The sequence below is a fragment of the Myxocyprinus asiaticus genome, chromosome 6 (assembly GCF_019703515.2).
Source record: "Myxocyprinus asiaticus isolate MX2 ecotype Aquarium Trade chromosome 6, UBuf_Myxa_2, whole genome shotgun sequence".
NCBI lineage: Eukaryota > Metazoa > Chordata > Actinopteri > Cypriniformes > Catostomidae > Myxocyprinus > Myxocyprinus asiaticus.
The window spans coordinates 5,985,137-6,253,243 of record NC_059349.1 but is presented as its reverse complement, the minus strand read 5'-3'; the positions used below and the strand labels follow the sequence as shown (position 1 = coordinate 6,253,243).

The following is a 268,107-nucleotide window of genomic DNA, read 5'->3' as shown; positions in this document are numbered from 1 at the left end:
CTGCAACTTCCCATTTTCATTGTAGATTCACAGGCTTTGATAACCGTATAGTAAAATCGGCTATAGTGTCCTTTGGAAATATATCCTTTGAGGCGTTACTGGGTAGAGTCACATAAAAGGAGGTTTGATCCATCTTGTCAGGAGCCTCGGTGTAATGAAATCTACAATGATGGAGTCCCCTTAATATTCTGCAACTGCTTAGCCTCGATCCAGCCGTTAAATTTGTCCAGCCAACCCCGGCACTTTATAAGACAATACTTTTTACCTTTTTTTCTTGGCTAAGATTTTCTCTACCGTAAACAGTCTATCTTCCGACCCTTTTATCTTCTGTAATTCAAGCTCGTAGAAGGTCCCATTTATTTTCCCTCCATCGTAATCCTTCAGCCTGTATACAGGGGGTTTCCTAGGCAATTGTTTGTATTAAAAATGTCATCCATGTATGTCTGCTCATAACCTTTTATAAAGGGGGCCCTTAGTTTTGATACTCTAACAGCATCTCCAATCTGAAACTTGAATTTAGGTGGTTTGTATGGAAATTCCTGAGTATATAGATTCTTAAACTTTAAAGAAATTGTCTTCATTAACTTCTGAAGGTTTCATTTTAATACTTCTATTGTAAGAATTATTATAAGTGCAAACCATTTCTTTTAGCTTATCTAAATACTTATGAGTGTTGAAGGCTGTAAAATATTTCCACATTTTAGTCTTTAGAGTCCTATTATACCTTTCAACAACAGAGGCTTTTAATTCTTTACCAGTTGTAAAGTGCACTATACTATATATTTTTAACAAGTTTTGAAAAGGACTTGCTTAAAAATTCTTGACCTTTATCAGTTTGCAACTTTTTGGGTGAACAACCGCTTTCAAGGATTTTCTTGAAAGCCTGTCACACACCCCGCTGTTTTGTTTTTTAGAGGTTGAACCTATGCAAATTTAGATAAAACATCTATGCATGTTAACATAAACTTGTTACTGTTATTTTTCTTTGACAGACTAGACATACTGTACCTACTAAATCAGCCTGCCATTGATCGTCAATATTAGATAAAAATACGCAGTTTCTTTCAAAGTTTATTCTAGAAGTGTAAGTGTCTTGTTCAGATAACCATTCAGCTAAATCCTTCTCACTAACCCTACACCCCCCCTCCCTAAGAACTCTCTGTAGAGACTGTCGACCTCCAAACCCCCCTGGATTTGAAACATCATAGTAAATTTGTTTCATTTGCTCAAGAGTCATCCCTTCAGAAAAAAAGTCAACCAAATGCGGTGATTGAAAAGTACAAAAGGGTTTATTCACTCAGTTTACAAATTAATAATTATAATTGGATGCTTTAAATGACGCATAAACAGGCGACATTCCCTTTCATAGTAATGCATTAAACAAGATACAGTATCTTTTACAACTCTAGAGATATCTGTATTCAGACCATTGATGAGATGATAAAGACAGGCTTTAGACACATATGTATACAACACAAGTAAATACTCCCATTTACAGGGGTACACAGTGTAAAACATTTCAGGGAAAAACATTTAAAGGTATTTCACATTTTACAGAATCAGCAATCATTTCACCCCAATATTTAGGATCCACCAAGGCTTGCATTTCAAGTGTAGCTCTTTTTAGCTCAGTGAAATGTTTTGCATCGACAGACAAGGGGTTTTTAAAGTGGGCCCAGCAAGCCAATTTGTCAACTACAAGTTCAAACAGAAGGCCCTTCAACTCACTCTGCATTCTGTCTCTAGTCATGCGGTTCCCCATCTTCAAAGTCAAAAGCACCGTAATAAGTCAGAGGAGCCTGGGGTTCTGTAAAGTTTCTGTGATAGAAAGATCTAGTTATCTTGTTAACCACTTCTTGAGTCCAGGTCCTGTTGCAGCTGTTGGAGCTTCTCTTTTATGTACGGTTCAGGTCTCAGTTCAATTAAACAGTCCTCAACCAGCTTCTGAATCATGTACAGAGGTAGGAAAAAAATTAAGTAGATGAAGAGCCTTAGAAACCAGAATCTTTAACCAAGGTATGTGTATTAAACCTCCTGCTGAAATAACCGTAGTCCATTTCAAAGATATGACATCTCTGGCTGGGGTGGTCCACAGCGCAACTGGCACAGTTGTTCTGCAGATCCCGGTCTATGATCACTTCCAGCAGAGAGGCCAGAAGGCCCTTGGCAATCTTGAGGATTCTTGTGAAGGTCACTCCGTAAAGGCTGTCGGGTCATCGTGATCCTCCGGGGGTTCTGTAGGAAGAGTGTGAGACAACGGTATAAAGACAGGTTCATTTGGAACCTCCGGCTCCGCAGGAGGGGGGTAGGAAGACTATGGTTCGGCAGATCGTAAGAAGGTAGAAAACACACTTTTTCAGATTCACACCACTGCCATGGCACCTCTGGATCTTCGGCATCCCTGTTCTCATGAACTTAAAGTCAAACCACTCGTCACAAGAGCTGTCTGAAATATATCCAAATGCTGTGGAAGCCATGCTGCCAGTTCTTCTCTTTTAAGCAGTATGAACCTTGAATAAGAAAATCCTTTTTGTTAGAACCCTGAAACACACCCCTTCCCTTAGATAGCATCATACCCTACAACATGTCCAAACATGCCAGTGCTCTACCCACTCTCCACAATGAGGACGTGTGGGGGGGGGGGGTTACATTTTTACAAATATATATTTAGCAGTACAATACAACTTGCTTTCCCTTCTTTCTGTCTTTTCTTTGTAGTAGTCTATAAACTAAGGGAACAACAGGCACCTTTTTTAGGGGAGGACTATTTTTGACGGATGTCCGATAAAAAGGGACGGTGTCATAAACCACTCAAAAGTGTGGGGAAAAGGGGAGGGGCTTTAGAGCCATAAATCAAAGTGTGGGAAAAGGGGGAGGGGATTAAGGGTCATAAATCACTTAGAGGCATGGAAAGGGGTGAGGCTTAAGGTCATAAATCAACCAATAAGGGCAGGGCTTAGGATCATAAATCAATCAAAATGTGTGAAAGGTGCGGGGCTTAGGGTCATAAATCAAAGGGACGGGGCTTAGAAAAGTGACAGACGCTGTCGTGCCTTTACTACTGTTGTACATCACCAGGTTGTCTTCTTTGATTGAGTGTCTGTCATGTGGTGAACATCAGTTAAGATGGCATTCCAGGGACCAGTTTATGGCAGGGCCGCTCTCTAACTGTCAGTGTGGAAGACGATGTGCCACACTGTGATTGGACCCTTTGTGAATGAACCTAAACAAATGTTCAGCAACATCAGATAAGATGCTAAGACAACTGCCAGACACCTCTTAAAGGGCAGGAAGAGGGGGACCTTCTGCACCCTCCAAACTCATGCCTAACTGCCATAAACTCCTTCAGGACCTCCCGGATACACAGAAGTGAGGGCCACAGAGATCTATTCTATAGATCTATAGGTTTGGAGGCCTTAAATTTTTGTTATTAACATTTTTATTGATTCATAATTTAATCACAAAAAATATAACATCTATACAATGAATGAATCAAACACTTTAAACATTAAACCCCCACTATCTCCCCTCCCCCTACCAAACTCTCAACCCACCCTGACCCCCCCACGAACACCCCTGTGGTCAACAGAATATAGACACACACACAGAAAACTAAAACAACAACAACAACAACAACATAAAATAACATACAATAATCAAGTATAATAAAAAAAAAGCTAAACTCTAATTACTCCTTCCATTGCCCCACCTCGAGATTCCCTCATAAATGCTAAATAATTGCCCCATTTCTTATTGTATGATTCCCTAACCCCCATCCTAATGCTCGACCCCTCCTTGAAGGCAGCCACCCTCCCCATCTCTGTACACCACTCCGGGAACAAGGGTGCTCCATCTGACTTCCAACTCCTCAAAATAACCTGCCTACCAATCATCACACTGGTCAAAACCCAGTCCTTCATGTACTTATCTACCAAATCCATGACCTCCCTATCTCCCAAAATACAGAGTCTGGGGCAGAACGAGACCTGAGTGCCCAACACAACACACACAAAACTTTGCACTTTCAGCCAAAAATCTTGGATCTTAAGGCACCCCCAAAAAACATGGATGGTGTCTCCATCTTCAGTATGGCATCGCCAGCAGATGGGTGTGTCCTTAAGACCAAGCCTATACAATCTAGAGGGGGTCCAATCAAATCTATGTAAAATCTTAAATTGCATAAGGCGAACCCTTGCATCTCTAGATGCAGACTTTATGTTTTTTAGAATCCTTGCCCACACTTCCTCCTCCAATAACAAATTTAAATCTTCCTCCCATAATCTTTTGAGAGAATTTAAAGCTCCGTCCCCCAGACTCTGAATTAACAGGGAGTAATACACTGATGCCTCATGACCCTTCCCAAAAGCAGCAATCACCACTTCCAGAGTATCTGCCGCTCTAGGGGGGTGTATGCTACTCCCAAAAACAGAGCAGAGCAGGTGGCGCAGCTGTAAATACTTATAAAATTGAGATCTGGGAATCCCATAATGTTGAATCAAATTTTCAAAAGATCTCAATACTCCACCCTCATACAGGTCACCAAGTGTATTAACCCCCTCACAATCCAATCTGACCAACAAAAAGGGGACTTATTAATACATAGTTTAGGGTTTAGCCATATGCTCGAGGCTACGCTTAAATAAATATCCGAATTAAACACTCTGGACACTTTTGTCCATATCGAGTGCAAATGCAAAATAACGGGGTGCGACTTAACCTCTCCAGCCAGTTTAATCGAAAGGCTTTGCAGTGGCGAGATAGGGGCAAGAACTTCCTTTTCAATACAAAACCAGGGAGGAGCTCTCTCAGGTGGAAGCGACCAATAAACCAAATGTCTAAGACTGAATGCATAATAATAAAATAAAATCTTGGGTAGGCCTAACCCACCTTTGTCAATCGGCCTATGCAACTTACTGAAATTTAACCTGGGGCGCTTACCATTCCAAATGAAGGACTTCGCTATGCTATCAAATTGCTTGAAATAAGAGAGGGGGACATCTACAGGGAGAGATTGTAGCAAGTAGTTAAATTTTGGAATACAATTCATTTTAATATCATTAACCTTCCCAATCATCGATAAGTGTAATGAAGCCCACCTGTCCACATCATTTGAAAACCTTTTTATTTAGGGAACAAAATTAACTCTGACTAAATCAGACAAATTTGGTGGGAATAAAATTCCCAAATACTTAATTCCCTGTTTGGGCCACTGGAAGGCACCTGGCTGGAAGGCCGTTTCTGGACAGTACAAAGCCAAAGCTTCAGATTTAGACCAATTGACTTTGTATCCTGAAAATTTTGAAAAGGAGTTAATAATTCTGTGGAGGAAAGGCATAGATCTAGTGGGGTCGGAGACAAATAATAAAATATCATCTGCATAAAGCAGAAGCTTATGTGCCATACCTCCCGCCGTCACCCCTGGAAAATCATCCTCCTTTCTTATCACCGCTGCTAATGGTTCCAGGGCAAGACAGAACAATAATGGGGAAAGAGGGCAACCCTGCCTGGTGCCCCTATCCAGAGTAAAATAATCTGAAATTAGCCCATTTGTTTGTACCGCTGCTACAGGGTGTCTATAAAGTAACTTAATCCAACCAATAAATGTACTCCCGAACCCATACATTTCCAAAATCTTAAAAAGATAATCCCATTCTACCATATCAAACGCCTTTTCGGCGTCAAGAGAGATGGCAGCAACCGGAGATTGATCATTCGCTACTGACCACATGATACTGATGAGACGCCTAATGTTATCAGAAGAGCTACGGCCTCGAATAAACCCCACCTGATCTATATGTATAAGTGATGTCATAACTTTACTTAATCGATTAGCCAGAATTTTGGACAAAATTTTTACATCCAACTGGATCAGGGAAATTGGGCGGTAACTTTCACACTCGCTTGGATCTTTGTCTTTTTAAGAATCAGACTAATCCGGGCTTGTGTCATGGTTGGAGGAAGCTTTCCATTCTTTAATGATTCCATATAAACTTCTAACAAAAGTGGAGCCAGTTCTGTAGCATAAGATTTGAAAAACTCAGAGGAAAAGCCGTCAGGCCCCGGAGCCTTGCCTGTAGGTAAGGACTTAATTACCTTGTCAAGCTCCTCCAAGTTTATCTCAGAATCAAGATAATTTTTTTGCACAGTCGTCAGTTTAGGGAGTTCTAATGGTTCCACAAAGTTTCTAATATTCTCATCAGTAGATGAAGACGTGGAACTATAAAGATCAAGATAGAACTCTTTAAAGGCATTATTAATACCAACAGCCGAGGTAAATATTTCACCACAAGCAGATTTCACTGAGGGAATGATAGAAAAAGACTCTCTCTGCTTTATATATCTAGCCAAAAGTTTTCCTGCTTTGTCACCTGACTCAAGTATGACTGTCTTGCCCTGAATAACCAAAACTCCACTTTCCGTGACAAAATAATATTATATCTATATTTCAATCGGGTCAATTCTCTGAGGCCATCAGATGACATACGGCGCTTCAGCTCTGCCTCTGCACTTTTAATATTACCTTCCATCTCCACAAGTTCTTGTGCTATGGATTTTTTAATGAATGAGGCATACTGTATGATCCGACCCCTAAGAACTGCCTTAAGTGCCTCCCAAGCCATGCCCACAGAGGATACTGAGGACCAGTTGGTCTCCATATAAACTGATTTCAGACTTTAACATTTGTTGGAAATCAGGATTTTGCAAAAGGGACACATTAAGGCGCCAACTATATGATTTATTTTTCTCTATATGTGGCAACACCTTTAAACTCACCAGAGCGTGATCTGAGACAAAGATAATTCCAATTGAGCAATCAACAACAGATGAAATGAGGGATTTGGATATAAAAAAGAAAAAAAATTCCTAGAATAAATCTTATGGACTGATGAAAAAAAATGTATAGTCTCTACCAGATGGGTTCAAAAGTCTCCAAATATCTGAAAGACCAAGATTTTTACACATCCTGTGGAGCGTCAGTGTTGCTCTAGGGGGCTTACACACTTTTGCTTCACTGTGATCAAGGACTGAGTCTATCAAAAGATTAAAGTCTCCTCCCAATATTATATCATGAGGGGTGCCAGCAGCTTGCAACATCCCTTCAAGATCTATAAAAAAGCCCTAATCAAATATTAGCCAAAATCGTAAATATTAGCCCAAAATCAACCTTTGCCCTTGAATTTCAACTAACACAATAATTACTCTTCCTAATTTATCTTTAGTCTGAGACATCTGAATTGTAGATGTTTATTTACCAATTTAATGACTCCCTTGCTCTTACTTGAGCCAGCACTAAAGAAAGCATGTCCACCCCATATCTTCCCAATTTTTCAGCTTCCTGAGGAAAAAGATCATATTTCTTACATTTAAGAAAAGTAATAACCTTCCTTCTTTTTATGGGGTGCCCCAACCATTCACATTCCATGTGGAGAGAGATAGTACACTTATATTAACAACTGACATATTGTTATGATATAAAAATAAATAAACTGTGTGTCAAAAACAAAATTTATAAAAAAAAAAAAAGCTTTATAAAAGACATCCTTTGTGTGAGAATGTAGATATTTTGTGGTCATCCATAGAGTCCACTCTCAATTTGTCCGGGAACTTCAATGCAAAAGTTTCTTTAAGGAAAAGTGTTATTCACAAAACAAGCTCCAGCCGCTCGGCAGAGCCAACGCAAAAAAAACAAAATGTCGCCCAGCTTCCTCAAGAGGAAGTACAGCGAGTCAGGTCCACACACATGAGAAACATCCAATGGTTTACTCAGACATTGATTCTATGAAAGACATTGCCAGATTTGGACATATGAATACTTTGCGACCGACCTTCGTTTCTATTCTCAGTTTGGCAGGAAACAGAGCAAACGAGATCTTTTTCTGATGTAAGAGTTTCTTACATTCCTTGAACCGATCACGTTTCTCTCGTCAAGTTCGCAAAGTCCGGGAACAAGAAAATATTATGGTTCTTCCAAGAAAGCTTCCCTTTGCTCCTCGCCTGGCGCAACACAAGATCTTTATCGGATGATCTCAGAAATCTGGCTAGAATCAATCTGGACCTGTCTCCCTCAGCAGATCTGCGAGCCGGAACTCTGTGAGCTCGCTCGATTTCCAGCTTATGGCCTGTTATGTCGAGCAGACTCGGGAAAAGCTCATCTAGGAATTTCACCATATCTCTGCCCTCCTCATGCTCAGGAATTCCAACAATTCGAACGTTATTCCTGCGGTTTCTATTCTCAAGATCTTCAAGCTTTTCAAGGAGATGTTCCAAATCAACTTTGGTTGCTGGCGGATTAGCGGTTAATTCCTTCTCCGAAGATTCCAGAAAATCGATTCGGCTCTCAACATCAGTCACTCTTGTAGCTAACTCAGAGAATTTTATTTCCATCGCCGTAATCGATTATTTCCATCGCCGTATTACAGTGAGATCTTCCAAGTCAGCAAGAATCATAGTTAACATCACCGACATGTTGGACAACTGACGCTGGATTCCTTCTCCCGCCGCGCCATCCAAATCGAGTCCCCGGTCTGTAGGTCTGTCGGGGATTTCATCCTGAACACGCAAGTGTCTTTTACGCAAGAGCCCGAGGATTTTGACTTCTTTGCCATGTTTTGCAACAAAGAGCAAATGTGTAACTGGGTTTATCAAATTTTACCAGATTATAACATGAGAATAATCGAAAATTCAGCAAAGTGCGCAGAGCTCGTTGCTCACACGTCTGCTTCTTGCATGGTGTCACGTGACCCCCTGGAGGCCTTAAATTAATATAAACTGCAAAACATCCACTCCATCTTCATGCAAAGCACAGTTTATGTTAATGTTATTTACTGTTAACACAACAGTTCACGGGACAGACCTATTAACAGATAAACTAATGCATGGACGATGACTTAACCGTTTCTTATCGTGTTTGGTCTCTATCTGTTCCATACGATGCATTTAATAATAATCTGAAAGAGGTCTGGTAAAAAATAATGCATGGGTAAAACGTTAAAGACACTGTTTTAACACTGTACTTTATGCTATGCAAATGAGTTCCACACGAGGGTGGGCAACACCGTGGCTATTTCAGACACCAGTGGCCAATCACACTCCAGGATCGGAAAGGCACCACATTTCAGTCTCCTCCTCATCAGAAAGGGATAAAAATGTCCCCCGGGTAGACACACCCTTGTCCTGCGTTTCCAACTTGACGGGGAAGGAGACATTAGCAGACACACCACGTCCTGAGTTTCTGACCTGACGAGGAAAGAGGCTACAAGATAGTTGAGGTTAAGCTTTTGAGAGCAAAACCTTTTATATTGCTTTATTGCTGCACTCTAGCTGAAAAAGGGCCCCAGCATTGAGGGATCTTATCTGACCCTTACGGCCCCTCCAGCAGCACAGCCCAGTCCACAACAGACCTCTGCATCGGCAGACATTGCCTGTCCCACACGGCTCCTCAGTGACGCAGCCAGCCTGCAAAGGACCCTATGAAGATTCAACTGACCCAGTCCACTCTTTAAGGACCCTTTTGGCGCAACCGAAGTTCAGCATCCTCCAGCCCAACGTGGCAACAACTACTGGATTGCAACTCTGCGCCCTTCCCACTGCACTCTACCCACCTCGCCAGTGGAAGACGTCTCTACTGCCGGACTGATGACCCGATTGTGTGGAACATAAATATAAACTACCAAACCTCTTTCTAGAGACCTTGGCATTAGTTTATACCCGCAGCATATGTTTTTCTAACATGCTTAGATAACAGTTACCTGGGGTCAGCTTGCTACAAATAATAGGCATATTATTTGTTAAATGATAAATAAGCATTATTTATCACCATTTCACCAGAGCCATTAGGTGGTTTCCCATAAGGAGCATTCCCAAACAATTCTCTCCCATTGCTACATTCAGTTCAACAGCATTGCATTTATCCACTCCGTGTTCAAATAATTTATTTGTTCTGTTGTTTTTGGTTATTAGTTTATTATCTTTAGCAGTGCATATTCATTATTAGCATTATTAATCGTTGTGGTATTTACTCTTGCATATCTATTATTAATACATTTCATTAATTTTATTACAACTGTGTCTTAATTGTGTTGATGATCAAAGACTCTACTAGGTGTCCAGACTCTCACAAATCCTTCAGATAAATCAACAGGCCAACTCCCTCTAGTTTACATTAATTCTAAATTATTGAACCGCTCTTTTGGGAGTGTTCTTAAATTGTTAAGATAGTATTCTACACTGGTGCCCCGTATTGCAAAGGGAGAGGGGTCATCTGATACACTCATAACCACACCTTAAGTGACTTGTGATCAAAAATCACTACATCGGGGGCCTGGGTAGCTCATTGGTAAAGACGCTGGCTATCACGCTTGGAGTTCGCTAGTTCAAATCCCAGGGCGTGCTGAGTGACTCCAGCCAGGTCTCCTAAGCAACCAAATTGGCCCGGTTGCTAGGGAGGGTAGAGTCACATGGGGTAACCTCCTTGTGGTCGCTATAATGTGGTTCGTTCTCGGTGGGGTGCGTGGTGAGTTGAGCGTGGTTGCTGCGGTGGATGGTGTGAAGCCTCCACATGCGCTATGTATCCGTAGCAACACACTCAACAAGCCATGTGATAAGATGCACGGGTTGACGGTCTCAGACGCGGAGGCAACTGGGATTCATCCTCCACCACCCGGACTGAGGCGAATCACTACGCGATCACGAGGACTTAAAAGCAAACTGGGAATTGGGCATTCCAAATTGGGAGAAAAAGGGAAGAAAAAAGAGAGAGAGTGAGAGAGATGCTGCCGATGAATAATGCAGTGCCACACAACTAGTAGTACAACTGTTGAAACTTAAGCATGACGTGAATGCAGCTTATTCAAATACACAGTGCAGTACTACTGCCAGCAGTATGCAAAACATGCAAACCTTGTTCAGAATGCGTGACTGTAAAATAAGAGCGTTATTAAATGTCAGAAGAAAGCGTTTTATGGTAAGTTTCTCTTAATCTACCATTATTACACTGCACTGTTCTGCATGTTACCTTAACTTCCTGCAAGGTGTGGTTTAGTTATTCTTACATAAAATGTCCGTACATGACCAGTGGTATAGTAGTTTTACAGCAGTGCTTTTTGGCATTTGTTTTTTTCCCCTTCAACTTTTGTTTTATTATTACACATTGTTTTCATAGTGTGTGTGTGTCTCAGTAACGGAAATCATGTGGAAAGGGTTCCCTGTTTCACTCCTCTGAGTGTCTCAGGTCAAAAGTTGAATACCACTCTTCAGTTCTAGAATGTTTGTTGTTTCATTTACATAATTAATGCAGAATCTTTATGTATGTCTTTCCAAATAGGGTGATGGTTGATCTCATTGGATAATGTAGTTAATGTACTGTTTTCCTGTTCTTGCAAAGATAAATAATGCTGTGCTGAAAAATAAAGTATGAGAAATCTCTGATGCATACTTAAATGTCTGTGTCAATCGCCGGGTCGAGACAGCGACTGCAGACCTGACTTGATACTTAGGGACCAATCCTGAAAAATTCCTTACAGTTAGACAAGTGGACAAAGCCAAAAAAAGTAAGACCGTCACTGAGCTTTTCGTTCACCCGTGTTCTGACCAGGCTTTCCAGCACACACTGCTGAACTGTGACAGTAGGTGAGTTCACTTCACACATGTATTTTTATTTGAGTCAAAAGTGGGGCTCAACAAGTCGGTGCGATTTGTGATTTTTAATCTGGCGAATGCGAATCAATTGTGAGAGGATGTATAAAAGCGTTTTGTCCCAACAGTCATGCAAACAACAAGAAGAAAAGAAAAAAAAAAACAGTGAGTTATACACAGAATGACTAAAAAGCAAGTCAAATGTTTTAATTATTTCTATTATAACACATAGCATTATTGTTACTTAGTCAGTGTATGCAATCTATTACTTTACCCTACTGTGATTGCCCATTCTCATTTTATTTAACCTTTATTTAGCCAGGTAATTCATTGAGAACCAGTTCTTGTTTACAATGGAGACCTGGCCAAGAGGCAGGCATAATAGAGCAAAAGAAAGAAAGAAAACAGAGTTGAGAAAACACAACCACAAAAACAAAAACAACAACAACAACAACAAAAAAAGAAAACACACCAGCAAACACATGTATCGGTAAATACAGCGTTCAGTTTTAGCTTAAACACATTGATTGAAATAAAACTAGTCTCATCTAGCAAGACTACATAAAAGTCATAATAGAGAGCAGGGCCGGAGTTTAGAAGCACAAATTGAATTTATTCAACTTAATTCACTGATAACCGGTGTTCACAGGCAGCACAGTGGCATACTCACGATCAGCTCTCCTTCGTGTTCTTCCGCGCGGTGCAGTTTGCAGGTAAATCTTCTTTCGTTTACACGCCACCAGAGATACTCAGGGCTTTGTCCTGGTCAGCAGGCTCTCATGTGTTATCTGAGTCTGAATACACTGCGGACACCAGCAGTTTTATTAAACGGCGTGGTATTAAAACTAGCGTTTTGGTTACTAATAAAAGTACAAGATATATACTTTTCTTATTTTAACTTGTGAAATCAGCATTTCACACTCGTGTTGTATAAACAAAGCGCGCCCCAAACTCCATAAGGTGTCATCGAACTGGATCTAAAGTTGTTTTAAAAATAAGATAAACAGGCTACTTACACGGTTTAAGGCTGTTCAAATTAAAGACGTTTTTTATATCAACCCCACAAAAAAAGTAGACTAATAACAAAACAACCGTATATCTGCTCTGAATGAATACTATTGGCTACAAGAGGAGCCGTTACCCGGTCTGAATGAATACTATTGGCTACAAGAGGAGCCTTTACCTCTGAATGAATACTATTGGCTACAAGAGGAGCCGTTACCCGGTCTGAATGAATACTATTGGCTACAAGAGGAGCCTTTACCTCTGAATGAATACTATTGGCTACAAGAGGAGCCACTACCCGGTCTGAATGAATACTATTGGCTACAAGAGGAGCCACTACCCGGTCTGAATGAATACTATTGGCTACAAGAGGAGCCACTACCCGGTCTGAATGAATACTATTGGCTACAAGAGGAGCCCGAAGTAAGGCTTATCAAACATTGCCCCGAATATCGACTGGCAGGCAGGTCTGCCTATTAGGCAGATAAAAAAAAACAACACATCTCCGCGAAACCCGCCTCCTCAGTTACATCACAAAGGAAACACGCCATCTAAGGGCAAATGCCATCTGTTTCCACTCCCTCTCATTCAAACTGAAAACTGTGTGCCAAGGTTTTGCAGCAGAAGAGAGTTGGAATGAGAAAGGTAGGATGTTTTATTCTGCTTCTCAAAATACAGCGATTTTAGTACAACACATGCACACAAAAGCATTAAATTATGTTGAGCTACGCCTTAAATCTTAATATATTATAGTTGTATTATATAACTTTTTTTTGTGCGTGGTTATCATTTCAAATATTGTTGATGCTTAATCTCTAACTTTGTCTCGTGTTGTTGTTCAAATGTATATTTTAATTATTCACTTTATGTGCGGCATAGTGTTTATGCTGTACTGTGTGTGCAAGCTGTTCACAGTGATTCACAACATTCAGTTAGACGTATATAACTGATTTGCTGTTAACAATGATAATACAGAATATAATAAACTTATCAGGCATGTCAGCTGAAATTATACTGATGTCATATGTCTTAAGCAAATATGGGTAACAGAATAACAAGTTTGGTTACTCTAAGCTAAATTATTAGTTTACCAGCTGGTAACACTATTGTAGTTAAAACACAGGCCTGGAAGGCAGGTTTACATTGGGTGTTTATATTGGGCACGTGCCTGGCAGGCTGGTTAATAATGGGCACAGATGTCTGGTGGCATTTGATGGGCACTATATTAAAGTTTGCTTAAGGCTATTCTCTATGTTTTAGTCTTAGGAGGTGAATTGATGATGTACATTGGAAGGTTCCTTGTGGGTCATGTGGGTCAAAATCCAGCAGTTTGTTAATGAATGACACACATCGCTGAGAAATAAAACGTTTTTTTTTTTTTTTTTTTTTTTAGTGAGATCAAGGAACATTTCTGGATCTCATCACTTGAAGACTGCCAAGGAGTCTGACGCACATGTACAGAGAATTATACATAATATCTTAAGGATAATGGAACTGGCACATTTGTTGCTATCAGAAAAGAGGGGAAGATCACTTTCAGTGGTGATGTGAAAGGTCCAATAAACCAAAAGGTAAATCCTCAGGAACACTTTCAATAACTCATGCCAATAGATGTGGAGCTGTAAGGGGGCGAGCAGCCCTGTACAGGATTTGTTTATTTTATTTTAGAGCGGGGTCCCCCTCCGCCTGTGCTATTTTGTGTTTGTTTGATTAATTATTGTGTTTAGGACGGCAAAGTGCAGCGTATTTTGTTATTACTATTATTTATGTATTTGTGACGGCGTAGCTGTCTTAGTATAAAAAAACTTGTGCAGAAGGTGGACATTTCCCGATTAATTAGGTGATGTAATTTGTTGCTAATCGAGAGATGGTCACCTGTTATAAAAGCCTGCAGCTCTCGGCACTCGGGGGTTGGAGAGTACAGGAGAACACGGGAGAGCGAGAGAAAGAAAAACAATTGCTATATTTAAAAATATACTTGTTTCTGTTTGTTTGGCCAACACACCTTTTTGTTTTGTTGTTGGTGTAAAACTTTTGTTTTGTATTATTATTTATTAAACGCTGAGTGCCGTAGCATTCAGCTTCACCCACCCATCCATTGTTTTGAGTCAGTTACTTCCTGGTCCATGACGTCACCACACCTCACCACTGCAAACCATCCTGCCACAGGAGCATACTTTCTTTTACATTTGTGAGCTGCATTTCGACACATGGGTGTATTGTGCGTTTAATGCAAGAGCACTCTGGCCATGATCTAGAAGACCCTAAGGAGAATGCAGTGAATTGTATTGATGAAGAACTAATGGGTTACATTAATATGTACGTATCCCAGGGGCTATCAAATGCAGAGATCATGCTCAAAAGCAAAGATTGGTCACAGAGTTCACAAAAAAGTGATGAGACTGAAGATTCTAGTGACACCAGAAAACATTAAAGTAATAAAAAAGAGCTTTAATGCACGCACACGAATGGATGGAAATGACTGCATAAGTGTTGACAAACTGATTAAGTCCAATTTGCAGGACAATGTTGTGTATTATCAGCCTCTCTCACAATGAAAAGCAACCCTTGATAATAGTATTTAGTTCACAGTGGCAAATTGAACAGTTGAAAAAGTATGGTCCAACAATTATTTTTCTTGATGCAACATACAAAGGTGTAAGTTTTTGCATTTTATGCTGTGCTAGTGAAGAGCAATCACGGTTGAGGAGTACTTTTAGCACTTTTTGTTATGAGTGAGGAATCCAGTGACATCTTGTCTGAAAAAGTTCAGGAAGCTGTTGGAGAGTTTCAGCCAAGGAATGTTTTAAAATTCATAGTTGATGTTTATGTATGAAATGCAAAGGATAAAGAGATTAAGATGAATAGCTTACATGGCAATGGTATTTCATGATTGCCTAATTTACAGCTTATAGTGTAGAATGTTTGGGGTGGTAATGTCGTTTGATATAAAAATTATGATGAACATAAAATGTGATATTTGAAACAACATAATGTCAATATAGGGTTTAATTTAAAACAGAGTTTAATTCGGTTTATATAGTTCTCTTATGTAGAATTTTGTTTAAAAATAATTAAAAAAAGAATTAGCAGCCCATCCAGTAAAACCACACATATGGCCAGCAATCAAGCACTCCCCCCATCTCGCGCTACCCGATTTCTAAAAGTGGGCAGCCTTGTAGCGGTACAGTCAGCTTTGTATGCACCTCTCTTCATTTACCAAGTGATAGATTAAGCACTACTTTTTATATTTCTCTTCGCAGATGTGTCATGGTAGATCGGGACATGATAGAAATCAATGCAGTGCACACAGTGTTTCCTCGTGCAAATGTGTTGCTGCCCTGCTGCTACCTTCCTCCGTGCATGCTACACTCACCCCTGCCAGCCTCAAGTCCACCCTGGACTTGCTCGCCAGGCTACAGTCCAACAAGTGCGTGCCGGAGTACCTGCATACCACTTCAGACACCATTGTAGTGATCTAGGTTAATGCAGGCAGATGCATTACACAGGGCGAGGCAATCCATACACAGACGGAAGGCGGGCGTGAACCCAGGACCTCTAACACTCCAGCATAGTGCCAATACTGCTTATATCTTTGTATGTGATTATGTCACCTACCAGCCCTACTGCTGCTGCCTTCCCCCGTGCACGCTACATGTATATAGCAAGTGCTAAAAGTACAGTAATCCAAATTTGGGTAACCTTGAAATTCAAAAGGTAATTTAACGTTATGATGAAGAGAAACACACTAAATGTTAAGCACAACAACACAGTGACTATAAGAAAAGGCAAGATACTTGGAGTTGGAAAGGAGTCATTTATTAATTCTGGACTGTAGTTCCAATGTAAAACATCTCCTCTTGACTTTCTGTGGATGGATGGAGTAATGGCAACATTTACACTGAACATTAAAAGTACAACCAGGAATCCTTATTTTTAATTTTTTTTACAGATTACTGAATAAACATAGTAACTCGACTTAGATTCATCTGATGTGAGTACTTGATGGCTAGTTGTTATAGGCAATGTTAAACAATTGTACTGTTGGAATGTATTTTCTATTATTTTGGCAAGGTTACAATATTTACACTAAGATTATTTTATAAATATGTTACAATTAAACAGTTGTAGAATATTTAGGTTGCTATATGATAGGTGTTATTTTCTTCTGAATGCACTACAGCAAAAAATATTATTTAGTGGTGTGCGCAATATTATGCTACTGTTGCTTTAATTGGAAGACATACGTGCTGTGACGTTGCTGCTTATTCGGATTCCTCCGGTCGGAGGAAACCTATGTTATTGGTGGTTTTATTATTATTATTATTATTATTATTATTCTCCTTGCGCCCCAATATCTCAAAAAGTCACCAGTAAAAAAAAAAAATTCTAATTTGGCACATTGATACTACAGGCCACCGAGAACCCCCACACCAAGAATGGCCCACATTCGCCCTTAGGGGGCGCTACAGGCCACGCCCAATTTTCAAAGTGATGGCATTTCCACCCCATTTGTCCAATTCTTCTGAAACTTGGTGTTCATTCCTCATGGGGAACAAAAAAGCCTCAAGGACCCATAAGGTCCGCGGGGGCCAAGATGGCGTTCATCCGTGCGGACACGTTTTGAGTGGTGTCGTCAGGCAATTAAGAGATTAACATGAAACTATGTTTGAAAACCCTGATAAACTTTGATTATTAGTTAAGTTTTTCTTCTTCTATTGTGTGGCTTGTCAGGCCTATATGGGTCAAAAAAGAAACAAGAGATAAGGTTCAGGTTAAAGATACAGACATGGCGACTGACGAGAGCAAAAGTGTCAACGAAGTTTCCATGGACGTAGAAGTACAGGTGCTGGTCATATAATTAGAATATCATCAAAAAGTTGATTTATTTCACTAATTCCATTCAAAAAAGTGAAACTTGTATATTATATTCATTCATTACACACAGACTGATATATTTCAAATGTTTATTTCTTTTAATTTTGATGATTATAACTGACGACTAAGGAAAATACCAAATTCAGTATCTCAGAAAATTAGAATATTACTTAAGACCAATACAAAGAAAGGATTTTTAGAAATCTTGGCCAACTGAAAAGTATGAACATGAAAAGTATGAGCATGTACAGCACTCAGTACTTAGTTGGGGCTCCTTTTGCCTGAATTACTGCAGCAATGCGGCGTGGCATGGAGTCGATCAGTCTGTGGCACTGCTCAGGTGTTATGAGAGCCCAGGTTGCTCTGATAGTGGCCTTCAGCTCTTCTGCATTGTTGGGTCTGGCATATCGCATCTTCCTCTTCACAATACCCCATAGATTTTCTATGGGGTTAAGGTCAGGCGAGTTTGCTGGCCAATTAAGAACAGGGATACCATGGTCCTTAAACCAGATACTGGTTGCTTTGGCACTGTGTGCAGGTGCCAAGTCCTGTTGGAAAATGAAATCTGCATCTCCATAAAGTTGGTCAGCAGCAGGAAGCATGAAGTGCTCTAAAACTTCCTGGTATACGGCTGCGTTGACCTTGGACCTCAGAAAACACAGTGGACCAACACCAGCAGATGACATGGCACCCCAAACCATCACTGACTGTGGAAACTTTACACTGGACCTCAAGCAACGTGGATTGTGTGCCTCTCCTCTCTTCCTCCAGACTCTGGGACCCTGATTTCCAAAGGAAATGCAAAATTTACTTTCATCAGAGAACATAACTTTGGACCACTCAGCAGCAGTCCAGTCCTTTTTGTCTTTAGCCCAGGCGAGACGCTTCAGACGCTGTCTGTTCAAGAGTGGCTTGACACAAGGAATGCGACAGCTGAAACCCATGTCTTGCATACGTCTGTGCATAGTGGTTCTCCCCCACATTTTTGAATGGGTTTTGTTTCACAATCCTCTCCAGGGTGCGGTTATCCCTATTGCTTGTACACTTTTTTTCTACCACATCTTTTCCTTCCCTTCGCCTCTCTATTAATGTGCTTGGACACAGAGCTCTGTGAACAGCCAGCCTCTTTTGCAATGACCTTTTGTGTCTTGCCCTCCTTGTGCAACGTGTCAATGGTCGTCTTTTGGACAACTGTCAAGTCAACAGTCTTCCCCATGATTGTGTAGCCTACAGAACTAGACTGAGAGACCATTTAAAGGCCTTTGCAGGTGTTTTGAGTTAATTAGCTGATTAGAGTGTGGCACCAGGTGTCTTCAATATTGAACCTTTTCACAATATTCTAATTTTCTGAGATACTGAATTTGGGATTTTCTTTAGTTGTCAGTTATAATCATCAAAATTAAAAGAAATAAACATTTGAAATATATCAGTCTGTGTGTAATGAATGAATATAATATACAAGTTTCACTTTTTGAATGGAATTAGTGAAATAAATCAACTTTTTGATGATATTCTAATTATATGACCAGCACCTGTACTTGCTACATCTCTTCCGTGTACTCCGAGTAAAAGTCCACCGGGAAAAAAAGGGAAATTAAAGATGAACATTGATGAGAAAATCGATTCACTCATTAATGCTTTTGCTGAACTCGCATCGAAATGTGATGGTACGTTTCAGAGAGTTGAGTCCATGGAGAAGGTCTTGGAAAATACGGCTTCTTCTATCACCACTCTTTCTACCACCGTGAGCGAGCTGTTACGAGAGAGCACGTCCCACAAAGAGAAGATTTTAAATCTGGAAAATAATGTTGCTGCGTTGCAGCAAGAAAATAAGCAGCTGAAGGAGGTGTATATGGGGATGCAGAACTACAAAAGAAGATGGGATCTCAGGATTTACGGGGTAAAGGAAAGTGGTCCAGACAAGGAGAGTAACACACGGGATATTGTTATCAAGATCCTCTCTAAAGTGTCTCCAAAGATCGCGCACAAACTTCCAGATGTCGTGGATTCGGTTCATAGATTGGGACAAAAAAAGAGGTGATGGTCGCCCCAGAGTGATAATTATACAGTTCGCCATGCATCTCTATCGAGACACAGTGTGGAGAGATGCCAAAGACAACTACTATCTGAAAGAAAACGGGCTACACATCAAAGAAGATCTGTCTTCGGAGGAACGAGCCGCAAGAAAAAAGGCATGGCTACTGGTGAAACGTGCGAGAGAAGAGGGCAAGAAGGCCGGCTTTCGAGGAGGATTTGCCTTCATTGAAGGGGTGCGCATCAGTGTTCCTGACATTACCTGAGCGGATGGCTGTCAGCGGTTATGGATACATATCGGGGTCAAAGCAAGTGTTTTCATTTACGTAATGTTTCATGCTTTCTCAAGTTTCACTTTCTTCAAAGGTATTTGTTTTATACTGGTTATTTAGTTTTTTTTCGTAACGGCTGATTATAAGTTTGGTAAGTTCAAATTAATTTCTTTAAATGTTCGAGGCATTCGCGACGCTGTTAAAAGAAAAGCTATATTTCTTTTTGGAAGACATACAGAAGCTCAAGTACTTTTTTTTTCAAGAGACTCATTCTAGTGACTCTGACTCAAATTTTTGGAAAACCCAATGGGGAGATTATGTTATTTTCAGTCACGGATCCAATCACTCAGCAGGTGTTGCAATTTTATTTAACAAATTCAAAGGCAATGTTTTGGAAACTATTCGTTCAGATAATGGAAGATGGATTATACTGACTGTTGAACTGGACAATTCCACTTTAATAATTTGCAATGTCTATGGGTTTAATGTTAGAGCACACAATTTAGAAATGTTTAAGAAGATTTGTGATACAATAACAGATTTAAAAAAGTAGTACAAGGATGGATATGTAATTATTGGAGGTGATTTCAACGATGCTCCAGATGATTCTGTTGACCGCTTTCCGCCTAAACATAGCTCACGAATTTCAGATTTATTTTATTTTATAACTGACAAGTTACAAGTTTCTGATGTATGGAGATATCTGAACCCCGATTGTCGTGACTATACTTGGAATAATAGTTCTTTTTCTTTAAAATCAAGAATAGATTACTGGCTGATTCCTCATGATTTAATTCACTATGTTTCAGAAACAAAAATTACTTGTGCCCCTCTATCAGATCACAAATTGATATCGATCTCTTTTGATGGGTGTAAGGGTAGTACGATTCGTGGATACTGGAAATTTAACAACGGTCTCCTTTCTGACAGTTATTTTGTGGAACAAGTTAAATTGTTAGCAAATATTTTTGAAAATAATCATTTAAATTATACTCAAAAGTGGGAGCTATTTAAATTTAAAGTCAGGGTAATTGCTATGAGAAGAGGTAAAGAATTAAAGACAAATAAACTTAGAAAGATTAGAGAGATAACCGATCAACTTAATACTTTAATTAAACAAAATACTCTGTCAGAGGATGAAAAGTCTAAATTATATCTTCTCAATTTAGAAATAGATAAACTCTATATAGAACTAGCTAAAGGTGCTTATGTGAGATCAAGAGCCAAATGGTTTGAGGAAGGGGAAAGGAATACTAGTTATTTTTTTTTTCTCTGGAAAAAATAAATTATATAAGAAACTCTATTTCATCTTTGAAAATAAATGACAGAATCTCTAATAATCCTTCAGTTATAGCAGCTTTTGTGTATTCTTTTTATGAAAAACTTTATACTTCCCATTCTGACAATGTAAAAATGTACTTATTTTTTTCAAACAGTTAAACATTTTGTTCCAATAGTTTCTAATGATTATAGAGAATATTGTGAGGATGATATTTCCAAAGCTGAGTTTTCTAAAGCTCTTTTTTTCTATGAAGAAAGGAAAATCCCCTGGATCAGATGGGTTAACCATTGAATTTTATTGTGCTTTTTGGGATCTGATAGAAAACCCTTTATTTAGCATGTTTAAAGAATGTTTAGAACAGAAAGAAATGAGTTCAACAATGAAACAAGGTGTTATCAGTTTAATTTTAAAACCAGACAAAGACCCCTTAATCATTGACAATTGGAGACCAATAACGTTATTAAACGTTGATTTTAAAAGTTTAGCCTTAGTTTATGCCACTAGATTAAAAAGTGGTTTGAGTAATGTAATTGGTGAGTCTCAAACTGGTTTTATGGCGAAACGTCATATTAGTTCAAATATTAGGCTTATATTGGACCTATTAGATTATAACCACTTTGTTAATTCAGATGCACTCATTTTGTTTCTCGACTTTTATAAGGCGTTTGACACAATTAATCACCAATTTCTATTACAGGGTTTACATACATTTGGTTTTGGAAATAATTTCATTCAGACTGTTAAAATGTTTTACAGAGGCATTAATAGTTCCGTTATATTACAGAATAATACTTCTAGAAGATTCTTCATCAACAGAGGAGTGAGGCAAGGTTGCCCAATTTCCCCATTTTTGTTTTTGATTGTTGTGGAACTATTAGCAATTAGTGTAGTAAAAAATCCAAACTTACATGGTATAACATTATTTAATAGAGAAATAAAAATATCACAATTGGCTGATGATACAACTTTATTTCTAAAAGATAAGAATCAAATTAAGAATGCAATCAAATTAGTTCAAACTTTTTCTGATGCCTCAGGTCTCCAATTAAATATTACAAAATGTGAAATTATTCCAGTGCATGATTCTTCTGAACAATCAATGTTTAACATTCTAGTAAAAGAATGTATTAAATATTTAGGAATTTATATATCAAAAAACTTGTTAGTTAGACAGCAGCTTAATTTTAATAACAAGATTAAGAAAACAAAAATGATTTTCGATAATTGGTTAAGAAGAGATTTATCTATTTTAGGCAGAATTTTATTAACAAAGGCAGTAGGTTTATCCAGATTCATTTTTCCTGGTCTCTTTATTTGTTCAGGATTCTACTTGTAAAGAAATTAATAGATTATTGGTTAATTTTTGTTGGAAAAATAAACACCACCATCTTAAAAAAAAATGTATTTGCTGGGAAGAAATCTGAAGGAGGTTTTGAAATGCTGGACTATGTAGATATGAATAATACTTTCAAGATTAATTGGATCAAAAAGTGTGTGATTGATCCTGATTCAATATGGTTCTTTATTCCACATAATATTTTTAAGAAGGTGGGTGGTCTTGATTTTCTTTTAACTTGTAATTTTTTGCCATCTAAATTACCCATAAAATTGTCTCAATTCCATGAGCAAGCACTCTTGGCCTGGAAATTGTGCTTTATGCATATTTTCTCCTCACGAATTGATTACAGTTAAAGGCAAGAGTTTATTTTTTGAGAAATGGTTGGATCACGGGTTAATGTACTTGAGTGATTTATTTGATTCATCTTTAAGAATTTACTCTTATGATTCTTTTTTGTCAAAGTTCAACTTTCCTATAAAATTTAAAGAATTTTCTGTAGTAATCAAAGCTGTTCCCTCTGGGTTGATTAATTTAATGTGCAGCCACCTGACTTATTATAAAGTTGAAAATAAAGATTGTAATTTCCTTATAAATGGTAAAAATGTATTTGATAATAAATGTACTAACAAAGATATAAGACAAGTCTTTAATGAAAAAAAGAGAGTTATTCCAAGAGGAAAATTTTATTGGAATTCCATCCTAAAGGATGTTAATTGGAGAAAAGCATGGCTGCTTCCTTACAAATTTTGTATTTCAAACAAGGTAAGAAATTCACCTGAAGATTTTACACAAAATATATCCAACTAATATCTTGCTCTCTAACTTTATGGATATTGGAAAAGAATGTTCTTTTTGTAACAGTGAGGAGTCTTTATGTCATCTGTTTGTTGAGTGCCAGAGTGTACAATCATTTTGGAAAGATTGTTTTTCTGCTTTTTCAGTTAAAATTAATCTAATGATAACACTGAATGTGAAAGAAATTATTTGTTACTTTGAGAATGATGATAAAAATATTCACAATTTTGTAAATTGTCATTCTACATGGCAAATTTTTCATTCATAAATGTAGATTGTCAAAATCTCCAATGAACTCACTTTTTTAATGAAGTCCCTTAAAGTTGTGAAATGTAAAAGCTACGTCTATTGTAAGATATTATGAATCTGTATTTGGCGTCTTGTGAATGTCTTCTTTTTTTGTTTGTTTTTTTATTTATTTTATTTTTGTTCTTTAACCATCTTTGGAGCTTCTGTTTTTGATGCCTGTTTCTGTAATAATGTTGTTTACATGTTCTTTAATAAAAAAAAAAAAATAAAAAAAAACCCATAAGGTCCGCCATGATGGATTTTCCTGTACAGTGAAAATTTGGGAAAACCTACAAAAATCTTCTTCTTTTGAACTGTAGATCCAATTGACTTGAAATTTGGTACCCATGTGTAGCACTGATGTCTTTCAATTTGTTACTTAGCAAAAATGAATACAATACAAAATGGCTGAAAGGGGCATATATACACTATATTGCCAAAAGTATTCGCTCATCTGCCTTTAGACGCATATGAACTTAAGTGACATCCCATTCTTAATCCATAGGGTTTAATATGACATCGGCCCACCCTTTGCAGCTATAACAGCTTCAACTCTTCTGGGAAGGCTTTCCACAAGGTTTAGGAGTGTGTTTATGGGAATTTTTGACCATTCTTCCAGAAGCGCATTTGTGAGGTCAGACACTGATGTTGGACGAGAAGGCCTGGCTCACAGTCTTCGCTCAAATTCATCCCAAAGGTGCTCTATCGGGTTGAGGTCAGGACTCTGTGCAGGCCAGTCAAGTTCTTCCACACCAAACTCGCTCATCCATGTCTTTATGGACCTTGCTTTGTGCACTGGTGCGCAGTCATGTTGGAACAGGAAGGGGCCATCCCCAAACTGTTCCCACAAAGTTGGGAGCATGGAATTGTCCAAAATCTCTTGGTATGCTGAAGCATTCAGAGTTCCTTTCACTGGAACTAAGGGGCTCTAGAGTCCAGTGGCGGCATGCTTTACACCACTGCATCCGACGCTTTGCATTGCACTTGGTGATGTATGGCTTGGATGCAGCTGCTCGGCCATGGAAACCCATTCCATGAAGCTCTCTACGCACTGTTCTTGAGCTAATCTGAAGGCCACATGAACTTTGGAGGTCTGTAGAGATTGACTCTGCAGAAAGTTGGCGACCTCTGCGCACTATGCGCCTCAGCATCCGCTGACCCCGCTCTGTCATTTTACGTGGCCTACCACTTCGTGGCTGAGTTGCTGTCATTCCCAATCGCTTCCACTTTGTTATAATACCACTGACAGTTGACTGTGGAATATTTAGTAGCGAGGAAATTTCACGACTGGACTTGTTGCACAGGTGGCATCCTATCACAGCACCACGCTGGAATTCACTGAGCTCCTGAGAGCGGCCCATTCTTTCACAAATGTTTGTAGAAGCAGTCTGCATGCCTAGGTGCTTCATTTTATACACCTGTGGTCATGGAAGTGATTGGAACACCTGAATTCAATTATTTGGATGGGTGAGTGAATACTTTTGGCAATATAGTGTATGTAAATGTCCACATTGCCTCAATATATATGTGTCAATGAATCAAATGTCATTTTGACTGATGGTTTTTCAAACCTAACATGATGACATCACTCTGAAGTACCGTGCAAAATTTCCCCTTGATATGTCAAAAGATGACTGAATAGCAGCTGTATGCACTTGGGTCAAATCTGACAATGTTAGCCACTGGTTTTTTTTTTATATACTGAAACTGAAAACAGAATTACACAGCAAAGTGAATAGCCATCTTGGCTAAGATGTTGTACTGGTAAGTGAAGGGTCATAGGTTCAAATCTAGCCACAGCCATAATTTTTCATTTAGGGTTCAGACAGAAAGACATGTTATTTAGGATTCCTCCATCGGGAGGGTTTAATCCTTTCGCACGTAAATTCTAAATGATTTAACCGATGCCTCCAGTGTGAATTCTTCTCTTCGTTTTTTTTTTTTTTTTTTTTTTGGCAGGTTGCAAGGTGCATACCGCCACCTACTGTTCAAGAGTGTGTATCACCATGTCACTTAGCTCATATTCTACTATTCAATCTTGTGCTTTTTAAAAAGGTAAAAAGTGCCCTCCTGATCTCTCTTATTCCTTCTTCCTCCCCTTCTGTTCCCAATACCCCTTTTAGATCCCACGCCCGTCCTGTTTCTCTTACTTTGTCAAGTAAGATCCTTCTATCAGATTCATATATGGTACAATGCATAATGACATGTTCTACATTTTCTTTATCTCCACAGTTAGCACACTTATTACTATTTATTTTCCCTAGAACAGCCAACGTACTATTTAATCCTGTGTGATCTAATCTGAGTCTTATTATTATTATTATTTCCTCTCTTCTGTTCTTTTCTTTATAGATCTTTATTTTAACTGATTTTTAAATTTTATAATATCTCCTTCCTTTCAGATCTTCAACCCACTTATTCTGCCAAATCTCCATTCCTGTATTCTTAATCAGGGCTTTCCCTTCTCCTTTTCCTAATGTAATTGAAATTGAGATTTCCTTTTGTAAAGCTTTTTTTGCAAGCAAGTCAGAACCCTCATTTCCTTTTAGTCCCTCATGAGCTGACATCCAACAAAACTGCACATCAATACCATCTCTATGGATCCTAAACAAATTTTGAAAAAGTTCAATGATAAGATCTTTATCACTTTTCCTCAATTGAATCAGTGCATATTACCACCCTATCCAGTTTAACCTCTTCAGCCCATTGTAACCCTATTATGACTGCCACTAATTCTGCTCTATATACTGATAAATAATCGGAAAGTCTTTTAGCTATAGTTATTTTAAACTCAGGGATGTATACACCAATTCCCACACTCCCTTGCTTATTCTTTGACACATCTGTGTAAATTTTAAGGTAGTTGAAATACTTATTTCTTACATATAAACTTGCTTTGTTACCCACTTCATTTGTTTGCCATTCTCTTTTCTTCTCTAATATATTAATATATGATATACTTCTGTTGCTGGATAAAGCCATGGTGGAATATTACTAATTGGGATAGTCCTAGTGAACTCTATAGCCTCCAAGCCATATTCACTAGCTCTTTCTTTTGATGTCCATCCAAATCCACTTCTCTTAAATTTGTCATATTCCCAGCAGTTCTGAATTGTTATTTTTGTAGGGTTTTCCTCTCCACTTCCTTTTAACCTAATCCAGTATGTAAGTGATAATTTTTCTCTTCTGAACTCCAATCGTATTTCACCTGCTTCTATTAGGACAGTATTAATGGGGGTTGATTTTATGGCTCCTATACTTAGCCGTAGAGCTCTATACTATAATCTGTCTACATTTAGTAGTATTGTCTTAGCTGCTGCTCCATAGACTATACATCCATAATCAATTGTCGATCTCATAATAGCTCTGTATATATCAATTAGTGACTGCTTATCAGCCCCCCAATCATATCCAGCCACTACTCTTAGTAAATTTATTACTTTCTTGCATTTTGATTCCATATGTTTAATATGCACTTTCCATGTGTATTTATCATCTAGCCATAGTCCTAAGTACTTAAACTCAGACACCCTCTCCATTGGCTTCCCATATAGTGTCAGCTTCTCAACATCAATCTTTTGCATATTTGTAAATATCATATAGAATGACTTACTCATTGACAGCTTAAACCCCCATTTAAATGACCATTTTTCCACTTTCTTTATTGCTTCTCTTAATTTTCCTATTACATATTTCACATTTCTTCCCCTTATCCATATAGCCCCATCATCTGCATATAATGCAGATTTGATACAGCCTTCAATATCTGAGAAAATGTAATTTATCATGATATTAAACAGTGTAGGACTGATTACACTACCCTGTGGGATACCATTATCAATTTCAATGTCCTTAGAAACTTCCTCCCCAACCTTGAATTTAATTATCCTGTCTGACAAAAAGTCTAGTATCCAATTATATAATCTCCCTCCCATACCCATATTACTTAATTTAATGAGCAGCCTTTCCCTCCACATTGAATCGTATGCCTTTTCAATGTCAAAATAGACTATTGCCATTAACTCTTTCATTTTCATAGCCTTTTCCACTTCATTACTTACTCGAACAAGAGCGTCAGTTGTGGATCTTCCTTTTCTAAATCCAAACTGATACTTGCATAATAATCCTTTCTGTTCCAGAACATATGTTAATCTTCTTACTATTATTTTTTCCAACCATTTACATAGGTGTGAGGTCAAAGCTATGGGCCTGTAATTTCCCGGATTAGCAGGATCTTTCCCTGGTTTGTTGAATGGTAATATTATCGCCACTTTCCACACATTCGGTATAACCCCTTCCCTCCATATTTTATTAAAGAGTCTCTGTATAATCTTCGAAGTTTCCACAGGCATCTGTCTAAACATGGCATAACTTAATTTATCTTGTCTTGGGGCTGAATACCCGGTGTCTTGCAAAGCTATTTTAAGTTCCGACATTGAAATATCCACATCAAGAGCTGACATATCATTTTCTCTCTTTTCCCTCACATTTTCATTTACTCTGATTGCCTGTTCTTTTTCTTGTCTATGTATATCATCTAGATGTTCACCACTGTGTATTGCAGCAAATGAGATTCCCAGAACATCCGCCTTCTCTTTGTCTGTTACTGCCATCTTCTCTCCATCTACTAATGCAGGGATTTTTGTTACCTTCCTTTTACCACTCATTTGTTTAAACATGTTCCAGATATCTTTTAGTTCGGTTTCACTACCAATGGTGGAACAGAATTCCCTCCATGTCCTCTTTTTGGTATTTTTAATTGTCCTTCGGGCAATAGCTCTTTTCCTTTGGTAATCAATTATGTTCTCAAATGTTACGTTTTTCCTTAATACTCTAAATGCTTTATTTAGTTCTTTAATGGTTGTAATGCACTCCTCATTCCACCACGGTACAGCTTTCTTTCTCCCTTTTGTTAATTTCCTTGGTATACATAATGTCGCAGAATTAAATATATATTCTGCCTTGAGCATTCCTCTATGGTACCTTCTAATGTAACCATGTGTGCTGATTCCCTACAACATATTTTGAATTTTTCCCAATCAGCCTTATCAAAACACCATCTAGTGATTTGAGTTCCCTACTTGCATTGATACATTTGTATTTATTATAGTGAGAACTGGGAAATGATCACTTCCTATGGTCGAGTCTTTCTTGGCATACCATTCACACTTGTTAACTAACTAATCTGATTCCAGAGTAATGTCCAAATATGAAACTGACCCCCTATTCACATCTACTCTTGTTCCTTTTCCATCATTAATACAGACTAATGTTCTTTCATCCATTAACTCTTCAACTATTCTTCCTTTACTATCTGTGTAATTTCTACCCCATAAACTACTATGGATGTTAAAATCACCACACCAAATTTCCTTTTTATAAACCTTTCCTCCTATTTCATTTAACATTTCAATATTTAACTTTTTACATGGATTGTATAAATTAATTCCTTTCCCTGCACAACAGATTTCAATTACAGTACATTCCCATTCTTCAGGAGATGTAATCACTCTGAAAGCTACCCCATCTTTGATAAAGGTAGCACACCCTCCACTACTGTTGTCATTCCTGTAAGTATTTCCCTTCTCCTTGACTTGCTTTAGAGCTTCTGCATATGAGGTTTTACTCATTATCTTTACTCTTTGAACTTCTTTGGCTTCTTTTTGCACAATACACCCTCCATAAGCTGCACTGTGATCTCCCCCACAATTACAGCATTTCACTTTGGCATCCTTTTCACATTTTCCATACTCATGCTGACCACTACATCTCACACTTCTTAGTTTACCTTTACATTGCTGAGCTATGTGTCCCATTCTTTGACATTTATAACATCTAAGAGGATTCTGGATAAATTCCCGTACTCTAAAGTTCATATATCCCATTTGCACTGATTTTGGCAAACTTTTCTCAAACTGAATTACTACAGATAAGGTTTCCTTAATTTAACCATCCTTTTTACTCTTCAGTCTTGTGGCCTCTATTACCTTACCTCCTTGCATCTCTTTTTTGACATCTTCCATATGGGACTCCTGAAATTACTCCTCTTAACTTTGACATAATTCCAGGTATGTGAGCTTTCATTCTTTCACCATTAAGTGTTGGACGCATATATTAATACACGTTTGTTGTTCAGTAATCTAGCAGATTTTACTTTTCCAATCTCTTTCTCTATTGCTCTTGTTAGTCTTATTGGATGATAATGCCCACCATCTTGATTGAACTCAACAACAACAACGTTCCACTCAATAGTTTGTGTTAGATGAAAACTGCTCTGACTATCATGTAGACTAGATCTTTTCATTGTATTACTTACATTTATGCATTTGGCAGACACTTTTATCTCAGTGCCCTTATTACAGGGAGCAACCTGGAGTTAAGTGCCTTGCTCAAGGACACAATGGTGATGTCTGTGGGGATTGAACCAACAACCTTTTGGTTACCAGTTCAGTGCACTACACCACCATCATTCTAGCACTCCGAACCTCTCCTTTCAATGCCCTTTTCTGCTTCACAGATTTAGAATAATATTTTTATGATCTGTATTTATCGTACATTGAGGTAGTTTACGTAATGGCTCGTACTGTTCACTTCTTGTGTAATGTTGTGGGCATATTGCACATATCTAATGTTTATCGTTTTCACTTTGATCAAATGCTGTTGTGTGAGGTATAGCCTATATTCTAATGCTAATATTAGGAATGGGTTGCAATTGAAAGTAGCATAATATGTAATTCATCAGCTTCAGTAACATAAAATAAACATCCTGTGGTTAAAAAGATTGTTCAAGCAGCTGTGTTAGGCATATAAACGGCATTGCTTAGCCAATCCCTCTCTGTAGCAGTGGCAGCTAAACTCGGGAAAGCAGATTTGAATTATAAATTTGCCAGTTGATGACGTCAGACACGAATGTTCTAATCAAACCAGTTTGATGATACTCCCCAGGGACCACTCTGGAATGATCAAACCAGTGTTATGGTACGTGCGAAAGGGTTAACCCCAACCCTCTACTAATCAATTTTTAAATGATTTGCCATTTTGAGGAGGAATCTGCATTGCTGCTTGCAGCTATATCTTACTCCTGTATTTTAATTGAGGAAACAAACTGGAAAAGCTTGTGCCTAAGGAAATAGGGTATTGAACAAAGAAATCTCGTCTTGGACTTTGTTTGAACACTTTGTGAACTCAGCTATATGTTACGTTACTTACCGTAACCCTGGTTGCTCTTTCAGGGAACCAGGGTTATGGTAAGTAACCTAACGTTCCTTTTCAATTCAAGATGACCACCAAAAGTGGTTTAATTTTGGGAAAGTATACCAGAGCTGTTGCAAGGGAGGATGAACGGTCAGCATATGAGGGACATTTCAACACAACCTCAGTTAGGGTTGTGGCTGTCCAACCTCGAGGATCCTAGTGCCTAATGAAGGCAAGGAAGGGTCTACCATGTTAAGGTGGTAGAATCTCCTAAAAGTATGCGGGGAAGACCAGCTAGTTGTATTACAAATATCTCTCAGTGAGGCACCTTAAGACTGCCCATGAGGTAGCCACACCTCTAATAGAGAGCGCCGCCACCTGCCCAGGTGGGGGGTAACCGGCGATTTAATATGCAGCTTAGACTCTCCGCAATCCAATGCGACAGTCGCTTCTAGAGAGGGCTCGGTCAAGGGTCCTATCACTATATACAAAGAAGAGCTGGTCGGATAATGCATTGCTTTCACTGTGACAACATAACCCATCAATGCCCTACCAGGCAGAGGGTATTTAAACTTCATCCGACACCTCCACGAAGGTAGGGGGATGGAAAGCCTCCAGTTCTACTGTCTGATTCAGATGAAAGCTGTAATCCCCTTCAGGAAAAAAACAGGGTTAGTGCGTAATGATTTACAGTTGGAGTTTGCCTGGAGTGCTATAAAGTCCAGTCACTGAGCATATATAAAAAAAGCTGCCCTATCAGGGCCCTGCTGTGAGGCAGAAGTCCCTCCCATCTCCTGCTGAAGAGGGGCATCCTCACAGTTTGGCAACAGGAGATCGCTATTCTTCAACAGAAGAACGTGGTGCACTTGGTGAACCCAAGCGATGCACTCAGCGGCTTCTACTCAAGGTACTTCCTAGTACCCAAGAGGGATGGCGGTGTCAGACCTATTCTAGACCTCAGGGTCCTCAACATGTTCCTCAAACAGCGGAAATTCACAAAAGCACAGCGTATCCTCCAGTCTGTCCAGGTGGGCGAATGGTTCACATCGATCGACCTGTAAGACACCTTCCATGTCCCGATCCATCCTGCGTACAGAAAGTATCTGCGCTTCACCTTTCAAGGCAACACGTGAATTCTGCATGCCACCGTTTGACCTCGCTAGTGCCCCGCACATTTTCAAAGTGCATGGATGTAGCACTGGCTCCTCTCAAGCTGTGGGGGATTCAGATTCTAAACTATCTGGACGATTGGATAATCTGTGCGTGCTCCAGGACACGCACCGAGGCGCACATAAAACAGGTCATAGATCATGTGGCGAAGTTAGGGCTCTCCATAAATCAACAGAAGAGCAACTTTTTTCCGTCTCAGTTCACAGTGTTCTTGGGAATCAAACTGAACTCTGTGAGCATGCTTGCCTCACTGCTGGAAGACAGGATTTGGTCGCTGGAAGGTACACTCTCCCAATTCAAAGAGGGTGCCATCGTACAGGTCATGGTATTTCAACGGTTGTTAGGATTGATGGCATCCGCCTCGAGAATCCTTTCTTTGGGGCTGCTGGGAATGCGCTTTCTACAAGCCTGGGTAAATGTGCATGGAGTGCACCTGGTTTGGGACCAACACCGGATGGTGCATGTGTCCAGACATTGCAGGAGAACAATGGAGTGGTGTTTTCATCCTGGCAATTTGCGCCTCGGGTCCCCCCTTGGCTCCCCCCACAGAAGGGATGTTGTCACCACAGACACCTCCAGCCTGGGCTGGGGAGCGATCTGGAACGGGAGAGGAATAAGGGGCCAGTGGGAAGGGCATTGGCTGCAAGCAGTGAATCTGGCGCTATTTCATTTGTCCAGACGGACAATACTACAGTGGTAGCCTACATAAATCACCAAGGCGGCCTGCACTCGCCGGGCCTTCAACACGCAGCACACAGACTCCTGTCTTAGGCGCACAGGAACTTGCGTTCCATCAGAGCAGTTCACTTCCCCGGTGTGGACAACAAGGCAGCAGTCCTCCTGTCCATAGGAGCTCTAGACAGCTCGGAATGTAGCCCACATCCTCAAGTGGTAAAACAGATTTGGGAGAGGTTTCAGACTTCGCAAGTCGACCCTTTTCACCACAGCCAAGTCCACCCATTGCCCGCTGTGGTTCTCCATGGAGAGAGATGGGGACCCCTTGGGAGTAGACACGCTGGCTCTCCCCTGGCCAAAGGGACTCTTGTATGCATTTCCCCCGCTACTGTTGTTTCCACTGACACTAGAGAGAATCAGAGTGGAGAGAGCACAGGTTTTGCTGGTTGCATCCAGATGGCCGAGGCACCCCTGGTTCGCTCTCCTCTCCGACATGTTGGGTCAACCGTAGCAGCTCCCGCTACTCAAGGACCTCCTGAGCTAAGCGGAGGGGTTATTATGGCACCCGAATCCAGCCCAGCTCCAGCTTTGGGTCTGGCTGTTGAATGGAACCATCTATTCAGACGAGGCTTGCCAGATGCCATAGTAGAGACACTACAGTCTGCGAGGGTGCCGAGCACTAGAGCCCAGTATTCGTATAAATGGAAAGTTTTCATTTTCAAAGTTCTGCATTGCTGAGGGTCACGATCCAGTGACTTGCCCTATTGAGACAATACTAACCTTCTTGCAGTTCTTGTTTGATACGGGGAAATCTGCGTCTACACTGAAGGTATACCTGGTGGTAATTTCAGTGTGCCATGACAAAATTGACTCTGTGTCCCCTGGGGCACGTTTCTTGGCAGTGCAGTTTCTTAAGGGAGCTCAGAGGCTTCGTCCTCCTATGAAGAGTATGGTCTGCAAGTGGGACCTGGATGGTACTATGGGGCCTTATGGGGCCCCCTTTTGAGCCTATGGTGTCAGTGCTTTGTTTCATTGAAGGTGGCATTCTTGTTAGCCATTACGTCTGCCAGACGAGTAAGTGAGCTTCATGCACTGTCTATTGATGACACTTGTATGGCTTTCATGGGAAACGACTCACAGCTTTCATTAAGAACAAATCCAACCTTTCTACAAAAGGTGGTCTCATCATTCCATATTAACCAGCCAGTGGTTTTGGATACTTTCAGACCTAACCCACATGAATCAGATGAGGATCGTAGACAGCACACGCTTTGCCCGGTCCAGGCTTTGAGCTGCTACCTGGATAGGACAGAGTCCTGGAAACAGTTCAACCAGCTGTTTGTCTGCTATGGATCCCAATCTAGAGGTCAGGCCCTATCAAAGCAATGTCTAGCGCACTGGGTTGCGGATGCCATAAGCATTGCATATGAACAGATGGACTCCTCCATGCCAGGGGGCATTACGGCCCTCTCTACCAGGGGCCAAGTGACTTCATGGGCTCTACTTCATGGGGCCTTTCTGAATGAGCTCTGCAATGCTGCTACATGGACAGGTAGTCAGACATTTGCACATTTTGCAAACCGAGCAACACCCTCTCTGGGTTCTAGGGTGTTGCAGGCGGCATGCCGTTAGGTGTCATGGGGGCTCTGAGGCTATTGCCGTGGGGCTGTACTGTCGGTAATCTGGAGACACGACAGCTTTGGTACAGCTTCCCATTCGCTAATGGTTGTCATTCAATTGAAAGGGAATGTTAGGTTATTACCACAACCCTGGTTCCCTGAAATAAAGAATGACAACCATCACCCTTTGAGGTCGTGTACCCAGCTGACCTCCTATTCGAAAGAAGATGCTGATATGCTACTGTGAGGATGGCCCTCTTTAGCCGGAGGTGGGAGGGACTTCCGCCTCACAGCAGGGCCCTGATGGGCAGATTTTTTTTTTTTATATATGCTCAGTGATTGGATGAGGATGCCCTTCTACAGGTCAGACTATTTCAAAGGTTGTTAGGACTGATGGTAATGGTTGTCATTCTTTATTTCAGGGAACCAGGGTTATGGTAATAACCTAACGTTTTATCTTCACACCCCACACATTTCACTTCCTGGAAACGTTGTTGGTTCTGGGAATTTGTAGTCAGTATCTGAGTTGGAATCTGAATCACTGTCATCTTCAGAATCTGTTTCTGAAACCTTAGGAATAGCATTGGGAATGTTTTACACGAAGCCAACATCTTATTTTATGCAATTTAAATGTAGGTATATATCTTCAGCTTCACAAGTTGAGTAGCCAGGCAGTTTAGTACAGAGGTAAAACATGAAAAAATGAACACATTCAGTTCAAACTGTTTCAGTTTGTTGTGTCGAAATAGAAACAGGAGTGTCAGTATGAAAGTGAAAGTGTGCTTTGCCAATGTGTGAATAACTTTTGGTTATCTTTTAAAGCTACAGTCACAGACTACATTCCCTTGATCAAATGAGCATCTGTGATGCTTTAAATAGTTATTATCATAGATTTCCAATAAAAAATGTTTTTACCTCAACAATCTAATTAAGAGTGAAAAAAGCAAGATTATTTTATTCAGCATGCTGTTTGACCTTTTACGCATGAACTTATGCAATGTAATTTTCTCATATGACTGTATTGTAATATTATTAGTAGTAATTTCTTAGCAAGTATAATTATTATTTACATAAAATTATTAATTTATTACTGGAGCAGTAAATTACCTTCCTCAAAGGTACAACAGCAGTGTCCCCCACCTGGGTTGACTGAACCTCAACCCACTGGTCAGGAGTCCAGAGCCCTAACCACATCTCCACACTGCTGCTCTGTATATTAACGATATTTTATTGACTGTAAATACTTTATCCATGTGTAAATAGGGAGGTATAAAACCTTCAGTTAAAGCTTTTTTTTTTTTTTTTTTTAATGATTTATCAATGTACATATTCGGCTACTTTAAAAAAAAAAGTAATTTATACTTAAAACGGTTATAATAATGAATGGATGGGTGGACAAATGTATACTACATTTTATCAGCAAATTACGTAATGTAATATGTTTGCTTAATTAAAAGTCTCAATGATCTCTGTATTATTTCCCCACAATGTATTTTTTTTAATTATTATTATTGGCACAATGATGTTTCCATCCTTTTCTCTGAGTTTTTTTTTTAGTTTTTTGTTTTTTTGGTCCCTTGTTTTGTAATTTTCTATTTTTTTAAATAAAAAGCATTACAAACAAGTACACATTTAATACATTAATCAATTCTTTACTCAGCAGTATATTTATTGGTCAAACATATATTTAAGGAAAAAATAAAAATAGTTTAAAAACAATTAACTAGCTAGAAGCTACAGTTTCAACAGACACCCTCTAGATTTCTTGTGGCACGGGATTACATTTCCAATTTAAAGACTGTAGCGGTCGGTAACTCTGTGGATGGGAGTGGGTGGTCTGACAATAGCCCAGTCCTGACATCCTTTGACAACAGCATATCCACGCTTTACTCATTCTTATCGACCACCTGCCTGCTCTGAGGACTGTATTATGCACGTGTTGTGCGCACGGACGAGTGCAAATTTAATGTATGAAGCAGAAAGCACACGTTCGTGCGCGCAGCACGATCGGTCAGGTCAGGAAGAAAATCATTCTAAGCCGATAACGGGTGAATTTTAAGCGGGCGGGTGCGGAATAGAACCTAGCGGGAGCAGGATGAAAAAACAGTCCCGCGCAGACCTCTACATGCAAGCCTGCAGGACTGTGGCACTCCATGAAGATGAGGAGTTTATACCATTGTACAATTTAAAATGTATAACATAATCACGTTTTTATTTTACTATAGTAGTGATTCAATGGAAAAATAATTGTAGTCAGGTGTACAACAATATAATATACTGTATCACTATTGAATAGTGTTATGGTCTGTTATAGCCTGTATGAAAATTGACTGTGTAATAAATGTAATGTTTTGTAACACTTGCTAAGTCCAAAATTTCAAGAAAACAACAACACATCTGAGTTAAATATAGTTGATTTCATTCATTGGAAGAGATAAAAAGCCAATGTGTTGGCCTTGAGACACTTTTCTGTGAAGCGTGCTATATCAAATAAATACTGACTGATTGATATTGCTGATAATTTCTATTTTGATGTCACATTCTGTGATGTCATGCTGTCTCTCTGCAGTGAAGCCCAGGGCAGGGCTGCAGTGATGCCACTTCCTGTGATGTCACTCCCGCTGTCTCCTTGCAGTGAATTCAAGGGCAGGGCTCCTGTGATGTCACTCCCGCTGTCTCTTTGTAGTGAACTCAAGGGCTGCTGTGATGTCACTTCCTGTGATGTCATGCCCGCTGTCTCTTTTCAGTGTACCCCAGGGCAGGGCTGCTGTGATGTCACTTCCTGTAATGTCACGCCCGCTGTCTCTTTGCAGTGAACTCCAAGGCAGTGCTGTGGTGCTGCCCCTCTCTCCAGCACAGGTCTGTGAAGATGGCTGCCATTTTTATTGTGTTCACTGCAGTGCTGCTGATGTGTCTCCCAGGTAAAAACCTGCAAAGGACAGGAAGCCCGATAGCAACATGGCTGATGTTCATCAAGTACATATTTTTACACACAACAAAGGAACATATGAACTGCTATATCTTTTATAAGATTGGTGGTTTTCTCCAACTCAGAAAAAGCTACATGATCACACCAGAAAGCTGCAAAAATAGAGAGAATTAAGTCATAAAACTGAAGGCTTAGTTTTTATGAATTAATGTTCTCATAAAAATAAGAGTCCAGTCTTTACAGGTTAATGGTGGCTACCCCAAGTAGCACTACTACTCCTTGACTAGCCCATGTTATTTAACATGAGGTAGTCCAAGATTAGTGCTAACCAGGGCCTGTGAAACCACTGATATGGCTGCTAGTTACATTATTTCTAGAGTCTCCAAAATATTGTGTTAGTACTACAGTACTAGTCCAATTTTTCTTTGTAAGAGTAAGGGTATATACAGTTGAGCTCAAAAGTTTGCATACCCTGGCAGAAATTGTGAAATTTTGGCATTCATTTTGAAAATATGACTGATCATGCAAAAAAAAAAAAAAAAAAAAAAAAAATGCATTTTGGGATATATATGCATAGGTCTTTTATTTAAGGATAGTGATCATATGAAGCCATTTATTATCACATAGTTGTTTGGCTCCTTTTTAAATCATAATGGTAACAGAAATCACCCAAATGGCCCTGATCAAAAGTTTACATACCCTTAAATGTTTGGCCGCGTTACAAACACACAAGGTGACACACACAGGTTTAAATGGCAATTAAAGGGTAATTTCCCACACCGGTGGCTTTTTAAATTGTAATTAGTGTCTGTGTATAAATAGTCAATGAGTTTGTTAGCTCTCACATGGATGCATTGAGCAGGCTAGATACTGAGCCATGGGGAGCAGAAAAGAACTGTCAAAAGACCTGTGTAACAAGGTAATGGAACTTTATTTTCAAAAGATTAAATTTAACTGGACATGCAAAATAAACAGGCACTCTAACAATCTCTAGAGTAACAACCGCAGACAGCGCTGTGCACTTCTGTGCAGCTAGCATCAACAGTGCTGTAGAACAACTCTTTCCTCTACAAAAAACTCTGGATAGTTTCCTGATTTCACAAGATAAGTTTGTTTCACCACCTGCTTGACACCACTCTGCAGAGTCCGCAAAGCTGCACAGCAAACATAGCATGAGTTTCAGTTGTTATTATTATTATTATTAATCTCTTTGCAGATGCCCTTACGTAGGGATAGAGTCAATCCCAAAAGTATCGATTCTGTATCTTAAAAAATTATAATCGATTCTATTTTTGGAATCGTATGCAGTTGACTCCAGCACCAGGATCCATTCCAATTTATATTTCAGTAATTCGAGACAAAACACAAATCACACAATATATTTATTTGAACTATTTATTAAAGAAATGCGGGGTATGTGATAGCTGTGGAAGCAATAGCAGTATGACTTATGAAAGTACATTACTTTGGCACCAAACATAACTTGGTTTGAGGACTCACACCTGGCCATGGATGAGGCAGAGAACCCAAAAGACAAGCTGGTCTGAATGCCGTAAGTAGGAGTAATTTTACCTCATTAAATGGACTAACCCTAACAGGGGTTGCTGATCCTAAAAGCATATCTGTGAACAAATATTTTTTAGATCTACGATATTTGTCCTGTTTATAATTTGGACTGTGGTTAAATTATCTGAGTGAATAAGGATAGATTTTGGGCCCAAGAGATCCCCAAAGAAATACGGCTACGGCCACCGGATACATCTCATACAATGACGAGGGAATAGCGCTGAATTCTAAGGAGGGAAACCAAATTAATGTCTGTACCTGCTAGAATCTGGTGGTGCAGGGAAAGGGAGACTGGCTTGGGATTGAAGATTCTCTCCATGGAGAACCATAGTGGGCAATGAGTGGACTTAGCTGTGGGGAAGAGGTTGACTTGGACATTCTGTAACCTTTCCCAAATTTGTTTCACCACTTGAGGATACGGTCTCCATTATGAGCTGTCTAGAGCGCTTCTGGACAGGAGGTCTGCTGCCTTGTTGTCCATACCGGGGATGTGAACCGCTCTGATGGAATGCAAGTTTCTGTGCATCCAAGACAGGAGTCTGTGTGCTGCGTGGTGAAGGCCCAGTGAGCGGAGGCGGCCTTGGTGGTTTATATAGGCTACCACGGTAGTATTGTCTGTCCGGACCAGCACGTGTTTGTGCTGGTCAAAATGAGATAATGGCAGGTTCACTGCTTGCAGCTCTTTGGTATTTATATGTGCTTGCTGACAATGTCCCTTCCACTGACCTCTTATTCCCCTCCCATTCCAGACTTCTCCCCAACCCAGGCTGGAGGCGTCTGTGGCGATAACTTCCTTTCTGTGAAGGGAGCTGAGGGGGGATCTGAGGGGAGATTGCTGGGACGGACCTACCACTCCAGTGTCTTCCAGCATTGTCTGGACACTCGCACCAACTGGTACTGATCTCGAACCAGGTGCATTTTGAGTGTATTCACCCAGGCTTGTAGAGGGCACATTCTCAGCAGCCCTAAGGGAAGGATTCAAGAGGTGGCTGCCATCAATCCTAACAACCTTTGAAAATAGTCTGACCTGTAGAAAGGCATCCTCTCTGAAAAGGGAGAGTGTGTCTTCCAACGACCGAATTCTGAGAGTGAGGCAAGCATGCTCACAGAGTGATTCCCAGGATCACGGTATGAAGTTGCTCTTCTGTTGATTTACAGAGAGCCTTAACCTCACCACATGATCTATGACCTGTTTTGTATGCGCCTTGGCACATGCTCTGGATCGCACACAGATTAGCCAATTGTCCAGATAGTTCAGGATCTGAATACCCCGTACCCTGAGTGGAGCCAGTGCTGCATCCATGCACTTTGAAAATGTGCGGGGCGCCAGCAAATGGCCAAACGGCAGCACGCAGAATTCGTACGCATCGCCTTGAAAGGCGAAGCACAGATACTTTCTGTGTGCGGGACTGATCGGGACATGGAAGTAGGCTTTTTGCAGGTCAATCGATGTGAACCAGTCACCAGCTTGGATGGACTGGAGGATACGCTGTGCTGTCAACATGTTGAATTTCCATTGTTTGAGGAACATGTTGAGGACCCTGGGGTCCAGAATAGGTCTGAAACCACCATACCTCTTGGGCACCAGGAAGTACCTAGAGTAGAAGCCGCTGAGGGCATCGCTGAGGGTTTACCAAGCATACCAAGTTCTTCTGTTGAAGAGTCATCATACCGTACTGTTGCATGTTCAGGATTTTGCTATAGCCATAGTGTTGGCCAGTCTGACTGCTAATGCCTCTGATGCATATGCCTTTTTTGCATGGCATCAGTAGTCCTGCACTGATTGGATGAACAGGTTAGGGTCCTTGTCCCCTCTGGTGAAGGTGGGACCTTGTGCCAGCACTGTGACCGTGTCCCCAATCATAGGAAATTTACCCAAGCCAGCTTCTTGGGCCCCTGCAGTGTGTAGCAGGGACTCTGCTGTTCTGGAGCCTGAAGGAGCGGAAGCCGGGTTGCTCCAGGATGAGCACCCTAGCTCCAAAAAATCCTGGCATAAGAGAAGGACTTGTTGTGGAATTTCTTTCTCCTCCTGTCCTGTCGGCCAGGGAACGTCTGTGGTAGCAGCTGCATGCTGCAGAAGAGCCCGGAACTCCTCCCTTTGCGATACATGCGGTAGGGGTGGTAAGTCAGGGTCAGACACGTCCGACCCAGATGCCGTAAATGACAGCACATACAAAGCTTGGGCGCCTCTGTGGTGACTTCATGGGAGGACATCAATGTCTACACGGGGAAGGTGAGCGGTACCTTAGCAGTGACCATCTGTCTGTCCTACCCTCCCCTTGAATGGCGTCGCCTCAGGGGCGACCAGTTCGCCCCCTGTGAGAGGTGCCTATGCCTCTGCACCAGTGGTGGAGAGGGAGGGGGACCCAGGGTTCCGTGGGTGCTCTCTGGAACCAGTAGTGGGAGGGGTCTTCATGGGCCTTTTGTGAAGGGCCTTGGACCACTGATCTCAATCTCCCCTGGTCATTCTCTCCTGGTCATAGGAGAGAGACTCCCGCATGGAGAGCAATTGAGGTCAGGCCCTAGGAATTTGGCACAGGAGGAATGCTTGTCCTGTCTGGGGAGTTTCGCCGGACACTGGTCACATTGGTGAAAACCAGCTGATGACCCTGTGGAGCGCACTGACATGGCGTGGGCATCAGTGTTGAGCTTCTATCACACAGGTGGGATCGGTGCTGAGTGTATCGGTGCCGTGGGTCGACGGTAAGTACAGCTGCGCTAGGAAAGCCAGAGGCTTAGAAGGAGCACAAGGGCCCGAGCTGTAAGTTAGCTGAAGCCAAGTAAATTAGCATAGGGGATGGCGCCGCAAGACCGCAGGGTCACCCTACAGTACCACAATAGCTCAACACAGTATTTACTAACAAGCTTGTTAGAGAATAATGGCTGCTTGCCAATCTCAAAAGAGGTGTTGAAACCAGCTCTACTCAGTAAAAACTGATGCAAGACTAAGGCAAGAGCAATCTCAAAAACACTCAAAAGTGTATTTTACTGTGTCACAAAGTAATTGTAGGTTTAAATTCAGCCAAATTCCAGAACAAAGATGCACAAAGACATCTGTGGTCTGACTCAGTGGAAATGAGAGAGAAAATGGTGATATGCTACTGTGAGGATGTCCCTCTTCAGCAGGAGGCGGGAGGGACTTCCCACTCACAGCAGGGCCCTGACAGGGCAGCTTTTTTATATATGGTCTGTGATTGACAGACAGAGGCCTCTTCCCATTCGGTAATGGTTGTCATTCCATTGAAAGGGAACAGAAGGATCACTCGCAAGGGATTTAGCTCAAACGGTAGATCACTCGCTTAGCATGTGAGAAGTAGCGGGATTGAAACAGTTTTAATGTATGTACGTATTTATTACCAATGCATTATGGAGAGAAATACAAAGTGTGCCAATGTTTTGTAAACAGAGACGCCCTCCCTACAGGCATATTTCAAAATACAGTCTGCTAATTTGTGATATTCCCCAGACTGAAAAACTCCAGCGTGCCCTCCATTGCATGTCTTCAGAGAAGCAAAAAGGGAGCTCTTTTTTTTTTAGCAATGGAAGTTATTTGAGAATAAATATACATGCCTTGAAGTTTGCTTGAATTTATAATGTGTTTGTAATGAAATTTTAGTTTTAGTGGTTCACTTCTGCCAATCATTGTACCGTACCAATCATCATACCGTACTGTTGCATGTTCAGGATTTTGCTCCCCGGCTTCCCATATGGTCTAGTGGTTAGGATTCCTGGTTTTCACCCAGGCGACGCGGTTTCCACTCCTGGTATGGGAACGTATATTGTTTATTGTTTTAGTTGCAAAAGTATTGTCACGTGTAATGTGTTTTCTTTAGGATAATAAAGCCACATTTACTTGAAATATGAGTATGTTAAATAATGTACAGACTTCATTATAAATACATGTAATTCGACTTTTGTATTATTATTATTTGTATTGAGGCAGGGAGTTTGCAGTTGTTTCTAAGTGACAAGGAATCTGGAATAACATTCTTAGGGTCCATGTCATATGACTCTGAAGTCATTGTATTGTTTCTTCCTCTTAATTGTAATACTTGTACTGTGATTCCTGAAATGTATTTTGTTTACGACTGTAAGTCGCCCTGAAGATGTCTTCAAAATGCTTTATTTTATATGTGCACAAAAGAATCAGCAGAACATTAATCCCACTGATCAGCTGGCTGACATAAAGTTACAAGCAAGTGCATTTTATTTTATACATTTACGTCACATCGAATGTTCTATAGGGTTTCATCACAGATCACAAGACAGGTTGTTATTCATTACTGACAGTTCACCTGCAGTTTAGTTTTAACCAACTGAACACAAGACCCTTTCCCCTAGTCATGCTAGATCAGCGGATCTCAAACTATGGGGCGCAGGAATGTGTCAATGGAGGCATGAGCTCTGTCCTTTTTTTTTTTTTTTGGAGGACAGTTTGTATTATTTAAATAAAATAAATTATTACATATTTAAACATTTATTAAACTTAAAAATAACAATTAAAAATAACACAAAAAGATTTTGTTTAACATGCTAATGTTCCTTAGCAACTGTGAAATTATTTTTCCACCGAGAAGTAAACTGTTATGAGCTGCGCGCTTAGAGAGAAACAGCTTAAGTGAGAAATGGACAGTTTTGTGACAAAGGGAGAAAAACGTACAACACAAGCCGAAGTGAAGACAGCCGTGGAAGTTCCAGCAAAATGCAGAAGCCAAAAATATGACAAAGCTTATTTAAAAAAGGGCTTTACGTGGAGCGGGTCCAGCGATGCACCGAGGCCTCAATGTGTTGTATGCGGCGAACTACTTGCAAATGATAGTATGCGGCCCTGCTAGCTACGGCGGCATCTTGAAACAAGGCACCCTACCTTTAGTATCTAAACCTGTAGAGTTTCAGAGGAAGCTCAATGGGTGTACAGGACAAAACAATTTGTTAAAGTCTACAGCACTGTTAACATGAAGGCTATGGAGGCTTATTATTGTGTGGCTTTACACATTACCAAAGCTGGGAAGCTGCACAACATAGGTGAGAAACTTCTACTTCCAGCTGCAAAGGATATGTTCTCGGTGATGATAGGAGAGAAAGCAGCATCACAGCTAGACGTGATCACACTTTCAAACGACACAGTTTCACGCCGTATTGAGGATATGGCCACTGATGAAAAAGAGCAGCTCTAGAATGTGTTTGTCAGAGCCCATATTTTTCAATTCAGATAGATGAGTTTACTGATATATCCAATGCTGCATAGCTACTGGAGTATATTCGTTTTGCTACAGCAATAGAATTAAAAGAGGAATTTCTGTTTTGCCATCCTCTTCCAACACGAGCAACCGGTGAAGAGCTTTTTAAACTATTGAATGGTTTTGTTCAAGACACTGGCCTTGATTGGGGATGTTGTTTTTGAATTTGCAGTGATGGCACAGTCTATGACAGGACGGCATAGGGGCCTTGTGACAAGGGTACAAGAAGTGGCCCCCACAGCAACCTGGAATCATTGTATGATCCACAGACAGGCATTGGCTGCTAAGAAGATGCCAGAGGATCTTAGCAATGTTCCTTCTGTTGCAGTGAAAATTGTAAACTTTATAAAGTCACAGCTGGTTAACTCAAGGATTTTTGCCTTTTTCTGCGAAGAGATGGGGGCAAACTTCACACAGTTGTTGTTACATGCAGAAGTCCATTTGCTGTCCAATGGTAAGGTGCTGACAAGTCTATGTGAAATGTGCGAGGAAGTACGTATTTTTCTAGCAGACAGTAACTCTCCACTTTTACAGCAAGTCAGTGACACTCGTTTGATATCCTTTTTGTCATATCTGTCTGATCTATTTGAGCGACTGAATTCTCTGAATTTGTCACTTCAGGGATGAGGTGCAAATGTTTTCATTGCTAATGATCAGATAGAGGCATTCATTAACAAACTTAAACTGTGGTCTTCACGTATGCTGCAGGGATCTGTTTGTATATTTTCAACACTGGAGGATGTTGTGGAACAGTGCGCTGATCTGTCAGTTGACAGTATCAAGGACATAATTGTTGAGCACTTAGGGGGCCTGCAGGAGCAGTTTCGTGAAAACTTTCCTGAAGTGGGAAAAGACAAATGTAACCAGTGGATCAGGAACCCATTCACATTTAAGCCGAAACCCACAGATGTGCTGTCTTCAAAAGAAGAGGAAAGACTTATCGACCTGTCAAGCGACAAGGAGCTGCAGCAGAGATTTTCACAAATGCCAATCGCAGACTTTTGGTTATCAGTGGGATCTGAGTTTCTTGAGTTAACAGAGCGGGCCCTGAAATCCCTCATTCTGTTTTCATCCACATACCTATGCGAGTCCAGATTCTCAGCATTAACTGCAATCAAAACAAAGCATCGCTCCCGGATTTCTGTTGAAGATGACTTGCGTCTCTTCCTTTCTACACTGCAACCCCGAATTCTACTGCTTTATACAGCGAGGAAACAAACACACCCCTCCCACTGATAAGGTAGGAATGATGGATATTCTACAGAATTAGTCTATCATTGTGTGTGTGGTGCCATATTTCTTAAAATGTTTGTGAAGTTTTATTTCAGCTGCTTCCGTTTTTATTGTTTTTGAACTTAAGATTAATACTTCTGAATCTCATACTAATCTACATTGATCATATCCCCTCCACCTTTTATTCATTATGTTTAACATACACAAGGATTTCCAGTTTGTTGTATTGTTTTAGTAAACAGGGGAGGTGTAGTCATTTTTTATAACTCAGGGAGGCTCACTATGACAAAGTTTGAGAACCCCTGTGCTAGATCGACAAAAAGCATATGCTTGCAGTTGGAACATGGTGTAAGTTCCTCTTTCTTAGGAACTGAATTTGCGTTTCCTTTTCTTAAAACATTGCTTATAGTTTTGGAAAGCATATTTAATAATTTACTGTATTAATAATTTACTGATAGCTCAAAACATAGCATTATAAAGTAAGCTCAAAATATAGCATATCACAGAACACACAACTGAACACACATCCTGAATCTCACTCTCACAGGAATCATTTTTAAATTCAAATTGTAGATGTTTCTTAGAGGCAATGGAGCAATGTCTGAGTCTGCTCACATTTTATGCAGTATTGCAACAAAATTACATATTTGTCTTTGTCAGATATGAATTACTATTGTAAAATGTGTAGATCATTTATAGATATAAGCAGACATAGTACATATTGAAATAAATAATCGTAATTTTTTGGGTTGGCTTCAATCCTTACCTTTTTTACAGTTCTCGTTAAATCATTTATTGAGCAAAAGTTGGTAAGTACATGATAAAAATGAAATGGGGCTTGATGCAATACACAACCCTAGTCTGTGCTGAAGTAAATAATACGGTTTTCTACTGGAGCAACCACAGTATGTTAAGATGGCCAAGTGGTCTAATGTACCAGACTCAGAGACTCTGCTTTTCCAAAGAATTGGGTGTTCTGGTCTCCGAATGGAGGCATGGGTTCAAATCTGACTTCTGACAGTTCAACTTTACTTATTTTAGTAGGAATAAATGTGTTTATTTTACTATAAAAGATTGTTTCAATGAAATCAAAAATTGTGCAGTCGATTTGTTCCTACCAAGTGCCCTTTAAATTACCAGGAGCCAGTAAATGCAGAACAATCAGAAAGGTGGTTTTGTCACCTTGTGTGCACAGTCTACCAGCTCGGCCAGCATGAAGCAGTGCTTCATCTTTAATGGACTGGCAGACATTAAAAAGTAAGAAATGCTCTACAGAGGATTAGAATATATTCCTACAGAATAAGGTGAGAAAAGGATTTGAAATACGTGTTTGAAGCAGACATTCTCTAAAGCAAACAAGCAGCAGTAATTCACATAAAGAGATCTATCAATTGATCCCCAAATCTTGTCACACACTCAAGTTTACCATTTCATTTGCATTTTAAAACAGACCAAAATATCTTTCTTAAAACAGATTGCATTATTGTTTATGTAAACAGACTACTTGTTGAATTCACTGAAAAATATTTTGAATCCAAACATGTGTTACAGTATTTAACTTAAGATGGTTTTAATATTGCCGACAACATATAACTTTGAAAAACCTGTACATCGGCCACTGGATCATGGTCTCAGGCTGGGATGTGGACCATTGAGAACCGTAAACGATCTATTTACTGGAAGTAGCTCAAATGTGAAGTGCCCTCATTTAACATGCTATAGCAGGATCGACTCCAACTGCTGTTTACATTTCCTAAAGCATTATGAGGACGAATACAAAGTTTGACACTTTCCTTGTAACTGGGAGTAAAGACAAGTTCTTTTCACATGTAATGCCTTTATTTAAGCTCAGCAGAGTGCAAATCACATGACTAGATTTTTATATTAGCCACATGCTAATTAAAGTGTACCTAAATTGTTTTAAGAGTACCAATGATCAATTTGAAATTTAATTGTTGATTTAAACAAACAACTGAACACTTGTAGGCCTACTTTGATGGTTTCTTGTTTTTCTGCGTTTCTACCAGTAATGAGATATGCACTCAGAATGTGTACCCTTCTTCCAGTTTCTTGTGTGATAGAAAAGTAAGTTAAGGCATTTCCATTGCCTGCCTCGTCAAGCAAACTCGAGCCACAGCACACAGCACAGCTGCATGGGGACACAGAAGTGGAATTTTATAAGCGACTCAATTAACGACCTGACACTACTTTTTGAAGAAATTCAAAACATACCTTTAGTCAAAACATTTGCTATTTAGTTCATTCATACGTTTTTTGAATTGCAAATGGCAGACTACACTGCTGATAAAATAACTCAGTAGGACACTTGAACACTAGTATCAACTTACGATATAACCGATGAGAACAGAAGGATCCCTTGCAGGGGATTTAGCTCAAATGGTAGAGCGCTCCCTTAGCATGTGAGACGTAGCGGGGTCAGTGCCTGCTTTCTCAAAACAGTCTTAATATATGGATGTATTTATTACCAATGCATTGTGGAGAGAAATACAAAGTGTGCCAAGGTTTTGTAAACAGAGACGCCCTCCCTACACATGTATTTCAAAATACAGTCTGCTAATTTGTAATATTCCCCAGACTAAAAAAAACTCTAGCGCGCCCTCCATTGCATGTCTTCAGGGAAGCAAAAAGGCAGGTCTTTTATTTTAAGCAATGGAAGTTGTTATTTGAGAATAATATACATGGCTTGAAGGTTGCTTGCATTTCTAACATGTTTGTAATGAAATGTTTTATTTCACTTTTACCAATCATTGTACTGTATACTACCTACTGTTGCATGTTCAGGACATAGCTTTATTGATTGCCATGTGGTCTAGCTGTTAGGATTCTTGGTTTTCACCCAGGCATCCTGGGTTTGACTTCCAAGATACAAACATCTATTGTTTATTGTCTTAATACAAGTCATTCGATTTTTGTATTATTATTATTTGTTTTGAGGCAGGGAGTTTGCAGTTGTTTCTAAGCAACAAGAAATCTGGAATAACATTCTTAGGGTCTGTGTCATATGACTTTGTGTCATCAAAGGTGTTCCTGGCGATGTGCAGTGAATTATATTTTGAATCTTTGGGTACTGTCATTGACGCTTGCGGAATATTCCTCCAAAAACACGACAAGTTCATAGCTCAGTAGGTTAGAGTGAAAAAATCTACCACCAGACAACCTGGCTAGCTCAGTCGGTAGTGCATGAGATTCTTAATCTCAGGCTAGTGGATTCAAGCCCCATGTTGGGCTTCCTTTTTAAAATCAAATTGTAGATGTTTCTTAGAGGCAACGGAGCAATGCATAAGTCTGTTCACATTTTATGCAGTATTGCAACAAAATTACTTATTTGTCTGATAGGAATTGCTATTGTAAAATGTGTGGATTGTTTATAGAAATGATACGTATTACATATTAAAATAAATAATCTTACTTTTTTGGGTTATCTTCAATCCTTTCCTTTATTTACAGTTGTCATTACATCATTCATTGAGCAAAATTTGGTTAGTGCATGATAAAAATTAACCGGGGCTTGATGCAGTACACAGCCCTAGTCTATGCTGAAATAAATAATATGGTTTTCTACTGGGGTAAACACAGCTTGTCAGGATGGCCCATTATTCTAAGGTGCCAGACTCAAGGACTCTGTCTTTCCAAATAATTGGGTGTTCTGGTCTAAATGGAGATGAGGGTTCAAATCTGATTTCTGACAGTTTGACTTTACTTATTTTCAGGACCGTTTCTAGCCTTCTGGGGGATTTGATTTGCCCCCCTTCACTGTAGCCCACTCCACTTGGCACAACATCAAATGGAATTTATAATTAAAGTTCGGGAGGAGGGGCATACACCAATCTCCACATCTCCAAATTCAATCATTCAATTTCCATGTCAGCAATTAATACCCACAAACAATTTAAATATCCTCTCCACTTACCCCACGTATGCGTTTTGATTCATTGTAACCCACCACCTTCCCCATCTCCACCTTTTAGAATTAGATTACTCTTCTATAGGGGGTTCTGCCTCGTCCACGGCCAGGCATGAGTCCTCGAACCAGGTTAGGTTTGTTGTCAAAGTAATGTACATTTGTAAGTCGTGTACTGCTATTACTTGCACAGCTATCGCATACCCCGCATTTCTTCAATAAATAGTTCAACTAAATATATTGTGTAACTGGCGATTTGTCCCGAACTACTGTACGTAGTCTTTAGCCTACTGTCTTGTAAACATTTGTATGAGCACACATCTGTACGAGCAAACATACAATGTACAAATAAACATTTAGATTTTTACTGAGGCAAAAAAATAAATAAAAGTTGAACAAACCTCTTGCAGATTCTGTTCATGTTACAAAGGTAAACGTTATCATCTTATAAAGCCTGGTGACTGTTCGTGCAAACTGCAAAGCAATATTAAGTCCCTTGGATGATGTTAATGTTAAAATTTGATGACCCAAAATTATTTCAAAACCACATCAACCTAAAACGACCATATTCACACAGTCAGAAATATGTGATTTTAAAAGGACAAGAATATAACATCAATATCAATAAGTAGATGGGTTCATAACTGTTACTGACTTGCATTTGATTCACTGCTGCTTAAGTTGCTTTACACTGCTGGGACTGGTAAGTGCTGCTGACTGGTAAGACTGGTGCTGACACTGACTCATGCATTGATCGAGTTTAGCACACAGTTTCTAACTCAATTCTAATCTTTTGTCAAAATAACTCGATGATAGGAAGCAGTACAGCATTTCAGATGGGGGAAACCGGTTGCAGAGGTCCTGGTCCTGCCTAGCGGGTCATTATAGATGCAAATACACAGCCACTATGATTATAAAATGCTATGCTATGGCAGGCACGGTGATACTTGGACGAGCTGACTGTCCAGTTAAAGTGACGAGAAAATAAAAATAAATAAAACCATACAGCCAGCAATCCCGGTTTAGCTACACATTTAATGTCATCATAAAAACAGGTACTTGGATTTTTGCTGTGCTGGTGTCAAAACATTCCACATGAAAAAAAAAAAGATTTATCAAAACGTTTTGCAGCTAAACATCACACTGCGCAGGGGAAAAACAACAATATAAATGATAAATTCACTTAACATTGATTCTTACCAAGAGTTGGCTTCTTCATAAAGAAATGTGTAATTGGATGTTTTTTTTCTCCGTTTCATGTTAGTGCTGCACTGTAAACCAGAGCACAAAATAACTTGGGAAACGGACTAATGAGAAACGTCTTTGTGGTGTGAATTTGACAAACACCAGTGTCTGTACAGCTCAAAATCACAGCAATGTGAATACATTTATTTTTATATATATATATATATATATATATATATATACACAGTGGTATGAAAAAGTGTTTGCCCCCTTCCTGATTTCTTATTTTTTTGCATGTTTGTCACACTTAAATGTTTCAGATCATCAAACAAGTTTAAATATTAGTCAAAGATAACACAAGTAAACACAAAATGCAGTTTTTAAATGAAGGTTGTTATTATTAAGGGAAAACAAAATCCAAACCTACATGGCCCTGTGTGAAAAAGTGTTTGCCCCACCTGTTAAAACATAACTTAACTGTGGTTTATCACACCTGAGTTCAATTTCTCTAGCCACACCCAGGCCTGATTACTGCCACACCTGTTCTCAATCAAGAAATCACTTAAATAGGACCTGCCTGACAAAGTGAAGTAGACCAAAAGATCTTCAAAAGCTAGACATCATGCCGAGATCCAAAGAAATTCAGGAACAAATGAGAAAGAAAGTAATTGAGATCTATCAGTCTGGAAAAGGTTATAAAGCCATTTCTAAAGCTTTGGAACTCCAGAGAACCACAGTGAGAGCCATTATCCACAAATGGCGAAAACATGGAACAGTGGTGAACCTTCCCAGGAGTGGCCAGCCGACCAAAATTACCCCAAGAGCGCAGCGACGACTCATCCAACAGGTCACAAAAGACCCCACAACAACATCCAAAGAACTGCAGGCCTCACTTGCCTCAGTTAAGGTCAGTGTTCATGACTCCACCATAAGAAAGAGACTGGGCAAAAATGGCCTGCATGGCAGAGTTCCAAGACGAAAACCACTGCTGAGCAAAAAGAACATTAAGGCTCATCTCATTTTTGCCAGAAAACATCTTGATGATCCCCAAGACTTTTGGGAAAATACTCTGTGGACTGACGAGACAAAAGTTGAACTTTTTGGAATGTGTGTGTCCCATTACATCTGGCGTAAAAGTAACACCGCATTTCAGAAAAAGAACATCATACCAACAGTAAAATATGGTGGTGGTTGTGTGATGGTCTGGGGCTGTTTTGCTGCTTCAGGACCTGGAAGACTTGCTGTGATAAATGGAACCATGAATTCTGCTGTCTACCAAAAAATCCTGAAGGAGAATGTCCGGCCATCTGTTCGTGACCTCAGGCTGAAGCGAACTTGGGTTCTGCAGCAGGACAATGATCCAAAACACACCAGCAAGTCCACCTCTGAATGGCTGAAGAAAAACAAAATGAAGACTTTGGAGTGGACTAGTCAAAGTCCTGACCTGAATCCTATTGAGATGCTGTGGCATGACCTTAAAAAGGCAGTTCATGCTCAAACCCTCCAATGTGGCTGAATTACAACAATTCTGCAAAGATGAGTGGGCCAAAATTCCTCCACAGCGCTGTAAAAGACTCATTGCAAGTTATCGCAAATGCTTGATTGCAGTTGTTGCTGCTAAGGGTGGCCCAACCAGTTATTAGGTTTAGGGGGCAGTCACTTTTTCACACAGGGCCGTGTAGGTTTGGATTTTGTTTTCCCTTAATAATAACAACCTTCATTTAAAAACTGCATTTTGTGTTTACTTGTGTTATCTTTGACTAATATTTAAACTTGTTTGATGATCTGAAACATTTAAGTGTGACAAACATGCAAAAAAATAAGAAATCAGGAAGGGGGCAAACACTTTTTCACACCACTGTATATATGCTTTGTTTTTTTATATGTTATGTGTTATATGTTATATTTTTGATATATGGTATATGTTTTTTGATATTTGGTATATATGTTTTTTTTTATATACACTACCGAACAAAAGTTTTGAAACACTTGACTGAAATGTTTCTCATGATCTTAAATATCTTTTGATCTGAAGGCGTATGCTTAAATGTTTAAAATTTAGTTTTGTAGACAAAAATATAATTGTGCCACCATATTAATTTATTTCATTATAAAACTAAAATGTAATAAAGAAAAAGTTTTTGAAATTGATGACTTGGACCAAATACTAAAGAAAAGCAGCCAATAAGTGCCCAACTTAGATGGGAACTCCTTCAATACTGTTTAAAAAGCATCCCAGGGTGATACCTCAAGACGTTGGTTGAGAAAATGTCAAGAAAACATGTCTGCAAATTCTAGGCAAAGGGTGACTACTTTGAAGATGCTAAAATATAACATAGTTTTTATTTTATTTTTTTTGTCACAATATAATTCCCATAGTTCTATTTATGTTATTCCATAGTTTTGATGACTTTACTATTATTCTAAAATGTGAAAAAAAAAATAATAATAATAATTATAATAAAGAATGAGTAAGTGTTTCAGAACTTTTGACCGGTGGTGTATGTTTTTTTATGTATGGTATATGTTTTTATATATGTTATGTTTTTTGATATGTTATATGTTTTTTGATATATACTACGTATATTCATTTTGCTACATGACATATTTAGTTTGCCATTTTTTAATTGAATGGCCCACCATAAGCGCAGGAGTCGCAGCACTGAGACAAGATCTTAAAAAAGAAAAGAAAAGAAAAAAAAAAAACAATTGGAAAATCAAGATTGGAAGAAAATGGGGGTAAAAAAAATGGAAAAGTGTCTGCCAGCTTTTATTCAAAAATGGCCAAACTATCTTATAGACCTTACAAATCACATTCACACAGTATATTGGTCAAATCAAGAGAAATGCAGGAAACACAGCAATGCAGTTAATCAAAAGGTCTATGTGTGAAATTAAAAGCAGTGTGGCTGACAACAGCAGACTTACAACTTTAGAGTTTACTGCATTCACAGTGACATGGATTCTTTCTCACAGGACTGTTCTTGTGGTTAGGATATATTGGTTATACCTCATTGGCTTGATTTACAGTCATGTATCGTTAAGTAACGTGGATTTGGTATTTTGTTGCATTTTCATTTTCCTGGGAACACCTGCTTTCCCCCGAATGCTATGCAAATCAAGGAAAGTGGGAGAGGGCATCATATTTAAGTCTGTCACGGTAAGGCCATGATTCTTGTGCCTTTTAGTGTGAAAGTCCCCAAAATATTGCTTACATAAGAATAGAACTGTGAATTAAATAAATTGGAATGAAATATCTGATTTGCTGATGGATTCTTTTTAATACAATACAGCTCCAGACCTGTACGCATGGATAATATGCATATTAAACAGCTCCAGACCTGTACTCATGGATAATATGCATAATAAACAGTTCCAGACCTGTACACATGGTTAATATGAATATTAAACAGCTCCAGACCTGTACTCATGGTTAATATGAATATTAAACAGCTCCAGACCTGTACGCATGGATAGTATGCATATTAAACAGCTCCAGACCTGTATGCATTGATAAAATGAATATTAAACAGCTCCAGACCTGTACGCATGGATAGTATGCATATTAAACAGCTCCAGACCTGTATGCATTGATAAAATGAATATTAAACAGCTCCAGACCTGTACGCATTGATAATATGAATATTAAACAGCTCCAGACCTGTACTCATGGTTAATATGAATATTAAACGGCTCCAGACCTGTACGCATGGATAATATGAATATTAAACAGCTCCAGACCTGTACTCATGGTTAATATGAATATTAAACAGCTCCAGACCTGTACACATGGATAATGAGGGCATTTTTTATTTGGCTGAAGTGAAATGTCTTGAGTAAATTCAAACCACACATGGAAACTCAGCCATTGTAATAGAATTGCAGTACTCTGTCATTCCAAGAGTACTGGAGTATGTTTCTTCTAGTTTTCTATTCTACAGCAGTGATGCTGTGTGACCTGTTCAATTGTAATATCTTGATTTAATAGCCATACCTGTTTACCTATTTCTCTGTAAAGACATTTAAACTGATCTTTTTAACTGGAAATAAAAACAGTTTCAACACAACTTGGAAACATGCAGCCCATAATGTCTTTCTGGAACCACAGATCATTTTTGCTTCAAATATGAATGCGACTTAACAAGCATTGGCAGGTGGCTGTCTGCCACAATAAGTACTTTTATTTGTGTTACAACAGTCATGTTCCTTGATATTCTGTTTCGAGTTCAAGTTAGTCATTCATTGTAAAGAAGCCTTTGTTAGACAATCATTTAAATCACCTCATTGATTGCAATGGAGAGATGATTGTTTGCACCAGCAGCAATATAATTGAGAGGTCTTTATACAGTGCCCATTAAATGAAATGGATTGCCTCTATCACATACAATTATAATACGCCTGTTAGCACGTTCTGTAAAGTATTCATTTTGATTTAATCTATTGCGCCTACAATTAATAACAGAAAATTCTGTATCGCTTGTGACTTGTCCCATCCTATTTCTACACAATGCTTTTACAGTGCGATATGAAGCAATAATAAATGTGTTAACAGGTTTATGTGTCAAGTTGTAATCTTTCATTAACACAGTACAGTCTTTGTTTTGGTCTGCTCTTCTAAGTATGTGATCATCTTCAAAGTAAGCAGCACAGAGCTGGCTGCAGCATCCCACCACAACCACCAGGAGGAGTATCTTCATCATCATCATCTTTAGCAACACCTGTAACATAGTGAGACACACTGCACATTACTGTGACACATACACACATTACTGTACAGTGACACACACACACTCACAACTGTACAATGACACACACACACACACACACAACTGTTCAATGACACACACAACTGTACAGTGACACACACACATTACTGTAGTGACACACACACAATACAGTATTTACCAACTGGATAAGATCAGCAGACTCTTGTTGAACACAGCCTTTGGTCTCAAGGTATCTTCAGTTCAGGAGCAGATGGTGATCGCAGGTCGAGCTCCATCTTTATACAAAACGTTCAGTCCCAACAACCAATAGGAAGGGTGTCGGGGATGGAACTTCTTAGAAATCATTGATCTGTGGTTATGCACCATTAATTTGTTCATCTCATTTTACACTTAGCTGAAGTCTGCTTCACCTCTTATTCTGGCAATTTATTTGCTTTAACATGCTTTTCAATTTTGACATAATATGATGTTCACTCCACAATAAACACTCATAGCCAAACTCCTTACTTCAGTCATTAACTTTAATTTCAATATTTATACGATTACCAGTAAATTCTGTTTTGTATTTATTTTATTGGAATCATTATCTTTAAGAGACAAAGGTGACAAGTTTGACATTGATCAAAGAAACTGTGTTGGATTGGCAAATCTGAAAGTTTACTACAATGAATTTATCATAGTGGTTAACCATGGTCTAGTATAGTAAAGCAGTTAAAACAGTGGAAACCGTGATACAAGTAAAGTAAAACCACAGTAAAATAAAACCATGGTAAAATTGCTCTCTTTAATAAATGATAAATTCACCATGGTACATTTTCAATAGGGGGTACAGCAGAGTCCAGCTTAAAAAATCCCTATTGAAATTGTAACTAGCTTTTTAACTGTATTTAAAAGCTACATTATGATAGCTGTGGGCGATGTAGTGGTTAGCGCTGCTGTGCTACAGCACCAGGGTTCTAGGTTCAAATTCAGCCTCAGGAGTCTGTCTGTGTGCATGTTGTTCCCATGTTCCCATGGGTTTTCTCCCACAGTCCAAAAACATGCTGTTCAAGTTGATTGGGCAGTCTAAACTGCCCTGTGTGTGTGTGAGATGACCTGTGATGGACTGGTGTCCTGTCCAGGGTGTAGTCCCGTCTTGCATTGCCCTGTGTCTACCGGGTTAGGCTCCAGCTCACTGCAACCCTTTAAGCAGTTAATGATAATGGATGGATTAATAATAGCTGTGATGGTGATGGAGTATCAAATACCCCCACAATTATTATTATTTATTTCTTAGCAGATGCCCTTATCCAGGGCGACTTACAGTCGAAAGCAAAATACATTTCAAGAGTCACAATACAATTAATAATACAATTAAGAGCAAGATAATACAATGACTTAGGTTCAAGCAAGTACAAGTATGACAAAATACAATTCAGTAATGGAGCAGATAAGTGTCAGTGACAGTTACATCAGGATATCAAATACAAAATATTACAGATTAAATAACATTTGACAGATTACAGTACTCTAAAGTACAGGATTAAATGCAGTAAAATAGGGGGCAGATAAGTGCAAGTAAAGTGCATTTAAGGAAGGGTGATAAAGTGTCCAGAGGGAAAAGAGTTCTACAGGTGCTGTCTGAATTTGAGTCTCTTCTGGGCACTCACTGTAGTGAAAAACAGAGACCCACACTGAGCAGAGGTTTTTGTTTTTTTCATGACAATGAAAAAAAGAACAATATACTTTCAAGTACCTTTCCATTTGTCCCTCAGGGACTGCCGTAGCAGTTCAGTTACACATGTGAAAATAAAAACGAAGGCACGTATACAGTCAGTACAGTATATTAATATTTTATATGATAATGTCTGCGGCTTGAAAATATGAAAGCGGGTATGCTGAAATACAATAAAAGACTGCTCAGCAAAATGCCCAAACTGAGTGTATTTTTTGTCTGACAGTACTGAATTGTTTTCTAAATTGAAGTTGTTGTATAAAATGATATCATTAGTTATCATTATCGCTATCATTATGGTATTTATTCAGTTTCTGTTCTGGTCCAGACAGCATATAAGTTATTTTACAGTATAGGCAGTAAACAAAAATATTTTTTATTATTATAACCTTTATTTAGCCAAGTTAGTCAATTGAAAACCAATTCTCATTTACAATGACGAACTGGCCGAGAGAAAGCATCATTACAGCAAATATAAAACAATCACAGTAAAAACAACAAGAACAACACACACACACACACACACACAATATGGCAGCAAGCACAGATATCAGTAAACACAGCTTTCAATCTGTGCTTAAACATGTTGACAGAAAAAAAACTGTTTAGTTTCAGTCTTCACTGTAACTCGTTCCAGTCATTAGCTTCTGAAAACTGAAATGGGTTACGAGCAGACTGCATGACAGCATTTTGAACCCTTGGGTACTTATTCAATTCAGTACAGGACCTTAACACCTCTTCTTTCATTGTGTACTTGGATGAGAAGTAAGGAATTGATCTAAACAAAAGAAACTTAGTTACTATCTGATTAGCCACTCCTTTTGTTCCTTTTACCAAAGTCAGTAGTTTTCCATTTGCATTCTCAAAAGGAAATGCAGAATATGCCCACAATGAGCCCCACAACTTGACTGACTTGGTAAGATGAAAGTTAAATGTCATCTGTGACACGCCATACAACATTTGAAACCTGAATGTGAACTCAAGCAACAAGATCTCAGCTCAAGTGATTTCATCTGGTGCTATTTCATCTTTCAGTAGCAGACAAATGGCTGATACAAGAAGGTCAAGGTGTTGCAAGTACGTTTTGGGCAGAAATCCTTCAAGACATGGTAGGCTGTAGAACAGGAGCCAGGATTGCCACTCTGAGGCTTTCCAGTGCAGCCTATCTGACAAACCCTAGGTGATGAGGAAGATTGCTCATCTACAAAAAGTTCCATTAATCCAACTGTAGGCTATGTGATGTGTTTCTCTAAATCAATACCAATAACCCCTTGGACAGGGACCTATGATATTAGTATACTACAGTATGCTTACATAGTTTTATTTATGCATTTGGCAGATGCTTTTATCCAAAGTGACTTACAGTGCAATTATTACAGGAACAATCCCCCTGGAGCAACCTGAATTTAAGTGCCTTGCTCAAGGACACAATGGTGGTGGCTGTGGGGATTGAACCAACAACCTTATGCTTACCAGTTTTGTACTTTAACCCACTATACCACCACCACTTCTATTGTATAAACACTGTATAAACTTTATTGCTAGACACTGTTACCTATCTCCTATCTCTCAATTAAATTTGCATTTATTCGTTTAGCAGATGCTTTTATTCAAAGTGACTTACAAATGAGGAACATTGCAAGCAATTTTTTCATAAGAGCCAACAGTATTTGTATTACACAATGCCAAGTTTAAAGTGTAAGCAAGATTAGTACACAAGTTAGAGCAGAATTGAACTGCAGAAAAGAAGAGAAAGTTCGGGAGGAGGGGCATGCACCAATCTCCACGTCTCCAAATTGAATCATTCAATTTCCACGTCAGTCAGCAATTAATACCTGCAAACAATTTAAATACCCCCTTCACTTACCCCACATATGCATTTTGATTAATTGTAATCAGTCATGGATAGCATCCTGGATTACTGCCCTGCTGAAAAAAACAGTAGAAACCATCACAGAATTTCTAATGGTTTTAATGGTTATAATGGGAATTGTATTGGTTTTAATGGAAATGTAATGGTCCCTGTGGGTCTCTACTGGTAATTAGTTGCCTTCTATTGGTGGCATGTTATGTCTAGTGGATACCATTAAGAACCAATAGAACACCTTTAGGCAACTTGTAGATCACATTTTGGTATCTATTTGACACCAACAGGGAACATTAGGACATCATTAATCATCCAGATTCCATTAAGTTTCTAATGGTTACCCAATGGATCATTTGGTTTGATGATAATGATTTACTGATGAACACAAACATAGTATATCCAATTTTAGATGTAGATTTTTTACAACTTGTCTTTCCAGCCAACCCTGCTGTTGAACACAACATCACCGTGCAGCTGGGTGCAACTACAGGAACCCCTTCCAAATCGGTCATAAATCTAGGGGTAACCATCGACAACAGACTAAATTTCACAGACCACATCTCAAAGACCGCAAGATCATGTAGATTTACCTCTACAATATCAGGAAGATAAGACCCTTCCTCTCTGAACATGCCACACAACTGCTTGTCCAGTCACTTGTCATAACTAGACTGGACTACTGTAACGCTCTCACTGCAGGCCTCCCTCTCCAGAATGATCCATAATGCAGCAGCACGTCTGATTTTTAATGAACCAAAGAGAGCGTATATTACACCACTCCTTGTCTCTCTCCACTGGCTGCCGGTTGATGCACGTATCAAATTCAAGGCTCTGATGCTGGCATACAGAACAATCACTGGGTCTGCTCCAGCATACCTAAAATCATTTATGCAGAGCTACACGCCCACTAGAAGCCTGTGGTCGGCTAAGGAACGTCGCCTTGTTGTACCAACACAAAGAGGCACCAAAACACTTTCCCGGACTTTCAACTTCATCATGCCACATTTGTTGAACGACCTTCCCAACTCCATCCGTGAAGCTGACTCACTCTCAGTCTTCAAAAAACGACTAAAAACAAATTTTTCCATGAGCACTTAACCAGTCATTAAAAAAAAAAAAAAAAAAAAAAAATCCTGTTGCAATTTATTCTGTTTTGAATACTATTATGATGCTAGTGAAACTTTGTAATACAGCACTTTTCATACCACTGTCTCTTTAAGATGATTCACTTATGTTTTCCTCTTTTGTAAGTCGATTTGGATAAAAGCATCTGCCAAACTTTACCTTAGTTACCACGAATTACTACAAATTACTGGTCAATATTAGCATTCAAAGGTACTTGACATAGAACATAATTTGTCCACGTGGATTGCATCCACATTTAAGACTAAACTGGCAAAACATCTTTAAATACATCTTCTGCAGCCAACACACACACACACACACACACTATTATAAACCAGACCACCTTTGATCATACGTTTGTGCACTACAACTTCATCAGGTACGCACATGTGAGAGATACCCAAGGCAGCCTGTTCTTCCTGTGTAACAATATGCACACTTCTATTGTCGAGGAGTGTAGTATTGTCACATTTGACAGCATTTTGAGCCCTTGGGTACTTGTTCAATTCAGTACAGAACCTTAACACCTCTTCTTTCACTGTGTACTTGGATGAGAAGTCAGGAATTGATCTAAACAAAAGAAACTTAGTTACTATCTGATTAGCCACTCCTTTTGTTCCTTTTACCAAAGTCAGGAGTTTTCCATTTGCATTCTCAAAAGGAAACGCAGAATGTGCCCACAATGAGCCCCACAACTTGACTGACTTGGCAAGATGAAAGTTAAATGTCATCTGTGACTCACCATACAACATTTGAAACCTGAATGTGAACACAAGCAACAAGATCTCAGCTCTGTTGATTTCATCTGGTGCTATTTCATCATTCAGTAGCAGACAAATGGCTGATACAAGAAGGCCAAGGTGTTGCAAGTACGTTTTGGGCAGAAGTTCTTCAAGACATGGTAGGCTGTAGAACAGGAGCCAGGATTGCCACTCTGAGGCTTTCCAGGGCAGCCTATATGACAACCCTCTAGGCAGTCGAGTAATCAGGTGTGGAGGTTGGGTAACTACGATTCTGGCATCCATCTCTCTCAGTCTGGCAGGACTGCCAACATAATATGGCTGGGTTGATGAAGAAGTATCAACATGGAGTCTGGTTATCCATCTCAAAACCCCCAGTAAAGCTGCATGCATATAATCGGAGACAAAACCCCAGACAACATCAAAGTATGTCAAGTTGATATGTGGAGAAGGACCTTTTACACCATTAATACTTGTCCCACCTTCTAGAGCCAACTCCATAACCCTAACCATTTCCTCATTTGTTCTGTCACTGTATTCTTCTGCTGAAACTGGATACTTCACCACCCTATCATTCAGCTTCTCAGGATGCAGACAGAATCCACATCCATAATATCCATTAAACTGGGTAGTGTCTTGCATCAGCGGTCTCACTTTGGAATCAACACTACAGCAGATGCCAACTATCTTACTGTTGATTACGGACCCTTCTTTTTGCCATGTGACACCAGTGTCGGCTAGGGTCTTGGCCTGATCCACAAATGATTTTAAAAAGATTTCCATCACAGGCTCTTTTGGCCCAAACCAAAGGCCAGCAAGCAATACACACTTAAACCTAAGTTTAGGGGGGAGCTCATTGATCATTATGTGGATGGGCCAAATAGAGAACTTTGAGGAATGAAAGACAGGGCTTCAATCAGAGTTACATTTGTATGATAAGTTTGGAGAATCTGGCAGGATCTGATTTGGGCTATACAACTGTCTGTACTTCTCCCCATCATAGATGTCTGACAACATCTCATTATGGCTCTTCTTCCTATCAAACCTATAGCTCAAATGTGCCCTCAGTTCTATGCTTTCAAACAGAGTCTGAATTTGTGTGGCAAGAGGAACATTGATAAAGAAATTATCACTATTCATAGAACCAGAATCAAACATGTTGCACATTCATTAATTTGCCTGTTACTGATTGTCTGAACTGTTCCAATGTTTGAGGCACAGGTTTCACAGTAGAACTGGAATTTTACTTTTTCACAACTGTTTTTAAATACATTTTAAAGCACAACCTCTTTCCCAAACAATTTATCAACTGCAGTAGATCATCTAATTGACAACCAGTTATTTAATGCTTTACTGCATGACTCAAAATCATAAGAGTATGATGTATCTGGACTAAATTACACCAACTCTCTGTTCCCACATCTAGCTGTCAGTGGATCACCAGCTTTCTGACAGACAGACAGCAGCTTGTGAGACAGGTGAAATTCACTTCCATCACCTGTACAATCAGCACTGGTGCCCCCCAGGGATGTGTGCTCGCCCCACTAGTCTTCTCCCTCTACACCAATGACTGCATCACCAAGGACCTCTCTGTCAAGCTCCTGAAGTTTGCAGACGACACCACTGTCATCGGCCTCATTCGAGATGACAATGAGTCTGCATACAAAAGGCAGTATGTTGCAGTCAAACAACCTTGAGCTGAACACGCTCAAAACGGTGGAGATGATTGTGGACTTTAGGAGGAACACCCCAGCACTGTCCCCCTCACCATTCTAAACAGCACTGTGGCAGTAGTGGAGTCTTTCAGGTTCCTGGGCACTACCATCTCACATGACCTGAAGTGGGAGACCAACATTGACTCCATTGTGAAAAAGGCCCAGCAGAGGTTGTACTTCCTTCGCCAGTTGAGGAAGTTCAACCTGCCACAGGTGCTGCTGATACAGTTCTACTCAGCAATCATTGAGTCTGTAATCTGCACTTCAATATCTGTCTGGTTTGGTTCAGCTATGAAATCAGATATCAGAAGACTACAAAAGGACAGTTCGGACTGCTGAGAGGATTACTGGTTGCCCCCTGCCCTCTCTTCAAGAACTATCTACTTCCAGAGTGAGGAAAAAGGCTGGAAAAATCACTCTGGACCCCACTCATCCTGCCCACTACCTTTTTGAACTGTTGCCTTCTGGTTGACACTTCAGAGCTCTGAGAACCAGAACTGTCAGGCACAGGAACAGTTTTTTCCCTCAGGTTATCCATCTCATGAACAGTTAAAACTGCCCCATTGAGCAATAATTAATGTGCAATACACAGCTTAGTGTTTTTATACTTATCCAACACATCCAACCTTCTGCCATTACATTCCCTTGCACTGTATATAACTGATTTGTATATATATATATATATATATATATATATATATATATATATATATATATATATGCACACACACACACACACACACACATATACACAGTCATGGGAAAAAGAAAGTACACCCTCCTTGAATTCTATGGTTTTATGTATCAGGACAAAATAAAAATCATCTGGTCCTTAACAGGTCTTAAAATTAGGTAAATACAACCTCAGATGAACAATAACACATGACATATTACACCATGTCATGATTTATTTAACAAAAATAAAGCCAAAATGGAGAAGTCATGTGTGAAAAACTAAGTACACCTTATGATTCAATAGCTTGTAGAACAACCTTTAGCAGCAATAACTTCAAGTAATCATTTTCTGTGTGACTTTCAGTCTCTCACATCATTTTGGAGGAATTCTGGCTCACTCTTCTTTACAACGTTGCTTCAGTTCATTGAGGTTTGCGGGCATTTGTTTATGAAACAGCTCTATTAAGGTTCCGCCACAGCATTTCAGTCGGGTTGAGGTCTGAACTTTGACTGGGACATTGCAACACCTTGATTCTTTTCTTTTTCAGCCATTCTGTTGTAGATTTGCTGGTTTGCTTGGGATCATTATCCTGTTGCATGACCCAATTTCGGCCAAGCTGTAGCTGTCAGACAGATGGCCTCACATTTGACTCTAGAATACTTTGGTATACAGAGGAGTTCATGGTCAACTCAATGACTGCAAGGTGCCCAGATCCTGTGGCTGCAAAACAAGCCCAAATCATGACACCTCCACCACTGTGCTTGACAGTTGGTATGAGGTGTTTGTGCTGATATGCTTTGTTTGGTTTTCGCCAAACGTGGCCAAACATCTCCACTTTGGTCTCGTCTGTCCAAAGGACATTGTTCCAGAAGTCTTGTGGTTTGTTCAGATGCAGCTTTGCAAACCTAAGCCGTGCTGCCATGTTCTTTTTAGAGAGAAGAGGCTTTTTCCTGGCAACCTTTCCTAACAAACCATACTTGTTCAGTCTTTTTCTAATTGTATTGTCATGAACTTTAACATTTAACATGCTAACTGAGGCCTGTAGAGTCTGAGATATAACTTTTGGGTTTTTTGCAATTTCTCTGAGCATTGCACGGTCTGACCTTGGGGTGAATTTGCTGGGATGTCCACTCCTGGGAAGATTGGCAACTGTCTTGAATGTTTTCCACTTGTGAATAATCTTTCTCACTGTAGAATGATGGATTTTAAATTGTTTGGAAATGGCCTTATAACCCTTCCCAGATTGATGGGCAGCAACAATTGCTTCTCTAAGATCATTACTGATGTCTTTACTCCTTGGCGTTGTGTTACACACCTGAATGCTCCAAACCAGTAAATTGCTAAAACTTCAGCTTTATAGAGGTGGTCACACTTGCTGATGATCAATTAATCAAGGGCATTTGATTAGCTACTACTTAGCCTCTTAATTCCTACGAAAGCAGTAAGGGTGTCCTTAGTATTTCACACATGGATTCTCTATTTTGGCTTTATTTTTCTTAAATAAATCATGACATGGTGTAATATGTCATGTGCTGTTGTTCATCTGAGGTTGTATTTACCTAATTTTAAGACCTGTTAAGGACCAGATTTTTATAATGTCCTGATACATAAAACTATAGAATTCAAGGAGGGTGTTCTTTCTTTTTCCCATGACTGTATATATATATATATATATATATATATATATATATATATATATATATATATATATATATATATATATATTGTCTATTGTGTATTCTATATATACTTTATTTTCTTTTTTAATATTTTTATTTTTATTTTTTATTCAATTTTTAATTATTTTTTAAAAGTCTTGTTGCTGTTTTGTGTACTGGAAGCTCCTGTCACCAAGACAGATTCCTTGTATGTGTAAGCACTGTTGCAATAAAGATCATTCTGATTCTGATTCTGATAAGCATTGCCTCAGATTTTGTGGTAGTTCCTGTGGCAGTCAAAACAGTGTCCATATCAGGCTGTAGGTCAATCATTGGCATGGGATCAGGAGGGTTCTGTCTTATACTGCCTGTCCTACGGTCTACCTCACACTCTGACTCTGTTCCACTATATGCCTGTAAAAATAGCAACATCTTTGTTAAAATATGGCTTTGGGCAGGTCTGCTTTTTCACAAATGTGCATAGTATGTTCACAGCTATTTCTTTAAAAACATTTTGAATTAAAACACATACTATGTCACCACTTAAAAACTGGCAGAACCTCCATGATGACCAATTAATCAATCAATCAAATATTTTGATCAATCCATAATTTAAAAAATAAAAGTACTGCATACATGAAAAACGTTTATCAGAACAAGTAGCTAAATACTCAATACATGCATTTCTAAAGGCCTACTTGTGCCTGGTGCAAAGTCTACCACATTGCCTAGACTATACTCATCTGACATCAATTCAGCTGACTTAAATACAAAGTTGACTGATGTTGTGTTGGTTGCTTCACTGCCTGGAATATTCTGAGATCAGTAATTTACGTGACAATCAAGACTGAAAAACAGATACTGTGAAAGGAGCAGTGTTTGGTAGATTTCTTCTGAAATGTAATCTGATATTGATTACTGATTACTTTCATACTTACACATTATGCAAATGTTTGTGTTGCTATTTGATGTTAAATATATTTTTATTCATTTTTGTTTCTATATTAGCATGTTTGCCTACGTCTGTTATATAGATGACAATGTTCGTCAGATAGCGCCCTTGGACTACATCAAAGACTTCTATCCAAAGGATGTCTTGGATTTTGAAAAAAAGAAAAAGTATGAGATTCTGTGGATGAAATCTCCAGAAGACCAGGGGCACTTCTACAGGGCACAAATACTCAAATTGGCTGGTAGGTTTGTGGAGCTACACTATACCCCCTAAATGTATCTGGCCATTTTATCCTGAAATAAGTATATCCTGCCACACATCATAGATGTAGCCCCTGCTACAAAATTTCTGATAACAACCCCATAACAGTTATACTGCTGACTGACACAGAACTATGAACTTGTTTTTTTGTTTGTTTTTTTATTTATTTATTTTTTTTTTTTTTACAGTGACCATTACTTGTATTTAGATTTAAATTTCTTTCTTCTGTTGAACAGAGAGTGAAGATGAATTAAAGCATGGGCGAGTCTCGATACCTCCGCTCCAAAGTGACGAGGAAGATTGCTCATCTACAAAAAGTTCCATTAATCCAACTGTAGGCTATGTGATGTATTTCTCTAAATCAATACCAATAACTCCCTGGACAAGAACCTATGATATTAGTATACTACAGTATGCTTACATAGTTTTATTTATGCATTTGGCAGATGCTTTTATCCAAAGTGACTTACAGTGCAATTATTACAGGAACAATCCCCTTGGAGCAACCTGGAGTTAAATGCCTTGCTCAAGGACATAATGGTGGTGGCTGTGGGGATTGAACCAGCAACCTTCTGACTACCAGTTTTGTACTTTAACCCACTATGCCACCACCACTCCTATTGTATAAACATTGTATTAACTTTATTGCTAGACATTGTCACCTATCTCCTATCTCCTATCTCTCATTTACATTTGCATTTATTCATTTAGCAGACGCTTTTATTCAAAGTGACTTACAAATGAGGAACACTGCAAGCAATTTGTCGTAAGAGCCAACAGTATTTGTATTACACAATGCAAAGTTTAAAGTGTAAGCAAGATTAGTACACAAGCTAGAACAGAATTTCAGAAAAGAAGAGAAAGAAGACAAGATTTTAAATAGTAAGTGCCTCTGTTTATGGTTGTGGATTGGTCAGATGCTTGTGGAAGAGCTATGTCTTCAAGTTTTTCTTGAAAGTAGTGATGGTCTCAACAGATCAGGTGGAGGATGGCAGTTTGTTCCACCAAAGAGGAACAGAGAAAGCTTTTGGAAAGCAACTTGTTGCCTCGTTGTGAGGGAACAACCAGGTGCTGCTCATTCACTGACTGTAAATTGTGCGACGGAACATACACTAGTACAAGTGTATTGAGGTAAGAAGGTGCTGTTCCAGTGGCCGTACTGAATGCCAGAATTAAAGCCTTGAATTTGATGCGGGCGGCTACAGGTAGTCAGTGGACCAAGAGATGTATGATGTGTGCCCTCTTTGATTGACTGAAGAGCAGACGCGCTGCCGCGTTCTCTCACCTATGACCTATCTCTGTCAGTTTTGAAGGAATAATAATAATAAAAAAGAAAAAGAAAAAAAATTCTGTCATTATTTTGTTGTTATTATGTTGTCTTGACGAGTTGCTGGAAATTCAGCAGCAATGTGGCATTTTCAGCAGCGTCATATGTAATATTTAGCCAGAGACTATTTTGGTATAGCACTGTGGGAAACATGTTGCTCTAATCCTGTATGGCTTTCTGTCTTCCTCAGAACACAAAAGCTATTTAAAAAAATGTCATGTTCGTTCTTGTCCATACAATAGCAGTGGACAGTGACCGTCTCTATTCAAGCTTCAAAAATATAAAAAAAGTATTCCAAACTACCCTGGCCTTGAGTGCTCTAAAGACATAGGATAGGGTTTGGTGTGAACAAAGCGCGTGAATAGGAGGTAGAGAATATTGTCACTAAATAATGACTTAAATTTGTATATATACCCTATAGTACTTGGATTATAAGACATGAGTCACTTAAAAAAAAATATTATATTTTTGTGTCCTTTTGAAGCTTGAAAACAGACATGTTTTTTCAAAGAAAAAAAACATCATGCAGGTTTAGATCAAAATGAGTAAATTATGATACAATTTTTATTTTTGGGTGAACTATCCCTTCAAAAGTGAACCTTAGAGATAGGTGACAAAATCTGGCAATACATTTGATCAAGTTTTAATGTTTGAACTGTTTTTTTACATAACCACATGCTCTTTGTGGAAATCAGTGTTTGTTCAGCACCAAAATGTGAGGATTAGTCATTGAGAGAACTATTTTTCTGTTTTTTTTAAATTGTGACAAGACAAAAAAAAAAAAAAAAAAGGCAGCAAACAGTCCTAACCATGCAAAAAAGGAAGAATTTAATGGACATCCTGAAAGAGAAAAAAAAAAGGTTGTCCAGAGCAGTTTTGACTCGAGAGATGAATATATCCCCATGGCTCTGCACAAGGAGCTGCAAGACAAATATTATAATGTCAAAAAAAAAAAAAAAAGATGCGAGAGGAGGAGATGGCTAATGAGGAAAAGGGAAAAGCAATAAAATGTTTAAAAGAAGAGAAAAAGAAGATGAAGACTGAACTGCAGCAACTAAGGTGGTTAAACCTCCATCTCCAAGAGGAGCATGCATGTGTTTAAAGATATTAGAAAGAATAAGAAACTTTCATGTGTAATGTATAGCCTGTGATTTTCCCTTTTTTGACAACAAAATAATAAAAGTATTGCTTAATCTGATATTACTGTAACACAAATGGAGCCACAACCCACTTCTGCAGACCACACTCCACTCCCACTGCAGCCAGTTCATGGTCCAGAAGAACATAAGCTTGAAGAGCAGACTGCTATGAAAGTTCAGGGGGGTGACAAGGTACAGTGCATCCGGAAAGTATTCACAGCACTTCACTTTTTCCACATTTTGTTATGTTACAGCCCTATTCCAAAATGGATTAAATTCATTATTTTCCTCAAAATTCTACAAACAATACCCCATAATGACAACGTGAAAGAAGTTTGTTTGAAATCTTTGCAAATTTATTAAAAATAAAAAACGAAAAAAATCACATGTGCATAAGTATTCACAGCCTTTGCTCAATACTTTGTTGAAGCACCTTTGTTGGAAGGTGAACCCCCCCCCCCCCCCTCCAAAAAAAAACAAAAAAAACATCACACACCTGATGACTGAGGATCACACACCACCTAACTGTCAAGTCAATACAAACTCATACAAAAACATAATCTCCCATTAAGGCATTTATTCTCCTGCCCCAACTGAAATCACTTTTTTTCCATTGCAGAGCTCCACTCTGAGTGCTTGTTCACCATATGCTACTTGATTTCCTCTGTGGTCAGCTTTAAAATATCAAACACGTTTGATTTACTCTGGGTAAAGTCCCAGTGCTCCCTTTGCCCAGTCCATCCCTGACTCATTCCATTGCCACATTGTACAAAAACCACTTTGTATTTACAAATATGTGGTACTCATTGGTCATGAATCCCTACTTGAATTTCACTTTTTGTTTGTGTGTGTTCGGGGTGCCAAACAGAGTGTCTATCTCAGAGGCTGAAGGAAAGAGGTCACACCTCAGAGGACATAAGCAATCACCTCTTAGGTGTTCGGAGATACCTGGCAGAGAAGATCAGTGACATAAACCAGACAAAAACTGTCAATGGTAAGTAGATAGACATTCAGGCTTTTATCTCTTATCCATTGCGACATATAATACATGCAAAAAAAAAAAAAAAAAAAAATTACAAAAAAAAAGCAGCTTCCATATACATGTTGGAGGAAGTTGTAAAGGCAAAATAAGTTATAAATTATTCAAGAACATTTATATTACACTCAGAAAGGGTGATGGAAACTATCAGAGTGCTATTTTGATTATTTTACTATAAATTTATCAACACACTTTTTGATTGGTTGTGATATTGGAGCATCTGTAAAAAATAATCTTACATTTTGTGATGTTTTAATAAATGTACATTGTAATCATATTTCATTTATCTTTTTTTATTTACTGTACAACTTCCTATATACAGTTGAATGCAAAAAGTATTGTGATGTATGTGATCAAAGTCTGAGACGTCAACCTGCACATCTTCTCACGTGGCTTGTTGAGCACTGTAGGGCTTTACTGGTTGTTTAGATCAGTATTACTATCAGAAATAATTAATAATTATTTCTGTAGTTATTAATCAATATTTAAATTAATTAATTGGATCTAACTCATTAAAACCTCATATGGAACCCCAGTAAATGTAGTGTGCTACGTTTAGGAGCAAGTTTGGTTATTAGCAATAATTAATAATTATCAAAGATAATTATTAATTATAAAAATCAATAGAACATTGATGAGAATCAATGTTAGCTTTTTTTAATCCTTTAAAATCAACACTTATCAAAGATAATCGTTAATTGTTAACATCGATGAAACATTAAATTTAACACTAGCTTATTGATCATTCAAATTCAATCAAAGATAATTATCAATTATCAAAAATCAATAGAATATTAATTAGGATTAACATTGATGGGGCACCACCCTTAAATCAGGGACTAATAACCGAATATTAAAACAGTCTCAATATTAGATTGTTTTCTTAGGAAAATCGGCATCCAAAGAATATCGATTTTCGGGAAAAAAAAACAATGAATGAAGGTTTGAATCCGAGCACTGACATCCCGTCAGCATGACACAGGCGTATGCAAAACAAACCAAAACACTTCTCTTTGTAATATAAACAAAAGTTTATTTATACAGTAATATCAATTAATAATTAATACAATGCAGTCAATAAACTTCCGACTTACAACTACAAACTAAACAGTGATATGATTAGATATGGAAATAAAAATAATCCTATAACACATAAGGTGTGTGTGACAGTGTGTGTGTGACAGTGTGTGTGTGTGTCAATGTGGTTAGTGAGAGAGAGAGAGAGAGAGAATATTAAGTGACAGCCCGAAAGCTGATTTCGCGATAGCTGGAGATAAAGCAGCTGTGTTCATCACTCAGAGACGCGGTTTTACAAGCGGGGCTCATAAAAGTCCCTTGTTATTTGACTCTTTAATGGATGAACTCAGTTGCTGTCTCACCCGCGATGGCGAAAATGCACAACAGTCCAATTTGGTTGGACCACAATACAGCAAAACAAATTCGTGATAATTAATACCCTGAGTATTAATAATGAGCGGACATGGCGGCCCATAAACTGTACAAGCAAAAACCTTGAAACACAAGAATAACACACTATAATATTCTATCTCTGCCCAGACGTAAACCTCTTACTTGAATCGCATGAAGACACAGGTAGAATGTGTTTTCCTCCGTCCTTTAACTTTGACCCGGTTCCTTGAGGCTCGTGTGATGACGGGAGGCCGTTTCCTCGCGCTGTCGGCGGGCGGTACGGCTGTTGATTGTCGGCGGGCGGTACGGCTGTTGATTGTCGGCGGGCGGTATGGCTGTTGATTCTCGGCGGGCTGGCGGAGAACTCAGAAATGTCGACTTGATTGAAGATGGAAGAGAAATCTTTTAATCTCTTCACTTCTGTAGGCAAACGGATGAAGATGCGAATTGCTCGGCGGTCTCCTTCGGATCCGTTAGAGTGTTCGGTTGAACACAGAGTAATCTCAACTCGTCCAGCGAGATGGAGATTGTGTGGCTACAGTTTCAAGTCGGACATTACTTCCTTAAGCCACAAGGTTGCACCTGAGAGCAGCAAAAAGCTACGTCCGTATTCGGTGAACGAAGTCGCTGGAAGCAACTCTGGAAGCATTTCAGAATTATTTGAAGTCCTGATGATGTCATGTTTGAGGGACGTTCTGTGGTGTGCCTCATCCAATAGGAGTTGAGCGCTCGATCCTTTAGTGAGCAAGGCTTCATGGATCTGTAGTCTGTTTTGGACTCCATTTGTTTGATTTTGGCACAATTTTTATCAGTAAAATTTACGACTTAGAAGGTGGGGGCTTGAGTTATGTTTTTATGACTGTTAGGCCTGCCTTTGTCTTCTATCTGAACACATGAGGCCCAACAGCACGTTACTGTGGAGACATAGCATGTGTGGAGGCTTCATGCTATTCTCTGCGGCATCCACGCACAACTCACCACACGCCCCACTGAGAGTGAACCACATTATAGCGACCACGAGGAGGTTACCCCATGTGACTCTACCCTCCCTACCAACTGGGCCAATTTGGTTGCTTAGGAGATCTGGCTGGAGTCACTCAGCACGCCCTGGATTCGATCTTGCAAACTCCAGGGGTGGTAGTCAGTGTTTTTACTCGCTGAGCTACCCAGGCTCCCAATTGGTTGCTACACTTTTTGCTCGCCATACCTGGAATATATTATTTATATAGTTTTTTTTATATGTTTTGCTTTAGTGTGCCAGTAGGAAATATCAGTTTACATTTCCAAGCATTCCTCTTGCCATTAATTATAATAATCCAGAGAGATTTTAGTATGAACAAGGAGTCCAACATCAGATGGTATGGTCCACACAGAGATCTGATCTATTTGCATTTAAACATATTTTGCCTCACCCGCATTAAAAACCCACTCTGTGGGGACAGTAGTGGAATTTAAAACCTACTTCTAAGGTTAAATAACAGATGTCATGAGTAATGTCCCCCTTTTTGTCTAGGGGTATGGAAGGACGCATACATTAACTTAAGTCTACGGGATCTTTAATATGTGTATAGACTACCCTAGAATTTCATGCACTTTCTCAACTAATCCTAAACTTACTTTTCTTTACTGAATAGTAAAAAGACTTCCTTATTTTCTCTCTTTCTCTGACTCATGGTGTCTTCACTGGTGATTGAATCTCAGTACAAAAGAAGAGATCTTGTATTTGGTGTAAATATCACTTGATGTTGCTCTAAATCGCTATTATTATAGGACTTAAACTTAAATTTCTCATGCATCAAACAGTCCACATGTTTTTGTTTTTTTTACAACACTACCGGCCAATGACGATTCTGACAGAAAACTCGCTGGCAGCCTACTTGCTATAGTAATGAATGCAACTTTCCTGCACATTTGATTGACTGATAAAACTTGCATTCTTATTTCAGTGTTGTTAATTTTGTGGTTATTTCAGCAGACAGTTTGCTTCATAAATTCAGTTCAACAGCATTAAGTTAAAGAGAATAAACCTTATCATTCAGCTGAATGAATCAGAGATCAAGCCTTATTTAGTGTAATTCGGTAGGTAATTCACACCCTGGTTCGGCTGTGTCTGACCGCAACTCGCAGTTTGAGACTCGCTAGTGGAATGCATGCCAGTGTAAACATAAAAATATATTACGACCCGCTTCAGTATAGTTTCAGAAATTAATTTAGTCTTAATTTCATAATTCTACCCACTAAAATAATAAGATAAGATAAATAAATTAAGAAAATTTATAATTAAGTTTTTTTTTTTTTTCACCACTTAGACAATATGACTTTGGCTCTGGCCCCCCAAACTCTACTTATGAGTCTCATACATTCACTCAGAGACACACAGAACATACAGACTACATATTTAAATAGCGGTCTTTTTTGCGGTTTAATAATAATGGACACTAGAGCATATCGCAATTTGAATTTGATTAACTGTACGGCCCCGCTTTATTATTCCAAAATTGGCCAAATTCTGTGACATTCCGTGTTATACAATAAATTCCATTTTTATGACTGGATTCCACAATTCTGTCCACGTTTTCCGCATCGTCGAAATCATAGGGCCATACTATAGGACAAATTTCATGGCTGTCAATATCCAAAATCTGCTCAAAACCGAATCCAGAGATGTTGGATGAATTTAGACATAATGACATTTTGACAACAACTAATTTCTTGATTGCAACTTTTTGAAGACCCCCATATATATAGAATGAATAGTCTCATATACTGGTACTGTAATGTGGTTCAAGAGGTACATTGTCCTGATGACCAAGTCAATGAGTTCTCTTTCTTTTTGCAGGACTAATCAGTGAGTCACAGTGAATTGGCTAAGCCAGGAAACTCCAGAGGAACAGAATTACTAATAGTTCTTCTATTTCTTTAATACACTGTTAAATAATAAAAATTTTAATATGTTAAAAAAAGTTTAGTGTCAGATGTTTTATTCCCCTCTGGGTTAAGGAGCAAGAGAAGGTATTCATCCTTTTTACAATTTGATACCAGGTGCATGTTCTCTAGGTTATTTTGCAAAACACAACCTGAGCTGTTAGCTATTGAAAAGGTGGTGTACGTATGTTTTTACAATAGAGCGTACTAGAAACTACAGTATAACCTAATATCATAACCAGTATAGTAATGATAACCATTTATATCAAAATATAAATTCTTAAGGATGTTTCTTTCAGTAATAAGGACAAAACCAATGTATAATTGTAATAATATTATGTAATGTAATAATTAAAACCAATACAAATGGCCAGCAGGTTTTAACGGCTACCTGTGCATCTGACTGTGATGGAAACCATTAAAAATGTGCAAATCAAAACCAATACAAATCTGTAATGGAAACCATTTAAAACGTACAAATCAATACCAATACAAATCTCTAATGGTAACCAATACAAACCTCTAAATTCGCGCCACACCTGCAGATCATTTAAATCAACAGCGCGTAAAGAACAACTGTTTAACTTCTATTTATCTTCACTTCATGTTTCTTCTCGTCGCAGCCTGTATGATGAAACCAGTGATCGTTGCTTTTCAGCCCCCTCTACATCAGTCTCTCAAAGTCCCGCCTCCACTCCCCCAAGACCCAGTGGGCAGAGCCATCGCAGCAGTCGTCTATCAAAGGCTCACCCAGCAGTTCCTGGGCAAGTGAGTAATTAGGCTTTTCTACAGCCAGGAGCAGCTGCTTCTATGATCCCCCCACCGGGTTTGCAGTATTTTCTGTGGGCATTCTACAGGTCCCTGCATTGCCTTCGACTGTAACCTCCCAGTTTTTTCAGATGTCCAGCAAACCCTGGCAGTCACTACAGGGGTCCAGCAAGCATCCTCAGTACAAAACCTTCGTACAAAACAGGTGTCCAGCAGGACCCTGCAACCACTCTAGCCACTGTGGGCGTCCAGCAGGCCTCTACAGCAGCTCCCTTTCTGTTCAATGCAAGTGTTTAGCAAGCCCCTGCCTTCTCCTCTTCTGTCTTTCCAGCTGTGGGCATCCAGCTGTGGGCATCCAGCAGGCCCCCACAGCAGCTCCTTCTCTGTTCAACGCACGTGTTCAGCAAGCCCCTGCTTTCTCTTCTGTCTTTCCAACTTCAGACATTTCTTCCTTGCCCACAGCTATGGGCATCCAGCAGGCCCCCTAACTGCACCATCCCCTTACCCTACCCCAGCAGTTGGAGCTCCCAGTTTATCCCCGGCTATCCAGTTTCTCAATAACCACCCTTTGCTTCCTTCCTCAGCAACTTCTGGTTTTTCTCTAAAAAAATGCTGTGGCCATGCCTCCTCCTGAAAACTTTCTGATCTTCAATCCCAAGCCGGTCTCCCTTTCCCTGCACCACCAGATTCTAGCAGGTACAGACATTAATTTGGTTTTTCCCGCCTTAGAATTCAGCGCTATTCCCTCGTCCGAACAGTCCTCATCATTGTATGAGATGTATCCGGTGGCCATAGCTGTATTTCTTTGGGGATCTCTTGGGCCCAAAAATCTATCCTTATTCACTCAGATAATTTAACCACAGTCCAAATTATAAACAGGACAAATATCGTAGATCTAAAAAATATTTTTTTCACAGATATGCTCTTAGTATCAGCAACCCATCAGGTTTAGTCCCTTTTAATGAGGTAAAATTACTCCATACTTGCGGCATTGAGACCAGCTTGTCTTTTGGGGTCTCTGCCTCATCCATGGCCAGACGTGAGTCCTCAAACCAAGTTATGTTTGATGCCAAATTAATGTACTTTCGTAAGTCATGTACTGCTATTACTTCCACAGCTATCGCATACCCCGCATTTCTTCAATAAATAGTTCAAATAAATATATTGTGTGATTTGTGTTTTGTCCCGAATTACTGAAATATAAATTAGAATGGATCCTGGTGCTGGAGTCCAAAAATAGAATCGATTATAATTTTTTTAAGATTCAGAATCAATTCATTTGGGATTGACTCTCCATCCCTACGTAAGGGCATCTGCAAAGAGATTAATAATAATAATAATAACTGAAACTCATGCTATGTCTGCTGTGCAGCTTTGCGGACTCTGCAGAGTGGTTTCAAGCAGGTGGTGAAACAAACTTACACTTGTGAACTTGGGAAACTGACCAGGCAGAGTTTTTTGTAGAGGAAAGAGCTGTTCTACAGCACTGTGAATGCTGGCTGCACAGAAGTGCACAGCACTGTCTGTGGGTGTTACTCTAGAGATTGTTAGAGTGCCTGTTTATTTTGCATATTCAATTTAACTGGACCTTTCTTTGATCTTCACTTCAGGGGATTCAGCTGTATTCTGAAAATATCCAATCAGTTCCAGAGCTCCTGGATTTGTTTGCTGGAACCAGTACATATAAGGATAGCTGCTGTCACTGTGATGGCTTTGGAGTACAGCAGAGTGTTCAGGTCTCTTAAACAGTGAACTAGGGGCCTGGTCAGTCTTCATAATACTGGCCGAGAAATCTGTAGACAACAACAAAATTGCAATAAATACTACTAATAATAATACATTTTATTTATAAGCGCTTTTCAAGAATATCTGTACAGAGATGCACACAAACATGATAAATATAAACCTTTACTCTTACAAAGAAATATTGGAGTAGTACTGTAGTACTAACACAATATTTTGGAGACTCTAGAAATAATGTAACTAATAGCCATACCAGTGGTTTCACAGACCCTGATTAGCACTAATCTTGGACTACCTCATGTTAAATTACACGGGCTAATCAAGGAGGAACAGAAATTAGCAGCAATACCAATCAGTCAGTATTTATTTGATGGAGAGCTCTGCACAAAAAATAGTCTCCAGGCCAAAACATTAGCTTTTTATCTCTTCCAATGAATTATCCAATGAATCCAATGAATTTATACATCATGATAGCGCCACGGATGGCCGCCTCGGTGTGGAGCGCTTCTATTGTTTTGTTATTTTTGTTTGTTTGTCCTGTGTTTAGTAATCTTTTTTCAATCAGTTTTACCAGAGACGAACTGCTGAACATTCGACAGCATACACCAGTCAATCTTTTCCTGGATTTTGAATATTCGGACGTTTTGTTTGACATTCTAGTCAGAGGGGCGGCTTTGTTGTTTAAACACACTAGGAGACGCAGGCGAGGGAGACCAGCAGGCACTCTGGTCAGGCTCCGTCTGTGCAGCTTTCGAACAATGCTGCCGAGCATTCATTTAGCAAATCTCCACTCTCTCCCTAACAAAACTGATGAACTACATCTCCTCACCCGCACAAACAAGGACTTTTCAAACTCTGCTGCCTTGTGCTTCACAGAAACCTGGCTGAGTGAAGCCATTCCGGACAGTGCATTACATCTGCCGGGCTTTCAGCTGTTCAGAGCAGATCGCATCGCAGAGTTAACGGGGAAAACGAGAGGCGGTGGAACATGCTTTTACATCAATGAAAGTTGGTGTACAGATGTAACAACATTAAAGAGGATGTGCTGTCCTAATTTGGAAGTGCTCTTTATTAACTGTAAGCCTTTCTACTCGCCATGGGAGTTTTCCTCGTTTATTCTGGTGAGTGTGTATATCGTGCCAAACGTGTGTTTGAACACAGTGCTGCAACAGCTGGCTGATCAAATCACAGACACAGAACAACAATACCTGGACTCAGTTATTATTATTCTTGGGGATTTTAAAAAAGCAAACCTCACACGTGAACTGCCCAAATACAAACAGCACATTACATGCCCAACCAGAGACAGAAATATACTGGATCACTGCTACACAACAATAAACGATGCATATCGCTCAGTCCCAAAGCTGCTCTAGGAACAATCTGATTACTGTCTGGTTCATCATCTTCCAACCTACAGACAGAAATTAAAATCTGCTAAGCCTGTATTAAGGACTGTAAAGAGATGGACCAATGAAGCAGAGCTGGAACTACAAGCCTGCTTTGACTGCACTGATTGGAGTGTTTTTGAGGCTGCAGACACCACTCTGGATGAGAGCAGCTTTATATGTGTATAGAATACCCTAAAATTTCATGCACTTTCTCAACTAATCCTAAACTTACTTTTCTTTACTGAATAGTAAAAACACTTCCTTATTTTCTCTCTTTCTCTGACTCATGGTGTCTTCACTGGTGATTGAATCTCAGTACAAAAGAAGAGCTCTTGTATTTGGTGTAAATATCACTTGATGTTGCTCTAAATCGCTATTATTATAGGACTTAAACTTCAATTTCTCATGCATCAAACAGTCCACATGTTTTTTTGTTTTTTTTACAACACTACTGGCCAATGATGATTCTGACAGAAAACTCGCTGGCAGCCTACTTGCTATAGTAATGAACGCAACTTTCCTGCACATTTGATTGACAGATAAAACTTGCATTCTTATTTCAGTGTTGTTAATTTTGTGGTTATTTCAAATCACAGACACAGAACAACAATACCCGGACTCAGTTATTATTATTCTTGGGGATTTTAAAAAAGCAAACCTCACACATGAACTGCCCAAATACAAACAGCACATTACATGCCCAACCAGAGACAGAAATATACTGGATCACTGCTACACAACAATAAACAATGCATATCGCTCTGTTCCTAGAGCAGCTTTGGGACTATCTGATCACTGTCCGGTTCATCATCTTCCAACCTACAGACAGAAATTAAAATCTGCTAAGCCTGTATTAAGGACTGTAAAGAGATGGACCAACGAAGCAGAGCTGGAACTACAAGCCTGCTTTGACTGCACTGATTGGAGTGTTTTTGAGGCTGCAGACACCAATCTGGACGAGCTCACAGATACTGTTACATCATATATCAGTTTTTGTGAGGATATGTGCATTCCTACTAGGACTTATTTAACATTTAACAATGACAAACCATGGTTTACAGTGGAACTCAGGCAGCTTTGTCAGGCCAAAGAGGATGCTTACAGAGTTGGGGATAAAGTCTTGTACAATCAGGCCAGGAACACACTGAATAAGGGAATCAGAGTGGCTAAAAGAAGATATTCTGAGAAGCTGAAAAACAAGTTTTCAGCTAACGACCCTGCATCAGTGTGGAGTGGCATGAAACAACTTACGAATTACAGGACTCCTGCCCCCAACCCTGTGGTGGACCAACAACAGGCTGACGACCTGAATGTGTTCTACTGTAGATTTGAAAGGCCCAATCTCACACCCCACACCCACTCTGACCTTCACTTCACATAAACACCAACACCTCCTGCAACCCCCCTCCTCCCCCCTCCTGCTACTCAACCTGCACTTAAGATCTGTGAAGATGATGTGAGCCATGTCTTTCAACAACAAAGGATAAGGAAAGCACAGGGCCCAGATGGCATTTCACCTGCATGTCTTAGATCATGTGCTAACCAGCTGGGCCCCATCTTCACACAGATCTTCAATAGATCACTGGAGCAGTGTGAAGTCCCATGCTGCTTCAAACATTCCACTATCATCCCCATCCCAAAGAAACCAAAAATCACAGGACTTAATGACTACAGACCTGTAGTCCTGACGTCTGTGGTCATGAAATCATTTGAGAGACTGGTGTTGGCCCACCTGAATAACATCACTGGACCCTTTCTAGATCCCCTTCAATTTGCTTATCGAGCAAACAGGTCTGTGGATGATGCAGTCAACATGGGATTGCATCATATCCTGCAACATCTGGACAGACCAGGGACATATGCAAGGATCCTTTTTGTGGACTTCAGTTTGGCTTTCAACACTATCATCCCTATACTCCAGAATAAATTACTATCTATACTCCAGAATAAATTACACCAACTCTCTGTTCCCTTATCAATCTGTCAGTGGATTACCAGCTTTCTGACAGACAGGCAGCAGCTTGTGAGAAAGGGGAAACTCACTTCCAGCACCTGTACAAGCAGTATTGGTGCCCCTCAGGGATGTGGCTCTCCCCACTACTCTTCTCCCTCTACACCAATGACTGCATCGCCAAGGACCCCTCTGTCAAGCTCCTGAAGTTTGCAGATGACACCACTGCCATCGGCCTCATCCGAGATGACGATGAGTCTGCATACAGAAGGGAGGTTAAATAGCTGGCTGTCTGGTGCAGTCAAAACAAACTTGAGCTGAACACACTCAAAACAGTGGAGATGACTGTGGACTTTAGGAGGAACACCCAAACACTGACCCCCCTCACCACTCTAAACAGCACTGTGGCAGCAGTGGAGTCATTCAGGTTCATGGGCACTACCATCTCACAGGACCTGAAGTGGGAGACCCACATTGACTCCATTGTGAAAAAGGCCCAGCAGAGGAAATTCAACCTGCCACAGGCGCTGCTGATACAGTTCTACTCAGCAGTCATTGAGTCTGTCCTCTGCACTTCAATAACTGTCTGGTTTGGTTCAGCTACGAAATCAGACATCAGAAGACTACAAAGGACAGTTTGGACTACTGAGAGGATTATTGGTTGCCCCCTGCCCCCTGGAAAAAGGCTGGAAAAATCACTCTGGACCCCACTCACCCCACCCACTACCTTTTTGAACTGTTGCCTTCTGGCCGACGCTTCAGAGCTCTGAGCACCATAACCGTCAGGCACAGGAACAGTTTTTTCCCTCAGGCTATCTCATGAACAGTTAAATTGCCCCATTGAGGTATAGCTATGTGCAATACACAGTTTAGTCTTTCTTATATTCATCCAACACATCCAACCTCTTTTGCCATTTCATTCCCCTGGAAAAAAAAAAAAAAAAAAAACATTTGCACTGTACATAACAGATTTGTATTTACACTGTACATAACAGATTGTATTAGATTTGCACTACCCATGTGTATGTGTGTATGTATGTGTATGTCTGTACGTATGTGTATAATTATCTTTTATTTTTTATTATTATCTATGTCTTGCTGCTGTTTTTGTATTGTTTTTGTATGGTTGTACACTGGAAGCTCCTGTCACCAAGACAAATTCCTTGTATGTGTAAGCATACTTGGCAATAAAGCTCATTCTGATTCTGATTCTGATTCTGATTCTGATTAAATCAACAATTTTGAACCGAAATGTGTTTTTGTTGTTTTCTTGAAATTTTGGACTTGGCAAGTATAACAAAACATTACATTTATTACAGTCAGTATTCATACAGGCTATAACAGACCATAACACTATTCAATAGTGATACAGTATATTATATTGTTTACCCCTGACTACAGTTGCAGTGAATCACTACTATAGTAAAATAAAAACTTTATTATGTTATACATTATAAACTGTACAGTGGTATAAACTCCCCATCTTCATGGAGAGCCACAATCCTGTAGGCTTGCATGTACAGTTGTGCTCAAAAGTTTGCATATCCTGGCAGAAATTGTGAAATTATGGCATTGATTTTGAAAATATGACTGATCATGCAAAAATACTGTCTTCTATTTAAGGATAGTGATCATATGAAGCAATTTATTATCACACAGTTGTTTGGCTCCTTTTAAAATTATAATGATAACAGAAATTACCCAAATGGCCCTGGTCAAAAGTGTACATACCCTTGAATGTTTGGCCTTGTTACAGACACACAATGTGACGCAGACAGGTTTAAATGGCAATTAAAGTTTAATTTCTCACACCTGTGGCTATTTAAATTGCAATTAGTGTCTGTGTATAAATAGTCAATGAGTTTGTTAGCTCTCTTGTGGATGCACTGAGCAGGCTAGATACTGAGCCATGGGGAGCAGAAAAGAACTGTCAAAAGACCTGCATAACAAGGTAATGGAACTTTATAAAGATGGAAAAGGATATAAAAAGATATCCAAAGCCTTGAAAATGCCAGTCAATACTGTTCAATCACTTATTAAGAAGTGGAAAATTCTGGGATCTCTTGATACCAAGCCAAGGTCAGGTAGACCAAGAAAGATTTCAGCCACAACTGCCAGAAGAATTGTTCGCGATACAAAGAAAAACCCACAGGTAACCTCAGGAGAAATACAGGCTGCTCTGGAAAAAGACGGTGTGGTTGTTTTAAGGAGCACAATCAACAATACTTGAAAAAAAATGAGCTGCATGGTCGAGTTGCCAGAAAGAAACCTTTACTGTGCCAATGCCACAAAAAAGCCTGGTTACAATATGTCCGACAACACCTTGACACGCCTCACAGCTTCTGGCACACTGTAATTTGGAGTGACGAGACCATAATAGAGCTTCATTGCCACAACCATAGGCACTATGTTGGGAGAGGGGTCAACAAGGCCTATAGTGAAAGGAATACCATCCCCACTGTGAAGCATGGTGGTGGCTCAGTGATATTTTGGGGATGTGTGAGCTCTAAAGGCATGGGGAATCTTGTGAACATTGATGGCAAGATGAATGCAGCATGTTATCAGAAAATACTGGCAGATAATTTGCATTCTTCTGCACGAAAGCTGCGCATGGGACGCTCTTGGAATTTCCAGCATGACAATGACCCTAAGCACAAGGCCGAGGTGAAGGTTCTGGAGTGGCCATCACAGTCTTCTGACCTTAATATCATCGAGCCACTCTGGGGAGATCTCAAACGTGCTGTTCATGCAAGACGACCAAAGACTTTTCATGACCTGGAGGCATTTTGCCAAGACGAATGGGCAGCTACACAACCTGCAAGAATTTGGGGCCTCATAGACAACCATTACAAAAGGCTGCACGCTGTCATTGATGCTAAAGGGGGCAATACACAGTATTTAGAACTAAGGGTATGCAGACTTTTGAACAGGGGTCATTTAATTTTTTTCTTTGTTGCCATGTTTTGTTTTATGATTGTGCCATTCTATTATAACCTACAGTTGAATATGAATCCCATAAGAAATAAAAGAAATGTGTTTTGCCTGCTCACTCATGTTTCTTTAAAAATGGTACATATATTACCAATTCTCCAAGGGTATGCAAACTTTTGAGCACAACTGTATCTCTAGGAGTTTTACTTGGCAACACTGCCATCTAGAGGGTGTCTATTGAAACTGTAGCTTCAAGTTGGTTAATTGTTTTTAAAGGATTTTTTCATTTTTTCCTTAATGTTTGACCAATAAATATACTGCTGGGTAAAGAATTGATTAATGTATTAATAATGTATTTAATGTTTACTTGTTTGTAATGCTTTTTATTTAACAAAATAGAAAATTATATAACAAGGGACACAAAAAACAAAACAAACAAAAAACAAAAAAAACAATACAATATACAGTCAATAAAATATCGCTAATATACAGGGCAGCAGTGTGGAGTTGTGGTTTGAGCTCTGGACTCCTGACCAGTGGGTTGGGGTTCAATCCACCCAACACTACTGTTGTACCCTTAAGCAAGGTACTTTACTGCTCTAGTAATAAATGAATAATTGTATGTAAATAATAATAATATTTGCTAAGAAATTACTACTAATAATATTACAATACCATCATATGAGAAAATTACATTGCATAAGGGCATGCGTAAAAGGTCAAACAGCATGTTGAATAAAATAATCTTGCTTTTTTCACTCTTAATTAGATTGTTGAAGTAAAAAATTTTTTTCAATTGGAAATCTTTGATAATAACTGTATTTAAAGCAACACAGACTTATTTGATCAAGGGAACATAGTCTGTGACTGTTGCTTTAACCGAAAGTTCCCTTTCAGTTGAATGACAAACATTACCGAATAGGAAGAGCACTCTCTGATCGTCAATCACTGAACATATATATATATTTATTTTTTATTTTTTTATTTTTTTTGGACTCAAGATGACGCCGAGTATGGCTGCTGCGTTGCGAGCTCCGACACAACATGGCAGTGCTTTGTTTGTTTTGTTCACAATTCTTATGTTTTTTGTCTTGGATGTTGTCTGCCTTATTGTCTATGACAGACAAACACTTTTGGACATTGGTTCAGCAATTTCACACCGTAACCCGGACTTCAAATTCCTCAATGCCAACCTGCTGTTTACAAACACGCAAGCGGAGCCCTTTGTCTGTGCTGCACCGCCGCGGAAACGCAGGAGGAAAAGGGGAAACAGAGCCGGCGTTCTCATCAGAGTAAGACGCCGCGCAAATTGACCCCCGCTACCCAGTATTCTACTGGCAAATGTTCAGTCTCTGGATAACAAGCTCTGCGAGCTGAAAGCGCGGATCTCTTTCCAACGAGAGACGAGGGACTGCTGCATTATCTGCCTTACGGAAACTTGGATGCCTGTGGAGATTCCAGACTCAGCCACTGAACCCACGGGGTTCTCCGTGTACCGAGCGGACAGAGCGAAAGACCTCTCAGGTAAAAGCAGAGGTGTTGGTGTAAGTTTTATGATCAACAAATCCTGGTGTGATCAGAGGAACGTACATTCTATCAAGTCTTTCTGCTCTCCTGATCTGGAATTTCTCATGCTTCTGTGTCGACCATTCTGGCTACCGAGGGAATTCATAGCGGTCATTATCACAGCTGTGTACATTCCCCCACAAGCCGACACAGACCGGGCACTCAAGGAACAGTATGGGAGTATAAGTGAGCAGGAAACCGCGCACCCTGAGGCTGCGTTCATTGTGACCGGGGACTTTAATAAAGCTAGTTTCAAATCAGTCGCACCAAAATACCACCAGCACATTAGTTTCAACACACGAGGGGACCGGGTTTTGGACCATTGCTACTCTCCCTTCCGGGATGGCTACAAATCCCTTCCCCACCCACCATTTGGCAAATCGGACCACTCTTCCATTCTGCTTCTGCCCGCTTACAGGCAGAAACTGAAACAGGAAGCACCCACCCTCAGAACGATCCAGTGCTGGTCGGACCAATCAGACTCTATGCTACAAGACTGTTTTGGTCACACAGACTGGGAGATGTTCCGGTCCGCCTCTGATGATGACATCGAGCTTTACGCTGATAGCGTAATGTGTTTCATCAAAAAGTGCATGGAGGACGTAGTTCTGACCAGAACAATATGGATCTATCCGAACCAGAAGCCATGGATAAATAGCGATGTTCGCGCGGCACTTAATGTGCGGACCTCCGCTTTCAATTCCGGGAACGTGGAGGAGCATAAACAAGCCAGTTATGCCCTCCGAACAGCAAACGCCAGTACAGGAGCAAGATTGAAGGACAGTTTAACACCACCAACTCTAGAAGCATGTGGCAGGGAATTAACATCATCACAGGCTTTAAAGGGAATAAAAACTCCGCCATGAACACCGCTGCCTCTCTCCCAGATGAGCTAAATACTTTTTATGCTTGTTTTGAGGGAAATAACATCGCCCTCGCAGAGAGAGCTCTCGCAGCCGAAGCTACAGAGGTTAGTTCACTCTCCGTCTCTGTAGCGGATGTAACCCGATCCTTCTGACGGGTGAATATCAGCAAAGCCGCGGGCCCAGACGGCATTCCGGGCCGTGTCATCAGAGCGTGCGCGAACCAGCTGGCTGGTGTTTTTACAGACATATTTCAACATTTCCCTCTCTTTGTCTGTAGTCCCCACATGCTTTAAAACATCCACCACTGTGCCTGTTCCAAAGCAATCAAAAATAACTTGCTTAAATGACTGGCGTCCTGTTGCTCTGACCCCCATCATCAGCATATGCTTTGAGAGACTAATCAGAGATTACATCTGCTCTGTGCTGCCTCTCTCTCTAGACCCATTGCAGTTTGCTTACCGCAACAACCGCTCCACTGATGATGCCATTGCATCTACAATACACACTGCTCACTCCCACCTGGAAAAAAGAACACTTATGTGAGAATGCTGTTTGTAGACTACAGCTCAGCATTCAACACCATAGTGCCCTCCAAGCTAGATGAGAAACTCCGGGCTCTGGGCTTAAACAGCTCACTGTGCAGCTGGATCCTGGACTTCCTGTCAAGCAGACGCCAGGTGGTTAGAATAGGCAGCAACATCTCCTCATCACTGACCCTCAACACTGGAGCCCCACAGGGCTGTGTTCTCAGCCCACTCCTGTATTCCCTGTACACACATGACTGTGTGGCAACACATAGCTCCAATGCCATCATTAAGTTTTCTGATGACACGACGATGGTAGGTCTGATCACTGACAATGATGAAACAGCCTACAGAGAGGAGGTACACACTCTGACACACTGGTGTCAGGAGCACAACCTCTCCCTCAACATCAGTAAGACAAAGGAGCATGTGGTGGACTTCAGAAGAAAAGACAGAGAACACAGTCCCATCACCATCAATTGAGCACCAGTGGAGAGAGTCAGCAGCTTCAAGTTCCTGGGTGTCCACATCACTGAGGAACTCACATGGTCCATCCACACTGAAGTCGTTGTGAAGAAGGCTCATCAGCGTCTCTTCTTCCTGAGACGGCTGAGGAAGTTTGGAATGAACCGCCACATCCTCACACGGTTCTACACCTGCACCGTAGTGAGCATCCTGACTGGCTGCATCTCCGCCTGGTACGGCAATAGCACAGCCCACAACCGCAAAGCACTGCAAAGGTTGGTGCGAACTGCCAGACACATCATCGGAGGTGAGCTTCCCTCCCTCCAGGAAATATATACAAGGCGGTGTGTGAAAAAAGCTCAGAGGATCATCAGAGACTCCAGCCACCCGAGCCATGGGCTGTTCTCACTGGTACCATCAGGCAGGCGATATCGCAGCATCAGGACCCGCACCAGCCGACTCCATGATAGCTTCTTCCCCCAAGCAATCAGACTTTTGAACTCTTGATCTCCCACGATCAAAATTCATCAGCACTGCACTTTATTACTCTTTCTCTTATATCTCACACCGGACTGTCATAAATTATATTATTATTATATATATTCCCTCTTAACAACTTACTATCAACTGACAGCCTGAATGTCAATACAGTACAATACAGCCTACTGTACATTCTATATATACTACTATATATACTTTTTTATTTTTATTGAATAACGTGTATCTATATTGTGCGTATTGTATACTGTACAGTGTATGTTATTATTTGTATATTGTTGTGTGTAATTATGTGTATATTAGACTTTAAATTGTGTTGTGTTAATTTGATGTTATTGTAAATTGGTACTGTCTCATCACTGTCACGACTGCTATATTGATCGGAACTGCACCCAAGAATTTCACACACCATTGCACTTGTGTATATGGCTGTGTGACAGTAAATGTGATTTGATTTGATTTGATTTGAAAAGCTGCCCAATCAGGGCCCTGCTGTGAGGCGGAAGTCCCTCCCACCTCTGGCTGAAGAGGGGCATCCTCACAGTAGCATATCGCCATTTTCTCTCTCACTCACTGAGACAAATTGCAATTTGCTTGCTTTCGAATTTGGCTGATTTGTCGGTTCACCTGTCAAATTGTTTTTTTAAATAAATAAATACATCACAGTTAACTCGTGCTACTAGCGCTATCGACTATGCTAAAATCTCCCTTCCGTTTTACTGATTAGAGCCAGTTTTCAACCCCTCTTTGAGATAGCAAGCAGCCACTACACTTCAAGTGTGTTTACCGTTGTGAGCTGAGGGACCCCGTGGCCTCGCAGTGCTGTCCTCCACGCTGTGTCTATGGTCACGGTTATTTCCAGCTTGGGCCTACTGCCCCTTCCAGCCTTGGGCTTTTTAGCACAGCTGCGCTCACCCCTGACCATCGGCTTGGAAGCAAATTAGGATGCCAATCCTTGGCTTCTATTTCACGGTATGCCTACTACTCGGCACAGAGAAACTCGGCACCATTGTGATACACTTGGCACGAGACACTCGGCACTGTAAGGATACCCTCGGCACCAAGACACTCGGCACTTTGAGAATACACTCGGCACCGATACACCTGCTCAATGCCGTCCACGTCACCATGTTGGTGCACTCGGCTGCATCTGCTGCCACGTTTCACCAGTGCGTCCAGTGCGGGGTGAAAATCCCCAGCCAGGATGAACACGCGGCCTGTGCTAGGTGCTTGGGACCTGATCATGCGGCCAGAGCACTAACGAGTGACCTGGACTGCTCTCCCTGCAGCAAGTTCACAAGGCAGGCTAAGCGCAGGAGAGCAGCTCTTCTGTTGGAGTCTACCTCCTCAGATGGGAAGTTGAGAGCAGTGGTGCAAGGTCCTATGCGGAGGTCACCGGTTACCAGCCCGGTGTGGGATTGTCCATGGACCCCCGGGTCACCATCCCACTCTCCACCACCGGTGCAGAGGCGCAGGCGCATTTCTCCAGAGTCAGGTTGGTTCCCCCCCTCGACGGCTTCCCTCAAGGGGGTGATCTCCGGGAGGCAGGCGATCGCCACATAGTTACCGCTCACGTGTCTGACCCAGACATGTCGGTCAGGCAGGCAACAGTAGGGGGCACCCTACCATCCCTGCTGCACATCTCACAAAGGGAGGAGTTCTGGGCTCTCATGAGGTGAGCAGCGGCGACCAAGGACTTTCCCTGGCCAGCAGATCAGGAGGGAAAAGGTAACAGGTTCTTGAAACTGGAGAGGGCACCGAAAACAAGCCAAGGGCAATTTAGAGTGACCAATCAACCTGAACAGCATGTCTTAGGTCTGTGTGAGGAAACCGGAGTACCCAGAGAAAACCCACAATGTGAACACACTGGGGAGAACATGCAAACTCCACACAGACAGATCCCCTGCTGTAATAGGGACATTTTAAGGGGTTTTAGTTTTATAGTGACAGTAATGCATGCAGTGCACTAGTAATACCTCTATTTAACATTTTATTCATCCAGATTTTCATTTGAGAAGGAAGGAAGACACCAGTGTGAGATCACAAATTTGATTTTTAATGTGGTGTTGGCTCCAGATGAAGTTGAGTATCACAGGGAGCAATGGGAGAAGTGTCACCTTGACAGCAGCTCCCTGCTTCCTGCTGGTCCACTGTTTGATATAAAATGCCTGAATGGAGTTTTGAACTTTCCTTCCCACACTCAGAATACTCTCCTGGTCAGTGGCAACTTTAATTTACTAAAACTAATCCAATTGTTCGAAGTGTTATATTTTTTAATTTGGGAAGCACTGTGGTGTGGTGGTCAGCACTGCTGTCTCACAGCTCCTGGGTCCTGGGAAGTCAGGGTTTTTTTTTTTTTTTTTTTTGACATCATTACCACTTTTTTTTTTACATCATTAAATCTCTACAGTGCTCATTTTCCAAGATGGCTTTCCAAATGTACCGTTCAGAAGAACTTTGAGAACTGCATTTCCCATCATCCTCCTACTCATGTATCTATGATGGGGATGATGGGAAGTGTAGTTCTGAAGTTCTTGTGGAAACTGAGCACTGTGTCACCTGTAATTTAAAACAGGCGAAAAAAAACACACCAACCTGAGTTCCCCTTTAAGCTTGCGTCTTGCATTGAGTGTTTCTCCCATAGTGTTGTACTGAATTATTTTAAAATACTTCTATTGTTCCCCCATAGATTTGTATTGAGAACTCTCCCCAAAGACTTGTATTGAGAGCTCTCCCCATAGACTTGTATTGAGAGTTCTCCCCATAGACTTGTATTGAGAGCTCTTCCCATAGACTTGTATTGAGAGCTCTCCCCATAGACTTGTATTGAGAGCTCTCCCCATAGACTTGTATTGTGAGCTCTTCCCATTCTCTTGAATTGAATGCTCTTCCTATATACTTGTATTGTTTCCCCTATAGACTTGTATTGAGAGCTCCCCCATAAGCACTCCCTATCTATAACAGGGTGAGCGCTTGCTTAAACATGGGTACAGCTGTAGTTGCTTCATTAGAACTTAATGGGGAACTGAAGTTATTTTTTTGTGTCTGTGTGTGTAACATGTATACATATGTCTCCTCTTATTAAATTGCAGTCTATTGTGCTCGGTTTCTGCAATGTCTTCACGTGTATCTCTCAGAAGAACTTCAGAACCCCATACAGGAACAGGGTGTTGATGGGAAATGTAGTTCTGAAGTTCTTTTGAAAGGTACATTTGAAGTCATCAGAGCAGTGTATAGACTGAAAATGAATAGTGTAAAAAAAGTGGTCAGGATGTTAAAAAACAAAACAAAAAACAACACACACACCTTACTTAAACAGTTGTAGCAACATGTGGGAACATGTAACACACACACACACACACACACACACAAATCAACAACATCTAGAGTTCCCCTTTAATAAAATAGAAAGTAAAAACATATTTTGATTTCATGAAGAAATGTGCAGCTTTCAGCCAGATTCACTTCATGTTTTACAGTCTTTGTGCCTGATTTCACTTTGGTATTCTTTCTTTCTTTTTCAAAACTTGCCTACAGTCCTTCCATGACCAAACCTGGAAGTACAGGTCTGTTATTCTTTCTTTTACTGCTACAGCTATACATCACAACAATGTGCAGTCAAACCCGCTTAATGTCCCTCCCTGTTAATGTCACAGGACACTGCTTATTGCTAATCCTTATCAAATATGGCAGCACAATAGTGCGGTGGTTAGCACTGCTGCTTCACAGCTTCCTGGGTTTGATTCTGGCCTCAGGGATCTGTCTGTGTGAAACAAATTATGTGTGAAATAAATTATGACACATTTATTTTTGTAAAAAAAAGAAAAGAAAAAGTATATAAATTATGGACATTGAAATGTTTTTGGCTTCTTTTTAATCACTTGATCATTCATCTTTGACCACGAGACATGCTGGAGTGACTGTGACTGCAGAAGCACATGCACTTAATCACCTCATTAGTGAGACAGTTGATTGGACACAGCATATGGAGTGATTTCAGTTGTTGAATTGCAAGCTTGAATAAAAGCAATACAGACAATTACAGAAAAACACCAGCCAGGTCTGTCAAGGGAGTAGCACCTTCATGCAATCAACATGTTGGAGGCTGGACTAGGGCAGCGTACTGTGGCTCACCATCTTGGGTGCCAAGCAATTTCAAAGCTGGTGAGACTGTAGAACCAGAAACACTCTGTCAATGACAGGCAGGCCACCAACTGGGAGAGCAAGAGTCACAACACCTGGCCAAAATTGACAGATCATTTTGCAGCATCTTCATGATGCACACGTTACTTGCCTGTGACTTTCACAGTACCCCCCCCCCCATAACTTTACATAAAATGTCACTGTACCTGCTCTGAAACAGAGTTTGTCATTGTTCAATCACACATTGTGAATTGTATCCAAACATAAGTGATTGGTTTCTTTAGATGCTCAGTATATAAAAACAAGTCTTAACAAATTTAGTGGGTTGCTAAGAATTCAGAACATTTCTGAAACCACTTCACAAATGGGTTTGTCTATCTGTGTGGAGTTTGCATGATCTCCCCAATGTGTTCACATTGTGGGTTTTCTCCAGGTATTTCTGGTTTCCTCCCACAGTCCAAAGACATGGTGTTCAAGTCGACTGGTCACTCTAAATTGCTCTCTGTGTGAGTGTGTGAGAGTTTGTGTGTGTGTGTGTGTGTGTGTGGTGCCCTGTGATGGACTGGCATCCCATCCAGGGTTTAGTCTCGCCTTGCTCCCTGTGGCTGCCAGGTTAGGTTCCAGCTTACTGCAACCCTCTAAAGGATTAAGCGGATATGATAACGGATGGATGGATGTTTTTTTTTTTGTTTTTTGTTTAATCAAACCATGTGAATTACATTTCATTTAGAACTCTGTAAAAAAAAATATTTTTTTCAGAATTAGAGTTGATGTTGGCACACAAGAAAAATGACAATATTGAAGATATCAAACCCATCAAAGTGAAACTCACATCAAAATATAGGTCAAAGAAATGTCTCTCTTTGGTCTGTTGAGAAGAAAGAAGAAATCTAAAATCAGAGCGTTGGTTCTTCTGTTTCTCAGCAAACTTGTGACAAGAAAAGCATTAGATGTACACTTGCTCCCCTCAAACATTGTTCTGGATAAAGTAGGTTTAGAGATAGAGATAGCCTCCTGAGACCCAGCAAAAAAATAATAATATTGGCATGTTACAAATAAGGTGGCATAGTGGTTAGTGCTGCTGCCTCACAGCACCAGGGTCCTAGGTTTAAATCTGGCCTAGTGGGTCTGTCTGTGTGGAGTTTGCATGTTCTCCCCAGGACCATGGCAACGTTGCGGTCATGGCTTGCTTTCGTAAGATCTCCAATGAGATCGTCTCCGCTGGGTATCCCCCCACGGACCTCCGGATGAGTTCGCCGGCTCATCTCAAGGCGAGTCTGGCTTCTTGTTCAGAGCCCGCGAAGATGATGAGCTCTCGAGCGCAGCATCGGAGAGCAGGCATGTCCAGTCGGATGCAGAAGCCTCAACTGGGCTTCCCCCTTCGGGAATGATTGCCCAGTCACAGGCCGATGCCGAAATGACGGACATGCTTTCCCAGGCGGCCGCGAGCGTCGGGTTAGAGTGGAACCCTCTGCTCTCCCCTGAACCCTCACGGCTTGATGATTGGTTCCTGGGCTCGCGGTGCCGTTCAAAGCAGCCATGCCCCGCTCCAGTGCCATTCTTCCCAGAAGTGCACGAGGAGCTGATGAAATCGTGGGAGGCACCTTTTACTGCCCGGCCCCGATTCCGCAGTTCCCCCACTCTCACTACCCTCAATGGCGGGGCGGCCAGGGGCTATATGGCGATTCCCCCGGTGGATAAGGCACTCGCGGTGCACCCATGCCCGCAGAGCGCCACCACCTGGCGCAGATGCCCTAAGCTCCCATCCAAGCCCTGCAGGCTCACGTCGTCCCTGACTGCTAGGCGACCGAGCGATGAAGGTCACAGCGCAGTCTCTCGGGCAGATGATGGCCACACTAGTGGTCCAGGAGTGCCACCTTTGGCTCAACCTGGTCGAGATGGGTGAGGCCGACAAGACACAGTTCCTTGCTGCCCCCATTTCCCAGGCTGGCCTATTCGGCAACACCGTCGAGGACTTTGCCCAGCAGTTCTCGGCGGTGAAGCAGCAGACGGAGGCAATCCGGCACATCCTGCCCCAGTGTGGCTCAAGATCCCGCACCCCGTCTGCTCATCACCAAGGGCGTCCCCCTGTGGTGACTGCACCGGCTCCGCCGCAGCCCGCCCCTTCGGCCCGGCATGGAGCCCACCGCAGGAAGCAGACGCCACCCGTCTCACAGCCGGCGCCTAAGAACCCACGGAGGCCCCTGAGACGGGCGACCCAGAGACAAGGGAACCCGCTGAAAACGCTGCTACCTTGCGTGCGGAGATCGCTACCCTCCTTCGGAAGGGCGCGATAGAGCCTGTCCCTCCAGCCGAGATGAAGAAGGGGTTTTACAGCCCCTACTTCATCGTACCGAAAAAAGACGGTGGGCCTCCAGGTCTAGTCAGGGGGTGTCCCTCCCAAGGGGAGGGCACCGCAGAGACCACACCTCGCCCAAAGGGAGGGGGAGATATTTAAGTGGAAAAATACATCACATGGTCTTTCCAACCATGTGGAGAGTCTTCAAGGTAGATCCTACCCAACGGGGGAGGAGTTACTACAAACATAGAGACTGGGGCAGAGGGGCTCTGCCCAAGGAAGACGCAGTTTGCCAACAGGAAAACAAATTTGCGGAAGATATGTATCGCGTTTGCCTTACAGGGAACCACCACATGCAGAGCACCTACCCCAGAACAGGACTCTTAGTTAGCATGTGTACTGGGCCGGAAGCGAGTCTCTCTGAAAACTCGACTGCTACAGGGCTCGGAGGAAGTCAACCAGGGAACATAGTTTGTGAACACTACTGGGAATTAATGGCGCACGTCTTCAGCTCAAAAGAGGTGGAATGCGCTATGTGCAAGCGATACACCTGGCCGGCTATTCCGGGCTTATCCGCTTATATTGCGTGCCATTACCTTGGACGAAACTGGTTCCACCCAGAGGTTGTAGAACCTAGCAAAGGTGTTGGGTGCTGTTAGAGAGGCACACCTGGCCAGGGCCCAGGAGGCCGCTACACCCCGATATGCCATAGCTATGGTGTCAATGAGCCAGTGGGCAATCCTCTCCTTTCCGCTGTGCACCAAAGCAAACAAAGAGCTGCTCAGAGATCCTAAAGCTCTGCGTGCGATCCAAATAGATGTGTAAAGCGCGCACCGGACACAGGAACGACAGGGCTGGGTCTGCCTCCTCCTGGGGCAGCACTTGCAGGTTCACCACCTGGTCCCTAAAAGGGGTCGTGGGAACCTTGGGCACATAGCCCGGTCAGGGTCTCAGGATCACGTGAGAGTAGCCCGGACCGAACTCCAGGCACATTTTGCTGACAGAGAACGCTTGCAGGTCTCCTACCCTCTTGATGGAAGAGAGCAAATTCACCAGGGGGTCTGTCGCGAGGAGCGTGAGGTCCGAGAACCACGTCTGGGTGGGCCAGTAGGGTGCTACTAGGATGACCTGCTCCTCGTCCTCCCTGACCTTGCACAGGGTCTGTGCAAGTAGGCTCACTGGGGGAAAACGCATATTTGTGCAGGCCAGGGGGCCAGTTGTGTGCCAGCGCTTCTATGCCGAAGGGGGCCTCGGTCAGGGCGTACCAGAGCGGGCAGTGGGAGGACTCTTGGGAGGTGAAAAGGTCAACCTGTGCCTGTCCGAATCGACTCCAAATCAGCTGGAACACCTGAGGGTGGAGACTCCACTCTCCCCTGAGGGTAACCTGCCATGACAGCGCATCTGCTGTAGTGTTGAGGTTGCCCGGGATGTGAGTGGCTCGCAGCAGCTTGAAGTGCTACTGACTCCAGAGGAGGAGACGGCGGGCGAGTTGTGACATACAATGAGAGCACTGACTGCCTTGTCAGTTGACATATGCTACCGTTGCTGTGTTGTCTGTCCGAAATAACACATGCTTGCCCTGGATCAATGGCTGAAACCTCCGCAGGGCGAGCAGAATGGACAACAACTCGAGGCAGTTGATGTGCCAATGCAGTCGCGGGCCCGTCCACAGGCCGGCGGCTGCGTGCCCGTTGCAAACAGCGCCCCAGCCCGTTTTGGAGGCATCTGTCATGACCATGACATGCCTGGAGACCAATTCTAGGGGAACACCTGCCCGTAGAAACGAGAGGTCAGTCCAATGGCTGAAAAGATGGTGACAGACCTGCGTGATGACCACGCGATGTGTCCCGTGGTGCCATGCCCATTTCGGGACTTGAGCCTGAAGCCAGTGCTGAAGTGGTCTCATATGCATCATCCCGAGTGGGGTGGCTACCGCTGAGGTTGCCATATGCCCCAGGAGCCTCTAAAAAAGTTTCAGTGGAACTGCTGTTTTCTGTTTGAACACCTTCTAACAGGTCAGCACCGACTGGGCATGCTCGTTTGTGAGACGCGCTGTCAAAGAGACTGAGTCCAACTCCAAACTGAGGAAAGAGATGCTCTGAACCTGGAGGAGCTTGCTCTTTTCCTAGTTGACCCGAAGCCCTAGTCGGCTGAGGTGTGAGAGCACCAAGTCCCTGTGTGCGCATAACATGTCCCGAGAGTGAGCTAGGATTAGCTAGTCATCGAGATAGTTGAGAATGCGAATGCCCACTTCCCTTAGTGGGGCAAGGGCTGCCTTTGCGACCTTCGTGAAGACACGAGGAGACAGGGACAGGCCGAAAGGGAGGGCCTTGTACTGATACGCCTGACCTTCGAATGCAAACCACAGGAAGGGTCCGTGTCGAGGAAGGATCGAGATGTGGATGTTCGCGTCCTTCAGGTCTACCGCCACGAACCAATCTTGATGCCGGACGCTCTCCAGAATGTGTTTTTGTGTCAGCATCTTGAACGGGAGTCTGTGTAGGGCCCGGAAGGCGGGAAGACCACTGCTGGTGCGCCAATCCTGCAAGGAAAAACCCGTGGATGGTAGTTGTGATGACGGCCGTGCACACTGGGTATGTGACCCAGGGATGAAGGAAACCGCTCTTTTGCTGAACTGTTGGGTACTGCAGCCACTTGGGCATGCGGCGAAATCAAACAAAAAGGCAACAAAAGATTCTGCACCCAGCCCTCCACCGGGGGATGGAGTGGTCTTCTTACCAGCTCCAGGTGAGTGGGTTTCTTCGTCCCTGGGTCGCCCGTCTCAGGGGCGCTTTGATGACCTCCGTGGGTTCTTAGCGGCCGACTGTGAGATTGGTGGCGTCTGCTTCCTGCGGTGGGCTCCACGCCGGGGCCACGCCGAAGGGGCGGGCTGCGACGGAGCCAGTGCAGTCACCACAGGGGGACGCCCTTGGCAACGAGCAGATGGGGTGCGGGATCTTGAGCCGCGCCGGGGCGGGATATGCCGGATAGCCTCCGTTGGCTGCTTCACCGCCAAGAACTGCTGGGCAAAGTCCTCGATGGTGTCGTAGAATGGGCCAGCCTGGGAAATGGGGGCAGCAAGGAACCATGTCTTGTCGGCCTCACCCATCTCGACCAGGTTGAGCCAAAGGTGGCGCTCCTGGACCACTAATGTGGCCATCGTCTGGCCAAGGGACTGCGCCGTGACCTTCGTTGCTCAAAGAGCGAGGTCGGTCGCCGAGCGCAGTTCCTGCATCAAATCTGGGGCGGAACTACCCTCGTGCAGTTCTTTTAACGCCTTGGCCTGGTGAGGTGGCTTGTCCAGTAGCGCTGTAGGCTTTAGCCGTCAGAGATGACGTGAACCTACAGGGCTTGGACAGGAGCTTAGGGCATCCACACCAGGTGGCGGCACTCTGTGGGCATAGGTGCACCGCGACCGCCTTATCCACTGGGGGAATCGCCGTAAAGGGTAGTGAGGGCGGTGGAACTGAGGAATCGGGACCGGGCAATAAAAGGTGCCCCCTACGATTTCGTCAGCTTCTTGTGCACTTCCGGGAAGAAAGGCACTGGAGCGGGGCATGGCTTCTTTGAGCGGCGCCGTGAGCCCAGGAACCAATCATCGAGCCATGAGGGTTCAGGGGAGAGTGGAGGGTTCCATTCTAACCCGATGCTCGCGGCTGCCCGGGAAAGCATGTCCGTCATTTCTGCATCAGCCTGTGACTGGGCAATCGTCCCCGAGGGGGGGAGCCCAGCTGAGGCTTCTGCGTCCGACTGGACAAGCCCGCTCTCTGATGCTGCGCTCGAGAGCTCATCATCTTTGCGGGCTCCGAACAAGAGGCCAGACTCACCATGAGACGAGCCGGCGGACTCATCCGGAAGCCCGACTGGGGCAGACGAGCGTGCTGGGGAATGGGAGGTCCACGGGGGGATACCCAGTGGAGGCGATCCCATTGGGGTCCCCAAATCGCCCCCAGTGCTAGCCGCGTTGGCCTCAAACCCGTAGGTAGAAGGGCCGAGGCGGGGAGCCACTGGGTGACCGCAACGTTGCCATGGTCATGTTCTTGCAGTGAGAACATGAACCATCCACGAACGCTACCTCCGTGTGGGTCACGCCCAGACATGAAAGACAGCAATCATGACCATCCAAAGTTGAGAGATAACGACCGCAACCAGGAATAACACACAAAGGAAAGGCATCTTTAAAAAGACTTTCCGTGTGTGCCGCACTTTTAGAGAAATAAACTCTTTCACAAAATATACTCTCTTTTTTCTGCCGAAGCGCCCAGGGGCGTTCTCTGCATTGCACCAGTGCAGAGGAGAGAGAAGCCGCTGAAATGCGCCGTCAGATCCAGCAGAGGTGAATGAACAGTATTAATTCAGCTCAATGTGCATGACCGTTCGCTCCGAAGAGAAAATCTGAATGAGTGGTTGCATACCAGCTCCTTTTATACCCGTATGTCCGGGGGAGTGGCATGCAAATATCACTCGCCAATTTTCATTGGCCTTTTATCAAAGACCAGAGGTGTCTCGGGCTCCAAAGAGTGACATCGACACAACATCGAGTGAGTGACAGATAGGGAACTTCCTGTTCAGTACAAAACCAGAGAGGGGCTCTCTCAGGTGAAAGCGACCAATGAGCCAAATGTCTGAGACCAAATGTATAATAATAAAACACAATCTTGGGTAGGCCTAGCCCACCTTTGTCAATTGGCCTATTTTACTTATTGAAATGTAATCTGGGACGCTTACCATTCCAAATGAAGGACTTCGCTATGCTATCAAATTGCTTGAAATAAGAGAGAGGGACATCTACAGGGAGAGATTGAAACAGGCAGTTAAATTTTGGAATACAGTTCATTTTAATAACATTAACCTTCCCAATCATAGATACTTGTAATGAAGCCCACCTGCACACATCGCTCAATAACCTTTTTATTAAGGGGTCAAAATTAACTCTAACTAAATCACACAAATTTGCTGGAAATAAAATGCCCAAATAATTAATGCCCTGTTTGGGCCACTGGAAGGTGCTCAGCTGAAAGCCGTTACTGGGCAGTAGGTTGTCAGAGCCAAAGCTTCGGATTTACACCAACTGACTCCTGTATCCTGAGAACTTAGAAAAGGAATTAATAATTCTGTGGAGGCAAGGCATAGATCTAACGGGGTTGGAGACAAATAATAAAATATCACCAGCGTAAAGTAAAAGCTTATGCGCCATTCCTCCTGCCACCGCCCCTGGAAAATCACCTTCCTTTCTTATCACGGCTGCTAATGGTTCCAGGGCAAGACAGAACAATAATGGGTAAAGAGGGCAACCCTGCTGGGTGCCCCTATCCAGAGTAAAATAATCTGAAATTAATCAATTTGTTTGTACCACTGCTACCAGTTGTCTATAAAAGTAACTTAATCCATCCAATAAAAGTATTCCTGAACCCATATATTTCCAATATCTTAAAAAGATAATCCCATTCTACCATTTGAAATGCTTTTTCGGCATCAAATGAGATGGCAGCAACCGGAGTCTGATCATTCACCACTGATCACATGAAATTGATGAGACGCCTAATGTTATCAGAAGAGCTGTGGCCCTGAATAAACCACACCTGATTTATATGTATAAGAGAATTTTTGACAATATTTGAACGTCTAGCTGGATCAGGGAAATTGGACGGCAACTCTTATACTCGCTTGGATCTTTGTCCTTATTAAGAATCAGACTGATCCGGGCTTGTGTTATGGTTGGCGGAAGCTTTCCATTCTTTAATGATTCTGTATAAACTTCTAACAAAAGTAGAGCCAGTTCTGTAGCATAAGATCTAAAAAATTCAGCGGCAAAGCCATCTGGCCCCGGAGACTTGCCTGTAGGCAAGGCCTTAATTACCTCGCTAAGCTCCTCCAAGGTTATCTCAGAATCAAGATAATTTTTATGCTCATGTCAGTTTAGGGAGTTCTAATTGATCCAAAAAGTTTGTAATATCTTCATCAGTAGATGAAGATGTGGAACTATAAAGATCAAGATAGAATTCTTTAAAAGCATTATTAATATCAATTAGCGAGGTAAACATTTCACCACCAGCATATTTCACTGAGGGAATGGTAGAAAAAGACACTCTCTGCTGTATATATCAAGCCAAAAGCTTCCCTGCTTTGTCCCTCAACTCAAAGTATGACTGTCTTGCCCTGAATAGCCAAATTCCACCTTCTGTGACAAAATAGTATTATATCTGTATTTCAATTGGGGAGGGAATGGTAGAAAAAGATTCTCTCTGATTTATATATCTAGCCAAAAGCTTCCCTGCTTTGTCCCCCAACTCAAAGTATGACTGACTTGCCCTGAATAGCCAAAACTCCACCTTCCGTGACAAAATAGTATTAAATCTGTATTTCAATCGGGTCAATGCTCTGAGGCCATCAGACGACATTCGGTGCTTCAGCTCTGCCTCAGCACTTTTAATATTCCCTTCCAACTCCACGAGTTCTCATGCTTTGGATTTTTCCAATTGAGCAATCAACAACAGATTAAATGAGATATTAAAGTCTCCTCCCAATATTATATCATGAGGGGTGCCAGCGGCTTGCAACATCCCTTCAAGATCTATAAAAAAGCCCCACTCATCAGCGTTAGGTGCATAAATATTAGCCAAAGTTAAACTTTGCTCCTGAATTTCTGCTAAAACAATTATGACTCTTCCTTATTTATCTTTACTCTGTTTGAGACATTTGAATTGTATACATTTACTTATCAATGTAATGACTCCCCTGCTCTTACTTGAGCCAGCACTGAAGAAAATGTTTTCCACTTCCTGTGGGGAAAGATGCATTTCCTGAAGAAACACTATATCATATTTCTTATGTTTAAGAAGAGAAATAGCCTTCCTTCTTTTTATGGGAGGCCCCAACCCATTCACTTTCCACATGGAGAGAAACAATCCACTCATAATAACATTTGACATTTTGACATATTAGAAAAGATAGATTGTGTGTCAAAAACAAAATTATTAAGACCACATTCCAACGTTAGTGCTATAATCAAACCCCGAACTTCCCCAGAACCAAACAAACAGAAAAAAGTAAAATGTGTACATTAACCCCACGCACAACAATGCCAACTGGCGTCCATCCCTCTAAACTCAAACATTCCATGTACGCCTACGAGAACCCCTGCAACAACTTTGTCATTGAATTGCTCAAGTCCGGTGTTTCTGTACAAATATTTTGAGACAGAATTACATAACAGTAGAAAATCTATTAAACAAACTCCAGCCAATAGGCAGGATAAACACAAAGAACTTGTAGATTCATCCACATAACTGTCCCGAAGGTGTGTTCCTCCACAAAACAAACTCCAGCCGCTAGGTGGAACCAGCACAAAAAGAAACAAAAAAGGCACCCAGTTTCGGATGGTCAAGTGAATGTTCAGTGAGACAGACCCAATCAGCTGCAACGTGAGAATCACACAATGACTTACTCACTCCATTGACTTTATGAAGGACAATGCCTGTTGGGGACATGTAAACACTTTGCAGCTATCCTTAGCATCTATTCTCAATTTGGCCGGGAACATCAGGGCAAAAGCGACCTTCCGTTAATGTAAGAGTTTCTTGCATTCCTTGAATCGATCACGTTTCTCTCTTGTAAAATTCATGAAGTCTGGTAACGAGAAAATGTTGTGGTTCTTCCAAGAAAGCCTTCCTTTAATCCTCATTTCGTGTAACACAAGATCTTATCAGATGATCTCAGAAATTTGGCCAGAATTGATCGGAGCTGGTCTCCCTCAGCTGATCACCGAGCCGGAACTCTGTGAGCTCACTCGATTTCCAGCTTATGGCTTGTTATGTCAAGCAGACTCGGAAAGAGCTCGTCCAGCAATTCCACCATATTCTGACCCTCTGCTCGCTCGGGAATTCCAACAATTCGTACATTGTTCCGCTGACTACGATTTTCCATATCCTCCAACTTTTCCCAGACATGCTCCAAGTCTACTTTGGTCGCTAGCAGATTAGCAGCTAATTCCCTCTCCGATGACTCCAGATAATCAATCTGTTTCTCAACATCTGCCACTCTTGTAACAGTGAATTTTGTCTCCATGTCATTAAAAGTATCAAAACAAAAAAAGTGTGCAGAGCTCGCTGTTCACACGTCCGAACCTCGCATGGCATCACCTATGTCAAAATGGTGCGTATTGGACCTGATTACTTTCATTGTATATGCCTCACTGCACAAAAATGTTTTTCATTAGAAAAAGAGGGATGAGTTGAAAGTATTTCTGTGGTAATCCACATTGTTTCAATGTTATCTAAAGGAATTCCCTGTAGCAAAATGTTAAAATATCAATTTCCTAAATTTTATATACTTTTTTGTATAGATTACAGCTCTGCACATTCTGGGCTTTTCACTCATGTGGAGTTTTTAAACAGTATTGAAGGATTTCCCATGTATACTGGACACTTTTTGGCTCCTTTTTGTTCACCTTTATCTGCCCCAGCTTTGACATCAGATCTGATGTTTGACATCAGATCGTGAATTACTGAAAGAATTGCAATCAAAACATGCAGTACTCATGTTTTTATTGGTCAGTATATGAGCTGTCTTGTGCTGTGCCCAAAAATCAGAAAGTCAAACCTTCCTCTTTCCTTTTCTTACCATTAATTGGTTAATTATTGAATCGGGGAAAATTAATAATTAATTGTGAGCAAAAGTAATAATTATTCAACCATAACAAATGTGTTTCTCATACCGTCTCATATTTCACAATCTGAAGGGGTGTAAAGTTGTTTTGTACCATCAAATAATGAATAATGTCCTAGATAGATCCTGACCAATGAAAAACAGTTTACTTAGACAACAACGTTTATCTAGAAGCCATTGACGTCAAAGTGGAATTTGCTTATTTCTGCTTGAGCTGAATGTGCACTAACATAGAGGTAGGTAGTGGCTGTTTTCTAAGAATTATTTTGTTTTTTCAGAAAAAATGCAAGGTTTGCTAGATGCTTTCTAAATTATAGAACTAGTGTTCTTTCATTGTTATTTTTATTTGTAGGTGCCTGGTCCATGTTGAAAAATATTCAGTCCTTCAGTCAGGATAATATTGGTAAGTATGAATTTGTATATTTAATGAAATAAATAGATAAATTAAATCTTTATATTTATGTATCTACACACATTGGGTGATCTCATAAAGAATATTTACATTTATATGCAGTGCTTTAGTCATGTAAATGCCAGGGGGATCTTTGATTGGAACAGTTGTGATGTAGCAGTATTAAAACATTTCTAAAAAATCTTACATTTTAAGATTGAGTAAATAAATAAATGGTACCCATGAATTTGAATGAACTGATCTGGAAACTTTCATTTAATAGGAGCAAACAAACTGGGATAAACATACACCCTTAGCCCTGCCTTTGAAACTTTACAGTCAAATCCTACTTCATTCCCAGACTGATCTCACTTGCTGGGTACCATCTAACTATTTTTATGCAAATGTTAAATTTGTGGTGAAGAAAAACTGAATGGAAATGCTTGATATTTGCATAAACCAAGTTTCGATTTAAAATGTATGTGCTTGGCAGAAGTAGATTTTCTAGAGTTTCGCACAAGTCAAAATGCGCATTCAGGTGATGGAAACAGTTTATTCACATAATGATGCCTTTTTACTAAAAATTGCACTATTCACTGAGATTGTCAATTCTTTCCTTCCATAACTGGGATGTTCTGTAAAGCTTGTCTAAGCACGCAACATTAACCAGGGCTTTGCGAAGGGTTCATTTTCCCAAGCTCACCAAACACAAATAGAAACCACAATCAATAAAACTAAATTGTAAATACTCTTCTATTTTCACAGAAGACATGAGCAGATACTGTGCTGCTGTTTTACTCTTCCTCATTCAACTTGGTGATTGCTGTCCTGAACTATGTCAGTGCTTCACAGCTGCAAAGGTAATTTGTTCAGATGACACAATGCGAGTTTTACCTGTCAATATCTCTGCACAAGTGAAAGAATTGATTGTAGTGGCATCTGGCCTGACATACATGGACAGAAGTTCTTTTCGAGAAGACCTCAGACTTACCAAGCTCGTCATTCTCAACAACTTGTTGAAAACGATTTCATACAATACCTTTGAAAACTTGGTTGAGCTACAGGAGCTCGAAATCAGCGGAAACAGTCATTTGTTGACTTTTAAAATGCAAACCTTCAACAAGTTGACTAACCTTTCAAGGCTTTCCCTCAACAACAATAAGATTTCTCTGGATAATGACATTTTTGACCCTTTGCAGAAGCTGGAAACATTACAGTTGAGGGGGAATAATTTATCATCTCTGCCCAATCTTCTTTTTCATAATCTTCACAATCTTCTGGAACTCGACTTATCCCTCAACCATGTGAGCTCTCTGTCAGCTGACATATTTCAAAACAACTCTCGTTTGCGAGTGCTCTCCCTGCAAGGCAATATGATCTCACAGCTTCCAGAAGGAATCTTCTCCCACCTTGATGCCTTGGAAGACCTGAATCTCCGAAACAATCACATAATAAATCTGAATCCTGGAGTGTTCCCATCCAATCTCCAGAAACTCATCCTTAAAAATAACATGCTGGTCCAACTATCCCCAATGATTTTTGACAAACTGCAACAGCTTACTTATCTGGACTTGTCTCAGAATCAGCTCTCAGAACTTCCTTCAGATCTCTTCCAGAACCTTTCATCACTGAAGAACCTTGATCTATCGGAGAACCAGATTACTGCATTACCTGGCACTGTTTTCAAAGGACTCGTTAAAATAAAGGCCATCCATTTACAGAAAAATAATCTGAGCTCACTCAAAGTAAACTTGTTTATGGATCAGCAAGATATGGACCAGTTGTACTTATCCAAGAACAGTCTGCAAAATATACCGAATGGCTTTTTTGATTACCTTAATTTCCACTGCATAGTTCAACTCCATGGAAATCCCTGGCGGTGTGACTGTGAAATACAATATTTACATCACTGGCTGAGGTATAACCATGAAAATGTGGAGGATCTGAGTAGAGTTTACTGCAAAGCCCCTGAGTTCATTAGGGGGCAAAACCTACTTTCCATTGATCAGGAACAGCTTGTTTGTGTGAAAAATTCCAGCTCTATTACCCCTGGTGTTACAAAGATACTCCCCAACAGCAATAATGACAGCACAATTCAGTGCTCGCTCCAAGAACTAAAAGGTGCAATATCCATTCAGTGCAAAGTCACTAAATGCACCAGTGTGAAGTTTCAGGCCCTTTTTGAACATTCAGATGGAAATTATTCAAAATATATAGAGAGCATAGTGTGGTCAGCGCCCCTTGGATGCTTCAACGGGACTGCTTAGGCAAAAACATTCACCCTTGAGTGTTTTCAATTCACAGCATATAAGGAACTTTTTGCTGTAAAGTGTAAACAATTGACAATAAACTATCTTCACAATATGGCACAGCCTTGAGTGTCTTCTTGCTTTGATAAAACAGTTACCACATAATAAAAGTATTAAGGACACAAACTTTCATTGAAATGTTATTTTATTAGTAAAATGATTAAAGGCTATCCTTCAGCTAAAAATATAGTCACTGACAGTAAACAGTACCTACATTGCTATGCAACAAGTATAACTGTCTATGGGTGCTGCGCAGTGATACAAATAGCTCTTTAAAGAGGTCACGACTCAGCGTGCCCTTTTATTGCTTCTTCAGCTTTCATTGCTCAACTGGTAGAGCATGGCACTTGGAATGCCAAGATCATGGATACAATTCCCAGAGAGCACACAAACTGATAAAATGAATACCTTTAATGCTTAATTCGCTTTGGATAAAAGTGTCTACCAAATGCATAAATGTGAATGTAAATTGCACCAAAACTGCATCATGCTTCAGTTTTGGAAAAATAATAAACACTCTCTCCTTTCTTGTCAGAGAACGTCTCTCTTCCTTTACGTTGTATATTTAATAGACATGCAGATCTCGCATTAATCATGGCTTTTGAAACATCACCTTTGAAAATAAATCAAGTAGATTTCTGGAGATAAATATGAATTGAAGTTTACATGGAAACATAAAAATACTGCATCATCAAGCTCTCAGTAAAGTAAGAAGCAGATTTTTTTATTGTATTTTCAAAACAACTCACAGCAACAAGTGAATGATCTATTTACTTAAATGCTGTCATTAGAAAATTATCTTACATTTGCATATTATTCTGCTGTACATCCTGTGGTTATGAAATAGTTTATGAGCCAACACTACTAAATTCTGGTATTATTCTCCTTCTAGTTATTTATATAGCATCTATTGACAACGAAACGTTTTCACACTTGATGGAAATGCAACCGCTTCCGCTTTACTTCCGTGTTGCAAATTAAGGTCGATAAAAGCAATAAGGCACTTGAGGCTGTGCCATATGGCTAAAATGGTTGCAATGCCCACTCAAACCTTATTGCTTAAGAATACGACTGTAATTAGTGATGTTTTGTTTGTGAATTAATCTGTCTTCCTGAACAAATCTTTTAAGTAAACGAATTGTTCTTGTTCACCTCCGTATACTGACTCATATTTATCCTTCACTGATGTCTCTCTCTCTCTCTCTCTCTCTCTCTCTCTCTCTCTCTCTCTCTCTTGAAGCCAGTGAGCTCTAGTTTGAAGCCTGTAACTGCTTTGGTAAAATTTCATGCTTGTAAAGACTGACATGAGCATTAGCACATATTATTCGAGTGCGGTCTGTGAAGGAGCATATCATTGGTTTCACCCGCTTAACGAATACACACCTTCACTGAACCAGTTGAGTCGTTATTTGAATTTGAAGGAGATAAGATATTTAGTTAATAAATGAACTGGTATTCACGTTCAAGACCAACATTAATGAATCACTCAGTCTTCTGAATGTCTTAACATGAGGAGGCATGTAGCTTAATCATTCAACAAGAAAAGAGGCTGGATGAAGTATGAATAAAAGTGATGATGGACTGATGACCACACTTTCCAATGATATAAACATTATTGAAACTCATTATTTTTAGGCTTGTATTGTTGTCTTTTTTTGTACAGCTTGATAAAAAGTCATGCTTTGCAGTTCACAATATGATAGATATGCTTTGTAATTTGTGGGGAAAGTCTTAATATACTTAAACACTCTGCAGTGCTGAAGTATCTTTTGACACACACATTTTAATACAGGATAATTAGACTTGTTCTGGTTGTGAATAACTGTGCATTTGGTTTAATGCAATTTCTCATTTAAAACGTAAAAGATGGTAATCTGTCACCATCTATTAGCGCAAAAGTATAATTTGCAGAAATGGTCAATGAACGAATCAATTAATGTATCCAAATTAATCTTTTTGGTGAACTGATTCAAAAGACTCAAATCAATGGGATGAATCAAAATCCCCACTACTGATTGTGATGTGCCAAATGACTGTTTCTGATTAATTTTAATAAGAACATTGTTAACCAGGCACACACAGATATCAACACTTGGCATGCTAAACTCAACAATGACAGTCCGCAAAGATATTTGGTAACACTTTACATTAATGTTCTCTTTATTAAAGGTTTATAAAAGGGTTTGTTAAAGACTAATAAGTCATTTCAGATGCATTAATCTTTGATATGCTGTTATAGCATGAATAAAAATACTTGGACACTTCATCCAAGCATTTTCTTGCCAAATAGTGAGCCATTTTACCTCACATGTTTACCTTAAATAAATTAACACTTTTTTCACATTTGTTAACTATGAAGATCCCATTTTATATAATTCACATTTGCTGCTACTGAAGTTAAGGGAAGGGGAGGTTTAGGGATAGGGTTTAGGGTTTAGATTAGGGTTAGGATTTACAGAGTAACTGCAGATGTAATTAAATGCAGGTACTTTATATGTAAGTACAATGCAACAACATGTATTTACATAATAAGTATATTGTATTCAATGCCAAAGTGAATAGTAGTTAAAGACACCTATCAAAAAGTGGGTCCAACCTATGTACATAAAGTTCAGTATGGTTTAATGGTCATCAGGCTTTATGTCTACTTATATCTACTGTGTAGACATAAAGCCTGATGATATAGGCTTCTATCTACTGTGAATGAGCATGAAGACCTGAAAAGTGTTTAACAAAAGAGTAACTAGGTGTAATGATGAGTTGAGATCCATATGCAGCTTTTCATAAAAATAAACGTAGTAATACAGACAGGCAGGGGTCAATCACCAGGCAGGCAGACAATCACAGGTTATTTCCAGGTAAACAAGGCAGTAATAGTAGGCAGGCAACAACGGGTCAAAACAGGGTGGAACAGGGGGGCCTGGGTAGCTCAGTGGTAAAAGATGCTGGCTACCCCCCTGGAGTTTGTTAGTTCGAATCCCAGGGCATGCTGAGTGACTCCAGCCAGGTCTCCTAAGCAACCAAATTGGCCCGGTTGCTAGGGAGGGTAGAGTCACATGGGGTAACCTCCTCGTGTTCGCTATAATGTGGTTCGTTCTCGTGGGGCACGTGGTGAGTTGAGCGCGGATGCCGCGGTGGATGGCATGAAGCCTCCACACGCGCTATGTCTCCGTGGCAACGCACTCAACAAGCCACGTGATAAGATGCGCAGGTTGATGGTCTCAGACGCGGAGGCAACTGGGATTCATCCTCCGCCACCCGGATTGAGGCGAATCACTACGCGACCACGAGGACTTAAAAAATAAATAAAAAAAAGTGCACTGGAAAAAGGGGAAAAAATCCCCCCAAACAAAACAGGGTGAACAGTCCAGCATCATACACAGGTAATGCAATAAACACAGAGAACGCTCAGAAATGTCAGCCAGGGCAAAACAAGACTTTGCAATGAGTGTCTTAAATAGCGGAATGGATTGGAAACAGGTGAACAGGTAATCATTGACAGGTACGGGGATTATGGGAAATGGAGTCCAGAGAGTTAAAGTCAATCCCCAGGTGATGGAGCCCTCTGGTGGTGAGCGGGAGGAACAATAAAGGCGGGATTCATGACACTAGGACTAGACAAAACCATTCATTTGACATCAACATAACAAGGAAAGTGACAACACGAGTCAAGATGTTACAGTAATGAATATAAACACAAAGTAGACTGTAGCAAAATGACTTAATCCGTCCTTTTAATCTCACTATAATAATAATTTTTTCCTGCAGTGTGACATAAATTATGAATTAGGGCATTTTATGTTTCTGAGTAATATGACTATTTGGCAAGTATTGCATGATTCGTGGTGTTATATCAGCATATCAGTGATTGATAATGCATTTGTAATTATTACAAATATTAGTCATTAATGAACCCCATTGAATGATCAAATGAACCAGAAAGTAAATAAAAATAAATAAATAAAAACTTTTTCATGTCAAAGTACATGCTTGGAATATAAGCGTCAGCATAGTATTGTGGACATCACATTAATGCGTTAATGTGTGAGATTACTGTAATTTACACACAGCTAATCATTGTAATTCTACAACACAACACTACTACAATACATTACAATAATATCCTGGTCCTGCGCACAGTGAAGTCAAATCAAGTCATTTTTATTTGTATAACGCTTTTCACAACACACATCATTTCAAAGTAGCTTTGCAGTAAATTATGCTGTAACAGAAAAACAAGATAATATCTGTAATGTCTTAGAGTCATCATTGTGCGGTTTGATAAAAAAAAAAAAAAAAAAAAACATTCGATTATGCCTTAAAAGAATATACTCATGCTAATATTTATGAATATAGTATGAACTGTTTGATTATTGACTAAGTATGACTCTACTGATATAGAGTTGATTTTCTAGAGCTGATACATGTTCATGACTAACCCATTTGAAAAATAAAAACAATAAATGTGCAAGTAACCCAGTAAAATGATAAAAGTGTCTGCTACAGTGAAGAAATGTTGTGTTCCCTGCAGCAGGAATCAATGAGAGATTTGATAAGAGAGGTGGATGAACTTGACCTGTGGGGGTCAAAGTACAGTCATTAGACTGTAAACATAAACATGTTTCAACAAGCCAAATGATACATTCAGTAACAAATAAATGTATCAGTGAAGAAACAGGGATTTACTCTGTGCGAGTACTCTCCATGTGGCAAAATCTTGCCCTAACCCTAACCTGTCCGGATGTTGATTTTTAAAAGACAATAATTTTGGTGAACCATTAATTTTTAATTACATTAAAACCTGTCTTAGGTATTTTATTGACATGGCAACTAAAAGCCACATCCAGCAATATAACAAGTTCACCTGTAGATGGCGTTCCTGTCAAACACGCTCCTTAGTGATTCAAATTAAGCCAAATTCTTTGGCAGGGAAATATATACATGTAACACTCATACAAAATATAATTAACTTTAAGAGAAAATCCCAAATTTAATTTTCTTTCAAGTGTAGCATCAAGAAATGTGTTTTTGTCCTGGCTACAATAAGTAGGCCTACAAGAATTACATGTAAGATTACGACAAAAACAAACAAGGCATTTATAGAATTATCCAGTATAGCTAATAATGAATAGCTATTTTCTCTTTACTCTGTACTATCACTTTGTATATCAGTGATATGTTGATGTGTTAGACTCATGAGAGCTGGTCTCAATTGTCAGTATCAGGGAGGGGAACAATAGCAGGCACAGGCCGCAGTAAATCATTAACTACGACATGTTTTCAACTATCACACAGCACATACAAAGCCATGTTATGTAATGCAACATTCCTGTTTTTTCAGAAGACCAATGAACTAATGCCTTAAAGTTGTCTGGCCAGAGATCATGTGACTAAAAGCGCTCTGTACTACACTGGGATTGAGTTATAGATACAACAGAATGTTTGTGTTGTGTTTGTCCAAACAATATATATATTAATTCCTAAAAATACACACAAATTATTCAGTTACTGACATGCAGTAGTATAGATTATAGAGCAATAAAATGTATGTGTATAGCATACAGTGAAGTAAATAAGTATAATCACTTTGTAACTGTACTTAAGTAGCTTTTTTACTAAATTTGTAAACCGAATGTGTATGCACACACAGCCAAATGAGGTATACTTTGAAAGGATGAGTGTTCGACTGTATGCAGACGCTAAGCATTCACATCAAATCCGAAGTACACTTTGGGCTTTAGAGGGAAAAAGGGAACCTCCAAATTGCACTCGTCACTGATTACAAACACAATTTCATCCTGATTATGCACGACAAGAACCTGGGTCTACTAAGCTGCTGATGCAATGCACAAATGGTTTCACCACAGAGGAAGGTATGCATATTTGAATTGATGCAAAAATGTCAGTAACTCAGCAGAATGAGGCCAATGTCAGGGTACCAGAACATTTGGTAGCAACATGCCGGCTTGCTTTTAAAAGGAACTGAAGTGGTCTCCAGTTGCAACCAAGCTATCAACAATCTTCATGTTCAGTTCTGTGAGCTATAACTTATTTTCTGAATAAAATGCCCTGTCATTGATTGTATCCAATATTTCCTGTCTGAGACTCAATTATGTGGTTTAAAGTGTCATTCTGGATGGGTCGATTTTTATAAGATGAATGGGTTTGAATTTTCTGTATCGTGAGTGCTGTTGAACTTGTACAAGCCAGGAACCACGTTTGATCTGCTGTAATGTGAGGCTTGCAAGCTCATGAGGCAGCACAGTGATTGGATGGAAGCGTTCCTTCTCATGAATAATGTGGAGAAATGCTCAGACTCGAATGACAGGTTAGCCTACTCTACTACCACTTTACCCAGGTTAGCCTACTCTACTACCACTTTACCCTTAACAATTAACTAAATGAGTGCTATAATTGTTTTCAATGACGTGGAACCTGTACATATCTGTTAGTATCTCAAAAAATGTGTGACCCTTCAAGTTATTTTAAAACCATGCACTATTTCATTTGACTAAAGTAGTATATTGATGTTGTATATTTACTTTCACTTATGAGTACTTTTTCCACCCCTGATAGCATAGATCAGATAATTTGGTCTCTGAAATGTGTGAAAGGCTTTTGAATCTTGGCACATTTGAGCACAGTTTTGAAACATTGTTGAGACCTCTTGAGAACTCTAAAGGAGACATTTAAGATTGCTGTGGTCTTCATCTCAGGAGAAAAATCAGAGGTTAATGAGATTAAATGAAGAGCGAATGGAGACTCATTTGCTCCTCAATTATTCTCATTTTTTTCCAGGAGAAATAAATTATATTTTACAGAGATTTCATTTGTGATTTTTCTTTCATATGGGGAGGAATCTATGCAATTGAGAAGAAATGTGAGCTACACAGTATTTTAAAGTGTTGTTTTGGTTATTTTCCTTGTCTGCAAACTCAGTCAACTCATCAGACTCTGTCATGTTGCTCCATGATTACTGGTGTGAAGGCATCTGTGCTGCTGGTATTGTTTCGGCCCCATCCCCCAATCTCTCGTGTGTGTGTGTGTGTGTGTGTGTGTGTGTGTGTGTGTGTGTGTGTGTGTGTGTGTGTGTGTGTGTGTGTGTGTGTGTGTTCTGCAAGCCAACACACATTCGGGGAGGGAGACTGTGAACGCAAGAGAAGTTTAGGGGGAAGAGGAGAACAAGGGGAGGATCCACGCCAGAACTGGCGGCTGTTTCTTTTTCACTTACACTGAGATTTGAGTTTAGAGGAGACGGAAATGACAAATGAGACATTAATGAGCTAGGAACTTCCAGCAGAAAGTTTGAATCTTAAACAGAGTCCATTTCTTTGCAGAAGTCTGCAGTGAAATTCCAACAAAACTATGACAACCTAAACTGAGTTTACCTCAACTCTCCAGTCACGGTCTCAAGACAAACTAACTCTTCAAAAAGCAAAGGTAAGCACATTCTTAAATTTTTGGACATTTTCTACCTCATTCTCTTTCTATTTAAAAAGTTAAACTGTGCCTATGTTACCTGAAGGGGTTATTTCTTTATGATCAGACCCTTATAACATACATTCATTGGTGTAATTTAATGCAGTAAGGTTGGATTCATTTAATCATGCTAAATTATCATTTTGACTTAAATAAAACCATGAAGCACTTTGTTACGTAACCTTACTAAAAAATGTTTACATGGTTTCTTCTCCAAGAATCTATCATCAAAAAGTGTTTGAGTTATTTTGGATTTTGATTATTCAGATGTGTGTGTTTGGTTGTGTGTTTGTTGTGAAGTTACAGAAGGGCTTACCAAGAAACAGTGTGTGACTGCACTAATACACACCGAACTAGGCTGCATGAGAATGAGACATTTGAGGTTGTTCATTAAACACTGTTTGGCTGTCTCACCCTCACTGAGATGAAAAGAAGAGTTTGCAGATTGAGTTGCCCAGTCTTCATAGAGTTTTAGTAGGAATTTAAGCAAACTTCTTCACCTTTATTGTATGTTATTGCTCAATGGTTGCTCTTTTAAAACTGAGGATACTTCAAATGTTGGTACTTACAGGGATAGTTCACCCAAAAATAATAATTCTCTCTCCATTTACTCACCCTCATGCCCTCTCAAACTCAGATGACTTTCTTTCATCTGCAGAACACAAAAGAAGATATTTAGAAAAATGGATGATTTGTGTTTGTCCATACAATCTAAGTCAATGGAGTCCAAAACTTTCAAGCTCCAAAAAAGGACATAAAGGCAGAATAATGGTAATTATTTTGGTAATCCTTGAGTGGTTATCCTTAAGTGGTTTAATCCATGTCTTCTGAAGTGATACAATTGCTTTGGGTGAGAAACAGACCAAAATTTAAATCCATATTACCACTCGAATCACTTGGATTATTTTGTCCTTTTTGGAGCTTGAAAGTGTTGGACCCCACTGACTTGCATTGTATGGATAAACAGACATCCAGTGTTGGGTGTAATCTAATTATAAAGTAATTAATTAAGTGATTTTTTAAAATCATGTAATCAGTAAAGTTAGTAATCTGATTACAGTTTTAGAGTAGTAATTATTGAATTACTTTTTTGTGTAACTAACCCAACACTGCAGACATTGTAAATCATTCAAAACATAGTTGTTTGTGTTCCGCAGAAAAAAAAAGTCATAAGAGTTTGAGACGGCATAAGGGTGAGTAAATGATGAAATAATTATTATTTTTGGGTGAACTATCTCTTAAACTGTCTGATTTAATTATCAAACAAGTCTCAGATGTTTCTCCTAAAACTCCTTTGGAGAGATAAAAAAATAAAAAATAAAAAATAAATAAATAATAGACAAAAATGAGTCAATTGTTGACATAGAGTCTAAGGAGAATTTGATGAGAAATATTCCAGTTCATGACTTTTTATTGCAGACTTTGGTTTCCTGGCAATTCTTTAACATAGTTCCATACCTAGTTTTCTTTTGAAACTCCAAAGGAGACACATGTGAGATTACTGGTGTCTTTATCTCAGGAGAAACATCTAAAAAGCATTACACTCAAGGGCTCCATTTGCTTTCCATCTAATATAATTGCTGTCTAGGAAAAACAATTGAGATTTTAAAGAGATCTCATTTGTGATTTGTCTTCCCTATGGGTGTGTAAGGAGCAAAGAGAATAGTTCAGAAAAGAGAGAGTGTGCTGTGAAGTATTTGTGTCCTAAGGGTTGGGCATTTAATGACAAGTGGTGTGTAATTCTTTACGCCAGGAATGTTTAACTGTGTCTCCACCCTCCCTACAGACATATTCTCTGCTATATATTTTCTTCCTCCTTCAAATGACTTCTTTGACTCAGTCTTTCACCATAAGTAGTTGAAAACTCTAGTCAGCTTCCTTTAATCTTCCTTGGGATAACTTGCATTCCCACTCATATCATCAATTGATTATTCATTAAAGATCCTCTGTTTGACTGAAGAGCAAAGCTAAATGTCTTGTTTTGCACATTCTACTTGATTAAAACTGCAGGTGAAGAGGCCATGGCATAGAAGTCCGGAAAGATAGAAAAGAAACTGCTTTTTGGGAGTCTTTGTGTTATAGTTATAAATCACAGTCAGTCACCCTACATAAATGAGTAACATATGTAAGTCATTAAAGCACAAGGGGGTGTAGAGGGTAAGAGAAAGAAAGAGAGGGAAAGTTACAGACAAAAGATAGACAAATAAAGACTGAAAGTGTACAGCAGTGATTTTAATGCAGAGCCAGAAGTAAGGGGAGAAAAAAAGCTCTTGACCTTGTGAAACAGAAGCAGTAATTTAAAGCTGTTTAGAACCGCTGCAAAGCCCAACAGGAACCTACAGCCAGTCAGGGAGGTGGTGATGTTTCCGCTCACTTTTTGGGATGCAAACAGTCCCTTTTTTTTTTTTTTCTGAGTGGCACCCAATCAAAGCTAGCGTAACTGGATATTCCAGATGAAGTTAAACAATTGATATGCCCACAGTCCGTTCACTGATCATTCGCATATAGATATTTTCCACGACCATGTCATGTGATTTGTTTCTTGTTTTTTCTGCATTATAGTCTATAAGTCTATAAAATACAATAACTGCAATAACTAATAAATGCAGAATGCAAATATGATAAATTACACATTATCTACTGCATATACTGTATATTACTTTAAATATTTGTTGAGTGGTAAAAACAGCATCTTTTACTGATAGAATGAGGAATCACTGAGAACACTAATGTCATATTAGTTGATGTTTTACATGTAGCCTGTTGAAAGGACAGTGTGCTTCTCATATTGAAATGCTCCTCTAAATGCTTCCTTCAGTTGGGTGGCCGGTATCCGAATGTTCGTAAACAGCATTCCGTTGCTTGACTGTTTTGACCTTCTTTCTAACTCAGAGCGAAGATGTTCATTGCCGTGAGTGTATCGGAGCCTTTCCTTTTGGTGGGGCAAAAATTCTGAACACAGTCTATAGCTACAAATTGTTTTAGAATGTTTTCTGTACAAACATGTATGGGGACTGCTGTGCCTGTTTTTAAATTCTTTCTTTTTTAACAGTAGTCTATTATTGGTGTTATAATCTATATATAACGGCACGTAAAAAAAAACAAACAAGAGGAATGGATGATGGTTGGTGTCTTCCTGTCAAAGTATGCAGTTTGTGGCCAGAATAAGCAACATTGTGAGATTACCTTGATGTTATCAATCACAATCAATACTGCAAGACACTTTGTCCTGAGATGTTATCTCCTGAGAAAGCTTTTCTTCACCTCCAGAGATCAGTTCACATTCCACCAGAAGAACTTGTCTCCTAACCTCAGCCTACTTCCTGCTGTGTTTATGGCAAGTCTGTCACACAGGGTTGAAGACAAACTGCTCTGAAGATCATTAATCCAGAGCTTTGGAGTGGAATACGCCCCATGGAGGACGCTCTTACATCCGCCAGAAAGTTCAGACTGGTCACGCATGTGTCATTTTTGAGCTGAATTTTTTTAGTTTTCTTCAGTTGGAAAGGCCTAACTTATAATTATTGTGGTGTGTGCTTCCATTTCCTGTTGACTCTTGTTGTTTTTAGGATTTGGCACCAGTATGATAATCATTTGAGGGCCAGATGTCTTGGAATATATTGCATTGGTCCATTCCTCCTCAAGAGGATTCTGTCAGGCCGTCCTTGTAAGAACAAATTTATTTCAATTTAAAAACAAAGAAATAAAATTACTTGGGTTCATGTACATGGGATGAAGGTTTTGGGTTCGATTCCCAAGGAAAGCACATGCTGATAAATAAAACATATAAGTACCTTTAAAGCACTGTACATTTTTGGTGAAATTATCAAAATACTTGGAGGAGCCTCCAACATTCTTATTGGCAGTGGCTTCAGAGCAACAATCACATGGTGATGGCCAAATACAACATATACTTATCATGGACAAGGTAGGCCTATTCATTTAGGAAATAGAGGTAGTGTGGATAGTTGGTAGTTTCTGGGTAATTTTGTAAACATGTTAAAAACCTTTAAACTCAGAGGCCTGGGTAGCACAGTGAGTATTGATGCTGATTACCACCCCTGGAGTCGCGAGTTCGAATCCAGGGCGTGCTGAGTGATTTCAGCCAGGTCTCCTAAGCAACCAAATTGGCCCGGTTTCTAGGGAGGGTAGAGTCACATGGGGTAACCTCCTCGTGGTCGCTTTAATGTGTGGTTCTCGCTCTCGGTGGGACGCGTGGTGAGTTGTGCGTGGATGCCACGGGGAATAGCGTGAAGCCTCCACACGCACTACATCTCCGCGGTAACGCACTCAACAAGCTAAGATAAGATGCATGGATTGACGGTCTCAGACATGGAGGCAACTGAGATTCATCCTCCGCCACCCGGATTGAGGTGAGTCACTAAGTCACCACGAGGACTTATAGCGCATTAGGCATTCGAAATTGGGGAGAAAAGGGGAGAGAAAAAACCTTTAAACTCTACATTTCATGTGAATTCTGTGGATGCCATTTTATAACTTCACAGCTTATAACTCGATTTATGTATTTTGAAAACTGAAAGGCAACAGGGAAAATGCAGTAACAAGTCAAAAACAGGACAAACATTTTGTTATTATAGCTATAGTGGTATTTTGTAAGGTAGGTGAAATCTAGCTCACCTGTAATCTCTAATGCTCCGCGTACTTACGAGGGCAGTCGAAGAGCTTCACCTTGAGTGGTCTCCCCCAGAGGAACCTGAACAGTCTCGCCTCGATGAATGGTTCCAGCAGTCCAGACGTGTCAAACGGCAGCATCCCGCCAATCTGCCCCATTCTTCCCCGAAGTTCATAACGAACTATCCAAGTCCTGCCGCGCAACCTTATACGGCGTGCTCGCGCAGTGACGCCATCCTCTTTAATGTGGATCACAGGGAAGAAAACGGTTATTAAAGCAGCACACCTCTGCCCAGTGAGTAACAGGGTGTGGAAATCATGGCGTATACATCCTTCCAAACCGTGTTGACAAACGTCCGCAACTGGCGGGAAAAGTTTACTCAGCAGCAGAACAAGCTGGATCAGCACTCCACACAATGGCGGTGCGCCAGGAATTTCAAGCCAAGCTCCTCAGGCAAATGGACGAGCACGGTTTCGATCCAGAGATATTCAAAGAGCTCTGCAACACTACAGATTTAGCACTGCACACCACGAAAGTCCATGGTCAACCTGGCAGTTCTGGATCGATGTATATGGCTGACCCTCACAGAAATGAGTGATAAGGAAAAAGCCACTCTTTTGGATGCTCCAGTGTCTCCAGCTGGCCTCTTTGGAGGCTCTGTGAATAAGTTTGATGAGCGTTACATCGTGATTCAGCAGCAGTCACAGGCTATGAGACACTTTATGCCCAAACGGAGTATACCACAGCTGGTTCGCCCTCGCTCTGTTTCGAGCCAGCACCTGACTAAAAGCCCCATACCTGCTGCCTCACCGGCACCAGTGTATCAGCACGCGCAGCAAAAACACTCCTGACGGGCACAACCCTTTGAAGCGGAATGCAGAGCCCGCGGTTCCCTCTGGGTCTGCTCCAAAAAAGACTCGATTGGAAACATAAAACACTGTTCCCTATCTCCCCACTATTGTTTGTCAGGAAAGGAATATTGTTGTTCACAGTATTGTTCAAAATGTTGTTTCTGTGTCTTGCACTTAAGTAAATGCAATAAAAAAATGCAATAAGTGCAAAAAAGAATACAGCATTCATTGCAAATGCACGAGTTGCTCACACATTCTCAATAAAGAGCCCCTTTTTCCCTTTTTAGTGAGTGTCGCATCATAACATACAGTGAGCAAACGAAAGAGGTTTTTCAGAATGGGTGCAAAAACGATCGAACATGGTTATACGATCCAATTTTGCACACCGGCCATCCCGTTTCAACAGCGTTCTGTCTTCCACGGTTTTGTCCGAAGACGTGCCAGTGTCACGAGCCAAAATACATAGTCTCATCGTGTAAAACGCGATAGAGATTGTGCCAAATTATCAAGCACAAAAAGTGTTTTACAGCCGTTATTTTCTTCGTTATTGGCTTCGGCCAATCCTGGATCTGAGACATTTAAATCACGCACTTATAAAGCACCAATTCAAAATGATTACTCAGAAACTGATCTTATCGCATGTATGCCCACACGATTGGTTTGCGTCGATAGATCTGAAGGATCCGTACTTTCATATCCAAATTGTACGACATCACGGAATGTTTTTGAAATTCGCTTTTGAGGAAACAGCGTATCAATTCAAAGTCCTGCCCTTCGGACTGTCTCTGGCTACTTGCACATTCACAAAGCGCATCGATGCGGTTCTCGCCCCTCTGAGACTGAGCGGCACACGCATCTTTAACTGCGTTGATTATTGGCTGTTACTGGCGCAATCAGAGGCTTTGTTATGCCAGCACAGAGACTTACTGCTTCAGCCATTCTACAGTGTCCGTCTCAATTCAAACTGGGGAGAACACTTCCACTGAAACTGTTTCAGAAAGCATTGGGATTTGTGGCGGCGGCATCCGCATCACTATATCACGCCGCTGTATAACTGCTTTAGCACCACAGACAGCTCCTGCATTTTACCAGTGAGGTGTAACGCTGGGGCAAGTTGTCACACAGTGCCTAAAGCTATCGGCTGTATTTCTAGCCTTAAAGGCTTTTCAGTCAGAAATATCAAACTGTCATGTCCTGGTTTGCTCAGACAACATGACAGTTGAGGCATATATAAACCGCCAAGGTGGAATTCAGGAGACTTCGCCCTCAAACTGTTTTGAGGATTTGGGAAATATTTGGCAAAGCAGAAATCGATCTATTTGCCTCAGTGGAGAATACTCACTGTCCCCTCTGGTACTCGAAGTCCCAAGTCGTCAGGCAGAAAGTGGTGACCACGGATGTTTCCAACACAGGTTGGGGGGTGGTGTGCGATGGATGCCCGACTTTTGGCACCTGGACAGGTGCGAGGAGGGAATGGCACATCAACCGCTTAGAGCTATCAGCTGTAATTCTAGCCTTAAAGGCTTTCAGTCAGAAATAGCAAGCTGTCATGTCCTCAGTGCTCAGACAGCATGACAGTTGGGGCATATATAAACAGCCAAGGCGGAATTCATTCACCACCACTGTTGAGACTGACGCATCGCCTCCTCCTATGGAGCGAGCATCATCTCTCCCTGAGAGTGTCATATGTCCCAGGCCACCTGAATTACAGCACGGGCCTTTTGTCATGTTAAGGGGTGATACCGGGCGAATGGAGACTTCATCCTCAAACTGTACTGAAGATTTTGGAAATATTCGGCAAAGTAGAAATCTATCTATTTGCCTCAGTGGAGAATGCCCACTGTCCCCTCTGTTATTCAAAGTCCCAAGCCCCGCTGGGAACAGATGCAATGGTACACAAATGGCCGGTGAAATGCAAATATAAGTTTCCCCCGGTATGCCTTATTCACTCTGTCATATGCAAAGTCAGAGAGGCCAAGGAAACGGTTCTATTAGTTGCACTGAAATGGCCCAACCAGCCATGGCTTCCAGAAACGATGGAGATGCTGTACAGTTTACTCACCATGGGAAATACCACTGAGGAGGGATCTCCCCTCAGGCACGAGGCACAATCTGGCATCCCCAGCCCCAGCTGTGGAACCTGCATGTGTGGCCCCTGACGAGTTCAGTCATGAACACCATTTTACAAGCCAGAGCACCGTCCATGAGGTGCCTCTACGCACTAAAATGGAAAGTGTTCACTGATTGGTGCCTCTTACATGGCAAGGACCCAGTAAATTGGCCCATACATGAAATTCTAATATTTCTTCAAGAGTGATTAGACACAGGACTCACCCCATCAATGCTCAAAGTGTATGTGGCAACTATATCTGCATATCACGCACATGAAGGCAGCGCCTCTATAGGCAAGCATGATTTAATCATAAAGTTCCTTAAAGGAGCAAGACGATTATACCCACCTCGGCCGGCTACAGTCCCAACTTGGGATTTAACTTTAGTCCTAAAAGCTCTCGCAGGGCCCCCATTTGGACTCTGTTGTACTGCGCATGCTCTCCGTTAAGACCACACTACTGCTGGCTCTGGCCTCAGTAAAACGGGTTTGTGACCTGCATTCACTATCAATTGACAATTCATGTCTGGAGTTTGGCCCCGGTCTTTCAAGAGCCACTGTCAAACCCAGGAAAGGCTATGAACCCAAGGTCCTAACCACGCCCGTCAAAGCGCAGGTGGTTCACCTTCAGGCCTTCTTCCCTACTCCATTTAATTAGGATGAGGAACAATCATTGCATTGTTATGCCCTGTACGGGCACTGCATGCATATGTTGAGCATACTTGCTAGTTCAGACTGTCTGATCAGCTCTTTATATGCTATGGAGGATGCACAAAAGGAATGTCCATCTCCAAGCAAAGGCTCTCTCACTGGATTGTCGATGCAATTACCCTGGCTTATGAGTCACAGGGTAAGACTTGCCCAATTGGTGTTAAAGCACACTCAACTAGAGGCATGGCTTCCTCATGGGCATGGATGAATGGTGTGTCCTTACAAGACATAGGTTTTGCAGCAGGATGGTCCTCTCTAAACAAATTCACAAGGTTTTACAACCTAGACGTAACATCTCTTTTTTCACAAGTCCTCTCTGTTTAGAGCACTTGCTATTCATTAGCCAAATATATATATACTTATGCCCTTCCCTTTAAGTACGGCTTCCCCATCATTTGCACAACCACCTGCAGTCAGGCCATTATAATTTACCATAAAGTTGCAAGCACTTTCATTGTAAATTAACTCCCTCCCCGACTGGGTTCATAAGGAGTTAATTCATACTATATGACTATAGTTCATTTCATATATTCGTTGTGAGTGCTCTCCTCCTGGCCATTACGAGGATCACTCCCTGCGGCATGCTCATGTCGGTCACCGTCCCACAAGACTGCGCCGCCACGTTTCCTCTCTGGGAAGTTATGTCGTGTAGTGCGGCGTGATGGGATTCTGTTCCCCATATACATAACTATGCAATGTCAAGTGTACTGAGTCGTAAGGGAACGTCTCGGTTACGTACGTAACCTTGGTTCCCTGAGACGAAGGGAACGAGACATTGCGAACACTAGCTGCACTACAAGACTCAAGAGTTCTTGAGGCATGAGCGAAGCGCTCCTTGTTCTCAGTCAGAAATTCTGAGGAAATTGTATAGTATAGTAGCTGTCTAAATGGGGATTTACTGTATCACTAGCCCTTTACACATCCAATCAGGTAAATTACAGGAAAATCATTGCGTTGCCTTTGCATGTGGTTGCCTACATTTACAAGTAATGACTTTATATCTTTTTTTCCATTTTGTTAGTACCATTCACACATCAGCGCCAAATGCTGATAAACTCTGTGACGTCATTTGCCAGAAATAATATCTACACGGCTGTGTCGGAAATGTAGGCTTCTTGTTTGAAAACATGACGAGGTATTAATTTGTATCTGAGTTCTGAATGTATGCGGTCGGTAATGTTGGTGATGTTTTCTATTTTTATTATTACATTTACACCTGTAAAAATGGGAAGTTCCCCTATAATCTGTCTTGTCTCCTTCCATGTTAGTGACCCCCCACTCCCCCTCAACAAAAGCGAAAGTGGTCTGTCCATCAGCCAGCACACGGTCCAAACTGAGTACACCTCATGATGTAATTTTCTTAGTCCGTTAATGTATCTACAGAAATGAATCCAAAATCGGACAGAAAAAGGAATGGAGAAACAGTGCGAGGTAGTCGACAATTTATTCATTTATTTAAGAAGAAAAGTAAACCATTCCTGTCAACATAGCTACTTGGGTGAATATTTGTTTGATATTCATGTAAACATCGTTCAAAATTAACACTTGGCACGCACCAAATGCGAGAATTTTTTTGTGTACTTTTGACAAGAAAATAAAAAGGGAAATATTCACCAGGTGGTAGGTATCATTATTAGCAACTGCATCATTACACACTTGGCTATTTATTAAACAATGAACAACAATCAGATGCTTGCTTAATAAAGTGATGTGCACAATTCAAATCAAACTGTCAACATCTGCCTCTACTCATGCATCTACTGTATAAACATATTTTACTTCAGTGCAAAATTTACCATTAGATGTTTATCTATGATGCCTAAATGTTATTTTTTAGCACTCCATGAGATACATGTGAAATTTTCCTTACATTAAGCCACCAAAAGAAAGTGTGAGGAACAAAATCACCTGTTTTTGCACTCGGATCTCATTGTTATTTAAAAGGATACCGATTTAGCATGTGTTCAGAGTATCAATGTAAATAATTTTGCATTTAAACAATAAACATGTAACACATATAAATCCAAAATAATAAATGCAATTTCCAGACATTTATTGATGGAGTATACAGAATTTGACAGTTCTTCAAAAGCTACAATGCAACCAATATGATAAAAAACTGACCCTATATAATTTGTAAAATTAAAATTTCAAAATTGTACCTAGAAGGGTTACTTACAAGGTTAGAAGGCCCCCTCATATTTAACAGCATACGCTGCGATAGAATTTCTTTTAAGAAATTTAAGTTTAATGGAAATTGCTTTGTTTTGTTTTTTATCATGCATTGCATCATTCTAATAATATTTGCATTTGAAAATTAAAAGTTACGAATTAGCACTGTTAAATATCCATCTAAAATGTTTATTCTGGATATTATCCCCACTACCAATCCAAATTAGTCAGGGGGCCCTAAAATAGTTCTGTGCCCGGGGTCCAATATTTGGTGCTACGCCCTTGCTCAAGTCTTTACATTCAAGTCTCAAGTCAAGTCCCAAGTCAAGACAGGCAAGTCAAAGTCAAGTCCCAAGTCAAGTCTTAAACAAGTTATTAGTTTTCTTTGCCCAAATTAGTGTCAGTGTATTAATTACTATAGTAATTACACCCTCCACATTATTAGCACATTTTAACACAATGTGTGGACTTTTCAGACGGTCCCTTAACACACCCTCCACAGTATCTGCAAGTTTTAGCATGATGTGTGGACAATCCCTTACCCACCGTAGGCAAAATTTCCTTTTTAATTTTAAATTAACGATCTGGAGCAATTTTGGCGTGACACCATCTGACCAGCTTAAAAATGGGACAAGTCGTGTATTTTACGGGATGGGTGGAAACCCTACAGGATGACACATCCACACCCCTAACTGTGGTCCACAGTGCATTTTTTAGCTGGTTTCAGCAATGAGGCATGCAAAATAATTCATGCCAAATCGTAGTTGCAGTACATTGAGCTCTGTGGAACTAAGTAGCTAGCTAGCTAACCCAGCTAACATGATCTCATCTAACCTCTGTCTGTGGGTTTTCATATGCCTCACAAAATTGGACGTTGTGAGTATGTCTGTAATTTTTGAGCCACTGGTTTTACATGTTGCAATCCTTTTGTTGTCTTCGATGTTGTATTCTTTATATCCAAATGAAATTACCTTTGGTATCATCCTTGAATGTGCAGTCTTTGGTCCTACTCTCGTGGAAGTTGATTGGTTGGTTTTCTGATTGGTTGAATGTGGAGCTTGAAAATGCAGATTTGAAAATCAAATTAGTTGTTTATTGGGAAAATGAATCGTTGATTTGCTTCACATTTTTAAATGTACAACTCTGATATTTGGTTTTAAACAGTATAAAGTCTTTATACTCCGTGTCCAAGTCAATTTGCAAGTCATTGTTGTCAAAGTCTAAGTCAAGTCGCAAGTCTTCTTCGATTATGTCGAGTTGCAAGTAATCAAATTTGTGACTCGAGTCCAAGTCAAATCCAAGTAATTCGACTTGAGTCCACAACCCTGCAAATAAGACTGATGAACTACAGAGAACACAATTCTGTCACTAGCATTCTAAAAGGCTAAAAAGCACAGTAAAGTGTACTTATATCGCTACAAAGAGGTCTGCGCGTTCCCAAAGGTGGCAGGTAATTTTATCGTACATAACGGAATCGCTTACTATTCTTCATCCATTCAGATGAATAGAAGCGCTCTAGTTTCACTATCTGGCCAGTTTGTTGACATTTTTCTTACTTCCGATTCACCGGTGTTACCGCGGGGAGTAAATTCGTCATCTCTGTCAGAACTTTCTTACGTCAGCGTATCCTGACATTGTACGAAATGAAACCGGTAATCTTATGGCTCTGTTCACACATACCATCAATGTATGGGATACCATCAAAAATATGGAAATGTATAGGTAATGATACAACTTCTCATCAAAGGAGATTACCAGAGCAAAATTTACCAGTATTTTCAAAAGGGTCATGTTCACACATGACCTCTAACCTGAAAATCACAGTAAATTTTCTGGAAAAGGCTGTATGTGTGAAAGGTTCTTGTGGTCTTTTTAAATTAGGCTTAATTACATTAAAAACATCAAATCAGTTTTTTTAGACATGCTAGAACCTTTGCATTGTTTGAAGTACCATGTAAATACAATGGTAAATAAATATGATAATCAATCAGCCTAGTACCAAGGAAAAAATTAATAGTACCATTGTTTTACCATCTGTAAATTATTCACAGTATTTTGGGCACTTATAGGGCACTATAGATTTACCCAAACTCTATCCCTAAAATATAGCATTTTTTTCAGCTTTAGGTCATTTCTGGCAATATTTTCCAGCAGTTATGTCCCCACAAGAAGGCTATATACAGTATGTAGATCAGAAATGGACACTAATAACCTGGGTCTTCTTTAAGCACACATTTAGTCATATGGGTGTTTCTGGCTTTGGGCACTTTTAGCACTGTGGATTTCTAGAAACTAATATCACATTTAAAAAATAAATTCACACTCTTAATATTGTTTTTTAAATTATTATCATTTTTCAACTAGCGATGTTCAACAGAATATGTTCATGCATCACAGTAGATTTATGTAGTTTTTGTTTTGAAAATTCCCACCAGTGTCATTTCCAGCACATCTCAAATTCTGTATTGTGTTTTATAGAATTCTGTGCTGGAAATGACACTGATGGAAATTACATTTTTTTAAAAATTGTAATTAAATTGCTGGCTCATTTGTCTTGCTGAAGTTAATTTCATAGCTAACATTTTATGTAACCTAAATGCACAGAATATTCACACTTTTTGCATTATTTAACAAAATTACAGCTTTATGGGAAATGACGGCCAATAAATACACTCTGCTCACAGGAGATATTTACCTTGATTTTTATTTACTTATTTATTTTCATTTATTTTTTCAAACATGACTTTAAAAAAAAAGAAAAAATCGTAAAGCTTACTGAAGTGATAGAAATAATTTTCACAAAATAAATAATGAAATGGTTTATATTTGTACTTTTTTTTTTTTTTGATTATTTGATAACATGTAATAATTAATATTTTTTATAGTAGACTTTCATAGTTTAAATATTAAAAGTCTGGCTCTGGGACAAGGCCAAAACAGTAAAAATCTATACATAAAAAGGCATTTGAAAAGTGCCACAATTAAATAAAATTGGTTAAAAGTTTCCAATTTAGTTTTATGTGACCTTCATAAAAAAATAATAATAATAATAATAAATAAATAAATAAATAATAATTATATTTTAATTTGAATAAAAATCAACCCCTAGGACGCGAAAATGTCCCCAAAACCCCCATACATGAATATGTTCAGCGGAAAGTTGGATAGGTATTAATTTAGCAGAATTAGCAAGAGTGTGTTTTTCTCAGATGTCTGTCCTCATATTTGCCAGTAATTCTGTTTAGTAAAAAAGTGATGGCTATGAAGTTGGACATTTAGTCTTATTGGGTCATTCCTGATTCCTACCGGAAAGTTGCCTGTTTTATGCATATTGGCATAACTGCATATAATTGGTTTATAAATTATAATACATATGTAAATGACTTAATAATCATTAATGTACCCCTTTGTAAACCCTTAACAAAGAAGAGTAATGTAAAGTGTAACCTATGCATTCAAGTCTCCACTCATGTTTCCCCCGTTTATAATTTGAACATAGTCCTTTAGCATCAATTACAGTCTTGAGTCTTCTGGAGTATGTCTTTAAATTTAGGTTGTATAATTTTTGCTCAAGTTTTTCCTCAATAATTTGTCTGTATTTGGCTCCATCTATGTTGGATCCTTGATGACATAAAGCTTTCCATTTCCTCCTACTCAAAAGAAACCTAAGAACATGATGTTGTCAACACCATGCATGACTGCAGGGATGGAGTTACTTGGGTGTTGGGCTTTATTTGGTTTACTCTAAACATAATGTTTCGCTTTCAGGCTACAAAACCAGTGCTGAGGAGATTGTTGATGCCTGGACAGTTTCTCTTATTTCAGTCAGTGTTGTATCTGTGACTTCTCTGACTATAGTAGCTGTTCTTGTCTGGTTGTTTAATTTGATAGAATGGCCTGAATCTTTTTGTGTTTGGGTTGTGACATGTTTTCTCTTGCTGAAGGCTACAGATGAAACCTGATCCTGAAAGTGCTTTGAGACGCTTGTTTCTACAGGCCCTGATCTCCCTGACACGTGGTCTTTTCTTCTCTGTGCTGCTTTTTGGCCGTGCCTCCAGGAACTAACTCTCTTCCTGAGACACACCTTCATCAAAGGCATGTGCACCACACGGCAGGCCTGCACAGGCACGTTTCCCCTCATGATGATTTCTGCTGAGGATTCACTGCAGTTAGATGGAGGAATCACTGGCTTTAATGTGTTCAATGGATAAACTGTCTGGAAGATGAAGTAACTAATTAGTATTCTTTGATCATTACACTTTCTTTTTCCTCCAAATATACCACTTTTTTTCTCTCAATAACACAATACATTCAACACATAAATTAATTAAACTGTTTTTTTGTCATATACACCGATCAGCCACATTATTAAAACCACCTGCCTAATATTATGTAGGTCCCCCACGTGCCGCCAAAACAGCGCCAACCCGCATCTCAAAATAGCATTCTGAGATTATATTCTTCTCACCACAATTGTACAGAGCGGTTATCTGAGTTATCGTAGATTTTGTCAGTCTGGCACCAACAATCATGTCACGGTCCAAATCACTGAGATCACATTTTTCCCCATTCTGAAGGTTGATGTGAACTTTAACTGAAGCTCCTGACCCGTATCTGCATGATTGTATGCACTGCACTACTGCCACACAATTGGCTGATTAGATAATCACATGGATGATAGTTGGTGCCAGATGGGCTGGTTTGAGTATTTCTGTAACTTCTGATCTCCTGGGACTTTCACACACAACAGTCTCTAAAATTTACTCAGAATGGTGCCAAAAACAAAAAACATCCAGTGAGCGGCAGTTCTGCAGATGGAAAAGCCTTGCTGATGAGAGAGGTCAACAGAGAATGGCCAGACTGGTTTGACAAAGTCTATGGTAACTCAGATAACCGCTCTGTACAATTGTGGAGAGAAGAATATCATCTCAGAATGCTATTCTGAGATGCGGGTTGGCACTGCTTTGGCGGCATGAGGGTGACCTACACAATATTAGACCGGTGGTTTTAATGTTGTGGCTGTTCAGTATATATTGGTAACAATTTACCAAAATTGTTTCATTTGTTAAGGTGTTATAAAGGGGTTCATAAATGTCTAATAAATCATTTACAAATGCATTATAAATCACCGATTTGCAATTAAAACATTAAAAAAAACAACAACAAAAAAATGGGTGATTTCATGCAATACCTGCCAAATAGTGAGCCATTTTACCTCACATGTTATAAATGATTAATAACACTTATTCAACATTAGTATGAAAATTTACAGTACCGTAATGTAAAGTATAAACTGGTAAAGCAGAAAGCAGTATATTTTGGATTAAAATAAGTATGAATAGGTTTATTTATTAAGCATTTATAACATGCAAGTTAAAATCCTCACTACTTGGCAAGTATTGGAGGAAAGTTGCCTGTTTTATGCATATTGGCATAACTGCATATAATTGGTTTATAAATTATAATACATATGTAAATGACTTAATAGTCATTAATGTACCCCTTTGTAAACCCTTAACAAAGAAGAGTAATGTAAAGTGTAACCTATGCATTCAAGTCTCCACTCATGTTTCCCCCGTTTATAATTTGAACATAGTCCTTTAGCATCAATTACAGTCTTGAGTCTTCTGGAGTATGTCTTTAAATTTAGGTTGTATAATTTTTGCTCAAGTTTTTCCTCAATAATTTGTCTGTATTTGGCTCCATCTATGTTGGATCCTTGATGACATAAAGCTTTCCATTTCCTCCTACTCAAAAGAAACCCAAGAACATGATGTTGTCAACACCATGCATGACTGCAGGGATGGAGTTACTTGGGTGTTGGGCTTTATTTGGTTTACTCTAAACATAATGTTTCGCTTTCAGGCTACAAAACCAGTGCTGAGGAAATTGTTGATGCCTGGACAGTTTCTCTTATTTCAGTCAGTGTTGTATCTGTGACTTCTCTGACTATAGTAGCTGTTCTTGTCTGATTGTTCAGTTTGATAGAATGGCCTAAATCTTTTAATGTTTGGGTTGTGACATGTTTTTTCCAGTTTGTTATAATGGACTTAAAGGTGCCCAGAAACACTCAGAAATCACGTATTTTACTCTTGCAGAGTTGTTCATCTGTTCTTAAAACATAACATACAAATAGGTGGGTTTGTTTTAGAAGGAATTTATGAGTTTAAAACTAATATAAGCATATTTGAGTCTGTTTGAGTCACTTTTCCTTCATTTCTATGTTTCTTTTACAGTACTTCTTATTAGAACAAATATATATATATATATATATATAATATATATATATATATATATATATATATATATATATATTAGTCAGACATTACAAAGGTGAGGAGGTCATTTCTTGCCAAGCTGATTTTGATGACCCTCTTGACCCACTAAATGACTCACTCTCAACAGTCCACACACACACACACACACACACACAGATAAATAAGCTCTATTTAGGCAGCCTCTTCACCTCTTCATTCAATGGTTGATTCATCTGTTGGTTGTAATTAATTAATATCTCATTAGGCTGTTCACCTTTGCTCTCATCTGCCCTCATCTTGTCCCTCTGTTCAATGATCTATTGCCCCCTCCTCTTGAGAACCCCTAACTGCCCACAGACTTGCTTTCATTTCAGAAGAACCATGTGAGTAGTAGTAGTAGTTTTTTTCTGCTGAACTAAACTTGACAGGGAGTAAAACTATTTTCACACAACAGAGCAATAATAATTAGACTGTCGATTTAATGCGAAAATTCAGTGCGATTAATTATATAAAAAATAACGCATTAAAACATTAACACAATTAATCATGTCCCTAGACCGTAATAAGGAATATTCCTTCCATATCCACCTTTTTCCTACACATTGGTCAACTACCTGTTGTTTTTAATTGTGCTTTATAAATAAATTGCCTTGCCTTGCCTACGTCCTGTGATGCTTAGTGCAAAATGGAGGCATTACTTCATTATCAAGTAAACACTGTTGTTGTTGCAGTGTACTTCCATTCATTCTTGTGATCCAATCACAAAATGTTTTGCACCCCATTTAAAACTATATTTAGCGCTGACCATTTGCACTCAGATCATCATTTAAAAATAAGGGTCTAAAAAGGGTTCAAAGCTAGCGAATGCTATAGAACGACTTCCGGCAGAAGTCGCACCCACATCCGTTTCCCCAGAAAGACCCAGAGGAAAAGGTGGATAAGCAATTCAAGCATGGAGTACCACCTTTGTTCTCCAGGGGGCAGTAAGCGAAAGTCGCTGTACAGGCAACACACAGCTCAAACAGCGGAGAACAAACCACACTTACCAAGAGGAGACAACACGAGATGAGAACACATTCTTGCGTACAAACCAGAGCATGTGAGCGGAGTGGAGCGGTGTGACACTCCGCTCAATAACCCGCTCCATTCTTGTGCGCTCCGTTCAACCGCTCACAGCCCAAGCGGACACTCCGCTCAAGTACCACTCACGCTCATCGGTAACAAAAGTTTGCTTAAATCCCGCTCCAACATGGCTACACTGGCCTGAGCATCTGCTCCTTTGCCCACATGGGCTGAGGTGCCCCTCTGGGTGAAGTATAGGCCGACATTTATTAAATTATCAAATGATTAGTAATGTTCACATCTGAAATTATGTGACTGTATTGTTGTGTTTTAGTATATAAAATCTCACTGTTTATTTTGGACTGGTTTACAATAGCTGCTAGATAATCGGGTCTACCAGACCTCCGTTATCATTTGTAATAATTTCTCTGTTAGCACATATGTCATTGAACATCTTCAAATAATGCCTTAAAACAAAAATTCAGTTCTAAATTACCTTTATTTACTTTAAACAAGTCATTAAACATGCCTCTACAAGTGATAAAAAAATATATGTAGTGGCGCGGCAACTCGCATACGTGCAAATTCATGCTTTTCAATTTAAATTGGACCTGAGTGACACAACCGACCCAGAAAAACACAATCTTTTCAACTTTAAAGTTTGTTGAAGTTGTTTATGGCAATAATTAAATCATGGACTGGTACCAGGAAATACAGGTAGAAGTGAAATTCATAATTGTTCTTCAGTTGTCGCCACGGAATGATTATACTGTAGATTTGATACATTAATAGGTTACTGATTTAATGAATCAGACTATAGGTCTGTAAATTAAAATGAGCAATTTCTCATCCTAATTTTGTGTTCAGTTGATTTTAAGTTATCCAGAAATGAGCAGTGAATGTTTTTCTCTTTTTCAGTATTGTTGCTTGATTAATATTCCCTACAATTTGATATGTATGAATTGTATGCAATCTAAAGGACTGTGGTTAATTATATAATAATTAGCATATTAGTAGATACCATGTTCCCACTTTATTTTTCCTTGATATTTTTAAAGCATTATAAAGTGAATCTGGACTTTATATGCATTAAAAGATCATGTGTTGTGCATGCGCTCTTTATATGTACAGCAAGGTTTAACTGTGGATTTAACAAATAAAAAAATATTTGTCCTGCATAAAGTGAGATTCTGAACAATATGTATATATACAGGTGCATCTCAATAAATTAGAATGTCGTGGAAAAGTTCATTTATTTCAGTAATTCAACTCAAATTGTGAAACTCGTGTATTAAATAAATTCAATGCACACAGACTGAAGTAGTTTAAGTCTTTGGTTCTTTTAATTGTGATGATTTTGGCTCACATTTAACAAAAACCCACCAATTCACTATCTCAAAAAATTAGAATACATCATAAGACCAATAAAAAAAACATTTTTAGTGAATTGTTGACCTTCTGGAAAGTATGTTCATTTACTGTATATGTACTCAATACTTGGTAGGGGCTCCTTTTGCTTTAATTACTGCCTCAATTCGGCGTGGCATGGAGGTGATCAGTTTGTGGCACTGCTGAGGTGGTATGGAAGCCCAGGTTTCTTTGACAGTGGCCTTCAGCTCATCTGCATTTTTTTGGTCTCTTGTTTCTCATTTTCCTCTTGACAATACCCCATAGATTCTCTATGGGGTTCAGGTCTGGTGAGTTTGCTGGCCAGTCAAGCACACCAACACCATGGTCATTTAACCAACTTTTGGTGCTTTTGGCAGTGTGGGCAGGTGCCAAATCCTGCTGGAAAATGAAATCAGCCTCTTTAAAAAGCTGGTCAGCAGAAGGAAGCATGAAGTGCTCCAAAATTTCTTGGTAAACGGGTGCAGTGATGTTGGTTTTCAAAAAACACAATGGACCAACACCAGCAGATGACATTGCACCCCAAATTATCACAGACTGTGGAAACTTAACACTGGACTTCAAGCAACTTGGGCTATGAGCTTCTCCACCCTTCCTCCAGACTCTAGGACCTTGGTTTCCAAATGAAATACAAAACTTGCTCTCATCTGAAAAGAGGACTTTGGACCACTGGGCAACAGTCCAGTTCTTCTTCTCCTTAGCCCAGGTAAGACGCCTCTGACGTTGTCTGTGGTTCAGGAGTGGCTTAACAAGAGGAATAAGACAACTGTAGCCAAATTCCTTGACACGTCTGAGTGTGGTGGCTCTTGATGCCTTGACCCCAGCCTCAGTCCATTCCTTGTGAAGTTCACCCAAATTCTTGAATCGATTTTGCTTGACAATCCTCATAAGGCTGCGGTTCTCTCGGTTGGTTGTGCATCTTTTTCTTCCACACTTTTTCCTTCCACTCAACTTTCTGTTAACATGCTTGGATACAGCACTCTGTGAACGGCCAGCTTCTTTGGCAATAAATGTTTATGGCTTACCCTCCTTGTGAAGGGTGTCGATGATTGTCTTCTGGACAACTGTCAGATCAGCAGTCTTCCCCATGATTGTGTAGCCTAGTGAACCAAACTGAGAGACCAGTTTGAAGGCTCAGGAAACCTTTCCAGGTGTTTTGAGTTGATTAGCTGATTGGCATGTCACCATATTCTAATTTGTTGAGATAGTGAATTGGTGGGTTTTTGTTAAATGTGAGCCAAAATCATCACAATTAAAAGAACCAAAGACTTAAACTACTTCAGTCTGTGTACATTGAATTTATTTAATACACGAGTTTCACAATTTGAGTTGAATTACTGAAATAAATGAACTTTTCCACGACATTCTAATTTATTGAGATGCACCTGTATATATATATATATATATATATATATATATATTAGATGAAATCATGTTTAATGATCCTAAAACAAATAAACATTATTTAATTCGCAAATTACACTGCCTTCGTTTCAGAAAAGTTTTTTTCTCTGTGCATGAATGGAGCAAGCGATGTCAGAAGATGTTTTCCGTAACCACTAATCTAGAGTCATTTTTTTACATTTCACTTCTCGTTAAGGTGTGGATTTGGCTTTGGGAAACTGACTAGCAGTTATGTGCCACTTTATCCCAGAGCAGAAATCGAAAGCAACAGGCAGCCGATTAAGTGAGATAATTCCGCTATGAAATTCTCTATGCAAGAGCGGAAATCTTTACCAATCAAATGCTGAAATGTACAATGAAGGCATGAAAGCAGAATGCTTCGCCTGCAAATTAGGACACACTGATCTGCAAGATCATACATGTTTATTAATTTTGATGCAGGGATTTTGTGTGTGTGTTCACCAGGATTCAAGGAAATATACTTTGCCAATATACAATATTATCAAGCTGACATATTCAATTGAGGGTGCTCTAACATTCGCAACACAGCAGAACCAAGCCTGCATCTAGCTGGCAGCTTCACTGACATGATTGTAAAAACAACAAGCTACCTTACTATCTACTTATCTATTAATTTATTATCGAATGGTAGTGTAGCCTACTAGCTCACCTTTTGATGTACTACCATGTTCGCGCATAGCACATCCTCGTGCTTTCTTGAAATATGATGCATTCCAAAAGGAATATTTGCTAATTCTCACGGTCTCTGCACACTCCCTTTCGATTTCCTTGTTCTTAACTTTGATTAATTCTTTGCATTTATGTAGGCTATAAGGTTTGCAACTTCACTAAAACAATGTTTGGTCTCCCTAAGGCCTATTGCTTATTTCTCAGGTTCCCAAACTAGCATATCACAAACCGCAGTCTGGGTTGAGCAAGCGGTCTGAGCGAGTGGAGTTGAATCTTCAAAAAGGTGCTCTCCGCTCAGGTGGAATTATCACCGCTCCACTGACATGCTCTGGTACAAACACAGCTTGATGGAACGCAAATCCGAAGGCAGGGATCTCAAGAAATGTTTTTCTAAGTTTCAAACTTCGTATACTGTAAATTGACACAGCAACCTAAAAACGGTGTGTTTACGGGGCCTGGGTAGCTCAGCGAGTATTGACGCTGACTACCACCCCTGGAGTCGTGTGTTCGAATCCATGGTGTGCTGAGTGATTCCAGCCAGGTCTCCTAAGCAACCAAATTGGTCCGGTTGCTAGGGATGGTTAAGTCACATGGGGTAAGCTCCTTGTGGTCGCGATTAGTGGTTCTCGCTCTCAATGGGGCACATGGTAAGTTGTGCGTGGATCGCGGTGAGTAGCATAATCTCCACATGCTGTGAGTCTCCACGGTGTCATGCCCATCGAGCCACGTGAACGAAACACTTCAAGGACTGACAAATGGATTGACTGTCTCAGAAGCGGAGACTTGTCCTCCGCCACCTGGATTGAGGTGATTAACCACACCACCACAAGGACCTAATAAGTAGTGGAAATTGGGCATTCCAAATCGGGAGAAAAGGGGATAAAAAACATAAAAAATAAATAAAATAACAACGGTATGTTTATTACGCAACCGAGAAGCAAGTGTGCATTGATGTGTCTTTAGACAAGCCCTTATAATACATCTCGGACTGATTGACGAATTCACTTGAAAAATTGATTACTCTGAACTGTAGGCCAATGATAGGCTCATGTTCAATAATATGGAAATAAACAATTTATTGCATTCTAAAGCCACCTTTGAATTGCTTTTTTTAATGCTTAACTTGTGTGCCTAATTAATGTAATACATTTGAATTATCTGAATTATTATTTTTTTTAAATATATTTATTTTTATTTAGAATTATTTTAATATAACTATTTATAATTATTTAATCATTATATATTGAATTGTCATTTGAGGGGCTTTCTCAGAAAATATTTACATATGCAATTAATTGCAATTAATTCGATTTATTCATCTGCATACAATGTAATTTATTCGATTAAACATTTTCATTGATTGATAGCCCTAATAATAATATAATTTGTTATAATAATAATATAATTGTAACGTTGGGTGTCTAGGAGTGGAAGAGTAAGACAGGAGATGCAGGAGTGGAATCTTTAGATCCTCTAATTAAACACGCTGCAGTGGAAACAAATGCATTAAAACACTAAGCACAACGTAACACTTCATTAACTCAACGAAACACTTCAAGGACTGACAAATGAGTTAAACTAAACTATAGGGAATTTATACACAAAGCACTAAATGAAGGAATGGAATACAGGTGAGGAAAATAAGGAACAGTGGAAGTGATTAGGGCAGAGAATTCTGGGAAATGAAGTCCAGGGGAAAACTTCAAAATAAGAGTCCTTGAAGAGAATGAGGGAGACAGACTGTGACAATAATAAATTAATATTTCTAATCAGCTTTATGATTTATTGCAAAACATGTGACTGTTAATCTGCAAGTTGCTGATCTACTGTGGCCCTTTACTCAAAATTATAAACAGAATCAAATGCAAGAGGCTATAAAGTTATTTGGAAGTAAAACAAATTGACAGAAAAATTAAATGTGTGTTGGATATATTTTAAAAACTTTGACAGAAAATTATAGAATTGTATTATAGAACATTCCTTATATTATCAAACTAGTTCACTATAAAATTAGAATGACTATTTCATGTCATAATTGAAATCAGAAGCAATTCAGACCTGATTTCATTAGTTGGGAATATATGAATTGAAGACACATACAAACATAAACTCACTGAGCACTTTATTAGGGACACCTGTACACCTACTTATTCATGCAATTATCTAATCTGCTAATGGTGTGGCAGCAGTGAAATGCATAAAATAATGCAGATACCGGTCAGAAAGTTCAGTTAATTTTCACATCAACCATCAGAATGGGTACAAATTTTGATCTCAGTGATTTTGACCGTGGCATGATGGTGCAAGTCGGGCTGGTTTGAGTATTTCTGTAACTGCTGATTTCCTGGGATTTTCACAAACAACAGTCTCTAGAGTTTACTCTGAATTGTGTCAAAAACAAAAAACATCCAGTGAGTGGCAGTTCTGTGGACGGAAACACTTTGTTGATGAGAGAGGTCAACGGAGAATGGCCAGACTGGTTCGAGCTGACAGAAAGGCTACAGCAAATCAGATAACCACTCTGTACAATTGATGTGAGCAGAAAAGCATCTCAGAATGCACAACACATCGAACCTTGAGGTGGATGGGCTACAACAGCAGAAGACCATGTCAGGCACTTTTTTAGGACCATAGTGTTCCTAATAAAGTGCTCCGTGAGTGTATTTCTACAGCACCCCTTTTTCTCTACTACCACTCCATTATCGAAATTCTTTATGAGTCAAAAACTTTATTGATATATCCTTTAACCCTCAGAGACCCAGTATAGCAGAATTGCAATGTTTTTACAATGCAATCAAATAATACCTCAATTAAATTACATCAGTTCTGGTGGGGAAAAAATGCAAATTAACTGTTTCAGCTTGCTTAAGTCAAAACAAAAAAAGTTCCAGCTTGCTGACACAAAGTTTAACAATTCTGGAACAAATTAAGCCATTTTTCAAGTAAGTATTTGACATCAAATATGTTTTTTCTTAATTCCTAACATGTTTAGTGACTTAAATCTGAGACCACTTTTTTAAGTGTAGCAAAAACGCAACGCTGTGCATTAGTGGTCAAATGTCATTGTTACTTGTGTAACTTCCATTCCCTGATGGAGGGAATGAGAAGTTGTGTCGATGTAGTGACACTAGGGGTCACTCTTGGGAGCCCGAGACAGCTCTGGTCTTTGATAAAAGGCCAATGAAAATTGGCGAGTGGTATTTGCATGCCACTCCCCCGGACATACGGGTATAAAAGGAGCTGGTATGCAACCACTCATTCAGGTTTTATGCTGAGGAGCCAATATGAGGTCCGACCATTTCAGCGGGTAGTTCAGTGTTGTGGCAGGAGGGACACAATGTCTCATTCCCCCCATCAGGGAACGGGGGTTACACATGTAACCATGACGTTCCCTATCTGTCACTCACTCGACGTTGTGTCGATGTAGTGACACTAGGGGTCCCTATACGAAATGCCACAATTGGCTGAACTGTGTTACGTGAACTGGTGGTGTGTGGTGGGCAGACTACTGTGTGCCTCATAGCCAGCACACCAGGTCGACACGTAACCTCCCCCAACATAGTTATGAGTGTCAAACGGCCCTTTGGGGACAAGTCGACTACCCAAGAGATAGAGACAGGCTTAACCCAGTTGTGGCCTCTTTTCCCCTTCTCTTTTTTCCACTCCCCAAAAAAGAAGGGGGATTATACAACTGAGCCACCAGGTCTAGTTGGGGGTGTCCCTCCCAAGGGGAATACACCGTGGAGACCACACCTCGCCCAAAGAGAGGGGGGATATTTAAGTGGAAGAATACATCACATGGTCTTTCCAACCATGTGGAGAGTCTTCAAGGTAGATCCTACCCAACGGGGGAGGAGTTACTACGAACATGGAGACTGGGGTAGAGGGGCTCTGCCCAAGGAAGACGCAGTTTGCCAACAGGGAAACGAATTAGCGGAAGATATACATCACATGGGGTTAGCCTTACAGGGAACCGCCACATGTGGAGCACCTACCCCAGAACAGGACTCTTAGTTAGCACGTGTACTGGGCCGGCAGTGAGTCTCTCCGAAAACTCGACTGCCACAGGGCTCGGAGGAAGTCAACCAGGGAACAAAGCTTGTGAAAACTACTGGGAGTTAATGGCGCACGTCTTCAGCTCAAAAGGAGGTGGAAGGCACTATGTGCAAGCGATACACCCGGCCGGCTATCCCGGGCTTATCTGCTTGTATTGCGTGCCACTACCTGGGACGAATCCGGTTTCACCCGGAGGTTGTAGAATCTTGCAAAGGTGTTGGGTGTTGCCCAGCCTGCTGCTCTGCAAATGTCTATTAGAGAGGCACCCCTAGCCAGGGCCCAGGAAGCCACTACACCCCTGGTAGAATGGGCTCGTAGCCCTACCGAGGGCGGCATGTCCTGGGCGTGATATGCCATAGTTATGGCGTCAATGAGCCAGTGGGCGATCCTCTGCTTGGAGACAGCGCTTCCTTTCCACTGTGCACCAAAGCAGACAAAGAGCTGCTCAGAGATCCTAAAGCTCTGCGTGCTATCCAAATAGATGCGTAAAGCGTGCACCGGACACAGCAACGACAGGGCTGGGTCTGCCTCCTCCTGGGGCAGCGCTTGCAGGTTCACCACCTGGTCCCTAAAAGGCGTGGTGAAAACCTTGGGCACATAGCCCGGTCGGGGTCTCAGGATCACATGAGAGTAACCCGAACCGAACTCCAGGCACGTTTCGCTGACAGAGAACACTTGCAGGTCTCCTACCCTCTTGATGGAAGTGAGCTCATTCAGGAGGGCAGTCTTCAAGGAGAGTGCCTTAAGCTCGGCTGACTGCAAAGGCTCAAAGGGGACTCTCTGTAGACCCTGAAGAACTACAGAGAGGTCCCATGAGGGAACGAGGCGCAGTCTGGAGGGATTCAGCCTCCTGGCGCCTCTTAGGAACCTGATGATCAGGTCGTGCTTCCCTAAGGACTTACCGTCGACTGCGTCATGGTGTGCTGCTATGGCGGCAATGTACACCTTCAAGGTAGAAGGGGACAGCCTCCCTTCCAACCTCTCCTGCAGGAAGGAAAGCCCTGAACCGACTGCGCATCTCTGGGGGTCTTCCCATCGGGAAGAACACCACTTAGTGAACAGACGCCACTTAAAGGCATACAGGTGCCACGTAGAGGGGGCCCTAGTCTGAGCGATCGTGTCTACCACCACAGGTCCCGTCCAGGGGCCAGACATGGAGATTCAAGAGGTCTGGTTGCGGGTGCCAGAGGGTACCCCGTCCCTGAGAAAGAAGGTCCTTCCTCAGGGGAATTCACCTGGGAAGGGCTGTCGCGAGGAGTGTGAGGTCTGAGAACCACGTCTGGGTGGGCCAGTAGGGTGCTACCAGGACGACCTACTCCTCATCCTCCCTGACCTTGCACAGGGTCTGTGCAAGTAGGCTCACTGGGGGAAACGCATATTTGCGAAGGCCAGGGGCCAGCTGTGTGCCAGCGCGTCTATGCTGAGGGGAGCCTCGGTGAGGGTGTACCAGAGCAGGCAGTGGGAGGATTCTTGGGAGGCAAACAGGTCCACCTGTGCCCATCCGAATCGACTCCAAATCAGCTGGACCACCTGAGGGTGGAGTCTCCACTCTCCCCTGAGGGTAACCTGCTGTGACAGCGTGTCCACTGTAGTGTTGAGGTTGCCCGGGATGTGAGTGGCTTGCAGCGACTTGAAGTGCTGCTGACTCCAGAGGAGGAGACGGTGGGCGAATTGTGACATACAACGGGAGGGCAGACCGCCTTGGCGGTTGACATATGCTACCATTGCCGTGTTGTCTGTCCGAACTAACACGTGCTTGCCCTGGATCAACGGCCGAAACCTCCGCAGGGCGAGCAGAATTGCCAACAACTCGAGGCAGTTGATGTGCCAATGCAGTCGCAGGCCCATCCACAGGCCGGCAGCTGCATGCCCATTGCAAACAGTGCCCCAGCCCGTTTTGGAGGCATCTGTCGTGACCACGACGCCCCTGGAGACCAGTTCTAGAGGAACACCTGCCCGTAGAAACGAGAGGTCAGTCCAAGGGCTGAAAAGACGGTGACAGACCGGCGTGATGACCACGCGATGTGTCCCGTGGTGCCATGCCCATCTTGGTTCTCGAGTCTAGAGCCAGTGCTGAAGTGGTCTCATATGCATCGAGGGTAGTGAGAGCGGGGGAACTGCGGAATCGGGGCTGGGCAGTAAAAGGTGCCTCCCATGATTTCGTCAGCTCCTCGTGCACTTCCGGGAAGAATGGCACTGGAGCAGGGTGTGGCTGCTTTGAGCAGCGCCGTGAGCCCAGGAACCAATCATCAAGCCATGAGGGTTCAGGGGAGAGCGGAGGTTTCCACTCTAACCCAACGCTCGCGGCCGCCCGGGAAAGCATGTCCGTCATTTCGGCATCAGCCTGTGATTGGGCAATCGTCCCCGAGGGGGGAAGCCCAGCTGAGGCTTCTGCATACGACTGGACAAGCCCACCCTCCGATGCTGCGCTCGAGAGCTCATCATCTTCGTGGGCTCTGAACAAGAAGCCAGACTCGCCATGAGACAAGCTGGCAAACTCATCCAGATGCCCGGGGCAGACGAGCGTGCTGGGGAATGGGAGGTCCGCGGGGGGATACCCGATCGCCCCCAGTGCTAGCCGCGCTGGCCTCATACCCGTAGGTAGAAGGACCGAGGCGGGGAGCGGGGACGTGTCTTTAAAAAGACGTTCCATGTGTGCCGCTCTTTTTGAGAAATATACTCTTTTAGAGGAAAAGGCTCTTTCAGAAAATATACTCTCTTTGTTTTCTGCCGAAGCACCCAGGGGTGTTCTCTGCAGTGCACCAATGCAGAGGAGGGAGAAGCCGCTGAAATGCGCCATCAGATCCAGCAGAGGTGAATGAACAGTAGAATTCAGCTCAATGAGCATGACTGTTCGGCTCCGAAGAGAAAATCTGAATGAGTGGTTGCATACCAGCTACTTTTATACCCATATGTCCGGGGGAGTGGCATGCAAATACCACTCACCAATTTTCATTGGCCTTTTATCAAAGACCAGAGGTGTCTCGGGCTCCCAAGAGTGACCCCTAGTGTCACTACATCGACACAACGTCGAGTGAGTGACAGATAGGGAACTTTTTCTATAGTTCTCACACAATGAAACCTATTCAGTAAATCATATATAAACTATTCCAAATTATTTTCAGCTATTTTCTGTGCTATTTTCTCATTATTGTCTCATTAATTATTTTTTTTATTTTTATTTTTATTGTACTACATATATCACATTGCATACAGTTGGTAAGAGAAGGGCATATTCTAAGTATGTTCAGAATCCCATTGACAAAAGGAGGAAGATGTTTTTCAGTTCAGGATGTGTTGGAGGCAATTGTTCACGGAGATACAAGTGATTTTGAAATTTAATCAGAGGACAGTGATAGTGATGAAGAAAGTACAGAAAATGATGTAAGGATCTTACTAATGAACATGAGGGAAAAAAACAGAAAGAAAGCCAGTGAGGAAAAAGAGGAAAGTGAGAATAGTTCCTCTGATGAAAGGTGCGATTCAGCATGTAGCAAGAAGAAATCTGCCAAGTGTCACTGGTACCAAAACCAGTAGAGACGATAAAGCATTGAGACAAATGCACAAAGTTTTATCTTGAAGTCAGCAGACCTTCTATTGTGAGGGTGTACAACCAGTGCATGGGTGGCATTGATTTGCTTGATTCCTTCACAGCCAAGTACAAGCTGAACATCAGGTCCAGACGTTGGTACTTGTATATCTTCTGGCACACTATCATACTTGGAGTAGTCAATGCTTGTTTGCTGTTTAGGTGTGATTGCAAAGCCTTGCAAATCCCAGAAAAAGACACCCTGAAAAGGAGGCACTTCCAGGCACAGCTGGCTACCTCCCTCATTCAGATCAATACTGCAAATAGAGGCAGACCATCCACAGCTGAAGAGAGGTCATCAGCTCCCAAAGAGAAAAAGATGAGCTGCAATGTCCCACCCCCCAGCATTTGGCAAGATAATGTGGGGCATTTGCCGGTGAAGACAGAAAAAAGAGCCAGATGTAGGTTCTGCAAGGATGGATTTACAACATCTGCCTGCATGAAGTATGATATCCGCTTGTGCTCAAATGACCAAAAAACTGTTTTCTTAATTTTCATATGTAAATGGTCACACAATAGTCATTTTTAACTGAAAAAACAGGAAAATGTAAACTCTTCAAGTTTTAAGAATATTCAGATGATCTTTTGCAAAGAATACTGTTTTAAAGATTTGAAATATTTAAAGTTAACTGTTTATGATTTTACCCTTACAAGTTGTAATAAAAAAAATAAAAACAATAAATAAAATAAAAAATCATATACATTTGTGTTGTGAACTGAAAAGTTTAACTTACTGTATTAAAAAAAGTAGTGACATTTTGCAACCCTAAATGCCCAGCATTGCAATTTTGCTACATTTTCCCAAATTTCTCCCCACTGCAAAATATGCATAAACCTTATGTATTTTTTTTATAATCACTGGCTTCCTAAAAACATGTTCAAGAGTGAAAAAAAATAATATTTTAAGAACATCAATGCTTGGGTCTCTCAGGGTTAAAAAGGCATCATGTTGTGACTAAATATCATCTTGTTGTGACAACGGCTTTCAGTCGATTAAACATTTTAATAAAATTAATTTCATTATGTGGCAATGAACTATCAGAATTAATCGCATATACAGTGGCAAGAAAAAGTATGTGAAACTTTTGGAATTACCTGCATTTATGTATAAATTTGTCTTAATTTATTTTATCATTATCTAAGTTACAATAATGAACAAACACAATCTGTTTTAATAACACACAAAGTATTGTACTGTTCTTGTACATAATGAATACATCATTCAAACATTCACAATGTTGGATGTAAAAAGGTTAATGACATCAATAAAAGCTGATTCGAATCAGGAGTGGACAAACCTGGCATCCAGTTAATGAAACATGATTAGAGGTGTGGGTTAGAGCTACTTTATAAATGGAGATGATTTAGTACTCTCACTAGAAGTAGCCATACAGCCAAGATGACTCAAAGGGTACACCGCAGAATGCACAATGAGGTAAAGAAATAACCATAGAGTGACAGCTAAAGATTTGAAGGAATCATTGGAACTGGCTAATATCTCTGTTCATGAGTCTACTATATGAAAAACATTAAACAGGCATGGTGTCCATGGCAAAACACCACGAAGGAAGCCACTGCTTTCCAACAAAAACACTGCTGCACAACTGAAGTTTGCCAAAGATCACTTTGACACTCCACAATGCTAAATGTGTTGTGGACTGATGAAACTAAGGTTGAATTGTTTGGAAAGAACAAAAAGCACTACGTATGGTGTAAAAAGGGCACAGCATACCAATGTGAATACATCATCCCATCAGTGAAGAACAATGGAGGAGCATCATAATTTGGGGCATTCCCAAGTTTATGAAGATATCCTACAGGATAATGTCAAAGTGGCTGTGCACCAGCTCAGTAGAAGTTGGGCGATGCAGCAGGACTATGACCCTAAACATTGAAGTAGATCCACTACAGAATGGCTTCAAAAAAAGAAAATTCACCTTTTGGCCCAGTCAGAGCCCAGACCTTAACCCAATAGAGATGCTGTGGAATGACCTCAAGAGAGCTGTTCACACCAGACATCCTAAGAATATGGCTGAGCTGAAGCAGTTCTGTAAGGAAGAATGGTCCAAAATTCCTTCTGAATGTTGTGCAGGTCTAATCCACATCTACTGGAAACGTTTGGTTGAGTTTATTGCTGTCAAAGGATGATTGATCAGTTATTAAATCCAAGGGTTCACTTACTTTTTCCACAGCACTGTGAATGTTTAATGTGTTCAATAAAGACATGAAAGATTATAACTTTAATTTGTGTGTTGTTAGCTTAAGCACACTAGATCAGTGTTTCTCAACCGGTGGGTCGCAGATCTATTCGGACTGGGTCATAGACAGCAGGGAAAGAACAATGCCATGGTTCTCCCATTGAAGATATTTTGGCGGCCGCCCAAGTGATAACCTATTTAGGACTGCCGAGGCAGATTTAATGATAATCTCGCAATCAGCTAAAGGCTTCTCATCTGCACTTTCGCACAAGTGTAACGGAACCAGCTCGGCTTCCCTCGATATTGCGGAGTGCAGACCTCAAAACTGATGTGACCAATTTCAATTCTAGTGAGACTTTTCTAGTTTAAAGCATCACAGAGGAAGTCAAGTCAAACCTCTCAAACAGTAGGCAGCCCTGACATGCCAAACAGCACTGAGGAAGAAAAGAGCAACACTGTGCTATGCACCAAAAAAAGAAAAGAAAATCATTACACATCACCTTTACAAAATTGTTTCACGATTTTACATGAGTAAAAGTAACTTCTGTTTTGACAAAAGTTTATAGTTTCCTTTGAAATAATCTAAATGTAGAATCTATTAGACCTCATTTTATATCAACAGTGGCAGTTGTAGTTAAAGTTTCCAGATGTGTTTCAGCTAGTACTTATTTTTTCATAAATACTATAATTTAATACTATTATTATTTAAGACTAGCTACACTGACCTAACCATGGTAATGAGGAGCCTTTCCTCCTGTGTAATATGCATGTTCTGTTTGAATTATGTTTGAAATTAAGAAACAAACGGGATAATAATGGGCTCATATAAGTAAATATGCTCTTCAATTTTTAAAAGGGGGGAGAGAAAACCTTTGGTCACTTTTGTTGTTGACATCAACAACAAAAATAATGTCACTTGATGCATGTTCTTGTACTTGAAAACCATGAACAAAACTATGCAACATAAAAGGAAATGCGACCCAGGATGCATTAAATACAGGTTACCTTTTTACTATGGTGTGTCGCCACTTGATTTCCAATGTAAAATCTGGGACCTGAAGCAAAACCAGTTGAGAACCACTGGTCTAGGTCACATTTTATGACCAATTAATGCAGAGAGCCAGCTATTTACAAAGGTTTCACAATCTTTTTCTTGCCACTGTATCAATATTTATTGAGAAAAGCCCCCAAATAAAGATAGTTTAGTGTATATAATACTTAAAATAATTATAAATTTAACACAATACTAAAAATAATTCAAATACAAAACTTCATATACATATATTGTGAAAGCAGACAAATAGAGCATTTAGACAATACAAAAAGTGGCTTTAAAAGTCAAAATATAATTCGTTTTATTTCCATATTTACCATAAACATATTACTGGCATGTTTCCGTCTGCGCTATTTAAAATTGTTGGTCTATGTACTCATGCGTCAGATGAATGCGTTGGAACATCTTACGCTTATGGTTGTGTCACATATCACTGCTTTTCAGCATCTCTGGCCATATGCGCTGCGTTTTTAGGATTCTGTATCAAGTTAAACATAGTTTAAAACATCGAAAATGAGTGTCGAAATCCCTGCATTCTGTTGTGCATTGTTTGGTTCAGCAATCTTTGAGTGCAAAGTGTGGAAGGCTGACTGCTCGTTGGTTTGATGAAGAGTGTTGCCTGTACAGCTGAGGTTGTGCTGACTGTCCCCTACTGCATCAAGGTGGTACATTAAGCTTGAACTGCTCCAATAATAGGAACATTCCTAATTATGGCATTTTCTGTACGGATCAGGGGCGTGATTAATTTCATAATAATTAATTGCACTAAATTAACATGTTAAATCAACAGCCCTAGACATGTTGTGTGCTTAATAAAGCACCATACATTTATGCAGCACTTACCAATAAATAAGTCTTCCTGGTTTAAATCCATTTTCAAAACCCTATATAATGGCCAAATGTGAGGTCTGGTCATCTGGGGTTCTCACACACTGAAGAATGTCCCTCTCTTATTGGCTGTGTGCTGTTGTGTTAAGCAGAAGAATTAGAGATGACACACAGATAAACCTCAGCAGATGAAGCCTGGCTCGAGCAACACAGGAAGTCCAGAGCTGTGAGCTCACTGCATGAATGCCACATGTCAAAGAAATTAGGTGCATGGCTAGAAATGTTATGCCAGTAAGTAAATAACAGGCAAATGTTTTTAATGTATTATCATGAACAAAACATACCATAACATAACAGTTATTGTTTTGATGGTTTTCAACCATTAAGTTGAACCATTAATGTTCACTTGTTTATGATACCTTGTACAAGTGTTGTGAAAAAGTTTTTAGATCTAAAGTTTGGCTTCTACATAAATATCCAACTAAGTCTTAGGTCAGCAATGAAGTATTAGCCATGCTGAAAGTCATTCTTGTGGATTTGTTTACATGTGTTGTCATGGACTCATTCTTCACAAACCTTTCCTGTACCTTCTGAAGTTCATGTTTTCCTTGAAAGTAAATCCATATTGTCTCTTTGTTGGCAGATGGAGGAGGGATATGAACTTGACCTCACCTATGTGACGGAGCGCATCATTGCTGTGTCCTTCCCTCAGGACTGCTTTGAAGAGACATACCTGCGCAACCTGCGAGATGTCACACGCATGCTCAAGTCCAAACATGCAGACAAATATTTGGTGAGGGGCCATCACACATAACACATGTTATGGAGAAATCTGAAGTACCTTACGAAACAAAACAAGCTTCTGCTTTGTTTGTGTAGTTTACTATGTCTAATTTTATATGAATTTGTTGAAAGGATGACCAGTTTTATTGCTTTAATAATTAAGTTCAGATTGTACAAACCAATCCATCACTCTGTCACGTTAAGTTGTGTGGTATCATACAGTACATCTAGTATTTATTGAAATTTAGGAAATCTATTTCACCATTTTCTGCAATCCCATGTGTTCATTGTCCTATACTGATCATCATTCACATTGCGAGACCGACAGCTGCTTTACAGATGTCTTATTTCAAATAATTTTAATACAATTTTGTTTGCTTAAATTATTAAAGTATGTGCATTGACTCTGGGAATCAAATGCATGAACTTGATATTGCTTGCACCATGCTCTAACAGCTGAGCAACAAGAACCCTAAATTTAATGATGCTGGCAATGACAGGCAGACAATGATGGTGATGTGTAGAACCCAAGTGCAGTGTTTATTTACATCAATGTGAAATCCAGAAACCGTGAACAGAAAACATAAACATGAACAAAATTAGATGACTTGACTACCAAACAATGTTACATAAACACAATACCTGACAATGGACAATGGCAAACATGAGGCTTAAATACATGGACAAGGGAGAAACATGACAATGATAACCAATGACAAGACAGAACTGATAACAAGGTAACAAGACAATAAACTAATGAAGGCAAGACACATGAACATGGAGGGAAACATGAAATCACATGACCTGAAACAGGGAAACAGGGAATAACATGACATGGAACACATGACTTTAAAACAGGAACTAAACTTGCAAAAAGACATTAACACAAAACATGAACAAAAACACATAAAACCATGACACTTATATAATAATAAATTAAAGGAAGGGGGCCTGGGTAGCTCAGCAAGTACTGATGCTGACTACCGCCCCTGGAGTCGCGAGTTCGAATCCAGGGCATGCAGAGTGTCTCCAGCCAGGTCTCCTAAGCAACCAAATTGGCCCAGTTGCTAGGGAGGGTAGAGTCACATGGGGTAACCTCCTCGTGGTCGCTATAATGTGTGGTTCTCACTCTCTGTGGGGCACGTGGTGAGTTGTGCGTGGATGCCGTGGAGAATAGCGTGGGCCTCCACACATGCTACGTCTCCACGGTAACGCACTCAACAAGCCACGTGATAAGATGCGCAGATTGGTGTTCTCAGACACGGAGGCAACTGAGATTCGTCCTCTGCCACCCGGATTGAGGCGAGTCACTATGCCACCATGAGGATTTAGAGTGCATTGGGAATTGGGCATTCTAAATTAGGGAGAAAAGGGGGAGAAAAATGTTTGCTTTGGCTTACCAATCTTTGCAGCAACATTCCAAAATATTACAGAAAATATATAAAATCTATGAGCCACACTGTAACTGTTTGGAGCCCCTTGTATGGGAGGAAATGTATGTTCTGAAATTGTTTCACATTCCCTCACAAAAAGTTTTGTCTTTCCTTGCAATAAGTTTTGCAAAGTGTTACTTCGCAATAGCTTTATTTATCCCTTATGAAAATTAACCATGTTTTTTTACTATTGTAATATTGTTGTAACCATGACTATAATAAAACCATGGTTTTACTACAGTAACAAGAGTTGAACTATGGAATTTGTACTGAAACAATAACCACAAAATGTACTATAGTTTTACTACAGTAATCCTATTTGGTAACACTTTATTTTATGGATCAGAAATTAGACAGTAATTCATGACCAATAATTACACTTGTAATTGACTAGTTATTGACTTGTTTGGCATTATAAAGTATTTATTAAGCCTTTATTGGCTGATTTTGCTTTTGTCATAACAATGGATTTATTAGCTAATAAAAAAAAAATAAACAAAACAAATTAAAAAAATGTCAGTAGCTAGTATGATGCAAATTACATCCTTTATAGGTTCTCAGTACTCTGTATGAATGTGCAGCTTATACGTATAAAATACATGTAGAATGCATATAGTATTTCAACAAAGCAGGGAAGGTTAAGGTTAGGTTTAGGTTTAGGGATTGGTGTAGGGTCCCTGTGGGACTCAATAAATAAACACAATAAACATGTTGCACTGATGCCCCTATACTGTATGGTCATATTTAATGAGGGGTGCAAATAGCATCTAAAACTATTTGCACTTAGTGCAAAGAAGATGCTTTTTGTTGCTTTTTACACTAAGCAACAAAAGTCTCTGCCTTTTATATTTATTTTACACTTATAAGCTGCACATTCACACAGTGTAATGAGAACCTATAAAGGATGTATTTTCCACCTTACTAGCTATTCGTATATTTTGTTTTTACCTAACAAGTTAATTGTTAGGGAAAAAGAAATGTAAAGAGGCTATTATGCAAGGGTAAGAAATCAGCAAACAAATAAATACCTTATAATTCTAAACAAGTCTGTAACTAGTCCCTTACAAGTCCAATTATTAATCATTAATTACTGTCTAATTTCTGATCCCTAAAATAAAGTGTTACCCTATGATATTTGTGATAAAGCCATTGTAATAATACAGGAAAACTAATATATGGTAATATAAAAGTTGCACTTTATTTTACAGTATGAGTATTTTCAGTATACTTACAGTGTACTTACCCAAGAAAGTACTGAGTAATATTAGGTAACTACATGTACTTAATATGGGTTAAGGTTAGGGTTAGGTTTAGTATCTAGTAATTACTAAGGTTGTTGTAATTATATAGTACCCAATGTAGAACAGTACTGTATAATAAAGTGCTACCAATATAAACCATAGCCTTATCATTCTGCCAAAACATAGTTAGTTTTACGTAGTAAAACCATGGTTAATTTGTGGTACATGCACCATGGTATTTAAAACCATAATTTGTGCCACAAAAATGGTTAAATGGTTACTAAAGTTTCACTAAATTGAGACCATGATTAATTTTTATAAGTGCATGCTTGTTTGTTTTTAAAAAACATACTTGTACCACAAATTACCATGGTGTTATTATAGTAAAACTGAAGTTTGTTTTTTTTGTTTTTTGTTTTTTTGGCAGAATGATTATGAATTTTATTGATTTATTTATTACCATATTTTTGGTTTTCCTGTACTATTACTATGGTTTTCCTATAAATATAATCACTAAACTTTGGTAACTGTGGTAAAACCATAGTAAATTTTGTGGTTACTATGGTTTTACTACAACTACCACATTTCAACTATGGTTACTATTGTGAAACCATGGGTTATTTTTGTAATGGCCATTCCCTTACATCTCCCAATAAAGGTATTGTGAGGGAAAGCAAGACTATTGGGAAGGAACGCAAAAAGTATTTTGAAGGAACGTGAAATTATTTTAGAAAAAAAAATTCCCTACCTGTCCTCTAAGGGGCTCTATATAACTGATTCTATTCTACTTTTCAAAATCATTGAAGATGACAATTTCCCAGAACATTATGGGATACTGGTCTACAGTATGTCTTTTGAATGTTCATCAGATGCTATTAAACTGTAGTGCACTGAAATGTTTCACATTTTGTCAAAGCGAGTTTTGACCGTACTCGTCTCTTTCTAGGTGATCAACCTGTCAGAGAGAAAGCAGGAGCTTAACAAGATGAATCCTAAGGTACTTAGTTCACTTAGTTCCTGTACAGCATCATGTGGATGTATGTTAGTCAGCACACACATAATAGTACTGCAACTTCCCATGTCCAGAGCATGCAGTAAATATGGATGCCACACAGTTGTATTTAAGTGTTAAAAGCATTTTGTGTGTTTGTATGTGCAGACTCTGGACACAGGATGGCCGGATTTCCATGCGCCCCCTCTGGATAAAATCTGTACCATCTGTAAAGCCATAGAGAACTGGCTCAATGCCGATCCACTGCATGTGGTGGTCATTCACTGCAGGGTGAGACACATTTTCGGCATTTATCATTGTGCATTTGGCTTCCCCTACAAACCAACGAACTGGGGATGTCTGCTATCTTTAAAAGGTTTAGCTATAGGAACTTTTAAGGAAATATTTTCATTATTGATGCTGTTTTTCAAAAGTGAAACTGTAATATACAGTACATGCTGAGAAAATGTTGATGTATTTCCTGAAATACTTCTCAGTAGTCAATAATTCATGATTTATAAATTAACAACATAACTCTCTGACTCTAAATCTCTTTTTCTCAGGGTGGAAAGGGCCGGATAGGCGTTGTTATCTCGTCCTTTGTTCATTTCACAGATGTCTCGGCCAGGTACTAACACTCTTTACACTAATTTCAAATCTCATTCTTAGAGTCATTATTACATCATTCTATTTCCAGGTAAAAGTACCTAAAACGGGCTTTAGTCCCTGCTGTGGGATAGGGCCTGTTCATTCTGTAATTTCACTGATTGGTTCCATTGTGGTCTGTGGGTTTCTTGGTTTAACAGATTAGTTTGAATCATGCATGCTCTTCCGTGAGAACTTCACACAATCCTACTCTTGCTCGTGTGATATTGCTTAAATATATACAGTATATATATATATATATATATATATATATATATATATATATATATATATATATATATATATATATTTTTTTTTTTTTTTTTTTTTTAAGTGCACTGTCCTCTTTCTTAAAAAAAATAAATAAATATACATACATATATTTATAAATATATATACTGTATATATTTAAGCAATATCACACGGGCAAGAGTGCTGTATGTCCCTACATCAGCACGGCTTTGATTCGTGCCGTAGGTAATCACAGCAGTGCTGATTTAGGGCCATACAGCACTCTTCTCGTGATATTGCTTATATACAACAGTTCAACGAACAAGTAAATAAAACAATAAGGAAAAACTAAGGACTGTCACAAAAAAATGCATTTGTGCATGGAACTACTTTCTTAAGCCACGGATCAGAATCTGCCGGTGCTAGTTCAAAAGATGCGCCCAATCCTCCGTTACTAATTAGAAAACATCACTTTAGAACTAATAAAGGTGGCTTGGGCTGTTTCTAACAAGCTATTGGAAAAACAAGGATGTTTGTATGTGTGTGTGTGTGTGTGCTTCAGAGAGAGAGTGGTTGAGCAATTATCTGGATCTGTCGCGCCTCCCAAGCAGAGATGAACAGTAAAGCTATAGCTGTTTAACTCTATTCCTAAAATTTAGTCTTAGTCAGCTTGCTGAAGATATTTGTCTTTTGTCGCAACCTGCTGACTAAAATCTTTAATGTCACAGGGAAAAATGAAAAGACACATATCTAGATTTTTAAACATCTGCGCTGCTCATACATTTTAGTTTAGAATGCCGCAAACAAAAGCAGAGTGATACAAAAGCTGCGTCCAAAACCAGGAAAATGCTGCCTCCGGAGGCTGTATATGGATGTAGGAAGGGATCAAGGCATGTCCGAATCCAGTGTTTGCATCACATTCTGTCTACTGAGATACCTTCATCTGATCAATTTTTGAAGGCAGCATAGATGAATCCTTCGCTGCCTGTAAAATCCCACAATCCTGTGCTCATGAATCCATGGCGGTTGTGGTTGAGCTGAAGAAAAAAAATGGCGGCCAAAAAGGCAGTTGATAGCCAATTTGTGTATACATTTTTATTAACTTTTTCCAACTTTTGATTCCATTTCTAGCAAAAAAGTAGTATTGTAGCTATTAAATATACACTTGGTTATCACCAAAACTCTCTTGATTTTGTTCTAAATTATTAGACCATTGTAGTTCAGTTGGACTGAATGAACATACCTGTTACCTTTAGTGGACACCTGATGCCGTTATTCAGTTGCTGGTATCCTAGCAACGATGTGACGTTACGCTGCCTCAGTAGCCTGTCCAAAACCAGTTTCTGGAGGTGTCTTCATATGCAAACGCTGTCTGCTGTGTCATTGACAGCTACCTTTGGTTTCGGATGCAGCCAATGAGTGAAGTGTCTGACTACTGCTGTTCTGAGACACCAGCACTCAAGGAACGTTTCTTGTCCAATCAGATTCAAGGACCGGAACAAACTGTTTTATATATATATATATATATATATATATATATATATATATATATATATATATATATATACACACACACTGGAAATTGGTACTTTAATTCACCAAAGTGGCATTCAACTGATCACAAAGTATAGTCAGGACATTACTGATGTAAAAAACAGCACCATCACTATTTGAAAAAGGTAATTTTTAAACAAATCTAGACAGGCCCCATTTCCAGTAGCCATCGCTCCAACACCTTATCCTTGAATAATCATGCTAAATTGCTAATTTGGTCCTAGAAAATCACTTGCTATTATATCAAACACAGTTGAAAGCTATTTGGTTCGTTAAATGAAGCTTAACATTGTCTTTGTGTTTGTTTTTGAGTTGCCACAGTTTGCAATAGACTGGCATGTCTTAAGATCAATATTAGGTCAAAAATGGCAAAAAAGAAACAGCTATCTATAGAAACTCATCAGTCAATCATTGTTTTGAGGAATGAAGGCTATACAATGCTTGAAATTGCCCAAAAACTGAAGATTTCATACAGGTGTACACTACAGTCTTCAAAGACAAAGGAAAACTGGCTCTAACAAGGACAGAAAGAGATGTGGAAGGCCAAATGTACAACTAAACAAGAGGATAAGTACATCAGAGTCTCTAGTTTGAGAAATAGATGCCTCACATGTCCTCAGCTGACAGCTTCATTGAATTCTACCCGCTCAACACCAGTTTCATGTACAACAGTAAATAGAAGACTCAGGGGTGCAGGCCTTATTGGAAGAATGGCAAAGAAAAAGCCAGAAAAACAAAAAGAATATGTTAGAGTGGGCAAAGAAACACAGACATTGGACAACAGATAATTGGAAAAGAGTGTTATGGATCTTAACCCCATTGAGCTTTTGTGGGATCAGCTAGACTGTAAGGTGTGTGAGAAGTGCCCGACAAGACAGCCACATCTATGGCAAGTGCTACAGGAAGCGTGGGGTGAAATGTCACCTGAGTATGCCAAGGGTCTGCAAGGCTGTCATTGCTGCACATGGAGAATTTTTTGATGAGAACTCTTTGAAGTGGTTTAACATTTTTTTCAAATTGTAATAGTACATTTTCATGTTATTAATGTCCTGACTATACATTGTGATCAGTTGAATGCCACTTTGGTGAATAAAAATACCAATTTCTTTCCATAAGAGCAAAATCTGTACATTTTTCCAAACTTTTGGTCACCAGTATATACATATATATATATACACTATATGTTAAGTTTCATTCATTCACCACTGTCTCTGACCTTCCTCTCTGTTTGTACTTATTTGAGCAAAATAGAAACTTTGTATTGCAGAGTTTCTTATGTTATTGCCTCCTTAGGATGTCCCTTTGGATAAAAGCGTCTGTTAAATAAATAAATGCTGTTTGTACTTTCCTGACAGTGCAGACCAGGCGTTAGACCGCTTTGCCATGAGGAAGTTCTATGATGACAAAGTTTCCGCTTTGATGAGCCCGTCTCAGAAAAGGTAATTCACTTCAAATCCACAGCAAGCCTGTCATATTGTTCTATGCAAAACATAAAATCCATGAATCAGAGAGAGAGGGGGGAATAAGAGAGAGAGAGAGAGAGAGAGTTTTTGTCCATCAGCTTTGTTTTACCATGTTATTGTGACATTTCCACTCATTTGTGATATTTGAGGCCAAAGTAAATTGCTGTTTTGTTTTTGCTGTTTGCTGTTTTGAGTTGTAATTTTGAAAATTACAGTGATTTTTTTATTTTTTTACATATTTCTTTTTCTTGGTATGAAGTACAAAAATACAGATTGTGAAAAATGTGGTGCAGTGGGAATTGCAAGTTAAGCCTGTTATTTGCCATTTGGCACCGATCTTCAACTCTGTAATGTTCAACCCCAAAACGTTTTTAATTGCACAATATGGTGTTTTATTAACAAAGTCGGGAGGAGCAAATTCATTTTATCTGACCAATCACACAGCCAGAGTAAGAGTATACAAACAGCTGCTTACCTCTAGGTAGCATTGAGAGTTTCCGGCATTCGGCCCCGAACATTGCCCACAAACAGACCCATGCAAGTGACTCAGATTGTCAGACTGCAACTCTTCTGCAAAGCATTCAACACCTCTTCCATCTAAATCATCTAATTTCTACAGAAGATGCCACAGTAGCTCATTCGTTTCACAGCATCGACTGCTACCACTTAAGTGCTACTTTTACTGTCTTTCCTCCTAATCTATTCTTTCCACCCGGAGTGGTCCATTCGCGTAAAGCTGATTTCACAAACCGGCTACTTCGGTGCCTCATAGACGTGAAACCACTCTCTACTACTGTTCATATGTTCTCTTATCTAAACCTCCCACCCGGATTGGTCCATCGCATTAGTTGTTTCCGCGAATGGGCGCTGCTCTGTTGGCCTTCTCGTCCAACATCAGTGTCTGACCTCACAAATGCGCTTCTGGAAGAATGGTCAAAAATTCCCATAAACACACTCCTAAACCTTGTGGAAAGCCTTCCCAGAAGAGTTGAAGCTGTTATAGCTGCAAAGGGTGGGCCGACGTCATATTAAATCCTATGGATTAAGAATGGGATGTCACTTAAGTTCATATGCGTCTAAAGGCAGGTGAGCGAATACTTTTGGCAATATAGTGTATATATATATATAGAATATCGTCAATAGGCTGAAAAATATAGAGATATCATTTTTTAAGACATATCGCCCAGCCCTACCAACAATATGTTAAATTATTCATTATTAACATGGGCATAGGTTGAATTGGAGAATTGACAATTTCATAAAGTAATCAACAACAGCAGAAGTGTGATTTGAAGTCTTTATAGATTAAGTGTTTGGTATCTAAATGTCCCTTGAGTTTCGATGGTTTTAGCGAGAGTGTATTGTCTGTCATTGCTTTCTGTACATGAGCAGTAATATCATCTTATATATGCAAGGTCATATCAAGGAATACTGGGCCCCCTGACTACATTGCTCTGGGCCCCTTAATTATTAAAATAATGCAGTTTCTAATTTTGTGGGGGGCCCCCTGGACCTTAGGGCCTCTAGAATTGTTACCACCTTTCACCCCAATAGCTACGGCCCTGTATACTGTATATGATTACAATGTTCCTCATTTGTAAGTCGCTTTGGATAAAAGCGTATGCTAAATGATTAAATGTAAATATAAATGTAAATATAAGTGATCACAGTTGGAACGATGCCAACTTCATTTCCAAATGCCTAAATATACAAAAAGTGTTGAATTATTACACTTTTTCTTACCCAGCTTGTGTATTGCCACAATGAATGCATGCAATCACCATTCGAGGTCTGTTTGAAGTCCAAATTATACATAATGATGAATAATAATGAATGACATTTAAGCACTGAATCCAGGAGAAACCTCAGCATTATCGTCATATTGTGATGCTTTTAGCTTACAGTGATTGGTTGGCATCTGGCGTTTTCCACTTCTCATTTGCATAAAGTTGAGCATTTCTCAAATATTTTGAGAGCTGCACACACAGGACGCACTGCAGTGCCAGGAAAAAGTATAAACAAGGCATAAGGAAAAGAAAATGCCCACATTGGTACGTGCATGTATTGTTGCAAATTGTTGAATGTGTGAAAGTGAATGAGATTTGAGAATGGGTCAGTTTTCTGTGCTCCACTTACAATATCTAAAGGTATGCGCACACTTTGAGAACCACTGACCAAACCCAACCCCATTCCTAAACCTACACTTATAAACAATATAAAACATGTAACGTGCACATTAATTTACAGTCACAATTTTTTTTTTTATTTCTTTAAACTAGCATAGCCTAGCATAGCCTATAGAATGTTTTGAGCACCTAACCCCAAACCTAACAATTTCTCAATAATATGAAAGACATAACAGGTAGATAAAAGGACAGTCACTATTATTTATCCCAAAAATGAAAAAATTGCTGTTCAGGAAGTAACATCTTATTCAAAAGATACATCCACACTGTACAATGTGGCAATCAGTCTCAAAACATGCAAGAGTCAATGGCACTTGAGATCAGCTATGTCAAAGCTGTTATTACGCTTCTTGAGGAGGCAATTTTAGATGTTTAAATGATTGTGGGTCTGGATTTGAGTGTTACGGTGGATGGGGCTTATGATCGTCATTGAATACTGACTTAAATTTGTGTCTTTTCCTTTCACAAAGCCATCACACAGGCCTTGGAATACAGTGCATGATCAATCAGCATTGATTATTTTGATAATAATTTTTTATGGTGCTTTTCTCATTTTTGGAGTCACAGCTTGGACAAACAAAATAAAGAATTAATGATAAAGCAAGTAAATCATGGCAGAATTTTATATTTATTTTAAAATGTATCATAATCAGAATGAATCAGAATGAGCTTTATTGCCAAGTATGCTTACACATACAAGGAATTTGTCTTGGTGACAGAAGCTTCCAGTGCACAAACTATACAATAACAAGACAGAGATAATAATAAAAAATAGAATAAAAATAAAGAGCAAATATAAAAAATAAGTATATATAGAAATACACAATAAGACAAAAAAATATATATACACATATGTAAAAGTACAAATACAAATCTGTTATATACAGATGCGAGGGAATGTAGGGCAGAAAAGGTAGTATATGTTGGATAAATATAAATAGACTATGCTGTATTGCACATAATTATTGCTCAATGGGGCAGTTTTAACTGTTCATGTGGTGGATGGCCTGAGGGAAAAAACTGTTCCTGTGCCTGACAGTTCTGGTGGTCAGTGCTCTGTAGCACCGGCCAGAAGGCAACAGTTCAAAAATGTAGTGGGCTGGGTTAGTGGGGTCCACAGTGATTCTTCCTGCCCTTTTCCTCACTCTGGAAGTGTACAATTCTTGAAGGGAGGGCAGGGGGCAACCAATAATCTGCTCAGCAGTCCAAACTGTCCTTTGTAGTCTTCTGATGTCCGATTTCGTAGCTGAACCAAACCAGACAGTTATTGAAGTGCAGAGGACACACTTAATAACTGCTGAGTAAAACTGTATCAGCAGCGCCTGTGGCAGGTTGAACTTCCCCAACTGGTGAAGGAAATACAACCTCTGCTGGGCCTTTTTCACAATGAAGTTAATGTGGTTCTCCTACTTCAGGTCCTGTGAGATGTTAGTGCCCAGGAACCTGAATGACTCCACTGCTGCCACAGTGCTGTTCAGAATGGTGAGCGGGGTCGATGCTGGGGAGTTCCTCCTAAAGTCCACTATCATCTCCACTGTTTTGAGTGTGTTCAGCTCCAGGTTGTTTTGACTGCACCAGTGAGCCAGCCGTTCAACCTCTCTTCTGTATGCAGACTCATTGTCATCTTGGATGAGGCCGATGACAGTAGTGTCATCTGCAATCTTCAGGAGCTTGACAGAGGGGTCCTTGGTGGTGCAGTCGTTGGTATACAGGGAGAAGAATAGTGGGGAGAGCACACATCATACAGGTGCTGGAAGTGAATTCCCCCAGTCTCACTAACTGCTTCCTGTCCATCAGAAAGCTGGTGATCCACTGACAGATAGATGTGGGAACATAGAGTTGGTGTAATTTTATCCAGAGAACAGCTGGGATGATGGTGTTGAAAGCCAAACTGAAGTCCACAAAAGGATCCTCGCATATGTCCCTGGTCTGTCCACATGTTGCAGGATATGATGCAATCCCATGTTGACTGCCTCATCCACAGACCTGTTTGCTCAATAAGCAAATTGAAGGGGATCTAGAAAGGGTCCAGTGATGTCCTTCAGGTAGGCCAACACCAGTCTCTCAAATGACTTCATGACCACAGACATCAGAGCAACAAGTCTGGAGTCACTAAGTCCTGTGATTTTGGGTTTCTTTGGGACAGGAATGATAGTAGAGAGATTTGAAGCAGCAGGGAACTTCACATTGCTCCAGTGATCTGTTGAAGATCTGTGTGAAGATAGGGGCCAGCTGGTCAGCGCAGGATTTTAGACAAGTGTGTGAAACACCGTCTGGGCCCTGTACTTTCCTTGTCTTTTGTTTCCGGAAGATCCGGCACACCTCCTCTTCACAGATCTCAAGTTTAGATTGTGTAGCAGGAGGGGGGGGTAGGAGGGTTGCAGGAGGTGTTGGTATTTGTGTGAAGTGAAGGTCAGAGCGTGTGTGGGGTGTGAGACTGGGCTTTTCAAATCTACAGTAAAACATATTCAAATCATCAGCCAGGTTTTGATTCCCTACAGTGTTGGGGTATGGTGTCTTGTAGTTAGTAATGTTTTCAGACCTCTCCATACTGATGCAGGGTCGAAAACAGATTTTTCCACAGTTTTTCAGAATAGCTTCTTTTAGCCACTCTAATCTCTTTTGTCAGTGTGTTCCTGGCCTGATTGTACAAGTTTTTATCCCCACTTCTGTAAGCATCCTCTTTGGCCTGACGAAGCTGCCTGGTATTGCTGTAAACCATGGTTTGTCGTTGTTGTATTTTAAATAAGTCCTAGTAGGAATGCACATATCCTTACAGAAACTGAGTGAGGTTGGCTTTGTCAAAATTGCCGAGAATAATAATAAGTGAGTCTGGGTGTTGTTGCTCCGTGTCTGTGATCTGATCAGCCAGATGTTGCAGCGCTGTGCTCACACACCCTTGTGGAGGAATAAAAAACACTCATCAGAATAAATTAGGAAAACTCCTGCGGCAAATAGAAAGGCTTATAGTTGATAAAGACCACTTCCAAATTAGGACAGCACAACTTCTATAACATCGTTACATCTGTACACCAACTTTCATTGATGTAAAAGCATGTTCCACCATCTCTCGTTTTCCCCATTAACTCCGCAATGTGATACGTTCTGAACAGCTGAAAGCCTGGCAGATGTAATGCGCTGTCTGGAATGGCTTCACTTAGCCAGGTTTCTGTGAAGCACAAGGCAGAAGAGTTTGTAAAGTCCTTGTTTGTACGGGAGAGGAGAAGTGGTTCATCCATTTTGTTAGGGAGAGAGCAGAGATTCGCTAGATGAATACTTTGCAACGCTGTTCGAAAGAGGCGCTGTCGGAGCTTGACCAGCGTGCCGGCTCGCTTCCCTCGCCTGCGTCTCATAGGGCACTTTAAAAACACAGCTGCACCTCAGACTGAAATGTCCAGCAAAATGTCAGATTAGTCCAAAACCAGGAAAAGATTGTCTGATATGTGCTGCCGAATGTTCAGCAGTTCATCCCTGATAAAACTGATTGGAAAAAAATTACTAAACACAGGACAAAAAATAAATAAATAATTGTAGAGCACCACACCGAGGCTGCCATCCGCGGTGCCATATTAACTTGAGGTAAAGTATTCAAATTTGCAGAAATTAGTTAGAATACGGCATTAGTGATATTTAACATACGCACTAAGGGCAAAGTTTTGGTGGTGCAGGCAAAAAAGGGTCAATTTTGATTTGATTGATTTTATTTAAATATCTGCTCATTCTTTGTTGAACCTTTAAAAATGTTCTGGTTGTTTATGCTTCAAATCTATGGCTTAATTAAATGAATGAATTCCTCTCATTATTGACTCTTTGCTACACTAATAGTTTTTGCTTCCATTTGTGTTTAGATACGTGTGGATCCTGAACAGTCTCTTGAGCGGTTTGATAAAGATGAACACCAATCCTCTCTTCCTTCACTGCATCATCATTTACGGGATCCCAAACTTTGACACTGCAGGAGGTCTGTGCTTTTCATGACTGTTCAAAAATACAGTTTTATTGTCTTGATTAATTAATTAGTTAAGATTTTGTCATAGGAGAAGAAAGTATTGAAAAGAAATATGAGATTTAAATGAGTCATGACATACCCTTTTTATATATAATTTTTTTATCTTCCCTAAGGTCCACTTATAATGTTAGTAAAGTTTTTTTTTGCACCAAACATTCATAATTTAGTCATATATAATAATTTTCCACCCTGTCTCTGGACCTCTGTCTGAAACGCTCGGGTTTAGTCTGTCTGACCCTTTAAGACTTCAATGTAATGGCCTCTGTTGTGATTGGCTAACATCATGTTGCCCTTTCAATACAGGCACATTTGAAGCATAATCAGAAGAAAATGAACAAACTCCACACAACATTAAAACTGCAATTCAGGGTTAACACGTAATGTATACCCAACACATTTCACCTGAATGTATCTGTAACGAGTAGTTACTGAGATGAGATGGGAGACACTGGATCTAAGTGCAGGCTTTTAATGAAGATGATGATAGTGAAACAAATAAACATGAACACAAGTAGCAACAAACAAGAACTGACAAAGAGGGAACAAAACTAGAGGGTATTTATACAAGCAGGAGTAAATGAGGGAATGGAGAACAGGTGAGGATGCTGGGAAACAGATGGCTGTGATGAGGGCAGTGCACCATGGGAAATGTAGTTCATGGAAAACAGTGGGAGGCTCGAAGGGCGGAGCCGTGGTGGCCCCCCCTAAAAAATCCACTAGGGCTGAAACAGGCATGAACGTTGGCTCTGGGACGGACAAGGCTGGCAACATGGGCGCTGGCTCATTGGCCATGGCAAGCTTGGACGAAGGAGCCATGGCAGGCTTGGACGAAGGAGCAATGGGAGGCTGGAAGCAAGGAGCCATGGGAGGCTTGGAGCAAGGAGCCGTGGGAGGCTTGGAGCAAGGAGCCGTGGATGCAGGTTTTGGCCTGGGGTTCCCGCCATAATCCACTTTGTAAGGGGAACAGCAAAGTTCCAGAGCCTTCTCTACATACTCACAGAGTGTCCAGTGAGGATCAGCCGGAGGCATCAGTTCTTTCAGTGCACTATTCAGACCGGTCTGGAAGAAAACCACAAGAGAGCAGTCAGGATAGTGCACTAAATTCACTAGTTTTAAAAAATCATGGACATGATTCACAGTCCCCTTGTCTGAGGAGGAGAATTTGGACAGCCGCTAGATCCATATTTGGTCAGTTCTTCTGTAATGAGTAGTTGCTGAGATGAGACAGGAGATGCTGGATCTAAGTGCAGACTTTTAATGAAGATGATGATAGTGAAACAAACAAATGTTTGTCAGTGAAAAATTCGCCACTGATAATGGTCACATGTAAATGAGCTTTGTGACATACTTGCAGCAAATTTTCCATTGTTGCTAAAGGTTTGCCAGATGTTCACCACTTCCGGCAAAGAGCTGCAAACTTCTGGCAAACATTTGTGGCGAATCAAAAGCTCATTTGCATGTGAAAATAATGAGCTGCAAATTTGAGGCAAGTTTGTTGCTAGTTTACATTTTTGTAAGGGACAAAGAACGGCATGTGTTTCTCCCAGTCAGTGACAGCAGCAGTTTTAAAAGTCGTGCTTGTACCACTCTTAAAACGCAGTGCACATCGCCAGAAACACATCAGAATGATCAAAGATGTCCATGTAGTGCATGTTTACAAAAGACCAACAATTAAAAATAGCACAGATGGGTGCAAAAACGGTCCAGGATGCCTTCAAAACTGCACAATAGCAAGACAGCGTTGCTGAATGAAACACAATGGGGGATCCTTTTTAGAGTTATAACTTGTCATTGCATCTTTTAAAAGCAGTGTGAGATGTATGATAATGGTCAAAGCCATGCACATTTATGTAGAAAAACATTTAAATCCAGATAGGCACATGAAGGTGTCCTGTGTAAGTCGACTTTGGATGAATCTCCCATGACAGGCCCATCTCTCTCTCCTCTTTACCTGTGTGACTGACTGAGCACCAGTGGGCGGGGCCAAGGGTGCAATGAAGGCAAAATAGGCATTGCATATGCAGATGTATTTGGTCCTTGTGATGCCACAAGTTCCACAAATTCCAAACAAGCCGTTTTTGCAGCTTGGTTTAAATAAATGCTCTTTTTCTATTAAGGAGGAAGTTTTCAGTTCTAAAACTTACAGTTTGTTTTATAGTACAATTACCTCGTATATGTCAAAAGTATGATCATTTTTTAAAATTTTTTTTATTTGGTTCTTCATGTCATGACCCTTTTAATGGAAGACAGACCTTGTATGGAACACATCTGATCATTTTAATTGGACTGCCTTTCTGGCTATAGTTGGGTTTTACTAGAGTAGATGTAATTTATTTGAACAAAACATTTGTTCATTTATAATAGCCAAAAGTAGAACCAAATCAAAAATAAAACTACTGAATAATACTTCAGCAAGAGGCTTTCTTGGAAATTCTTCTTTTAGCTTAATTAACTGAGCATTAACTGAACTCTGCATTTTGTTATTACATGTTTTGCAGTGTGTCAGCCGTACCTGAAGGTGTATCAGGGGATGCAGGTGGTCTACACCTCCGCTCTCTAGTGAGTTAATTTAATCACTGGATATTAATGATTACTTATTTTACTATGTCAGACAATATCTGTGGTTGATGGTTACATGGTATCTTAGCAACAAGCTGGTTTTCTTTGTTTGATTAACATTTCTGGACACATTCAACAGCCACATTGGAGCCAGTCACAGAGACAAGATCTGTATCGCTCTAGAACCAGCACAGCTGCTAAAGGGAGATATTATGGTAAGAACATTTATCTGAATAAAACAAATAGCATTGATGCCATTTAACCAATTACATTTATGTTATAAGTTTGTGAGGAACAAATCAGAGTTTTCAAAGTTAACTTAAATTACAGTGCCCATAAAAAAATGTTACCCACCTTTTTAACATTTTAAACCACATACCTGATTTTTTTAATATTTTTTTTAATACTGTTTTCTCTCAGCATCTTCTAATGAAATTAATGAGCATGTATAATCTGTGCTCTGTTTGCAGGTGAAATGTTATCATAAAAGCAGCCCGTCTGTTCGGGACATTATATTCAGAGTTCAGTTTCACACAGGTGCTGTTCAGGCATACAGCCTCATGTTTCAGAAAGAGGACATGGATCACGCAAACAAAGGTCATATACACTACAGGAAAAACCTGTATTTCTTAAAGATTTTGAAATAATAATGGAAGGTTGTTTTGGTTAAAAGTCATTTTAAAAAATAGGTGGCAAGGGGGCCTTTTACCCACACTTGAGGTGTAGTGGTATTGTGTAGATATACGGACAATAGTTATAGTGCGGAATTTGTCAACATGTGCAAATAATTTTGAGAAATCAAGATGCTTTTTTGAGAAATAAATTGCTGTAAGATAATGCTTATTTAAAATAACCTCTCTTTAAAAGGCTGCACCATTTCCTGTTAAAAATCATATTTGTTATTTCATAGCTCTCAAGTGTTTTATAAACAAATGAGTCACCATTGTGATTGGATCAGTCAATGTCAGCCCAGTTTGAACATTTTTCATAACAAATCTATTTCTTCCACAGAAAAACAATGTTTTATGGGGGGCATTTTACCCCAAATACTATCCTTTCACTTACTGGACAGTTATTGAAAAACATTTTAATTTAAATCACCTTGAACAAAACTAAAAATGACAAATAAGTATTTCAGTCTCAAATTAAATAATAATGAGGATTCTCACTGGCTATATACACTTGCAACATTTTAAAGGTGCACTCAGTAACTTTTGTCTTTGTGTCATCTTGGACTTACACTGACACCTAGCGGCTTGGATGTAGCATAATTTAAAATCAATTGTTCCCTGTCTGTCACTCACTCGACGTTGTGTCGATGTAGTGACACTAGGGGTTCGATCTTGAGAGCCCCAATCACCTTTGCTTAAAATAGAAAAGGCCAATGAGAATTGGCGAGTGGAATTTGCATGCCACTCTCCACCCCAGACATACGGGTATAAAAGGAGATGGCGTGCATTCAGATTTTTTTCTTCGGAGCCGAATGCATGCTTGTGTTCATCCTCTCACCTTTTGCTTATGCTGCTGGATTTTACGGCGCATATCAGCGGACACCCTCGCACGGTCGAGTGTTGTGTTTCCCCTGGGTGCTTCTGCGGCTGAGTCCACGGGTGCTAAAAGATTATATTCAAAAGAGTATATTTCCTTCTAAAAGAGCTCGCGCAAACGCTTGGCGTCTTTTTAAAGATGTTCTTCTGTGTTTGCACTACTAGATGTGGCCGTTATCGCTCCCCTCCGGACAGCCATGAAATCTGCCTCGAGTGCTTGGGGCCCCAGCACGCCGAGGCAGCTTTCGTCAAAGCGACATGTTCTCATTGCGAAAACATGCCCATCAGAACGTTGCGGTCACGGCTCACTTCCTCCTTTATGAAGCAAGGAGCCACCGCGACTGCTCCCCAACCTGGTCCGCCCTGGGCTGATGCTCAGCCGGCCAGGTCGGCAAGCACCGATGGGAGCATTTCCGCCGGCTCAGCCCCGCAGACCTCCCATCCCCCAGCACACTCTTTCTAACCGGAAGAGCTGTTGAGTGATATAGGCGGTCCGCCTCAGGGCGGATTTAATGTGTCATTCACGGCTCACGACGAGGATGAGCTTTCGGTCGCAGCATCGGAAGCTGGGCTTTTGCTATCAGAAGCGGACGAATCTTCTGAGCTCCTGCTCATGGGTGGTAGAGCACAGGATGAGGCGGACGCTGAGATGGCAGCCGTGCTTGCCCGGGCGGCTGCGAACATTGGGCTAAGTGGAACCCTCCACCCTGCCCTGAACATTCGTGGCTGGATAATGGGCTTCTGGCCTTTCTTCCCAGAAGTGCACGAGGAGCTAACGAAGTCATGAAAGGCACCTTTTTCTGCCGGTACATGCTTCGCGGGCTCATCCACCCTGACTACCCTCGACGGCGGAGTGGCTAAGGGATATGTCGAGCTCCCCCAGGTAAAGCGTGCTTTAGCAGTGCATTTATGAGTATTCTATTCCCGAGTGCCCCCTGGTTCAGTGGCATCCTCTCCACTACGGTGCGGGGCGAGGGTGCCTCCGTCTGTGAGGGCTTTTACAGCCCTTATTTTATCGTACCCAAGTGAGGGGGAGGGTTGCACCCAATCTTTGATCTGTGTGCCTTGAACAAAACCTTACAGGATGTTAATGGAGAAGCGCATCCGGGCGTCAGTACGACGTCAAGATTTGTTCATGGCCATTGACCTGAAGGACACGTACTTTCACGTATCGATCCTTCCTCGACACAAACCCTTTCTTCGGTTTGCCTTCAAGGGACGAGCATACCAGTACAAGGTCCTCCCCTTCGGTCTGTCCCTGTCCCCTCACGTCTTTACCAAGGTCGACCTATTGTGTGCACACAGGGACCTTGTGCTTCAACACCTCGACCGACTCGGGCTGCAGGTCAACTGGGAGAAGAGCAAGCTCTCCCCTGTGTGGAGCATCTCTTTTCTCGGTATGGAGTTGGACTCGGTCACTCTCAAGGCACGTCTTTCGACCGAACGTGCTCAGTCAGTGCTGACCTGCCTGAAGACCTTCTGGCAGAAGGTGGCGGTGCCAGTGAAATAATTTCAGAGGCTCCTGGGACACATTACATCCTCAGCAGTGGTTCTCCCCCTTGGGTTGATGCAGATGAGACCGCTTCAGCACTGGCTACAGACTCGAGTCCTGAGGTGGGCATGGTGCCATCATGCCGCAGTGCCGTCAGACTTTCAGCCCATGGTCGGACCTGGCGTTTCTATGGGAAGGTGTTCTCCTAGTGCAGATCTCAAGGCATGGTCATGACAGACGCCTCGAACTCGGGCTGGGGCGCCATGTGCAACGGGCAGGCATCAACTACTTAGAGTTGCTGGCAGTGTTGCTGGCCCTGAGGAGGCTTCGGCCATTGATTCAGGGCAAGCATGTGTTGGTCCAGACCGACAACACAGTGACCATAGCGTACATAAACTGCCAAGGTGGTGTACGCTCTCATCGCATGTTGCAACTCACCCGCCACCTCCTCCTTTGGAGTCAGCATACGTTGAAGTCTCTGCGAGCCACTCACATTCCGGGCGTCCTCAACCGTGCAGCGGACGTGCTCTCATGGCAGGTAATGCTCCACGGGGAGTGGGGACTCCACCCCCACGTAGTCCAGCTGGTTTTGGAGAGATTTGGGGAGGCGCAGGTAGACCTGTTCACCTCCCAAAAGTCCTCTCACTGCCTACTTTGGTACTCCCTGTCCGAGGCCCCCCTCAGCACAGATGCCTTGGCAAACAGCTGGCCTCGGGGGCTGCGCAAGTATGCGTCTCCTCCAGCGAGCCTTATTGCACAGACTCTGTGTAAAGTCAGGGAGGATGAGCATCAAGTCCTGTTCATTGCGCCGTACTGGTCCAACCGGTCTTTGTTCTCGGATCGGATGCTCTTGGCTGTAGCACCTCCCTGGCGAATTCCCCTGAGACAGGACCTTCTCAGGGGCAGGGCATGCTCCAGCACCCGCGGCCACACCTCTGGAATCTTAACGTCTGGCTCCTGGATGGGACATGGAAAACCTAGCAGGTTTTCTGCCATCGGTGGTAAATACGATCACTCAGGCCAGAGCCCCCTCTACGAGGCAGCTATATGCCTTGAAGTGGTGTCTCTTCACGAACTGGTGTTCTTCCCGTGGGGAAGACCCACAGAGATGCGCCGTCAGGTCTGTGCTGTCTTTCCTTCAGGAAGGGCTGGGGAGATGGCTGTCTCCCTCTACCCTGAAAGTGTACATGGCTGCCATAGCAGCTTATCAGGACACACTGGATGGGAGACCCTCATGACAGTGTGACCTGATCAACAGGTTCCTCAAAGGCGCAAGGAGGTTGAATCCTCCTAGACCGTGCCTGATTCCCTCTTGGGTTCTCTCTGTGGTCCTACCTGCCCTACAGAGAGCCCCCTTTGAGCCCCTGGAGCAGGCCGAGCTCAGCACTTTGTATCTGAAGATGGCCCTCCTGGTGGCACTCATTTTCATCAAGAGGGTTGAGGACCTGCAGGCGCTTTCTGTTATCAGCGAATGCCTGGAGTTCGGGCCGACACTCTCTCACCTGATCTTGAGACTTCGGCCCGGTTACATGCCCAACGTTCCCACCACCAGAAGGGGAAAGCTGTCTCCAAGAAAAGGCTAGCCCATTGGATTGTGGATGCCATTTCTCTCGCATACCAGTCTCGGGACTTGCCGTGCCCCTTGGGAGTCCAGGCACACTCCACTAGTGGTGTTGCATCTTCCTGGGCACTGGCAAAGCGGGGCCTCTCTAACGGACATATGCAGAGCTGCGGGTTGGGCTACACCCAATACCTTTGTGAGGTTTTACAACCCACGCATAGACCCGGTTTCGACCCGAGTGTTACGCAGTAACAGCAGGTAGACCTGGCATCCGGTTGGGTGTATCGCTTGCATTGTGCCTTTCCCCTTTTTTAAAAGGTGATAATGCGCACCTTTTTGCCCACAACAGTTCCCCGTATCTGGTGAACCCCGGCTGCCTCTTTAATTCTTAAGCACTGTTCGGTGACGAACTCGGTAGAGGAGTAACGGCACCAGGCCCAGTACTCATGGTATGCCCCTTTTCAGGTGAGCCCGTGTGCTCGGGCTCAGTGCTCCATGCATGGTGATTCCCCCTTGGTAATCCCGTATGATGAGTTTCCACTGTTCAGGTTTCCCCTTAGGTGAACCCTGTGTTTCCCCTCACCAGTGCTTTCTTTGCCTCGGCCACTGTTGCTGCGTACCCTCTCTGTAGATAGGGTCCTCCGGTGGAATCATTCCATATGTGAACTTCCCCATTGGTAAGTCCATGTGAGATATTCTCCACATGTTAACCTCCCTCTGGTAGGATGTGGTCTCCGTAGTGCTCCCCCTCCTGGAGAGGGAAGACCACTTCCCAACGTTATTCAAGAAAGTGCTCAGCATGCAAATTCCACTCGCCAATTCTCATTTGCCTTTTCTATTTTAAGAAAAGGTGATTGGGGCTCTCAAGATCGAACCCCTAGTGTCACTACATCAACATAATGTCTCGTTCCCTCCATCAGGGAACAGAGGTTACATCAGTAACCAAGATGTTTTTAGTTTTAGATGCCATTGTAGAAACGAAGTATTCACAGTCAGCCATGATTACTTTAATCAGTGAGTGAAAGTGTCAAATAACAGGACGGTTACTGAGATTAAGCAAGTAGTATTCGGCTGGTCATGTGATTCTAACATTGCAGCCCCCATGTGCGGACCCTCTCCATGTAGAATAAAACAGCTTTTATACGTTTACTGATATGACTGGAGTCTTAATATTAATGTGAGTGGTCATGATCTCCTACATATATTGCAAAATTACAATTCATGTCTTTAGGAGTTTAACTTGAAAACATTGCAGTGTATAGTGACAAACAGGTGTTTAAAAAGTGTTGCGGTAGTTTCTGTTGCTATTTAGTGTTTTAAAAGAAAAGAAAATCAAAAATACCTTTTACCATGGGGGGCCTTTAAGTCCTGTTGCATTCTAAATGATGAAATATCATCATCATCTGTTTTGCTGATTCAGTCTCAAGCAGAATTAGATACATTATAATCAGATAATTTGTCTTGAAAATGCTATAAAGTGGGGGTATGGTATTTAATTAGTTGGTAGTGAGGGGAATCAGTCTTAAATGGCATGTAGGTTCAGTCACACGCTAACTAGATGAAGTCTTTGCATGTCCAGCATACAGAATCTTTCATGTTGACACTGTGTCAAATTTCAGATGCCAGATTTCCAGATTATGGGAAAGTGGAGTTAATATTCTCTGATGGCCCAGAAAGAATTCAAGGTATGATATGTTTATTTTACAGCCTCCAATTTTTACTGACACTTTCTTTCTCATCTTTCTTTTGTCTTAATCAGTGTTTTTATTTATTTTTTTTATTTTTTATTTGGTAATTCTAAAGTTCATTTTCTCCACATATACACAGTTGATCTGAGCATAATGGACTTGTTTGCACTACACATACCATATGCAAGTAATGTAAATATATTAGACAGAATTTTAAAGATTTGATAGAGTTATAAAGTTTTTATCTCATTGCTCTGTTATGTATTTTGTCAGGATCAGAGCACTGGCAGAACGGTCCAGATGTGACTGTTGACTACATGACCACAGATTCACTCTCTAAATGGGACTCATACCAGAACTTCTGCACTGCAGAAGGTAAGAAATAAAACATATCTTTAACTGAAGCTGAACAACTTTTGACCTACTGTGATGAGGGTTACAGCAGAACTTACATCTGTTCCACAGAATTCACAGCCCCTCTAATCTCACAAACACAAAAATAGGTGTACCACAATCACCGGTCCCACACAGCTGTTTGCATAAAGCATATTAATGGAAACAAGTTCCAGCACCTTTAATAAATAAAGTTTCATCAAGGGCAAACACACAACTGTGGCATCACATTCCTGCGGCAGACTTCATGCCTTGTTTTCACATGCAAACGTCAATGTTAATAAGTCCAAACTCAAAGCTTGCAGAAATTCAACATCTATGTACCAACACTGTCATGCTGCCTGTCTTCATGCCAGTCAATGGTTCAAAGAAAATAGAAAGTTATTGTGCTGTATTTAGAAAACATTGACATATGAGTGCAAATTTAGCAGATGTTATACTGTTATAGTAATAATAATAATATTAACATAATAATATTGTTATATTTAGTGGTGTTTGCAAAGGCAACCATCACTATCACTACTGTTCATAGTTTGGGTAAATAGTTAAAAACCTAACCCTAAGTATTAAAATTGGGTGCGTAATACATCTTGCAGCATTTGTTCTATTCTTGAGATAATGTCAGGGTTTTTGGGGAAGTGAAGACACAAATGCAGTATGAATGGTGATCAGAAATATTAAAAAATTAAAAAAATAGACAGGATCTCAAACACAAGAAACAGGAACTGTCAATACAAAATGCAATACAGGAGACAAGGCAAGAATTTTCAAAATAGAGAGCATGCAAGCAAGATGAACCAGCAACTAAACAAGGGGGTATATACACTCTTAGAACTTTTTTAGGAACACCTGTACACCTACTTATACATGCGATTTTCTAATCAGCCAATCGTGTGTCAGCAGTGCAGTGCAAAAAATCATGCAGATACGAGTCAGGGGCTTCAGTTCAGGTTAGTTCACCCAGAAATGAAAATTCTCTGATGATTTACTTACCATCCCAGATGTGTATGACTTTGCTTTTCAGCAGAACCGAAGTGAAGATTTTTATAAGCACATTTCAGCTCTGTATGTTCATACAATGCATGTAAATGGGTGCCATTAGTCTGCTGGCTATTTGACCATCCAAAAGGCATATTAAGGCAGCATAAAAGTAATTCACACGACTTCAGTCGATCAATTTATGTCTTCTGAAGCAAATCGATTGGTTTGTGTAAAAAATAAATTGATAATTAAAACTTTATTAATTAAAAAAAATCACTTCCTGCTAGCAGCCGACACATCATGAAGCTGTTGCATGACATAAGCACGATGGCACGTTCATGCGAGAAGTCGGAAATGTGCGCTTTGTTTACAACAGTGAAATGAACATCACACGAGAGTTAGGTCATTTCAAACAGCGCTGGGTGGAAGCATTGATTTAAAGTTAAAAACATTTAATTATCGATTTGTTTCTTATACCAGCCTATCGGTTTGCTTCAGAAGGCAATAACTAATCTACTGAAGTTGTGTGGATTAATTTTATGCTGCCTAAATATGCCATATGGACCGTCAAACAGCCAGCAGGCTGAGCTGAAATCTGCTTATAAAAATGTTCAGTTCTGCTGAAGAAGGAAAGTCATACACATCTGGGATGGTTTAAAGGTAAGTAAATCATGAGATCATTTTCATTTTTGGGTGAACAAACTCTTTAATGTTCACATCAACCATCCTAATGGGGAAAATGTTTTGATCTCAGTGATTTTGATGGTGGCATGATTGCTGGTGCCAGATGGGCTGGTTTGAATATTTCTGTAATTGCTGATCTCCTGGGATTTTCACACACAACAGTCTCTAGAGTTTACTCAGATTGGTGCCAAAACAAAAAACATCCAGTGAGTGGCAGTTCTGCGGACAGAAAGGCTACGGTAACCCAGATAACCACTCTGTACAACTGTAGTGAGCAGAATAGCATCTTAGAATGCACAACATGTCAAACCTTGAGGAGGATGGGCTACAACAGCAGAAGACCACATCGGGCACTTTATTAGGACCATAGTGTTCCTGATAAAGTTCTCAGTGAGTGTGTAAATTTGTATATTGTAACAATTTGAGTGTAATTGTCATCCCAGCCTCTAGGGGGCCTTAGGGAGTTACACTCTGAGGGAATTTTCTTTATAAAGAAGAGAGGAAGACTAGAGTATTTGTGTGTTTGCAGGTGCAATGAGAGTTTGCTCACATTTTCTTATGTCTGCTATAACCCTATTTTGAGGAACAACTTTGTTCAAAAGACTCAGTGTATATACAATTGTGCTCAAACATTTGCATACCCTGGCAGAAATTGTGAAATTTTGGCATTGATTTTGAAAATATGACTGATCATGCAAAAAAAAAAAAAAAAACTGTCTTTTATTTAAGGATAGTGATCATATAAAGCCATTTATTACCACATAGTTGTTTGTATATACCAGATGGCTAAAGAGGCATCTCCAGGAAGTGAGCAGGGTCAGGAGGCCAGGGGGGCATCTCCAGAAAGGGAGCGGGGTCAAGGCGCTGATAAACTTCCGGAGAAGTTCTTCTTCATTCTTTGTTCAGGGGTAAAAAGAAGTTCTAAACAACAGAGCAACGGTATACTATTTGTGAACATTTGGACACCTGCCACACTGCTGTGGGAGGCATTTAGAAGTGCATTTAAATATGAGGAAGCTACATGTAAAATCTTAAAAATGTGTTATCAATGACTTTATGCCTTATTCTATTAGTAGAATTCACAGGCCAGTAAAAGATGTGGTTTTAACCTCTCAGTGGTGATTTAAAGTAATATGTATGCAGTAGAAAATGTTTAGTTTGTATTGTTTAGATTCTGAATTCTGAATTCACGCTATGCACGGCCATAATATGCGCTGATTACACTCTGTTATTGTAGTTTATGATGACACTGATACTACTGCAAAGATGGATGTATAAAATAGTGTTAATGTTCAGAATACAGATAAAAGAATGGTGATAGAGGCATATCTTACTTTGGGCAGATGTGTAAATGGCTTTCGCTGCAGATGGCACATGAGTGAATGGGCACTTGAGAGTATTTAATAGATTGAATTCCTTTTGTAGACTAATTAAATAAAAAATCGCATGGCATGGACTTGCATGCTGGTGTGTTCATGTTGAATACTGACTGAAAAACATAAACAAAGTAGTGGGTGGAGCTTCAGGTCACACCTACCAATGACATGGACCAATGGCAGCAAGAAGGTGTTTAGCAGCCGGTTTGAAGTTTTCGTAAAAGTTTGCCCCCGGTGAGCTGTTACGAACCACCAAAATGAACGCACAAATGCCTTTTTTTTTGGGCCAGATTTTGTTTTAAATTACGTCATTCCCGTTTGATTTCGTATGAAGTACAATACTGTGCAAAAGTCTTACACATAAGATGTTTCACAAAAGCATTTGTCTTAAGATGGTTATTTATATCTTCAGCTTTACTGAGTCAATAGGAAATATAAATGTTACACTCCCAACCATTACTTTTGAAAATAGAAAAGATTTGAATAGAAGAACAGGGAGTCCTGCAGCAGATGTAATGGCCCCCACAATGCCCCCCACTGAACATCGTGTCTGTCTGAGATTACATATAGAGACAGAAGCAACTGAGACAGCCTAAATAGATAGAAGAACTGTGGCAAATTCTCCAAGAAGCTTGGAACATCCTATCTGCCAACAACCAAGAAAAACTGTGTCCAGGTCTACCTAGGAGAATTGGTGCAGTTTTAAAGGCAAAGGTGGTCACACCGAATATTGATTTAGCTTTTTTATGTTTACTGGACTTATATGACATTAAGTGATGAATGAAAACTATTTATTTCATTATTTTTGAAGACATCCTCACTATGCAACATTTTTTACAAGTGCCTAAAACTTTTGCACAGTACTGTATATTGGGGCCTTCAGGCGGCCAGGGGGGCGTCTCCAGGAAGGACATTACCGAAATCTGGCAGCTCCGGAGTGAGGCAGGACCAGGGGACTCCGGACTGGGAATGGGGTCTGGTGGCTCCTGGAAAGTAGCAGGGTCCGATGGCTCCAAGGGGGCAAAGGTCAAGTCAATGGTGTTCACTGAGCAATGGATGGGTCGGCGACCACAGAGGAAGGGGCTGGACTGGCCACTGGGGAGAGGAAAGGGTCTGCGGTGGTCGTAGGGGAAAAGAGTGGGTCGTGGTAGTCGCATGAGAAATGAATGGGTCGGTGGTGGATGCAGGGGAATAGTATTGGTCGCGGTGGCAATAGGGGAAAGGGCTGGGTCAGCGGCGGCCGCAGGGGAAAGGGCTGGAACATTAGCAGCTGCAGGAGAGATTTACATTTGGCAGACGCTTTTATCCAAAGCGACTTACAGTGCCCTGATTACAGGGACAATCCCCCTGGAGCAACCTGGAGTTAAGTGCCTTGCTCAAGGACACAATGGTGGTGGCTGTGGGGATTGAACCAACAACCTTGCTTTAGTGCTTTAGTCCACTACACCACCACCACTCTACGAGATGGATGGGTAGGTGGCGGCTGTCGGGGAGTGGGTTGGCTAGAGAGAGGAGTCTCTAGGATGGGGACTTCTGAGGATGGATGGACCTCCAAGAAGGGAGCTGAACAGGGGATGGGCACATCCAGGGTAACTGCAGCGAGGGCGTATGCCTCCAGGGCAACTGCACAGAGGGTGGGCGCCTCCAGAGGGTCGACAGCAGCAAGCACGTGCACCTCCAGGGAGGTGCAGCAGCAAGGGTTGGCACCTTCTTTAAGGCTGCATCAGCGAGGGCAGTCATCTCCAGGGGGGCTGTAGCAGCAAGGGCAGTCATCTCTAGGGGGGCTGCAGCAGCAAGGGCGGTCGCCTCTATGGGGGATGCAGCAAGGGCAGGACCCTCTGCGACCACTCTGCAGCATAAAAGAAGCTAAAGTTACCCTCTGGTGTTTGGTGGGGAACAAGATCTTTTTATATCTGAACAAGTAATCACAACGGGCCAAAACCTCTTCACAGGCATGAGGATTCCCATCATAAAAGTCTGGGGCTGAAGGACCTTGAGCTTGATCTGCACAGCGAGTTGGGGCAGAGGAAGCAGAGGGGCGAGGTGGGTCCACAGTGGTACTAGTGGTCACAAAGAGGACCATCTTCGTCTGCTAAGTCTGGCTTCGCTGGTTCATAATGTCATGGTTTTGGGGAAGTGAAGACTCAAATGCAGACTGAAAGATGATCAGAAAACCTTTAATAAAATAAAAAATAAAATAAAATAAAAAAGCATGATTTCAACAGGATTATGATACCTCAAATCATACATCTTGTTGAGAAAGGTGTGCTATAACTTTTATAAATAACCAGACATTTGATATTTGCCTGGCAGACAGTAAAACGAGTGAAAAAAATCCCATTGACTTACATTGAAGGAGGGACCTGAGCCATATTTAGACACCAAAATATAACAGAAATGCCCTATCAACCACCCAGAACACCTTAGCAACCACCCAAAACACCACAGCAACCATCCAGAACACCTAAGCTGCTGCATATAAATGCCCAGGAAATCACACACAACACTCTAGCATCTTGGCAGTGAGTTTTGCATGGGCAAACACCACTTATATTTTCTTCAGAAAATGTACAAATCATGGATTTGTAAACAGTGTAAAGTCTAAAGGAGCTCTTCAGTAAAATTTGGTTTCACTTATTTTTTTACATTCTTGGGCCTCCACTTTACATTCAAGGGCCTCCACAGTTTGTTTATTTAGCTGTAGTTTTGGTAGTGTTGACTCACACAGTTGTGATGCTGAGGTTTAGGCTGGAAGGAGTTGGAATTATAATTACAATGTTTAGTTTAAGATGGCTAATTTTGGCTGCCTCTTTATTTCAAAACATAAGAAAAATAGCATATACAAAAAGCCCCACCCTTTAAACTTAAGGTCTTTTGTGATAGATAACCCCGATTGAAAGCGTCAAGCTGTTTAAATGGATGTTCTGGGTTCAATAAAACTTAAGCTGTAGCTAACTTGAAAGAACAGCATTTATGGCATATTTATGGCATAACTCATCCTTGTGGTTATAGTTAGGCACTTACTATGAAAGTAAACATGACAACACAATAAACATTCAAATATAGTTATAAACCTTTAAACATTCACATTCTAGCATGCTAAAATCACATAACATCCAATCTTTCAACTCATGTCATGACAATGATGAGGCAGTAAACCCAGTATCTTTAACATGATACGCACTAGTGCACAAGAGAAGGACTGTTTCAGAGAATTAATTCAGTAACACATAACCAGAAGTTCATCCATCTAGAACAGCAGTGCCACTGATAAATTGGTGATTGAGACAACTTTACAGCTCAATTAACACACATTTTTTACAGAATCATTCATAAAAAGCACTTCATAAAGTTTTTGTATGTATTTTTATTGTAAGTGTGTTAGGCCCTGTTTCCACCTGTTATTAATATGCGATTTCGGTGATCCAATCACAGGTGGTCAGCTGAGATGCATTGCTATTTCCACCTGGTATTAACATGCTTCTCAAAAGTGTCTCCTGTGACCACTTGTGATTGGATTTCAAGGGGAGGGTCTCTGATTTCATGACAATATACTGTTTATCACTTACTGTGTCAGTGTTTTACTGCATTATAATGAACCACAAAAAAGCCATAAAAGACAAAGTAATCGCAAATAAATAAATAAATAAAAATAAAACCTTTTTATCTAAGCACAAACACAACATTTATTAGTGGAGAAGCTGTATTAACTGAATTTCAGATGTGTGTGCCTCTCATCTGTGTCTCAACATGTTGATATCAGACACACTGAAGAAGATCCATGAAGTTCTCGAGCTGGCTTATGTATTCTCTTTTTTAAATTTTCTGATCGAATGGTTATTTCCTTTTAAAGCCACACGTAATCGGCAAAGTTTAAAACTCATGTTTTAGTGCAGTGGTTGATTGACAGGTGAGGGGTGGTGCTTTTCTGCTGTATGGGATGCATTCAGAACGGATCAGATGTGATGTGGTTACATGCTTTATTGACTAGCTCCGTATGTGGTTTCAGTGATCCAGTCACAAAAAGTTTTGGACCACTTACAGACCACTTGTGATTTATATCTAAAAAAAAAAAAACAAAACAAAAAAAAAAACCCCACCTTAAAAACTAAGAGAGAAGTCAAAATTTCTGTGGTAATGCTGTGGATATATGCAGATCTTAACTTGTCCGAACCCGGAAAACATTCCTTTAGGGTTTGTGCACATCTGGTTCTATGTCATTGCCATGTGTTTTGATAGCAGCCGTGTAATTTTAAATTGAGACAGACAAATGTTAGAATGTATCTTTTAATTAAAGACCTGTATAACATGTTTAGTTGTGGAAGTAGTTTGTTTTTATCTTTTGATTGAAGAATCGTTCACCTTCGTCATTTTTGCTAGCTGTTATCTGCTTTAGAGAACTGCTGTTTTCCTGATTCATTTGAATGATTTAGTCAAAATGATAAGTGTTTGAAAATCACTTGACAGTAAGGAATGACGTTCTTTAGGAATAAATTATTTTATTAAAAGTGTTTCACACATTCATGTTGTGAGGAACCAAATGTAATAGTTTAAGAATCAGCCACTGAAAACACCATATTGATCGATAGACTAAAGCATAGCACATACTACACAACTCAAGCTCGCTTCCATTGATGTTTTGAGTGGGTGACTAGTCTGAAAATTGGGGGTACCTGTCCCCCTTAATATTTATGGTGGTTACAATTTTGGGAACAATGTTTCCACATTCATTGGAAAACCTGGAAATGTCCTGGAAATAACCTGGAAGTCTGGGAAAGTCGTGACAATTAGCAAAATTATAAAGTAAAACAATTCAAGGAAATTTCTGTGGTGACGATACTTGTTTTTAGCTATACTCAGCTCTAAAATATTTCATCAGTTAAATACTTCTCTTTGTGAGGGAAATCTCTATAAAATGATGTTTAAAAATACTTATCCAGTAAAACGTGTAGAAACTGTTGGAATAATACTGTTAACAATATTGAGGTTAAGTCATATTTTGAATGCTTAATATTATTTAAAAAATGTAAACCACTAGATGCCCTGCCCCTTATGCTCCACCCCCGTGTATACATTCCAATCTCCATACATGGAAACATCACCCCCCACCCCCTCAGCCAGGGGTGTGGGTTGCTAACTCACTAACTCTCTCAGCTATGCCAGTTCAAGAGGAAAACGAGTCAAGATGTGAGGAACATTATTAAGTTGTGCACCTATAGGAATACTAATCGCATACATTTACCTGCCTCACCTGTGAGGAATGCAGGGTCATGTAATTCAAAGAAAAGAGACCAACAGGTAGGAATGGGATGCTATTCTGCTTTTCAGATAGAAGGTTAGAATAAGTGGGCAGAGGGAGTACTGGAAGAGAGAGAGGCAGATAAATGTAAGAAAATGATTAAAGGATAGAAATAGAGCTATATTACTATGTTACATCATATGATTATATTACTATGTATTATACTATATTGTGAAAATCTGTGAAAATAACCTTGGATAGCTCTTGAGACATTTAATAGTTCTCTTTCAGTTACCAGGCCTGAGCTTTAACCACCTCAGTGAATGTGTAACCAGAAGACACTCCAGATACACTGAAAACTGGATTTTGAATTGCAAGGCCACAAAGAGTGAGGTCTATGAAAATTAAAGCATTAATATCGTCAAAATCATTAGACAATAAACTTAGTATCACTTTCTAGTAATTGTTTTGTGTGAATTGAATTTTTAAAGTGTTTTTTCTTTGATCTATTAATTAAGTTAATAAAAATACAATTCACACTAAACAATTACTAGAATACACCTCTAGTATGATGAACATGTTTTCAATTTCTGATTTCAAGTCATTTTGCTTTTTTTCGGGGTACTAATTTTGCCATTAGTAGTTTGGAATAATCTTTTATAATTATTTCTTTAAAAAATAAGCAGTGAAAATGTAGAAACACGATGTAGCTCCTCTATTAAACTCCCAAGGGAAAGTTCCTCAATAACATCATATCCACCTTTTCACTCACAACAGTGTGAACTTGTATGAATGAAACACGTCATAAGAAAGTGTTTCACCACTGTTCAAATGCACTTTGGATATATAAATAAATGTACTCCAACTGAATATGCTAAATATTAAATTAAACAAATTACATTAAAATGCAAAGTAATCTCTTCAGTAATCAAAATACTTTTTGAATGTAACTTTATTCTGATTACCAACAATTTAAATTGTAACTGTAGTGGAATACAGTTACTTATATTTTGGATTTTAAATACGTAATCCCGTTACATATATGTGTACATGTGTGTGTATATATATATATATAAATCCCTGAAAAAATATATTTGAAAACATTATTGAAATTAATAAATAAGTTGTGAAGTTAATGTGCAAGGAACATATTTAATACCTTTTACTTGATAGTTACTCATAAGAAATGTTCAGTCATTAAATAATTTTCTTATAGAAAATGCTATAAATATATTGAAAAAACTTTATGAAACCAGCATTGACAAAAAGATCACATTTCTACTAACTTGACAAGTGTGTTTTAATACTTTATATGCATGGGGAAGTTCTAAGAAATCATGAATATTGATGTCAAAGGAATATGTTTTTTAAAGTCTCCAGCAATTGTTTCAGAAGTTATTGCTTTTTAAATTATGTCATTGAACTTTCAGACTATTTGAAGCATTGCATCTCTTCTCTTTACAGTTGCACCTATGCAGTCTCCATCTCCAACCCTGGAGAAACCCTCCTTTAGGAGATCCTCCAGCAGAGGTCCGACCCTCTCCAGAGCCCACCAGAGCGCCTCTACAACCTCCAGCCCTGACCACACCCTCTCCGCCAGCAGTGACTCGGGTCTCTCCAGTGCTTCACTGCGGACTGACTGTTGGCCCTCACTGGGGATCAAAGTATTCCAGCCCAGCCAACAGGAGAAAGTCGAACTCAAGCGCCTTTTGAGCGGCTTTGGTCTGGATGAGTCAAGTCGAGGTTGCACATCAATGGAGCCAACATTAACCGCTCAACAAGTGCTCCACGATTCAGCCCAGCTGCACATGAATGGCAGTTCCCGACCAAAAGAACGTGAGACAGATATTCTAGATGATGAAGTCTTGATCTCACGCCATGACCTACATAGCGTAGACAGTTTGGGCACTCTTTCTTCATCCTATCATAAGAGCAGCCAGAATTCACTGCTGTCAGATGGCTTTGGCAGTCCTGTTCGGATAGAGGAAACTTCTCATCATCACACAGTGGCAATGGAGGAGTATGATCGGAGAGCCTGCTTTGCTCAAAGAAGCATCACTTCTCCTTCACTGGGTGTAGCTCCAAGGCATCTGTTCCAACATGGCTGTTACTCCACCCAAACATGGGTCCATCAACAGCAACTTGTAGCTGCTCAGCAGTACTCTTACCAGCCAGAGGAAGACTGCGTTGAGGAGCGTTTCCACAATGACACGCAAGAAATCCTGCCCAAAGTGGCCAGTGATCAGAATAATTCTCCATCCACTCTTGAGATGTCCCAAAGCCAAGATAATGACAATAAACACGACGAGGAGTTCAGTTCACTAACGGTGGACATCGACAACTCCATTCATCAGCTCAACCAGCTCATTTTGGATCTGGACCCAACATTTGTGCCCATTTCCACCAAATCCAGCTCAATCAAGAGGACCGGAGGTGCAGACAGTAACGGTAATGCTACGGGTTGTGAAAACAGCAGCATGAGCCAAAGATGTGACATCCAGAATGACAACAGCAAAGAGAGAACTCGTCAGTTAGGTAAGATGTTTATATGCTGTGCTAATGATAGTTTTTGCTTTATGGTTGCGTTTGTAGTATCAGTGATATGAATATATTAAGGACAGAAAAAGAAAACATGCAGTCAAATAAAAGTCAAAGGACAGGCAAACACAAAGCTCAGAAGAACTTTGAAAATTAAAAAAATGTTATTGCTCAGAAGTTGCTCTTTTCTAAACTCAGGAGAATCTGTTATGTGTCATCTAAGTTTCAACATTGTCTCGGATGTTTCTCCAAAAGGAGGCTTTTGCGTATGGGAATTGCACCAAATAACCATACCACTCACTTATCACTAAACAGGCCAACTGTTTTATTTTTCATTTGATATGATTTAGAAATTTAGCATTTTAGCAATAAGTTGTAAGAGCAGTTGATCAGAATATCCATGCATGACACACTTCGCTTGAAACAGTTCAGAACGATTGTGGAGTATAGGAAGAAATTGTCTAAATTCATAATTCTCAAAGAAAAATAATACAGTGTTATGTAAACGTTACACCATGGCACCACTGGTGAATACTAAAACGAAATGTGAATTTCAAACCACAAATATATATTGCCCACATAGCCTTTCATAGAAAGCCAAATGGGCAACTATATACCAAAATACAAGACCAAATTTTAAGACCCACTATATATGTGTCTTTAATTACTATGTACTTAAGCATTTGAAACAGTGTACTTATTATGTATATATGTGTTGTTGCATTGTACTTACATTTAAAGTACCTCTATTTAAATACATCTGTAGGTACAATTATTACTTTAACCTCTATCCCTTAACCTAACCCTACCCCAATCCTTACCCTAAAGCCCTAGGTATACTTCCATTTTGACGCGAACGCTCAGCATCTGCATACATTCAAACGTCGAGCCTGTCAAAGTATACTCCATATAACTGCGCGCACATACACAGGCGGTTGGCGCATGTATGCTACGACTGCTATGAGACACCGGACTCTGTCTTTTGGAGTTTAGACCCATAAAAATTTATTTATCTTCCCTCAGACTCGAGTTATACAAATGCAGGTATCTGCAGACCTCCTCACACACGCTCTTGACTTGCACATCCACTGTTGTTGTTTTTACCTCCATCTCCTGTTGTTTTTACACCTTCTAGCACTTCTTTGTGACCGCAACAGCTCAAAATGTAAGTGTTGCCAACTTGTGGACCCTTTAATTAGAGCAAATAACTCTAGGTGCATGAGCATTCAGTGCGGTCAAAGACGCGCAGTTAGAAAAATCGGGCTGTGTGTGTGTTAAGTGCTCACGCACTCTGCTAATGATGAGATTTGCGTCACGCATCCTGTATGCGGGCGTTCAACATTCGTGTCTGACCGAAGTCTACTTTGGGCTTAAACCCTTACCCCTAACTCCTACTGCACAACCTCAGTAGCAGCAAATGTGAATCTTGTGAGAATTTTGCAGAACAACATAGTTACACAATAAATACTTTGTATGTATATATATATATATGTATTTTAATGTTAGTACATAGTAGTTAAAGACACATAAAATGGGAACAAAACAATGGGTGTTTTTTTGTTTTTCAGTTTTTTTTACTTTTAAAAAAAGGCACATTGAACTATGGTTTATTTATTCAGCTGGGCTTATAGTGAAATACTCTGTGTGACTCATAAACAGGTACTGACATTTAGTCCTGGAATTTGAGGACTGTTTTTGGAGTAAATGTTCTCATCAGATGAACGATTCCTGCTAGAACTTTGGATGAATGTTACATTGAAACAACATGAAAAAAAAATTATAAAGAATATTAGAATAGAATAAGAGTATCCGAATGATACAGTTGTTACAGATAGAATATCTCCATTACCACCTATCAAACAAGAATCAAAGAGCCAGTGGAGTTTTCAGTAGAAGAACAGTGTTTGCCTGAGGCTAAACATTCCTAACATATCTATAGATTTAATGTCCCTCCTCAAAAAAGAGCCTGCATAAAATTGGTGCTTAGTGTGACATATGACATTTCCCTTACATCATTTCCTGTATTCAAAATGTTTCACATCATTCAACATTATTGTCTAATTCCACTTGTTTGTGGAATTGTTAGAGTCCTTGTCGTTCTAGGTTCTATGAGTACATGAGTTTGTAGATTTCAAATGTTTAACTGCAATGTCAAACTCACAAATACAGACACATAAACACACACTCATGTCCGCTGCCACATTTTACGTCCAATCAATTAACTGAATATTTTACTAGTTGAGACAATCAAATCAATATTATCAGATGAATATAGAACAAATTAATGTAGTGTAATCAGTTTTGCTATGTCACATTTTATTAATATGATAACTCTGCAATCTCTACATTTGAGCCACCGTTTGATGAGCTCTGCCACTAGAAAGTGCTTTTAGGAAATTTGAGGTTTTAAGCAGCTTTGCTCTGTGGAAAGGTAATGCACCAGCAATTCAAATAATTTTCTCGCTAGAGGGTCATTGTTCATTCATTAACATTCCTACTGTGAAAGGGCTAAATTAACACCTTAGCGCTAAGACTTCTACCAGGAGAGACGACCAAACAACTTCTGTTTGCTTAGACTTCGCACTGCAAATCATGTTTATTTTTCCAATGGTTCTGAGACATTTACAGCCAACTTTGTTAATATGGTAGAATTGTAACTTTTAAATTTAGAACCACAACTGATACTTGGTTTCATATTTTATCATGACCTTTTGCATTGTAACTGCCCTGGTTTTGCTGTGTTATGATAGAGGGCTCCATGATTTATTACGAGGAGGAGGGCGGGGCCGTGACTACACACGCCTGGCCCCCAATCGGGCTAATGATCGTGCAGAGGGACGCGGAAGTTCGAGAGAGCCACATGGCAGCTGCATTCTCTCCCGAACTGCCACGTTCCGCTGCATTTATTCCTCTCCTCGGCTGATTAGCACGATTGGGGGCCGAGCGTGCATAGTCACGGCCCCGCCCTCCTCCTCGTCACATTATATAACACTCATACAGAGTCTAAGCCCTTCACGTGTCTGTTTTGCTACGGCTCTCTTGAAGTCAATCCACTTGGGCCACTTCAAAAGGTGGATTTTCTTTTTTTGAAGCCATTCTGTCGTGGATTTACTTCGATGTTTATGTTAATTGTCCTTCTGCATTAACTTCTGCTAAGCTGGTGCACAGCCACTCTGACATTATCCTGTATGATATCTTGATTAACTTGGGAATTCATTTTTCCCTCGATGATGACCCTGAAGCAGCAAAGCAGCCCCAAATCATGATGCTTCACAGTACTTCACCGTTGAGATTCTGTTTTCATGTTGGTATGCAGTGCACTTTTTATGCCATACGTAGAGCTGCATGTTCTTCCCAAACAATTCAACCTTAGTTTCATCAGTCCACACAACATCTTACCAGTAGTGTTGTGGAGTGTCAAAGTGGTCTTTGGCAAACTTCAGGCGCGCAGTAGTGTTTATGTTGGAAAGCAGCGGCTTCCTTCGTGGTGTCCTGCCATTGCCACCATGTCTGTTTAATGTTTTACATATAGTAGGCTCATGAAAAGAGATGTTAACCAGTTCCAATGATTCCTTCAAGTCTTTAGCTGGCACTCTATGGTTAATTTTTACCTCAATGAGCATTCTTCAGCGTGCCCTTTGAGTCATCTTGGCTGGACGGTCACTTCTAGAGAGAGTAGTCACAGTACTAAATCGTCTCCATTCATAGACAATTTGTCTAACTGTGGACAGATTTATATCTAAGCTCTTCGAGATAACTTTGTAACCTTTTCCAGCTCTATGCAAAGCAACAGTTCTTGATCGTAGGTCTTCTGAGATCTCTTTTTTGTGAGGCATGGGCCACATCAATAGATGCTTCTTGTGAATAGCAAACTCAAAATGTTTGAGTGCTTTTTATAAGTCAAGGTAGCTGTAACCCACACCTCCAATCTTGTTTAATTAATTGCATGCCAGGTTTGCAAACTCCTGACTCTAATTAACTTTTGTTGACGTCATTAGCCTGGGGGTTCACACACTTTTTCCAACCTACACTGTGAATATTTGAATGATGTATTCAAAATGTACAAGACACATACAATAATTTCTGTGTTATTAGTTAAAACAGATTGTGTTTATTCACTATTGTAACTTAGATGATGATCAAACTAGATTTTAAGATAAATTGACACATAAATGCAGGTCATTCCAAAGGGTTGACATACTTTTTCTTGCCACTGTATATCACTGAAATGTCAGTTATTCAATAATAACTTGTTTATAGATCTGTTGGACGAAAGTAATCTTCCCAACAAACTCACATTCATGCTGTCGTACTGTTGTTTGTACTAATTCTCAAGCAGAAATCAGAATGGAACCATTAAAAATTTGTCAAATTGTCAAATTTAAAACATTTACATTTAATTTTCTTTTAAAATTTCCCCTAATGCTTTATTGCGGCCCCCTGAGGGTCACATTACTCTTGGTAACACACTTCCATTCCCTTCTTTTCTCTTTGTTATTACAATAATTTGTAATTTAGGATTATAGTGTGTTCAGTACACCATTACTGAACTAATTATGTCACTGTTGTTTTCACAATAGTGTAATGTAAGGTCAAGGGACAACAACAAATTTCCAATGGTTTATAATGTTAAAAGCAGTATTAAGGTAGTATTTCAATGCTGACTAAGTAATTTGTGTATTTGTGTGTGTGTGTGTGTGTGTGTGTGTGTGTGTGTGTGTGTGTGTGGCAGTCTCTCCTGCTGAAGACGGTTTGCTCATCCTGAGCAGAAATTCCAGTGGTGTGACTGAGCACACAGGACAATGTGGACGATCACCCTGGTCTCTGGATCAGCAGACTGCAGACAGACAGACATATACTGCTCCAATGCCTCAGAAACAGGTAGTACAACACGTACTCTCAATGAGAAGATATAATGGAATAGAATAGAATAGAATTAACATATTACCCAGAAGCTGCCTTTTCACTGCATCTGACATACGATAGACCGGATGTCAATTATTTCCAATGGAGAGTTGCACAGGGGCTGGGTTGGGTTCCGACCATCTGCTGATGGTGAATTTTCAGATCCAGTTTGAGCTTCGGAACTATTTCAATTTGTATGACTGGACTGTATGCAACCAGAGACAATTTAGTCAGAGACAGGCCACTTCTGTTAAAATGAATGGGAGAAATTGGAATGCCCAACGGTCAACAAATGTAGAAAGGAAGTCCCGCCTTACAAGTAAAAGAGCCAATCACCTTTTAGATACAGATGCTGACTGTCAATCACCTTGAGGATGAGTTTTTCAGCGTTCATCTATTCAAGTAGATAGGAGCTGCATTTTCATGACTGGAAATAGCTTCCAGAGAGCATTCCAAATATGGCCGCCAGTAGACTGACTCGCTAGAAAGACTTTGATGCAACTGCCTGACCGGATGTGATGTTCAAAATTATTCAAAATGATGTGCGCATAGTGAGAAATATCAGCGTTTTTTGTTCTACACTATTCTAAATGCCTGCTACTTTGGCAGATTGGCCGGTTATGAACGCAGAAGTCATGTGTCATTTATTTCTGCACATGTAAATCCTTCATATTTAAATCATATTTATGAATTTCTACACCCTATTTGCTAAAATACTTTTATTGTTGTTGTAGTTTGGCTGATAATCATAATTATTATTATTAAAACAGTAGTAATAATAATAGTAATCATACTAATAATAAATATAAATAGGCTACCGAGTGAATATTTATTATCGATTTAATGTAATTCATCCACCTTCTCAACAAAATTACACACAGTAATGTCATTCTGAAGTATGGTAGCAAGAAATAGGGGGAGAAATATGACAGTCATATGCAAATGTCAGAGACAGTGGGTGTCTCAATCAGTTTCCAAGTTCAGTAGTCCAGGGACAGTGCTGGGTGGATTACTTGTGAATTGTAATCAGGTACTGAACAGAATAGAATAGATTTAATAATTCACTTTGACCCTGTCTGAATAATTCCATACTGCTTTCAAGTAAATTTACATGTATTGGTGTAGCATGTATGCTTTTATCCAAAATAGCTGACAAATGAAGAAAAATACAGATACTAGAATAGAATAGAATAGAATAGAATAGAATAGAATAGAATAGAAGTCTCTATTTGTAAATGACAAGTGCATTTGGAAATTATTGCAGTTAATATTTTTTTTAAAAAGCATTAACTGATGACTATTATTCATGTATTTTGTGCATTTTTTTGCATGCTACAGTGATTCCATTCTACTGTAAGTAACAGTCATTTTCGTGCATGTGTGTGGTAGCATGCAGCTCTATACAGAACAGACAGTGTTGAGTACAGATCTCAGAGTGCAGAGATGGATGGTGGAACGGATGTTGGCAGTGATATGATGCCATCAACACCAGCTTTCCCTATCTCACCACCCACCCCATACGGTAACACACACACACACAAACACACACGCACACACACACACACACTGAGAAATATTGTATATCTAAATGATATCAAGAGCTCCAGGGCCCATCAGGATCTATACACATCTATATTTAATCTGCTGTATATGTGAACTATAGAAACCACATTAACACAAGTGTGGTTTTTGTATTGAATTATAGTTCTTTTGTTTTTAAAAAAAAACAATAAAGCTGTATCTTTTTATCCATCAACAGTAAAGACCATGATGAACTTTTCACAGTACAGACAAAGTCCATCTCCCATCATACCTTCATTTGGATCCTATAGACCTGAGCATGGTAAATCAAATCTTTTAATTGATACATTTTCGTGGATACATCATTTAAAACTGCAAGGCATATACACCTTTGCATGTGTGCACAGCAGGAATGAATAAAATGCTGGAGGAGCACAAACAGTCCATATATCAATCAGAATGCAGCAATTAGTATATATTAAAATAAATTGCTGAATGCAAATTGCACATCTTTAGGGTCATTTCTGAGAGCTGATTGTAGGTTGTAAAGGATGCACAGACTACCACAATCAGTCATACTTTACTGGGACGGTAGAGCATCACTCCACCACTGTGATACAGACACAGGAGTTGATGCTGAAAGTGTGCTGGACAACAGCATGTGTTTGGATATTTGTCTGGTTATTAATACTTTTTCGAGGAAATCTGCATACGCATGTCTCATGTGTCTCTGCATATTAACTGGGATTGGAGAAAGTATTATAACTAGGGCTGTCAATCAATTCTAATTTTTAATTGTATTAATGACATGATTTTCAGTTAATTAATCAAATTAATCTCAATTAATCTAATAGAGTGATTCTCAACCAGGGGGTTGGGACCCACTAGGGGGCCTCAGCACACTTCCAGGGGGGCCTCAAGATCTCTTACAATTATTTAAAATATGATAGATTAATAAAATTTTTATATACTTATTATAATTCAACTTACTGAAAATGCTAAAAATGTAATAACACCTTCCACTGCTTGCTTTTTATGAAGAATATACAGTTCTAGATATTTCTGGAATCACTAGTTTTAAGGAAATATCTTATAATAGATATATCTTCTAGTATAAATATCTAATAGCCTATATGTGGGGCCTTTGACTATTTTCTCTGACAATGGGGGACCTTTGAATCAAAAAGTTTGAGAACCACTGATCTAATATATCAATATTTGCAGAGAAACGCTCTCAAATAAAAATAATCCAACATATAATGATTAAATTATTATAATCAAATTTAAATAATTAGACATATAATATAGACAATAAATATAATAATTTAAATTCATTTCATTTTAGAGGCAGACAAGTACTGCACTGAATAGACAGTATAAAAAGTGGCTTTAGAATATATTGTTTATTTCCATATTATTGAACATTAGCCTATTATTGGCCTGCTGTCCACAGCAATACATTGCAAATTAATTCATCAATCTGTCAGAGGCAGACTTATTATAACGGCTGTTTATAGTCTGAAAAAACACACCTCTAGCCTGCTGCATTGAGAGCTGGAGCGTCCAGCTGTGTTTGAGTGCAAGAACTCATCTTAAGTTTTCTGCAGTCTGTAAGTGTAGTTTGTTACCTCTACAGCTGTGCGTCTGTACAGCTAGATTTTTGCTTACTGCCCCCTGCTGAAAACAGGTGGTACTTAAAGCTTGAATTGCTCTGATAGTAGGAAAATTATTTATTACGGTCCGGGGACATGATTACGTTATTTTTTAAATAATAAATCGCACTGAATTAACGTGTTAAATCGACAGCCCTAATTTTAACACACAAAAAAATATACACTTCAGCTTGAATTATTCTGTCATATCTTGACCTAGTTTTTGTTTTTAGAAATGCGAGCTGAAGCAGATATTATGGGACGCACACCTTTGCCTTCAGATGAAGGTTTACAACATCCCACTCACAGAACTTACCATCACTCTGCTACCATTGGTGGAATTATGTCTTTCTCTGACAGGTACAGAAACCATAGGAAGACATGAAATACCTTTTTATTGTATCATTTTGATTTTCCAATCCATTGATGAAATTCTGCAAACATTTTATGGCTCCTGTAAAACATTTTTTGTCTATTGTTGTTGTAGTTCTTCATCTAAGCCACAGTTGGTTCATCAGTCATCCCTTTCTGCTCATCCCTCTGACTCAATGAACTTCACCCACAGTTCTATCCCGTCACATAACCCCATTCCGGCCCCCAAGGCCCACAGTTCTCCTCTCAGCACCCAGAGGGCCAAAGTATTCCAGCATGCCCTGGGCCACAGCACCTTACAGACCTTTGAGGAGCAGTTCAGCTTCAATCCACCAGTGGAAGGACTGAACTACCACCAGCAGCACCCCCTTTCACTAGAGAAGAGAATGCCATCAGATGGAGAAAACTCCCAAGATTCGGTTTCTCCGGCTCCTAGTGGTTTCTCTAGTCCCCATAGCGGGAGTTCTTTGAGTATTCCCTTTCCAAACGTGCTGCCGGAATTGCAAGCAAAAGGAAACAGTATCAGCTCTTCCTTGCCTCTTCCAGGTGAGTAGTTGAGACTGTGCCCACCTGCTAATTCAATCGTGTTCTTATCAGAAGTCAGATTTGAACAATTTGTACATTTTTCAGATGTGCTCTCAAGTAAGCAGTTGACGGTCAAGTTTGTCCAGGATACCTCAAAATATTGGTACAAACCAGATATCGCAAGAGACCAAGGTACTGATACCAGTCTGATACTCAAATCACACTATTTTTCATGCGACTTCCTTCTGTTCTTAGGTTACTTTTGAAGCAATTTAAGTTCCAGAATTGAGGGTCATCTTGATTCTCTTGGGGTTAATCCTTCACAGTTTTTCTGAGTACATGCCAGATTTATTTGACCTGGATTTTCATTTTTCCATTCACAAACAGCTATTGCAGTGCTAAAGGACAAAGAGCCTGGCTCATTCATTGTTCGAAACAGCCACTCTTTTAGGGGCGCATATGGATTGGCCATGAAAGTTACAAAACCCCCTCCCTCTGCTCTGCAGCAAAGCAAGAAAGGTAAGCATTGAAATGAAGGGATGCAAACCTGTTGTTGCTGATTGTATGCTTGCAATGTAAACTGGATGTGACATATCTCCAGAACAGTTCATATTTCAACCCTAAACCCGACCTATAATCTAGGATTTCCTTCCATCTTTTGCTTTGCTTACTTGCTCATTCCCCTCTTTAGACTTTGACAGCTTTCTATCACTCAAAGCAATTTACAAGTGTTACTAAGTGCTAAAACAAAAAATGGCTTAATTTTGTCAGCAACTTTCCACATTAACCAAGTAACAGTACAAAGTGACTGCAGGTAAAAGTGGCCCAAGACTACCAAAGGATGTTGAACATCAGGGACCTCAGTGAATACAATAGCCACGTTTCCACTATCGGGCCAAAAGAGCTAGTGCATGCCAGGGCCAGTTGCATTCCCACTGTCATGTCTGGGGCTTCATCATGCCTCCTTGGGGCCATCTGATAAGAGCCCTGGCCTGCCGATTCCACTTGGGCCAAAGAAGGCCAACTGGGGATTGAGGCGGGGTCAGTGTCAAAGGCGGAGTTTCGCTGAGTCAGGTCAGATGTTTCAGCACCAAGATACTCATCCCAATTTTTGGAGAATGGAGAATCGTCAGTACTGGTCAGTAAACAATTTCAGGGCTCTTCTGAATATTTGGGCTGCTGAAAATATGCAACGTCAGATCAATGTGGTGTCTGCCGAATGAAGAAGTGATACGTATATTGTTGAATACATACTGTAAATTGTCGTCGAACTTTCCAAGTTGTGTATCAGGTATCAGGTTCATTTTTAGGGCTAGCTTGTCTCCAGAATCTGATACCTCAGCTTGATTTTCCCTCTTGCTTGTGAAATGGGTGGGGCGTGTGACGTTGACAACAGGGCAGCATATTAAGGGTGGGTTTTAGGGCAACACTGCAGGGCTATTGGCCTGATGGTGGCAATGCAGATTGATTTTAGTCTCATGGCTCGAAGTCCGAGGCTATTGGCCCTGGCTCGTATTTTCCCAATGGTGGAAAAGTGGCTAATGAGAGCTGGCCAATAGGGTCACTGGCCCTCTGCAAACACAGCACAAGCTGACCACTAGGGCCCATAGTTCCCACAAAACATAAAGTGAGCAAACCCCTTCCGCCCCTGTGTCACATTCACTTGGACATGGCCCTATCAGCCAAGATCATCATCACAAATACAATGAACTAAATTGCCTATAAAAAAAACATGGCTTTTTGTAATACTTGCTCACTAGTTATTAATGATGTGGGAAATTAAGTACTGTAATATCCAACAGTTTCTTGTTAAAGTGTCATCCATCTAAAAAGCACTTTACACATATCTTCACCTTTACACATCTTCACCAGCCAGCATCTCTCCTTCTATTTTCAGTCATAGGATTCATTTAAATATACGCTGGCCAGTCGGATGTTGTTGAAACTTGCGGTTGTGTCTGCCAGCTGACAGCTGTTAATGACCGAACCGACTCAACTCCCTGCTGAGATACTGGTCTCATCAACTAAAACGGATTTCCGTTGTGTTTGAACAAATCATTAAGTTGTTGGGGAGAGCTCTTATGGTCTTGTCAAGTCTCGTCCTCATCCAAAATCAAGTTGTTTCGAATTGGCTAGAGAAATGCCGCCTTTAAACACAAACACACACACAAACCTTTGTTTTCGCTGAGCTTTCAAGCGTTGTAGCCACCTGTACTGGCAAAATCACAGATATGTCCCTTACTTCAGAAGGTCTTTTGTGAATGTGAAACTAAACACCGCACAAAGTCCTAAGAAAATTCTTTCCGTGCTGTGACTCATAAAGAAAGAGAACCAAAAACTGTTGCAATGAGAGAAGTCTCTGTAATATGTGCTCACATTTAGTCTTTAAATGCTTTAAATACAGGAGAATTATTTTTACTGTCACAGATCAATACACCCTTTGAATAGTCTTTTGATGCTCTCTCTCTCTTTCTGTCTCTTTCATTCTCAGGAGATCTGTCCAATGAGCTTGTACGTCACTTTCTCATTGAGTGTACACAAAAAGGGGTTCGACTCAAGGGATGCCCTAATGAGCCATTCTTTGGTAAGCCCTCTCTCAATCCTGCCATTAGACCATTGATTGAGTTCTCTCAAAATTGTCAAGTACATTTATATTTATTCATTTAGCTTTTATGCAAGGCTACTTAATACTTAACTACTTGAGGCATGCTACAAAATACTTAAGAGACTGTAACATGAGAATTGCTTTAATGCAAAGTTCCAAAATTGCTTAGAAAAGTACAAGCTAGAACAGAGATATAGTTGTGACACACCTTTTTTGTTAAAGGAATGTTCTGGTTCAGTTGAGCTCAATCGACAGCATTTGTGGCATAATATTGATTACTGCACAAATTTATTTTGACTCGTTCCTCTTTTTTTTTTCTCCACAATCTGGAATGCCCAATTCCCATTGTGCTCTAAGTCCTCATGGTGGCGTAGTGACTCAATCTGGGTGGCGGAGGACGAATCTCAGTTGCTTCCGCGTCTGAGACCGTCAATCCGCACATCTTATCATGTGGCTTGTTGAGCACGTTACCGCGGAGACATAGTGCGTGTGGAGGCTTCATGCTATTCTCCGCGGCATCCACGCACAACTCACCACACGCCCCACCGAGAGCGAGAACCACATTATAGCGACCACGAGGAGGTTACCCCATGTGACTCTACCCTCTCTAACAACTGGGCCAATTTGTTTGCTTAGGAGACCTGGCTGGAGTCACTCAGCATGCTCTGGATTCAAACTCGTGACTCCAGGGGTGGTAGTCAGCATCTTTACTCGCTGAGCTACCCAGGCCCCTCGTTCCTCCTTTTCTTTAAAAAAAAAAAAGCAAAAATCTTGGTTCCAATGAGGCACTTATAATGGAAGTGAATGGGGGTACATTTTTTTACATTAAAATACTCACTTTTATAACCACAAGACATAAAGGAGATGTGTGTAAACATGATTTTAGTGTGATAAAATGACTTACTAACCTTTTCTGTGTAAAGTTATAGCCAATTTTACAACTTCATTACCATGACAATGCATTGTCAACAAACCCTAAAACGACTGTAGAAATTACAATTTAAACAACTTTATAGATCAAAGTTTTAATAGAATAATTAATACACGTGCTTTTATAAAATTATAAGTGTTACATTTCTGTATTTAAACCCTCCAAAAATTGGCCACATTCACTTTCATTGACCCCATTCACTTCCACTGTAAATTATTCACTGAAACCCAGATATTTGCTTTTTTTAAAGAAAAGGAGGGATGAGTCTAAACTAATTTTAACCAACATAATGCCACAAATGCTGTCGATTGAGCTTAACTTGTAACCTTTAATGGTTAAACAGTGCAAGTCACAGAAGTCTTTAGCTGTTTCTTGAGGATAGAGAGAGACCCTCTATGAAGTACTGAAGATTAGTACCTTGAACTTAATGCAGACAGCAACTGGCTGCCAGTGGAGCAAAACAACATGATGAAAGGCTGGCTTAAAGAGCACTGGTTGTGGCTAAAATAGCTGGTTTGTTTTTTTACATTGGGAAAGCCATGCATTCCATACTAAAAAAAACTTTACGTTACATACTTTATAACACCTTTCCCAAAATAGAAAATTAATTTGCATTACTTGTTTGAAAAGTTAACTCAGCTATTATTATACATTTAAAAAGCATGGTACTTGTTACTTTAAAAAGTAATCTGATTACTTTAGCCATGTTTGTTTTAATGGGTTACCCCTAACACTGGTGTCAAAGTTAATAATTGTTGAAGACGATGTGTTAGATTTTGCCATAGAGCACTGTTCGGTTCTAAGTGTGTGCATGTGTATTTGATTTATTTGTCCTACAGGGAGTCTCACTGCTTTGGTCTTCCAGCACTCCATCACTTCTTTGGCTCTTCCTTGTAAACTCATCATACCTGACAGAGGTAGGAGATTATTCTGAAAAAAAAACCAAAGCATTCTCTGGGTCTATTTGTGACTGAAATAAGGTTGTATGTTAGAGCGAAAAATAAATGTTCATTCCACAGAGATATATTGGCTGCATGCCACTTCGTATACTAGCTGTCCTAAAATAGTAAGTGAGAATAGAATTAGTAGATAAAAATATCATGCCAAAAGTGCCCGTATGGTAGACAGTTATAGAAAAATGTCCTGAAAGTGAGGCGATGACGAATTTTAACTATAAACCTATGAGTCAAAATATGCCTAATATGCTGTTGGTCCTCAGCGAGTCACAAAAACAGCACCGACCCGCCGAGGCATAGACTCTACAAGACCCCTCAAGGTGTCCTGTGGTATCTGGCAGCAGATTTTTCAGGTCCTGTAAATTGTGAGGTGGAGCATCTGTGGATTGGACTTGTTTGTCAGCACATCCCACAGATGCTCAATCGGATTGAGATCTGGGAATTTGGAGGCCATGGCAACACCTTGAACACTTCACTGTGTTCCTCAAACCATTCCCGAACAATGTGGGCAGTGTAGCAGGGCACATTATCCTGCTGAAAGAGGCCACTGCCATCAGGGAATACCATTGCCATGAAGGGGTGTACCTGGTCTGCAACAATGTTTAGGTAGGTGGCACGTGTAAAATTGACATTCACATGAATGGCCGGACCCAGCGTTTCTTCCACTGCTCCAAGGTCCGTAACCATCATTAACATTTTCGATGGCTTGTGCCACAGTAGACCTTCTGTTGGTTTGGACCAGATGGGATAGCCTTCGTTGCCCTTGCATGGATGAGCCTTGGGCACCCAACACCTTGTCGCTGGTTTGTGGTTTGACCCTCCTCAGACCACTGTCGGTAGGTACTCACCACTGCTGACCAGGAGCACCCCACAAGCCTTGCCGTTTCAGAGATGCTCTGACCCAGTCATCTGGACATAACAATTTGGCCCTTGTCAAAGTCGCTAAGGTCTTTACTCCTGCCCATTTCTCCTGTATTCAACACGTTGACTATGAGAACTGATTGTTTGCTTACCATCTAATCTACCTGGACCTTGACATGTGGCCTTGTTAGAACATGATCAACGTAATTCACTTCACCTGTGAGTGGTCATAATGTTTTGGCTCATCGGTGTATACTTTAGTCAGTGTCTATTAGCTAATAATACTTCAACGTTCTCTTTATTAATAGTTGAATATTCGGACAGAATGTTTATAGGATGCTTTCCAAGATTTTTGTCTGTCCACATTCAGATATACTGTATGTAGTAAAATCTCTGAATTGATGTTAGATATACAGTAACTGATGTTAATTTCATATTTTATCGTTTTACTAAACATTCTGAACCACTTCACCACTGAGTTTTCATAAGAAAATACATTATTATGAATATTTCATTGTACTAATGCATTATTCTATGTACACGTAGAGAGTCAGATAACACTCACATGTTTCTCCTCAGATCCACTAGAGGACGCAGTTAGCACATCTTCACAGTCCATCACCAATTCTGCAGCTGAACTCTTAAAACAAGGAGCAGGTGCGTCTCGAACTTCAGCACAGAACGGACTGACTGTCAGATCCTTTAACAGGAATAGTAATCTTGTATTGATGTTTTGTTGTAGCGTGTAACGTGTGGTTTCTGGGTTCGGTGGAGATGGAGTCATTGACTGGCTATCAGGCTGTGCAGAAAGCCACCAGTGAGATTCTGAGCACAGATCCGCTGCCTTCATCAACTGTTGTGCATTTCAAAGTCTCCTCACAAGGCATCACACTCACAGACAACCAGAGAAAGTAACTCACATTGTTTATAGGCTATACATCATCTCTCATATTGATACCCATGTAGCAGCACCAAACATCTCAAATCACTTAAAAGTCTCCCCACTATTTCCAATGCTTTTCTTGTTCTCTTTCTAGACTGTTCTTCAGAAGACACTATGCTGTCAACACTGTCATATTCTGTGCTCTGGACCCTCAGGACAGGAAGTGAGTCATTCTGCATTTCTGATTTTTATCAGTTGCACTGATCTTCTTTATAGTTTAGTAACTAATTAGTAACTCTTTAAACATTTCATTGCTTCTTTTTGTTCATTTCAAGATGGAAAAGAGATGGTTGCAACTCAGCAAAGTAAGTCCTTTAATTTTTATTTGAATATGATTTGGGTGAAATTGACTATAGTTGCTAATTTCTAAATTCATTTCACTGTTATTGGAGAATATTTTATAGGGCTTTGAAACGAGTTCTTTCTCATTGCAGGGTCTTTGGCTTTGTGGCACGTAAAGCTGGTAGTGCCATGGAGAATGTCTGCCACCTGTTTGCTGAACACGACCCTGAGCAGCCTGCAAGTGCTATCGTCAACTTTGTCTCCAAAGTGATGATTGGCTCACAGAAGATTTGATGTCGTCAAGATGATACTGTCTGTAGACCAGTGTAGAACTAATCTTGCCTGAGGTTGATGCAATTTGTCAACACTAAAGCGTTAACATGACAACTACCTTCAGATTTTCTTGAAACAGTACAAATGAGGGATGAACTCTTTTTTTTTTTCAGTACTGGTTTTTTTTTCGGTACGTACACTAAAATGAGAAACCTTCTGAAAATGTACAGTATTTTGTATATTTATGTATTGAAAATGTATCTATTGTTTATGCAGACTTTTCAAAAGGAATTATTCATACTGAAAATAAAGCTCAATATATGCGTGTACGAACAAGGTTTTTTTTTTTACTTTAAATTATTTTAGCTGTTAAGGGTTAGTGTTCAGTGACTTTATTGATCTATACTACTGATGACAAGACCAAAAACTTCTTTATAATGTCTATATACTCTTTATAAAATCTATATAATTTTCTATATATCTATATATTTAGTTCAGTGTTATGTTCAACAAGTTTGTTGCTAGCAGATTTACATTTCATTTGGCATATTTTGTTTCTCACAGAAAATAAAACAAAAACCTGAACATATTTTATATCTTATGCATGTAAAAATTCTGTAAATTGTCTTTAGTGTATCTGTTCGAGGTTTATTTACTAAATGTAAAACAATCATCCTCAATATTGAAGATGTTCAATACCCTGAAAGAATCAGTCGTATCTGTTTTTCCACATTGGTTTGGCATTTTGAAGTGAGTTGCTAAACTGAAGTCAGTCTTTCTGAACATACCAACTTAAAAACATATTTATTATTTGTAAACCTTGATGCATTCCATTGTTGAATGACTGTACCCTCTATTTTCTCATGAGAGATTTGAAGATCTCCTAATGTCTCCTACAGTTTGTAATATCAGAAATATGTATTTAATCAAAATGTTGACAAATGATAAATCTATTATACTATCAGGAAGCATTTTTATGCTTTTTTTTAATTGTGAATATTTATGATTGACTTCATTTACCACAAGCAACTGTTTGGTGCTTAGAGCATTTGGATTTGATAATTCGCTTGTGATGTTCAGACATTCAAGGTTAGTTTAAATGAAAATTCTGTCATCAATTAATCACTTTCATTGTTCCAAACCCGTATGACTGCCTTTGTGGGTTTTGAGCAGAATTTTAGGGACTCCCTGTTATAGAAAGGCCACCTGTCCAGGGTGTTTCCCTGCCTTCAGCCCCAGACAGCTGGGATAGGCTCCAGCACTACCCACAACCCTACATAGGACAAGTGGTGATGGATGGATGGGTGGATGGATTTTAGGGACTGACAGCCTCAATCACCATTTATTGTATGTAACAAACATTCTTCGGAACAACATATCGAAAACTGTGTGAACGTATCAAATCTGATTAGCACTTACTAGATCAAGACAGCAGTTTCCAGTTTTGTTTGCAATACGCCTCAGACAGTTAATGAACAAACACTGATACTAAGATTAGGATAGGGTCCCTCAAAAGGGTTCCTTTTGCTCTTACTGCAGTGTCATTGCACATCTTTATGCTGCATGTATCTCTATTTTCAGTATTTTATTTAACTTTTTAATCACTCACTCAAAATCAGTCTGCTTACATTGCATCAAATGCTAATAATATATATTATAATTACTGCCCCTTAGTGACTGCTTTGAATACTGAATGACAATGTTTCCTTCAAATTATGTATGGACAGATGAGCAATAATGGAATATTTAATATTCTAAAAGGTACAAAACTAGTTTTTTCCACATACAGTGCATCCGGAAAGTATTCGCAGCGCTTCACTTTTTCCACATTTTGTTATGTTACAGCCTTATTCCAAAATGGATTAAATTCATTATTTTCCTCAAAATTCTACAAACAATAACCCATAATGATAACATGAAAGAAGTTTGTTTGAAATCTTTGCAAATTTATAAAAACAAAAACAAGTATTCACAGCCTTTGCTCAATACTTTGTTGAAGCACCTTTGGCACCAATTACAGCCTCAAGTCTTTTTGAGTATGATGCTACAAGCTTGGCACATCTATTTTTGGGCAGTTTCTCCCATTCTTCTTTGCAGGACCTCTCAAGCTCCATCAGGTTGGATGGGGAGCGTCGGTGCACAGCCATATTCAGATCTCTCCAGAGATGTTCAATTGGGTTCAAGTCTGGGCTCTGGCTGGGACACTCAAGGACATTCACAGAGTTGTCCCGTAGCCACTCCTTTGTTATCTTGGCTGTGTGCTTAGTGTCGTTGTCCTGTTGGAAGATGAACCTTCACCCCAGTCTGAGGTCCAGAGCGCTCTGGAGCAGGTTTTCATCAAGGATGTCTCTGTACATTGCTGCATTCATCTTTCCCTCAATCCTGACTAGTCTCCCAGTTCCTGCCGCTGAAAAACATCCCCACAGCATGATGCTGCCACCACCATGCTTCACTGTAGGGATGGTATTGGCCAGGTGATGAGCGGTGCCTGGTTTCCTCCAGACATGACGCTTGCCATTCAGGCCAAAGAGTTCAATCTTTGTTTCTCATGGTCTGAGAGTCCTCATGGTCCGGGCTGTCATGTGCCTTTTACTGAGGAGTGGCTTCCGTCTGGCCACTCTACCATACAGGCCTGATTGGTGGAGTGCTGCAGAGATGGTTGTTCTTCTGGAAGGTTCTCCGTGGAGAGAGGAGAAACGCTGGAGCTCTGTCAGAATGACCATCGGGTTCTTGGTCACCTCCCTGACTCAGGCCCTTCTCCCCCGATCGCTCAGTTTGGCCAGGCGGCCAGCTCTAGTTAGAGTCCTGGTGGTTCCAAACTTCTTCCATTTACGGATGATGGAGGCCACTGTGCTCATTGGGACCTTCAATGCTGCAGAAATTTTTCTGTACCCTTCCCCAGATCTGTGCCTCGATACAATGCCGTCTCGGCAGTCTACAGACAATTCCTTGGACTTCATGGCTTGGTTTGTGCTCTGACATGCACTGTTAACTGTGGGACCTTAGATAGACAAGTGTGTGCCTTTCCAAATCATGTCCAATCAACTGAATTTAGCACAGGTGGGCTCCAATCAAGTTGTAGAAACATCTCAAGGATGATCAGTGGAAACAGGATGCACCTGAGCTCAATTCTGAGTGTCATGGCAAAGGCTGTGAATACTTATGTACATTTGATTTTTTTTTTTTTTTTTTTTTTAATAAATTTGCAAAGATTTCAAACAAACTTCTTTCACGTCATCATTATGGGGTATTGTTTGTAGAATTTTTAGGAAAATAATTAATTTAATCAATTTTGGAATAAGGCTGTAACATAACAAAATGTGGAAAAAGTGAAGCACTGTGAATACTTTCCGGATGCATTGTAGAAACATTTTACACCTAAAGAAAGGAATAGTACAAATATGTTTATACACAAACCACACATATGCAAAAATCACAGACTAATTGTGGCCTTTAAAACATGGAATGTGTTCAATCGAAATGTTATATACACACTCACTTAGCATTTATTAGGAACACTATGATCCTAATAAAGTGCCCTACATGGTCTTCTGCTGTTGTGGCCCATCCACCTCAAGGTTCGATGTGTAGATGCTATTCTGCTCACTACAATTGTACAGAGGGGTTATCTGAGTTACTGTAGCCTTTCTGTCATCTCGAATCAGTCTGGCCATTCTCTGTTGACCTCTCTCATCAAAACATTCCAACCGCAGAACTGCCGCTCACTGGATGTTTTTTGGCACCATTCGGAGTAAATTCTAGAGACTGTTGTGCGTGAAAATCCCAGGAGATCAGCAGTTACAGAAATACTCAAACCAGCCCATCTGGCACCATCATGCCACAGTCCAAATCACCGATATAAATTTTTTCCCATTCTGATGGTTGATTAACTGAAGCTCCTGACTCATTTCTGCATTATTTTATACATTGCACTGCTGCCACACTATTGGCTGATTAGATAATTACATGAATAAGTAGGTGTACAGGTCTTCCTAATAAAGTGCTCATAAAGAGATGTCTGCAGGATTTCATCTGGAGGTACACACAAAAACCTGACCTCTTGCACAGACCAAGGACAGATTAAGATTTGAGCCTAATTGCCCCTATGGTTAATCCGTGCCTGACATTAACTTGATCACTGCATACCAAATGCCTGGGAAACTATATTCAAAAGCAATACATTCTAATTTGTATATATGGCCCACATAATCACATTCATGTAACTCAACATACTGTATATAGAATTACAGCCCAACCATTACCCAAAATTCATTTGCCGGAGGTAAAAGGGACCAACTCCAGAAAGTGGCCAAAACTCACCCATAACTTATCCTGTAGACCCTAAAACAATTGAGTTCAAAAGTTTGCATCCCTCCTCACTTTGAAATGGCGAGACAAAATTAACAAGAAACTGATATTTATATATAATAGAAACAAAGCAAAAGCACTGAATGTAGAAAGTGTTTATTACATTTAATTGAAACAATCTGGCTGTCAGCCACACAACAGCCAAACTAAAAATGATTAAGTAAAACATATGCAAATATGTCAAATATTTAAGTGTACATATATATATATATATATATATATATATATATATATATATATATATGGGAACAACTGAATGTGCTGCAGAAACAACATAACCAAGCAATAAAAGTACTAATTGTTTAAGGTAAAAACAAAACAACCTAACAGGTTGGTAAACTATATTTCCTTAGTTTTTGTTGGTAAACAAGAATTATTTTAGGCTTTCTTGTATGAGCCTCAATGTTGTGTGTTTGTATTCTGTCTGTTTATAGTGTAAAAAGATAAAAATAAAAATCAGTACTATGGATTAACATGTTGTAAAGGTTCTCTTCTCTTTCTACCGCCCTCTCGATCACTAGCCAGATGAAACCACCGTCTAATAACTTTTTCCACATCTAACTCTGTTGCCTGAGTACACTGTGGATTTCTTCTTACAGCCTCTAGGAGAGGAGAATACAAAGAGATTAATAACACAGATACATGTAAAAAACAATCAGCAGATGAAATCCAGCTCTGAAAAACAAGGGCCTTTAGCACATACTACAAAACATACTACAGTACATGACAGCAACAATCCAAGAACAAAATGGTTGTCTATCAACAAATGACTAAAACTTCCAAAAAAAAAAAAAAATTCATAAAGATGAAAAGCACTTACCAATCACAACATTCTTAAGCTCCAGGCTTTGAAAAGATGTCTTTCCATTCACACCTCTCCAGTTGACCATTTTTGCAAGGTCATTTTTCATGGTTTGCTTCATGACTCTCCAGACAGTGTCCTTCACATCAACTCCACCCAAAAACCCTAGGGTAAGTACCTAAATAAATTTAAACAAAAATTGCCATCTTAAGCATATTTTCTTTTTTATTCATTTGAATCAATTTTTAGATTATTTATTGATATTTTTATTTCTTGTTCTTTCCTTTTTATATTGTTAATTGATTTTAAAATTGACCTATCTACATTTTTATTTCTCTTTTTCATGTATACCATTTTGAGATGTAGTCAATCGAGTGACAAAAGTATGCAAATATGCGTAACTGACACCTACCATTTTACTTCTTGTGTCTGGACAGGATCTGATGTCATCTTCTAGAGCCATTAATGAAGCAAGGTCCTCAACCGGAAGGCGCCTTTGATCCAGATCATTGGCAGTTATGATCTCCCGCGTGTTATTTCTCTGAAGATCTTGAACCATCTTAATTAGGTTCCTTTGTTGCTCCTTCATAATTTCCTGATTTTTTAATAGGTCGTGTAGAATTGCTGAAACAATAAATACACTAGGTTAACACTGTTATTGCAAACAAGTCTTAACTTCTACCCAACATATGATTAGAGCTGTCAACAGGGCTGAAATATTCACTTAAATAGTAACACATTATTTCAGGTAGGTGAAAAAGTTCCCTGACGTCTGTTTGATGTGTGTGTTTATATATGGAAGTTTGCTCATCTGCAATAAGTCTACAAGACCATCAGTGTGAATGGTTTGGATGTCGATAAGACATTCCGCAAATGTCTTTGAGACATTTCTCATTTAGATTGTTTGTAAATCTGACATTTTTAAGATGTTAAGCAGATGTTAATCAGATTGTGATGCTTTCCAGATGGAAAGATCTAAAACAGACATCTCGGAGATGTATGTGTGCTATCTAGGTTGTCTCTAGATGTTGCAATGAATCAATATAATCCAAACAGCACCGTGTTATAGCTATTATATATTGCAAAGACTGGCTGTTAACAAAACTGTGTTAAATAATAGTCAAAAGATTTATCCCATTCATATTCTCAAATCTTTGGTAAAAAAGTAAAAAGAGAAAAGAAACGCTTCAATAAATGGTTCTATGTTAACTTAGTGTTGCATATACCGGTGCCATTGTACTACCACGGACACAGACTTCATATTACTGGCGGTACCACAGTGTTTTTCATTAAATACAGTTGTATGTATCTAATACTTATACAGCGAGATGCTAACAAGAGAGCATGACACAACGGCCACAGACTTCCATCCAAGGGGCCAGAAGGACATCTTCAACTGTTATGCTGCGTCTCGCTGTATTTTCAGCGTTTCGTGCAGGAACGCTGCGTTTTAGATGCTGTGCCAGCTTAAAAGAAAATTCAACCTTTTAAACGCATCTCGAGACACCCGCATTCTTTTTTATTTGTTGCACCGCATCTGTTTTAGCCCAGGAATGCGATCGGTCTGAACGGCCTGTAAGTCAACATCTTGCTTTTCAGCATTTGAATGTGCATTTTTAACAAATAATCACATTTGACAGCCTTATGATTGCAAACAGATGTACAGTCTCACAAATCTTACATCCCAGCATTGGATTACAGCACAAGATGTTTCCATGTCTCTGGTGCATGGAAGATTCTGGATCTTCCTGGTCACACACTGGCTGTTGCCATGACACTTGGTTCAGCTGGTCCTGGGATGGTCCGGCACAATTTTGCTCTTGCCACAATTGTTTGGCAGTCTGTTGTTGTGGCTGCTCTGATAAATGTACATTTTGCCTTAGTGATGACACAGAGATTTTGCTCCACCATTCAGGACTCAAGCATGCTGTTGAAGTTGCTTGACTCGGTGTTGCATCTGCAGATGTAATCAGGTCTGCGTTTCGTCTTTGGAAAAGAACATAGTTACAAAAGTGACACTGTGCTCGTAATTAAGACTTTATTAAAATACAATGATTCTCATGGAGGTAAACATTTCATTTATCTCTCATACAAAAATGGTATATGATACTGAATGATTACTTTGGCTGTTATATCATATTTTGGTTGACTTCTTACACAATGGATGATTCCGCATATGCATAGTTTCCTACTATAAAGCATGCCAATTAAGTAATTTGTCCGAATCCTCAGTTTGCGAGAAACACCAGGAGTGACCTACTAAATCCGGCGAGATTCTGAAGTGTGCATCCTCTGGACACTTTATAAACTTCATGCCTCATGAGCTGAGTCATATTTAAAACACTAAATTTAAAAGAATGGCGGCAAACTGCTATTTGGAAAGCTCTTTTCAACTTTTATGTGCTTTACACTGATGAGCCAGAACATTATGACCACCTGCTTAATATGCTGTTGGTCCTCTGCTTGCTGCCAAAACAGCGCTGACCCACCGAGGCATGGACTCTACAAGATCCCTGAAGGTGTCCTGTGGTATCTGGCACCAAGACATTAGCAGCAAATCCTTCAAGTACTGTAAGTTGCGAGGTGGAGCCACCGTGGATCTGACTTGTTTGTCCAGCACATCCCAAAGATGCTCAATCAGATTGAGATCTGGGGAATTTGGAGGCCAGGGCAACACCCTGAGCTCTTCATCATGTTCCTCAAACTATTCCCGAACAATGTGTGCAGTGTGGCAGGGTGAATTTTCCTGCTGAAAGAAGCCACTGCCATCAGGGAGTACCATTGCCATGAAGGGGTGTACCTGGTCTGCAACGATGTTTAGGTAGGTGGCACGTGTAAAATTGACGTCCACATGAATGGCCGGACCCAGGCAGGGTTCCCACTCTTTTCAACCAATGAATTTCCATGACTTGAAAGCTAATTTCCACGCCCAAACATTTAGCCTTTCATTCTGAAAATGGCACCGAAATCACAATCGCATTGTTTGATAAGTTTAACTGAAAACATTTAATAAATAAATTAATTAATTAATTAATTAAAAAGCAACTACAACTTGTTGTAAGTTCCCAGTGGATAGACTAACTTACAACAGGTGAGATTTTCCAGCATGTGCAATTATTCAGATGTCGTATTCAATTACATTATAAAAAAATAAATAAAAATGAAACACCAAAATGTATCTGTATGAAATTTGCACATTTTAAAGGCTGTAGGCCCACCTGCACAAGATTCCCTTTGATTTTGGGTTGAGTTTAATGTTTTTATATATAGTGTTTGTTAATGCTTGTTATATGGAACAACACTTCTATTGTTAGAGTTCGGCCTGTCGCGACTGTAGTAAGTTAGTCTATCAACAAGGATCCTGCGACATCCTCTGGAATGTGAATGTCATCTTGGTGAATTTTAGTCAATTAATTTTTTAAATAATTGAATACTGTACTCACAGTATTAAACGTACTGTAATAATCTCACCTGCAGTAAGTCGGTCTATCCACTGGGATCTTACTATAACCTTTGGAATGTGAAAATATAATTTTGGTCAAATTTAGTGTTTTTTTTTTTTTTCTAAAATAATTGAATACTATACTCATTATTGGACTTACTATAAGAATATCACCTGCATTAAGTTAGTCTAGTCACTGGGAACTTACAACAACCACTGGAATGTGAAAATACTGCACTTTTACTGGGTTTTTATGTTAAACTTGCACTTCAACACAGCATAGTGGGTGGAATTTTCAGATGGTCGCTAGCATATGCTAGGCAATGAAAGTAGATCGGAGCATTTTCAGTCATAATTCTGCAGCCACACCAAGTGCTGACTGTTCTGCGTACAATGTTTTATGGCCCTTGTAGTACAGTTATACACTTTAAGCCAAGTGTGCGAACATTTTTGTAAGATTGTCGCCTTCAGAGAGCGCGGGGTTAAAAAAAATGAATATCCAATGAATAGAGCCTAAAACTAACTTTTCCCCGCTTCATATAGGTCTTTTTTAGCCCTTTACATCAACATAATAAAGTCGTGGGACAAATACTTTGTTGAGGGAACAAAATAATTCGCCACAACATATCACATTCTCACGAGTTATTATATCGTGGCACCGACAAAACGAAGTGAACCAAACCTGTCCCTTCCCTGGTGTGAGCTAGGCATTGTTAAAGGTGCACTTTCCTGGCATGCTTCGCAGTAGTAGCTACATTTTACATGCTAAAGTAGCTTACGTGAAAATTTGCAAAGAGAGCGGGTAAATGACAATTAGCCTGAAAACGTAAATCCTAAAATGGGCACCCACAAGCCTTGCTATTTCAGAGAAGCTCTGACCCAGTCGTCTGCCCATAACAATTTGGCCCTTGTCAAAGTCGCTCAGGTCCTTACTCCTGCATTCAACACGCTGACTACGAGGCTTCGCTTCACCTGTGAGAGGTCAAAATGTTTTGGCTCATTGGTGTATATTCCAAGAAAGTTGTTCCATGTGCTTAAACGGTGCTTGTTTAACAAAATCAGAGTAGATTATTTTCACCGTTATTACATCATACTGTATATTCACGTCAAAGGACAATGCCCATGTACCCATATGAAGTATGTCCTGAATGCATACATACTACACACCTGCATACCTAAAGAATGTACATTATTAACAGGCGAGAAGTACATTCTTCATCAAATAGAGTACATACACTGACAGTACACAATTTTGGATGCAAGCCAGACATGATGTGATAAAGTTAAGACAGTCCTATGTGAAACAACATGACATTACATTAACTCATACGCAATCATACTTGATTTTCCATTTTGGTGGCTTCAAGGAGTCATTCCCCACTTCGGACAGGACATCAGACTGCTGCTCTAGAAGAGGAATTTTCTTCTGTGCTTCATAATAATTATCTGTCAATGTCAAAATCAAAAAGTCAAACACATACATGTTTTAACATGTTTGTACGTACTTACTCGCTAATTAATTGATTATATTTATACACACTTGCAGAATACATCACTATGATTGTGTATGGAGTCCAAGTCTCTTGAGGTTGCTCCACACTTTTGATTGCCCTCTGAATTCTGTTATACTTGTATGGAGGCCAGAAACACACATCGTCCTTCACCCAAATTGCAGGCACAACTTCCACTTCCTCTGAATCCAGAAAGCGTACTATGTGGTACATGGTTTCTGCTAAAAATGCAAATAGATGCGTGAACCTCAGGGAAGGTCAATAGGTGATTTATGTAAACTTTACACTGAACACGCTTGCCACACCCTGCACAGCCAAAGTGAGACTTAATGGATTTGATTGAGGCTCTAGCAGGAGCATCACATAAAACTGAAATTTCCCAAAGCTCAGAAATCAATCACATTCAAATATTTCATTCCAAATGAACAATACTTAAATACATAAAAGGTGAATAAAAAATTTAAAAAAACCACAAAACAGTGCACCTCTACAAATATTTAACTGCGCATCAACTCAGCAGCTGCATTGGTCCACCTTGCAACCAGAGACCAACCCCAAGGTGGTAAAAAAAAAAGATATGAGGTAGTATCACATTTTGTCAATGATTATTTGAAGATCTATACATTGAATTCACTGATAAGTGATTGTGTCGTATTTGTGCTGTCCCAAATGACACACTATGCACTCATCCATGTAATATATGAATTTTCAAAGTGTAGTCTCATCCCGAATGGAACACTTAACGTTTTTTTACTACATGGAAGCATTCACCGTTTAACAGCTGACGGAAGTGACGTTTCAAAACGCATCTGATACATTGCCGCTAACTTTAGTAGGTTAGCCAACCTCAGTTCAACACTTGTATCTCAAAAAATTCACACAGCATTGGGTGATGATAAAGCATTCAACTTACATTTGTAAGTTGCTGTCTTCACAGAAGTTTGCTACATTCTCCAGAAGATGCCACATTCTCCATTATTTACAATGGACCCTTTTCACACTTCCAGGTTTTAGAACGCGGAAGTAAACAATTGCAGGGTAAACACTGATAGCGGTGAATAGGAAACCACGCCAAATGTAATTTTTGCTTATCATTTGCTCCGACATCAAAAGAAAAACACTACTATTATGTTTCCACAACTTTCCGAATGCAGAAAAAAGAGAGCGATGGATTATGACCAAATTTACCACCTCTCAGCAACTACACTATATGGACAAAAGTATTGGGACACCTAAACATTACACCTACAGGAGCTTTTATGACATCCCATTCTAAATCCATAGGCATTAATATCGAGTTGGTCCCCCCTTTGCAGCTATAACAGCTTCCACTCTTCTGGGAAGGCTTTCTACAAGATTTTGGAGTGTGTCTGTTGGAATTTTTACTCATTCTTCCAGAAGAGCATTTGTGAGGTCAGACACTGATGTTGGACGAGAGGGCCTGGCTTGCAATCTCCATTCTAGTTCATCCCAAAGGTGTTCGATAGGGTTGAGGTCAGGGCTCTGTGCGGGCCAGTCAAGTTCTTCCACACCAAACTCATCCAACCATGCCTTTATGGACCTTGCTTTGTGCACTGGGGCACAGTCATGCCGGCACAAACTGCTTCCACAAAGTTGGAAGCATAGAATTTTCCAAAATGTCTTGGTAAGATGAGGCATTAACATTTTGGAAAATTCTATGCTTCCAACTTTGTGGAAACAGTTTGGGGAAGCCATTTTCTGTTCCAGTTTACCAATTTGTTTATTTCATTTTTATAGGCAATAGTTTATATTGTACATTAGCTACTGCCACAGTTCATGTCCTATTGGTAGCTTTTGACAAGCCACTGTATTTCTATAAATTACAGCTATGTATTTGAAAACAGTTGCAGTTAAATTTGTTCAGGAGTCAAAATTAACATAATAAATGTAAAAGCTTAAATTGATAGGGAATTAACCATTTATTTATTTTGTGGAAACATGTTTATAATGTGCAAAGCAATAGCTAGAAACATAATGGAGTCTAGCCAAAAGTTCATCCATGTTCTCCAAAAGGGCACCAGGTAGTCACTTAATTACATTATGGAATATGCATACATTCAGTCTTTCAATGCCCGATATGCTGCTAATGGCCCTATTCATGTTCCTATTTGCATCAACTCTCAAACGTTTGCACATTGCCAAAAGTCGTCAATAAAAAATAAAGAATGGACACCAACCTCTTTGTTCCTCTGTATCTTCAATTTTAATTTGTAAGAAATTGTTTTCAGTCTCTGAGCAACTAGAAGACTGTCTCTCCTCCATTTCATCCAGTTCTTGACTTTCCTCTTTCACTTCCGTTAGGTCTGAAATGAACAAATGCTAGTTTATTAACAAAGTTTATATTTTAGTTTATAACAATCAAGGCCAATCATTTTTTTTTTATCAAGAAATAAAAGTAGCCATTTTATAGCAATTTATGAATGTGTAAAAAGTGAACGCGGTATGGTGTGTATGGGAGCGTCTGAAAACTCCACCCACTGCGCTAAAACGTTGGTTGCTAAACGTTGGTTAATTAAATTGACTAGCATGTTCAACATAAACACTTTTTATTTTTTATTTCTATTGGTTGTAGTAGACTGCCAGTGTGATGGCTACATGTGAAATTTTGCCAGCATGGCCAATTATAAAGACACAGTATTCAATTATTTAAGAAAAAATACTAAAATTCACCAAAATGTTATTGTCACAAGCTATAGGTTCCCAGTTGATAGACAGGTCATATTTCTCCAGCGTTATTTTCACATTCCAAAGGTTGTAGTAGGCAGCCAGGCGATAAACTGACTTACTACAGGTCATAGTTTGAGTATGTCAAATTACACATATACAATATTCAATTACTTTAGACAATAATGTACTAAAATTCACCAACGTATTTTCACATTCTGTAGGTTCCCAGTGGAAAGACTTATACAGGTCATATTTTTCCAGTATGTCCAATCATATGACTACAGTATTCAATTATTTTAGAAAAACGATCCTTAAAATTCACCAAGAAGTTATTTTCAAATTACAAAAGTTGTAGTAGGTTCCCATTGGATAGACTGACTAACTACAGTTCCAGTAGTTTCCAGTACGTTAAATTATACATATACAGTATTAAATTATTTATTATTATACTTTTATTAAAGTATTAATTATTTAAAAAAAAAAAAAAAATCACTAAAATGCTATTTTCACATTCCAATGGTTGCAGTAGGTTCCCAGTAGGATGACTGACTTATTACAGGTCATATTTATTTCCAGCTACCAACTACAACCTTTGGGTGTAATATTATCATTTGGGTGAAGTTTAGGTTTTTTTTTAAATCATATAATGGGATATACTGTAAAATGACCTGTTGTAAGTCAATCTATATAATAGCCTACACCAGTTGAGCCATTCAGTTTGTAGTCCAAAAACACTAAAGAGAGGATTAGCATTTTTCTTAACCCATGGGTTAAAGGATTTTCCTATGGGTTTTTTTTAATGGCAGCTTTGGATTTATGAGTAAAATAAGGTCTGTGGTAAAAATTACTTGAAGATACTTGGATGTTACCTAGTTGCTAGATAAGAACTATTATGGTTTTCCATTTCCTCAGTCACATTCACATGCTTGTGGCATTTGTAGTCCTTATCTAGCAATTTGTTAGCAACAAAAAAAAATTTTTTTTAAACATGGCAGCTTCAAAATTTACATTTGAGGTATGACTATGTAATTTATGTTGTACAACAAAACATCAAAGTATCTTTAATGTTTACCACAGACCTTATTTTAAAACCCCCATTATAAAAAAATAGCCATAGGAAATTCCAGAGGGAATCCATGGAAAAATAGCCTTCCAGGTTCACATTTACATATTTGGAAGACGCTTTTATCCAAAGTGACTTACAGTGCACTTATTACAGGGACAATCCCCCTGGAGCAACCTGGAGTTAAGTGCCTTGCTCAAGGACACAATGGTGGTGGCTGTGGGGATCAAACCGGCAACCTCCTGCTTACCAGTTCTGTGCTTTATCCCACTACGCCCCCACCACTAGCATTCTGAGATGATATTCTTCTCACCACAATTGTACAGAGCAGTTATCTGAGTTACCGTAGACTTTGTCAGTTCAAACCAGTCTGGCCATTTTCTGTTGACCTCTCTCATTAACAAGGCGTCTGGCACCAACAATCATGCCACGGTCCAAATCACTGAGATCACATTTTTTCCCCATTCTGATAGTTGATGTGAACACGATTGGCTGATTAGATAATCACATGGATGATTGTTGGTGCCAGATGGGCTGATTTGAGTATTTCTGTAACTGCTGATCTCCTGGGATTTTCGCACACACCAGTCTCTAGAATTTTTTCAGAATGGTGCCAAAAACAAAAAACATCCAGTGAGCGGCAGTTCTGTGGACGGAAATGCCTTGTTGATGAGAGAGGTCAACAAAGAATGGCCAGACTGGTTCGAACTGACAAAGTCTACAGTAACTCAGATAACCGCTCTGTACAAACGTGGTGAGAAGAATATCATCTCAGAATGCTATTCTGAGATGCAGGTTGGCGCTGTTTTGGCGGCACGAGGGGGACCTACACAATATTAGGCAGGTGATTTTAATGTTGTGGCTGATCCGTGTAGTGAGTGGTGGTGGCGTTGTGGACTAAAGCACATAACTGGTAATCAGAAGGTTGCCGGTTTGATCCCCACAGCCACCACCATTGTGTCCTTGAGCAAGGCACTTAACTCCAGGTTGCTCCAGGGGGATTGTCCCTGTAATAAGTGCACTGTAAGTCGCTTTGTATAAAAGCATCTGCCAAATGCATAAATGTAAATGTTTAGTCCAGGTGGCTAGCAATTATGTTTCAAGGATTCCTATTTATATAGTTTGCAATCCAAGACCATTGAACACTTACAAAAATTATCATGGTTTTACAACATCCCAAACTTCCCAATGGTACACTTCCTGGCTGTTATGATTGCATTTTGGAATGCAACAATCTACATTCAAAATTAAAATGAACGTCTTTTTAATTAAGGGATAAAATCATCTTAAGACAATCTAAACCACTTTATCAGAAATAGCACTCAGATTGACTGAATGTAGTTTATTTAATAATTAAAGTTTCAATGTTACAAGGAAGGAAAAAAATTACCATTTTGAATTTTTCCCCGATTCCTCCGTGTTTGCATGTAGAATACAGTGGGAGTGTTCACAGAAGAGGTGGGTGTGAGTACAGCAGAGGTAGGACTGATACAGGTGGATGTAGTCTGAGTAGAAGTTGGCAGTAAAAGGGGTGTTGAAGGGGTGAGAGCAGATGTGCCAGCATCGGGAGGGGCAGAGTTAAGGCTGGGTGGAAGAGTTGCTGGAAAATCAGGTGGAAGAGACTGGGTAGAGTTCTGCTTACAGGAACTTTCTGCTCAGGAAACAAAATGTGTAACTGTTTATTATAGTTAGTTTTATAGTATACAGTTTAGTTGTTCTTTGATCAGAACAGCAAATTCTCAACAGTGCAAGATTAAAGGATACTGACATTTTCTAGAATACTGAGTAACGTAGGAAATGTTCAGATAACTGACTAATCCCAATAGGGAATTCCAATTTGGAATGAATTCAGGAAATTACAATATTGTCAATCATTTTATATAAGGCCTTGGTAGGTACAAATAAATACCTCTGACAATAGCGTCATACAGTCGCCGCATGACTTGCAGTGAGGGATGACTTCGCATAAAACGGTCTTTCAACAACACTCCTGATGAGCGCTGCCGGCCTTTCTGTTTGGTTATAAACAGCACTGGGGAGACACCCAGGACTTCCAACTTATGAAGCTGAGAAGAGAGAACAAAATGCTTTGAACAATAAGGGCAATCAAACTAATGTAAAAGACAGTCAAGACTGATTTACATGGTCAATATCAGGGCAGTATAGTTCCTTTTTGGCTCATAGGCATTTTGCCTTGGATAGATAGTACAGCAAAGTCTGACAGAACGCTACAGCCAGAGAGAGAGAGGATTGGGACATGGTACGGGCTGGATTTGAACCCGTGAGCACAATGGTCATGAGTACGTGGCTACACTTCAGATAATAACATTGTTACTTTGATAATGATCTAAAAAAGAAATCAACACAACTTACAAGCAAGTCCACAGAATTCATTATTTTGCAAAAATTGCCACCCTTTTTTAATTTGGCGGCCCACTGATTGTTGTATTTAATTTTTTGGGCCTTCAGGTTCTTCTTTTGTGTAACCTTCATCCCGCAGTGATGGCATTCTTTGGAGGCATTGCCAATCACTTTGTTGCAACCACTGCACTGGCGTGTTGTGGCTCCAGGTGCCATTCGTGCATGTGAGGGGGACGGAGTGGTAGAGAGTGTGGATGGAGATGGGGTTTGTGATCTGAAGTAACTGCAAGACAGACAGATCATTTAATTAAATTACATGGCAATTTTGGGGTTTTACAGAAAACTTTTTGGGAATTAAAGCTGGAAACATAAGACCTAACTGGTTACTGGTCTGAAATTAGTGTTGCATTAACAAATGTGAAATACATCCATACAATATGTTCACTGATGTAGGCAAGAGTTTCAACTTTCAATTGTTAAATTAGTCTTCACTTACGAACATTAACCATGGATTCAATATACTAAAAGTGGAGTAACTATGACTTTTTGTTTTGTTTTTGGTAGGAACCATGGTAAAACTAGCAACGATATTTGTTTGTTTTTGTTGTTGTTGTTGTTTTTGGCAGAATTTGGTTTTTTCCGGTTTTCCTATACTATTACTATGGTTGCACTACAAATATCATGGTTAAAATATGGTTACTGTAGTACAACCATGGTAAATATTGTGGTTCCAGTGCTTTCACTACAAATACCATATTTGAACTATAGTTACTGTGGTAAACCCATGGTACATTTACGTTAGGGTTGTGCAATTCTTGCAAAGCTAGCTAATAGGAATTTCTTGAACCGTTATTACTAGCCAAAAGGGCTGTTATTATCAGTAACTGATATGAATATTATGGATTTTCTCTCCTTAGCTTTGTAGCCAGATGTATTCGGCTTAAAACACTGTTATACAACAGCGGCCTATGCAGAGCGGACAGATACTATGCACTGCTGAAATGTGAAGGTGCCAACTGATTTATAAAGAACACAGAATGGATTTTATATCGAAAGTTAGGACGGTGTGGGACCGGCTACACACCAAGAAGCAACACAGGTATTGTACTGCCAAATCTTGCGACGGAGCGATTGACGGATATGAATGCGTAATCTCAGTGCAACGAGCTCTAAAATATCTAGAGATAGCTCACTACCTGTTAGCATACCCAACTTCAATGGCATCTGGTCGGCTAGCGCAGGATCCCTCTGAAGTACGCGATCCAGAGGATGCCATCTTCTTCTTCTTTAATATTTGATGGCGGTTGGCAAACCTGCTTAAGGTGCATTTCCGCCACCTACTGGGATGAAGTGTCGAGCATCGATCTTAATATGATCATTCAAATGTTTTATCTACTATTAATGTTTGAATTGTTCTACAGTTTTCAATTTAAGAGGTTAAACTTGTGATATGACTGATACGAGTTCAATAGAAGACAGCTTCAGTTACTACAACAGCATGTCTATGCAATGCACACAATAACACCGTAAACTAAAAACATAAAAAGAGGATTCAATAATGATGGGGATAAAATATACTTTATTAAAGCTACACTATGTAACTTTTGGCCCTCTAGCAGTTAAAAAATAAAACCGCATGTGTCTTGCGGAAGAACATTGTTTTGGTAATGACGAAAGTTTTGCTTCGGCTCTGCTCCTCTGTACGGATCAATACAGGGCATCTTATCAGAGCGAATGGACAAATAAATAACGAAAGAAAGGAAAAGACGGATATCCGAAAGCATGTCATCTGCTGTTGTTTTGACTTATTGGAAATATTGATGTTTTGACATAAATGATGTTACAAAAGTTAGACAACGTTCATTAACATTAGAGACAATGATTGCAAGTCTGATATGGTCAAACGTTGTAAAGTTTTTATAACTGCAGGACATTCTGGCCAAACAGACCATGGTAGTAACTAATTTATAGATTGTCATAGTTACCGACCAGTGGTCAACATAATTTCAAGACTCACATGCCCTTGGCAAGCCTAGGACTAAAGGATTTATTGATACAGATTATTGCCGTTATAAAGAAAAATACACACGTGTGCTAGCAAGTGAAAAGTTCTGCACCGATTACAGTATAATTATTGTATTTCACTACACACACACACAGACATACGTGTGTGTGATTACACAACTACACATTAACCATATTAATAACATATATTACCTGTTGAGTAAGAAAAAAGCCATCTCTGGGTCGCTTTTAAATCCTTTCAGATCTTGGAGTTGTCGCCACCTCTGAAAAGCCAAGCTGATGTTGATTCAGGTTTATTACGGACTCTGTCGCTTTCACTTTTTGCTTGTAGACTCTGCTATGTTCGGGATTTCTTTGTTTTTTACACCCGATGATTGCCAAGAGGTTTGCCATTTTGAATGATCCATGGTCAATTTTTCTCTTTCATTGTGACAACAAACTTTCAGCTTCACGCTACTCCCACACCAAACACGCACTACAGTAGCCGGATCTTATTTTCTCTGTGTACGGATATAACATCAACATGCACAGGCAAATGATGTATGTATGCAATTTCCCATGAAATCCGTCCCAACAGCTCTAAAATATAAATAATTATTATAGGTTTATCAATGCGTATTTGGGTAAAGACATGGTTTGGAAGATTTTGTTGCACTCTCTCATTAATAACATTTAGTTATTTTTTAACAAAAAAAAAAAAAAGTTATATAGTGTAGCTTTAAACGTAAAAATAATATGCTTAAATGTGCAATTACAAGAAGTCAATTTCAGAAGTCATCCATATTAAACATGTCGCAGTATCTTCAGACAACGTAGATACATCGCGATCGGTAACACACGAGTAATGTTCGATTCATACAAGCATGACAAGCAAAATAAGCTTCAACAACCCTACCAGACAACATATCCAAGCATTAGCATGTAAACAGCTTCACCAAACGGATAACAGATAAACATCCATCTAGACTTCAATGATGCTGTCCTGAACTGTGTGAGTGTTCCTGAACTGAACTGAACAGTGTAGTTAGTTTCTCCGGCCGGCTCTTCTTTCCTGTGTGTGTGGACATGACGTACAGACGCATAAACCTGCGATTTCACATCATATCGAACACGACAGCTCAAAAATAAAAATCATTTTTATGTACTTACCGTAGTGAATCGGGGTACTTTAGTCCATCTATAAGTTGTTCATCTATAATCTTTTAGTATCATATCCTATACACTTTATCAAGACATGTTCAACTGTTTCAAGAAAACCCCATCTAGTAAAGTAACCAGATTCATGTTTGTATGTATGATGTAGAGTGACTGATTAAGTGAGGAGTGCCCAATTCTGAATCAAGATATTATGGTATTCATCTGTTCTATTGCCATAATTGTTTATCTCGAACCCAACTAATCTTTGGATATTATATAAATGTCGCCCCTTTGTCTCAATGTCCCATTTTCCTTGCCACATCCTATTTACAGCCCCTTTATTTACTCCTTTTCATTGGAACACTAAACTCTATATCAGAGTGTCTTAGAGCCTGTTTAGCTATATGATCCACCTCCTAATTTCCTTCTACCCCTACATGAGTGAGTACCCATAAAAAGGAAATGACTGTTCTTAATTGATATATCCTGAACAGACTTTGAAGTATATCTGATAGAATGTCCTGCCTAGATGAAGATATCACCACTTCAAGTGGATGAACCTCTTCAATCCACTGAAGAGCCAATATGATAGCAAGATTTCCGTGGTGTACACTGATAAATAATCTGATGTCCTTTTTGATATTCTGTATCTGAAGTATCCTATGTACACTGCTGCAGCTGTATGACCTGTATCGGAGTCTTTAGATCCATCCGTATATATTTTAATTACTGAAAAATATTTCTGATCTAAATACTGCCGCAATATTGTATCTTTTGGAACTTGCCTGTTTATATTGTTTATACCGTCTAACAGCTGGAGGTCGATCACATGATTTGGCAAAAGCCATGGAGGTGGCATAACTACAGTAGGGCAAACATCGATGTTACTTATTTCTATTTGTTGAGCATCCTTATTCAAATTTGCATACTCATATTCCCAACAATCCTCCAATAGGATGGGATTCTAAATGGCCTCTTATAGAGGTCCAATATGTTTCAGTTTGAGTCTACGAATTTCCAAAGGCATAAAACTACAACCCCATTTTTGAAAACAGACTTTGGAGGTGGACTCGTTTTGTGAGACTCTAATGTATAAATTCATATACAGTTTTACAACATAAATACTGCTCAGATTGCATAATTTGTTGGAGAACGATGGCGAAAGGTAACGCTTTCAGGCGAAATCTCATGTTAACAATGGAGAATATATCAATACTTCTCGGATTTATGTGCTATGGGATGTTTTTCACTGGACACTTGTCATGGATAATTTACCCAAGTGTGGCGGACTGGATTAATCTGGCGATCGCTTTTTCATAATAAAGGTACAAAGTCCCGTTTTGATTTTGCATGTTTTAATTTGTACTCCTGACACAAATAACTGTACTACTGTTGTTGGAGCATTTCTATTGTGAAACAGAGACCAGATATTGATGTTGAACCCTTAGACCTTTGAAAAGATGCATCATTTTCAACATTAATAACATATATGGATAGTAAATTGTATCGTAAATGTAAGCAGAGTGACATCAGGCCCGTGGGAGGGTACAATGCATATCAACTTTAATTAGGTGATAAGGTCAAATAATCTTTCGACCAATTCTTGATGACCAATTCAAGCACTCCAGTAAACATTCTCACATAATTTGATAACTTGATCTGTCGTCTACCCTGTATCTAACACTGTCAGTACTGGGATTTTGTTAATCAGTGGATGAATACATGGACCAGCATAACTTAAGCCAGAATGACTGATCGGTTTCATGGTAAAGTTTTCGCCTGTAGCAGTAGTTCCGGGTTCTAATTCACCCCAGTATAACTTTTTAATAGGGATGTGAATCGATTAAGTGATTAATCACGATTATTATAATTTATTTTTTTATTATTGCAACATAACATTACAGGAATTATATACAACATTATTTGGTGACAGGCATTATAGAAGGTAAAGGAATAACAAACAAACAAAAAACAAAGACAAACATGGAGAGTACAAATAGTGCAAAAAGATTCCACAGCTTCTCAATATGTGTGAAAATAGAAATGATTGTAAGTATGATCTTATTGTGTCCTGTATTCAGGGTTCTTATTTGGTTGATTGATGTGATTAAAAAAAAAAAAAAGGATGAGCTTAAAAGATGCTCTTAAAAGAGGGGAAGAAGGGTATTTTATATGTCATTTAAATAATATACAGTACTCTGCAAAAGTTTTAGGCACTTGTGAAAAATGTTGCATAGTGAGGATGTCTTCAAAAATAATGAAATAAATAGTTTTCATTTATCACTTAATGTCATACAAAGTCCAGTAAACATAAAAAAGCTAAATCAATATTTGGTGTGACCACCTTTGCCTTTAAAACAGCACCAGTTCTCTTAGGTACAACTGGACAGTTTTTCTTGGATGTTGGCAGATAGGATGATCCAAGCTTCTTGGAGAATGCACCACAGTTCTTCTATCTATTTAGGCTGTCTCGATTGCTTCTGTCTCTTTATGTAATCTCAGACTGACATGATGTTCAGTGGAGGGCTTTATGACATCTGTTGCAGGGCTCCCTGTTCTTCTATTCTAATCATTTCTATTTGCAAAAGTAATGTTTGGGAGTCTAACATTTATATTTCCTATTGACTCACTAAAGTTGAAGATATAAATAACCATCTTAAGACAAATACTTTTGTGAAACATCTTACGTGCCTAAGACATTTCACGGTACTGTATATAAAGGATTATTATTATTATTACCATCATTGTCATCATCCCTTTAAGACAGAGAGAGAGTGTGTGTGGTGGTGGGGGCTGATAACTGGTGAGACAGACTTCCTGCTGTACATCCACATTCCAGTGGAATGCCTTTGCTTTGAATCATGGCACCATGGCAGGCCCATCCAGAACACTGGTGCATGACCTGGTCGCATCTCTGCCTTAGGTGCTTGGATTTTATTGTGGGGGATCCACCAATGATGTGTTTCAGCCAGGTCGACAGACCTGTTGGTAATGTGGTCTTGTGATTTTCTCTCTCTCATACCAATAGAAAGAAGGGAAAAATAAATAAAATAAAACTAAATAAACAAAACAAAGGAGGGTAATTAGAGAAAAAGTAATAGTAATAATAAAATATGATGACAACAATAATGGTAACAACAATAACTGCAATAAAAGAATAGGTAGAAAATGAGATACAAAGACTGATATATTTGTATATTAGATGTAGATAAAGAAGTTAGAAGTGTAGATGAAATAATATGGAGAAATATAGGACAACAATGGGAAGGAAAAAAGGAATATGCCCAGCAGTGAAATAGGGGAAAAAAAAGGTAATATAATATAATGTAAAATAATATAATACATGATGTATGATATAAATATATAATAGTGCTTTAACATTTTCTAAACTTGATGTTTTTTAAATAAATGAATATTCAGACAATATTCCAGTACAAATGTATGTATACTTGTTTCATTCAAAATAAATGTGATAATTTTTTTTAATACTAATTTATTGTGCTTTTATGCAAACAAAGTAGGTACATTTTACAGGCATGAATATTTGATAAAAGTATATATTTACATGCTGTAAAATCAGAGTACATGCTGTAATTAAAAGATAATCAAAATCTGGTGTTTTCCAGTTGACTTTTTTCAATCATAGGATCAATTGGGCAGATTCAATTTATATCAAGCTTCACTGGCAAAAAAAAAAAAAAAGAAAAAAAAAGTGTACATTGCCAATAAATTATAAGACACTAAACATACAGATATAAAACACATTGAATGCTAAAGTTTTATTTGTAGAAGTTTAAAATCTCAAAACTATTTTCTCTGGCTGTTGAGTCTCTATCGAGCGCAAGTTGTCGCTCACAGACGTGGTTTTGCTTTTGACAGTGATTCAGATGACAGTGAGAGAGTTCTCGGGTGATGCAAAGAGATACGGCAGCTTACCTGTATCTCTCTCACACCTGAATCACTGCTTGGGGGTGAAGTCTCCAGCACATGCATTGCGTGTAATGAATAAGCATGCACTGTTCACACAATCAGTTTCTGTGCTAGGATGTGCAGTCGAGTCGAGTGTGTACCTCCTGAAAATATATAAATGCCAATTTTAGCCACAAGCAGTGGGGAAAAAATATTAGTGAAGTTTTTGCGGTTTTTTTTTTGTTTGTTTTTTTACACGTAAACAGTCAACTATAGGAGAAATTAACATTTCCCAGCCCTACATTTTAATTTAATAAAGACTGTACGCCATTAGATTTATATAGTGAGCGGAGACACATGTTTGCATTTTGCTTGCGCTTTAACTGGAAAGGAGCATGAGCTGCGGAGTACTACGTCACACGTCTGGATGCATGAGAGAACATCAGCGCCACTGATAAGAGCCGCAACAAGGGTTCACTTTAACATTAAAAATAACAAACTCCAGTGCTGGATCGCCACCTATTAGAACATACATATATAAAATGAAAACTCCTGGTCAAGAACTGGACTTGTTTCTTCTGCATTAGACATTTCAAAAAGTGGTGGGAACAAAATTGGCAAAGGCAGAAAGTTGTAGGGACATGTCCCACCCGTGAATGACGGCTATTATCCTAATCTTGTTTTGTGGAGTGCATATTGCTCGCTCCAAAAGCGGAACAAAACAGCACTACCTGGACCAATTATCAGCATGGCTCAATGGATAGTGGCGCAAGTGCAGAGCATGTGCGTTTACTCGTGGACTGGTTTTGACCACGCAGCGCAGATCATTAAACATGCTTGTGAACCAGTGAGAAGCAAAACCCATTTGAATACAGCACAGAATTGTTTTGTTGCACAACTCCAAATGTCTCGGTATAATTACAACAATATTAAACAGCCCCACCACTCTAAACAGCACTGGCAAAGACAGAAGAAAACACTGTGCCATGCACAGACATAAATTAGAAGGCTTTACAAACCTTTACAAAAATGTACCATCGATTTACTGTAGTAACACTATGGTATTTTGGAAGAAATGCTTTCTAAATATACATAGACTATTGTTTTTCATTACAAAATGCAATAGTTTTTTATATAGAAAGCATAGTTACTAACAGTGGTAGTGAGTTTTTATCTTGCTTTGTTTGCCTTCAGAAATTTCAATAGAGGACTGTACTTTAATCAGTACAGTCCTATGGAGACTGAACTTAGTCACACTGTTAATATCATAATTTACATCTGCATCCCAACCTCAAAATCAATGCTTTTCTGTTAAATGTGCATTTCAATGCCCAATATGCAAAATTATTGGTAATTAATCAAGTGCTGGTGCCACATTTTCAGCCGGCCCTTTGAAGGCACATACAACACTGATGGGGCCCATACTGAAATTGAGGTTGACACCCTTGGACTGGACAATACAAAAACTGGCTTTAGAAATAAATATTTATTGTTTTATTTTCCCCATATCATTGAACAACCCAAGAGTGGAGTGCAATACATTTTACAATTAAGTTCGTCAGTCAGAGGACGCATTATTGCGTTCCATCTGTGCTATTTTAAATTGTCAGTCTATGTACATGCATCAGACGGCCGTATCTTTTGGAGCTTCTCACTGGTTTTCAGCATCGTAAATGCTGTGCTTTTAGGATGCTGTGTCGAGTTAAAAGTAGTTGAAACTTTGAAAATTGCATCTTGAGATCGCTACATTCTTTTGTGCTTCATCCAGCTGTGAAGAACACATCCTGTGTGAACGGCTCTCATTTTGTGGCTGTGCTGCTTGTGAGGTTTGTTGAGGTGCATTGAGCACAAGTGTAAAACAATGAAGTCAAAGCCTTATTTTCTCTTTAAAAGAGATGTTACACATCTGTCCCATTTCATCCCTGGGTTTATATGAGTTTAACACAATTTAATTGTTGGACATGGAGATGAACTTAGTTCACTGTGACAACTTTGGACAGTATTGTCGTCTATGTCTTTGTAGTGTACTTGATGTGCTGAAACTCTTCCCACATGAAGAGCAGGGATATGGCTTCTCTCCAGTGTGCACTCTCGCGTGTGTTTTCAGGTGTCCTGAATGACTGAAACTCTTTCCACAATAAGAACACTTGTGAGGTTTTCCTCCAAAATGGAGCTTTTGGTGCTCTTTCAAGCAGCTGGCTCTAGCGAAAGTATTCCCACATTCAGAGCACGCAAGAGAATTGACACCTTTGTGTATTTTCTGGTGCTCTTTCAAATAGTCCAGCAGTGAAAATCTCATTCCGCAAAAAGAACATAAGTAAGGTCTCTCATTTGCATGAATTTTCAAGTGTGCCTCCAAGTTTGAAGCCACACTAAATTTTTCACCACACTGATCACAGTTAAATGGCCTTCTTTTAGAGTGAGTGCTCAAATGATCTTTGAGACCGTTTGCCCATTTGAAACTCTTTCCACACTGAGGGCATGTGAAAGGCCTCTCACCAGAATGAATTCTAATGTGACTCTTGAGATCTCCTTTACGTATGAAACTCTGTCCACACTGAGGGCATGTGAAAGGCCTCTCTCCAGAGTGAATCCTTATGTGATTCTTCAGGTGTCCTTTTTCTGTGAAACTCTTCCCACACTCTTGACACGTGTAAGGCTTCTCTCCAGTGTAAACTTTTTTGTGACTCTTAAGGTCTCCTTTACGTCTGAAAGTCTTTCCGCAGTGATCACATTTGTAAGGCCTCTCTCCAGTATGTATTCTTAGGTGTTCCTTAAGGCGTCCCCTTTCTATGAAACTCTTTCCACAGTGAGGGCATGGGTGAGGTCTCTCTCCAGTGTGAATCTTAATGTGATGTTGAAGATGTCCTTTTTGACTGAAACTCTTGCCACAACGAGGGCATGTGTAAGGCCTCTCTCCAGTGTGAATTCTTAAGTGATTCTTAAGGTTTCCTTTACGTGTGAAACTCTTTCCACACTGAGGGCAGGTGACAGTCTTCTTATTTTGAGAGCTACTACCAGAGTTTTCTCCAGTGATGAAATTATCGTGGTTGTCCTCCACTCCTCTAATCAGTTCTTGACTTTCCTCTTTCACTTCCATCTGGTCTAAAATGAACATATTCATTTGTCAATTCAATGGCAATAAAGAAATAAAGGAACCCACCAGTTTATTTACAGAACACAACAATTTTACGCATTTATGTGTGATCTTTGATGTGGTAAAAGTTCATTCTAATATTAATGCAATCATCAATCCATTTTATTTTGTTTTCATAATGGATTTTGCGAGTACAACCACCAAATCTGATAAACTACTTAAAATGTAGTTACCTAGATGGTCCTTAGCAGTCATTAATGAAGACTGCACATTTGTAAGTCGCATTGGATAAAAGCATCTAGAGGTCAACTGACGTTGGATTTTGCAGATACTGATAACTAAGGTGGTGGAAAAGGCAGATAACCAATTATTTGGTGGATTGTTTTGAAAAATCAATTTACTGAATGTTAAAAAACAATGTCTGTGACTTTTCCTAATGGGATGTGCAGATAAATTAAGAAAACAAGAGTCCAATATAATTCAAATGTCAGCCCAGATCCATTTTATTGTGCAACCAAAATTTCAATAATAGCCAGAAAAAAATATTATTTGACTTGATGCATAATGCGGGACTTAACTATAAACAATTCTGAAATACAGCGTTTCACCGTACTACAATGTGTTTACAACATAAACACTATACAGTAAGTACTGAGCGAGTTTACATTGACGTTCTTACACCAGTGATGCCAAATAAGCCGAAAACATGTGCAGTCATGCAAACACATTAAACGGCATTCCTTTAGGTCGGTTAGGTCATAAACGGCTAAGAATAAACCGATCGACATGGGTAGATTTGTGCCCAATACACCAATTTCACATTGCATGTATACACCCTAACCGGTGTTCTTACTGGTTTATCCAACGTGCACAAGTGTTGTGTGCATGCCTCTTCACAGTTTGACATCAAAAGCAGAGATTAACACGATTATTTCAAATGTCATGTAAACACATTTTTTGCTGATTTTTGGAAGTTATCAATGTATTGGTGTGCATGTAAACGGGCTCATTGTCATAAATACAGTATGAGCAGGAACTCTCTGGAACCCTACAGTGCAACCAATCGGAAAAAAACTATCAGCAAACTCTCTATGTTGATTTTTACCAATAAGAAAACAGTTCCAAAAGCAGCCATCATTGCAGATTAATCCAAAAAATATCTATACAGCTCTGGAAAAAATGAAGAGACCACTGAAAATGATCGATTTCTCTGGATTTAATATTTATAGATATGTGTTTGAGTAAAATTAAAATTTTTGCTTTATTCTATAAAATACTGACAACATTTCTCCCAAATTCCAAACAAAAATATTGTCATTTATTGCATTTTTCTGCAGAAAATGACACCTGGTCAAAAAAACTAAAAAGATGCACTGTCTTCAGACCTCAAATAATGAAAAGAAAACAAGTTCATGTCCATTTTTAAACAACACAATACTAATGTTAGGAAGAGTTCAGAAATCAATATTTGCTGAAATAACTCAAATTTTTTCAATCACAGCTTTCATGCGTCTTGGCATGCTCTCTACCAGTCTTTCACATTGCTGTTGGGTGACTTTATGCCACACCTGGAGCAAAAATTCAAGCAGCTCGGCTTTGTTTGATGGCTTTTTACCATCCATCTTGCTCTTGATCACATTCCAGAGGTTTTCAATGGGGTTCAGGTCTGGAGATTGGGCTGGCCTTGTCAGGGTCTTGATCCGGTGGTCCTCCATCCACACTTTGACTGACTTGGCTGTGTGGCATGGAGCATTGTCCTGCTGGAAAAACCAATCCTCAGAGTTGGGGAACATTGTCAGAGCAGAAGGAAGAACGTTTTCTTCCAGGATAACCTTGTACGTGGCTTGATTCATGCGTCCTTCATAAAGACAAATCTGCCCGATCATCACCGATCCTCCACTATATTTCACAGAGGGAGGGAGACACTATGGCTTGAAGGCCTCTCCAGGTCTCCGTCTAACCAGTAGATGACCAGGTGGAGTATCTGTGATGATCTGGGGGTGCTTTAGCAAGGCTGGAATCGGTCAGTGTGAAAGACTGGTAGAGAGCATGTCAAGACGCATGCAAGCTGTGATTGAAAATCAGGGTTATTCCAGCAAATATTGATTTCTGAACTCTTTCTAAGTTAAAACATTAGTGTTGTGTTGTTTAAAAATGAATATGAACTTGTTTTCTTTTCATTATTTGAGGTCTGAAGACACTGCATCCTTTTTGTTATTTTGACCAGTTGTCATTTTCTGCAAATAAATGCTCTAAATGACAATATTTTTATTTGGAATTTGGGAGAAATGTTGTCAGTACTTTATAGAATAAAACACAAATGTTCATTTGACTTAAAACACATACCTATAAACAATAAATCCAGAGAAACTGTTAATTTTGCAGTGTTCTCTTAATTTTTTCCAGAGCTGTATATATTAATTGGTTGACCTCTGAAAGAATCCACTAAATGAATGCATTTAAATGTAAATGAAAAACCAAAAATGGGCACCAACCTATTTGTTCCTCAGTATCTTCATTTTTCACTCTGCTTGGTTCTGGATCACTCAGGTCCCCATTCTCCTCTTTAACAGCCTCCATTTTTATAATTGTATGTCCTAAATATTCCATTTTATTTGGGGCTTATTCTTGTTTTAATACATTTCACGGCTCATCAGTGTCTTCTTTACTAGTAGGATGGTGGGAATCATCTCAGCATTTATTGATGAATTGCTAAGGAAGTGAAGACTTGAATCTCAAATCGCTGTGAATGTAAACTGTTAGGGTAGAGAGGTTAAAAAAACATAATATTTAGTAATCAGCAAAACTAGTAATCCTTCTATGGTGAAGGCTGGAAAATGTATTAGGTACATAACTGGACACTCCTTGAAGCATATCCTTATTAATATTCATTAGCAAATCCATAACAATAACATCATTTATACTTTTCCTGCAGTGCCGCAGGAGACTCAGAACAGTGTAACAGATCGGCGTCATCATGTAGTTGGTAGATGTAACAGAACATAACAGTAGTTGGAAATTAAAGGTGCTGTAAGTGATTTTTTTCATGGAAAGGTATTCAAAACGTTTTTACTCCCTGAAAGATATGTAATGAAATCAGTGTCCTGAGATATCTCTCCCGTCTCTGTGACAGCACTAGACTCTGTAAACAGCAAACAAAAAAGTGTCCGGAGGCAGCAGCCTCTGACTCTTTCTGTCTGTCAATCATTTTGCCCGTTCTCATAGTATTGTAGTTGCACTGAATTATTGAGGCTTAATTACATTTTTATGCAATGTTGTTCATAAAAGTTGTCAGTTGAGGGAGCTATTTTGCTGCTCTCAATAAAGCTAATTTGGTATCTATGGAGTGCAGGGTTTTTGGAAAGACGGCTCAGCTTGTGGAAATTCTAGAACGGCTAAAATCGCTTACAGCACCTTTGTCAAAGTAATTTGAATTCATCTAGAAGAATCTTACAGCAGTCTTTGCTGGCATGAAAAACACAGAGCAGAGATTATGTCCATACAACACTGCACACCTGATTGTACTTTTTAAGTAAATTCAAAGACCTTGACTAGTTATCCCATAGTCCAAATACTAGTCTGTTTTCTCAGGGGATTCATGAATTGTAAATGAAATCTTTAATTCATGATAGAGTTCTACAACGCAATTTTGTAATCTGCAGTAACTCTAGTCCTTAGTAGGCTAATCTAATACTGTAGTGGACTGTCACTGCCCCAAGTAATGAAACAATTATTTAATATTATTTTATTAATGCTTTCATGATCATGAACTTTGTTTTTTTCTTAAAAGAGTCAGTCTACTGGTGTTTCAGTAATCATCAGTTCATGGGCGTTTCATTCTACCTATCAGTAAACTGCATAAAATACTGAAAATTGACAAATTAGTTAGCTTACCAATGTGCCAGCATTCCCCGTTAGGGTCCATCCTCCGTTATTTCTGCTTGCTTTTTCTTCTCCTTCTTCTTTTTGGAGTTGAGCGGTGATTGGTTACCACCAGTTGGAGTATTATCGCCACCTACCGAAACTACATCTTCTTCTCTTCTTTTAATAGTGATTTGCAAACTAAAGTAATGCCCTTTACTCTTAACATAAACCAGACTGAATTTTTCAAATTGTAATAGTAATTTTTTACATTATTAATGTCCTGACTATACATTGTGATCAGTTGAATGCCACTTTGGTGAATAAAAATACCAATTTCTTTCCATAAGAGCAAAATCTGTACATTATTCCAAACTTTTGGCCACCAATATATATATATATATATATATATATATATATACAGTTGAAGTCAGAAGTTTACATACACCTTAGCCAAATACATTTAAACTCAGTTTTTCACAATTCCTGACATTTAATCGTAGAAAACATTCCCTGTCTTAGGTCAGTTAGGATCACTACTTTACTTTAAGAATGCGAAATGTCAGAATAATAGTAGAGAGAATGATTTATTTCAGCTTTTATTTCTTTCATCACATTCCCAGTGGGTCAGAAATTGACATACACTTTGTTAGTATTTGGTAGCATTACCTTTAAATTGTTTAACTTGGGTCAAACTTTTTGGTTAGCCTTTCACAAACTTCTCACAATAAGTTTCTGGAATTTTGGCCCATTCCTCCAAACAGAACTGGTGTAACTGAGTCAGATTTGTAGACGCTTTTTCAGTTCTGCCCACATATTTTCTATCGGATTGAGTGATGGCCACTCCAATACCTTGACTTTGTTGTCCTTAAGCCATTTTGCCACAACTTTGGAGGTATGCTTGGGGTAATTGTCCATTTGGAAGACTCATTTGCAACCGAGCTTTAACTTCCTGGCTGATGTCTTGAGATGTTGCTTCAATATATCCACATAATTGTCCTTCCTCATGATGCCATCTATTTTGTGAAGTGCACCAGTCCCTCCTGTAGCAAAGCACCCCACAACATAATGCTGCCACCCCCATGCTTCAAGGTTGGGATGGTGTTCTTCGGCTTGCAAGCCTCACCATTTTTCCTCCAAACATAACGATGGTCATTATGGCCAAACAGTTACATTTTGTTTCATTAGAACAGAGGACATTTCTGCAAAATGTATGATCTTTGTCCCCATGTACACTTTTTTATGGCAGTTTTGGAGCAGTGACGCCTTCCTTGCTGAGCAGCCTTTCAAGTTATGTCGATATAGGACTAGTTTTACTGTGGATATAGATACTTGTCTACCTGTTTCCTACAGCATCTTCACAAGGTCCTTTGCTGTTGTTCTGGGATTGATTTGCACTTTTCGCACCAAACTATGTTCATCTCTTGGAGACAGAATGCGTCTCTTTCCTGAGCGGTGGTCCCATGGTGTTTATACTTGCATACTGTTGTTTGTACAGATGAACGTGGAACCTTCAGGCATTTGGAAATTGCTCCCAAGGATGAACCAGACTTGTGGAAATCTTGGCTGATTTCTTTTGATTTTCCCGTGATGTCAAGCAAAGAGGCACTGAGTTTGAAGGTAGGCCTTAAAATACATCCACAGGTACACCTTTAATTCAATACACCTCCTATCAGAAGCTAACTGGCTAACTGTCTAAAGGCTTGACATAATTTTCTGGAATTTTCCAAGCTACTTAAAGGCACAGTTAACTTAGTGTATGTAAACTTCTGACCCACTGGAATTGTGATATAGTCAATTAAAAGTGAATCTGTCTGTAAACAACTGCTGGAAAAATTACTTGTGTCATGCACAAAGTAGATGTCCTAAATGACTTGCCAAAACTATAGTTTGCTAATATTAAATCTGTGGATTAGTTAAAATAATTGTTTTAATGACTTCAACCTAAGTGTATGTAAACTTCTGACTTCAATTGTATATATATATATATATATATATATATATATATATATATATATATATATATATATACATATATATATATATATAGATATATATATAGATATATATATACACACACACACACACACACACACTCAACGAGCACTTTATTAGGAACACTATGGTCCTAATAAAGTGTCCGAAGTGGTCTTCTGCTGTTGTATCCCATCCGCCTAAAGTTTGATGTGTTGTGCATTCTGAGATGCTGTTCTGCTCACTACAATTGTACAGAGCGGTTATCTGAGTTACTGTAGCCTTTCTGTCAGCTTGAACCAGTCTGGCCATTCTCCATTCACCTCTTACATCAGCAAGGCATTTCCGTCCACAGAGCTGCTGCTCGCTGGATGTTTTTTGTTTTTCGCACCATTCTCTTTACGCTCTAGGGACTGCTGTGTTTGAAAATCTCAGGAGATCAGCAGTTACAGAAATACTCAAATCAGCCCGTCTGCTAAATTGTCAGCTTTGCGCTAAGTTAAAATGCTATTTCTAGCCATTTTACATGCACGTTACCAGGCACGATCATATTTTTTTATCAAGAAAATTCATGTTAGATCATAATTTATTTTTTTTATTTTTTTCTAGTAAGACCTTTGATATCAGGGCAAAAATCATATTCTTGATAATCATTTTTGTGTTGTTTTCCTGTAAAAATATCTAAAAATCCTTAAAACAAGATCAATTGGATTCATCTTGTTTTAGAAACAACACTGCATAAGATATTTAGGTTTTTCAGAGAATGTATTTTTAACATGTGTATTTTGTCTTACGGTACTGACAGAGTTTTTATAATCAAAACAAGTGAAAAATTCTACCAGTGCTGAAGAAGTAATCCAAAGTATTTAGAATACGTTACTGACCTTGAGTAATCTAACGGAATACGTTACAAATTACATTTTACAGCATGTATTCTGTAATCTGTAGTGGAATACATTTCAAAAGTAACCCTCCCAACCCTGTATACACACACACACACACACACACACACGGGTTCAGGGGACAGAGATCACATGGAGAGAACACACACAAGACAAAAACACTAGAAACAGTTGACAGGATCCCGACACAAAGAGAAAACCAGACATGAATACTGAGATCCTGATTCTTTATCAATACAATTGTTTGCAATAAAGGTGTAAATAAAGCAACACAAAAAATGTCATGTCTGTTGGACTTAATTCAAGTTTCATACACAATGACGGACACACAAATACTTTCTATTCAGTAAATCTGACTGAATCCAGATGATTAAAGAAGGTTTGAGCCCCATTCTATGTGAATTAATGACCATTTGAATGTAAATGTGGTAGTCCCCCTCATGCAAAATAGATTTTATGATGATTGCCCCACTCCTGATAACCATTTTATAATTTATGGTCGTTATTGCAGGAAAAAAACTGAATGTGGGAACCCAGAGACAACTTTATTTACTGTGCAGAACTGTTCAGGTTGTAGTCCACAAACCTGGAAGAGAATTCGCCATGGATTCCCTTGGAATTTTCCCATGGGTTTTTAAATAGGGTTTTTAATCTTATGAGTAAAATAAGGTCTGTGGTAAACATTACTTGACAATACGTGGACGTTTTGTCTTACAACACAAATTACACACAGTCATACCTCAAATGTGAATTTTGAAGCCGTATTAAATTGCATCATCTAGACCTTATTTTACTCATAAGTTCAAACCCCCAATTGACGTCAAGGCTCAACAGCTCTATTATACTATCAGTCTATGTTAGCCTGCAGCTACTCCCCACAGACTTAGTAAGAATATGGTTAACTGATGGAGTAGCCAATGTCTGACAGCTGATATTATTTATATTTTTATATTAAAGGTGTCTGATGGCTTTAGATATTTCATGCACAATTGTTTTGTTGTTATCATTCAAATGGAGAGTACAATCAAAACTTAGGCTAATCAATGAATTTCGGCCAAATGTGACTGGCACACAGACTGCCAATTTCTATTAGGGAAGCACCGATCGATTGGCCACCTATTGCGATTTGCCAATTTTCATCTTAACTTTGTGATCAGCAATTGTGCCTAGATTTTGGGCCAATCTTTGTTTTAACTACAACACGCACAAAATCACACACTGCTACTATAATGAATGAGCGCTGGCTGGGTGAATTCGCATTCGCAAATTTACACTTTCAGGCATGCTGTAATTCAGATGAATATGCCGGTTTGTTTTAAAAATGTGTATGAATTGTAAGGTGCCTATTTTCAAGAGTCATTAAGGTAGTAATTCTGACTCGCTGTACAGTTAGAGACGGAGAGGACAAAGATACTCATGTAAATTAGATTTCATGATGGTTAATTTTATAATATATTTCAATTACAGTACCTAGATAAACATCTTAATATTTATGTCTGTTATCCCAGGAAAATTTTGATGTAGTAAGCCAGAAATCACTTTATTTTTTGTATAGTCACACAGTACAAATGAAAACTCAAACCGCATCTCCTGTTGAAGTCACGCAGCAGTTCTGCTCAGCCTTGCACACACGTAAAATGTGAAACAGGTGATAATCTTTGGATATTTTGTTGGTTTTATTTTATTTCTATTAACGGAACTGGAAACTAACTGCAGTTCTCTGAGTAGCAGGCTAGCAGCTACAAGTTTGTATACTCATGGTGGCTACCGACTCTTCGCGTTTCAAATTGCTTTGTGCATCATACGTGTTTGACCAATCACAGGTTGCAGCACCTCACACAGTCCCTCTTCTCCCAAAAAGTACCTACCCCAGAGGAGAAGCTAAAAAAGGTCTATATAAACGGCTAAGGGAACTATAGTTCCTTGTGTGCTAAAGCGACAACATTTTTTTAGTTCTAATTAAAAGAACCTAAAGCAGGCTTTAGGTCCTGCAGTCCTTTCCAAAATTATGTCATGCAGTTTGTTTTGTTTTTTAAATTAGTCTACAAAAGGAATCAAATATACTCAAATATTTGTAAGTGCCCATTCACTTATGTGCCATCTTCAGCCGAAAGCCATTAACACTTCTGCCCATAGTATGGCTATCGTCATTAACTCTTTTTTATACACCAATCTTTGCAGTAGTATCAGTCTCAGAGTAGTAACAGAGTGTAATCGGCACATATTATGGCCGTGTATAGCATGTTAGCGCATTAGCACCATGAATTCCGAATGTAAACAAGACAAGTTATGCATTTTCTACTGCATATACAATATATTACTTTAAATCATCATCGAGTGGTTCAAACAGCTTCTTTTACTAATCTCGTGTAAAATGTTACTCATAGAATGAGGCATGAAGTAACTGATAACACATTAGTCACATTAGTTGATGTTTAACATGTAGTCTTGAGTGTTCTCATATTTATTTGTACTTCTGAACACCTCCAACAGCGGTGTGGCCGCTGGCTGAATGTTCACAAACAGTTTGTCCTTGCTCAGTTGTTTCAAACTTTTTACCTCTTAACAAAAAACAAAGAAGAAATTTGAAAGAGAAAGAGAGCACAACAAACACCATAAAATGATTACAAAGATTAAACAGTACTGATTTATATTATTATTATTATAATTTCCCCCTCATCCCTTGTATAGCATGAGCATACACATGAGCAAAGCTTAAAGTTGAGGACTGATTAATTAGTTTTATTCGTATAGACCGTAATATCACACCATAGCATTTATAATTAAACAACGCATATGATACATTAAGACAATAACACTCATTACGGAATATTACGGATTCATTCAATCAGGTATGGATTTCTTCATGAATAAAAATTAGTCTTTTTCCTGTCATCCTACGGTTCTGTAGTTTGCTTCCGGGCAGCCTTTTGGATGCTATTTTCTATGGATACAAGTACAGCTCCCATCAACTTAAATGGGGAAAAAATGAAATCTCCAAAACGGCTGGTCAAGATTACAAGCACATAACATATTTTACACTAGCAATAAAACCAGGCAACAACTGTATCATTAATTGTTTGTGTAGTTTTGGCGCAGATCACACTAAAAAAGCTATTTTTCTTGCCGGTCCAGACAATGTGCATGTGTATTCTGAATGAAGACTGAGAGGTAATTTCTCTATCAAAAAGGGACGAGTCCAGATGTAGTTAAAGTGGCAGATAAGGAAAGTGAAATTTAGCCAAAATATCAATGAAATCCAAATTATTGAAGTATTTCAAAACAAGTGAAAGACATGTGAAGACATGTGACTCCATGAAGAGTTGCTCTTCACATGGTGAGTAGATGTTAGCTGGAATGGGGCCCTCCATTTATACATTTGTCAGTAATTGATTTGATCCATTTGTTTACTGTATTGACAAGTGTTGGGTTGGTGATTGGAAAAATAATAAAGCTTTTTAATTAACAAGGCTAATTTAAAATATAAGGACAAGCTCGTACAGGAGCACGATAAGATAATAAAAACTTTTATTTTCTCTCTTTTTGTTTCGCCCTTTTTTTCTTTTTCCTTTTTTGGTTGGGGCACTTCTTATTTGTTTTATTTGTATGTTTTGTCTGTAATAATAATAATAATAAAATACATTTAAAAAAGAAAGTAGTCCTGAATAAACTTCCAGCTTTTTAAACCTATGAGAACTTACTATACACAACCCTTGTGGCCTCAGAGGACTAAAGCCTGGTCTTGTTGTTGTTCTTGGGCAAAAACAGTTAATTATTTATAGTAGCAGGGGCGGACTAGCCATCGGGAGCACTGGGTGTTTTCCCTGTGGGCCGCTGGGTAATTTGGGCCGGCCCGCTGTTGCGCAAGTATAAAAATGATAGCGTATTCATCAGGTCCTGCCCGTCCGAAAGGCACACAGGTGGCCGCCTTGGGCTCCAACATGGCCGTGCGGACCCCGTAACAGAATGATAATGCAATAAACTTTGTTAGATCAAAACAATACAATGGCTTTTATTTTGAAACTGATTACACAGTTGCTTAATTTCCGCATGTGCGTGTTTACTCCATAACTCGCGTAGACTTCATTATTTGAAATACAAATCACAATAATGGTGACAACCAAAAACAAAATATTAAGATGTGTTCTGAATAATCACTAAATGACAAATAACTGCAAGTTACGTCAAATACAATAACAGCAGCTTAAATAAAATAAGCAAACCGTAAAGCTATGAGCAGTACATAGTAATTAGCACAATTTACTCATACCGCAAAGCATTAGTGTGAGCTGAAGCGTGGTTTGCTGAATAATGCTCACACCTGATAAAAATGCAGAAAATAAGTCATGAAAAATATTACTTTGTAGCTATTTGAGTCTTTGAGGCTTACTTTGTTTAAAGGATAGCAGAAACAGTGCTTGTTAAAGCACAAGGCTTTTCACTTTTTCTCAAGAATAATCTGGGGAAGGAATTAAAACACTGCAGAAATAAAGAAGCAACAAACTCACATCGAGAGAAAATATGAGCAATTAATCTGCAAAATATCTGCAAAGATGTTCACATTAAGAGGTATGTTTATATTAAACATACATTTGTTTATATTTGTACATATTCTGGCCAATTTTCTGTTTTTGCTGATTTTTTAAAATATAAATATAGATTTACATACATTTACATAGAGTTATGTGGGTAATTGACATGAAATTTTAAGCATGTTCATCAGTGTCCTGCGGCGTGACACACTTTCTTCATCTAACTATTTTAAACAAAATTTTCTTATCTTGTATAGCTATATTTAATAATATATTATTATTATACTTGTTGTTTCCACAACCTCATATTAACTAAGACAATTGTTTATCTACACTTCAAGAAAAAAGTTAAAAAATTCCAAATCATCACATTTACAGTGGTTCTACAGATGCTTTAAAGTTATTAAATGTTTTGCACTGGTGGGGCCCGTTGTCACGAATAGCAGTCAATATTAATGTCTATTTTCAAAAAAACTTTTGAAATTGAGCAGGAAAATTAAATCAATGAACCAGTGTGTTATGGTGTGGTGTGTTGCGGGCCGGGTTTGTTGGGCATTTCTGGGCCAGAAAGTCCAAGGCCAGTTTTTAGTCCCAGTCCACACCTGTATAGAAGTTATTAGGGATGGAAGAAACTGGATAGGCTCGATATGTCTGTTAAAATTTTTCAAAGGTAACAAAGAGCAGCTACACTGTTTAATAATATATAAACAATATTTATATATTATTTTTTATTAATCTACAATATCTTGACATACAGATTTTCCCATGTCCAGAATGGAGGGCAAGTAAGCTCCTCTATAAAGCCTACATAGTGGGCCATATATATACATATGTACATACATATACACTGATCAGCACCAACATTAAAACCACCTGCCTAATATTGTTTAGGTCCCCCTCGTGTCGCCAAAACAGCACCAACCTGCATTTCAGAATAGCATTCTGAGATGCTATTCTTCTCATCACAATTGTACAGAGTGGTTATCTGAGTTACTGTAGACTTTGTCAGTTCGAACCAGTCTGGCCATACTCCATTGACCTCTGTTGTTGGTGCCAGATGGGCTGGTTTGAGTATTTCTGTAATCTCTGTATCTCCTGGGATTTTCACACACAATAGTCTCTGGAATTTACCCAGAATGGTGCCAAAAACAAACAAAAAAAAACATCCAGTGAGTGGCAGTTCTGTGGACAGAAATGCCTTGTTGATGAGAGAGGTCAACAGAGAATGGCCAGACTGGTTCGAACTGACAAAGTCTACGGTAACTCAGATAACCGCTCTGTACAATTGTGGTGAGAAAAATATCATCTCAGAATGCTATTCTGAGATGCGATTTGGCGCTGTTTTGGCGGCACGAGGGGGACCTACATAATATTATTTTAATTATGTGACTGATCAGTGTATATACAGAGTGTATATAAACTCAGCAAAAAAAGAAACGTCCCTTTTTCAGGACACTGTATTTTAAAGATAATTTTTTTAAATTTCAAAAAACTTTACAGATCTTTATTGTAAATGGTTTAAACAATGTTTTCCATGCTTGTTCAATGAACCATAAACAATTAATGAACATGCACCTGTGGAACGGTCGTTAAGTCACTAACAGCTTACAGACGGTAGGCAAATAAGGTCACAGTTATAAAAACGTAGGACACTAAAGAGACCTTTCTACTGACTTTGAAAAACACCAAAAGAAAGATGCCCAGGGTCCCTGCTCATCTGCGTGAACGTGCCTTAGGCATGCTGCATGGAGGTATGAGGACTGCAGATGTGGCCAGGGCAATAAATTGCAATGTCCGTACAGTAACAGCACTACAGGGAGACAGGAAGTACAGCTGATCATCTTCGCAGTGGCAGACCACGTGTAACAACACCTGCACAGGATCGGTACATCCAAATATCACACCTGCAGGACAAGTAAAAGATGGCAACAACAACGGCCCGAGTTACACCAAGAACGCACAATCCCTCCATCAGTGCTCAGACTGTCCACAATAGACTGAGAGAGGCTGGACTGAGGGCTTGTAGGCCTGTTGTAAGGCAGGTCCTTACCAGACATCACCGGCAGCAACGTTGCCTATGGGTACAAACCTACCTTCGCTGGACCAGACAGGACTGGCAAAAAGTGCTCTTCACTGACAAGTCGCGGTTTTGTCTCACTAGGGGTGATGGTCGGACTCACGTTTATCGTCGAAGGAATGAGCGTTACACCGAGGCCTGTACTCTGGAGCAGGATCGATTTGGAGGTGGAGGGTCTGTCATGGTCTGGGGCGGTGTGTCACAGCATCATCTGACTGAGCTTGTTGTCATTGCAGGCAATCTCAATGCTGTGCATTACAGGGAAGTCATCCTCCTCTCTCATGTGGTACTCTTCCTGCAGGCTCATCCTGACATGACCCTCCAGCATGACAATTCCACCAGCCATACTGCTCATTCTGTGAGTGATTTCCTGCAAGACAGGAATGTCAGTGTTCTGCCATGGACAGCAAAGAGGCCAGATCTCAATCCCATTGAGCACCAGATACTGACTGTTACTTTTGATTTTGACCCCCCCTTTGTTCAGGGACACATTATTCCATTTCTGTTAGTCACATGTCTGTGAAACTTGTTCAGTTTATGTCTTAGTTGTTGAATATTTTTATGTTCATACATATATTTACACGTTAAGTTTGCTGAAAATAAAAGCAGTTGAAAGTGAGAGGATGTTTCTTTTTTTGCTGAGTTTATATAAAACAGTGGCATTGGGAAAGCAAACAGAAAAATAGTTTCAATCGCCTGAAAGTGCTAGTGAGTACAGCACCAGTGTTGAAATATTATGATGTGAACAAGCCAGTTACCCTGTCAGTAGACGCCAGTTCACAAGGTCTGGGAGCGGTGATCCTTCAAGAGAGACAACCAGTAGCCTACGGCTCAAGAGCACTAACAGACTGTGAACAAAATTATGCACAAATTGAGAAACAGTTGTTGGCAATTGTGCATGGATGTGAGAAATTTCACCAATACCTGTATGCAGATGATGAGGAACTGAGATTAGTCATAGAAGCAGTTCAAAAAGGATGGCCAAACTTAAGGAGCCAAGTACCAAAACCCATTCAGCAGTACTGGACATTTAGAGAGGAACTGACTTATACAGATGGATTGTTGTTCAAAAACGCAAAACTGATAGTACCAAACAAAATGAGAAGTGAAATGCTAGAAAGAATCCATGAAGCACACATGGGTATTGTAAAGTGCAAGGAATGAGCAAGAGATGTCTTGTTCTGGCCTGGAATGGCAAAGCAAATTGAGGATGTTGTAAGTAAATGTGATGTCTGCAATAAGTACAGAAACAGCAATTCCAGAGAACCTCTTGTGTCACATCCTGTTCCTGAAAGAGCATGGTCAAAGGTAGGAGTGGATTTATTTCACTACAGAGATGCTGAATATCTTCTCTGTGTGGACTATTATTCCAATTACCCTGAAATTGCAATGTTAAGTGATATGACGAGTCAGCAAGTAATTGCTGTTCTAAAGTCAATGTTCGCCAGACATGGAGTGCCAGATGAGCTCTTTTCAGACAATGGTAGACAACTTGTAAGTGCTGAAATGAAAGCATTTGCAGCCAGCTGGGAGTTCATACATACCACCTCAAGCCCTGGATTTCTGCAGTCAAATGGTCAAGCAGTGAGAGCAGTACAAACTGTAAAAAAATGTGTTGAAGAAAGCACATGATAGTGGCAGAGATCCGTACATTGCTCTTTTGGAGTACAGAAATACGCCGTTGGATGGAGTAGGACTTTCCCCTGCACAGTTACTCATGGGAAGAAGACTGAAGTCAAAGATACCAGTGTCAAGGAAACTACTGATGCCAACAGTTTTCAAACAGGTGCGTAGCAGACTGAGAAACAGACAAGTCAAACAAAAACACTATTTTGATCGTGGGACAAGAAAGCTACCTGGAATGAAGAGAGGAGAAAGAGTGAGAATTAGACTGGATAACAAGTGGCAACCTGCAGTGATTCTTGACAAACATGAACAGCCAAGGTCGTACCTTGTTCAAACACCAGACAAGCACATCTTAAGAAGGAACTGAAGAGACTTGCTGAAAACAGAGGTGACAATGTGTCCTTCAACTCAGACGGAAACTGTTGAGGACCTACCTGTTGTTTCATCAGGGGTAGAGATGAATTCAGAGCAAGAAAACCATGTGGATAATAATGCCAGTACAAGCTCATCAGCTTCTGTGAATCCAAATAATTTGCCAGTGAGAAATGGACAGTTTTTCACAAGTAATGAGAGAGCGTCAACATTTGGTAGACCTGTCAGAGTGCCTAGTAGGTACTGGGAGTAAAATAGAGTAAATTATTGACTAGTTGATAATGTCAGTGTTGTCAATGACTGTAAATGAGTCTTGAGAGTAACTGAAGTTTATTTGTTTATTTTTTTATGTTATGTACAAGTTATATTGTAATTATTTACTAGTTTCTAGTAGTGTTAAAAAAAAAGAAAAAAAAGGGGATGTCATGTATATTGTGTATATGCTTATGTTTACAGTATTGGAGTGAACACTGTGAGGCGCTACTGCATTACTGTATTGATATAGCACAGACACAGAAGTAAAGCAGTTCAGTTCAACCACATGCGGTCTCGTCATTATATACAGGTGCATCTCAATAAATTAGAATGTTGTGGAAAAGTTCATTTATTTCAGTAATTCAACTCAAATTGTGAAACTCGTGTATTAAATAAATTCAGTGCACACAGACTGAAGTAGTTTAAGTCTTTGGTTCTTTTAATTGTGATGATTTTGGCTCACATTTAACAAAAACCCACCAATTCACTATCTCAAAAAATTAGAATATGGTGACATGCCAATCAGCTAATCAACTCAAAACACCTGCAAAGGTTTCCTGAGCCTTCAAAATGGTCTCTCAGTTTGGTTCACTAGGCTACACAATCATGGGGAAGACTGCTGATCTGACAGTTGTCCAGAAGACAATCATTGACACCCTTCATAAGGAGGGTAAGCCACAAACATTCATTGCCAAAGAAGCTGGCTGTTCACAGAGTGCTGTATCCAAGCATGTTAACAAAAAGTTGAGTGGAAGGAAAAAGTGTGGAAGAAAAAGATGCACAACCAACCAAGAGAACCGCAGCTTTATGAGGATTGTCAAGCAAAATCGATTCAAGAATTTGGGTGAACTTCACAAGGAATGGACTGAGGCTGGGGTCAAGGCATCAAGAGCCACCACACACAGACGTGTCAAGGAATTTGGCTACAGTTGTCATATTCCTCTTGTTAAGCCACTCCTGAACCACAGACAACATCAGAGGCGTCTTACCTGGGCTAAGGAGAAGAAGAACTGGACTGTTGCCCAGTGGTCCAAAGTCCTCTTTTCAGATGAGAGCAAGTTTTGTATTTCATTTGGAAACCAAGGTCCTAGAGTCTGGAGGAAGGGTGGAGAAGCTCATAGCCCAAGTTGCTTGAAGTCCAGTGTTAAGTTTCCACAGTCTGTGATGATTTGGGGTGCAATGTCATCTGCTGGTGTTGGTCCACTGTGTTTTTTGAAAACCAAAGTCACTACACCCGTTTACCAAGAAATTTTGGAGCACTTCATGCTTCCTTCTGCTGACCAGCTTTTTAAAGATGCTGATTTCATTTTCCAGCAGGATTTGGCACCTGCCCACACTGCCAAAAGCACCAAAAGTTGGTTAAATGACCATGGTGTTGGTGTGCTTGACTGGCCAGCAAACTCACCAGACCTGAACCCCATAGAGAATCTATGGGGTATTGTCAAGAGGAAAATGAGAAACAAGAGACCAAAAAATGCAGATGAGCTGAAGGCCACTGTCAAAGAAACCTGGGCTTCCATACCACCTCAGCAGTGCCACAAATTGATCACCTCCATGCCACACCAAATTGAGGCAGTAATTAAAGCAAAAGGAGCCCCTACCAAGTATTGAGTACATATACAGTAAATGAACATACTTTCCAGAAGGCCAACAATTCACTAAAAATGTTTTGAGTTGATTAGCTGATTGGCATGTCACCATATTCTAATTTTTTGAGATAGTGAATTGGTGGGTTTTTGTTAAATATGAGCCAAAATCATCACAATTAAAAGAACCAAAGACTTAAACTACTTCAGTCTGTGTGCATTGAATTTATTTAATACACGAGTTTCACAATTTGAACTGAATTACTGAAATCAATGAACTTTTCCACGACATTCTAATTTATTGAGATGCACCTGTACATTACAATGTTGAACTATATTTTCAAAGGATCTCAACACTCCACTCTCATATAGGTCACCAAGTGTATTAACCTCTCTCTCAATCCACTCTGTCCATCAGAAAGGGGACTTATTAATTCATAATTTTGGATTCAGCCATATGCTCGAGGCTACATTTAAATAAATGTCCGAATTAAACACTCTGGACACTTTTGTCCATACCAAGTGCAAATGCAAGATAACGGGGTGTAACTTAACTTCTCCAGTTAGTTTGACAGAAAGGCTTTGCAATGGCGAAATAGGGGCAAGAACTTCCTGTTCAATACAAAACCAGAGAGGGGCTCTTTCAGGTGGAAGCGACCAATGAGCCAAATGTCTGAGACCGAATGCATAATAATAAAACAAAATCTTGGGTAGGCCTAGCCCACCTTTGTCAATCGGCCTATGCAACTTAATAAAAAATGTAATCTGGGACGTTTACCATTCCAAATGAAGGACTTCACTATGCTATCAAATTGCTTGAAAGGGTTACATCTATAGGGAGAGATTGTAGCAGGTAGTTGAATTTTGGAATACAATTCATTTTAAAAATATTAGCCTTCCCAATCATAGATAAATGTAATGAAGCCCACCTGCCCACATCGCTTGAAAACCTTTTTATTAAAGGGTCAAAATTAACTCTAACTAAATCAGACAAATTTGCTGGGAATAAAATACCCAAATACTTAATGCCCTGTTTGGGCCACTGGAAGGTGCCCGGCTGAAAAGCCGTTACTGGGCAGTACGCTGTCAGAGCCAAAGTTTCGGATTTAGACCAATTTTAGGATTTTTTGGATTTCAACCAAACTTAGAAAAGGAATGAATAATTCTGTGGAGGCAAGGCATAGATCTAGTGGGGTTGGAGATGAATAAAAAAATATCATCTGCGTAAAGCAAAAGCTTATGCGCCACGCCTCCCGTCACCACCCCTTGAAAATCATCATCCTTTCTTATCATGGCTGCTAATGGTTCCAGGGCAAGACAGAACAATAAGGGGGAAAGAGGGCAACCCTGCCAGGTGCCCCTATCCAGAGTAAAATAATCTGAAATTAATCAATTTGTTTGTACTGCCGCTACCGTGTGTCTATAAAGTAACTTAATCCATCCAATAAAAGTATTCCTGAACTTCCCGCATCAAGTGAGATGGCAGCGACCAGAGTCTGATCATTTGCCACTGACCACATGATATTGATGAAACGACTAATGTTATCAGAAGAGCTATGGCCCCAAATAAACCCCACCTGATCTATATGTATATGAGATGTCATAACTTTACTTAATCGGTTAGCCAAAATTTTTGACAATATTTTAATGTCTAGCTGGATCAGGGAAATTGGACGGTAACTCTTACACTTGCTTGGATTTTTGTCCTTTTTAAGAATCAGACTGATCCGGGCCTGTGTCATGGTTGGCGGAAGCTTTCCATTCTTTAATGATTCCATATAAACAAGAGTGGAGCCAGTTCTGTAGCATAAGATCTAAAAAATTCAGCGGCAAAGCCATCTGGCCCTGGAGACTTGCCTGTAGGCAATGCGTTAATTACCTCACCAAGCTCCTCCAAGTTTATCTCAGAATCAAGAGAATTTTATTTGCTCAGCTGACAGTTTAGGAAGTTCTAATGGTTCCACAAAGTGTCTAATATCAGGTCTGAGACTAAAATGTTTCCAACTGAGCAATCAACAACAGATGAAATGAGGGACTTAGATATAAATAAATAAAAATCTACTCTAGAGTAAGACTTATGGACTGATAAAAAATAATAATAATAAATTAAGTCCCTACCAGATGGGTTCAGAAGTCTCCAAATATCTGTAAGACCAAGATTTTTACACATCCTGTGAAGCATCAATGTTGCTCTAGGGGGCTTGCACACTTTTGCTTCACTATGATCAAGGACTGAGTTCATCAAAAGATTAAAGTCTCCTCCCAATATTATATCATGAGGGGTGCCAGCAGCTTGCAACATCCCTTCAAGAGCTATAAAAAAGCCATGATCATCAACATTAGGTGCATAGATATTAGCCAAAATAAGACTTTGTCCCTGAATTTCAGCTAAAACAATAATGACTCTTCCTAATTTATCTTTAATCTGTTTGAGACATTTGAATTGTAGATGTTTACTTATCAGTGTAATGACTCTACTGCTCTTACTCGAGCCAGCACTATGAAAAATATGCCCACCCCATATCTTTCCAACTTTTATCATATTTCTTACGCTTAAGAGAAATAACCTTCCTTCTTTTTATGGGGTGCCCCAACCCATTCACATTTCACGTGGAGAGAGACAATCCACTCATATTAACATTTTACATTTTGGCATATAAGAAAAAATAGATTGTGTCAAAGACAAGATTATAAAGACCACATTCCAACATAAGTGCAACAATCAAACCCTGAACATCCCTTAGAACAAACCAAAAAAAATAGAAAAAAGAAAAACGTGCGCATTAACTCTTCACACGACAGCGCCAACTGGCGTCCATCCCTCCAAACTCAAACAGTCCATGCACGCCTACGAGAAGCCCCGCGACAAACTTGCCATTGGATTGCTCAAGTCCAGTGTTTCTATACACATTTTGTGAGACAGAATTACACAGCAAAAGATAATCTATAAAACAAACTCCAGCCAATGGGAGAATGAACACAAAGAGCATGTAGATTCATCCATAAATCTGTCCTGAATGTGTGTTTTTCTATAAAATAAACTCCAGCCGCTAGGCGGAACCAGCACAAAAAGAATGCGCAGATTCTTCAAACCGTCAAATGAATGTTCAGTGAGCCGGTCCACTAGGCTGCAACATGAGTACAAGCAAATTAATTACTCACTCCAATGACTTTGCAAGAAATACTCCACAAAATAAACTCCAGCCGATAGGCGGCTCCAGCACACACACACAAAAAAACTTGCAGGTTCCTCAAACTGTCAAGCGGATGTTCAGTGAACCACTCGGCTGCAATATGAGTACCACAAAATGACTCACTCACTCCATTGACTTGAAGGACATCGCTTGCTGTGGGCATGTGAATGTTTTACGGCCATCCTTAGCATCTATTCTCAATTTGGCCGGGAATATCAGTGCAAAAGCGACCTTCCGTTGATTTTTTCTTGCATTCCTTGAATCGATCACATTTCTCTCTTGTCGAGGTCGCAAAGTCTGGGAAAAAGAAAATGCTATGGTTCTTCCAAGAAAGCCTTCCTTTACTCCTCGCCTCACGTAACACAAGATCTTTATCGGATGATCTCAGAAATTTGGCCAGAATTGATCGGGGCCTGTCTCTCTCAGCGGATCGCCGAGCCGGAACCCTGTGAGCTCACTCAATTTCCAGCTCATGGCCTGCTATGTTGAGCAGACTCGGAAAGAGCCCATCCATGAATTCCACCATATTCTGTCCCTTCTCCCAGACACGCTCCAAATCCACCTTGGTTGGTAGCGGATAATTCCCACTCCGATGACTCCAGATAGTCGATCCGTTTCTCGACATCCCCCACTCTTGTGACTACATCAGTAAATTTCACGTATCACAGCAAGATCCTCCAAGTCAGCAAAGACTTTCGTCAGCATTGCCGACATGTTCAACATCTCTCGCCGCATTTCCCGCATCTCTCTGAACAAATCGACTCCCTGGCTCGCGGCCCGCTCAGGGGTGTCAGCTTGAGCACGTAAGTGTCTTTTAATGTCTCCAGAGCCTGAAGATTTTAAATTCTTTGACATATTGTCCTCCTAGAACAGTTATGGAACAGAGTGTATTGAATCTCACTGGTTTATATCATAAAAGGTTTTCTAACTAGCAAAGTGCGCAGAGCTCACCGTTCACATGTCCGATCCTTGCATGGCATCACGTGACTTACAGAAAAATAGCTTTTTTAGCGTAATCTGAACTAAAGATACACAATCATAGGTATATTTTATTTATGCATTTTATTATTATTATATACAGTTTATATATATATATATATATATATATATATATATATATATATATATATATACACATATATATACTTTATATACAGTTGTAGTCAAAATTATTCAACCCCCCCAGTAAGGATTTACAAAGGTAAGCTTTTCTGATGACCCAGAATTTTTAAACATTACATCTACATCAGCTGAGTGACACATTCAGTCATAGTGTGAATATATAATCTAATATTTCTAAATAGCAGGATTTGTTAAATCACTTGAATAATTTAAAATATATATTTTTTTATTATTCACCCTCTATTGCATGTAGCTGTTTCTTTTTTCCCCCCTTTTCTCCCAATTTGGAATGCCCAATTCCCACTTCTTAGTAGGTCCTCGTGGTGGCATGGTTACTCACCTCAATCCGGGTGGCAGAGGACAAGTCTCAGTTGCCTCCGCTTCTGAGACCGTCAATCCGCACATCTTATCACATGGCTTGTCATGCATGACACCGCGGAGACTCTGCATGTGGAGACTCATGCTACTCTCTGCGATCCATGCACAACTTACCACGCGCCCCATTGAGAGCAAGAACCACTTATTGCGACCACGAGGAGGTTACCCCATGTGACTCTACCCTCCCTAGCAACCGGGCCAATTTGGTTGCTTAGGAGACCTGGCTGGAGTCACTCAGCACACCCTGGATTCGAACTCGCGACTCCAGGGGTGGTAGTCAGCGTCAATACTCTCTGGCTACACAAGTAATTGTTTTAAAACAAAATTAAGCCATCACTCTACAATGGCATTTATTTAAGTTTTAAAATTTCAGTTTAGTGTTGTAAGCAAAAATGTATTTCTATGCAAAAAATGCAATTAAAAATAAGCTGTCACAAAAGATAATAGAGGAGATTATTTCATTACACATGTAAGACCATGGCTAAAAGTACATTTCCAAGGCACTCCTTTTCTGCATATCGTGGCACCATTCGGCATATCGTGGCGCCATTTTGCGGCCCTCTTCAACCAGTCGCGGCCGGTTCGGCATAACGCAGCAGCCCATTTCAGCTTAACGCCACCCGTTCGGCCCCGTTTTGCAGCCAGCCCACTGGGAAATGTCCCGGTTCTTTCTATGGCCAGTCTGCCCCTGCCCACGATCAAGCATAGAGATGGGTCAGTCCTATTATGGGGGTGTTTTGCGGCTGCAGGAAATGGCTGTCCTGACCATGTGCCTGACACCATAGATTCTTTCAGGTATCAGGCCATTTGGCAAAAATGTGATGCCTTCAGTGTGTAAATTGATGCTCGGTGATCACTGGAATTTCCACCAAGACAATAACACCAAGGATACATCCAAGTCATCCAAAATCTGGTTTAGGGATGGGTCGTGGAATGTCCTTGAATTGCCCTTTCAGTCCATCATTAAAATCCCATTGAAAATCTTTGTTGGATTTCAAGAAAGAAGTGGCAGCACAGAAACCAAAGAATGTCAATGAGCTGGAAGCTTTTGCTCATGGAGGTGTCCGAAGACTGAGAACACTTACCTGAAACATTTATTTTATGTTATTAAGGGGAAAGGATGCTCCACGAATGATTGGGGGGTTGAATATTTTTGACATGACATTTGTGGAGAGAATTTGTAATTTTTTATTTAAAAATTTGGGTAAACTGAACACTTTGTTCTCAAAATCACTAAAATGTGTATTAAAAACTTTGACTGTTTACTGAGGTTTTAGTTGATGTGTTTTAATTCAGATCACCAGAATGTATTGCTGGTAAGGGGGTTGAATAATTTTGATTGCAACTATATATATATATATATATATATATATATATATATATATATATATATATATATATATTCAGTTGAAGTCAGAAGTTTACGTACACTTAGGTTGAATTCATTAAAACAAATTTTTTAACCACTCCACAGATTTCATATTAGCAAACTATAGATTTGGCAAGTCGTTTAGGACATCTACTTTGTGCATGACACAAGACATTTTTCCACCAATTGTTTACAGACAAGCTTTTTTTTTTTCACAATTCCAGTGGGTCAGAAGTGTACATACACTAAGTTAACTGTGCCTTTAAGCAGCTTCTGGAAAATTCCAGAAAATGATGTCAAGCCTTTAGAAAATCATCCAGTTAGCTTCTGATGGGCTAATTGAAGATTTTGGGGAAGTTCATCACTGAAAAGGTTTGCTCACAGACTTGGCACACGCAGCCTCACGAATGGACACGGAGTGGCTACATCACACTTTTGAATATTGCACTATTGAGCACTTCAAGGTTTTTTTTCGAAGAGGAGAAAGCGCATGCACTCGCATGCATGGTTGCCAGATTGCATAAATTAAGTATGACATAAGGCGAAATATTTCCTATTTGTGCATGTATAAATCTCTGACTGGGGTGTTGCGTCTATTATCTGGCAACCTTGAGCATATTAAACACTTGTGGATGCGCAATAGGTCCCAAATCCAGATAAATGAAAGATCTAATAAAAAACGTTCATGAATCGACCCGCGGGCAGTAGTTTGCCCTGGTCTGCAATTGAGGGTGCTCTAAGGTTCGTTTGAGGGTGCTTAGCACCCTCAAGCACCACCGTAGAACCGGGCCTGTGAGGAAGGACAATTATGTGGATATATTGAAGCAACATTTCAAGACATCAGCCAGGAAGTTAAAGCTCGGTCGCAAATGGGTCTTCCAAATGGACAATGACCCCAAGCATACCTCCAAAGTTGTGGCAAAATGGCTTAAGGACAACAAAGTCAAGGTATTTGAGTGGCCATCACAAAGCCATGACCTCAATCTGATAGAAAATCTGTGGGCAGAACTGAAAAAGCGTGTGCGAGCAAGGAGGCCTACAAACCTGATTCAGTTACACCAGTTCTGTCTGGAGGAATGGGCCAAAATTCCAGCAACTTATTGTGAGAAGCTTGTGGAAGGCTACCCAAAATGTTTGACCCAAGTTAAACAATTTAAAGGCAATGCTACCAAATACTAACAAAGTGTATGTGAACTTCTTACCCACTGGGAATGTGATGAAAAAAATTAAAGCTGAAATAAATCATTCTCTCTACTATTATTCTGACATTTCACATTCTTAAAATAAAGCAGTGATCTTAACTGACCGAATACAGGGAATGTGTTCTATGATTAAATGTCAGGAATTGTGAATTTTTTTTTGTATAAATGTATTTGGCTAAGGTGTATGTAAACTTCTGACTTCAACTGTATACATTGTATATAGCAATACTAAACAAAGGGGGACTATTTTTGATCAAAGAGGGCTGAAACAATGCAAATGATCAAAATGGAACAATTCTAAGCTTTTGTTTTTCAGATGGATCAGAAGACATTTTCAGGCTCAAGTAAAAGTTTTATTGAAAAACACATTTGAGACCATATACATACTTTTCTTATATACAATAAAATAATGGTTTTCAGAATAAATACAGCAGCAGTCGGTCAAAACACTCTAAATGGCAAAATGTAAATGTATTCCAGAAATCCATTAAGAGATAATGTGATATTTTAACGATCAAGCTAGTTTTCCAGGAGAAGGACAGAGCGTCCCTGGTTTAAAGCCTAATAGAACAAATATAAACATTTCAGCAGACCAAAAGACAGTGACAAAAACTTGTAGAGGTAGACAGATGCTTAAAAAACAAAGTGAAACCAAATAAAAGCCAAATAAATTTGAGCTTACAGAATACAAACAACAAGTGAAACATAATGTACAGACTGTATTTAAGGTCTGTACAGCTTTATCTTGATGTACACTGAATCAATGTGGACGTTCCAAACAAAGGTTGAGGCAGAATTATTGACTAAACTACAGATGTGATAAGTAAAAACATATTATACAGTTGAATGTTATTGTGGAGCGTAAAGATTTCATATTTGAATATCTGATGACCCAGATTTGGATCTTGCCTAGGTGGAGATATGCAGTTTTCAGCAATGGAGTAGTTTAGTTTGAAAGCACATTGTTTGTGCTAGTAAAAAAAAAAAAAATAGCAATTTTCTACACATCTGTGAGGATCATTAATCAAAGTTATTCTGGAATATCTGGTAGAATTCAGTCAAAAGCTATTTTATAAATATTAAAACAATGTAACACCCATGTACATATAAGAATAAATAGGTATAGATATATGAAAGGGAATATAAATTAAGGGTAATGTCCTCTCTCAGTTAAAGCTTTACTCTTCAGTGCGTGACCTCTTGATGACACTGGGCATCTCCTGTTAAATCATCAGTGCCTGGAATTCTCTTTCCGTTCCAGGAAGACACACACCAACAGCGCGGTGGATGGCCAATCAGAGACGTCTCACACTGATAAAGCAACAAAAACAGTGTCACAATATAGTACTACATAAACGTAAAGGCCCACAGCACAGGAAAACCATTTTAGGGTTAGTGTGCCAGATACTATGAAGGCAACTGCTTATCTGGACAACAGATTATCCAGATCAATGTAATGTACTGTTGAAAACATACTGTATTTTAACATAACACAACAACTGAGTTACAATTGTGGGTTAAAGTTTTTCAAATAATGAATTTCCATACAGAATTATAGCTTAATTTTGCTGCTTTAGTTGGATGGAGAGGGAAACCTACTTGTTTGGCCTTGTAGAATCCATGTTTGTCACAGTTAGGGAGGTAGAAATTTGTGAACTTCTCGCCTAATATCTGCTGTGATTCAGTAATGATGTCCAAAGAGGCATGCAATTCAGTGTGACATGGACCCTATATGAAAGGGGGAAAAATGTAAGAAAACTAAACAAACCACAACAATAATTTTTCTTCTTATGGTTATTATTATTCTGCATCCTCTGACATGGATTCTATGGCAGCCCATAGATCCGTATGGTAAAAAGTTGTGAAATTTGGCACACTAGTAAGGGAGAATCTGAGAATTCCTTGTCACAAGAGTCTCTAACTCTAACCCTCTAGCGCCACCATAAGTTTAAAGTTTACTTATTTTTATGATAATAACTTTTGAACCAAATGACCTAATGAATTGATTGTTTCTTCTGATTCCTTGGCTCATGGCAAGTCAAATATTGCAATTTCCTAGATATTCCAGCATTTAAAAATGTCTGAAAAACCTACTTTAACTTCTAGGCCGTTAATTCTAACTTTACAACAGTTTATTTTCCAAACTTGTGATGTGATTTCTTCTATTTTTGTGTATTTTTCATACTAAATAGTTGTAGATCTTCAAACAAGATATAACATAAAACAAAGGCAACCTGAGTATCCACAAAATACAGTTTTCAAATATATATATCTTTTTTATTGAAGCAAAAAAGTTATCCAACACCTACAGTATATCACCCATGTGAAAAACTATCTGCCCCAATAAACTTAATAGCTGGTTTTGCCACCTTTAGCAGCAATAACTGCAACCAAACGCTTCCGGTAACTGGAGATCAGTCTTTCACAACGCTGTGGTGGAATTTTGACCCACTCTTCTGTGCAGAACTGCTTTAGTTCAGTCACATTGGAGGGTTTTCGAGCATGAACTGCCCATTTAAGGTCCTGCCACAGCATCTCAACCGAGTTCGAGTCAGGACTTTGACTAGGCCATTCCAAAACTTTAATTTTGCTTCTTTTGATCCATTCAGGGGTGGACTTACTCCTATGCTTTGGATCATTGTCTTGCTGCATAATCCAGTTGCGCTTGAGCTTCAGTTCACGGACTGGTGTCCAGACGTTCTCCATTAGGAATTTCTGGTAGAGAGCAGAATTCATATTTCCCTCAATTATTGCAAGTCACCCTGGCCCTGAAGCAGCAAAGCATAACCACACCATCACACTACCACCACCATGCTTGACCGTAAGTATGATGTTCTTTTTTTGGAATTCTGTGTTTGATTTATGCCAGATGTAGTGGAAACCCTATTTTCCAAACAGTTCCACTTTCGACTCATCAGTCCACAGAACATTCTCCCAAAAGGTTTGAGTATCATCAAGGTGTGTTTTGGCAAAATACGAATAAACCTTAATGTTCTTCCAGGTTAGCAGTGGTTTCACCTCGCCACTCTTCCATGGATACCATTTTTGCCCAGTGTCTTTCTAATAGTGGAGTCAAGAACAGTGACCTTTATTGATGCGAGAGAGGCCTGCAGTTCCTTGGATGTTGTTCTTGGCTTTTTTGTGACTTCCTGGATGAGTCAGCGCTGTGCTCTTGGAGGAATTTTGGAAGGTCAGCAACTTCTGGGAAGGTTCACTGTTCCAAGTTTTCTCCATTTGGAGATAATGACTCTTACTGTGGTTCTTTGGGGGTCCCAGAGCCTTTCAAATAGCTTTGTAACTCTTCCCAGACTGATGTATTTCCATCACCTTTTTCCTCATCATTTCTAGAATTTCTTTCGACCTTGGCATAGTGTGCTACTGGGTGAAACCTTTTAGCTAACTTCATGCTGCTGAAAAAGTTTTTCTATTTAGTTGTTGATTAGGGCTGGCAGTAATCAGGCCTGGGCATTTCTAATCTAGCTGAACCCCATTATGAATGTAGTTTCATAGATTTGGGGATTTAGTAACTAAGGGGATAAATAACTTTTCACACAGGCCCAGTTGGTATTGGATAACCTTTTTGCTTCAATAAATAACAATCATTTAAAAACTGTATTTTGTGTTTACTCAGATTGCCTTTGTTTTATGTTAGATTTTGTTTGAATTTTTTAAACAATTTAGTATGAGATATACACAAAAACAGAAGAAATCAGGAAATACTTTTTCACAGAACTGAAAAAATTGGTGGGAAGCAAAAGGAAATCTGCCTAAAATACAGTAGCTTTGAAAGCTTTGACCAGAAATTAGGCTAAGAAATCTCAGGTATCGAATAAGGTATTCCCAGACCCAGAAATTTTACGATTTATAGCTGCGTGATGCTTAAGATGTACCTGTTGGACCAGTTTCTTTCGGATTGCATTCACTTTGGCCTTGATGCTCTCATGTGCCTCTGCTGCATCCTGTGGATTAAGCGGTCTGTTGAGTCCCAGCAGATAATTCAAGGAGCCCTGGTCAGATGTGATATCTGTGTCATCTACAAAGAGATTTCAGAGATAAAGAAAAGTCAATATTGGTTTTAATCATTCCTCCCCAGTGTTGTAGAAAAAAAAAAAAAAAAAAAACATGGAGTCATGGTGCACAACTTTAAAAACTATAAAAGTAAATGTGGGTGACAAAGTTACAATAGATCCAAAATGGATAAGAACATGCAGCCAACAAATTCAAGTAGATGTGACCAACAAATAAAAACATTCACTTATCAACAAGTACTGACTATAAATGTACATACAGGCTATATGTGAATATTTTTGAAGGAAAAACATGTAGAGAAAGCAGATTATGATGACACCCTTTTGCAATGTTTCAAAGCTCCACTAATAAATCGATGCTGTATAGACACGCACCTTCAGTCTCGTCGTTTTCAGTGCAGACGGCTTGTCCACGGGTCAGAGCGTGGAGCGGTCGTGGGTCACCAGGCCTCGGCATACAGCGCAATCCAGTGCTGCAATGAGCCGTGTAGACTCCACAGGACTCGCCTTTCTTCAGAGCACAGGCGAAGCAGCAACCGCAGCCCGGCTCTCTCAGGACCTCCTGACAGTCCGAAGACACCACGGGACAGGCGCTGAGCTGCTCCTGGGAGCATGGAGCACAGCGGATGGGCTCTGGCCCAACCACAGGTGAAAGCTCCACTGGCCAGAAGATGCTCACGAACACCACCGACAAACACAATCCTCGCATAGCCAAAGAAAACAACTGCTATTTAGTGTTGAACTGAATGATTGATCTTGTGTTGGTCAATTCTGGTTCTTTGTGGATGTGTGCTGGGTTTTTATGCTGTAACTTGACCTCAAAGAAGTTAATTATTGACGCACTCAGCGTCTGTATTAATTTCTCTGTTTTCAGCCCGTAGGTTTGCTCTGATTGCATAGACTTGTAGTGGACGTCAATATTTACTCTAGAACGGATTGTGCTACAGTGATTTTTCCGCAATCTGGACTAACAAGCAATTTTTTGCCTCACGTACTAAAACATTGTCCAATTACACCAATCAAAACACTGATCTTGACACTGCCATTTACATAACTCCTAAATTAGTTACATAATGGAGTTGTAAAAACAGTCCACCATTTTTTTCGTCACACAACAGGAGTTACATTAGTAACCATATCTAAGCTATGTTTTGAACGCAGTTTAAGTTGGGTCACAAAAACAAGGTCATCTGGTCATTGCATAACAGGATGGATTCCTTTGAAGTCTTCAGCAATCATAACATGTTTGTCATGAGGTGCTGCGTGGTAATTAGGAGTTTCCTGGTGTAGTATTATTCACACCGATCTACAGCAAACTTTGGACACTTCAATAACATTTTCAAAATCACAAGATCTCCAGCATGAAACTGAAGTCAACCCATAGTTCAAGCCTAATGTATTTGAAGATAACATTTACTATTCATTTGAAAATGTACATGCATTTTACTTTGCGTTTGCAAAAATAATAGATACCATTAATCAACAAAACATTTTAATGACACACATCCTATGTTCTCTGAAAAGCCAAACTCAAAACACTTTGATGCCTCATGCAATAGTGTCAAAATGTTTTTCTATAGTTGAGTTAATGTAGGTTTAGGAGTATATCAATGTCTATACGAACACACCATGAGCAAATGATTAACATTCCACCCACACAAGTTTCAGCCATAGATTGTGTAAGAATAAAGAAAACAGTTGACCACTGATGAAGAATTAAAATTCTGCCTTTTTACAGTCTCCCTCTATATCTTTGCTCCTGAGAAACTCCTGAGTTTAAACCGAAGGACAAGGAAATGGAAAGTAATAAAGACAAAAGAAAAATACAAATAATGACCTCAGATATTAAGACAGATAAAAAGTCCATTGTAACAGAGGAACATGTACTGGATGTGTCCAATTCCCTTTGTAAATGACATTTTGTTTCCGGGTTCTTTATTTAATGGTGAGCTCATGAGTTGTGGCGTCCTCGATTTCACGCATCAAATTCACCAGCCACGGGAGAAAATTCACCTGCAGAAACACTTTTTTTTTTTTAAGTCAATCATATATACAAAATACCTGTAGCTTAGCTTGAATGGCCGCGTATACCTGCACATCAAAATATAATTTGTCATATTTTGATTATGTATGTAAAGGTGTCTACCTGATTGCCATAATTTGATTATAACCTGGTTAAGCCTATTATAATTTTTTTAGAAATCTGAAAAAGAAAACTGGCATACAGTATGCCTTTATTAAGTCACCTGGAACTCTTTATTTTCTTCTAAAGAGAGAATAAAAATCCAATATTCAATCACTTTAAATTCATATTTGACTCAATTTGTCTTGACCATAATAATTTAAGATATCTTCAAATATCTGAATAAAATCTTTAGTGAACCAGGACCTCATTCCACTCCATTCACCTCATTTATGCCACCACCTTTTTAGTATTCCATAGTCTTTCTCTTATGAATAGTGTCACAATATAATAAAAAAAAATATTTCTCGAAATGCTCTATTACCAAAACAAATATAGGGTCGTAAGTGACCCGATATATGAAATAGTGTCACAATATATATTTGCGCTTTCATAAATCATATTTTTTTTTATTATTTCATGTCTATATAAGTTTACTATAACAGTATATGTATTTCTTTGTTAATTACTAGACAAATGAGTACTATATTCATACAAATGACTACTATACTATGCCAATTTTCTGCACAACAAATGTGAATTATCAGTATTCCATATGCGTGTACACATACATATTAAACATGCTATTTGTTCCTCAAGGTTGCACTGTTGTTTGAGTGATTGACTTAATTTACATTTGACACTGCTAATGTGGAAGTAAACTATAGCAACTACAACACATAAACAGCATGATATGGCTGTTGTCATTTGGGTGTACTACTGAAATCCTGTAAATTGTGCATCTATTTAGACTCAAGAAGTGCCTGAGAAAATACATACGTGTAGCTTATGTGTTATGCAGGTCAATGTGTGTTTGACAGCCTGTTTTGTCTCATAAAATGTCAGCATTAAAATGTAATGAATCCCATTCTATCATCGGCAGGGGCGGATTTAGGCATGGGCAACATGGGCAGCCGCCCAGGGCGGCATCTTGCCGGGGTCGGTGCGACTTGAAGTCCACCAGCCATCTCATCTCCAACCATATCCATAAAATTGTGTGTGCAGAGCTTAATATTCAATATTAACAGACAAGATGAGATAATGACACAGTGTGAAAGCTACTGCTTTGTTAAATCAGAGGAGTGATATAGAGTGGTTCCTCTATGAGAAATGTAACTTACGGGCCCATTTACACTTCATAGTGATTTGGGTATGCACATTACATTTATATTTGACCGAGTCACGTCTTGTTACACTAGAGGCGCTACAACAACGCCTTTTTTTTTTCCACTTTCACGCAAATCACGAGTAAAAAGGCAGATTATCAGTTCAACAACACTTTTCGCTTTGTTCCTCATACAATGCTATCTTATGTAAGGGATAATCCTTGGTATGCGTTAAATGATTTTAATGCACGACGTGGAGGTGAAGAACCACCCGACTCGAAGCGAAGTGCATTCAAATCGTTTAATGCACACCTAGCCGTGGATTATCCCTCTTATATCATGGTCACATTTATTAGTTGCTGCTGTCATTGATTTTTAAAGTGCAATTTTTGACAGGAAGAATAACAAACATAGCTGCAAGCAGCCATTATGGGACCACGCACGGCAACCACTGCACAACACATATGATACGGACAACAAAGTAACACCAACTGATATCTTGCCTCGGGGTATGATTGAACTGGGAACCTTCTGTTGGACATTTCATGGCTCTAACCACTGGTCCACTCAGCTGCTGTGCTAATAGACACCTAAAAGAACATACTATGCTTAGAATTTTTTTTTACAGCCAAGCATAAACACTCACCATGATCAACTTTATATTCATGTAACATTTCAACAGAGATCACATTCAGAATCTGATTGTGGAAAAGCCCAGCAACCATTCAGTTAGCACAATACAAAAATCACCAGAACTACAAAAGTCTTCACATCATGAATTGTAAAGGCAGGGATTTGAACCCATGACCTTTTGAACAATAACTCAGTGTTTTAACACACTGAGCCACTCAGTTTACATGTCCATCAAATGGCAAAGAGACTTCCTGAGGTTAGAGTCAGCACGCAAGTGTAGGTTATTTTCTGAACTATAGGTGGCGCTGTCTCCAAACTGCTCAAGTATCATCAGGACATGATGTCGATGATGCATAACAATTTTCTTTCAAATTGGACAATGTATTTAAAAGATATATCATTTTTTAATACATTTCAATATGGTGGAGAGACAGTATGATTGATATGGGAAAAAGTTGGTATAGTTGAAATCCGCATCACCCACATAATACATAGACACCAACCTCATGATTTTAGGACATACGGTTCAAAAGTTACGGGCAAAAATAGCAATTGTTAACATCTTTTATCCCATAGGTGGCACTCATGTTTCGTCATGTTTCTCATGAAGGGGCTATTCATGACCACCCCTATCAGTGTGCCAAATTTCATAATTTAATGTATGGTTCTATGGGCTGCCATATACTCCCATTGGGGAGGAATAATAATAATAATAATAATAATAATAATAATAATAATGGATACAATAGGTGCCACAGCACCTTCAGTGCTTGGCCCCTAATAATTGTTAACTTTTTTCATGGTTTGTTAGATCTAGAGTTCTGCCCATTCTAAATCAGACACAAAGTAGTGCAATAATATTACAGTTTTTTGGAGACTAAACACTCTTTAAAAACTATTAATTTAAATACTGAATCCAGAATTCATAATGAAGAAGGGTTGGCACTCCTGAGCAGTGTTGGGGGTAACGTGATAAAAGTAACGCGCGTTACATAATCAGATTACTTTTTCGAGTAACGAGTAAAGTAACGCAATATTTTTTTATTTTAGACCATAATATTGGAGTTACTTTTTAAATAAAGTAACACATTGCTTTTGTACACATCTACTGTCCCTGTATTGCGTGAAATCAGGAGTAAAAGTGTGCAAACTTCGGGGAGGAGACGTAGTGCATGATGGGCATTGTGGTTCTATAGAGTGTGAGATCAGAGTCTATTTAGCAGAGACGAGTCACTTCTATTTAAATAAATGGGAGAAATTGGAACGCCCAACCAAGAAGCTCTAGCACCCAACAGTCAATGGATGTAGAAAGGAAGTCCCGCCTTGCAGATAAAAGAGCCAATCAGATCACCTTTTAGATACAGACATAGCCTGTCAATCTACTCACTAACACGCATGCGTATTTCGTGTTTTAGCGTAATATGAGGTCAACATTTGGTTGAGTGAAACGCAGTTGATTCTTGTGTTAAAACACGCTGCATTAAAAAAATCAATAAACGCGTTTAGGCAGAGGTCTTCCACTGGCACGACATGATACACAGGGTAAAATTCTCGCTCAATTCACTAACTTGCAGCCAAACTGCTCCATTAAAGCTCCCCATAACTGGGAGAATGGGATGAGAAAAGCTGACTCTGGATCAGTAGGTCCGAGCAACGTTCTCGTACATCGATTGTGTAGGCAGAGAAAATGTCTTGGTTTCTAAAAAGATTCTAAATTTTTTTTCTATAATAAAGAATCAGTTTGAGTCATGGAACAAATGATTCCATTCAAGTTGTATCAACATGCGCCTTTGAAGTTGTGGCATCTGTACTCGCCGTGGATCAACTCAAAACAAGCATGCACTGAGATAACTCATAGCACATGATGACATATATGGTGCAGGTTCAAGTGTTGGACTTTGCTGCTTTTTTTTTTTTTTTTTTTTATTCTTCTATATTCATATTGGCTGCCATGTTGATGGAAAAACAAATCATGCATATTCATGTTATTGATTCTTTATTATAAATATGTGAAGACCTACTTTCTAAATATCTGTTTGTTTACTATGTTGTTTTGACATGAGTGTTGTTCAGTAGCTAGCATGACCTGCAATATCACTTGTATGCATTGCATGGCTTATTTGTATAGAATGCATAGCATAGCAGAAGAGAAAGTGGCTGTGAGAAAAAAGTAATGCAAAAGTAATGTAATGCTTTACTTTCCATAAAAAAATTACTTAAGTTACTTTTTTAAGGAGTAACGCAATATTCTAACGAGTTACTTTTAATAGTAATGATACCCAACACTGCTCCTGAGAACATGTAATATTTTATCCCTATTCTTTTTCATTTTCACATTGAGGAAAAACCGGCGTTGCTGACATGACCATTGTAAAAGTAGCACTTACTATTCATAATGAGGAGAAAATCATCCAAAACACTCCAAACATGTAGACTTTGACCTCTGAGACGTCCATATGGTATCCATTAAGGCTGCACAATTGACTGAATTAAGAATGAAATCGTGATATCTGATTGCACAATTTTCAAAATAGCAGAAGCCGCTGTGTGTTATGAAAGTCTTCATTCAGAGCTTCAGTAAGCGATGTGTGATCGTGTGGCGCCCTCTAGTGGCACATGTTGAGCGGTGCAGCAATTTTAGACGATGTTTTTCATATTACAAACGTATGTTTAAAGACAGCACTGCATGAGTTGATGATGTTGTTTTGTGATGTGATGTTAATCCCAGCTCTGAGACTATATTCACATCCGGAGGTTGTTTGAACAGAGGCATACAACTCACAATGTCTCATTACGGAGGACAGCAGAGTAAGCGCATTAATATAGAATGGTGATTAAAACTGATTGGAACTACCCGTGCATTAAACGGTTTTAACACATGTATTCCAACCAATCAGAATCGAGTATTGGAACAGACCATGGTATAAGACACGATATGCGCATACATTAAATTAAATTGCATGGTAGCTCAACTTATAGAACATTGCACTTGCAATGCAAAGGACTGGGGTATGAGTCCTGAAGAGCATGCGACTATACACGTGAGCCGAAAGTGTCATAGAAGCACCACAAAATGACTTAGTTGCTTCAGCAATCACATTTTTCATCTCACAATTGACACTGTCGGTAAGGTTTAAGTTTTAGGGTTGGTAGGTTGTTAATGTTTATTTAAAACTCGTTAGAGCATTACTAATAAAAACCTTACCTGTTTGGGAGAACATTTAACTTGCTTCTAGCTCCACACAGTGGACATTTCACCTCAGAACTGCCACTATAAACTCACCGGACACTTTTTAGGTATACCTGTACATCTACATATTCATGCAGTTATCTAATCAGCCTATCGTGTGGCAGCAGTGTAATGTATAAAATCAAGCAGATATGGGTCAGGAGCTTCAGTTAATGTTCACATCAACCATTAGAATGGGGAAAACATGTGATCTCAGTGATTTAGACTGTGGCATGATTGTTGGTGCCAGATGGGCTGGTTTGAGTATTTCTGTAACTGCTGATCTCCTGGGATTTACATGTGCAACAGTCTCTAGAGCAGGGCTCGGGAACCTATGGCTCGTGAGCCACAAGTGGCTCTTTGTTAAAAATCAAGTGGCTCGCCGGGTGTCTCACCATTCATCACCAACACATGATCGTTTAAAACTTTCTAGAGATAATTTTCCTGCAGAAAGTGTGGGTGTGATTGCAAAGCTTGAAACCATAGACACTGTTTTGATTTCCTTTCTCCCGAATTTGTCATATAGCCTACTCCTGGTGAACAAGGTTTGAAATTAACACCCGCCAAATGCAGATTTTTCATGCGCAGTTGCGGGTTAATTTGCTGATGTACCAGCCACTGTGGAGGGCGATCTGTAAGACTTCTCAGAGTGATATATGACAAGAAATTAGACACAAAGACATGCGTTTGATGAAACGTGTGATTATATTTTGAAGAACAGACGAAAGATGCAGGTATTTCATGCATGAGTAATTTTGCTACCTGCAACAGGTGGGTGACCTGTAAGATGTCTCGGAGTGTCATATGACAAGAAATGCTGTTAGTCACAAAGACACGTGCTTGAAGAAACTTTATTATATTTGTATTATATAAGAACAGACAAAAGAAAAGCCACCATTGCTCATGTCTGATTCACTGTTTGTTCAGAGGCGTGCAGCGGGACACTGTCTCGTGGAACACAAGAGTTATCACTGTATATCACAACTTTTTGCAAGAATAATGTCGTCTATGAGAATGCTGCAAATGATCTCCGATCACCTCATGAGATGCTGTGAGTTTCGCTTTATTTAGCTTTATTTCCACAGAGCAGTTCACTCTTACACATTGTTAACGTAACTCTGTTATAAATAATATTTATACAGTATTTGTATTAAAGAAACAAAGACGATAGTGATTAAATTATATAATAATATAAGACACATTGAACCTAAATTTGAGTTTTATTTTATTTTCTTAAACCAGCATAAACTGCAAATACATTCGATAAGAACACACATTTGGCAGCATTTTTTTTGGTAACAAATGGGAATTTATAAGGCTTATTATGATGATTATTATTATCTTTACATTTATAACTGTCTTTAGTTCTTAATTGGTAGGCTATTAGTAATTTTTCACCTATTGTCGTTGATGGATGCTTGCATGATGGCAAATGGGGCCATTGGAGATGGTAATTGTTTGGATTTGGATATATAAGATTTTTTGATCACTTCGTTATTTTAATTGCTTTTCGTTTAAAGTACAATTTGAATTTAGAATAAAAAATTTTTTTTAACGTTTTTTTTTTTTTACATTTTCTTGTGTTTCAATAAATGTATTTTAATTTTTAAAGCAAAATCAATAAAGCAAAAATATTAACTGACCCTCGGCAGGGGGGTTGACGATATAATCGGATATCGCAATATTTTTTAAGGCAATTATCGTTAAATATTTTTTACATATCGCTCTGCCCAAAAAAGGAAGTGAACTTTTTCATGAACAATTGTAAAATGAAGTAATTTTATGGAGACCCGCACAAATATATGTACTCAATTCCATATTACAACATGTTACCTATTAATTGTAGCATATTTGTTTTCTTTTTGTGTTCTTGAGTAGTCTATGGGCATAATAAAAATATTATTTTATTGAAAAACTTTGTTTTTTGAAAATAGTAAATTATTAGTTTGTGCTATGGCTCTTTCAAAAAAAAAAAAAAAAAAAAAAAAATGCACCATCCAAAAATGTAAAAATTGGCTCCTCAGTGAAAAAAAGGTTCCTGACCCCTGCTCTAGAGTGTATAGAGAATCGTGCGAAAAAAATCCAGTAAGCAGCAGTTCTGTGGGTGAAAACGGCTTGTTAATGACAGATGTCAGAGGAGAATGGCCAGACTGGTTCTACTGGGTCTGGTTACTACGGTAACTCAGATAACCACTCTGTACAATTGTAGTGAGCAGAATAGTATCTCAGAATGCACATGTAGAACTTTGAGGTGGATGGGCTACAACAGCAGAAGACCATGTTGGGTTCCACTTCTGTCGGCCAAGAACCGAAAACTGAGGCTGCAGTGGGCCTATCATTTGTGTACCTCAGCAGAAATCCAGATTTGTCAGACCAGGCGATGTTTTTCCAATCATCTACTGTCCAGTTTTGGTGAGCCTGTGCCCACTGCAGCCTCAGTTTCCTGTTCTAAGCTGAGAGTAGTGGTACCTGGAGGGGTCTTCTGTTGTTGAATCCCATCTGCCTAAATGTTCAACATGTTGTGCATTCTGAGATGCTTTTCTGCTCACTACAATTGTACAGAGCGGTTATCTGAGTTACCGTAGCCTTCGTCAACTCGAACCAGTCTGGTCATTCTCGGTGTCATTACCAATCCATTTTCACCCACAGAACTACCACTCACTGGATGTTTTTTGTTTTAGGCACCATTCTGAGTAAATTCTAGAGATTATTTTGTGTGAAATGTCCTAGAGATAAGCAGTTACAGAAATACTCAAACCAGCCCATCTGGCACCAACAATCATGCCACGGTCGAAATCACTGAGATCACATTTTTTTCCCCATTCTGATGGTTAATGTGAACAATAACTGAAGCTCTTGACCCATATCTGAATGATTTTATACATTATGCTGCTGTCATATGATTGGCTGATTAGATAATCACATGAATGTGTAGACATTCAGGTGTACCTAATAAGGTGGCTGATGAGCGTGTGTAATGAACCACGTATCGTTTTACAAAAATGTTGCCAGTCACCTAATTATCATGAGATCAGGTTGAACACCCTTTAACATGCTCATATTCTATGGATTATATTATTCACCAACACTTTTTTTTTTTTTTTAAAACAACTTAATTCTCTATATAATCAAACTCCTTAGCTCTTTCAGTTGTGGTGCCATTGTGCTGAATGATTACAAAGTACATTTAAAGAATAGTAATTGTATGGTATTACCATAGTACCATTTTCCAAAAACATTTAAGTGCTGTTTATAAGTGTTACCTGTTGTAGTCTTCTCAATTTCTACTACATTTCTTTCTGCTTTGGTGTGCGTGATAGTTTATCATCAGTGGAATGCATGGACAGTTTTCTGCTTGTGTGAGACAAACAATTTTTATCTACATTACTGTGGAACTTGGATAGGATGAAATGGTTAAAATAATATTTTAAGGCAGGCATTGATTCAAAGAAATCCGATAGAATTTGTGGTAGTACTTTACAGTGGAAAATATATTAGCTCATAGATCTTGTGTACCTGAAGTGTATTGTCTACCCTGCTCACAGCATCTGATATGTGCAGTTCAGAATAAACAGCCATTTGTTTTGAAGCTGTGATTCTCTGTTCAATGGAACTGCTGCGGCCTGACATCCGTCGATCATCATAGTGTTCTCCAGGCACATCAAACTCTTTGACATTTGAACTCAAATCCTCACTTGATTGACAGCTGTTGGAAGCTTCAGAGCTGAACTCCAGAGAATAATCAGGCTCCACATGCTCTAGGATGGTGTGTAAAGAGCTCATCTCTCTACAGATCAAAGCTGGACAGACATTAAGGGATGGGGAGGTGTTTGGCAACAGTGTTTTTTGAAAATTGATATTACGTGGTTCATTACACGTATCGCAGCAGATCTGAGGTGAAATGTCCACTGTGTTGCGCTAAAAGAGAGTTAAATGTTCTCTCAAATGGATGAGATTTTAAGGTTAATGCTATTTCAAGTTTTAAATCAACAAAACCTACCTCTCTACCCTAAACCTTAAATCCAACCGAAAGTGTCAGAAAAAGCAAATGTGAGGTGAGAAACATAATTTCTGAAGCAACCACGTTATTTTGTGGCACTTCTATGACACTTTCAGCTCATGAGTCTAGTCACGTGCTATTCAGGACTTGTACAGGTCCTTTGCATCAGAAGTGCAACGCTCTAACAGTTGAGCTACTGTGCAATTTGACCACATTCAAACAAGCTGTAAATGTAGTTGGTTATGTAATGCAAACATAAAAATGTATCGCCGGACAAGTCATACACTATAGTAAAAGTTTTTAGATGTCATAATATACTGTGGCATTGTGTGAGGAACAGAACGAGAAGTGTTTATGAACTGATAATCTGCCGCTTTACTCGTGATTTGTGTGAAAGTGAATAAAAGTCGTTGTTATAGCGCCTCTAGTGTTCATTTCACCACGAAACTGCCGTGATATGTACATGTAAAACCATTTTGCAAAACTGTAGGTACAGTAAAGTGATTCTACATAACCAGGTTGCATTTAGCATCCTTTTTAATAGTCATTCATGACTTTATTGAATACAGATTTGTAAATATCACTCTATACAGATTACATATTTAGAGGGTGGAAAAAAAACTATATTTTACTTATGTTTTTTTTTAGGTATCCTTTACCTTTAATTTTTTTTTCATTGAATTTTTACTCCTCAAGAGGCAACATAGTACATTTTTTTGTCTTGCTAGCTAACAATTAGTGCTAACAGATCAGTGATGATCTGGTGGAGTTTCAGCAAGGCTGGAATGGTGCAGATTCGTCTTTGTGAAGGACGCATGAATCAAGCCACATACAAGGTTATCCTGGAAGAAAACTTGCTTCCTTCTGCTCTGACAATGTTCCCCAACTCTAAGAAAAATGTATTTCGACTCGTTCCTCCTTTTCTTTAAAAAAAAAAAAAAAAAAAAAAATAAAGCACAAATCTTGGTTCCAGTGAAGCACGTACAATGGAAGTGAATGGGGGGCAATTTTTTACATTTGAATACTCACTTTTTCAAAAGTATAACCACAAGACACAGGGTGTGTGTGTAAAAATTATTTTAGAGTGATAAAATCACTTATAAACCATTTCTGTGATGATGTAATGTCAACAAACCCTAAAATGACTGTAAAAATGACAATTTAATCAACTTTATAGCTCAAATAATACACGAGTTTTAACAGAAGAATTAATGCAAGTGCTTTTATAAAATTAGAAGCTTCATATTTCTGTGTTTAAACCTGCCAAAAATTGGCCACATTCACTTTCATTGTAAGTCTCACTGTAACCTCGATTTTTGCTTTTTTAAAGAAATGAAGGAATGAGTCGAAATTGATTTTTGTGGTAATCAACATAATGCCACAAATGCTGTCGATTGAGCTTAACTTTTATTGAACCCGGAACATTCCTTGCTTTAACAGACTGTTCCTCAAAACATCCCTTACAAGCTTCCTTTGAATCTAAATATTTACAGAGCAATTGACTCACTCGTTCAGAAAGTCGTGTTTTTTGCAGTGTCTGAAGTAAACATAGCCTACTATACAGACATATAAAACATTGATTGCTCAAGAAATCTCACCCATGAGCACTTTGAGTAAAGCCACACAGAATACAACACATCGTGTTCCCAACACATTGCTGTTTGTGTATCTGAACGAGCTGATTGGCGTCACCTTTGGATGTAATCAATTCACAAGTCAAAGAGAGCTGTTCTGAAAACCCATAAGTTTTTGTTCCTCGGGAAAACTCGATCTGAATTGTCTAGCATTGTGGGAGCCTGATCATTTTTGTAATACGAGTGCCTCAAAGGCTGCGACTGAATTTTATTTTCAAAAATGAATGTGGCAGAAAATGACTGACTTTTACTTCAAAGCACCCTAGAAGTCCTTCATATCCTTCGCTGCAAGGTCCCAAGTAATTTCTCACGCTCAAATCCTAACTTAACTACACAGCAATTAGCAATTATTTTAATGGTTTAAATATAAAAATGAATGAAAATATGAAGTTATACTTTTAAATATGAAACTATATTATGAAGTATATGCGCAAAGTTTAAAGCTGCTCTGATGCTGCATTTCATTTACATAGGCAAAAATATTTTTTGAGTGTGTTGTTTAAATTTTTGCGTTTAAATTTCATAACACAGCTCCATCAAATTGAATAGTGTAATGTTTAACAACATTTTATTTATAAAGCTTTAGTCTTTTTATACTATTTTTATTAAAGATTAGAAATAACACTGCTTTTTTATTTAGGCCTAAATTAATTTTTAAAATGTAACAAAAAAAGTTTGCTACATTTACACTGCTAAATAAAGCAGAAACACACTATTGCAGTCTTTGAAAAGGGTCCATAGTGATGCTTGTTTTAACAAACACTACTAATGAACACAACATTGTTTGTAGCATGCAGCAGCAGCATGGCACTTCTGAGCAGAGGTTTTTCCTCCAGTAGACAGAGTTCATATTCTACAATAAAAACACACTTGAACTCATGTTCAGCCTCCAGCAGGGACAAACCATGAACTGGAGCAATCCAGTCACAACAACACTGCTGTGCTCTTGAGCAAGACACTTAACCTCAGTCCAAGCTCCATGAGGATTGACCCTGCAAGTCACTTAGGGTAAAATCATCAGCTAAATAATAAATAACCCAAAACAGAGGAACACACACAAATACATACATACACACACACACACACACACACACACACACACATATATATTAGAGCTGTCGAAATTAATATGTAAAAGCATGCGATTAATTTAAAATGTTTAACGTGTTAATTTTTATTTAACATGATTAATGCATATACCAATATGACATTAAATGCTGACATTTTATTCATCTCCGTGTGAGTTCTAAACACTTTCAACCTTTGCAATGTGTCAGGGGACATGACACTGACATACATACCAAAAACAAACACAACAGCGATTGAGAAAGGACCTCTTAACCAAGGTTATTATCGTAAACTAAAATGAAAACAAAGATGAAAACTAAATGTAAAAAAAACATTTTCGTAAACTGAAATAAAAATAAAAAATAGCATCATTGGAAAAACTGAAACTAAAATTAAATTTTCATGGCTCTGAAACAAAAAACCTAAAACAAACAAACAAACAAAAAAAAAATTCTCCCCAATTTGGAATGCCCAATTCCCAATGCGTTCCAAGTCCTCATGGTGGCGTAGTGACTCGCCCAATCCGGGTGGCGGAGGACGAATCTCAGTTGCCTCCGCGTCTGAGTGTGTTACCGTGGAGACTTAGCACGTGTGGAGGCTTCACGCTATTCTCCGCAGCGTCCACGCACAACTCACCACGCACCCGACCGAGAGTGAGAACCACATTATAGCGACCATGAGGAGGTTAACCCAATGTGACTCTACCCACCCTAGCAACCGGGCCAATTGGTTGCTTAGGAAGCCTGGCTGGAGTCACTCAGCACGCCCTGGATTCGAACGTGCGACTCCAGGTGTGGTAGTCAGCGTCAATACTCGCTGAGCTACCCAGGCCCCCCAATAATAAAAAAAAAGTCTTGAAAAATATTTCGTTTTCGTTGCAGTATGTTTTTAAACCTTTAAACCTGCCATTACCGTAACATGAAGATGACACAAGACAGCGATAATTGACCTCACTGCATTAGCAACAGAGCGGGAATACAACCTGGGGTGCCCCCATGACTGGCTAGGGGTGCCATGGAATCTCCGCTCAATATTTTAAATGCAACCAATGTTAGAGTACCGGCAGTACCGAGTACTGTCTCAATTCTGTACCCGCCGTTTGAGTACAGCCGGCTGCTTTCGCTTTCAAACGCTCACTCTCACATGTGTATGTCTGCGCTTGAGTGCTCGTGTCTCGCTGTGAATGCAGCTGCGCACGTGAACAGTCAAACACACTTGAGGTGTCAAAATGCCGCTCTTGAAAACGCCAAATCTGCCTTCAAAGAGATATTAATGTAAATACAGCCGTTAATGTACTGTATTACACGAGGGTACAATACGAGTAAGAGATGAGGATAATAATCTTATACCTCAAAATATCCGATCTGTGCAATGTGCTCATGCAGCCTAATAGACCTGCTGCTCTCTGTTAGATCATTAATATTAATCAAACAGCAATATTGACAAGAACAAAGAAAAAGACTCCCTGTCCTCGGATGGATATCTTTAGTAGCTTCAAGCCCAATAAAGTTCAATGACAGGTCTGCTTCTCAGTCAAACTCTGGAATCAATAGCCTATTAACTTTAACATACTTATCTAATAATATCTATTAGAATAACGATATCTAATAATCACACAGTAAAGATTAATAATATTTTTTTTTTCAGTTTTTATATTATGATATTTAATGTTTAATTGCGGCTGTAACTGAGAAACGTAGAGCACAGTTTACTCTGTTCTCTATTTAATTACTCTACTGTAGTTTATTATTGGCTCTTGAATATTTACTTTAAAAGCTTGAATCAGTGTTTTCTTTCAAAAAACTTGACTACTTGTTTTAATTTGTTAATATTTATATTAATATAATTTTTTTTTTTGGGGTGCGGTGGAAAAAAAAAAAAAACACCATAAAAGGGTGCCGTAGTTTAAAAAAGTTTGAGAACCACTGGTCTGACAATGTCCGCAACATCCAGTAAATTAATATTTATTATAATTTAACATTTATTGGCATGACTGTTTGTTGTCTTGTCAAAGCATGAGGTTAAAACATATAACAATGTCAAGTCATTTATTCTGTATTTCTCTCTCTCTCTTTCCCACTCTCACATATCAACATACATACGATACATACACACAGACACACACAATCTTTTCACTCATTTTGTCTTGTCAGTCTGTGATTTGTTTTACATTTAATTTGGATCTGGTAAAGAGTTTTGTTTGAAGTTTAATTTTTAGAGATGCAATAAGAGTTACTTTCTCATGTCCAGTGCATTAAAGAGGACTTTGTGGTTAAGTTCAATAAATTACTCATTACACAATTACACAAATGCCTGTTTTCCCCATTCTCCATTTACCCCTTATATCAAATCTAAAACTAAAATAAAAACTAAATGTACTGAAAAACTAAACTAAAACTAACAAAGAACTGACAAACAAAACAAAAACTAAACTAAATTGGAGTGAAAAAATTGAAAATGAAATAGAAATTAAAACTAAATTCAAAATTCAAAACTATTATAACCTTGCTCTTAACCTTATTTTTTTGTACAAAACAAACCCAGATGGGACTTGTGTTAAGCTGCAATAACATGTCCCGCTGGAGTGAAGCATCAGCATTTCCCCAATCACGTTGCACTTCCGTCTTACCGGACAATTCGGATCAAGGATAATTTAAGTGCGGATTGCCAGTGCTAAGCAAAGCAAGATGTTCTCTTCTAGTGCTTTTCATGTGGAGTTCAAAGAGGAGGGAATCATGTATGTAAATGCGGCTTCACAGTTGCTGTAGCAAAGTGGAAAACCACAATTACAATTGTGGAGGATGAATGTTTAAGATATTTAATGTCCATTGCAATGAATATGCAATCTATGGGAACTAGTTCTTTCAATTAGTCTACCTCCTACTCAGACTTTTGTTACTTGCATTAGTGCTATTTTAGTGCATTTCTATCTTTATACTGTGGAAGGGTTTGTTTGGAAAATTTTTAAACATTGTTACATATTGTTTTCATTTCTAAGAAGAAACTAAATGCATTTTCATAGGAAAAGTAGTATAATCAAATTTCAGCACTTTCTAAATCTGCGATTAATCGTGATTAACTATGAAAAATCATGCGATTAAAACTCTGAAAGCACTAATATATGACTTGTTAGGTAATACTAATAAATGTAGTATTTCAGTTTAAATATTATGCAGAAGTTACATGAGGGCACAGAGGATTTTCTTGTTTTGAACTCTTGGTGACTTATGTAATACTTTTGTCGCTACTTATCTGAAACATTGTTACAATAACAAATATCATCAGCATATAACCTTTGTACTTCAATACTGTCTTTATTACAAAATCTTATATTGCCCAAGTTTACACTGTACAAAGGACAGTATTTCATACATCACTGTATTTACAAAATCCACATGTGTATATCAAAGAGGTGCACTAAAAGGCAAATGACTTCAATCACCACAAGCGTGTCAAATAAGGCAAGAATATCATATTGACAGTACATTACAAATTCAGTACGCATTTAAAATCAGAGACACATTTTAAAGAGATTGATTCAACCAGAGATTATTTAGCAGAGATGGGTCACTTCTATAAAAATGAATGGGAGAAATTGGAATGCTCAACCAAGGAGCTCTGAACGCCCAACGGTCAACGGATGTAGAAAGAAAGTCCCACCTTATAGTTAAAAGAGCCAATCACCTTTTAGATACAGACATCACCTGTCAATCGACTTTAGAACGCACGCGCATTAGCTATGCAAGCTGAGAAAATTGCGTGTTTTACCGTAATATGAGGTAAAGAATCACAATTTATGATACCGGTATTGTCAGATTTTATTGCTGATTTGAAATGTGTCCTTTGATCGTAATCTTGACCAACCGTTTTTTAGATTTTGGTCTTTCTCCATTCAAGTAGACTGGCATGACTGAAAATAACCTCTCGAGAGCGTTACAAAGATGGCCGACAGTAAACTGACTAGCTAGAATGACTTTGACTGTACCCTGAAGAGAAGTGTTGTGATTTAAAACATCAGCATGAAAATAAACATTTACTATAGAAATAGAACAATTTCCTTCTTAAATGGTTAGTTGGTCAATCATGTTTTCATTCAGAATAGATCAAAGACACTGTACGAAAGAAATATACAGAATGAGGTTTGTGCTTGTGAACACGCACCATTCTAAAGAGATAATGTGTACAGTGTGTGCATGTGTTATTGTGTGGGTGTGTGTATATGACACAGCACACTCATGGACAGGTTGTTGCCCTCTGTGTCAATAAATGGTCCCTGTACCCTTGTGTCCCTGTCTTAATCGACCTCATTCACATCAAACCACACTTCAATATCATATTAAACACATATCACACATTCATATACAGTCTGCATTTGGCACAGCTGTGGGTGAAAGACAGTATGAAAC

General features: G+C 39.6%; 5 protein-coding genes and 3 long non-coding RNA genes across 16 annotated transcripts; 3 read left to right on the top strand and 5 right to left on the bottom strand.

Moving 5' to 3' along the window:
* Positions 1-1,270: 1,270 nt before the first annotated feature.
* Positions 1,271-12,846, bottom strand: LOC127442989 (uncharacterized). 2 transcript variants are annotated; one of them, XR_007897568.1, is made up of 3 exons: positions 12,305-12,775; positions 2,353-2,510; positions 1,271-2,235 (listed from the first exon to the last, which is right to left on the bottom strand). It is a non-coding gene; the product is annotated as an uncharacterized LOC127442989 (long non-coding RNA). The 2 variants fall into 2 exon arrangements; XR_007897569.1 differs by lacking the exon at positions 2,353-2,510 and having other exon boundaries at positions 12,305-12,846.
* Positions 12,847-13,073: 227 nt separating this feature from the next.
* LOC127442991 (uncharacterized) lies at positions 13,074-17,517 on the top strand. The gene is made up of 3 exons (XR_007897571.1): positions 13,074-13,284; positions 14,033-14,210; positions 15,903-17,517. It is a non-coding gene; the product is annotated as an uncharacterized LOC127442991 (long non-coding RNA).
* Positions 17,518-53,249: 35,732 nt separating this feature from the next.
* LOC127442988 (uncharacterized) lies at positions 53,250-55,257 on the bottom strand. Of its 4 annotated transcripts, none has more exons than XR_007897564.1 (4): positions 55,166-55,257; positions 54,002-54,978; positions 53,802-53,841; positions 53,250-53,561 (listed from the first exon to the last, which is right to left on the bottom strand). It is a non-coding gene; the product is annotated as an uncharacterized LOC127442988 (long non-coding RNA). The 4 variants fall into 4 exon arrangements; XR_007897565.1 differs by lacking the exon at positions 53,802-53,841 and adding an exon at positions 53,722-53,761; XR_007897567.1 differs by having other exon boundaries at positions 53,252-53,561; positions 54,042-54,978.
* A 46,258-nt stretch (positions 55,258-101,515) lies between these two features.
* On the top strand, positions 101,516-104,102 carry zgc:153913 (carboxypeptidase N subunit 2). Of its 2 annotated transcripts, XM_051701171.1 has the most exons (3): positions 101,516-101,583; positions 101,700-101,750; positions 102,504-104,102. In XM_051701171.1, exons 2-3 carry the CDS (start codon positions 101,711-101,713, stop codon positions 104,003-104,005), a joined length of 1,542 nt encoding a protein of 513 aa, XP_051557131.1. In that variant the 5' UTR covers positions 101,516-101,583; positions 101,700-101,710; the 3' UTR covers positions 104,006-104,102. The 2 variants fall into 2 exon arrangements, with proteins under 2 accessions (XP_051557131.1, XP_051557132.1); XM_051701172.1 differs by lacking the exon at positions 101,516-101,583 and having other exon boundaries at positions 102,507-104,102.
* Positions 104,103-111,267: 7,165 nt separating this feature from the next.
* Positions 111,268-195,297, top strand: LOC127442854 (tensin-3-like). The gene is made up of 27 exons (XM_051701093.1): positions 111,268-111,487; positions 145,192-145,341; positions 148,952-149,002; positions 149,165-149,287; positions 149,560-149,624; positions 152,782-152,865; positions 158,924-159,036; positions 161,583-161,643; positions 161,783-161,858; positions 162,114-162,240; positions 167,863-167,928; positions 168,205-168,306; positions 178,069-179,139; positions 183,875-184,023; positions 185,437-185,569; positions 185,807-185,890; positions 187,454-187,580; positions 187,708-188,138; positions 188,223-188,309; positions 188,505-188,636; positions 190,609-190,701; positions 192,493-192,570; positions 194,050-194,127; positions 194,213-194,381; positions 194,508-194,576; positions 194,689-194,718; positions 194,848-195,297. The coding sequence occupies exons 2-27, from the start codon at positions 145,192-145,194 to the stop codon at positions 194,987-194,989; spliced, it is 3,891 nt and encodes a 1,296-aa protein (XP_051557053.1). The 5' UTR covers positions 111,268-111,487; the 3' UTR covers positions 194,990-195,297.
* Positions 195,298-199,416: 4,119 nt separating this feature from the next.
* LOC127442869 (uncharacterized) lies at positions 199,417-212,528 on the bottom strand. Of its 2 annotated transcripts, none has more exons than XM_051701150.1 (11): positions 212,400-212,528; positions 211,216-211,486; positions 210,752-210,908; positions 210,233-210,493; positions 207,290-207,415; positions 205,121-205,312; positions 204,921-205,026; positions 201,820-202,124; positions 200,551-200,762; positions 200,157-200,316; positions 199,417-199,938 (listed from the first exon to the last, which is right to left on the bottom strand). In XM_051701150.1, the coding sequence occupies exons 1-11, from the start codon at positions 212,477-212,479 to the stop codon at positions 199,799-199,801; spliced, it is 2,010 nt and encodes a 669-aa protein (XP_051557110.1). In that variant the 5' UTR covers positions 212,480-212,528; the 3' UTR covers positions 199,417-199,798. The 2 variants fall into 2 exon arrangements, with proteins under 2 accessions (XP_051557110.1, XP_051557111.1); XM_051701151.1 differs by having other exon boundaries at positions 205,121-205,309.
* A 3,744-nt stretch (positions 212,529-216,272) lies between these two features.
* On the bottom strand, positions 216,273-225,379 carry LOC127442899 (gastrula zinc finger protein XlCGF57.1-like). 3 transcript variants are annotated; one of them, XM_051701262.1, is made up of 4 exons: positions 225,266-225,379; positions 223,867-224,127; positions 221,605-221,709; positions 216,273-221,379 (listed from the first exon to the last, which is right to left on the bottom strand). In XM_051701262.1, exons 2-4 carry the CDS (start codon positions 223,979-223,981, stop codon positions 220,253-220,255), a joined length of 1,347 nt encoding a protein of 448 aa, XP_051557222.1. In that variant the 5' UTR covers positions 223,982-224,127; positions 225,266-225,379; the 3' UTR covers positions 216,273-220,252. The 3 variants fall into 3 exon arrangements, with proteins under 3 accessions (XP_051557222.1, XP_051557223.1, XP_051557224.1); XM_051701263.1 differs by lacking the exon at positions 225,266-225,379 and adding an exon at positions 224,296-225,231; XM_051701264.1 differs by lacking the exons at positions 221,605-221,709; positions 225,266-225,379 and adding an exon at positions 224,296-225,231.
* Positions 225,380-246,158: 20,779 nt separating this feature from the next.
* Positions 246,159-250,631, bottom strand: igfbp1b (insulin-like growth factor binding protein 1b). The gene is made up of 4 exons (XM_051701454.1): positions 250,225-250,631; positions 249,712-249,854; positions 247,421-247,549; positions 246,159-247,132 (listed from the first exon to the last, which is right to left on the bottom strand). The coding sequence occupies exons 1-4, from the start codon at positions 250,556-250,558 to the stop codon at positions 247,007-247,009; spliced, it is 732 nt and encodes a 243-aa protein (XP_051557414.1). The 5' UTR covers positions 250,559-250,631; the 3' UTR covers positions 246,159-247,006.
* Between the last annotated feature and the right edge of the window lie 17,476 nt (positions 250,632-268,107).

What these genes read in the sequence shown, in the direction of transcription:
- LOC127442869 (XM_051701150.1), bottom strand. Translation starts at nt 212,479, where the DNA reads ATGGCATCCTCTGGATCGCGTACTTCAGAGGGATCCTGCGCTAGCCGA. An exon ending in TCGGGGAAAAATTCAAAATG is followed by an intron (nt 207,416 to 210,232) that starts GTAATTTTTTTC and finishes TGTTCATTTCAG; the next exon opens with ACCTAACGGAAGTGAAAGAG. An exon ending in CCACCAAAATGGAAAATCAA is followed by an intron (nt 202,125 to 204,920) that starts GTATGATTGCGT and finishes TCTTTTCCAAAG; the next exon opens with ACGAAACGCAGACCTGATTA.
- zgc:153913 (XM_051701171.1), top strand. Translation starts at nt 101,711, where the DNA reads ATGTTGAAAAATATTCAGTCCTTCAGTCAGGATAATATTG. An exon ending in CTTCAGTCAGGATAATATTG is followed by an intron (nt 101,751 to 102,503) that starts GTAAGTATGAAT and finishes CTATTTTCACAG; the next exon opens with AAGACATGAGCAGATACTGT.
- igfbp1b (XM_051701454.1), bottom strand. Translation starts at nt 250,558, where the DNA reads ATGCGAGGATTGTGTTTGTCGGTGGTGTTCGTGAGCATCTTCTGGCCA. An exon ending in TGAAAACGACGAGACTGAAG is followed by an intron (nt 249,855 to 250,224) that starts GTGCGTGTCTAT and finishes ATCTCTTTGTAG; the next exon opens with ATGACACAGATATCACATCT. An exon ending in GATTCTACAAGGCCAAACAA is followed by an intron (nt 247,133 to 247,420) that starts GTAGGTTTCCCT and finishes TTGCTTTATCAG; the next exon opens with TGTGAGACGTCTCTGATTGG.
- LOC127442854 (XM_051701093.1), top strand. Translation starts at nt 145,192, where the DNA reads ATGGAGGAGGGATATGAACTTGACCTCACCTATGTGACGGAGCGCATC. An exon ending in CATGGATCACGCAAACAAAG is followed by an intron (nt 162,241 to 167,862) that starts GTCATATACACT and finishes GTCAAATTTCAG; the next exon opens with ATGCCAGATTTCCAGATTAT. An exon ending in CCCTAATGAGCCATTCTTTG is followed by an intron (nt 190,702 to 192,492) that starts GTAAGCCCTCTC and finishes TTTGTCCTACAG; the next exon opens with GGAGTCTCACTGCTTTGGTC.
- LOC127442899 (XM_051701262.1), bottom strand. Translation starts at nt 223,981, where the DNA reads ATGGAATATTTAGGACATACAATTATAAAAATGGAGGCTGTTAAAGAG. An exon ending in AGATACTGAGGAACAAATAG is followed by an intron (nt 221,710 to 223,866) that starts GTTGGTGCCCAT and finishes CCACCACCTTAG; the next exon opens with TTATCAGTATCTGCAAAATC. An exon ending in GACTGCTAAGGACCATCTAG is followed by an intron (nt 221,380 to 221,604) that starts GTAACTACATTT and finishes TGTTCATTTTAG; the next exon opens with ACCAGATGGAAGTGAAAGAG.